Source organism: Cherax quadricarinatus, chromosome 37, assembly GCF_038502225.1.
Source record: "Cherax quadricarinatus isolate ZL_2023a chromosome 37, ASM3850222v1, whole genome shotgun sequence".
Taxonomy (NCBI): Eukaryota; Metazoa; Arthropoda; class Malacostraca; order Decapoda; family Parastacidae; genus Cherax; species Cherax quadricarinatus.
The window spans coordinates 5,524,114-5,750,281 of NC_091328.1; the positions used below are offsets into that span (position 1 = coordinate 5,524,114).

At 41.4% G+C, this 226,168-nt stretch overlaps 3 protein-coding genes across 8 annotated transcripts; 1 reads left to right on the plus strand and 2 right to left on the minus strand.

Annotated features, from left to right (window-relative positions):
- The first annotated feature begins 633 nt into the window (after positions 1-633).
- LOC128705408 (borealin-like) lies at positions 634-37,951 on the plus strand. 2 transcript variants are annotated; one of them, XM_070091813.1, is made up of 7 exons: positions 634-760; positions 6,264-6,406; positions 18,443-18,576; positions 19,568-19,727; positions 21,474-21,577; positions 36,097-36,297; positions 37,572-37,951. In XM_070091813.1, the coding sequence occupies exons 2-7, from the start codon at positions 6,268-6,270 to the stop codon at positions 37,689-37,691; spliced, it is 858 nt and encodes a 285-aa protein (XP_069947914.1). In that variant the 5' UTR covers positions 634-760; positions 6,264-6,267; the 3' UTR covers positions 37,692-37,951. The 2 variants fall into 2 exon arrangements, with proteins under 2 accessions (XP_069947914.1, XP_069947913.1); XM_070091812.1 differs by lacking the exon at positions 634-760 and adding an exon at positions 1,316-1,474.
- Positions 37,952-52,015: 14,064 nt separating this feature from the next.
- On the minus strand, positions 52,016-168,165 carry LOC128701849 (uncharacterized). Of its 2 annotated transcripts, none has more exons than XM_070091815.1 (10): positions 167,416-168,165; positions 118,342-118,693; positions 116,969-117,106; positions 97,986-99,470; positions 96,433-96,587; positions 83,185-83,382; positions 82,036-82,154; positions 80,421-80,639; positions 58,712-58,810; positions 52,016-52,634 (listed from the first exon to the last, which is right to left on the minus strand). In XM_070091815.1, exons 2-10 carry the CDS (start codon positions 118,685-118,687, stop codon positions 52,556-52,558), a joined length of 2,838 nt encoding a protein of 945 aa, XP_069947916.1. In that variant the 5' UTR covers positions 118,688-118,693; positions 167,416-168,165; the 3' UTR covers positions 52,016-52,555. The 2 variants fall into 2 exon arrangements, with proteins under 2 accessions (XP_069947916.1, XP_069947915.1); XM_070091814.1 differs by lacking the exon at positions 167,416-168,165 and adding an exon at positions 135,054-135,183.
- A 1,047-nt stretch (positions 168,166-169,212) lies between these two features.
- On the minus strand, positions 169,213-221,711 carry LOC128701842 (cysteine-rich secretory protein 2). Of its 4 annotated transcripts, none has more exons than XM_053795778.2 (6): positions 221,636-221,711; positions 209,104-209,718; positions 185,787-185,920; positions 181,966-182,114; positions 172,112-172,306; positions 169,213-171,649 (listed from the first exon to the last, which is right to left on the minus strand). In XM_053795778.2, exons 2-6 carry the CDS (start codon positions 209,600-209,602, stop codon positions 171,388-171,390), a joined length of 1,239 nt encoding a protein of 412 aa, XP_053651753.2. In that variant the 5' UTR covers positions 209,603-209,718; positions 221,636-221,711; the 3' UTR covers positions 169,213-171,387. The 4 variants fall into 4 exon arrangements, with proteins under 4 accessions (XP_053651753.2, XP_069947917.1, XP_069947918.1 ...); XM_070091816.1 differs by lacking the exon at positions 221,636-221,711 and adding an exon at positions 220,731-220,749; XM_070091817.1 differs by lacking the exons at positions 209,104-209,718; positions 221,636-221,711 and adding an exon at positions 216,065-216,211.
- Positions 221,712-226,168: the final 4,457 nt, after the last annotated feature.

Below are 226,168 nucleotides of genomic sequence, written 5' to 3' on the forward strand. Positions count from 1 at the left end.
AATTATGTATAATAACTGTATTTATGTGTACCTGTGCCTAAATACATTTACTTACTTATTAATGGTTTTACAGAGTAAATTGCGTGCACTTTCACCTAGGATAACTCAGTTAATTCGGTCAACACTGACCTCAGGTCCGGGTCTGAGGTGATCCATTAATTATTCCTTAAAATGTAAAATATTAGATGAGTTTACTTTGTGGAAATGTTGAGAAATGTAAGTTAACCTAAAGAAATCCAACATAACAGCCTAATGCAACTTTATTAACCTTCTCCGCCAGGGGTAGATGTGCGAATAGGGCATCTTTGTCTACATTATACACACCAATCTTTACATTCCATGCTTCTTTGTTTACATGTCCTTGTTTACATTAAATGCATCTTTGTTTACATTACATGGGCTTTTGTTTACATGTTCCTCTTTACATTACATACATCTTTGTTTACATTATATATATATATATATATATATATATATATATATATATATATATATATATATATATATATATATATATATATATATATATATATATATATATATATATATATATTTATATGCATGCAAACAATCGCAGAAGAGCGATCTTAACTATGCAGGACAAGCCACGGTGGGGGATGGAAATCTTTAGCTCAAGTACTTTCACACTTCTCAGTGCGTCATCAGGAGCTGTGCAACATTGCGAGGGAGCAACCAAAGCAGGGAGAGAGGTCTCAGAGTAGCGTAGGTGTCACCGTCCACAGTTAGACATAGTCTAAAGGTAACCGTGGACTATGCCTAATTCTTACTCTATATTGACACAGGTTATGGAGCAATACATTTTAACATACATTATTGCATACTGATATACAAGTTAGATAAATGAAGTGATTAATTAGACTTTTAACAGTGAGGTAGTACAAAACATATACCAATATTACAATTAGTAAATTTATTAATGGGAATGGTCTTGTCTTGGCATGATACATTGTTTATATTAAAGTTCCTATATTGGAAGAGTATCTTAAGCAAATTTAGGACTGACTTAAGATTTATTAGGCAACAGCTATATTAGGAATTTTGTTTACAGTCATTTGAGTGAGTGTAAGTGTAAATTATGGGGAATTACAGATAACGAGAGTAAGTCTATTTAGTTTTGGATGTGTTCATCATACAAAAAAGAGAATTAGGTGGTTTTCATTTGGGTAGCTGATGATGGGGTGTGTTAGAGAGATAACATGTTTTTCAACAGTAGTTTTGAAGATGGTGGTTCAGTCTGCGGTTCTAGAGTTTTCAGACAGGGAGTTTCAGATTTTAGGCCCTTTTATGTACATCGAATTTTTGTAGAGATTTAGCCGGATACGAGGAATGTCATTGGGTTTATATGTATAATTACTTTATACTCACCGACCCTGGCGAGCTTCACTTGTTTAATTCAAAAAAACCACAGCTGTGCTGAAGTAAAGTGAAAATATCTTGAAGAATTAGTAAATAAGTAAGTTTATTTAGCTTCAGTTACACATAAGTACAATCATGACACATAGTGTAAGTTACCTAAGATAACCAAAAAGTCAGACATTTACTTATTTCCACTGGGGTCATTGTAATACTTTTTTCTTTCAACAAGTTGGCCGTCTCCCACCGAGGCAGGTTGACCCAAAAAGAAAGAAAATCCCCCACAAAAAATACTTTCATCATCATTCAACACTTTCACCTCACTCATACATAATCACTGTTTTTGCAGAGGCACCTAGATACAACAGTTTAGAAGCATATACAACATATCCCTCCAAACTGCCAATATCCCAAACCCCTCCTTTAAAGTGCAGGCATTGTACTTCCCATTTCCAGGACTCAAGTCCGGCTATATGAAAATAACCGGTTTCCCTGAATCCCTTCACTAAATATTACCCTGCTCACACTCCAACAGCTCGTCGGGTCCCAAATACCATTTGTCTCCATTCACTCCTAACACGCTCACGCACGCTTGCTGGAAGTCCAAGCCCCTCGCCCACAAAACCTCCTTTACCCTCTCTCTCCAACCTTTTCGAGGACGACCCCTACCCCGCCTTCCTTCCCCTTCAGATTTATACGCTCTGTTATTCTACTTTAATCCATTCTCTAAATGACCAAACCACCTCAACAACCCCTCTTCTGCCCTCTGACTAATACTTTTATTAACTCCACACCTTCTCCTAATTTCCACAATCCGAATTTTCTGCATAATATTTACACCACACATTGCCCTTAGACAGGACATCTCCACTGCCTCCAACCGCCTCCTCGCTGCTGCATTTACAACCCAAGCTTCACACCCATATAAGAGAGTTGGTACCACTATACTTTCATACATTCCCTTCTTTGCCTCCTTAGATAACATTTTTTGTCTCCTCATACCTAAATGCACTACTCACCTTTTTTCCTTCAGCAATTCTGTGGTTAACCTCATCCTTCATAAACCCATCCGCTGACACGTCAACTCCCAAATATCTGAAAACGTTCACTTCCATACTCCCTGTCTTCAGTGTGATATCCAGTTTTTCTTTATCTCAATCATTTGATACCCCCATCACTTTACTCTTATCTATGTTCACTTTCAACTTTCTACCTTACTCACCCTCCCAAACTTGTCCACTAACCTTTGCAGCTTTTCTTTAGAATCTCCCATAACCATAACCTCTCCAGGTAACCACAGTATCATCAGCAAAAAGTAACTGTTTCAACTCCTATTTTGTATTTGATTCCCCATAATTTAATCCCACCCCTCTCCCGATCACCCTATCACTTACTTCTTTTACAACCCCATTTATAAATATATTAAACAACCATGGTGACATTACACATCCCTGTCTAAGACCTACTTTTACCATATCTTATTATTTAAACCTTAGATGTTAAAACAACTAAGTCACTCAACTGTGCAAAAATCAACTACAGTAAAAGGAGATACAATAATAAGAAAGTAAACTGAGTTATTTACATTTACATTAAAGGGAGAAACAGCTTGCAATAATAAATCTTAGCTATACAAGAAATCACTCTCCTCCCTTTCAAGTTCAAATTTTTTTCTCTTATACAGTACACAGATAATGTAGTTTACATTATAATAGAAATATTGTTAGGCAAGAAGAATACCACTAGTATGCATTGCATTTCAGGCAGACTAATCCTAATGATTAAAAACTACTTAAGAATTAGACAGATTATTAATTAGGATTACTCATGCATTTAACTATAATTAAGAGTAAGATTCTTTATTCCATCAGTGTTTGTACAAAGGTGAATGACATTTCAGTGTACATGCAGAAAGCCCCTTAATATGCCAAGCATTTCGGGCAAAATTAAGATTAATAAGGCAATGACTAATTGAATGCTTTTATATGCAGCCTCTTTAAGTGGTTGTAAAAAAATAAATTTAGGAGTTACAGTGAATACAAGACAATTGAATATCTTGTTAGTATATGCTATATGACTTTTATCAAGTTTAACTGTTTTTACAATTACATACATGTTTGATTATGATCATAGGTAATGAGGATTCTAGTAAATTAACATAATGTGAACACATTCAATGTTTTAATGGTTGTGAGGATTATAGATATTGAGAATAAGATTATATTGTTTTCCATATGTGACCATGAGAATATGGATATATGTAGTTTTCACATATTTAGCCGATGTTGGGATATATTAGGGATAGGTGTTTTTTAACAGTAGTTTTGAAAATGTTGGCTAAGACAGTGGTTCTGGAGATTTCCTGCAGAGTTTTCCAGATTTTGGGCCCTTTTATATACATCGACTTTTTACAAAGATTAAGCCGGACACTGGGTATGTCAGAGATTTTTGTGCCTAGAATTATGTCTATGGGTCCTGTTGCAGCTATCAAGAAATTGCTTCAGGTCGAGATTAACATTAGAATTTGTTCTGTAAATGTAGAATGTACAGTAGTAAGAGTGAATGTTTTGCATAGTAAGTTGATTTAGGTCTTTGAAGAGTTTGGCGGATGTTGTCTAGTAGTGGACTATATGATCATTCATACTGCGGCTTTTTGTTGAGTTATTATTGGCTTAAAGTGATTTGCTGTTGTGTATCCCAATGCACAAATAGCGTAGGTGAGGTAGGGGTAGATCAGTAAATAGTATAATGTAAGTAGTGCTGTTTGTGGTACATAACATATCTTTGAGAGGATGCCAGCTGTTTTGGATAATTTTTTTTTATTGAATGTATAAGAATGGTAACTAAATGAACAATGGTACAGCTTTAAAAATATTCCATATTATTTCAAACTAATAAGAATTATCTGTAAGTCTACACGTATACTTAAGTGTAATAAATCTCTAAGTCTACACGTATTCTGAAAGAAGGATAAACCTCTGAAGTATTCACTTAATTACTAGGCATACTGCTAGCATCATCAAGAAACTTCCTGCACATATCCCAAATGTGGGAGAAGCTATGCAATTTTCTTAATTTTAAAATTTTTTTTAGGTTATACAATATAACTGAACGATTGATATAGTCAATGAGCCATTCAAAAGTTTGGGTGAAAAGTATGGGCAAATATAACACGTGCCCCAGTTACCCAGCAGTAAATAGATACCTGGGGGTGCAGTATGACCCTAGTGGGTTTAGCACTTAGCTATGATTGTAATAATAATAATTGATACCTAGGAGTTGTGGGTTGCATTCTGGGGAAGACTCTTTAAGGACCCCGAAAGGAAAAAATTACTTTTTGTGGTTAATCTAATAAAAATTTTCTTAGTTTTGCATTGAGATTGTAAATTAATATATTTTTTAGGTAGAGTAATGCTGGATGTGACATGTCAGAGCAAAATGCAGTTAAGTGCATGTAATTAGGTATTTGTATGCATGTTATTACATATACATAATTCAAGTTAGTCTAAGCAAGCTTTAAATCTTTGGGTCCGACTTAACTTTTATCTGACAGTACGTACCTTTATAAGAGACCTCAGTGAAAATATGTAAGTCACATTGTTTGACATATTTATTATCACACTGGCTGATTCCCACCAAGGCAGGGTGGCCCGAAAAAGAAAAACTTTCACCATCATTCACTCCACCACTGTCTTGCCAGAAGGGTGCTTTACACTACAGTTTTTAAACTGCAACATTAACACCCCTCCTTCAGAGTGCAGACACTACTTCCCATCTCCAGGACTCAAGTCCGGCCTGCCGGTTTCCCTGAACCCCTTCATAAATGTTACTTTGCTCACACTCCAACAGCATGTCAAGTATTAAAAAACATTTGTCTCCATTCACTCCTATCAAACACGCTCACGCATGCCTGCTGGAAGTCCAAGCCCCTTGCACACAAAACCTCCTTTACCCCCTCCCTCCAACCTTTCCTAGGCCGACCCCTACCCCGCCTTCCTTCCACTACAGACTGATACACTCTTGAAGTTATTCTGTTTCGCTCCATTCTCTCCACATGTCCGAACCACCTCAACAACCCTTCCTCAGCCCTCTGGACAACAGTTTTGGTAATCCCGCACCTCCTCCTAACTTCCAAACTACGAATTCTCTGCATTATATTCACACCACACATTCCTCTCAGACATGACATCTCCACTGCCTCCAACCTTCTCCTCGCTGCAACATTCATCACCCATGCTTTACACCCATATAAGAGCGTTGGTAAAACTATACTCTCATACATTCCCCTCTTTGCCTCCAAGGACAAAGTTCTTTGTCTCCACAGACTCCTAAGTGCACCACTCACCCTTTTCCCCTCATCAATTCTATGATTCACCTCATCTTTCATAGATATATATATAAATATATATATTTATATATATATATTTATATTTATATATATATATATATATGTATATTTATATATGTATATATATTTATTTTTTTTTTTTTTTCAACAAGTCGGCCGTCTCCCACCGAGGCAGGGGGGGGGGGCATGAAGAGGACTATAAAAGTTCCAGTATAGTTAAGCTTTGCGCAGAGTGATGTGTGTGATTATGGGGATTTCAGACGGTATATAAACACACTGTAAGCTTATAATTACTGTAGTATCCTTAGAAAGTAAAATTGTTTATTTTATTTTTTATGTTGATCAAAATTTAGCTTAAGTATTATTTCTGGTAACATTATTGCCTGTCATGCTTACCCAAGTGTACATCAGGTGTTCACTAAATTACAGTATTTTTGTTTCTTACAAATGAAATACTGTAATGATGCTATTATTAAATAGAATTTACATCCTTTAAGAATAAAGCCATAAATTGCAGTATATAATTTCTAATGTGCCACAGAAATATGCCTCGTAAGAAGCTGTCACGTGTTCCCACTCGGGCTAGACCAACAGTTCCAGATGACTCCATAATTGAGCCAGACATGGAACTGGAACAAAAGAAAGCGAAGCTCCAACTCCTCCTAGAAGACTTTGATCATGAAGGTCAGTTTCAAAATTAATGAGTAAATAAGTTAAAATAGGATTTATTATTTCATATTTAATTTTTGCTGTGCATATGCATGTACTCGCCTGTATGTGCTCACATGTACTGAATGTGATTGCAGAGGTCGAGTTTCAGCTCCTTGCCCCGCCAGGGACATCATATATTTTTATTTTAACACAGCAGCCATCTCTCACCAAGGTAGCAACCAAGAAAAAATAAACATTTATTGTTTCACCATTCATTGAAAAGCTGTCTTATCAGAACTGCACAGTTATCAGCAATTCAAATGACCCTCCAAACTGTAACATCCCCACTTCTCCTTCAGGGTGCAGGTAATGTACTTCCTACCTCTAGGATTTAAGTCTAGCTACCTGGTTCCTCTCACTCCTTTCATAACTGTTGCCTTTCTCACAGTGCAACACCATATCAAGTCATAAGTACCACTTGTCTCCATTCAGTCTGATTTAACAGGCTCTTACAAGCCTTCTGGATGTTTAATTACTTAACACTCAAAACATTCTTTACCTTCCCTCCCTCCAACCCTTCCTAGGATGACCCTTCCCTCTTCTTCCCTCCACCCCAGCTTTATACACCCTCTTGGTCATTCTATTCTCCTCCATTCTTTCTAAATGTCCAAACCACTTCAGTAAACTCCAGGCCCTTTGAATTATATCTTTGGTAACCTCACAATACAAAAAGTGTCAGGGGCCCAAGACTGCTCAACTGCCTCCCAGCATACATAAGGGGGATTACCAATAGACCCCTGGCTGTCCTCAAGCAGGCACTGGACAAGCACCTAAAGTCGGTACCTGACCAGCCGGGCTGTGGCTTGTACATTGGATTGAGTCCAGCCAGCAGTAACAGCCTGGTTGATCAGGCTCTGATCCACCATGAGGCCTGGTCTCAGACCGGGCCGTGGGGGCGTTGATCCCCAGAAATCACTCCAGGTAAACTCCAGATAATTGCTAAGCTCTAAATTCTCGATGCTTGAGCCTTCTGCTGCCACTTTTAAAGCCCATGTCTTGCATCTATGTGAAAATGTTAGTACGTACTACTATACCCTGATGCATTTCCCTTATTGGTGTTGGTGGGGTGGCAGACCAGATCCAGAAGCATATGAATGCTGCAATCAGGGCTGAGGGCCTGAAAATTCCTGATTGCTTGATACAAGTTATAAGAGATCACCAAGAGCTATTAACCCTTTGACTGTTGCAAGCCCCTTTATGAAACTGTCATTCTATGTCGAAAAATTTTTGGAAAAAAAAAATGTTATTTTTTCTTACGAAATGATAGAGAATCTTTTCCTGATGGTAATGACACCAAAAGTATGAAATTTGGTCGAAAACTCACGGAATTATGCTCCGCGAAGTTAGCGGTCTCGGCAACATATACACATCGGTGATTTCGCAGACTTTCAGCCCAATTTTTGGCCAATTCCATTGTTCCAGTTGACCAAACTCGTAGCTATTTCTTTAGAACTCCATTTTTTCTATTAATTGAGTACAAGAAACTGCCCATTTACCGATTTGAACTACCCAATAAAGTGGTCAGAAATTGGCAATTTGGCCAATTTCATGAAAATTAAAAAAGATGCCAATTTCAAAATAAGGTCCAGAATAAACAATGTAGGCATTCTTGGCACTAAAATAACATATCCTCTGTTCATTAGTCATGTCTCTAGGCCCCTCTTATATTACTATTGCTTTCTATTTTGATTTTTTATTCATAGAAAAAATAGAAGAGTTACTGTTATGCAGACTACTGCATTATTGTAAAAATGGTATAAATAATATCAGTGCACTAGTGAAAGAATATTAGATTCCCCAGTTGATGTGTATTGGACATGTAGTGTGATTTGCTTACTCTGGAACATTGGTAAAAATCAAGCATTTCTGCTACTTTGAGCTCAATTACAAGGTCGTTTTCATTGGGAAACTAATCAAAATCATCTCTTATTTCTGTAAGATGTTTTCTATTTTATCACATGAGACCATGAAAATGAGAATACAACAGTAAATACTATACGAAAACACACCTCAAAGTCAGCGTTTTATTACAAAAAAACAGTCGTTTTTTTTTCTCATTATGCACTGCGTGCTGCAGGATTTTTTTCATATAGTACACACTGACCACACAGACCCATTCTCTCACATGTGGGCCTACCAGCTTTCTCCTGCCTGATTTGAAGCCGCTAGAATTATTGAGTACGTATATATACGTCCGAAATAGTGGCTCGTAAGACATGTACATGTATATACGACCAAAACAGTCAAAGGGTTAAGGGCTGATCAGACACAATCCATCGGTATCTAAGCTTGTATGATATTAAGGTAACTGGAGAATTAGCAAGTGCCGATCATGATGCTGCTGCAATGTATTGACATGAAGAAGGGGAGGAAGTGCATCTTAGTGTTGAGGGCCTGGTTGTGAAGAGGTTGACAGAATTGTTTACACAGGCTGAGAGATGTTTTGATTTGACCCTAGCCACATAAGAGCCTCGAAGTTCAACTGTCAGCCTGAAGGTGTGCACTCGGAAGTAATGAATGGCTCAGCAGTCCTGCATGGTGCAGTTTTTGAAGTCTTCACTCATACCCAGGTCTGCTTTAACTGGCCCATCCCCCTCTACATTTTCTCCATTGGTGCTGTAATGATAATGATAATTCTTTGCATGTGCCTTCTACAGATGTTAACCTGCTTTCTACATGTGATGAGTCTCACCTTTACAACTCTTCACCATCCTCTACTTTAAACAATACAGAGGCTCATGTTAACTGATAGGACGAAGAGAGGAAACGTAACTATACATGTTATAAGATGACATGAAAGAGTTGATAAAAGATTCCTTAGTACCTGCAGCAGGGATAACGGGAGGCTACAGTTGGAAAATGAACAGAAAGTGGAGCCAGAGGAATAATAGGGAATTTCTGGTTTCAGTGGTTGACCATTGAAGTGATTAAGAGAAGGTAGTAAGTACTTCAACCATTGTAAATTTAAAAAAAAATTGCATGATGCTCCTGTAGCTACAAATAGGTAATTACATCAGCTAGACTTTCATCACCACTCATTCGCATCCACCTGTGTTTGTGTGTCCTTTGCTCTGATGAGTACCTGTGCATATTACATATTGAAAGTGATATACTTAAATGGGCCATGCATCCCTGTTTTACATATTAAACTGGGTTTATTTTGTGTGAGTTTGCTTTATACACCATGGCCCAGGGACACATCTGTTGCATAAAGCAAGAAACACCTGTACTGTTTTTCCACTCAAACTTCATCTCATTATGTGCAAATTATTCTGTAGTTTTGTTGGACTCTCACTGATGTGCAACATTTCCATGTTATAATTATTTTTATGTTTGATTCCTTTATATTAACATTCTATAATGTTTCTTAGGATTATTTTTTTATTTCTTACCTTTAAAAATTGCTTACTCTTTACAATATATTGCATGTATATTTGGTCTTGGTTATACTTAGCAGTGGAATGCCAAGAGGTGTAGGTGAATTGATAAATACCAAAATACATTTTTACATATCAACAGTGAATACATTAAATCCTTTACAGTATAAAGGTAGTAGCCCAGAGGACTATAATGCGTATTATTAACGAGAGTCAAGCTGAAATTAAATGTGTTGCTAAAGAACTAACTTATTACTGCCTTAGCAGTCAAGTGTGAGAAAAAGTAGAGCCTATAAAGTCTTCTGGAATTGGGCCTTGCATTGAGCTGTGGGGAAAGTTATGATAGTTTTAAGCTTATAGGGAAAAAATTTCTGACCTTTGATCCTTGATGTTGGTAAAGGGTTTTTGATCCAAAAAATTACCTACTCTTCCCTTGGACCAAACCTGATTACTCTCATTCAGAGGTACTGTAAGACCTGTTCAGATTTAACACTTCTCCCATGAATATAATAGTTCTAACCCTCTGAGTAAATTTTATTTGTGAATAATAATAATAATATATAATAATATATAACCCCTTTTCCTGTAAAGATTACTAAAAAGAATAAGAAGAAAATTGTCAAAGTGGGAAGTCTGAACGTGCGTGGATGTTGTGCAAATGATAAGAAAGAGATGAATGTGGATGTTATGAATGAGAAGAAGCTGGATGTCCTGGCTTTAAATGAAACAAAGCTGAAGGGGGTGGGAGAGTTTCAATGGAGAGGAATAAATGGGATTAGGTCAGGGGTTTCAAATAGAGTTAGAGCTAAAGAAGGAGTAGAAATAATGTTGAAGGATAAGCTATGGCAGGAAAAGAGGGACTATAAATGTATTAATTCAAGGATTATGTGGAGTAAAATAAAGATTGGATGTGAAAAGTGGGTTATAATAAGCGTGTATGCACCTGGAGAAGAGAGAAGTGTAGAGGAGAGAGAGAGATTTTGGGAAATGTTGAGTGAATGCATGGGGAGTTTTGAATCAAGTGTGAGAGTAATGGTGGTTGGGGATTTCAATGCTAAAGTGGGTAAAAATGTTATAGAGGGAGTAGTAGGTAAATTTGGGGTGCCAGGGGTAAATGTAAATGGGGAGCCTTTAATTGAGCTATGTGTAGAAAGAGATTTGGTAATAAGTAATACATATTTTATGAAAAAGAGGATAAATAAATATACAAGGTATGATGTAGCATGTAATGAAAGTAGTTTATTAGATTATGTATTGGTGGATAAAAGGTTGATGGGTAGGCTCCAGGATGTACATGTTTATAGAGGGGTAACTGATATATCGGATCATTATTTAGTTGTAGCTACAGTTAGAGTAAGAAGTAGATGGGAAAAGAGGAAGGTGGCAACAACAAGTAAGAGGGAGGTGAAAGTGTATAAACTAAGGGAGGAGGAAGTTCGGGTGAGATACAAGCGACTATTGGCAGAAAGGTGGGCTAGTGCAAAGATGAGTAGTGGGGAGTTGAAGAGGGTTGGAATAGTTTTAAAAATGCAGTATTAGAATGTGGGACAGAAGTTTGTGGTTATAGGAGGGTGGGAAGATATACTAAGCAACACAGACCCAAACTTATGCCTAGAACAGATTAACTCGGTGGCACTCGATGTATGCACAAGGCTTATTCCTCTAAGAAAAAGGAGGAGTAGATGTAAAATAGAAAGAGACAGGCGCTCCCTTTACAGGCGACGGAAAAGAATAACAGAGCGGCTAAAAGAGGTCAATATATCTGAAATGCGCAGGGAGACACTGGTCAGAGAAATAGCAAGCATCGAACTTAAGCTAAAAGAATCCTTTAGGAGTCAGGAATCGCGGGAAGAACTAAAAGCTATAAATGAAATCGAAAGAAACCCAAAGTATTTCTTCTCCTATGCCAAATCAAAATCGAGAACAACGCCCAGTATTGGGCCCCTACTTAAACAAGATGGGTCCTACACAGATGACAGCAAGGAAATGAGTGAGCTACTCAAGTCCCAATATGACTCAGTTTTTAGCAAGCCGCTAACCAGACTGAGAGTCGAAGATCAAAATGAATTTTTTATGAGAGAGCCACAAAATTTGATTAACACAAGCCTATCCGATGTTATCCTGACGCCAAATGACTTCGAACAGGCGATAAATGACATGCCCATGCACTCTGCCCCAGGGCCAGACTCATGGAACTCTGTGTTCATCAAGAACTGCAAGAAGCCCCTATCACGAGCCTTTTCCATCCTATGGAGAGGGAGCATGGACACGGGGGTCGTCCCTCAGTTACTAAAAACAACAGACATAGCCCCACTCCACAAAGGGGGCAGTAAAGCAACAGCAAAGAACTACAGACCAATAGCACTAACATCCCATATCATAAAAATCTTTGAAAGGGTCCTAATAAGCAAGATCACCACCCATCTAGAAACCCATCAGTTACACAACCCAGGGCAACATGGGTTTAGAACAGGTCGCTCCTGTCTGTCTCAACTACTGGATCACTACGACAAGGTCCTAAATGCACTAGAAGACAAAAAGAATGCAGATGTAATATATACAGACTTTGCAAAAGCCTTCGACAAGTGTGACCATGGCGTAATAGCGCACAAAATGCGCGCTAAAGGAATAACAGGAAAAGTCGGTCGATGGATCTATAATTTCCTCACTAACAGAACACAGAGAGTAGTCGTCAACAGAGTAAAGTCCGAGGCAGCTACGGTGAAAAGCTCTGTTCCACAAGGCACAGTACTAGCTCCCATCTTGTTCCTCATCCTCATATCCGACATAGACAAGGATGTCAGCCACAGCACCGTGTCTTCCTTTGCAGATGACACCCGAATCTGCATGACAGTGTCTTCCATTGCAGACACTGCAAGGCTCCAGGCGGACATCAACCAAATCTTTCAGTGGGCTGCAGAAAACAATATGAAGTTCAACGATGAGAAATTTCAATTACTCAGATATGGTAAACATGAGGAAATTAAATCTTCATCAGAGTACAAAACAAATTCTGGCCACAAAATAGAGCGAAACACCAACGTCAAAGACCTGGGAGTGATTATGTCGGAGGATCTCACCTTCAAGGACCATAACATTGTATCAATCGCATCTGCTAGAAAAATGACAGGATGGATAATGAGAACCTTCAAAACTAGGGAGGCCAAGCCCATGATGACACTCTTCAGGTCACTTGTTCTATCTAGGCTGGAATATTGCTGCACTCTAACAGCACCTTTCAAGGCAGGTGAAATTGCCGACCTAGAAAATGTACAGAGAACTTTCACGGCGCGCATAACGGAGATAAAACACCTCAATTACTGGGAGCGCTTGAGGTTTCTAAACCTGTATTCCCTGGAACGCAGGAGGGAGAGATACATGATTATATACACCTGGAAAATCCTAGAGGGACTAGTACCGAACTTGCACACGAAAATCACTCACTACGAAAGCAAAAGACTTGGCAGACGATGCACCATCCCCCCAATGAAAAGCAGGGGTGTCACTAGCACGTTAAGAGACCATACAATAAGTGTCAGGGGCCCGAGACTGTTCAACTGCCTCCCAGCACACATAAGGGGGATTACCAACAGACCCCTGGCAGTCTTCAAGCTGGCACTGGACAAGCACCTAAAGTCAGTTCCTGATCAGCCGGGCTGTGGCTCGTACGTTGGTTTGCGTGCAGCCAGCAGCAACAGCCTGGTTGATCAGGCGCTGATCCACCAGGAGGCCTGGTCACAGACCGGGCCGCGGGGGCATTGACCCCCGAAACTCTCTCCAGGTAAACTCCAGGTGGGGGCAGGAGGAAAGAGGAGTGATTGGTGGAATGATGAAGTAAAGGGTGTGATAAAAGAGAAAAAGGTAGCTTATGAGAGGTTTTTACAAAGCAGAAGTGTTATAAGAAGAGCAGAGTATATGGAGAGTAAAAGAAAGGCAAAGAGAGTGGTGAGAGAGTGCAAAAGGAGAGCAGATGATAGAGTGGGAGAGGCACTGTCAAGAAATTTTAATGAAAATAAGAAAAAAATTTAGAGTGAGTTAAACAAGTTAAGAAAGCCTAGGGAAAGTATGGATTTGTCAGTTAAAAACAGAGTAGGGGAGTTAGTAGATGGGGAGATGGAGGTATTAGGTAGATGGCGAGAATATTTTGAGGAACTTTTAAATAAGAACATAAGAAAGGAGGAACACTGCAGCAGGCCTGTTGGCCCATACTAGGCAGGTCCTTTACAATTCATCCCACTAACAAAACATTTGCCCAACCCAATTTTCAGTGCTACCCAAGAAATAAGCCCTGATGTGCAAGTCCCACTCAAATCCAACCCCTCCCACTCATGTTCTTATCCAACCTAAATTTAAAACTTCCCAAAGTCCTAGCCTCAATAACCCAACTAGGTAGACTGTTCCACTCAACTACCCTATTTCCAAACCAATACTTTCCTATGTCCTTTCTAAATCTAAACTTGTCTAATTTAAATCCATTACTGCGGGTTCTCTCTTGGAGAGATATCCTCAAGACCTTATTAATATCCCCTTTATTAATGCCTATCTTCCACTTATACACTTTGATCAGGTCTCCCCTCATTCTTCGTCTAACAAGTGAATGTAACTTAAGAGTCCTCAATCTCTCTCCATAAGGAAGATTTCTAATGCTATGTATTAATTTAGTCATCCTACGCTGAATGTTTTCTAATGAATTTATGTACATTCTGTAATATGGAGACCAGAACTGAGCTGCATAATCTAGGTGAGGCCTTACTAATGATGTATAAAGCTGCAGTATGACCTCTGGACTTCTCTTGCTTACCCTTCTTGATATAAATCCCAGTAATCTATTTGCCTTATTATGTACGCTTAGGCATTGCTGTCTTGGTTTAAGGTTGCTGCTTACCATAACCCCCAAGTCCTTTTCGTAATCTGTATGGCTAAGTTCTACATTATTTAACTTATAAGTTCTATGGTTATGGACACTCCCGAGCTTCAGAACCTTGCATTTATCTACATTGAACTGCATCTGCCACTTTTCTGACCAAGAATAGAGTTTGTCTAAATCTTTCTGAAGTTCCCTAACATCTACGTTTGAATCAATTATCCTACCTATCTTTGTGTCATCGGCGAATTTGCTCATATCACTAGTAATTCCTTCATCAAGATCATTGATATATATTATAAACAACAACGGGCCCAAGACTAATCCCTGTGGAACGCCACTTGTTACTGATTCCCACTCGGATTTAACCCCATTTATGGACACACTCTGCTTCCTGTCTGTGAGCCATGATTCGATCCACGAGAGCACCCTTCCCCCAATGCCATGAGCTGCCAATTTCTTTAACAGTCTTTGGTGCAGAACTCTATCAAAAGCCTTACTAAAATCTAATTAAATAATATCAAATTCTTTATCGTGGTCAACAGCCTCAAAAGCTTTGCTGAAGAAAGTTAATAAATTAGTTAGACAAGACTGGCCTCTTGTGAATCCATGCTGAGTATCATTAATCAAGCTATGCTTATCGAGATGGCTTCTTATAATCTCAGCTATAAGTGACTCTAGTAATTTGCCTACAATTGAGGTCAGGCTTATTGGGTGGTAATTTGACGGTAACGACTTGTCCCCTGTTTTAAAAATAGGAATTATGTTAGCCATCTTCCACACTACACCTGTTTGAAGAGATAAATTAAAAATATTAGTTAATGGTTCACAGAAGGAAAAAGAGGCAGTAATTTCATGCACTGGTCAGGGAGGTATACCATCTTTTAGGAGTGAAGAAGAGCAGAATGTAAGTGTGGGGGAGGTACGTGAGGTATTACGTAGAATGAAAGGGGGTAAAGCAGCTGGAACTGATGGGATCATGACAGAAATGTTAAAAGCAGGGGGGGATATAGTGTTGGAGTGGTTGGTACTTTTGTTTAATAAATGTATGAATGAGGGGAAGGTACCTAGGGATTGGCAGAGAGTATGTATAGTCCCTTTATATAAAGGGAAAGGGGACAAAAGAGACTGTAAAAATTATAGAGGAATAAGTTTACTGAGTATACCAGGAAAAGTGTACGGTAGGGTTATAATTGAAAGACTTAGAGGTAAGACAGAATGTAGGATTGCGGATGAGCAAGGAGGTTTCAGAGTGGGTAGGGGATGTGTAGATCAAGTGTTTACATTGAAGCATATATGTGAACAGTATTTAGATAAAGGTAGGGAAGTTTTTATTGCATTTATGGATTTAGAAAAGGCATATGATAGAGTGGATAGAGGAGCAATGTGGCAGATGTTGCAAGTATATGGAATAGGTGGTAAGTTATTAAATGCTGTAAAGAGTTTTTATGAGGAGAGTGAGGCTCAGGTTAGGGTGTGTAGAAGAGAGGGAGACTACTTCCTGGTAAAAGTAGGTCTTAGACAGGGATGTGTAATGTCACCATGGTTGTTTAATATATTTATAGATGGGGTTGTAAAGGAAATGCTAGGGTGTTTGGGAGAGGGGTGGGATTAAATTTTGAGGAATCAAATTCAAAATGGGAATTGACACAGTTACTTTTTGCTGATGATACTGTGCTTATGGGAGATTCTAAAGAAAAATTGCAAAGGTTAGTGGATGAGTTTGGGAATGTGTGTAAAGGTAGAAAGTTGAAAGTGAACATAGAAAAGAGTAAGGTGATGAGGGTATCAAATGATTTAGATAAAGAAAAATTGGATATCAAATTGGGGAGGAGTATGGAAGAAGTGAATGTTTTCAGATACTTGGGAGTTGATGTGTCGGCGGATGGATTTATGAAGGATGAGGTTAATCATAGAATTGATGAGGGAAAAAAGGTGAGTGGTGTGTTGAGGTATATGTGGAGTCAAAAAACGTTATCTATGAAGGCAAAGAAGGAAATGTATGAAAGTATAGTAGTACCAACACTCTTATATGGGTGTGAAGCTTGGGTGGTAAATGCAGCAGCGAGGAGACGGTTGGAGGCAGTGGAGATGTCCTGTTTAAGGGCAATGTGTGGTGTAAATATTATGCAGAAAATTTGGAGTGTGGAAATTAGGAAAAGGTGTTGAGTTAATAAAAGTATTAGTCAGAGGGCAGAAGAGGGGTTGTTGAGGTGGTTTGGTCATTTAGAGAGAATGGATCAAAGTAGAATGACATGGAAATCATATAAATCTATAGGGGAAGGAAGGCGGGGTAGGGGTCGTCCTCGAAAGGGTTGGAGAGAGGGGGTAAAGGAGGTTTTGTGGGCAAGGGGCTTGGACTTCCAGCAAGCATGCATGAGCGTGTTAGATAGGAGTGAATGGAGATGAATGGTACTTGGGACCTGACGATCTGTTGGAGTGTGAGCAGGGTAATATTTGGTGAAGGGATTCAGGGAAACCGGTTATTTTCATATAGTCGGACTTGAGTCCTGGAAATGGGAAGTACAATGCCTGCACTTTAAAGGAGGGGTTTGGGATATTGGCAGTTTGGAGGGATATGTTGTGTATCTTTATATGTGTATGCTTCTAAACTGTTGTATTCTGAGCACCTCTGCAAAAACAGTGATAATGTGTGAGTGTGGTGAAAGTGTTGAATGATGATGAAAGTATTTTCTTTTTGGGGATTTTCTTTCTTTTTTGGGTCACCCTGCCTCGTTGGGAGACGGCCGACTTGTTGAAAAAAAAAAAAAATCTTTATTTCTACTAGGTAGTAGGTTGGTAGACAGCAACCACCCAGGGAGGTACTACTGTCCTGCCAAGTGAGTGTAAAATGAAAGCCTGTAATTGTTTTACATGATGGTAGGATTACTGGTGTCCTTTTTTCTGTCTCATAAACATGCAAGATTTCAGGTACGTCTTGCTACTTCTACTTACACTTAGGTCACACTACACATACGTGTATAAGCATATATATACATACCCCTCTGGGTTTTCTGCTATTTTCTTTCTAGTTCTTGTTCTTGTTTATTTCCTCTTATCTCCATGGGGAAGTGGAACAGAATTCTTCCTCCGTAAGCCATGCGTGTCATAAGAGGCGGCTAAAATGCCAGGAGCAAGGGGCTAGTAACCCGTTCTCCTGTATATATTACTAAATATAAAAGGAGAAACTTTCATTTTTCTTTTTGGGCCACCCTGCCTCGGTGGGATACAGCTGGTGTATTGAAAGAAAGAAAGATCTTTATTTCTACAAGTACATATACAAGGTATACAGGCCTAGCTGACATCAATGACATACTATTATACAGAAAGCCGCTTGTTATGTAGAGTGTTTCGGGCAAATTAGGTCAGTTTTGTCCCAGGATGCAACCCACACCTGTCGACTAACTCCCAGGTTCCCATTTTACTGATGGGAAACATAGACAGTCGGTGTAAAGAAACACGCCCAATATTTCTACCCTCTCCGGGAATCGAACCTGGACCCTTGCTATGTGATGCGAGAGCTTTAACCACCAGACCATGGGGCACAGTGTGTTATACACTTTAGCCTATGGTTCAAGGCTTATTGTTGCTTTTCCTGCAAATTTTAAGGTAATTTTCACAAGAGACCAGTCACTTTCTTGTGACCTTAAGTTTATCTGTGTACTGTACTGTATGGTTCATTTATGCTTGAAACACTGTAATGCTATTAATTGTAATAACTCATTAAAATGATCTCTAAATTCTGGTTGTAAAACATTTAAATTGCAGTTCAAAAACGTGTTGAACTTATGGAAATGGAGACTTCATCTGTTGTAGAATCCATTTGCCGTTTGTACAAGACTGGTCTTGTACGGTATTCAGAAAAGACGAAAAACATGTTGTGGAAAGATTACATTAAAGAGGTTAGTAAGCATTATTTGTATGTTGTATTAATGTTACGTCTTGGTATCTATCAAGCAATTGTCCTAGGGATCACTGCCCTTACATTCCAGTCTTTCTTTAGTCCTCTGGGTTGATGGCATGACCCACCTAGGTTGTGATGCTGTCTTCCAGAGGCAGTACCCTGAATAATTGGGGGAACTCTCTCTTAAGGGGTTGTCTTTCTGTAAATTTTGTGAAAACTTTAAAATTGAAAATAGACTTCATTTACATAATATACAGTATTATTATTCTCAGTTACAAGGAAGCTTATTTGACTGTCTAACCTCAGTCTTTCATGGAAGTGGTTATCTACTGCTACTGCTACTATAACCATACAACAATAAGAGGCTCTTCTATCATTCTGGCTCTTGTGTATGATGAAGCTGTCAGTGACTTATTTTATTGTTTCATGTGCTCATTCTGTTCAAGAATGAGGCGAGTTTTCATAAGCACAGTACTGTTATGAATACCTGTGATCACCTTACCACAGCTTTGACCATGGGCTGCCACACGTTTTCTAATCTACTTCTCCTTAAAGTACAGTAATAAACAGTTGGCTTGTTAACCTCAAAATACTCTGCTATTAAGGCATAAGTTTCTTTATTGTTTTATGTTAAAACCTTGTGCATTTCATTATCATACTGATTTTCTTATTATCATCTTTTTCTGTTATTAACTGCAATTGTCTTCTTGATCCCATTTTTTTTTTTGTTTTGCTGGGCCACATTCTTAGTATTTTTTTTTTCTTTCATGAATATACCTTATTATGGACTGTGGAAATTGGATATGTGTACTGTATAAATTTGTACATGGTATTTAAAAATCTTTTCCCTTACAACATCCAAATCATTCAATTTGAATGGCTTGAAATTTCATGCCTGTATTAAAAGACATGATTCTTGACCGTATAAAAACATCCTTCCTAGCTATTAAATATCTTACAAGCTCAATCTGTTAGCTTTTTTTCCGTAGAATAATGGAGAAAATAGTTCATCAGTAAGGAACAGTATTGCTGATGTGATCAGCTCTGCTGATAATGTACTTCAGTCTGCTGCTAAGAAGCGAGGCCGCAAACCGAAAGTGCTGGGTTGTACTGGGGATGCCTTTCTTACTCCTGCAGCTGGAACTAGAAGTAAGTGTTTTTGTTACTGAGAGATATTTGCAGCAAACATTAACAGTTATGTTAATTCAAGGACATACTGAAATCAAAGATTTTCTTATCTGGTTTGGCACTTGTTTTGCCACTGCATTCCTGAAACCTTATTTTTCCTAGGACCTCCCATCTGAGTAAGTATTCCTAAAAATAGTGGAAGCCGCCAGAAAGACCTGTGTAACCACACTTCTACACTGGTCTGTTACCCTTGTGCTGATATAGGTGTTACCTCTGTGTATTTCTCCACTGTCTTCTTGCATCTTACTGATTGCCTACTGAATGCTAGTCTCTTACTTTATTTATATAATGGACTAATAGAGTATAAACTTCACCTTGTACAGTTTAGATCCTATGGTAATTATCATTCTTGATCTCTATTCTAAAACTTGCACCATATCCGTTACTGTTCACACACTTATCCTCATAAATATAACCAAAATACATCTTGTGCAGTGTTCACAGAATGGTATATCCCTTGTAATACCTGTACTGTTTATTACCTTCCTAAAGTTACTATTGTTACTATTACTACATGTCCACTTTTCTGGCATCCAGGGCCTTCTTATTCTTCACAGGTGCACACAGATTTTGTATGCACTTGTAGAGAATAACCATCATTACCATCATTTAATGAAAGCTGTTCCATTCATTCATGGAAATTTCATAATTGTATTACTGTAATTATGGCAATTTGTTCCTCTTATTTTGATGTTTTCTGGAAATTCTTCTATCTCTCTTTCTTTTCTTATCTCTTTCCACTACAAGGTTTTGTGAGTTTTCATTACCATTTTTTTAATTTTCTAGCACCGTTTTTACACTTATTAAAGTATATATTATTGTTTGTAATAAACTATTCAATCATTTCACTGTCTTTACGTAGATCTGTAGTATTGATGCCAGTGCCCTCAAATATGCTTTGAACATTATATTTTGTCCTAGACATAAGAGAATGGGTCTGTGGTGAGTGTGCATGGTACAAAAAAAAAATCTTGCCCCCATTACATGATGGGAGAAAAGCAAGCCTTTGACCTTGTCTTTGGTTTAAAATAGCGACTTCGAGGTGTTTTCTAGGATGATTTTATTGGCTGTTTCTTGTGATTAACTGACAGTCAAAGAATACTACTGAAATAGAGATGATTTTGGTTGGGTTGAGGACCAGAAGCACAGTAGCTTGAAATTGGGCTGAAAGTAGTGGAAATGCTTGATTTTTGACAATTTTCCTAAGAATGGGGAAGTCCTTCCCCTTTTTGGCCAACTTGCAGGTCTTCAATTATTGGGAGCCCTACTAGGTCTGCTTCAATTATTGGGATGCCCTCAACCATGACCAATCATTCTTGGTTATATTTTATTATTGGAGAAATAGGATAAACCTTTGTTTGTGATGAATTCAAAATGGAGGGCAAATGTAATATAGGAGAAGCCTTGAGACATATATTTAGTGGCTGGAATGCCTAGAGTGTTTATTTTGGACTTTGCTTTTAAACTGGATTCTTTAAATTTGTGTAAAATTGGCCACTCTACCTAATTTTGTGCACTTTATAGGGTTCTGATAGTTGAATGGAGGGTTTCATGTGCTCACTCAGTAGAACAGAAGGCATACTGGCAAAATAGCTAAGAATTTGGTCAAATTGTGCCTTAAAATAGGACTCAAATTCAAAATAATGAACTGTTTTATTTCAAAATTAAAAATACCAGATGCTACAGTGTATATTAACCTCTTTGAAGGTGTAAGAATGAATCGACAGAAAGCTGTTCTGGGTGTAAGCCAATCTGACAACTTGCTAGTGCCACCACCCACCACTTCCAGGGTTCTTCGCACGAAGAAATTGGTGAGTTTATTTACAATAGTTGAAACATACTTGTATACATTATTCATTTGTTTTTCCAGTTAGATTTTTTGTTGTAAAACCTGTGTTCATTTCATCCTTACTCCTGAATGAAGGTCTCCTGCACAGGATAAATTATGAAAGATTTGACTGCATCATTTCTCTCAGACCATCACATTGATTTCACCCTTTCTCAGTATCTTATGAACCAGTGGGTTGGCTTCTCGTGTGCTATGGAGAAACCATTGGAACCATCTTGGGTCCATCATGGGTGGTGCCCATCCTGCAAAGTGAAACAGTGGAGAAAATGGGTTTGGATTATGATTTATATTTTGAGGATTTTTTTTTATATTACTGTTTGGTGAATGTGGGGTTTGCATTACTGTGTATTCCAAATGGTTTATCTGAAATGCTGCCTTAGATCATCTTTTCCTTTCTTATAATCTACTATATCTTTCTTGCAACACACCGGCCGTATCCCACTGAGGCGGGGTGGCCCAAAAGGAAAGACGAAAGTTTCTCCTTTTACATTTAGTAATATATACAGGAGAAGGGGTTACTAGCCCCTTGCTCCTGGCATTTTAGTCGCCTCTTACAACACTCATGCATGGCTTACGGAGGAAGAATTCTGTTCCACTTCCTCATGGAGGTAAGAGGAAATAAACAAGAACAAGAACTAGAAAGAAAATAGAAGAAAACCCAGAGGGGTGTGTCTGTATATGATTGTACACGTATGTGTAGTGTGACCTAAGTGTAAGTAGAAGTAGCAAGATGTACCTGAAATCTTGCATGTGTATGAGACAGAATAAAAAGACACCAGCAATCCTACCATCATGTAAAACAATTACAGGCTTTCATTTTACACTCACTTGGCAGGACAGTAGTACCTCCCTGAGTGGTTGCTGTCTACCAGCCTACTACCTACAATCTACTATATTCTTCTTTCAACAAACTGGCCATATCCCACCAAGGCAGGGTGACCCAAAAAGAAAAATGAAAGTTTCTTTTTTTAAATTTAGTAATTTATACAGGAGAAGGGGTTACTAGCCCCTTGCTCCTGGCATTTTAGTCGCCTCTTACAACACTCATGCATGACTTACGGAGGAAGAATTCTGTTCCACTTCCCCATCGAGATAAGAGGAAATAGACAAGAACTAGAAAGAAAATAGAAGAACACCCAGAAGGGTGTGTATATATATGCTTGTACATTTATGTGTAGTGTGACCTAAGTGTAAGTAGAAGTAGCAAGACGTACCTGAAATCTTGCATGTTTATGAGACAGACAAGAGACACCAGCAATCCTACCATCATGTAAAACAGTTACAGGCTTTCATTTTACACTCACTTGGCGGGACAGTAGTACCTCCCTGGGTGGTTGCTGTCTACCAACCTACTACCTAGAATCTACTATATATGTATAGTAATTTGGGTGTTTGTGTTCATTCACTGTGTAATACTAAGGAACATGTGTTACTTCCATTGGAACATCCTTACTCTTTCCAAGTGAGATTAGATGGTTTGTTGAATTTTTTTTTCCCTTATTTCATAGTGAATACAGTGGTAATTATGGTTAGTATTGACACTAAGTTGCCTTCTCATTCTTGTTCCTTTTAATGTGCTGATTCATAAAGAAACTAGTTATTACACTGAAAAATTTGCATGAATGTATATTTACCGTTTCAACCTCATAGGCTATCCTGCCTATTTCCTTTTTCTATACTGTAGTTTGAATCCTTTTCTCAAAGAATCCTTAGATGCTGCTGTGTGGTGAGCCATTGTTTGAGGGTGGAAAACCTACCTTCACAGCTTCTGTGATCTTCAAATTTTTACAGGGAAAGGGCTCAGTGAAATGACCAATTGCTCCACTGAGTTGGTCAAGAGAAATGCTTGTATTTCTCCTGACAAACAAAATATCAGCTACTCTTATAGTGACTTCAGTAGTTTTTACAATTGCTTTTCATTACCGTATCGTGCAGTTCTTCACTGGTCTTGTTCATTTGTTCTTTCCCGTTTTTTTTTTTTTTCAACAAGTCGGCCGTCTCTCACCGAGGCAGGGTGACCCCAAAAAAGAAAGAAAATCCCCAAAAAGAAAATACTTTCTTCATCATTCAACACTTTCACCACACTCACACATGATCATTGTTTTTGCAGAGGTTCTCAGAATACAACAGTTTAGAAGCATATACGTATAAAGATACACAACATATCCCTCCAAACTGCCAATATCCCAAACCCCTCCTTTAAAGTGCAGGCATTGTACTTCCCATTTCCAGGACTCAAGTCCAACTATGTGAAAATAACCGGTTTCTCTGAACCGCCTCACTAAATATTACCCTGCTCACACTCCAACAGATCGTCAGGTCCCATATGTTGATAAATGAAGTATTGTATGCATATACAATTCTAAATTTATCTTTTTTCCTCTCAAAAATTGAGACTAAAATTTCAATACAGTTGGACCCTCATATCTGTGGGGGATAAATTCCAAGGACATGCCATGGATAGTAGCAAACCCTATAGTATTCAAGTCCTATACATACCTTTTATGAAGTTGATAAATTATATACAATAAGTGGAGAATTATCATGCTTTCACTTATGGGAAGCCCTTCACAGCTTCTCTTTGGCTTTGAAGAACTGCCAACTTCTCTACTTCTGCACTCTGGGGCCATTATTATGCAAAATTAAGAGGTATTTTTGGGCCACAGTAAACCGTGGATAACTGAAACCGCAGATACCGAACCAGTGGACACGAGGGTTCTATTGTATTTGTGTTTTGGATTTTAATTTCTGTTGCTTGTAGTATTTTATGTACCAATTTTTGCTAAGTTTTCTGAATCCTTTCCTACTCTTATCTACAAAACTGAAGTTATCCTAAAAATCTAACTTGTGTAGAATATACACAGGTAACCCGCACTTAAGGGACTGAAACTTATGACGACGTTTCAGTCTGACTTGGACTATTACCTAGTTACACAGACTAGTTTATGGTCCAGGTCAGACCGAAACAGCATCATAAGTTTCAGTCTTCTAAATGCGCTTTATCTGTGTATTGTTCCAATCACGGTATTCTGCCTCTATTTTTTACGTAGAATATTTTTTCAGTTCCTTTATTTTTCTAATTTGTTGTGGATGGGTTTTCTGTTTATGGTCCTCTGTTTCTTTGTGTAATGTACATTTGCAAGGTTCAGTTCTTATATTATTTAGCCTTTTGGCAGTCTTCTCATTTTTATTATTACCCTTTACTTTTATAGTGGATATTTTCTAATTGATATATCACTGTAGCTTTCCAATTATCTTCGTGTCTGTAGCATTTTATCACTTATTTCTTATGCATGGTCTAAATGAAACTTAACCATAATATCTTTCTCACTTTACACATGTGGTTTCCAATTCAGTTGTATCTTGTGTTCTTTATTATGGAAATCATTTGGCTGTTTGTGATCTCATTAATTTCCCTTTCCTCTGTCTATTCTTGATGTGATTTCCTCTTCTGTAAATACAATTTTTTTCTTGTCCTTTGCATCTGTGCATTAGGTGAGAGAGTTCTTTTCTTTATATGTCTTATCTCTTTTATTCCTCAGTTGTCCATTTCGTTTAGCTGCATTTACATAGCTCTCATCTATGATAGTATGAGTGTCTTCCTTCTCTGAGTTAACATTTTCTGGTATATCTTAGTCTTTATTACTTTGCTTTGTTTCACATACTGTATTTCCCTACCTATAGCCTCTCATTTGAACTGTATGCATTTATCCATGTTTCTAATTCATTCTTCTCTATTTGTTTGTGCGTTCATTTTTAAGTATAAGGTTTGCCTACTGTACTCAATCCTTACTCATATTACTGGTTCATAAGTTTTTTTAATTGCCCTTCAACTGTTTTTCTTGCCTTATGTCTCCATTTTTCTCAAATTATCTTTCCAGATCTAGGTTATCTTCAGTACTCAGGAAGTCATTTTCAAGTTGTTTGTGTCAGTTTACTCATCATATTTGTCTACTGCAAACATGTAGAGCAACTGTCTTCAAACTTTTCATTACGGGTGCCACATCACATATTTTACACATTTTTTTGAGGGCCAGATATATTTTTTTGAGGGTGAGATATAAGCGACTATTGGCAGAAAGGTGGGCTAGTGCAAAGATGAGTAGTGGGGGGGTTGAAGAGGGTTGGAATAGTTTTAAAAATGCAGTATTAGAATGTGGAGCAGAAGTTTGTGGTTATAGGAGGGTGGGGGCAGGAGGAAAGAGGAGTGATTGGTGGAATGATGAAGTAAAGGGTGTGATAAAAGAGAAAAAGGTAGCTTATGAGAGGTTTTTACAAAGCAGAAGTGTTATAAGAAGAGCAGAGTATATGGAGAGTAAAAGAAAGGTAAAGAGAGTGGTGAGAGAGTGCAAAAGGAGAGCAGATGATAGAGTGGGAGAGGCACTGTCAAGAAATTTTAATGAAAATAAGAAAAAATTTTGGAGTGAGTTAAACAAGTTAAGAAAGCCTAGGGAAAGTATGGATTTGTCAGTTAAAAACAGAGTAGGGGAGTTAGTAGATGGGGAGATGGAGGTATTAGGTAGATGGCGAGAATATTTTGAGGAACTTTTAAATGTTAAGGAAGAAAGAGAGGCAGTAATTTCATGCACTGGTCAGGGAGGTATACCATCTTTTAGGAGTGAAGAAGAGCAGAATGTAAGTGTGGGGGAGGTACGTGAGGCATTACGTAGAATGAAAGGGGGTAAAGCAGCTGGAACTGATGGGATCATGACAGAAATGTTAAAAGCAGGGGGGATATAGTGTTGGAGTGGTTGGTACTTTTGTTTAATAAATGTATGAAAGAGGGGAAGGTACCTAGGGATTGGCGGAGAGCATGTATAGTCCCTTTATATAAAGGGAAAGGGGATAAAAGAGACTGTAAAAATTATAGAGGAATAAGTTTACTGAGTATACCAGGAAAAGTGTACGGTAGGGTTATAATTGAAAGAATTAGAGGTAAGACAGAATGTAGGATTGCGGATGACCAAGGAGGTTTCAGAGTGGGTAGGGGATGTGTAGATCAAGTGTTTACATTGAAGCATATATATGAACAGTATTTAGATAAAGGTAGGGAAGTTTTTATTTCATTTATGGATTTAGAAAAGGCATATGATAGAGTGGATAGAGGAGCAATGTCGCAGATGTTGCAAGTATATGGAATAGGTGGTAAGTTATTAAATGCTGTAAAGAATTTTTTATGAGGATAGTGAGGCTCAGGTTAGGGTGTGTAGAAGAGAGGGAGACTACTTCCCGGTAAAAGTAGGTCTTAGACAGGGATGTGTAATGTCACCATGGTTGTTTAATATATTTATAGATGGGGTTGTAAAGGAAGTAAATGCTAGGGTAGTTCGGGAGAGGGGTGGGATTAAATTTTGGGGAATCAAATTCAAAATGGGAATTGACACAGTTACTTTTTGCTGATGATACTGTGCTTATGGGAGATTCTAAAGAAAAATTGCAAAGGTTAGTGGATGAGTTTGGGAATGTGTGTAAAGGTAGAAAGTTGAAAGTGAACATAGAAAAGAGTAAGGTGATGAGGGTATCAAATGATTTAGATAAAGAAAAATTGGATATCAAATTGGGGAGGAGGAGTATGGAAGAAGTGAATGTTTTCAGATACTTGGGAGTTGACGTTTCGGCAGATGGATTTATGAAGGATGAGGTTAATCATAGAATTGATGAGGGAAAAAAGGTGAGTGGTGCGTTGAGGTATATGTGGAGTCAAAAAACGTTATCTATGGAGGCAAAGAAGGGAATGTATGAAAGTATAGTAGTACCAACACTCTTATATGTGTGTGAAGCTTGAGTGGTAAATGCAGCAGCAAGGAGACAGTTGGAGGCAGTGGAGATGTCCTGTTTAAGGGCAATGTGTGGTGTAAATATTATGCAGAAAATTCGGAGTGTGGAAATTAGGAAAAGGTGTGGAGTTAATAAAAGCATTAGTCAGAGGGCAGAAGAGGGGTTGTTGAGGTGGTTTGGTCATTTAGAGAGAATGGATCAAAGTAGAATGACATGGAAAGCATATAAATCTATAGGGGAAGGAAGGCGGGGTAGGGGTCGTCCTCGAAAGGGTTGGAGAGAGCAGGTAAAGGAGGTTTTGTGGGCAAGGGGCTTGGACTTCCAGCAAGCGTGCGTGAGCGTGTTAGATAGGAGTGAATGGAGATGAATGGTACTTGGGACCTGACGATCTGTTGGAGTGTGAGCAGGGTAATATTTAGTGAAGGGATTCAGGGAAACCGGTTACAGTATTTTCATATAGTCGGACTCGAGTCCTGGAAATGGGAAGTACAATGCCTGCACTTTAAAGGAGGGGTTTGGGATATTGGCAGTTTGGAGGGATATGTTGTGTATCTTTATATGTGTATGCTTCTAAACTGTGTATTCTGAGCACCTCTGCAAAAACAGTGATAATGTGCAAATGTGGTGAATGATGATGAAAGTATTTTTCTTTTTTGGGGATTTTCTTTCTTTTTGGGTCACCCTGCCTCGGTGGGAGACGGCCGACTTGTTGAAAAAAAAAAAGAAAAAAAAAAAGAATATAAATGAGTGAATAAAATTTAAATGAATAAGTAACTGAAAATGAGGATTTATTAGTTTTATTGTTTATAAATATTTGACATTGCTGCGAGCTGCAATTTGGAGACCCCTGATGTAGGGGATTTGCAAGCTGTTCATTTTTTTCTTTTATTTTTTTTTATTATTACCACACTGGCTGATTCCCACGAAGGCAGGGTGGCCCGAAAAAGAAAACCTTTCACCATCCTTCACTCCATCACTGTCTTGCCAGAAGGGTGCTTTACACTACAGTTTTTAAACTGCAACATTAACACCCCTCCTTCAGAGTGCAGACACTGTACTTCCCATCTCCAGGACTCAAGTCCGGCCTGCCGGTTTCCCTGAATCCCTTCATAAATGTTACTTTGCTCACACTCCAACAGCAAGTCAAGTATTGAAAACCATTTGTCTCCATTCACTCCTATCAAACACGCTCACGCATGCCCGCTGGAAGTTCAAGCCCCTCGCACACAAAACCTCCTTTACCCCCTCCCTCCAACCTCTCCTAGGCCGACCCCTACCCCGCCTTCCTTCCACTACAGACTGATACACTCTTGAAGTCACTGTTTCGCTCCATTCTCTCTACATGTCCGAAGTCATTCTGTTTCGCTCCATTCTCTCTACATGTCCGAACCACCTCAACAACCCTTCCTCAGCCCTCTGGACAACAGTTTTGGCAGTCCCGCACCTCCTCCTAACTTCCAAACTACGAATTCTCTGCATTATATTCACACCACGCATTGCCCTCAGACATGACATCTCCACTGCCTCCAGCCTTCTCCTCGCTGCAACATTCACCCATGCTTTACACCCATATAAGAGCGTTGGTAAAACTGTACTCTCATACATTCCCCTCTTTGCCTCCAAGGGCAAAGTTCTTTGTCTTCACAGACTCCTAAGTGCACCGCTCACCCTTTTTCAGAACATAAGAACATAATGTAGGAACACTGCAGAAGGCCTACTGGCCCATACGAGGCAGGTCCTTATCAAAACGACATCTACCTAAAGCTACCCAAGAAATAACTCCCGTACCCCATGACACCAATCAAACCCAGCCCCTCCCACTCATATTTTTGTCCAGTCTCTTCTTAAAGCTACCCAAGGTCCTAGCCTCTATCACCCCACTGGGAAGACTGTTCCATGCATCTACAACTCTGTTAGAAAACCAGTACTTACCTATGTCCTTTCTAAATCTAAATTTATCCAACTTAAATCCATTATTCCTGGTTCTTACCTGGTTCGACACCCTCAGTACTTTATTAATGTCTCCTTTGTTTATGCCCGTCATCCACTTATACACTTCAATGATATCTCCCCTCATTCTACGCCTCTCCAGAGAGTGGAGATTTAAGGCTTTAAGTCTATCTTCATACGGGAGGTTCCTTACACAGTAAATCATTTTAGTCATTCTTCTCTGTATGTTCTCTAATGAGTCTATGTCCATCCTGTAGTAAGGGGACCAAAACTGAGCAGCATAATCTAAATGAGGCCTCACTAGTGATGTATAGAGCTGTAAAATAACTTTTGGACTTCTGTTACTTATACTTCTTGAGATAAATCCAAGTAATCTGTTGGCCTTGTTGCGCACACTAAGGCACTGCTGTCTTGGCTTTAGATTTCTGCTTACCATGACTCCCAAGTCTTTTTCACATTCTGTATGACCAAGCTCTACTTCACCTAGATTATAGCTTCGAGGGTTATTTTCATTACCAAGGGCAAGTACCTTACACTTATCCACATTAAACTTCATCTGCCATTTTTCAGACCAAGACATTAATTTGTTCAAATCGTCCTGGAGTTCATTGATATCCTCCTCAGAGTGAATTATACAGCCTATTTTTGTATCATCAGCAAACTTACTCATGTCACTAGTAATCCCTTCATCAAGGTCATTAATGTAAATTATGAACAGGAGAGGGCCTAAAACTGATCCTTGTGGAATGCCACTAGTGACTGATCCCCATTCAGATTTCACTCCATTAATGGTAACTCTCTGTTTTCTATTGGTAAGCCATGCCTCAATCCATGCTAGAACTTTACCTCCTATACCATGAGCTGCCACTTTTCTTAAGAGTCTCTTGTGAGGTACTCTGTCGAAGGCTTTACTAAAATCCAAATAAACAATATCATATTCCTTATCACTGTCAACTGCCTCAAATGTTCTATTGAAGAACGTCAGCAAGTTTGTCAGGCAGGAACGACCTCTCGTGAATCCATGCTGAGATTCATTTATCAAGTTATGCTCTTCAAGGTGACTTCTGATATAGCTGACATTAATTGATTCTAATAACTTGCCCACTATAGATGTCAGGCTTATTGGACGGTAATTTGAAGGAGTGGACTTATCCCCTGATTTGAATGTAGGAACCACATTAGCCATCTTCCACAACTCTGGCACAACACTGGTAAGGATGGAAGCATTGAATACACACGTTAATGGCTGACTAAGCTCCATCTTTCATTCCTTAAGTACCCTTGAAAACAACTCATTGGGTCCCGGGGACTTATTTTGTTTCAGTTTGTCTATCTGTTTAATAACCATGTCCCTCGTGACAGTAATATTAGTTAACTTAAATTCATCAGGAACTAAATAATTGTTAATTACTGGAATCTCATTTACATCTTCCTGTGTAAAAACTGACAAAAAATAGTCATTAAATAAGGAACACATTTCCAGTTCATTATCCGTCAGCTGTCCATTCCCAGTTTTCAGAGGTCCTACTTTTTCCTTCACCTTCGTCCTATACACTTGATAGAACCCCTTTGGATTAGTCTTTGATTCATTAGCAACTCTAATTTCATAGTCACGTTTAGCCTTTCTAATTGCCTTTTTTACTTCTCTTTTAAGCTGAACATATTGGTCAGTAAGGTTAACCTCTTCTCTTCTGATGTGCCTATAAATTCCCCTTTTCTCCCCTAATAGATGCTTTAGCCTCCTGTTAACCCATTTGGGATCGTTATTATTAGACCTAATTTCTCTCTGGGGAATGTATATACTCTGGGCACTGTGTACATTATTAAGAAAACAATCATAAAAGCAGATCCCTTCATATTCATAAGTATGATTATCGTCAATAAAATCATTAGCTAGATAACCCCAATCAAGATTAGACAGATGTTCCCTAAGTCCATAATAATCAGCAGAACGAAAATCAGGGATTTTTACTGTATTATCATTATTCTTGCATTCCCAATTAATGCTAAAAGTGATGGATTTGTGATCACTTGCTCCAAGCTCTTCAGTGATCTCCAGATTATTCACGAGTGTTTCCTTATTTGACAAGACTAGGTCTAGCAAATTATTACCCCTGGTAGGCTCAGTTACGCTCTGTTTCAGAAAACAGTCCTGAACTGCTTCCATAAAGTCACTGGACTCTAGATTACCTGTCAAAGAATTCCAGTCAATTTGACTAAAGTTGAAGTCCCCTACTATGACTGTTACTGTGTCCAGAAGCCCTAACAATTTCGTCCCAAAGAAGTCTCCCTCTATCGTGATCCAAGCTTGGAGGTCGGTATATTACACCTAGAATTAGTTTTTCTTGACCCTCCACGAACTCTACCCAAACAGACTCTGTTACTGCTCCATCTATTTTTATACCTCTTTTTATGCAACAATTAATATTTTCTCGAACATACAATGCAACTCCTCCCCCCTTCCCATTAGATCTATCCACATTGAACAACTTAAATCCCTGAATATTACACTCAGCAGTCATATCCCGACTCTTTAAATCATACCATGTTTCAGTTAATGCAATGATATCAAAGTTCCCAGAACATGCTACCAAACGTAGTTCATTAATTTTATTTCTTGCACTTCGACTGTTAGCATAAAATACCATCATATGTTTTTTCTTCTGCACATTTTTTTTTAGTCATCTTTGTTTTAACACAATTTCTGAAATTATCATTACCCAGAGTTACTCCATGACAGTTACTATTAACCCTTTGAGGGTTTTGGTCGTACTAGTACGTTTTACGCGTAGGGGTTTTTGACGTACTAGTACTCATAAATTCTAGCGGCCTCAAATCTAGTGGGAGAAAGCTGGTAGGCCTTCATATGAAAGAATGGGTCTATGTGGTCAGTGTGCACAGTCTAAAAAAAATCCTGCAGCACACAGTGCATAATGAGAAAAAAAAAACTTTGACCATTTTTTTTTAATAAATCAGCGACTTTGCAGTGTATTTTCGTATGGTATTTATTGTTGTATTCTAGTTTTCTTGGTCTCATTTTATAGAATGGAAGACATATTACAGAAATTGAGATGATTTTGACTGGTTTTACAATGAAAGGTGCCTTGAAATTGAGCTCAAAGTAGCAGAAATGTTCGATTTTTACCAAACTTCAAAAGTAAACAAATCGTGCCGAGCGTGCAATACACGTCAACTGGTGAGTCTAATATTCTTTTACAAGTGCACCAATAATATTTATACCATTTTTTACACTAATGCAGTAGTCTGCATAACAGTAAATCTTATATTTTTTGTGAGAATAAAAATTCAAAGTGGAAAGCAAAAGAATATAAGAGGGCCCTTGAGACGTGACTAATGACTAGAGGAAATGTCATTTTAGTGCCAGGAATGTCTTTCTTGTTTATTCTGGACCCTATTCGGAAATTGGCATCTTTTGAAATTTGTGTGAAATTGGCAAAATTGCTAAATTCTGACCACTGTACTGGATAGTTGAATTTATAAATGGGTGGTTTCTTGCACCCATTCGATAGAAAAAATGGAGTTCTAGCGAAATATTCATGTTTTTTTGTCGACTAGTACAGTGAAATTGGCCGAAAATGGGGCTCTAAGTGGGCAAAATCGCCGATGCGTAAACATCGCCGAGACCGCTAACTTTGCGAGAGCATAATTCCGTAAGTTTTCTATCAAATTTCAAACTTTTGGTGTCTTTATGATCGGGAAAAGATTCTCTATCTTTTCATAAGAGAAAATAATTTTTTTTTTTTTAAATTTGGCCGACCCTGAGAACGAGTTTCGGAGAGGGCCTGTCGACCCTCAAAGGGTTAAGATTCTTAATATCAGAGCATAAGTCAATATATCCATACTCATTATTTATCATTTCTAAACCCATACCTCTAACTAATCCTAGTTTAAAGTCCTAACAACCCCCTCAACTGAGTTAGCAAGAAAACCCACACCTGCCCTGGATAAGTGAACCCCATCCCTGGCATACATGTCATTTCGGCCATAGAAGTTGTCCCAGTTGTCAATGAATGGTACTGCATTATCCTTACAGTGTTTATCCAGCCAACAATTAATACCAATTGCTCTGGACAACCATTCATTACCAACACCTCTTCTTGGCAAAATGCCAAATATAACAGGGTGCCCCCCCATCTTCCTAATTATGTCTATAGCTGTCCTGAACTTTCTAACTAAATCCTCACTTCTACGCTTGCCTACATCATTGCCTCCAGCACTGAGGCAAATAATAGGATTGATCCCATTACCGTTCATGATGTTGTCAAGCCGGCTAACAATGTCCTCCATCCCAGCCCCAGGAAAGCATACCCTTTGTCTCCTACTCCTGTCCTTCAAGCAGAATGCCCTATCCATGTATCTAACTGGCTATCCCCAACAACAACAATATTCTTACCTTCCTTGTTGTCGTTCGTCGTGACGATCCCAGTAGTCGACTCACATTCGTCGGGTAGCACCGAGAATGCGTTGGAGGTTTCCACAGGAGTTTCCACAGCAGTCTCTTTCTTCTTCATCGTTTCTGGCTTTCCATTCGTCTTCTTGATCGTCAACTTCGTCGTCCCCTGCTGTCCAGCCACTGACCACGATCCCTTCTTGACCTGAGGACTCGAAACAGGAGGACTACTACGAATCCTCTTGTTTTCCTCGGTCAATCGCCGTATCTCCATCTTCGCTGCCCTCCTCATCTTTCATAGATCCATCCGCTGACACGTCCACTCCTAAATATCTGAATACACTCACCTCCTCCATACTCTCTCCCTCCAATCTGATGTCCAATCTTTCATCACCTAATCTTTTTGTTATCCTCATAACCTTACTCTTTCTTGTATTCACTTTTAATTTTCTTCTTTTACATCCCCTACCAAATTCATCCACCAACCTCTGCAACTTCTCTTCAGAATCGTCCAAGAGCACAGTGTCATCAGCAAAGAGTAACTGTTACAACTCCCACTTTGTGTGATTCTTTATCTTTTAACTCCACGCCTCTTGCCAAGACCCTCGCATTTACTTCTCTTACAACCCCATCTTTAAATATATTAAACAACCAGTGTGACATCACACATCCTTGTCTAAGGCCTGCTTTTACTGGGAAATAATCTCCCTCTTTCCTACATTAACTTGAGCCTCACTATCCTTGTAAAAACTCTTCACTGCTTTCAGTAACCTACCTCCTATACCATACACCTGCAACATCTGCCACATTGCCCCCCTATCCACCCTGTCATACGCCTTTTCCAAATCCATAAATGCCACAAAGACCTCTTTAGCCTTATCTAATTACTGTTCACTTATATGTTTCACTGTAAACACCTGGTCCACACACCCCCTACCTTTCCTAAAGCCTCCTTGTTCATCTGCTATCCTATTCTCCGTCTTACTCGTAATTCTTTCAATAATAACTCTACCATACACTTTACCAGGTATACTCAACAGACTTATCCCCCTATAGTTTTTGCACACTCTTTTGTCCCCTTTGCCTTTATACAAAGGAACTATGCATGCTCTCTGCCAATCCCTAGGTACCTTATCCTCTTCCATACATTTATTAAATAATAGCACCAACCACTCCAAAACTATATCCCCACCTGCTTTTAACATTTCTGTCTTTATCCCATCAATCCCAGCTGCCTTACCCCCTTTCATTTTACCTACTGCCTCATGAACTTCCCCCACACTCACAACTGGCTCTTCCTCACTCCTACAAGAAGTTATTCCTCCTTGTCCTATACACGAAATCACAGCTTCCCTATCTTCATCAACATTTAACAATTCCTCAAAATATTCCCTCCATCTTCCCAATACCTCTAACTCTCCATTTAATAACTCCTTTCCTATTTTTAACTGACAAATCCATTTGTTCTCTAGGCTTCCTTAACTTGTTAATCTCACTCCAAAACTTTTTCTTATTTTCAACAAAATTTGTTGATAACATCTTGCCCACTCTCTCATTTGCTCTCTTTTTACATTGCTTCACCACTCTGTTAACCTCTCTTTTTCTCCATATACTCTTCTTTTAATCACTAGCATATACAGTGGAACCTTGGTTTTTATTTGCCCTGGTTTTCGACGAATTTTTTCGTCAAAATTTTGTCCCAGTTTTCGTTCATCACCTTGGTTTTCATAGGTCCACCATACTGAACGAGTCCTCCTTCCTGCACCCACACAAAGCATCCCACGCATTCTGAGTCAGTCTGGCGTTGTTTCTTGTCAAGTGAGCATTACCCTGGATGTTCATCCGAAACATTTCATAATACGTAATCCATTATTTTTGTACTTGTTTATTGAGTGCAACTGCTAAATAAGCCACCATGGGGCCAAAGAAACTCCCAGTGCCAGCCCTTTGATAAAGAAGGTGAGAAATGTGATAGAATATTGTGTCTTTGGGAAGTCCATGTAGCTACAGTGGAACTTCAAATATTGAACTTTCTTCATTCTAGACGGCTGTTCGAGTGCTGTTACCAAACAAATTTATTCCCATCAGGAATAATGTAAATTAGATTGGTTCATTTCAGACCCTCAAAAATACACTTATAAAAGCACTTACAAAAATACACTTACATAATTGGTTGAGTTGGGAGCAGTTCGATATTTGAGGTTCCACTGTATATTTTACTTAATTATCCAGGTACAGTATATTTTCTGCATTTTTTTTTTTTTTTTAATTCATGCTTTCAGTAAATTCTGCTTTTGTCATAGCTTTCACAATATTATTAAAGATTTGTTTACAAATTCAAGGATGTAGCAGCAACTCCAGCTAACCAGGGCCTTCCTCAAAGCTTCTCAGCGATGTTTGTAACACCAAAATTTGACATGCGTAACCCACTTGCTCCTGGGACAGTCAGGAGAAGACCCAGAGTTGGTGAAATTGCAATGTCTTTCACTGGATCACCATTACAAATATCACCTGCCATTAACCAAAAACCTGAGGATGTGAAGGTAAATTTTATTTGTAGCCCAATTTTCAACTACTTTTTAATAGTTCACCCCCTAAATTCATAAGTTTTGTTATTCATGAGAACCTATTATGCGACATTCTTGTTGAAGGCCATTTTGCATATAGCTTTAATTATCAACTAGTTTTTTTTGTGCCTATTTTCTTTTGGCACACCCTCTAAATTTAGTGTTAACCATAGGACTTTGCTTAAATCTTTCTTTGGAGTTTTCCCCTTTTTTAAAAATCAGTATTAATTGAGGCTTCATTGGAGGGAGGGTCACTTGATCCACTTTACTATGTAGTCTAGTGTTACAAACATGACATCAGAACATGGATGATGATCCCATTTCACTGTTTAGGAGTAAGATTTTCCTACTCATGTAGCCAAATAGAGATAGGTAGGGTTAGAAGTTAGTATTTACATTCTAACCAAGGAAGGGAATAATTGTGATTATTATTATATCAATCATAATAATCATTACAATAATAATCATAATCAACTAAAATGCCGGGAACAATGGGCTAGTAACCCTTTTTCCTGTAATAATTACTAAAAAGAATAAGAAGAAGAAAATTGTCAAAGTGGGAAGTCTGAATGTGTGTGGATGTTATGAATGAAAAGAAGCTGGATGTCCTGGCTTTAAGTGAAACAAAGCTGAAGGGGATGGGAGAGTTTCAGTGGAGAGGAATAAATGGGATTAGGTCAGGGGTTTCAAATAGAGTTAGAGCTAAAGAAGGAGTAGCAATAATGTTGAAGGATAAGTTATGGCAGGAAAAGAGAGACTATAAATGTATTAATTCAAGGATTATGTGGAGTAAAATAAAGGTTGGATGTGAAAAGTGGGTTATAGTAAGCGTATATGCACCTGGAGAAGAGAGAAGTGTAGAGGAGAGAGAGAGAGATTTTGGGAACTGTTGAGTGAATGCGTGGGGAGTTTTGAACTAAGTGTGAGAGTAATGGTGGTTGGGGATTTCAATGCTAAAGGGCAAAAATGTTGTGGGAGTAGTAGGTAAATTTGGGGTGCCAGGGGTAAATGAAAATGGGGAGCCTTTAATTAATGCATCACTACATTGACCAACAGTTACATTATCTTATTTTTTTTTTTTTAAATTTCAAGACCTAAGGGATGGGGGGGTCTATGGAATGTAACTATTTTGTTCTATACATTCTTCAGTTCACTTCTAGATTCATTGACACTTTCCTGAAAATGGCATGTAAACTAATGTATTAACCAACAGTTTGCTGTACCTTATTAATCTCTGCACACTTTTCCAGGAATTTATAGCAGCATTTCCAGCTGCTGATGACGAGGAATTGGATGAGGAGACTAAAAATGAGCTGAAGCAGTTCCATAAGAAGATAGGTCAACTAATTGGATTTGACATACACACTTAAGTTACATTAAACTGCTTTATCATGTGATGAAATACACTTCTGACTCACTGTATAAATTATAGTATTATCTCTTGGAGCATATGTTTAGGGAGAAGCACTAAACCTGTAGGGGTCATAGTGTCCATTGAATGAGAAGCAATCAAGTTATATCCATGGAGAGAGCATTCAGATTGTTAGATCAAGTACTCTTTACCAGCATCAAGGAGTCTTCCTTGAGGGGTTTTATTGCATATTGTTGAACATGTATTGCATATTTCTTTTTTTTTTTTAAAGTGCATTAAATAGCATTTCAACTAGCAAATAGGTCATTATGTGGGTCATAAAGTTTGATTCCAAAGGGTGTGCTAGGAAAGGATTTTAGTTTTCTACATTAGGTTTCTTGTTAATCTCTAAGACTACTTCTGCAACACATTGTATACAGAATGAAGTTTGGGAACACTTAGAGTAATAGAACTTTCAATTAAATTTTAAAATCTGCTTTAGTTATATTTTTGAACCTTATTAGATTTTGTAGACATACACAGTAGTGTAATTTATTGATTGTAATAAAACTAAGTGCTAAACCCACAGGATCATACAGCACTGCAGGGTAGCACATACTAAAGATGTAATATGCCAGATCAGAGACCAGAGAGGGTAAGAAGGAAGCTGAAGGCAAGGTAAGTTAGGGCAGTGAAGTAGTGTAATATAGTATGCTCAACTCTGAAACCAAGACAAGCTGGCATCAATGGTCCAGTAGGACTGTCAATGTAAGTATAGGGGATGTTGTGCAGCAGCAAAAGATTAGTGCCACCACAGTCAAAATCTGGGTTAGTGAATTAATAGATTCCTTGATGCATCATCTGTGAGACTGTAGATTTCTTTTGCATCACATAGGATCAAAGCCCTGTAACAAATTATGGTAACTTTCAATGGAACAGCTTATTTTTTTTTAATCCAATTTCAGTAATTTTTGGTCAGCTGTAATAAGCGTATTATTATTGAGGTAGTAGGTTGGTAGACAGCAACCACCCAGGGAAGTACTACCGTCCTGCCAGATGACTGTGAAACAAACCTGTAACTGTTTTGCATGATGGTAGGATTGCTGGTTTCTTTTTCTGTCTCATAAACACGCTAGATAACAGGGATATCTTGCTACTCCTACTTACACTTTGGTCACACTTCACAGACATGCACATGCATATATATATACATACATCTAGGTTTTTCTCCTTTTTCTAAATAGCTCTTGTTCTTCTTTATTTCTTCTATTGTCCATGGGGAAGTGGAAAAGAATCTTTCCTCCGTAAGCCATGCGTGTCGTATGAGGCGACTAAAATGCCGGGAGCAATGGGCTAGTAACCCCTTCTCCTGTAGACACTTACTAAAAAAGAGAAGAAGAAAAACTTTATAAAACTGGGATGCTTAAATGTGCGTGGATGTAGTGCGGATGACAAGAAACAGATGATTGCTGATGTTATGAATGAAAAGAAGTTGGATGTCCTGGCCCTAAGCGAAACAAAGCTGAAGGGGGTAGGAGAGTTTCAGTGGGGGGAAATAAATGGGATTAAATCTGGAGTATCTGAGAGTTAGAGCAAAGGAAGGGGTAGCAGTAATGTTAAATGATCAGTTATGGAAGGAGAAAAGAGAATATGAATGTGTAAATTCAAGAATTATGTGGATTAAAGTAAAGGTTGGATGCGAGAAGTGGGTCATAATAAGCGTGTATGCACCTGGAGAAGAGAGGAATGCAGAGGAGAGAGAGAGATTTTGGGAGATGTTAAGTGAATGTATAGGAGCCTTTGAACCAAGTGAGAGTGTAATTGTGGTAGGGGACCTGAATGCTAAAGTAGGAGAAACTTTTAGAGAGGGTGTGGTAGGTAAGTTTGGGGTGCCAGGTGTAAATGATAATGGGAGCCCTTTGATTGAACTTTGTATAGAAAGGGGTTTAGTTATAGGTAATACATATTTTAAGAAAAAGAGGATAAATAAGTATACAAGATATGACGTAGGGCGAAATGACAGTAGTTTGTTGGATTATGTATTGGTAGATAAAAGACTGTCGAGTAGGCTTCAGGATGTACATGTTTATAGAGGGGCCACAGATATATCAGATCACTTTCTAGTTGTAGCTACACTGAGAGTAAAAGGTAGATGGGATACAAGGAGAATAGAAGCATCAGGGAAGAGAGAGGCGAAGGTTTATAAACTAAAAGAGGAGGCAGTTGGGGTAAGATATAAACAGCTATTGGAGGATAGATGGGCTAATGAGAGCATAGGCAATGGGGTCAAAGATTTATGGGGTAGGTTTAAAAATGTAGTGTTAGAGTGTTCAGCAGAAGTTTGTGGTTACAGGAAAGTGGGTGCGGGAGGGAAGAGGAGCGATTGGTGGAATGATGATGTAGAGAGAGTAGTAAGGGAGAAAAAGTTAGCATATGAGAAGTTTTTACAAAGTAGAAGTGATGCAAGGAGGGAAGAGTATATGGAGAAAAAGAGAGAGGTTAAGAGAGTGGTGAAGCAATGTAAAAAGAGAGCAAATGAGAGAGTGGGTGAGATGTTATCAACAAATTTTATTGAAAATAAGAAAAAGTTTTGGAGTGAGATTAACAAGTTAAGAAAGCCTAGAGAACAAATGGATTTGTCAGTTAAAAATAGGAGAGGAGAGTTATTAAATGGAGAGTTAGAGGTATTGGGAAGATGGAGGGAATATTTTGAGGAATTGTTAAATGTTGATGAAGATAGGGAAGCTGTGATTTCGTGTATAGGGCAAGGAGGAATAACATCTTGTAGGAGTGAGGAAGAGCCAGTTGTGAGTGTGGGGGAAGTTCGTGAGGCAGTAGGTAAAATGAAAGGGGGTAAGGCAGCCGGGATTGATGGGATAAAGATAGAAATGTTAAAAGCAGGTGGGGATATAGTTTTGGAGTGGTTGGTGCAATTATTTAATAAATGTATGGAAGAGGATAAGGTACCTAGGGATTGGCAGAGAGCATGCATAGTTCCTTTGTATAAAGGCAAAGGGGATAAAAGAGAGTGCAAAAATTATAGGGGGATAAGTCTGCTGAGTGTACCTGGTAAAGTGTATGGTAGAGTTATTATTGAAAGAATTAAGAGTAAGACGGAGAATAGGATAGCAGATGATTATTATTATTATAATCAAGGGGTAAGCGCTAAACCCGGAGGATTATACAGCGCCTGGGGGGTGATGTGGAAGACATTCAGGCTTAATTCGGGGAACTGGAGCACAGATCCAAGGATAGCAGATGAACAAGGAGGCTTTAGGAAAGGTAGGGGGTGTGTAGACCAGGTGTTTACAGTGAAACATATAAGTGAACAGTATTTAGATAAGGCTAAAGAGGTCTTTGTGGCATTTATGGATTTGGAAAAGGCGTATGACAGGGTGGATAGGGGGGCAATGTGGCAGATGTTGCAAGTGTATGGTGTAGGAGGTAGGTTACTGAAAGCAGTGAAGAGTTTTTACGAGGATAGTGAGGCTCAAGTTAGAGTATGTAGGAAAGAGGGAAATTATTTCCCAGTAAAAGTAGGGCTTAGACAAGGATGTGTGATGTCACCGTGGTTGTTTAATATATTTATAGATGGGGTTGTAAGAGAAGTAAATGCGAGGGTCTTGACAAGAGGCGTGGAGTTAAAAGATAAAGAATCACACACAAAGTGGGAGTTGTCACAGCTGCTCTTTGCTGATGACACTGTGCTCTTGGGAGATTCTGAAGAGAAGTTGCAGAGATTGGTGGATGAATTTGGTAGGGTGTGCAAAAGAAGAAAATTAAAGGTGAATACAGGAAAGAGTAAGGTTATGAGGATAACAAAAAGATTAGGTGATGAAAGATTGAATATCAGATTGGAGGGAGAGAGTATGGAGGAGGTGAATGTATTCAGATATTTGGGAGTGGACGTGTCAGCGGATGGGTCTATGAAAGATGAGGCGAATCATAGAATTGATGAGGGAAAAAGAGTGAGTGGTGCACTTAGGGGTCTGTGGAGACAAAGAACTTTGTCCTTGGAGGCAAAGAAGGGAATGTATGAGAGTATAGTTTTACCAACGCTCTTATATGGGTGTGAAGCATGGGTGATGAATGTTGCAGCGAGGAGAAGGCTGGAGGCAGTGGAGATGTCATGTCTGAGGGCAATGTGTGGTGTGAATATAATGCAGAGAATTCGTAGTTTGGAAGTTAGGAGGAGGTGCGGGATTACCAAAACTGTTGTCCAGAGGGTTGAGGAAGGGTTGTTGAGGTGGTTCGGACATGTGGAGAGAATGGAGTGAAACAGAATGACTTCAAGAGTGTATCAGTCTGTAGTGGAAGGAAGGCGGGGTAGGGGTCGGCCTAGGAAAGGTTGGAGAGAGGGGGTAAAGGAGGTTTTGTGTGCGAGGGGCTTGGACTTCCAGCAGGTATGCACGAGCGTGTTTGATAGGAGTGAATGGAGACAAATGGTTTTTAATACTTGACGTGCTGTTGGAGTGTGAGCAAAGTAACATTTATGAAGGGGTTCAGGGAAACCGGCAGGCCGGACTTGAGTCCTGGAGATGGGAAGTACAGTGCCTGCACTCTGAAGGAGGGGTGTTAATGTTGCAGTTTAAAAACTGTAGTGTAAAGCACCCTTCTGGCAAGACAGTGATGGAGTGAATGATGGTGAAAGTTTTTCTTTTTCGGGCCACCCTGCCTTGGTGGGAATCGGCCAGTGTGATAATAAAAAAAAAAAAAATTATGGGGGAGCGCTAAACCCGTAGGATCATACAGCGCCTGGGGGGGGGGGGAGGTATTCAGGCTCAATTCAGAGAACTGGAGCACAGATCCAATTCCCTAGATGAAGAGCCCCTCACCAGCATCAAGGAACCTCCCTTGAGGGGTCCACTCTTCAGAATGTTAGTTTTTATTAATTTGGGCATCAGTATTATGCTTCTATGTTATTTATCTTAGGTCTAATCATTTTGGAAGATACATGATGGGTAAATAAGTAAAAATGTCAATAATAACGTAAATATACAACATTTTGTAGAGCTGTAAGCAACATTCTCTTTGCATCATGGCGACTCCATCACTACTGTTCCTTCTTCCCCTGGCCTCTTCTTTCTGCCTTAGCTCCTCCCACTTTGTAATAATGCCAAATATTGATTCTAATATACAGTAGGGCCCTGCTCTGTGGCATTCCACTAATACAGACATTTCAAATAACGACCAAAACTTGCTATACAACTCCCCCACCTGACTTTCTAATATGGTCACCGTGCGCCACCCGGTTTGTTTACATTCTCTGTGAGCACATTTCTCCATTATGTATGGAAACTTTCCAAAATTATACTTATACTTATGTGTACCTGTACCTAAATAAACTTACAAACTGTGCTGGCATGCAGGTACACACTAAAATCACTAAGTGTGTCTTCTTAGTCTTGACACCATATTAACCCCTTAACTGTCCAAACGTAAATCAATGTTTTATTTTTCCTGCCTCCAAATTTGGAACGATTGGCCTGAGATGCCTGGTCAGCATAGAATAGGTCTTAACACTCAGGGTGTGTATGTGCGCAGTATTAAAATCTAGGATCACTTAGTACCTTGTGGGAGCACCAGCTAGAGCAAACAGCATGGCAAACACCAGGGATTCACTGATGTCATGTCTCATTAACACTCCCTTTTTAAGAGGAAAGTGATGCTGACCCTGAGTTTAGTGGCACTGAAGTGGATGTAGCCACAAGTGGTCGAGGAGATTTCAAAAACCTCGATACTAACCCATGTGCAACATTTTTCAGTTTTGGTACCACTAGTAGTGTTATTCTGCCAAAATGTCTTATAACCTATGCCCTAAGTTTCGGTCCGACTCGGACCATTTACAAAGTCACACTAGCAAAAAAGAGAGGGAGTATATATAGGCCAGCAGACAGGGACAGGACAAGAGAGGTACTGTATTGGAAAGGAGGAATAGTAGCAGTGGTAGAGGTGGTACTACCACTATTACCTCTACTATTACCCTTTTTGTCCCAGCCCTGTCTGCTGGCCTATATATACTCCCTCTCCTTTTTGCTAGTGTGACTTTGTAAATAGTCCAAGTCGGACCGAAATGTCATCGTAAGCTCCTCTCTCCTATGTGCGGGTTGTGTAAGAGCCTATCTACTTTCAATTCAAACACTTCTACACCAAGCCATAAATGCAACAGTGATGAAGAAATACCGAAGTTACATTCAAGAGTAGAGGTATGATCATGTCTAGAAAAGAGATGTGTTTTTGATCAAGACTTTACAGTATGAATGGAGGCAGGCCTCACTACACAGTTTCGCTAATACAGTGGTTTAAGTAGTGTGTGTACTGTATATGCATTTTTTTAGGTCTAACTATCTTGTTCCCTTAATATATGACTGTTTAAAAATGTTATCAGGCTTTTAGTGAAAAAAGGCTATGATTCATTTTACAGCAGTAGCCCAGAGCCTAACCTGCTGTATAAGCAGGGCCCTCCTGTATATTCCCAACTCTTTGATAGAAGCTGGGAACCTGTTTTACTATCTAGGAGCTACATAAGAAAATGCACTTTCTGCAAATGATTTCTATCCAACACCCTGAGGTTGGCGATAAATGCCATACAAGGTTCCAAAGCAGATATGATAAAGAAGTCATGTCAGCTGGTTAGAAGCCGAGAGTTGAGCTCCTACTTCTCCCTTTCATCTTCCTTAGCAAACTCAAACAGGTAACTGTGTAAATCAGATAATCACCAACTATCAAACTAGTTAAGTAGATAACCATTCCAATGACCAGTTAATTTTATTATTTTCCATTCACGGACTGTTTTGCTGTAATTGCTACCCACCTTCACACCCGTTGGCAACAACGTTGGTCTGATCTGCTCCATAACAAACCCTCTTCAAGGGGGGCTCCTTGGCGTGGTGAAGAGGCTCTTGGTCTGAGGAATTAGACCTGTCGGTCTCCTTCCTCAGACCGAACCTAATTACCCCCCAATCCCCCGTTCCCTATCCCATCCTCCCCTTTTTCCTTTCCTCCTCCTCCTCCCCAGCCCTTCCTTTTTGGCCTTTGGTTTTTTTTTTTTTTTTTTTCCCCACAGGCACGCTAGTTCCTAGGTAGGGGAAAGGGTACCGGGGTCCATCCCATTCCGTTGAGGTTCTTGGCGGTGGCGTAGTTTGCCGTGGAATCTGGATTGCCTGGAGATGTCCTAATCCCTCTCCAGTATCCCGGAGGGTGGCTTTGGGTGTATCTCTGGAAGCCACCTTTCGGATTCCGGGGGTGGTGGCCGAAGGAGGTATGCTTTGTGGCGGATTTCCGGCCGCCCTCTCTTTTGTCCACCAAGGTAGCTCGGCAGATGTGAGGTTGCTATCCCGGTTTACTGGCATGATGGGTAGGGTATGGCACGGGTTCCATGCTGCATCTGCGCTACTTGCAGTGCTGAGGTCCTCTCGGGCGCGGAGGGAGATTTCTGGCCCTTTCATTCCTCCTAGGAACTATCCCTCCCCGGTCCCCCTTTTTTTTTATTCTTTTTTGTTATTTTTATTTTCTTTTCTTCTTTCTTTTTTTTCTTAAAAACAAAAAGAAAGAAGTAACCTAACCATGGCAGCCCTAGTCCATGAACCTGCTACCCCCAGGCCCCTTCTTGATACCGCACCCCGTTCAGACCCCGCCTCGTCTTTGGACACTCCTCATGCCTCTGTACCTCTTGCCGGTGCTGTTTCCTCACCCGCTTCAGATACTGAGGTCTCGACTGACTCCTTCGATTTATCTGACCTTCGCTCTCCTCTGACTATGCTTCCGGCCTCTCCCTCTACGGTGCGGCAATTTTCGAATCGCCGGCCCGTTCCACGTCGGACCAACTCTGGTCCCACGCCTAAATGCCAACGACAATTACCTGCTGATGATACTTCTCCACCTTCTCGTTCTTCTCAGAAAAGATCGACACGTCCTTCACTACCTTTCCACGCTCAGTTTCAGACTGCACAATGGACTAAATTCTTCACTTTACGACCGACTTCCTCTACTGCCTATCTTTCTGACCACAGTATTGGCAAGGCACTCCTACGCCATGTTGGTAAAGCTATTTCTTTTCATGCTCTTGAGAGCGGTACGCGCATCATCACTGTACAGAATGCTACCCAGGCTCATGAGCTTTCTCGTCTTTCCCATATCGATACTGTTCCTGTCACTATTGAAAAGCATCATTCCCCCAATTCTTGTAGTGGTACCATCATTCTGCCCCATACCATAATTCAACAAAATTTCCAGACATGTGGCACTGACATTCTTGAACAGCTGGAACTCCAAGATCTCCCAATCCTCAAGGTAGACACTTATGTTCTTCCTGCCCGTGGGCGGAGACGATACCCTAGCAATGTGGCTCGTTTAACTTTTGACAGCCGTGAACTCCCATCCTCAGTTTATGTAGCAGGACATCGGTTACAAGTTCGAAAGGTGATCCCTACACCGCAACAGTGTAGAAATTGCTGGCGATTTGGCCATCCAGCGAAATATTGCAGATCTATCGCCGAATGCCCAGTCTGTGGTGCCGATGAACATTCTAATACGCCTTGCAATCAACCTCCCTCTTGCCTTGTCATGAGGCTCACCCTTCGTACTCTCGCCATTGTCAAGTCTACTTAAACGAGCTGGAAATCCGTTACCTCAAAGAGGCAGGTCTCCCTTATGCCATGGCAGTTTCTCACCTCCGCCTCCAAGGGAGACTACCTCGTGTTTCTTATTCCCGTGTTTCAAAACGTCCCCCCACTTCTGGTATCCCATCTTCTGCACCCACCTCTGTGGTTACCTCTCCCATAGTCACTCCTGTAGCTAATTCTTTTGCTGTCCTCGGCTCAGACGTCCCTACTTCAACGTCTCAGTCTGATCTCGCTTCTTCGTGTTCTCTCTCACAAGCCTCAGTAGCGACGAGATCTCGTATGACACCTCCTCCCAATCGTCCCTCTACTTCTCAAAAGTCAAAAAAAGGTCCGTTAACACCTCCTACCCATCTTCCACCTCCTCATTTTCCCTTCCCTGTCTCTGTACCTGGTTCTCCCCCTCTCACTGGCTCTGTTACAAGTGTAGAGGTTCACCCCCCTCCTCGTACTGTACCATCCTCCCCTGTTCCCTCCCAGGTTTCTTCCTCTTCTGCCACCTCCCAGGTTTCTGCCTCTTCAGTCCCCTTCCACGCTTCTCCAGTTCCCTCCACCCTTTTGCCATCCCCTACCTTGGTACAGTCCATTACAGTTCCAATCTTTACTCATCCTCCCCCTACCATTTCCAATATTGTCTCCCATACGACGTCTCTGAATTCTGAAACACTTGAAGCAATCTCTGAATATATTGCAGAGACCAAACCATCAATGGACACTGATCTACCCTCCACTCCTTCTCTCTCCTCTACTCCATCTGTGCAACTCCTTTCTTCACAGCGCACAGTTCCTTCGCTCCTTGAACGTCTTCCACTGCCTCCGCATGTGGACTTTTCTAACCCCTCTAGTCCGTAGGAACCCTTACCTGCGGATTTCAGGTATCTTTATCATTGCCAATCATGGCCTATTTACAGTGGAATATACGTGGCCTCAGGGGTAATTGGGGTGAGCTTCAGATGTTACTCTCCCAGTTTTCCCCTGTTGGTGTTTGCTTACAGGAACCAAAATTACACTCTGCTGTTATCTCTCCCATCTCAGGCTATAATTTATTGTATTCATCAGATCCTTTTCCTGATGGGACCTTTAATGAAAGTGCCCTTCTTCTACGCACTGATATTCCGTACCATCAGCTATTTGTTCGTACTTCGCTGCATTACACAGCAGCCCGTATCCACTTGCATAGGTGGTATACGCTCTGTTCTTTATATCTCTCTCCTTCTCGGGCATTATCTATTCCGGATATTGCCTTTCTTGTTTCGTCATTACCGCCACCGATTCTGTTACTTGGTGATTTTAATGCCCACCATTTCCTCTGGGGGGGGGTCTCACTGTGATTCCCATGGCATTCAGTTAGAGGCTTTTCTTGCCACCTACCCCCTCCATGTTTTAAATACAGGTACTCACACCCATTTTGATCCTCGGACTCACACTCTCTCTTGCATCGATCTCTCACTCTGCTCTTCCTCCGCCGCATTAGACTTCACTTGGTCTGTTCTTCCGGACTTACATGATAGCGATCATTTCCCAATCATTCTTACTTCCCCTTCATATTCACCACCTCTTCGCATCCCACGCTGGCAATTTGATCAGGCAAATTGGAACCTTTACTCACACCTAACTGTTTTTAGAGAGGTTCCTTCTTCGTCCTCCATCGATGAGCTTTTACACCTCTTCTCGTCCTCCGTTTTAACCCCAACTTCTCATTCTATACCCCAGACTTCGGGCAGGCATTCTCAGAAATGCGTGCCTTGGTGGTCTCCTGCTTGTGCTCGTGCAGTACGTTTGAAACGCTCTGCATGGGGCAGGTACCAGTACAATAGAACCACAGAGAGACTTCTGGATTTTAAGCAGAAGCGTGCGATCGCTCGCCGTGTCATCCATGATGCTAAACGCACTTGCTGGCGAGATTATGTCTCCACCATTACCTCTGCTTCCTCTATGAGTGCAGTCTGGAAAAAAGTACAAAAACTGAGTGGTAAATATTCTCCTGACCCGGCTCCTGTTCTGCGGGTTGCCGGTGTTGATATAGCAAACCCACTAGATGATGTTGCCAATGAAATTGGCAATCATATGGTCCGTATTTCTCAGGGACTCCATCTATGCCCCTCGTTTCTTTCCTCAAAGTCTGCCAGAGAGTTAGCACCCTTGGACTTTTCTTCTCTCAGAGAAGAACAGTATAATGTGCCTTTTACACTTCAAGAACTGGAGGCAACACTCTCAGCTTGCCGAGCATCGGCAGCTGGGCCCGACGACATTCATATTCGTATGCTATAACATTTACTTCAGTCAGCCCTTGCAGTCCTATTACTCCTTTACAATCTTATTTGGTCACAAGGAGTTCTTCCACAGCTGTGGAAATCCGCCATTGTTCTCCCTTTCCGCAAACCAGGCACTACGGGACATGAAACCTCCCGCTATCGTCCCATTGCTCTTACCAGTGCAGTTTGCAAAGTGATGGAACGCCTAGTAAATAGACGTTTAGTGTGGTATTTAGAGACACACAACAGTCTCTCCACTCGTCAATATGGCTTTCGTAAGGGACGTTCTACCATAGACCCCTTACTACGCTTGGATACGTATGTTCGTAATGCCTTTGCGAATAACCACTCAGTTATTGCCATATTTTTTGACCTTGAGAAGGCATATGACACAACTTGGAGGTATAATATTTTAGCCCAAGCCCACTCCTTAGGCCTTCGAGGCAATCTACCATCCTTCCTTAAGAACTTTTTAACTGACAGGCATTTCCGTGTTCGGGTTAATAATGTGCTCTCCCCGGACTTTATCCAAGCTGAAGGTGTCCCCCAAGGATGTGTTCTGAGCACAATACTTTTTCTCCTTGCTATTAATGATTTGGCCTCTAGTCTTCCATCAAATATTTGGTCATCACTCTATGTTGATGACTTCGCTATTGCCTGTGCAGGCGCTGACTGTCACCTTATTACAGTTTCTCTCCAGCATGCAGTCGACCGTGTTTCCAATTGGGCCACCACACGTGGGTTTAAATTTTCCAGCACTAAAACCCACCAAATTACTTTCACTAGACGCTCTGTCATCTCCGATCATCCTTTGTACCTCTATGGCTCCCGTATCCCTGAACGTGATACAGTCAAGTTTCTGGGCCTCCTCTTTGATCGTAGGTTATCCTGGAAACCTCACATTACCTCTCTGAAGGCAACTTGTCACAGCCGGCTGAACCTTCTTAAAACCCTTGCTCATCTTTCATGGGGAGCTGATCGTCGAACCCTCCTTCGCCCACATTCCACCCTTATTTTATCGAAACTTGATTATGGTGACCAGATCTATTCAGCGGCATCTCCTGCTACTCTCTCTAGCCTTAACCCCATTCATCACCAAGGATTACATTTATGCCTTGGTGCTTTTCGCTCTTCCCCTGTCGAGAGCCTCTATGCAGAAGCGAACGTTCCATCCTTATCCGATCGCCGTGATGCCCATTGCCTTCGCTACTATGTACGCTCTCATGATCTCCGCAATCCTTCCATTTATAGAATGGTCACTGATATTAGTAGACATTCTTTATTTGTTCGCCGCCCCTGTTTACTCCGTCCCTTCTCTCTTCGCCTTCATTCGCTCTTGTCTTCTCTTCAATTACCACCTTTCTATGTACATGTAGCATCTCACTTTTCCCTACCCCCCTGGGAAGTTTCAGCTGTTCTAGTCTGTTCTTTGTCTCTCCCTTGCTCGAAAGCCCAACTGTCTACGGTCGCTTCCCGCTCTGTTTTTCTTAACCACTTTCACTCTCATTCTCATGCCATTGTTGTGTACACAGATGGCTCTAAGTCTTCTGACGGCGTAGGATTCACAGCAGTGTTTCCGGACAGCGTTGTACAAGGGCATTTACTATCTTCGGCTAGTATTTTTACTGCTGAATTGTATGCCATCCTTACAGCACTTATCCGTATTGCATCTATGCCTGTGTCATCATTTGTGGTTGTCTCAGACTCCCTTAGTGCTTTACAGGCTATACAAAAATTTGATACACCTCACCCCTTAGTCCTCCGTATCCAACTTTGGCTACGCCGCATCTTTACTAAGCATAAAGATATTGTTTTTTGTTGGGTCCCTGGTCATGTTGACGTACAGGGCAATGAACAGGCAGACACTGCTGCGCGGTCAGCAGTACATGACCTACCAGTTTCTTATAGAGGTATTCCATGTACGGACTATTTTGCTGTAATATCTTCCCACCTTCACACCCGTTGGCAACAACGTTGGTCTACTATGCTCGGCAACAAACTTCAATCTATTAAACCGAGTATAGGTTACTGGCCGTCTTCTTATCACCAGTGTCGAGGTTGGGAGACTACTCTCTCCCGTCTTCGCATTGGCCATACTCGTCTTACTCATGGATATCTCATGGAGAGGCGTCTTTCTCCTCTCTGTGAGAATTGCCAAGCTCCATTATCAGTCAGCCACATTCTGTTGGACTGCCCACTTTATCAACGAGCACGCAGAATTTACCTCTGTCGTCGTCTTCGCCCTGCTGCTCTCTCTTTACCTTCCCTTCTCGCTGATGGACCCACCTTTCATCCGGACTCTCTCATTGACTTTTTGACAACGACTGACTTACTTCACAAATTCTGATACTTTCAGCCCTTTCTACTTGTATCTCTTGCTACCCTCTACCCCCGTACTATCCCCTGCCCCGCTGTTTTCTGTAACCTGCTGATCATCCCCCCTCCCTTCTGCCATCCAATTCCCTTGCTTCCTTCCCTACCCTGCAGCGCTGTATAGCCCTTGTGGCTTAGCGCTTCTTTTCGATTATAATAATAATAATCACAAATTCTGATACCTTCAGCCCTTTCTACTTCAATCTCTTGCTACCCTCTACCCCCGTACTATCCCCTGCCCCGCTGTTTTCTGTAACCTACTGATCATCCCTCCTCCCTTCTGCCATCCAATACCCTCGCTTCCTTCCCTACCCTGCAGCACTGTATAGCCCTTGTGGCTTAGCGCTTCTTTTTGATTATAATAATAATCCATAACAAACTTCATTCTGTTAAATCAAGTATAGGTTTCTGGCCGTCTTCTTGTCATCAGTGTCGAGGTTGGGAGACTACTCTCTCTCCCATCTTCGCATCGGCCACACTCGTCTTGCAGGTATCTCATGGAGAGGCGCCCTGTTCCTCTCTGTGAGAATTGTCAAGTTCCAGTATCTGTTAGCCACATTCTGTTGAACTGCACGCAGAATTTACCTCCAACATTATCTCCGCTCTGCTGACCTTTCTTTACCTTCTCTCCTTGCTGATGGACCCTCCTTTAATCCAGACACACACTGACTTTTTGACATCTGATTTACTACACACACACTGATGATGATGTGTCTAGCACTCTCCTCAGTCCTTTCTACCTTAATCTCTAGCTACCCTCTACCACTGCACTCCATAACTTAATAATCATCCCTCTCCCTCTTGCTACCCATTACCCCTGCATCCTTTCCTGCCCTGCTGCATTGTATAACCCTTGTTGTTGAGTGCTTCTTTTTTATTATAATAATTTTATTATTTTATCTATCATAAGTCTCACCTTTATCCAGCTTAAACTTTCAACAGCCATGAAATGCAAAATAAAAGTGGGTTTTACATTTTAAACATTTTGCTTTTTCTAATTTGTTAAACCAAAGAAACTCGAGCATATAATTTTTATTGCACTTTGTCTTCCATATATGCAACAATATAATGGTGACAATTAATAAAAGCCTTCCTAATTTTAATATTACTATTTTATATTTCAAGTCACTATAACAAATTAAATATTACTGCACTATATACATAGAAAATGCTGCAAAAATATGTAATTGCACATCCTCAAAAAATGCTTAGTAAAACTTAGCTTATTAATCTGTACATTAAATTTTATATACAATATATATCTGAAAGCATAACTTGAGGCGTAATTGTGAAGCGAGTAATTTATGCAGCACTCTCACTCCCTTTACATATGGCAACTACATACAGATGCAAGTTAAATTCTTTACTTTGCAGATGGCACAAAGACCTGTACGTTAACTTGTGGAATGTAATTTGTCAAACGTTACCCAAACAAAAAAAAAAAAAAAAAAAGTACCCAATAGCCATACATCATACTCTCCAGAGAATCTTTCAGATATCCTTAACAAAAACATGATGTACTATATTGTATCAAAATTTCCCAGTAATTTCACAAATCAATGCCTGCAACTCAATATACAATAAATACTTCAAATATACAAGAGATACATGAACTTTGAGTAAAACAATATATTTCATCTCACAGTCATGGAATAGGCTCGTCTTTTGCTAAGATTGCTCTTCTTCTCTCTGATCATCATATCAAAGTCTGCCCTGAAATATAAAAATATTAACCATGTTAAGAATATAAAAATCTAAAGAATTATAAACTGAGTGAGTGACTTGTACCAAAACTCTTCAGTAACATAATGGAATCTTAGTTTTAAGTATGAACTGGGAATTAATGCTACAACACACACTTTACTTATAATATGCAAATATGGAAACTTTCAAGATACAAATTATGCATTAGTTAACTTTCTTGTGTGTTCTTAACAGTAGGTTGTATTCATTTATTACCTACAATTATGTCTGTTTTCGCAGCGCTGTATAGCCCTTGTGGCTTAGCGCTTCTTTTTGATTATAATAATGTCTGTTTTCAATTTGTACCTCAAATTTTTACAGCTTTAGATTTTAATTTCTGTAATGATGTACGTATTTCTATTATCAATATTGCCACCCCTCCTCTTTCTTACTGTCTTCTCTGCACAGTAGTTACTCTCAAATTCTACTGCCTCTAGGTCATATCCCAGTTTGGTTTCAGTCAAATACTATGTTAGGTTTCTCATGTATAATGTCCCTCAAGTATATTTGAAATACATACTACATCTCAGTTTTATGTAAAAATTTTGTAACTTTCTCTGATTTCCTGTTTGTCATCCTAGGAAAAAATGGAGAGAGGGGGTAAAAAAAAATAAGCTTTGTGTGCAAGGGTCTTGGACATCCAGCAGGCATGTATGTGAGAGAGAGAGAGAGGAGTGAATGGAGAATAATGGTTTTTGGGACATGACAAGCTGTTGAGTGTAAGCAGGGTAATATTTTGTTAAGGGATTCAGGGAACTTTGTTAGAGAGACTCGAGTCCTGGAGGTGGAAAGTACAATGACTGCACTTTAAAGGAGGGGTTTGGGATATTGGCTGTTTGGAGTGACATCTAAACTGCCATATCTGGGCACCTCTGCAAAGACAGTAATTGTGTGTGAATGATGGTGAAAGTTTCGTTTTTGGATCATCCTGCCTCGGTGGGAGACGGCTGACAGAGTACACTTTCTATCTAGTTATAGCCTGGTTGCTCTGTAGCAAGTTTCCTCCTCTCAATTTTTGCATCAATTAGCTACTCTCAGTAACTATTTTATATTTGTATTTCTTCATATCAATATTAGCAAACTACATCACTGCACCCTTCCAGTTTACATCAGACTCTCTAGTAATTCATGTTTTGCTTAAACAAGTGTTCCTCCTATTGGCTTGTTCTAATCTATAAATTTTCTGATTTCATAGGAAAGAAGGAATACTGTAGCAGGCCTACTGACCCATGCAAAGCAGGTCCATGTCACCCCCTGGCTTAGACCAATGATCCACCTAGTCAGGTCACTTCCACTTAAGGAAGGAGCATGGCATCAGACCTAGTAGCACAAACTAGTCAGGTCCAACTCGCATCCACCCACACCCACTCATCTGTTATGTGCTCTTGACTGTTGAAGTAATCTAAAGCATTTTATGATCTTTAACTTCCTTTCTCTCTTTTTGCATGAGGTATATAGTATACTTGTGTTAACATTAGCTGTGTATATTTACTTGTAGCTACAGGAGTAATCGAGTGCCTGGCTATGTATTTCCTCGTGTTCGAAGCACTAAAACACCTTGGAACACATTTAATATCATAAGAGTAGTGTACAACCTTAAAAATTTTAAATGAAAACTGAAAAATAATCATAATTTTGCATCAACATATTGTAAACTGTAAATATCGCTGGTGCATTTATGCCAGTGTTACTGAGTGGTTATTTTTCACTAACTTCAACATGCCATAAAATCTTTATCTTTAAGTTTTCATCAAAGTCCACTCATTTTAGTCTTATTCAGTTCATAAAAAAAAAGTACTTCTTCAATCTGTAAGAAAAAGATTATACAGTGGAACCTTGACTTATGAGTTTAATCTGTTCCGTGACCTAGCTCTTAACTCAAGTTACTCGTATATCAAATCAATTTTCCTCATTTAAGTTAACTGACAAGCCATTAATCTGTTCCTGCACTCTGGAGACGACAAAAATACTTGAATATGACACTAATATCAACTGTATGGCTAATTTATCTATCACAATTCATCTAACATGACTTAATAAACAATATAATTAATGCAGAAACATGACATATACTCTAGAATGAATAAAATAGGCCATAATATGGTGGCAGAGGCAGAAGTGTCTGTCATTTCCTGTCTAACTAGACTTTAATATCTTCCCATGCACTAATTGTAAGAGAAAACAGAGTATTTGTGAGGCTAATTGCAGAAATATATATAAAAACAAAAATCATAATGCACTACAGAATGTAAAGAAATGTTAAACTGTTTATATAAAGTGTATATGTATGTAGACACTTGGAGCAGAGATGGTGGGGGAGGTTGAGGCTGCATCATCATATGTCAGTGGTCCTGTAAACCAACAACAACATTGTTTTGTTTGATTGCTGAACTTAACTGATACAATTTTTGTTTTGTTTAATCACTGAACATAACTGATACAGCTTTAGTATCTACATATCGTAGATGCACTAAGCTGGCATTGCCTGGCTAAGTCCATCGAAATTATCGTCTTTTTCTTTTCAGCACTGTCCTTTGCCCTTATTTTCTTAGGACTAATGGTTAGAAAAAAGAAATTTGGCCAAACGATTGTAAAAAAAAATGCAAGCAAGCATGAGAGAACTGCTCCTACAGCGATGTAAATACGTGTACTGCTTGCCATATGTTTTGGCATCAGCTGCGCCAACTAGCGGCAGCATTCTGAATTATTATACGTACGTATTATTATTATTATTATTAATTTAGGGAACTGAAGCTCTATTGACTCACGAAATCGTAATGACACGATTGCAAACAAACCATACCACAGGCGGGATTTGAACCCGCGGTCAGAGTCTCAAAACTCCAGACCTTCGCGTTAGCCACTGGACCAGCTAGCCACAATAAGATTCATCCAACTAGGTATATTTCTACACCATAGGAAGGTTAGCATAGGCACCACGCTAGCTGGAGATTCGTCTGTAAAAACTTGCATTTGTGGTCACAGTGGTGCCTATGCTAACCTTCCTATGGTGTAGAAATATACCTAGTTGGACGAATCTTATTGTGGCTAGCTGGTCCAGTGGCTAGAGTCTGGAGTTTTGAGACTCTGACCGCTGGTTCAAATCACGCCCATGGTATGGTTTGAAGCTCTATTGTTATAATAATAATAATAATATTAATTTAGGTAACTGGACCATAGATCCAATTCCCTAGCTCAAGAGCCCCTCACCAGCGTCAAGGAACCTTGACGCTGGTGAGGGGCTCCTGATCTAGGGAATTGGATCTGTGCTCTTAGTTACCTAAATTACTAATAATAATAATTACTACTAATAATAATTAGTATTATTATAATAACGAACGCAGCCAACTCAGTACACTGTTTACCTCGCTGTGGGAGCAGTTGTCTCATGCTTTGCTTACATTTTTTACAATCATTTGGCCAAATTTCATTTTTTCTAAGCATGGGTCCTAAGAAAGTAAGTGTAAAGGACAATGCTGAGAAGAAAAAGAGATTGATTTCCATGGAATTAAAGCATGAAATTATAGATAAACAAGTGAGGTGTCCAGGTTTTGTGTCGATGGGGAAGCAGGGGGAGCTGGCTCGTAACTCAGAGCAAAAAATCGACCCAGGGATGGCTCATATCTCAAAAAACTCATACGTTGGGACACTCGTAAGTCTAGGTTCCACTGTATTTTTTAAAATCTTGCTCACAGACAGGAATTACATTTCTGGGTATGCCGCAGTTTAAAAGTTAAGAAGTACAGGCGACCCCTGAACAACATGGGTTTGAATTTAACACGTCCACTTATAGGAGGATTTTTTCAATAAATACATATACTGAAAATTTTGGGGGAAGATTTGAGACACTTGAAAAAACTCACAGACAAACTGTGTAGGCTAAATAAATAAATAAATAAATAAATAAATAAATAAATAAAAATATATATATATATATATATATATATATATATATATATATATATATATATATATATATATATATATATATATATATATATATATATATATATTTTTTTTTTTTTTTTTTTTTTCAACAAGTCGGCCATCTCCCACCGAGGCAGGGTGACCCAAAAAAAAAGAAAGAAAATCCCCAAAAAGAAAATACTTTCATCATCATTCAACACTTTCACCACACTCACACATTATCACTGCTTTTGCAGAGGTGCTCAGAATACAACAGTTTAGAAGCATATACGTATAGAGATACACAACATATCCCTCCAAACTGCCAATATCCCAAACCCCTCCTTTAAAGTGCAGGCATTGTACTTCCCATTTCCAGGACTCAAGTCCGACTATATGAAAATATATATGAATATATATATATTATATATATATATATATATATATATTATATATATATATATATATATATATATATATATATATATATCTATATATATATATATATATAAATTAAGACTGTTAGGTATATCATGAATACATAAAATATATGTAGATACTAGTCTATTTTATCAGACTCTGCTTTACAATCTAGCTATTACTCACTTGATATATGATAGTGTAAACATGTTATCAGGCTTTTATATGTATTTGAAAGTGAAAAAAGGATGTTTCACTTTACAGAGATTTTCACTGCACAGCAATAGCCTGGAACCTAACCTGCTGTATAAGCACATCCCTCCTATTCACCTCCTGTTGCTACTACAGTGAGCTCAAGTGTTGCAGATTATCTGCTTAAAACCCTGTGTGATGCTAACCATCTCCACATGAGCTTCTGCCGACCAAGACGCAGCAGACAAGTTCCCAGACGCCATTAAGAAAATCAATGAGGAGAAAGAATATCTGCCTGAACAGATATACCTGTAAATGTGAATTTCTTTTTCACATTATCTTTTCATTTTTGATGTCTAATGTTAGTAATATGTATAACATCTACTGTGTTTTGTATCACACAAGACAATATTGATGTAGGTACTGACAGACAGATGATTCATCTTGTAAACACACACACTTACAGTATTAATAAATACAGTACAGTAAACACATTTTTTTCTTCCTTGTGATTTTCTTAACATCTTTTCTCTAACTTACTTTATCGTAAGAATACAGTACATAATACACATAACATACAAAATGTGTTAATCAACTATGTTATCGGTAAGACTTTTTGTCCACAGTAGGCTATTAGTAGTCAAGTTTTTTGGGGTCAAAAGTTATACACGGATTTTTGACTGCGTGGGGAATCAGCACCCCTACCCTCGATAAATTAGACACATGTGCAACTCTTGGGTATCTTTATTGAGGAAACGTTTCGCCACACAGTGGCTTCATCAGTCCATACAAAGGAGAATCTTGAAGAACAGGAGGAGAATGAGGTAATCAGTCCCTCAACCTTGAGTCGATGTGGTCAGTCCATCAATCTTGAATAGAATACGGCATACGGTTCTCTGAACCATTCATCTACAAACCTGTCAGACACTGCAACTTCTTGGGATCTTAATACTTGGGAATTCTTCGCTTGCCTAATTCTTGGGCACGACCTACTTCAACATTGAACAAATGTTACACGACCTATGACTTCTGCACCTCTCCTGCCAACGGTTTATAAGCTCCTTCTCAGCACGTATGCCGTATTCTATTCAAGATTGATGGACTGACCACATCGACTCAAGGTTGAGGGACTGATTACCTCATTCTCCTCCTGTTCTTCAAGATTCTCCTTTGTATGGACTGATGAAGCCACTGTGTGGCAAAACGTTTCCTCAATAAAGATACCCAAGAGTTGCACATGTGTCTAATTTATCAACATGTCGGTTCTCTGAACCATTCATCTACACCCCTACCCTCAACGCTGTTCAAGGGTCAACTGTATTAATAAAAATTTAAATATAATTTACTGTAATTTATTACTGTGTTGGCATTACATAGGGATCGTGTAGCACCTGGGGGAAATGGATGACAGATTCAATCCAACGGCCCTTCAAAGAGCCCCCTCACTAGCATAAAAGAACCTTCCTTGTAGAGACTGTATTGGTTAAAGTTATGTATGTATGTATGGCAGGATTACAAAGAATACTTACTGCTTAACTGCATCTGGTATGTTTAACTGATCTAATGGAACCATTTGTGCAAGCTGTGTTAAGTTTTCAACAAAGCTTAACTTCCGGTAGAACTTGGAACTGCAAAAAGAAAAAGAAAATACATTTGTTTAGAGAATTATGGGTGAGTACATAACTGATTACTTTCAACCTAAAAGAACACTAAATCAGCATATCTCAAACAATACAGTATGACCCCACATAACACTGAGCTGCCTGCTTTCATCAAATACCAAATACTAGTCATGGATGACAGGGCAGCAATGATCAAAGTCTCAGACTGGTGGGTCATTTGGCTATTGTAATTCAGAAATACATACCCAAAGATTAGCCTATAATAAAGGTTCATGAAGGCAACTTGAGGATTTGACTAATGTATGTTCCATTCAGGATACTGATGGGAACCTTAAAGCAAGAAGGTTGACCTATGTATTACATCCAGAATATACAAACATTTCATGTATGCATGAATCCAGGCTGTGTAGGCATGGTGAAAATAAAATTTTGCAGGTCATTGTAACCAGTGACAGGATGGGGGGAAAAAATAACTGGCCCATGGCAGGCGTACGGTACTGAAGTACCGAATTCAGGGTCACAGTGTATCATATACAAGAAAAACAGGATTAGTAAACTAACATGGACTTGCAGCAAAGATGTCTGTAAAGAAGTCATAGAGTTTAGTATGGGTTAAGTCTATTGAAAATGTGCTTAAATATAACTTCAGTTATTATGCTACACATTATAATCAAATAAGACACACACATGGCTAATAAAGCAAGCAGTTAGTACAAAAGACTGGTTAAAGCTCATACCGAGCGCAACAATTTAGTGATTGTCTACATCAAAGGCTTGCCCTTTAGTGGGTTTACTATTCACAGTGCAACTTTTAGAAGTTTCCCTTCACTCAAAAGTATTTCAGCTCATTCCTCAGCAAGAAAATAAGTCTATTTAATGTTACGTAAAAAAAAAAATTATATATACATACAGTGGACTCTCATTTTTCGTAAGCATTGGAATTCGTAATTTTTGCTAATCGTAACTTTTTTTTTCATCAAAATATTGACTCACAAATCGTCGTTCGTCCCAGACGCATACGAGCGGCTCCACACACCATTCACAGTCAGTGTGCCATTGTTTATCAGCGAGTGAGCACGATCCCACTCGTTCATACAATACATTTCATAATATTCCATTCGTTTCAGTGCTTACAACTGCTAAATAAGCCACCATGGGCCCAAAGAAAGCTAGTGCCAGCCCTTTGGCAAAAAAAAGCGACCAACACGATAGAATTAAAGAAAAAGATTGTAGAAAAATACGAAAGTGGTGGTGGTAGTGGTTGTGATGGTGGCAGAGATGGCAGGAGAGGGTGGTAGTGGTTGTGATGGTGGTAGTGGTTGTGATGGTGGTAGAGGGTGGTTGTGATGGTGGTAGAGGGTGGTCGTGATGGTGGTAGAGGGTGGTTGTGATGGTGGTAGGAAAGATTTGTGAAATGTGGAGTAGGATGGAAAGATTTGTGGAGGGACATCACCCTAACAGCTGTTGCAAGCCATGTTGGCAACATGTACAATGTAATAATGTTGGTAGAATTACCGACAATATGTAAAGTAAAAGGACACAAGTGCAACTAATATTTTTATTATTTGTTATCACACTGGCCGATTCCCACCAAGGCAGGGTGGCCCGAAAAAGAAAAACTTTCACCATCATTCACTCCATCACTGTCTTGCCAGAAGGGTGCTTTACACTACAGTTTTTAAACTGCAACATTAACACCCCTCCTTCAGAGTGCAGGCACTGTACTTCCCATCTCCAGGACTCATGTCCGGCCTGCCGGTTTCCCTGAACCCCTTCATGAATGTTACTTTGCTTACACTCCAACAGCACATCAAGTATTAAAAACCATTTGTCTCCATTCACTAAATGGTTTTTAATACTTGACGTGCTGTTGGAATGTAAGCTAATGATACTAATGTGACATTTTATTGTGGCAACGTTTCGCTCTCCAGGAGCTTTATCAAGCCATTACAAACAATACATGGACACAGAGGGTATATAAAGGCTCAGAGTGAGGTGCAATACATGTGAGGTACCATTTCGATGTTCACTAGTGGTAGTAGTAGTGACAAAAGTTGTAGTAGTAATACAATATGGTAGAGTAATTAATTCGTGCATGAGTAAAAGGATATAAAAGCTATTACTTGGGTAACATAAAAATAGGTTGACAAATATAGACTGGAAAGAGGCAGCTTGTTTCAGTGTTCACTCTCTGTAATGTGCTTTGTGTAGTATAACAGGAGAGACTATGTGATGGCAGGGTTTACTGTTTTCAGGAGGATTCTTGCTAAGACTTCAGAGATGGTGAAGCTGCCGTTGTTTTGTTTAATTGTATTTGAAACAGCGATCAGTGCTGATTCGAGGCACTTGCGTCTGCAGAAATTAGTTTCTTTGATCACTAATTGGGCGTCTCTGAATTTCATGAGATGATTGATGGAATTATGGTGTTGTACACAGGCGTTGTTCAAGTTATCGTTCCTACATGCGTAAATGTGTTCATTGAGGCGGGTGTCGAGGTTTCTTGCTGTTTCACCTACGTAAATCTTGTCACAGCCTCCACAGGTTATAGTGTAAACTCCTGCATTGACTGGTTCGTGGTGCTTGGATTTTGTCCTGGTTAGATCCTTTATTGAAGTGCTAGAAGCGATGGCGACTCTGGTGTTAGCTTGTGAAAGTACTTTTGAAACGTTCAGTGCAACCTGGCTGTTGGGAAGAATTATAACTTTGTTGGGAGTGGTGTTGGTGCATGGAGAATTAATGATCTGAAGAGCTCTTTTCTTGCAGTCTTTGATGAAAAAAGAAGGAAAATGTAACTCAGTGAATGTATATACATTCTTCGTCAAGAAACTCAGGACTACAAATTCGGTATGCTCTTAGGAAAAACCCGATGATGATGCCTCTTTTGGTCTTGGTATCTTGACTGGAATAGAAGTGTGCGAGATCATTTTTATTGGTGGATTTCCGATATACTTGAAATCTTAGGCTGTTGTCTATTTTGTGAATGATGACGTCGAGGAAAGGTAGCTTGTCATTGGACTCTTCTTCTAGTGTAAACTGGATCGCCGGTTCAACTGCGTTGAGCCTTGCCTGAAGATTCTGTACATCAAAACGTTTGGGAGTTATTACGAGGACGTCGTCCACGTAACGTAACCAAGTGATGCTTGAAGGGATGATGTTGGCGAAGTGTTAGGTGTTCCATGTATAAGTTGGCTAGGACGGCACTGATGGGGGACCCCATTCCCATGCCGTAGGTTTGTTGGTAGAGCTTGTTATTGAAAGAAAAACAGTTGAAATTAACACAGAGTTCAATCAAGTCAACAAAATCTCCGGGAGGTAGAGGAAGATTAAGGTCCTGATTGACTTTACGTCGTAGAACCTCGATGGCTTTTTAGGTAGGTACTTTTGTGAAGAGGGAAGTCACATCCAAACTGCTTAGTTTCTTGTTACGGATAGAGAGGTTTCGGATGCGGTTGAGAAGGTCGCCCGAGTGTTTAAGATGAGCGGGGCTGATGGTTCCCAGAAGGCAGGAAAGATGTTTGGCAAGAACTCTGGCTAGTTTGTGTGGAGCACTGCCTATTCCTGACGTGATTGGTCTGAGAGGAATATTGTGTTTATGGGTCTTGGGTAAACTATACATGTGTGCTGGTTTAGGGTTGCTTGGTAACAAGTTCAGAAGTTTCTTCCCTTCTCTAGTGCGTTTGAGTATTTGTCTGGTTTTGTATAGAAAATCTTTGGTGAGCGTCTCCCACTGTTGATTGCTGATGGGTTCGTATGTAGATTGATCATTCAAAAGGTCCATCATTTTAGTGTTGTAGTCATTGGTGTTGAGTATGACGACTCCACCTCCTTTGTCGGCGGTGGTGACGATAATGTTGGGGTCGTTGGCGAGGTTCTTAAGGGCAGTGATGTATCGTCTAGGAAGATTAGAAGAAGGTTCACATAAAGCTGCATTGAGAAGGCCCTGTATATAACCCTTCTGGAAGTTGCTGTCACTGTGTCTATGGTTCCTGGTAACTAGATTGAGTTGATAGTTAGGTTTGCGTATGTTGGTGGTAAATTTGAGTCCCAGACTCAGTGCTTGTTTCTCGTAGTCGGTTAAGGTGCGTGACGATAAGTTGTTATCAGGGATTCGTGTCCCATTTCCTTCCATCGACTGTTAGTGCATAGGTACTGAAGTTTGCGATTGAGTTTGATCTTCTGTTGGAGGTTAGTTGTGGTGACTGTGCTGAGAATGTGCTCAGCAGTGTGTTGGTCAATCTGAAGATTGGCCCTCATATTCCTTGCAGTTTCAAAGGTTTCCTCTCCATCCGTAACAAGAAACTAAGCAGTTTGGATGTGACTTCCCTCTTCACAAAAGTGCCTATCAAAAAAGCCATCGAAGTTCTACGACGTAAGTCAATCAGGACCTTAATCTTCCTCTACCTCCCGGAGATTTTGTTGACTTGATTGAACTCTGTGTTAATTTCAACTGTTTTTCTTTCAATAACAAGCTCTACAAACAAACCTACGGCATGGGAATGGGGTCCCCCATCAGTGCCGTCCTAGCCAACTTATACATGGAACACCTAACACTTCGCCAACATCATCCCTTCAAGCGTCACTTGGTTACGTTACGTGGACGACGTCCTCGTAATAACTCCCAAACGTTTTGATGTACGGAATCTTCAGGCAAGGCTCAACGCAGTTGAACCAGCGATCCAGTTTACACTAGAAGAAGAGTCCAATGACAAGCTACCTTTCCTCGACGTCCTCATTCACAAAGTAGACAACAACCTAAGATTTCAAGTTTATCGGAAACCCACCAATAAAAATCTCGCACACTTCTATTCCAGTCAAGATACCAAGACAAAAAAAGGCATCATCATCGGGTTTTTCCTAAGAGCATACCGAATTTGTAGTCCTGAGTTTCTTGACGAAGAATGTACATACATTCACCAAACATTCACCGAGTTACATTTTCCTTCTTTTTTCATCAAAGACTCCAAGAAAAGAGCTCTTCAGATCATTAATTCTCCACGTACCAACACCACTCCCAACAAAGTTATAATTCTTCCCAACAGCCAGGTTGCACTGAACGTTTCAAAAGTACTTTCACAAGCTAACACCAGAGTCGCCATCGCTTCTAGCACTTCAATAAAGGTTCTAACCAGGACAAAATCCAAGCACCACGAACCAGTCAATGCAGGAGTTTACACTATACCCTGTGGAGGCTGTGACAAGATTTACGTAGGTGAAACAGCAAGACATCCGCCTCGATGAACACATTTACGCATGTAGGAACAGTAACTTGAACAACGCCTGTGTACAACACCGTAATTCCACCAATCATCTCATGAAATTCAGAGACGCCCAATTAGTGATCAAAGAAACTAATTTCTGCAGACGCAAGTGCCTCGAATCAGCACTGATCGCCGTTTCGAATACAATTAACCCTTTCAGGGTCCGTCCCGTAGATCTACGGCTTCACGTTGAGTGTCCAAACCGTAGATCTATGCCAAAATTCTAGCTCCATCAAATTTAGCGCGAAAACGCTCATAGGCCTACATGTGAGAGAACGGGTCTGCGTGGTGGGTGTGCGCCATAAACAAAAAATCTAGGCGGCCGCATAGCATTGTGGGAACGCCGGCTCAGTTACCCTTGTTCACCATGCCTCGTTGTAAGTCAGCTCTCACTCCCCGGAAAACTGGGACTCTCCTCTTCCTATCTGATAGTTCTGACAGTGATGGAAGTGGAAATGAAGACGAATTCTACGGCTTTGATCAGTTAGTGACCGAAAAGAATGACCAGGATATCGATAATAGTGCAGAAAACCCTGACGATCCTCAACCTTCTACCTCTGGTGTGGACACTCGTGACTCACGGTCGGTTGTTCCTCAATGCAAGAGAAAACTAATATTTTTGCATGGCCAGGCCTCTGACTTCAGTAATGATGATGATAGTGACGTGGATTGTGATTTTATTGCGCTCGACGATCATTCGAGTAGTGATAGTGAGGAATCATATTCACCAGTGAAGCGTCGGTATGTTCGCCACCGCATGTGCTCGGGTAGTGTACCCTATGCTGTGCCCAGGGGGCGGAGTACATCCCGGAGTACATCCCGGAGCACATCCCGTGGCCCTACACCAGTTTTAGGTAGTGATAGTGAGGATGATGTGGCTACACTTGGCATGGATAGACCACAGGCATCAGTGGATGGTGTTAGTGGTGGCACCGCCATGCGTGACTCACCAGCCCACGCTGGGACCCACGCTGCTGACTCGTCAGTTCAAGGACAAAGCGGAGCGTCAGCCACCAGCCCACCACAACCACAACCAGCCTATGATGTCCAGTATCCACCAGCAAACCGTATGTGGGATTGGCAGCAAAATCCCAATTTTGTTCCCAAGCCTCACCACTTTGATGACTCTCAAAGTGAAATTCTACCTACTTGTCCCCTTGGAACCACGGCCAATGAACTGGAATTCTTTGAATTATTCTTTGACCAGCCATTGATGGAAACTATTGTCAGGGAAAGTAATAAGTATTTTGAGTACACCATGGCAAATACGATCTTATCACCACAGTCAAGACTACACAGGTGGAAAGAGACGACTGTTGCAGAAATGTATTTGCTTTTTGCAACAATAATGCTTATGCCTCATGTGTATAAGCATAATATAAAAGCATACTGGTCCACAGATCGGCTAATTTCTACCCCGGTCTTCAGTGAAATCATACCAGTGAACAGGCATACATTATATACCGATAACTGGTACACAAGCCCATTACTCATTGATTTCATGCGAGTGAACAAGACAGATGTGTGTGGCACAGTGCGTTCTAATCGTAAACATATGCCCAGGCTCAATGCAGGTGCTCGTGGTGATGACGTGCAGGTGTTTACTGCCAATGACATCATGGCATTACGGTGGCATGACAAACGAGATGTCACATTGTTGACAACCATTCACCGTCATGAAATGCAAGACAGTGGCAAAGTTGATCGAGTGACTAATGAACGTATTCGAAAACCAGTGACAGTGATTGATTATACACAAAACATGCGCTTGGTTGACAAATGTGACATGCAGATTGGTTTTGTTGACTGTGTTCGTAAGAGTTACAAGTGGTACATGAAACTTTTCTTCCATCTCATGGACATTTCAATGCTCAATGCATATAATATGTACCAAATAAAGACTGGCAACAGACCACCGTATGGTGAATTTTGTTTGTCTGTTGTCAGACAACTCATAATGAAGTACCAGGTAACAACACCTGCTATACAACACGGTCCTCGAATTCCTCAGGATATACCCAAGCGTTTGAGGAGGGAAGGTGATCATTTCATAATACAACTTCCTTCAACTCAGAAGAAATTTGCTCAGAAGAGATGCATCGTCTGTGCACAAACAAAAAGATGGCAACAAAGACGCAAAGACACTCGGTTTATGTGTGAGGAATGTAAGGTGCCTCTGTGCATGGTGCCTTGTTTCAAGGAGTTCCACAAGCTCCAGCAGTTCTAAAACCATGTCCAGTGATTGTAAATATGTAAATATATGATAGAACATTAGTATTATACAAGATTTGTGCATGTTTATTGTAATAAACAACAGTGGTAAACAATAATATGATAACTTTAGTGCGGTTATTGTGTTCAATACAGTGAGTTTATATATATACATTATATACAGTATTGGTCTCTCAGGCCCCAAATGTTAGTAGGAATAGGAAAAAATTGGTAAAGAAAAGAAAAAAATGTAAAAACCGCAAAATAATGTAATGCTTGTACAGTGGACCCCCGCATACCGATGGCATCACATAACGATTAATCCGCATACCTCTTGCTTTAATCGCAAAAATTTTGCCTCGCATACCGCTTAAAAACCCGCTCACCGATTTTCGTCCGAGACGCGTCCAATGTGAGGCCTGAGCCACGCTCACATGTTCCGCCGGTGGCATTGTTTACCAGCCAGCCTCCGCGGTAACATCCAAGCATACAATCGGAATATTTCGTATTATTACAGTGTTTTCGGTGCTTTTTCTGGAAAATAAGTGACCATGGGCCCCAAGAAAACTTCTAGTGCCAACCCTACAGCAATAAGGGTGAGAATTACAATAGAGATGAAGAAAAAGATCATTGATAAGTATGAAAGTGGAGTGCGTGTCTCCGAGCTGGCCAGGTTGTATAATAAACCCCAATCAACCATCGCTACTATTGGTGGTACAGCTGCTGCTGCTGCACTGTCAGCTGCTGCTGCTGCTGTAGCATCGTCTGCTGCTGCTGTAACATCGTCTGTTGCTGCTGTAGCATCGTCTGTTGCTGCTGTACCACCGTCAGCTGCTGCTGCTGCTGTAGCATCGTCTGCTGCTGCTGTAACATCGTCTGTTGCTGCTGTAGCATCGTCTGTTGCTGCTGTACCACCGTCAGCTGCTGCTGCTGCTGTAGCATCGTCTGCTGCTGCTGTAACATCGTCTGTTGCTGCTGTAGCATCGTCTGTTGCTGCTGTACCACCGTCAGCTGCTGCTGCTGCTGTAGCATCGTCTGCTGCTGCTGTAACATCGTCTGTTGGTGCTGTAGCATCGTCTGTTGCTGCTGTACCACCGTCAGCTGCTGCTGCTGCTGTAGCATCGTCTGCTGCTGCTGTAACATCGTCTGTTGCTGCTGTACCACCGTCAGCTGCTGCTGCTGCTGTAGCATCGTCTGCTGCTGCTGTAACATCGTCTGTTGCTGCTGTAGCATCGTCTGCTGCTGCTGTAGCATCGTCTGTTGCTGCTGTACCACCGTCAGCTGCTGCTGCTGCTGTAGCATCGTCTGCTGCTGCTGTAACATCGTCTGTTGCTGCTGTAGCATCGTCTGTTGCTGCTGTACCACCGTCAGCTGCTGCTGCTGCTGTAGCATCGTCTGCTGCTGCTGTAACATCGTCTGTTGCTGCTGTAGCATCGTCTGTTGCTGCTGTACCACCGTCAGCTGCTGCTGCTGCTGTAGCATCGTCTGCTGCTGCTGTAACATCGTCTGTTGCTGCTGTAGCATCGTCTGCTGCTGCTGTAGCATCGTCTGTTGCTGCTGTACCACCGTCAGCTGCTGCTGCTGCTGTAGCATCGTCTGCTGCTGCTGTAGCATCGTCTGCTGCTGCTGTAGCATCGTCTGTTGCTGCTGTACCACCGTCAGCTGCTGCTGCTGCTGTAGCATCGTCTGCTGCTGCTGTAGCATCGTCTGCTGCTGCTGTAGCATCGTCTGTTGCTGCTGTACCACCGTCAGCTGCTGCTGCTGCTGTAGCATCGTCTGCTGCTGCTGTAGCATCGTCTGCTGCTGCTGTAGCATCGTCTGTTGCTGCTGTACCACCGTCAGCTGCTGCTGCTGCTGTAGCACCGTTGTTGGTGTGGCTTATTGAGAATACCAAGAAACAATTAACCCCAGAGGATTTGCCACCCAGGATAACCCAAAAAAGTTAGTGTCATCGAAGACTGTCTAACTTATTTCCACTGGGGTCCTTAATCTTGTCTCCCAGGATGCAACCCACACAAGTCGACTAACACCCAGGTGAACAGGCAAAAATGCCTGGAACTAGTGCTCATATTGGTGAATTTAAAGCCAGCAAAGGTTGGTTTGAGAGATTTAAGAATAGTAGTGGCATACACAGTGTGATAAGGCCTGTTCTGGAAGAAAATGCCAAACAGGACCTACAGTACTCAGGAGGAAAAGGCACTCCCAGGACACAGTGTCTCATCAGTCATTGCTGCATCTTCAATAAAGGTAAGTGTCATTTATTCTTCATTTAGTAGAGTAGTACATGCACAATATATATTGTGCATGTACTACTCTACTATTGTGCATGTATCCTTCTCTTTGTGTGTAGGAAAATGTATATTTCATGTGGTAAAAAATTTTTTTTCATACTTTTGGGTGTCTTGCACGGATTAATTTGATTTCCATTATTTCTTATGGGGAAAATTCATTCGCATACCGATTATTTCGCATAACAATGACCCCTCTTGCACGGATTAAAATCGGTATGCGGGGGTCCACTGAATGTGGAATTCGTCGATGTTGCCGCCACCACATCATTTTTGACAAACTTCTTTGCACTGTATCTTGGTAAGTACTGATCAGAATTTTCTTTTTTGTCTTATTACCTTCACAAAAATATGCTCTTTAATTCTGTAAGAAAAAATAATTTTTTTTTTTTTTCAAAATTTCTTGGAAAACAATAAATGAGCGGCTAAAAGAGGTCAATATATCTGAAATGCGTAGGGAGACACTGGTTAGAGAAATAGCAAGCATCGAACTTAAGCTAAAAGAATCTTATAGGAGTCAGGAATCGCGGGAAGAACTAAAAGCCATAAATGAAATCGAAAGAAACCCAAAGTATTTCTTCTCCTATGCCAAATCAAAGTCGAGAACAACGTCCAGTATTGGGCCCCTACTTAAACAAGATGGGTCCTACACAGATGACAGCAAGGAAATGAGTGAGCTACTCAAGTCCCAATATGACTCAGTTTTTAGCAAGCCACTAACCAGACTGAGAGTCGAAGATCAAAATTAATTTTTTATGAGAGAGCCACAAAATTTGGTTAACACAAGCCTATCCGATGTTATCCTGACGCCAAATGACTTGCCCATGCACTCTGCCCCAGGGCCAGACTCATAGAACTCAGTGTTCATCAAGAACTGCAAGAAGCCCCTATCACGAGCCTTTTCCATCCTATGGAGAGGGAGCATGGACACAGGGGTCGTCCCACAGTTACTAAAAACAACAGACATAGCCCTACTCCACAAAGGGGGCAGTAAAGCAACAGCAAAGAACTACAGACCAATAGCACTAACATCCCATAACATAAAAATCTTTGAAAGGGTCCTAAGAAGCAAGATAACCACCCATCTAGAAACCCATCAGTTACACAACCCAGGGCAACATGGGTTTAGAACAGGTCGCTCCTGTCTGTCTCAACTATTGGATCACTACGACAAGGTCCTAAATGCACTAGAAGACAAAAAGAATGCAGATGTAATATATACAGACTTTGCAAAAGCCTTCGACAAGTGTGACCATGGCGTATAGCGCACAAAATGAGTGCTAAAGGAATAACAGGAAAAGTCGGTCGATGGATCTATAATTTCCTCACTAACAGAACACAGAGAGTAGTCGTCAACAGAGTAAAGTCCGAGGCAGCTACGGTGAAAAGCTCTGTTCCACAAGGCACAGTACTCGCTCCCATCTTGTTCCTCATCCTCATATCCGACATAGACAAGGATGTCAGCCACAGCACCGTGTCTTCCTATGCAGATGACACCTGAATCTGCATGACAGTGTCTTCCATTGCAGACACTGCAAGGCTCCAGGCGGACATCAACCAAATCTTTCAGTGGGCTGCAGAAAACAATATGAAGTTCAACGATGAGAAATTTCAATTACTCAGATATGGTAAACACGAGGAAATTAAATCTTCATCAGAGTACAAAACAAATTCTGGCCACAAAATAGAGCGAAACACCAACGTCAAAGACCTGGGAGTGATCATGTCGGAGGATCTCACCTTCAAGGACCATAACATTGTATCAATCGCATCTGCTAGAAAAATGACAGGATGGATAATGAGAACCTTCAAAACTAGGGAGGCCAAGCCCATGATGACACTCTTCAGGTCGCTTGTTCTATCTAGGCTGGAATATTGCTGCACACTAACAGCACCTTTCAAGGCAGGTGAAATTGCTGATCTAGAAAATGCACAGAGAACCTTCACAGTGCGCATAACGGAGATAAAACACCTCAATTACTGGGAACGCTTGAAGTTCCTGAACCTGTATTCCTTGGAACGCAGGCGAGAGAGATACATGATTATATACACCTGGAAAATCCTAGAGGGACTAGTACCGAACTTGCACACGAAAATCACTCACTACGAAAGCAAAAGACTTGGCAGACGATGCAACATCCCCCCAATGAAAAGCAGGGGTGTCACTAGCACGTTAAGAGACCATACAATAAGTGTCAGGGGCCTGAGAATGTTCAACTGCCTCCCAGCATACATAAGGGGGATTACCAACAGACCCCTGGCAGTCTTCAAGCTGGCACTGGACAAGCACCTAAAGTCGGTTCCTGACCAGCCGGGCTGTGGCTCGTACGTTGGTTTGCGTGCAGCCAGCAGCAACAGCCTGGTTGATCAGGCTCTGATCCACCAGGAGGCCTGGTCACAGACCGGGCCGCGGGGGCGTTGACCCCCGGAACACTCTCCAGGTAAACACTGGAGCACCACTTCAGATTTTGGCCTTGGACCCTAAAGGGGTTAAACAAAACAACGGCAGCTTCACCATCTCTGAAGTCTTAGCAAGAATCCTCCTGAAAACAGTAAACCCTGCCAGCACATAGTCTCTCCTGTTATACTACACAAAGCACATTACAGAGAGTGAACATTGAAACAAGCTGCCTCTTTCCAGTCTATATTTGTCCAACCTATTTTTATGTTACCCAAGTAATAGCTTTTATATCCTTTTACTCATGTACGAATTAATTACTCTACCATATTGTATTACTACTACAACTTTTGTCACTACTTGTTGCAACCCCTGAATGGGTTGCAATATATATAATGTATATTATGATTATGAATATAATGTATATTATGATTATGAATATAATGTATATTATGATTATGAATATAATGTATATATATAATTATCACCTTTTCATATAATTTTATATTGCTTATATTTGCGATAATAGCTAAATCGTAAATATATTGCTTTATATTATTATTATTTGACTTAGCTAAATTTTGTGAGGTAGGATGTAACATATGTGCTCAGTTCAAGTCTTGATTGTCTAACTACTGTAATTATCGCTCTTTGCTCGTTACTCTGCCGGCTTCTTGCTGGGCAGCGACTCACGGAGCTATCACGTGATCGAGGGGCATGTCCTCTCCTCGCCTGAAGTATTCAGTCTGGTCTAGACTCTCTTGGTGGTTGGACAGATTATCTGTCTCATTATTCTTGTTAGTTCTGTAGAACTCTGTTCACAGAACATTGTATAGACTCAGTAATTTTCGACGTTGTACTGAGGTTGTGTGTCACATAGACACTCTAAACAACTCAGGTCCTGAGCTGTAGCTTCTGACCTAACTTGTACTGGTATCTGTGTATTATCACAGTCGAGGATTTTCTTATGCTGAACTTAGATTCAGTAGTATGGGAGTTTTGTGACTTGTGGAGGATCTGCTGATGGTCCCTACTTAATGTCGTTATATTATCTTTGTTCCTGATTCTGTGTCGCAGTTGCTTGTTATACTGCTATTGGGCTTAGCATTCTTTTTATTGTTCAAGCAGACTGTTCTGATTGCCAGTCGGTCAAGAAGTTAGTTTATTTGAGGACTTTGTCAGTCACTTGTTTAAGTCTAATCAAGTCGTGAGACATAGCGAACTACTTAAAGCACTTATACACATACATACTTGTACATATTTGCAATATCTTATTAAGTGTTAATGTACCAGACGGTATTTAAGAATTATAAATGTGATATGTGCTTTCAGCACAATAATATTGTACTTGAGAGAAGTGATATTATTTTGATTACTGTGATTAATTTAATTTAATTTGATAATATACCTCTAGACTTAATAAATTTATTAAATTTTAATTTCTCTAGTTAGTAGCCTACCAGTTGTAATCCTGGAGCACTATCGAATTATTCTGAATTCTAATGGATAACTGGACAAGGATACTGACTACTTGTTACGAAAACCCAGTAACAGGCTGGATGCTAGAAGGGCAGTCCTTTCTAGTATTCACTGGAGATCTCTAAGCTTTTAGAATCGCGTTTTTTGTAACAAATGGGGGCCTGTCTGGGAGGCTCTTGATCCAAGGTGTTGGAGAAATTGTCCATTTTGAAATACTAGTAGCTGATGGTCAAACACTTTGAGTACTTTCCTAATCTGAAGACTTTGAGTTTAGTCTTGTACAACATACCAGGTGGATGTATGTACCTGACTGAGTCTCTTGATCCAAGGAGATGGAAATACTGTTTATGAGTTCTAGCTTTAAGACAACCAACACTAAAATTCCTATCAGGATTATAGTTTCCCATAATCACTCTCTCATAGTACACTTATTTTCGTGATGTATGCTAAAGTGAAACAGTAATTGATACTCTGACTTTGTCTGAGTTAAGTACATTAAAACTTCAGACGTGTTGGCGAGTAGCCAAATATCTCGGTGTGACGTATAACAGGAATTACACCGCAGAAACTGTCAGAGCATTAATTAAAGATATATTGTTTCCTGCTCATACAGAAATGTCTGATTATGATTCAGATTCAGAAAGTCTAGTGTCACAATTAGGAGGTATGACTCTATTTGATGTAGATGAAAGAGCAACTAAGGCAGAAGTGTCTGAGCCTAGTGAACCGCTGCTCACACCTTCCCGCCTCACTGACACAATAGTACAGAGTATAGCTGGTTGGATGACTCAGCGTAATACTAGTACAGTGTATGCTACACCTGTATATACTTATCCTAGACCAGATCTAGACTCTCTAGAGACGGCTGGACGAAGTGTCCGACCTAAGAACCGTCCAGACCATGTTAATTTCCTTACTCCTCCATTACTCACTGGTCCTATCTCTCAGGAACAGTTTGAGAGGTATGAACGCCTCATTATGTTGCAGACTGCACAAATAGAGGCACAGAGGAAATTAAACGAAGAAGATTTCCAAAGAGAAAATGTTCGTCTGGGAAGACAACAGACTGATATATCACAGGACCCATTTAATGTGCAGAAAGCTGCATCAATGGTTCCTAAGTTTTTTGAGAGTGACTTAGACACCTATTTTGATGTGTTTGAGAACCAGGCTCGTGCTATGAACTGGCCACGTAAGCACTGGGCTACAGTGTTGCATACAGCTTTGACAGGAAGAGCTCAAACTTGTACTGCTGCTTTACCATTTGCCAAGTACATTAGTTATGACACTGTCAAACAAACTATTCTAGAGACATATAACTTGTTACCTGTAAGTTATCAAAGCGCATTTCGTACATCACAACGACGACAAGATCAAACTTGTGTAGAGTTTGCTCGTGAGAAAAAAGTTGCATTTGAGAGATGGTGTAGGTCTGCCAGGTGTAACAACTACGACAGCCTTGTTCAGTTGTTACTACATGAAGAGTTTAACAACTGTATGTCTCCTGACATACAAGAATATCTGATCGATCATACTACCTCGGATATTCTGGAAACTGCAGCATTAGCAGACAATTACGAGATTTCTCACAAACTTGTACGTACTAAAACACGGAGAAACAAGGTACCTAAAAATTGTCCCAGAAGCTGGCAACCTAAATCAGCTGCTCATTGCCGGCCTGATGTACCTGCTACTGTAACTTCTCGTACCTTTACCAGGAAAACTCACAATCCTGAATCTGTCTCTGTGGCTAGACAGAAATCTGATATCGAGAAGAAGAAAGTTAAATGTACCTATTGTAACAGAAAAGGACATGCTAGAGAGTATTGCTATAAGTTAGAAAGAGATACCAGAAACAGTCGTGCGGCTGGCGCCCCCACACAAGTCGTATCCTCTTCCGAGCAACAAAGGCACCAAAATCCTAGTAATACCTCTGATCCTACTGTTTTAGATAATGTTACTCAGAACAGATGACTAGCGTCAGAAAGTGTATCTGACGAAAAGATTCGTTCAGCCATGAGTCCTTACTTTTCGAGCGGTAAAGTAGGATTTGACGAATCACATCTAACTGAGATAGTTACTTTCAGAGACACTGGCAGTTATCTCACGTTATTGAGAGAAGATGTACTGCCCATAACTGATGATACCTATTGCAAGATAGATGTATTGTTAGAAGCCTATGGTGGGGCTGTTATAAAAGTACCTCTTCACAAAAGTTTACATTGAAACAAGCTATTATACTGGTTATATTTCAGTGGGTATATCCAGTGGTGTATTTCCCATCAGGTCAGTGGACTTGTTGATAGGGAACGATATCCTTCATGCTGGTATATGTAAAGAACCACTTGTGATTGATAACAACACTGATGATAATTATGCCATTGAAGCTTGTAGAGAGAAACCTATTTTATTTCCTCTCAGCGCAATTACTAGAGCTATGTCAAAGATACAACAACCATCCTTGTCTCCTGTTGAGTTAGTGGATGACAATGATTTGGGGTTGAATATGTTGTTTAGTGACGCTCTGCGCCCAGGATCATTAACACCAACTCCCCCCGGTCATCAACCTAGTCAAGACACAACTGACGTTAAATTTCTTACTCATGATGATTTAATCAAGGATCAGTTTGTTGATCAGTCACTGGAAAGACTGAGAGATATAGCAGTTACTGAGAGTGAAGCAAAGGATCTCGATAATTGTTACTATTATAGTAACGGTGTACTGGTGGAGAAAAATACATGTAAGTTGTCAGCTGATAGTGTTTCCACCACAGTCAAGCATCTCGTAGTGTTACCAGTTACATTTCGTGAACAAGCCATTGATTTTGCTCACAATAATCCCATAGGAGGACATTTGGGTGTCAAGAAGACACTCGGTAAACTAGCAAAACATTTTACTTGGACTAAAATGAAGGAAACAGTAGCTGATCATGTGCGACGTTGCCACGTGTGTCAAGTGACAGGAAAGCCAGCACACACACCTCCACCTCTCACTGAGTTCATTAGTAGCAAAGTTCAGTTCATCTGGACTAGTGATTGTTCAGATTTGTTCAAAAGGTTGAAGCATCTGCTTTCCTCTGTTCTTGTGAAGAGTCCTAATTTCAATCTTCCCTTTTTACATACAGATGCGAGTTGTTATGCAGTGGGTGTTGTGCTGCTCCAACAGTCAACATCCACTGATATTCTCCATCCTATATGTTACTATTCATCTAAGCTTAAACGACACCAGAAAAATTATGCCACTACTGAGAAAGAGGCTCTAGCTCTTGTGGTGTCCTTGGAACATTTTGACGTGTATTTGGGCACTTCCCCATTTAAAATTAACGTTTTTTCAGACCACAATCCACTCACTTATATTAACACTATGAAAAGTAAAAATGCTAGGATCATGAGGTGGGCCCTCAGAATCCAACCTTATTCTATTAGTATAAAACACATAAGTGGTCATTGTAATGTAATTGCCGACGCTCTGTCACGTCCTTAATAATTATCAGTTACATTAAATTAACGTAATTTTAATGCCCAAATACCTTTTGTTACTTGCTATGTCAAATTCAGTAAAGTAACTTAATCCCTCCAGCCCATATTAACTATGTATACTCATGTCATGTCTAATTATTATATTTATATATTCACAGTAGTGTTGTGTATGAGAAGACATAAGCTGAGTGATGAGTGGGTAGTGTCGTGTGGGAGATGTACTGCGTGACGCAACACTGTCCTGCCGCAGACCCCCCCCCCCTTCACTACACACCTTAAGCTGTTTCATACTCAGATGTCCATACTACATACCATTCCACAACCACTACTTAAGAGTGGAATGCATTCTCCTCTATTATGATCGAGCCTCATCGTGCCCTACTTGTATACGCTATCCTGTCTCTACACTGATGTACATAACCACGAGTATGCCGAGATACGATACTGTGTACTGCCCTAGTACTAGGGGCATATCTTAGTGTACAGACGCTGTGAAATTGTAGAGGTGCTTGGCGCAAGAGAGACTCTGATTAATGTTTATATTAAATTGTATTGATACGAGTAATCAGTAATAATGTGAAAGACATTAATGCAACTCCTAGTGCGACCGCTTGTCGTGTTGGGGGGGGGGGGGGGTGTTGCAACCCCTGAATGGGTTGCAATATATATAATGTATATTATGATTATGAATATAATGTATATATATAATTATCACCTTTTCATATAATTTTATATTGCTTATATTTGCGATAATAGCTAAATCGTAAATATATTGCTTTATATTATTATTATTTGACTTAGCTAAATTTTGTGAGGTAGGATGTAACATATGTGCTCAGTTCAAGTCTTGATTGTCTAACTACTGTAATTATCGCTCCTTGCTCGTTAGACTGCCGGCTTCTTGCTGGGCAGCGACCCATGGAGCTATCACGTGATCGAGGGGGGGGGGGGTGTCCTCACCTCGCCTGAAGTATTCAGTCTGGTCTAGACTCTCTTGGTGGTTGGACAGATTGTCTGTCTCATTATTCTTGTTAGTTCTGTAGAACTCTGTTCACAGAACATTGTATAGACTTAGTAATTTTCGACGTTGTACTGAGGTTGTGTGTCACATAGACACTCTAAACAACTCAGGTCCTGAGCTGTAGCTTCTGACCTAACTTGTACTGGTATCTGTGTATTATCACAGTCGAGGATTTTCTTATGCTGAACTTAGATTCAGTAGTATGGGAGTTTTGTGACTTGTGGAGGATCTGCTGATGGTCCCTACTTAATGTCGTTATATTATCTCTTTGTTCCTGATTCTGTGTCGCAGTTGCTGTTATACTGCTATTGGGCTTAGCATTCTTTTTATTGTTCAAGCAGACTGTTCTGATTGCCAGTCGGTCAAGTAGTTAGTTTATTTGAGGACTTTGTCTGTCACTTGTTTAAGTCTAATCGAGTCATGAGACATAGCGAACTACTTAAAGCACTTACACACATACATACTTACTTGTACATATTTGTAATATCTTATTAAATGTTAATGTACCAGACGGTACTTAAGAATTATAAATGTGATATGTGCTTTCAGCACAATAATATTGTACTTGAGAGAAGTGATATTATTTTGATTACTGTGATTAATTTAATTTAATTTAATTTGATAATATACCTCTAGACTTAATAAATTTATTAAATTTTAATTTCTCTAGTTAGTAGCCTACCAGTTGTAATCCTGAAGCACTATCGAATTATTCAGAATTCTAATGGATAATTGGACAAGGATACTGACTACTTGTTATGAAAACCCAGTAACAGGCTGGATGCTAGAAGGGCAGTCCTTTCTAGTATTCACTGGAGATCTCTAAGCTTTTAGAATCGCGTTTTTTGTAACACTACTACTACTAGTGAATATCGAAATGGTACCTCACTAGTACTGCACCTCACTCTGAGCCTTTATATACCCTCTGTGTCCATGTATTGTTTGTAATGGCTTGATAAAGCTCCTGGAGAGCGAAACGTTGCCACAATAAAATGTCACACTAGTTGCACTTGTGTCCTTTTACTTAACATGTACAATGACAATGTCTTGTTCCGTTTTAGAGAAATTTTAAAGTTGCCAGAAACAGAGCTCTGTTTACCTGGAGTTTACCTGGAGAGAGTTTCGGGGGTCAACGCCCCCGCGGCCCGGTCTGTGACCAGGCCTCCTGGTGGATCAGCGCCTGATCAACCAGGCTGTTGCTGCTGGCTGCACGCAAACCAAGATATTTAGTGCCACAGGTGTGCAGTGACTCTCAAGCTGGTCCTAGTGGCATTAAAAAACAAAGGAAAGTAACCCCAGAAAAGGACTTGGTACCTGAAGTCTTTATGGAATGGGATTCCCCTTCGAAACAGTAATTTTTCCATCCTCTCCCCTCCTCCCATCTTCCGAACACTAAGAAGAATCTTTAATAAAAGTAAGTGTCATGTTATTATTGTTTTATTCTTCATGTCTCATTGTTTTCTGTGTATGTACATCTATATTTCATGTAAAAATTCTTTATTATTTTTATACCTTTGGGTGTCTGGAATAGGTTAGTTGGATTTACATTATTTCTTATGGGGAAAAATGGTTTCACAAATCATCAATTTTGCCATTAGTCACACTCTCTGGAATGGATTAATTACGAAAAACGAGAGTCCACTGTACATATATATTTTTAACACGTTGGCCATTTTCCACCAAGGCAGGGTGACCCAAAAAGAAAGAAAAAACTTTCACCATCATTCTCAGTCACTGTCTTTGCAGAGGCACTCAGACATGACAGCTTAGACATCCCTCCAAATTGCCAATATTCCAAACCCCTCCTTTAAAGTGCAGGCATTGTACTTCCCATTTCCAGGACTCAAGTCTGGCTAACCAGTTTCCCTGAAACCCTTCACAAAATATTACCCTGCTCACAACAACAGCTTGTCAGGTCCCAAATACCATTCGTCTCCATTCACTCCTATCTAACATGCTCACGCATGCTTGATGGAAGTCCTCGCCCACAAAACCTCCTTTACCCCCTCCTTCCAACCTTTTCGGGGCTGACCCCTACCCTGCCTTCCTTGTCCTACAGATTTATACACTCTCCAAGTCATTCTACTTTGTTCCATTCTCTCTAAGTGACCAAACCACCTCAGCAGCCCCTCTTCAGCCCTCTGACTAATACTTTTAGTAACTCCACACCTCCTCCTAATTTCCACACTATGAATTCTCTGCATAATATTTACACCACACTTTGGCCTTAGACACATCACTGCCTCCAGCCACCGCCTCGATGCAGCATTTACAACTCATGAGTGAGGGGGTAGTAACCCCTTCTCCTGTATACATTACTAAATGTAAAAAGAGAAACTTCAATTTTTCCTTTTGGGCCACCCCACCTCCATGGAATATGGCTGATGCATTGAAGGAAAGATAGATATAGGTATATGTAGGTTAGCCAGACTGAAGTCCTGGAAATGGAAAGTACAATGCCTGCACTTTAAAGGAGGGGTTTGGAATATTGGCAGTTTGGAGGGACTTCTAAACTGGCATATCTGAGCGCCTCTGCAGAGACAGTGATGGTGAAAGTGTTGAATGACGATGAAAGTTTCTTCTTTCTTTTTGGGTCACCCTGCCTTGGTGAGTGTAAAATGGAAGCGTGTAATTGCTTTACATGATGGTAGGATTGGTGGTGTCTTTTTTGTCTCAAACGTGCAAGATTTCAGGTACATCTTGCTACTTCTACTTACACTTAGGTCACACTACACATACATGTACAAACATATACACACCCCTCTGGGTTTTCTTCTATTTTCTGTCTAGTTCTTATTCTTGCTTATTTCCTCTTATCTCCATGGGGAAGTGGAACAGAATTCTTCCTCTGTAAGCCATGCGTGTTGTAAGAGGTGACTAAAATACCGGGAGCAAGGGGCTAGTAACCTCTTCTCCTGTATATATTACTAAATGTAAAAGGAGAAACTTTCATTTTTCCTTTTGGGCCACCCCGCCTCGGTGGGATACGGCCGGTGTGTTAAAAGAAGAAAGTGCAAGATTTCAGGTACGTCTTGCTATTTCTACTTACACTTAGGTCACACTACACATGCATGTACAAGCATATATATACACCCCATCTGGGTTTTCTTCTTACTAGTTCATGTTCATTTCCTATCTCCATGGGAAAGTGGAACAGAAGTCTTCCTCCATAAGCCATGTGTGTCATAGAGGTGACCAAAATGCTGGGAGCAAGAGGCTAGTAACCCCTTTTCCTGTATAAATTACTAAATTTAAAAAGAGAAACTTTTTTCTTTTTGGGCCACCCTGCCTCGGTGGGACACGAATGGTTTGTTAAAAGTAGATATTTAAATTTTGGTACATTAAATGATCAGGTCATTTAAGTAAATCACCCTTTAGTCTAAGCAGGTATAAATAATTGAAGAAAGTTTTACATTTTACCCTTTCATAAAAACTGCAACAATGATAAATGTGTAAAAGAAGAATACAATAATCAACTAACCTAATGAAAGGTCTTGAGAATGTCACCATAGCTCGGACCCAAAAGGTTGGATGCACCACATGCAGGGCCTTCAAGTTTTTACGAAGCTTCCTATCAATCATCTGGTATGCTCGTTTTAGCCAGTGAAAACTGGGCATAGTAGAACTTGGGGTGCCTCCAGCAAGGTAAACTAAAATATAATCATCAGCTATCAGCTGCTCCAGAGTGGATAGAACATATCTGTAATGAGAAGTAAACTACAGTATACATTATAAAATAATTAGTACACTAGAAATTTTTATCTACTATACATGTATATGAATCATAGATAAAACAAAAAAGGAGAAAAAGACAAAGGGGAAGAAGAAGGAAAAGCAGACAGTGAGAGAGTAACTTATTGAGGCAAGGATAGTAACAGTATTACAAAATGCTCTCCCCTGCCCTTCACGTCCTTTGACCCTAAAATTAAAAAAGCAAGTGAAAATTAACCAAACCTTGTTGAAAAGCATTCAGAAAAGATAAATACATAAACACGCTAAGATAACAGGGATATCTTGCTACTCCTACTTACACTTTGGTCACACTTCACAGACACGCACATGCATATATATATATACATACATCTAGGTTTTTCTCCTTTTTCTAAATAGCTCTTGTTCTTTTTTATTTCTTCTATTGTCCATGGGGAAGTGGAAAAGAATCTTTCCTCCGTAAGCCATGCGTGTCGTATGAGGCGACTAAAATGCCGGGAGCAATGGGCTAGTAACCCCTTCTCCTGTATACAATTACTAAAAAAGAGAAGAAGAAAAACTTTATAAAACTGGGTTGCTTAAATGTGCGTGGATGTAGTGCGGATGACAAGAAACAGATGATTGCTGATGTTATGAATGAAAAGAAGTTGGATGTCCTGGCCCTAAGCGAAACAAAGCTGAAGGGGGTAGGAGAGTTTCAGTGGGGGGAAATAAATGATTAAATCCTCCAGCAAGGTAAACTAAAATATAATCATCAGCTATCAGCTGCTCCAGAGTGGATAGAACATATCTGTAATGAGAAGTAAACTACATGTACATGTTTATAGACACAGATATATATACTGAGAGTAAAAGGTAGATGGGAAAATTGAGATACCAAATAATTCAGCAGAAGTACACTAGATAAAGCTGTGATTTCTGGGAATAACAAGTTTGGGTGTTAGGGTCTAGGGATTAAAATATACTATACATGTAGTGGATGATATCTGATAATAGACTACAATACATAGTGAGGCTCAAAAAAAAGTACTTAGACTCAGAAGATGGGGTTTTAAATGCGAGGGTCTTCGTGGAGTTAAAAGATAAAGAATCACACACAAAGTGGGAGTTGTCACATGATTCTGAAGAGAAAAGACAAAAATGAGGATAACAAAAAGATTAGAAAAAGAATATCAATTGGAGGGGGAAGAAGAAGGAAAAGCAGACAGTGAGAGAGTAACTTATTGAGGCAAGGATAGTAACAGTATTACAAAATGCTCTCCCCTGCCCTTCACGTCCTTTGACCCTAAAATTAAAAAAGCAAGTGAAAATTAACCAACCCTTGTTGAAAAGCATTCAGAAAAGATAAATACAAATAGGAAGAAGTCAAATTTCATCATACTAACAAGAAGAGGTTGTCCATAACATAGTTGTAGTCGCGTCTTGAACGATCAGGCAGCTGGCAAGCACAGATGACTATCACAGCATTCTGGTTTTCTCCCAAGTAGCCTCCATGGCTTATACACTGCAATAAAAATAATTTAACAACTTTAACTTAATATTGTCAAAATAGCCATTACAAAAGTTATAGAAAATAAAAAATAGGAACTTAATTTAAGTTGACACTTACCTGATGACAGAGATGGGGACTACACAAAAGGACCATTGAGCAAAAAAAAAAAAATTTTTTTTTTTTTTTTTTTTTTTTTTTGGGGGGGGGGGGAAGGGGGGGCAGATGGGTCTATGAAAGACAGGTGAACCATAAAATAGAGGAGGGGGGTGTGTAGAGGAACCTGTGGAGACGAAGATATTTCTATGGTGGCAAAATGGGGAAGGTACCAGAATATAATGGTACCAACGCTTATATATAGGTGTGAAGCATGGGTTTTAAACTTGGCAGCTAGGAGGCTGAAGGCAGTGGTGATGTCATGTCTGAGGGCAATGTGGCGTGAACAATATGCAGAAAATTCAGAGCTCGGAGATTAGATGTAGGAATACCAAGAGCATTATTTAAGAGGGCTGAGAGGTTTGGGCATATAGAGATGGATAGGATGACAAAAGTGTGTTTATAAATCTGGGATGGAAGGAGGGATAGCAGTCATCCCAGGAAGGGTTGAAGTGAGAGGCTAAAGGTTTTGAGAGCTAGGGGGCAAGTAGAGGCAATTGGCTTTTATGACTTGATATGCAGGAGTGTGAAGAAGGCAACATTTATGAAGAGATTTAGGGAAATCAGTTAGTCAGACGAATCCTGTAGGTGGGAAGTAAAGTGAACACATTCTGGAGGAGGGGGTGGGGACTGTTGCAGTTTTGAGTGCCATATGAAGTGTGATGTCAGCATGCTTATGGCAAAACAGTGACTGAATGAATGACAGTAAAATCATCATTTTTTTTTGGGGTGGGGGGAGGGGGGCCCTGACTCAGGAGGAAACAGCCAGTGCTAAAAATAAAATATAATACAAGCTGTGTTACTCTCTCACTGCATATACTAACCTTCCATGAATGCAGTACAGAGCTAAAAGCTTTATCACTCCCTCATGGCATGTACTAACACTAACCTTGCGGTATGGAGCTATGACTTTCATATCAATCTTCCTCCACACACCACCAATTACCACACTCCGCCAGTGTCTTTCCTCAGCAGTTTCTTCGGCAGCAGAAAACTCTGGTATAAGCTGTGGTGGCGGTGGTGGTAGAGGTTCATGGTCCATATTATACTTCATCTCTGCAGGTTCTGAGCCCTCCAAGTCTTCTTCCTACAGTAGATAAAATTCAATTTTATTCCCCAATACAACACTACAAAAATACAACAGAATTCTTCCTCCATAAGCCATGCGTGTTGTAAGGGGCGACTGAAATGCCGGGAGCAAGGGGCTAGTAACCTCTTCTCCTGTATATATTACTAAATGTAAAAGGAGAAACTTTCGTTTTTCCTTTTGGGCCACCCCGACTCGGTGGGATACGGCTGGTGTGTTGAAAGAAAGAACTACAAAAGAAAATTATAAAATATGGATAAATAAAGTCCTAGCAAGATATTTCAGAATAAGAATACCGAGATTGTACAATATTAAAGTACAGTGGACCCCCGCATAACGATCACCTCCGAATGCGACCAATTATGTAAGTGTATTTATGTAAGTTTTTGTACATATCTACTTCATTCCGGAGTACTGGCTGAACATACTTCTTGAAAAAATAGTGTCCACTGTATAGTGGTTCTCCGTACATAAACAAAGGCTGTTTTGTTACCGAACAAATTTGTTCCCATAAGGAATAATATGAATTAGATTAGTCCATTTCAGACCCCAAAAATACACTTACAAAAGCACTTACAATAATACACTTACATAATTGTTGGAGTTGGGAGCAGTACAAAACTCGGGGTACCACTGTATTCAGTAATTCAAAATAAAAATTCTAATAAAAATTATGATAGGAATGAAGCAAGTTACACAAGATAATAGTCATCAAGCCCACATTAAGGCAAGGAGGTGCTTTTTACAGTAACTTTACAAGTGGTTGGCTTATAAATCTCCTTCATATTTGTCAGCGTGCCTCGTTGTGCTCCGGGTTTTCTCGTGTTTTCACGGTCGCTCTTACGTGCTAGAACTTTAATTTGTGTCATCAATCCTATACGATACATCCCTCTAGCGCCTGGAACCAATCTTGGGCGGAAAACATTATATACCGAGTCAAAAAAGGAGAATTAGTGTGCACTACCTAGCAGAGTTTACTGCCAGAGGGGAATCAGGCCTGTGTCCCGTGTGGAAAAAATAATAATAATTGAACTTTTCGTGTCAGAGGAAAGAAAGTCTCCCTGATAACATTGAGTATACATAGTGTATAGTGTATACTACAGTGGCTCCCTAGTATATTGATGATAAAGGCTAAAGTGTCATTTGAAAACAGGTGAATTTGTAAATGAAGTGATAAGCCTATAGAGGCAGGTGCCAGAAGTCCCCAGAAACTTACCACAGGTCAGCTGTTTTTAATAATCTTACTGGCCTGCTAGTGTACTCGCATATAATCTAGTGATACCAGTGAATAGCAGAATACAGTGTTGTAGTAGCAACTAACCAGTATTATAATGGTACTTAGTGGAGTGGAGTGACTTTCATTAGTTTCATTTTTCTTGAAATACCAGACGTATACCGTGAATTTCATATAACCTGTAGTTACCAGCGGTCGCAATATACACAACGAGAAGCAATTATTACTACAGAAAAAGCGTTCTTCCTCCAAAATTTCCACCAGTCAACTATAGTGATAATACAGCATTTATTGTGGTGGAGATGGAAAAAAAAAAAAATAGAAAAAGCTAGATACAGGATTGATAAACAAGGGTTGAGGTCGACCGTTCGTCATTGTAGGAGTTGCCAGCAGTCACCGGTTTCTTCAACACGCAAGTTATGCTTTTGTATCAATCAAATCACATATTACTCGGGTAGATAATTTCCAGTAGATCCTTCATGTGTTAGCTCAAATCACCGACCAGTATGTTTTAAATAAGTGACCCACTGATCAGATCAGATCGACTGGTCCGAACCCTTGACTGGTTTTAAACGGTTTCGTTGGACAATAAAGCAGACTGTAAACGGATGGGGTTGTAGGCGCCCTTATAAACACAAACATTAAATATAAATCAGGAATGTGCACGGTAAGCTGTCCAATATACAAAAACAGTTAGAAACAGAAATACAAATAGCTAGAGCTTCATTTAAGGAGGTTATTAATAGAATATTCAAGAGGTTGCTAGTAGAATTGCAGTAAATCAACCATTCAAATCATTATGAAGCTGTGTGTAGTCTGTGGTCAGTCAAACAAATGGGCTTCCACATGGGTAAATTGTCATTTTTGTGGAAATTGGTGTCACGCCCCTTGTGCAGATATCCAAGAACTAGCTACAAGCAGTGTTAAAACAGGGAAGTGTTTTTGGGTATGCCCAAATGAGATAAATCTGTGGACTAAAATCACAAGGGTATTAAAAGAGGACAACATCAAAGCTGCTTTCATAGAAAACCTGGAAGCTTTCTACAACAGATGGGAACATAAAAAGTCTGGGCTGAATGGTACTGCCCTTGATACTGGCCATGTAGTCAGAAACTGTAAGGCTGGAGATGAAGTCCTGGTAGTCAGTAAATGTGGGGCTGATAGTGCTGTCCTGGGAGACAGTAATGGTGAAGTGGGAGGTGCTGTCCTGGGAGACAGTAATGGTGAAGCTGGAGGTGCTGTCCTGGGAGACAGTAATGGTGAAGCTGGAGATGCTGTCCTGGGAGACAGTAATGGTGAAGCTGGAGATTTTGTCCAGGTAGTCGGGAATTATACGCAGGAAGGAATACATATAAATGACCTCATAGGGGACAGGAGCCATAGTAGGGAAACAAGTGTAGTCAAAGATAAGATAAAACCAATATTGCAAACTAGAAATACCACAGGAAATAGCAAACAAGAGGACTCCACTAGCAATAGTGAGGATATATTACCTAAAACAACTGGTGGGGGCTCCATTGTTGGTGCTAGGGAGGATAGAAGTAAGACAGGGAAACATGCACCAACAGGGAATACAGTCACAGAAACCCAAGGCAAACGGAAACCAAGCCTGTGCACGTACTATGCACTTGGTATCTGCTGGCATGGGAAATCTGGAAAAACAGATGGGACGTGCAACTATGACCACCCTAGAAAATGCCATGCCCATATGACAACAGGAAAATGCAAACTCCCTTCCTGTAAGCTTTTTCACCCTGAACTGTGTACCTCTTCAGTACAGGAAAGACTGTGCTATAACTTAAATTGCCAGGCATACCATCTAAAGGGGACAAAAAGATACAAAACATCCAGGCCATGGGAAAACCTGGGTAGCCACAGCCACTCAAGAGGGAGAGGTTTTTTAGTGCCAGGAAGGAAAAAAAACTGGCAGGAAATGGCAGAAATCGTACACCAAATCCAGTCATTCCTGGAGTGGAACCACAGTTGATGGCCTCCACTCCAAACCAACAGATACAGATACTAATGCCAGAAAAAAAATCCCCCCCCAGTACCAACAATACCACCAGTCCGATAACATTCTTCTTTGCAAATATACAGGGTCTAAAGCCAGCAACAAACAACAAAATACCTTTCATCCGTGGACTGCTTGCAGAGGCAAAGGCAATGTTCGCGGCTTTCACTGAGACCCACATAAAGGATCACTTGGACAACGAAATATGGATCCCAGGTTACAACCTATACAGATGTGACAGAGTGAACAGGCAATAGGGGGGGGGGGGGGTTGGCTTGTACATTGCAGAGTCACTTGTTTGCACAGAACTGCTTAATGCCTCAAATGATGTAGTGGAAGTTTTAGCAGTAAAGGTCGAGAACCAAAACCTAGTCATTGTGGTAGTCTACAAGCCTCCGGATGCAACATCCCAGCAATTCCAGGAACAGCTGTTAAAAATTGACCACTGTCTGGAAAATCTTCCAGCTCCTGCACCCAACATCTTGCTCCTGGGGGATTTCAACTTAAGGCACCTAAAATGGAGGAATTATTTTTTTTATTATCACACCGGCCGATTCCCACCAAGGCAGGGTGGCCCGAAAAAGAAAAACTTTCACCATCATTCACTCCATCACTGTCTTACCAGAAGGGTGCTTTACACTACAGTTTTTAAACTGCAACATTAACACCCCTCCTTCAGAGTGCAGGCACTGTACTTCCCATCTCCAGGACTCAAGTCCGGCCTGCCGGTTTCCCTGAATCCCTTCATAAATGTTACTTTGCTCACACTCCAACAGCACGTCAAGTATTAAAAACCATTTGTCTCCATTCACTCCTATCAAACACGCTCACGCATGCCTGCTGGAAGTCCAAGCCCCTCGCACACAAAACCTCCTTTACCCCCTCCCTCCAACCCTTCCTAGGCCGACCCCTACCCCGCCTTCCTTCCACTACAGACTGATACACTCTTGAAGTCATTCTGTTTCGCTCCATTCTCTCTACATGTCCGAACCACCTCAACAACCCTTCCTCAGCCCTCTGGACAACAGTTTTGGTAATCCCGCACCTCCTCCTAACTTCCAAACTACGAATTCTCTGCATTATATTCACACCACACATTGCCCTCAGACATGACATCTCCACTGCCTCCAGCCTTCTCCTCGCTGCAACATTCATCACCCACGCTTCACACCCATATAAGAGCGTTGGTAAAACTATACTCTCATACATTCCCCTCTTTGCCTCCAAGGACAAAGTTCTTTGTCTCCACAGACTCCTAAGTGCACCACTCACTCTTTTTCCCTCATCAATTCTATGATTCACCTCATCTTTCATAGACCCATCCGCTGACACGTCCAATGGAGGAATATAGCAAATAATATTGTTGCAGTAATAACACCAGGAGGCAGCTCTGATGAAAACTCACACTCACACGAGCTTTTAAATCTCTGCACAAAATTCAATTTAAACCAGCAAATAATAGAGCCTACTAGACTGGAGAATACACTAGACCTCATCTTCACTAACAATGATGATCTGATAAGAAATGTCACCATATCAAAAACAATATACTCAGATCACAACATAATTGAGGTTCAGACATGTATGCGTGGAGCCCCAGACCGACATAATGAGACTAGTCACGAGGGAGCATTCACCAAATTCAACTTCAATAACAAAAACATAAAGTGGGACCAAGTAAACCAAGTCCTAACTGATATAAGCTGGGAAGATATACTAAGCAACACAGACCCCAACTTATGCCTAGAACAGATTAACTCGGTGGCACTCGATGTATGCACAAGGCTTATTCCTCTAAGAAAAAGGAGGAGTAGATGTAAAATAGAAAGAGACAGGCGCTCCCTTTACAGGCGACGGAAAAGAATAACAGCGGCTAAAAGAGGTCAATATATCTGAAATGCGTAGGGAGACACTGGTCAGAGAAATAGCAAGCATCGAACTTAAGCTAAAAGAATCCTTTAGGAGTCAGGAATCGCGGGAAGAACTAAAAGCCATAAATGAAATCGAAAGAAACCCAAAGTATTTCTTCTCCTATGCCAAATCAAAATCGAGAACAATGTCCAGTATTGGGCCCCTACTTAAACAAGATGGGTCCTACACAGATGACAGCAAGGAAATGAGTGAGCTACTCAAGTCCCAATATGACTCAGTTTTTAGCAAGCCGCTAACCAGACTGAGAGTCGAAGATCAAAATGAATTTTTTATGAGAGAGCCACAAAATTTGATTAACACAAGCCTATCCGATGTTATCCTGACGCCAAATGACTTTGAACAGGCGATAAATGACATGCCCATGCACTCTGCCCCAGGGCCAGACTCATGGAACTCTGTGTTCATCAAGAACTGCAAGAAGCCCCTATCACAAGCCTTTTCCATCCTATGGAGAGGAAGCATGGACATGGGGGTCATCCCACAGTTACTAAAAACAACAGACATAGCCCCACTCCACAAAGGGGGCAGTAAAGCAACAGCAAAGAACTACAGACCAATAGCACTAACATCCCATATCATAAAAATCTTTGAAAGGGTCCTAAGAAGCAAGATAACCACCCATCTAGAAACCCATCAGTTACACAACCCAGGGCAACATGGGTTTAGAACAGGTCGCTCCTGTCTGTCTCAACTATTGGATCACTACGACAAGGTCCTAAATGCACTAGAAGACAAAAAGAATGCAGATGTAATATATACAGACTTTGCAAAAGCCTTCGACAAGTGTGACCATGGCGTAATAGCGCACAAAATGCGTGCTAAAGGAATAACAGGAAAAGTCGGTCGATGGATCTATAATTTCCTCACTAACAGAACACAGAGAGTAGTCGTCAACAGAGTAAAGTCCGAGGCAGCTACGGTGAAAAGCTCTGTTCCACAAGGCACAGTACTCGCTCCCATCTTGTTCCTCATCCTCATATCCGACATAGACAAGGATGTCAGCCACAGCACCGTGTCTTCCTTTGCAGATGACACCCGAATCTGCATGACAGTGTCTTCCATTGCAGACACTGCAAGGCTCCAGGCAGACATCAACCAAATCTTTCAGTGGGCTGCAGAAAACAATATGAAGTTCAACGATGAGAAATTTCAATTACTCAGATATGGTAAACATGAGGAAATTAAATCTTCATCAGAGTACAAAACAAATTCTGGCCACAAAATAGAGCGAAACACCAACGTCAAAGACCTGGGAGTGATCATGTCGGAGGATCTCACCTTCAAGGACCACAACATTGTATCAATCGCATCTGCTAGAAAAATGACAGGATGGATAATGAGAACCTTCAAAACTAGGGAGGCCAAGCCCATGATGACACTCTTCAGGTCACTTGTTCTATCTAGGCTGGAATATTGCTGCACACTAACAGCACCTTTCAAGGCAGGTGAAATTGCCGACCTAGAAAATGTACAGAGAACTTTCACAGCGCGCATAACAGAGATAAAACACCTCAATTACTGGGAGCGCTTGAGGTTCCTAAACCTGTATTCCCTGGAACGCAGGAGGGAGAGATACATGATTATATACACCTGGAAAATCCTAGAGGGACTAGTACCGAACTTGCACACGAAAATCACTCACTACGAAAGCAAAAGACTTAGCAGACGATGCACCATCCCCCCAATGAAAAGCAGGGGTGTCACTAGCACGTTAAGAGACCATACAATAAGTGTCAGGGGCCCGAGACTGTTCAACTGCCTCCCAGCACACATAAGGGGGATTACCAACAGACCCCTGGCAGTCTTCAAGCTGGCACTGGACAAGCACCTGAAGTCAGTTCCTGATCAGCCGGGCTGTGGCTCGTACGTTGGTTTGCGTGCAGCCAGCAGCAACAGCCTGGTTGATCAGGCTCTGATCCACCAGGAGGCCTGGTCACAGACCGGGCCGCGGGGGCGTTGAACCCCGGAACTCTCTCCAGGTAAACTCCAGGTAATAGGGAACATCTGGAATCTTTAGGTCCTTTTATGTGCTTCTGTAATATGAACCTAATTGAGAGTAATATCATGCTCCCTAACCCAACATTAATTCTATTATTTAACCCCTTGACTGTCTCAACCCCAAATCCTGAGGTGTCTCCTGGTGTTGCCAAAAAAAATTTTTTTTCTTTTGAAATAACAGAGAATCTTTTCCCGATTGTAATGACACCAATAGAATGAAATTTGATGGAAAACTGACAGAATTACGCTCTCGCAAAGTTAGCGACCTTGGCGATATTTACGAATCGACGATTTCGCCCACTTTTAGCCCTATTTTCGGCTAATTCCATTGTTCCAGTCGACCAAACTCATAGCTATTTCTTTAGAACTCCATTTTTTCTATCGATTGAGTACAAGAAACTGCCCATTTACCAATTTCAACTACCCAATAACGTGGTCAGAAATTTGCAATTTGGCCAATTTCACTAAAATTAAAAAATATGACAATTTCAAAATGGGGTCCAGAATGAACAATGAAGACATTCCTGGCTCTAAAATAACATTTTCTTTGTTCATCAGTCATGTTTCCAGGCCCCTCTGATATTACTCTTGCTTTCTATTTTGAATTTTTATTCAAACAAAAAATAGAAGATTTACTGTTATGCATACTGCAATATTGTAAAAATAATATAAATAATGTCAACCCATTCATGACTGCATATTAGAATGGCTACTTGGACATTTATTGGAAAATGACATAATTTGTTTACTTTTGAACATTGGCAAAAATCAAACATTTCTCCTACTCTGAGCTCTATTTCAAGGTTCTCAATTGAAATCACCTCTATTTCTATAATATGTTTCTCATTCTATCAAATGAGACCAAGAAAACGAAAATACAACCATAAATACTATACGAAAATAGACCACAAAGTCAGCATTTTAATTAAAAAAAAAAGGTAGGAGTTTTTTTTTTCATTATGCACTGCGTACTGCAGGATTTTTTTTATATGGTGCACACTCACATGTTGGCCTACCAGCTTTCTCCTGCTTGATTTGAAGCCGCTAGAATTTGAGTATATATACGTCAAAAACGATGGCTTGTAAGATGTATATATACGACCAAAACAGTCAAAGGGTTAAGTCTGTAAATTGCCAAGACTCTTGCTTAAATGTTTAAGTTGAAAAGAACTGCTCTCAAATACTATAAGAGCTAGACATTTCTGTTCCAATATGTATGAAAATTCTAATTTTATGTAAGGGTTTGAAATACTGTCTAGTAACTTACCCCATCATGACTCACGAAATTGTAATGACACAACTGCAAACAAACCATGGTATGGGTGGGGACTGAACTCACAGCAAGTGTCTTAAACTCCAGGCCAGCATGTAAGCCATTGGGCCAGCTGGCTATAATAAGATTCATCCAATTAGGTATACAGTAGAAGCCCCCATATCTGCCAATTCAGTATCTGCGGTTTCAGTTATCCATGGTTTACTGCGGCTCAAAAATACCTCTTAATTTTGCATAATAATGACCCCGAAGCACAAAAGTAAAAAATCTAGCAGTTCTTCAAAGTCTAAGAGAACCTGTGAAGTGCTTCCTATCAGTGAAAAAGTGATTATTCTCCACTTATTGTACATAATTTATCAATTAAACTTTGTAATAAGTATGTATAGGATGTGTATATATAGAGTTTGCTACTCTCCGCGTTTTCAGGATCTACGGCACGTCCTTGGAACGTATCCCCCGTGGATACGGGGGTCCTACTGTATTTATACACCATAGGTTGTGTAAATATACCTAATTTATACACCACAGGGTGTATATTATATACCATATGTTGTGTAAATATACCTAGTTTATACACCACAGGGTGTATATTATACACCCTATGGTGTACAAATATACCTAGCCTGCTGGCCCAGTGGCTTATGCGCTGTCCTGGAGTTTTATGACTTTCTTCCCATGAGTTCAATCCCCACCCATACCTTGGTTTGTTTAATTTACCCCCAACCCATGAGAGTCACTTTTATACACTCAATGTGTGATGTAGTTCAGCTGGGCTTGTGAGGTCTCTGGGGAGACCTAATTTAACCAATTATATGGTCACACCTTGCCTTGGCAAACGTCTGTCAGCCATGCCCATGTCTGAGGTCTTTTGTTCTTGACGGCGTCAGACCTAGGCGTCAGGTTGTACACGTGGTTGTGGGGGGTGCTCTCAGGACAATATAAGCCCAAGGAACAGCTGAGCAAAGGAGATTCGAGCAGAGCTCTGGCCTGGGAGCAGAGCTGAGCTGGAGAGTCTCGGGAGGAGAGACTGTTGGAGACATTGGGCAGAGTACTGGCTTGGAGCAGTACTCGTGCTGTGTAGGTCTTGGGACCTGTGGCTTAGTTCCTGTAGTGAACTGTCCTCTGTACTATATTGTAAGTTATATTCATTTTCGTTAAGTTGATTGTGTTCCCTGTCTTACTGCTTATATGTATCACCCCATTTGTCTAAACCACAATAATGTTCTCCTGTTCCCAAATATATTATTGTACAAAGACTTAATAATAAACTGTGTTTGAGTAGAATAGTAATATTCACTATCCCCGTTATTTTCTGCATTTATTATGCTTAGTTAAAGTAGTGAGAGGGTGAGTAGTGTGGAGTGTAGAGTAATGAGAGGTGAAGATGTAGTCACCAGTGACCTCACATTACCTACCAACCTCTGCTAATCATCTCTCCTACCACTTCGCCTGCCTATCCCCTGCCTATACATACCCTCTTACTCCCATATCTCCCTAATCATTACCCCCCTACATGACATGGTGTCTAAGCGGTGGTGGTTCTTATTATTTTTATAGTAGGAACCAGTCCCTTGTGCCTTATTTTTGACTGCTCGGTAATACTTGTTATGCTACCATTTGCTACCACTTTTTTTTTCTTGTGTGTGTAAAGTTAAAGTAAATATCAGTGTGATATTATAATCCTAGTGACCTTAACTGACCTTGTTTTTTTTGAATGTAGGTCTGAGTAATTGTTTGGGTGTAATATTATATTTGGTAGAGTTGGTTGTTGGTTTGAGATAAATGGTGGAGAATATCAGTATTTGGGTGAGACTTTTGGGGGAAGCAATTACTGGCCAAAATTGAATATTTACAGAGGAATGAGAAGTCACCCAGCCCGCCTTGGAAGACTCGCCCACAACTGTCACCCATTGAAGAGTTGCCTATGATTGCTATCCACCTGATGTGCCCAGTCACCCAGCTGATGTGCCCCAGTAGATGTATTGCTGGCCTGGTCTGTCATCCATTGTAGTGGGTGTCTGTCTGCGTCACCCGGCCTCTGTGACCATCATCCGCGGACCGCCAGTTACCCGCAGTTGCCAGGGATGGGTGACCGCACCTCTGTTAATCACCTGAAGTGACCTCACCACCTCATCTCACCTCGAGCATCTGACCATAGCCTGCTTATGATGCTGCGGTTTACTGAGATGCTGGGGCCGTGCTGCAATGCTGTAGCCATGCTGTGGCCGTGCCGTGTGCTGCTGTGATACGGCTGTGCTATGATGTTGAGATGCTGCGGCCGTGCTGTGATGTTGAGATGCTGCGGCCGTGCTGTGATGCTGAGATGCTGTAGCCGTGCTGCGATGCTGTGGCCGGGTTGTATGCTGCTGTGATACGGCCGTGCTGTGATGATGGATATGCTGTGGCCGTGCTGTGATGCTGCGATGCTGCCTAGCTCAAGAAGAGGAGATGGAGGTGATGCTGCAGTGGTGTATGAGGGATTCTGGCTGGTGTACCAGGATAAGAGAGTCTACTATGATGGAGCTGCCATCCTCGGAGATGTGGAAGGACGTGAGCCACGGAGATGGACTCCAGCTGCTGGGACCAGCCTGCTATCAAGGGTGGTATGGAGGTGTATCTTGCCTTGCTGGTCGACCTGTACGACCGGTATGCGGGGATGTCCTGCCAGCCATGAGACAATTGAGAGTGTGAGCTGTCCCCAGCCTACTTTGATTTGCCAGAAGTGTTAGTGTTACCTGTGTGAAATAAGGTGACCTTGAATACGGTCCGGTGATTATGGCCGCCTTGTTTTATGAGGCCAGTGAATCCTAGTAGTGGCATAGGATAATGGAGGGTCTTAGCTGCAATGCCTGCCCTGTCTCGATTTTCAGATGTTGTAGTGTGCATGTGAAGTGTGCCGAAATGCGACCTTGGTGGTCGTGAAGTGGTCCAGTTGCAGTTACTTGAAAGAATGCAACCCGTTGGAGCAGTTTTCCACGCCATAGAAGCCTAGAGAGGTTTGGCCCAATGGTTAACGTGCGAGGGTGACTAGCATTTGCTAGTGCATTTCTAGTAAAAGTAGGGAAGGCACTGGAGCCTGATATTTAGTTTTAAGGAGAAATGACGGGTAAGGAGGCTTTGCACCAGAGAGCAACTGTTATGCTGGTCAACTGTGAGGTGTACTGATTATACTGCCTTGTGGTAGATGAGAAGGCTGAGGGAAATATATGTAGTGGAATAATTTAGTATTATGTATAATGTCTTTGTATTGTAATAGATTTAAGGGGTTAGGATTAAAATAGTCTGATAACTTAGGACAAATTGTCCTAGTTCTCAGATATTTTAAATTGGGGGAGAAAGGGGTATGTGATGTAGTTCAGCTGGGCTTGTGAGGTCTCTGGGGAGACCTAATTTAACCAATTATATGGTCACACCTTGCCTTGGCAAAAGTCTGTCAGCCATGCCCACGTCTAAGGTCTTTTGTTCTTGACGGCGTCAGACCTAGGTGTCAGTTCGTACACGTGGTTGTGGGGGGTGCTCTCAGGACAATATAAGCCCAAGGAACAGCTGAGCAAAGGAGATTCGAGCAGAGCTCTGGCCTGGGAGCAGAGCTGAGCTGGAGAGTCTCGGGAGGAGAGACTGTTGGAGACATTGGGCAGAGTACTGGCTTGGAGCAGTACTCGTGCTGTGTAGGTCTTGGGACCTGTGGCTTAGTTCCTGTAGTGAACTGTCCTCTGTACTATATTGTAAGTTATATTCATTTTCGTCAAGCTGATTGTGTTCCCTGTCTTACTGCTTGTATGTACCACCCCATTTGTCTAAACCACAATAATGTTCTCCTGTTCCCAAATATATTATTGTACAAAGACTTAATAATAAACTGTGTTTGAGTAGAATAGTAATATTCACTATCCCCGTTATTTTCTCCATTTATTATGTTTAGTTAAAGTAGTGAGAGGGTGAGTAGTGTGGAGTGTAGAGTAATGAGAGGTGAAGATGTAGTCACCAGTGACCTCACATTACCTACCAACCTCTGCTAATCATCTCTCCTACCACTTCGCCTGCCTATACATACCCTCTTACTCCCATATCCCCCTAATCATTACCCCCCTACATGACAAATGGCTGTTATTAGGTACACCACCTCCTCATGATTTTTTTTTGCAACATGTCAGCCATTTCCCACCAAGGCAGAGTGACCCAAAAAGAAAGAAAAAACCCAAAACGAAAAAAATACTTTCATCATCATTCAACACTTTCACCATCATTCATGCATAATCACTGTCTTTGCAGAGGCACTTAGACGTGACAGTTTAGATGTCACTCCAAACAGCCAATATCCCAAACCCCTCCTTTAAAGTGCAAGCATTGTACTACTTCCCACCTCCAGAACTCAAGTCTGACTAATGCAAATATCTAATCAGCCAATCATATGCATTATTTCAATGCTTAAAAGCATGCAGACATAGTCAAGAGGTTCAGTTGTTGTTCAGACCAAACACAAAACATCCAGTGAGCAGAAGTTCTGTGAGCAAAAATGCCTTGCTACATACAGTACAATATTTCACAAACTAATAAATTATCTTTTCAAGGTTTTTACATAAAAAGAAAATACCAACATACCTCAATATCATCCTCTTGTTCTCCATTACTCCTCTGGCTAAATGATGATGCAACAGAAATGGTGTCATCTTCAACAGGGGAACATAAGATGTCATCAGCTACCGAGATTCGTTTTCGATGGTTTGGAGTACCAAACTCCAAATTCACTGGTCTTTCTAAAGATTACAAAATATATAAATGAAAAAAATATAGCTAATTCAGAGCCATTGTACATTCAACTCTTTCAATTTTATGAGTAGTTTTAGTGCCCTGGAGGATCTACAGGCACAGATATGTTTTCTATATTTTTGTATAGTGTACTTGTAAGTTAAGATTTATGCAAAGCAGAAACGCTGAAAGGTGTAAAGGGTTACCAATACTAGCAATGAAAAACAGGAGCCAGATAATGCCTATGGTGCGAGTGTGTTAGATAGGAGTGAATGGGGACTAATGGTCTGTGGGACCTTACAAGCTGTTGGAGTGTGAGCAGGGTAATATTTTGTGAAGGGATTCAGGGAAACCAGTTAGCCGGACTTGAGTCCTAGAGGTGTGAAGTACAAGTACCACCTGACTTACGAGCTGCTAAACATATGACCATTCGTACTTACGACTGTACCGTTTACAGCTTAGTTTAAGTTTTCTGTTCATGCATACGAATGTTTTCGTATGTTTTCATACATACTAATGTTTTGTATGCAAATAAACAACTGCTTGTGTTGTACACACTGTTTCTCCCAAACCTTACAGTATAAAATACAGTACTAAAAGCATAAGGTTTGACTTGCGTCCATTTTGCCTTACAACCAGTTGGTCGGAACCAAGCTCAGGGTTAAGTCGGATGGTAATTGTACAATGCCTGTACTTTAAAGGAGGGGTTTGGGATATTCGTTATCTGGAGTGACATCTAAACTGTCATACTAGGGCACATCTGCAAACAGTGATATTGTGTGAATAATGGTAAAAGTGTTTCTTCTTTTTTTGGGTTGCCCTGCTTCAGTGGGAGACAGCCAACATGTTTAAAAAATATGTACATAAATTTTACTTGCTACTGCTTTCCCTTAATTATGCCGTCTCCTATTTGTACTTTTTCCAAAGTGTCAGACTAAGCAGCGCCTTTTTTTCTAACATTTTTTTGTAAGCAGTGGTGAATTTCTAATATAATTTGCATGTGGGGTGATTTCTTCTAACATTTTGTGAAAGCGGTGGTTACTATTCTATGTAGTAAATGTAAAACTCAAAAATAAGCACTTTTAAATTGGAATATTGTAACTCGTAAAATACTGGGATTAAAGGATATGATATATTTATTACTTATCATACAGCACTGCCAAAAAAAAAAAAAAAGCATTGGAATGATTAGGAGATAGCACAAATGAGTCAAATTTTGAATGTATTCCATTTACAGAAACAGTCATGAACACTGCAATACAAACTAACGAATGGAGCTGGATTTAACTGAAGTGTGCAAAGTAAGGAAATTTGACTTTGCATATAACATAATGCAAAATCTGATGCACATATTTTGAATGAATACACTATGCACAAATAATAATGAAAAATATAACAAAACATACCTTCTGTAAAATTAGTCTTATTACTATTAGAAGTTCCAAAAGTAACAGGTGTGGAGGTCTTGTCAGAAATATCACTGTTTTCAATCAGCAAAATGGATGCACTAGATTCATCTTTACTATTGTCTTCATAAGTGTTTGTAATTACAATATCTGGCACAAGAACACATGGAGATGGCACTACTTTGTTATTAATATTACTGCTTCCAAAACCTGTTAAACAATCTTGTTCTTTAGCAACTGATGCATCAGTAATGTCAGGATTTGATAAATCTGGTACTTCAGCACACTCTTCACTAGTGCTACCACTTAGGTCAAGAGTAGGAGCTCTTATCTTTTTAAGGCCAATGTCCTGAGATTTGCTTTCAATGAAAACACCCTCAACTTCCAGTTCTTTGTGCCCTGTTTTACCAAGCCGTAGTGATCTACGTCTCTCAAACCTGAAGCCCATGTCCTCAAATTCGTCATCAATAAATGCATTAGAAGACTTTGAAATATTAGCTTCAGAATCAACTATTTTGGGGTTACTGTCATCAAATACAGCCCGGATATCCATCTTTACAAAGTTATCCAAATCCAACCCTTCTGCAGAGATCATTTTTTTGGGAGAGGAAATTCCACTATCAGTATTGCTAGTACTGTTATTATTATTATTATTATGCTGCTCCTGTAAAGAGTTGTGAAGGGCCTCTATTACATCCTTATTAACATATTTGCTGTAACGCTCAGAATTATTCAAAACTTCCTCTATTTCCTTAGGTGTAAGGATGTCTTGTAGTCTCCCACTAAGGTTGTATATATCTTTATATTTTGTGAAGTCCAGACATTCTCTAACCTTCATAAGTGTGCTTTGTTCAATGCTCAGGCTTTCATCACCTGGAGTTTCTTCATTCATGTTCAAACTGATGTCTATTGAAGCACAATCAGAGCTCTTCTTGGTACTGTTGGATTTTGGTGTGGATGTATTAGCATGCTGAATCCCTTGATGTGACTCTGGAAGTACTGCATCATTAGTCAACTTTTCATTTATAAGATTATCACCAGCCACAATGTCAGAAATATTTTCTCCCACTTCTTCACTGTCGTTTAACATATTCTCTATTTCCCTGAGGTCTCTTGCAAAGGTTCCATTAATATCTGATGACAAAGAACTACTTGTATCAATTTCTTCCAAGTTATGATGATTAACTAACTTTGATCTGCCTCTGATATTAGATTCCTTTAGAACAGAAGTTTCTTCAGGAACAATTTTCCTTCGCATACTTCCATGCCTTTGAAACTCGCCAGTTCGTACTAACCCTTCAATCTTCTCAGCATCAGGAGCATGGATGGGTGTCAGATTTACCTTTCGTCGAAAACTTTTGTGCCTCACAAAGGCATTTTCATGAGAGTTGGGAAGATGAAATTCTTCAAAATACTCTTCCTCCAGATCACTACCAACTTCAAAGGCATCTTGCTTGGGTGAATCGTCAGAGGATTCTAACTCATCTGCAAGCAAAAGCTACTACTTATTACTATGTACAAAACTAGTCATCTACTGCCTACATATTTCTTGTAAATACTATACTTAACAAGGAATTTCATTGAAGTATAAACCAAAGGAGTAAATTTTATACATTCTTATCAAGCCAAGGAGGAAATCTTGGATCAAACTGGCTAAATATATGTTACTCTTAAAAACTAGGTTAGCAAATGGCATGGTAAACAAACTAAAGTAACACCAAAATAGTCAGATAAACATGCAGAATTAAACCTACACAACTACTTGCTGCAACTTATGTTAATTGAAAGGCATCAGATACATGTACTACATTTTCAAGTAATTAATGCTAGCACTGTAGCATGTACCATAAGTACTCAAAATGCTTTACCAACCAAACTTACTTTAAACTTACTCTGTATATCTACATATTTTACAAATGTCTCCTAATGTAACCAACTCAATTTCTCCCAGTACCAGCCTGGTTGATCAGGCCCTGATCCACCATGAGGCCTGGTCACAGACCAAGAGTGGGGGCATTGACCCCCCAGAACCCTCTCCAGGTAAACTCTAGATATGAGCCCTCCCTATATACAAAAACTTAACCCTATTCCTTCATGCCCAATTTGTTAATAGGTACTGTACTATCTGCTTCACTCAAGCAGTGAGCCTGCCATTTGTAAAGCACATAATCAACTAACATTTTCGTTTTTCCTTTTGGGCCACCCTGCCTTGATAGGATACAGCCAGTGCATTGAAAGGAAGAATAATCACCTAATTTCAGCCATACACTAAAGCTGCTAAGTAATGGCTTTTGCCCTTTAGTTCACTGACTTGAGTACTACTTGCAGCTAAACAAGTAATATACATATATACATACTATCTTCACAGCTTCAGATTATTATATTCACAAAGTACTGAACCCATTCATATTTCAGATTCAAAATTCATTTCCACATGATACACCATTTGTGCAAAATTGGATGATGTTACATAAACCACAGAGAAAGCCCCTAAGTTATGCTGAGCATTTATGGGCCATTCAGTGTTGTGCAGCTCCAGAAATTTGTTCTCTAAACTTAAGCTGTGACATATACATATACTGACGAGAGACAGTAAAAAATATATTTTGTCTATATTCTCAGTGCTAAAGAGGTGTACTGTATAAGAACTATTGTCATAGGACGAGTGGAGGAATAGTAGCACAGACATCAACTAATGAAAGAAGCTACAGAAAATGATTATTTGAATAGTAAACAGGGTTCCAGGGGTCAATGCCCCTGCAGCCCAGTCTGTGACCAGGCTATTCAACTAATTTTTTTGTTTTACTATTCATTTTCATATATTTGCCTTACTCAGTTTATTTTATTCCAATTGTATTTAATTTTATTGTTAATTCATTTAAATGAATTTCATCTATTCAGTATACTGGACATGTATTGCGTTTTTATTGCTGATAATCATTATTGATTTGTACTGTAACAGGTAGGCTGGTAATAGCTATTACAAGGACCCCAATAGAAACAAGTTATTTTTGACTTATTTATTGGTTACCCTAGGTAGTTAACTCTTATGTTACTATGCAAGACAATTGTAAGCAGCCAAAAACTGTAACAGTGCCTAAATAATTAATAGTAGTTGTGGTGTTATACTACATGTACAGCAGGGTGTCCATGTAACTAACATTTAATTATTAAAGTACACAAATAACCTACACACAGGAGAGAGAAGCTTAAAGTATTTACGTATATGGGAAAGAGTTAAAACTTTGGAGTCTTACACTGACAGGGAAATGAAAGGTAATCAGATTTGAGCTGAGAAAGGAGAATGCACCTTTAATTTCTTGAAATGAGTCTTTCATCGGCATGAAGATATGCCTTATATTTCAGTATAAAATTTTTAACACATTTAATTGTGATACAATGGAGATGCATTCACCATCCATGATTCTCTAGCTGTTTTTCAGAAAGCGTGATTTTCTAGCTGTTTTTTAGAAAGCATGCAGAAATTGCATAACTGAAACATCACACAGACTTCCAACATCCCTAAACATCATTTGAAGAAATTGAATACAATTACCTAGAAAACTCAGTCTGGCACAGAGGTCAAGAGAGAATGAAAATGAGAGAACTAGCTAACTAGCTACATTTCTCATGGGAAAGAGTTACATATGACACTAGATACATCTAATTCTGTATCAGAGTCAAAATTAGAATAGTACAGCAAAAAGGCTCTCTCCCTTCCCTCCTTTCTGGCAACCTGCCTAGCTGAAACAGCAGGTGAAATGATTACACGATACAGAAAAATGTGCCAAGATATTGAATACGAGACTGAACTAGCATTTGATATCTACTACTAGGATTACTACTGTCACCACTACCACTACTTCTGCATCTACCATGATGCCCTGGGCAGGGGCAACACTAAAGGGAAGCTTCAGAGCCCCCAATAACAGTAGTAATAATAATGCTGCTTCAAAATGTCAACCATTTTTCCTGACATGGTTTTTGAAATTATTACGACTGTGTGCCAGTCAGCCCATTCACAATATTTAGTTTAATCCTATTTACAACATGTTAATTCAACTGGTTACTAAACAACTTATTTTTGCAATGTGAACTGCAGTGGGCAGTGTATTTATTTTAGCTATCTATGAGTGTTTGACCAAAATTCTTCGTCCACATTAAAGATGCATCTTTTGCCACACGTGTCATTCCAATGTTTCAGGTTTTTACTTGCTCTGTAATTCAAACAGTTCTTTATATTTGAGCATCAAATCTCCTCATTATCTTAACCTTAAAGGTTTGAATATTTTCCCATCTTATTTCTAAAGGGAAACTGGTAAAGTGCTTAAAGTTTTTTCTTAAGGTTTACTGAATAGATAGTATGGACTTAACTGCCCTTCTCTGCACCCATCCACTTGTTATGGGCTTAATTACCCTTCTCTGCACCTCTCCACTTGATATGAGCTTAATTACCCTTCTCTGCATCCTCTCCACTTGGTATGGGCTAAATTGCCCTTCTCTGCATCCTTTCCACTATCTTCTTCATTTATGGAATTTGAGGACTAAGACAACAACATATTCAATGCGCAATTTAATAAGTGAATTAGTCGATACTGTTTCTGGTATTTTATACTCTATTTCTAGCTAGGGAACCTATATAAAAATGCATTTGGTCAGCAAGCAACAGATAAACTACAATACAATATTTAAACAAACTTCCCCTATAATGACTGCCCATTAGCCCTTTGTAATGTTTGGGTACAGGTGTTTTCTGAAGTTTTACCTATATTCTTAACTTATTACCATGCTCCCCTCCCCTCCCCGCTCTCCTTCGTTCTGTCCTTCCACCACCCACCAGTTTTTGTTTGGGTCAAAGCACAGAAATCTGTGCCTTGACCCAAGGCACTGATGTATGTACTTACCTAATTGTGGTTGCAGGGGTTGAGACTCAGCTCCTGGCCCCATCTCTTCACTGATTGCTACTTGGTCCTCTCTTTCTCTCTGCTTCCTGAGCTTTGTCATACCTTGTCTTAAAGCTTTGTATGGTTCCTGCCTCCACTACATCACTTCCTAGGCTATTCCACTTCCTGACGACTCTATGACTGAAGAAATACTTCCTAACATCCCTCTGACTCATCTGAGTCTTCAGCTTCCAATTGTGACCCCTTGTTTCTGTATCCCCTCTCTGAAACTTTCTGTTTCTGTCCACCTTGTCTATTCCATGCGTTATTTTGTACGTTATCATGTCTCCCCTGACCCTCCTGTCCTCCAGTGTCGTCAGTCTGATTTCCCTTAACCTTTCTTCGTAGGACATTCCCCCCCGAGCTCCAGAACTAGCCTTGTTGCAAACCTTTGTACTTTCTCTAATTTTTTGACGTGCTTGACCAGGTGTGGGTCTCAAACTGGTGCTGCATACTGCAGTATGGGCCTGGCATACACAGTGTACAGTGTATGTGTGTATATGCAATAAGATTACAGTAAACAGGTGATTTCACAATATGCAGAACAACCACTGTAAGAAAATAGCGAAATTCCAAGCACTTTTGTGATAATGTGAGAAATCATGAAAGCACTTGGAATTTTACTATTTTTTCAGTGGTTGTTCTGCATATATATATGTATATGTATGTATGTATGTATGTATATTTATACGTATGTATGTATATGCATATTTATACGTATGTATGTATATGCATATTTATACGTATGTATGTATATGCATATTTATACGTATGTATGTATATGCATATTTATACGTATGTATGTATATGCATATTTATACGTATGTATGTATATGTAAGTATATGTATGTATGTATGTACAGTGGTACCCTGAGTTTCGTACAGCTCCCAACTCAAACAATTATGTAAGTGTATTATCGTAAGTGCTTTTCTAAGTGCATTTTTGGGGGTCTGAAATGGACTAATCTAATTTACATTATTCCTTATAGGAACAAGTTCGTTCGGTAATGGCACTTGATCAGCCTTCTGGAATGAATTACAGGAAACTCAGGGTATCACTGTATGTATTATGTGTTGGTGGGAAACAGTCGATGTGTTAAAAAAAAAAATGTATGTACTTATACCTGGAAAGGGTTTTGGGGGTCAATGCCTCCCCGCCTCGGTCTGTGACCAGCTCTCATGGTGGATTAGGGCCTGATCAACCAGGATGTAACTGTTGGCTGCACATAAACTGATGTACAAACCACAGCCCAGCTGGTCAAATACTAACTTTAGGTGCTTTTATGTGTATGTACATGTGTATAGTAATACATATATATATATATATATATATATATATATATATATATATATATATATATATATATATATATATATATATATATACACACACACATGTATATATATATATTTTTTTTTTTTTAACAAGTCGGCCGTCTCCCACCGAGGCAGGGTGACCCAAAAAGAAAGAAAATCCCCAAAAAGAAAATACTTTCATCATCATTCAACACTTTCACCACACTCACACATTATCACTGTTTTTGCAGAGGTGCTCAGAATACAACAGTTTAGAAGCATATACGTATAAAGATACACAACATATCCCTCCAAACTGCCAATATCCCAAACCCCTCCTTTAAAGTGCAGGCATTGTACTTCCCATTTCCAGGACTCAAGTCCGACTATATGAAAATAACCGGTTTCCCTGAATCCCTTCACTAAATATTACCCTGCTCACACTCCAACAGATCGTCAGGTCCCAAGTATCATTCGTCTCCATTCACTCCTATCTAACACGCTCATCCAAGCTTGCTGGAAGTCCAAGCCCCTCGCCCACAAAACCTCCTTTACCCCCTCTTTCCAACCCTTTCGAGGACGACCCCTACCCCTCCTTCCTTCCCCTATAGATTTATATGCTTTCCATGTCATTCTACTTTGATCCATTCTCTCTAAATGACCAAACCACCTCAACAACCCCTCTTCTGCCCTCTGACTAATGCTTTTATTAACTCCACACCGTCTCCTAATTTCCACACTCCGAATTTTCTGCATAATATTTACACCACACATTGCCCTGAGACAGGACATCTCCACTGCCTCCAACCGTCTCCTCGCTGCTGCATTTACCACCCAAGCTTCACATCCATATAAAGAGTGTTGGTACTACTATACTTTCATACATTCCCTTCTTTGCCTCCATAGATAACGTTTTTTGACTCCACATATACCTCAACGCACCACTCACCTTTTTTCCCTCATCAATTCTATGATTAACCTCATCCTTCATAAATCCATCCGCCGACACGTCAACTCCCAAGTATCTGAAAACATTCACTTCTTCCATACTACTCCTCCCCAATTTGATATCCAATTTTTCTTTATCTAAATCATTTGATACCCTCATCACCTTACTCTTTTCTATGTTCACTTTCAACTTTCTACCTTTACACACACTCCCAAACTCATCCACTAACCTTTGCAATTTTTCTTTAGAATCTCCCATAAGCACAGTATCATCAGCAAAAAGTAACTGTGTCAATTCCCATTTTGAATTTGATTCCCCATAATTTAATCCCACCCCTCTCCCGAACACCCTAGCATTTAATTCTTTTACAACCCCATCTATAAATATATTAAACAACCATGGTGACATTACACATCCCTGTCTAAGACCTACTTTTACCTGGAAGTAGTCTCCCTCTCTTCTACACACCCTAACCTGAGCCTCACTATCCTTATAAAAACTCTTAACAGCATTTAGTAACTTACCACCTATTCCATATACTTGCAACATCTGCCACATTGCTTCTCTATCCACTCTATCATATGCCTTTTCTAAATCCATAAATGCAATAAAAACTTCCCTACCTTTATCTAAATACTGTTCACATATATGCTTCAATGTAAACACTTGATCTACACATCCCCTACGCACTCTGAAACCTCCTTGCTCATCCGCAATCCTACATTCTGTCTTACCTCTAATTCTTTCAATTATAACCGTACCGTATACTTTTCCTGGTATACTCAGTAAACTTATTCCTCTATAATTTTTACAATCTCTTTTGTCCCCTTTCCCTTTATATAAAGGGACTATACATGCTCTCTGCCAATCCCTAGGTACCTTCCCCTCTTTCATACATTTATTAAACAAAAGTACCAACCACTCCAACACTATATCCCCCCCTGCTTTTAACATTTCTGTCATGATCCCATCAGTTCCAGCTGCTTTACCCCCTTTCATTCTACGTAATGCCTCACGTACCTCCACCACACTTACATTCTGCTCTTCTTCACTCCTAAAAGATGGTATACCTCCCTGACCAGTGCATAAAATTACCGCCTCCCTTTCTTCATCAACATTTAAAAGTTCCTCAAAATATTCTCGCCATCTACCTAATACCTCCATCTCCCCATCTACTAACTCCCCTACTCTGTTTTTAACTGACAAATCCATACTTTCCCTAGGCTTTCTTAACTTGTTTAACTCACTCCAAAATTTTTTCTTATTTTCATTAAAATTTCTTGACAATGCCTCTCCCACTCTATCATCTGCTCTCCTTTTGCACTCTCTCACCACTCTCTTCACCTTTCTTTTACTCTCCATATACTCTGCTCTTCTTATAACACTTCTGCTTTGTAAAAACCTCTCATAAGCTACCTTTCTCTCTTTTACCACACCCTTTACTTCATCATTCCACCAGTCACTCCTCTTTCCTCCTGCCCCGACCCTCCTATATACATTATTATTTTTTATTATCACACTGGCCGATTCCCACCAAGGCAGGGTGGCCCGAAAAAGAAAAACTTTCACCATCATTCACTCCATCACTGTCTTGCCAGAAGGGTGCTTTACACTACAGTTTTTAAACTGCAACATTAACACCCCTCCTTCAGAGTGCAGGCACTGTACTTCCCATCTCCAGGACTCAAGTCCAGCCTGCCGGTTTCCCTGAACCCCTTCATAAATGTTACTTTGCTCACACTCCAACAGCACGTCAAGTATTAAAAACCATTTGTCTCCATTCACTCCTATCTAACACGCTCACGCATGCCTGCTGGAAGTCCAAGCCCCTCGCACACAAAACCTCCTTTACCCCCTCCCTCCAACCTTTCCTAGGCCGACCCCTACCCCGCCTTCCTTCCACTACAGACTGATACACTCTTGAAGTCATTCTGTTTCGCTCCATTCTCTCCACATGTCCGAACCACCTCAAAAACCCTTCCTCAGCCCTCTGGACAACAGTTTTGGTAATCCCGCACCTCTTCCTAACTTCCAAACTACGAATTCTCTGCATTATATTCACACCACACATTGCTCTCAGACATGACATCTCCACTGCCTCCAGCCTTCTCCTCACTGCAACATTCATCACCCATGCTTCACACCCATATAAGAGCGTTGGTAAAACTATACTCTCATACATTCCCCTCTTTGCCTCCAAGGACAAAGTTCTTTGCCTCCACAGACTCCTAAGTGCACCACTCACCCTTTTCCCCTCATCAATTCTATGATTCACCTCATCTTTCATAGACCCATCCACTGACATGTCCACTCCCAAATATCTGAATACATTCACCTCCTCCATACTCTCTTCCTCCAATCTGATATCCAATCTTTCATCACCTAATCTTTTTGTTATCCTCATAACCTTACTCTTTCCTGTATTAACTTTCAATTTTCTTCTTTTGCACACCCTACCAAATTCATCCACCAACCTCTGCAACTTCTCTTCAGAATCTCCCAAGAGCACAGCGTCATCAGCAAAGAGCAACTGTGACAACTCCCACTTTATGTGTGATTCCTTATCTTTTAACTCCACGCCTCTTGCCAAGACCCTCGCATTTACTTCTCTTACAACCCCATCTATAAATATATTAAACAACCACGGTGACATCACACATCCTTGTCTAAGGCCTACTTTTACTGGGAAATAATTTCCCTCTTTCCTACATACTCTAACTTGAGCCTCACTATCCTCGTAAAAACTCTTCACTGCTTTCAGTAACCTACCTCCTACACCATACACCTGCAACATCTGCCACATTGCCCCCCTATCCACCCTGTCATACGCCTTTTCCAAATCCATAAATGCCACAAAGACCTCTTTAGCCTTATCTAAATACTGTTCACTTATATGTTTCACTGTAAACACCTGGTCCACACACCCCCTACCTTTCCTAAAGCCTCCTTGTTCATCTGCTATCCTATTCTCCGTCTTACTCTTAATTCTTTCAATAACAACTCTACCATACACTTTGCCAGGTATACTCAACAGACTTATCCCCCTATAATTTTTGCACTCTCTTTTATCCCCTTTGCCTTTATACAAAGGAACTATGCATGCTCTCTGCCAATCCCTAGGTACCTTACCCTCTTCCATACATTTATTAAATAATTGCACCAACCACTCCAAAACTATATCCCCACCTGCTTTTAACATTTCTATCTTTATCCCATCAATCCTGGCTCCCTTACCCCCTTCCATTTTACCTACTGCCTCACGAACTTCCCCCACACTCACAACTGGCTCTTCCTCACTCCTACAAGATGTTATTTCTCCTTGCCCTATACACGAAATCACAGCTTCCCTATCTTCATTAACATTTAACAATTCCTCAAAATATTCCCTCCATCTTCCCAATATATATATATATATTTTTTTTTTTTTTTTTTTTTTAAACAAGTCGGTCGTCTCCCACCGAGGCAGGGTGACCCAAAAAAAGAAAGAAAATCCCCAAAAAGAAAATACTCTCATCATCATTCAACACTTAACACCCAGCATTCTCAAATCCATAAATACAAAACACCAATATGAAAAACAGTACAGAATGGGTCACATAACCAGAGACCAAACAAAACGTTACTCGTCAATCCTAACCAGCCTGATAAGAAGGGCAAAAAAATTGTATTATGAGAACAGATTATCCAACTTACGAGGTGATATAAAAAAGACCTGGAAAACACTATCTGAAATTCTGGGAACAAAAAAGATATCACGACATAGCGAAATAAAATTAGCAAAATCAGATGAACCCCAACTCCCACCAACAGAAACAGCAAACAGACTCAATGATTTCTTCTCCACTATAGGACAAAACCTTGCCCATAAAATCCCAAGCTCAGATACCCCACCAAATAACTACCTCACCGGCAACTACCCGAACACACTGTTCCTAGCTCCGACTAACCCATACGAAGTCTCCCTTATTATCAATGCACTAAAAAACAAGGCAGGAGATTTAAGTACATTACCACCCTTTATATATAAAAAAGTGTCACAAGTGCTATCTCCAATCATTGCAACACTCTTTAACAAATCCATTGAATCCTCCACCTTCCCTACAGTACTCAAAATAGCAAGGGTCACCCCGATCCACAAAGGAGGAGACCAAACAGAGTTGAATAACTATAGGCCAATATCCAACTTACACCCTCTCTCAAAAATCTTTGAAAAACTAATTCATAAACGAATCTACTCCTACCTTATCTCCCAAAACATACTCAACCCCTGCCAATTTGGATTCAGGCCTAATAAAAATACTAATGATGCTATTATACACATGCTAGAACATATATACACTGCAATAGAGAAAAAAGAAGTCCCACTGGGGATCTTCATTGACTTACGTAAAGCTTTTGATACAGTTGACCATGACTTGCTCCACGTAAAATTGTCACACTATGGTATAAGAGGGCACTCCCTCAATTACCTCAAGTCATACCTCAGCAACAGAAGCCAATATGTGTACGCAAATGGGGCAAACTCTTCTGCGCAACCAATTACAGTTGGTGTCCCACAGGGAAGTGTCCTTGGCCCTCTTCTCTTTCTCCTATACATAAATGACCTTCCAAATGCTTCGCAATTACTCAAACCCACACTATTTGCAGATGACACTACATACGTCTTCTCTCACCCGAGCCCAGTCACACTAGCCAATACTGTAAATACCGAATTACAGAAAATATCTACCTGGATGAGGACTAACAAACTTACACTAAACATTGACAAAACCTACTTCATTCAGTTTGGTAACAGAGCTACAGATGTCCCTCTTAACATAATGATAAACGGATCACCTATCACAAAGCTAACAGAGGGAAAATTCTTAGGAATCCACCTTGATAATAGACTCAAATTTCATACACATATACAACAAATTTCTAAGAAAATTTCCAAGACTGTAGGCATACTATCGAAGATACGGTACTATGTTCCACAGTCAGCCCTCCTGGCCCTATATCACTCTCTTATTTACCCCTATCTCACCTATGGAATTTGTGCATGGGGCTCAACAACAGTTAACCATCTCAGACCACTAATTACCCAACAAAAGGCTGCAGTTAGAATGATAACAAATTCTCACTACAGGCAGCACACTCCACCAATATTCAATACACTAAACCTACTCACCATACAAAACATCCATACTTATTACTGCACCTATTACATACATAGAACACTTAACTCTGATATTAACCCTCCCCTCAAACATCTCCTTGCCAACCTCAACAGAACACATGACCATAACACAAGGCACAGATCACTCTTTGATGTTCCTCGTGTTCATCTCACACTATGCAAAAACTCAATGCACATAAAAGGCCCTAAAATCTGGAATTCATTACCTGTAAATATAAAAGAAACACTACCTGTTTATAAATTCAAGTCTCTACTCAAAGATCACTTACTCACCCAAAACCAAATAAATACTGAATAACTGAACCTTATAAATTGTATATCTTAAATGTTTCTCACAATTATATCACATAAATGTTAAACCTAAAACCCAATCTAACTTTATTATTTTTTAAATACACTACCTAACAGAATCCTTCATATGACCTGTCTTTGTAATACTCACTTGTGCTTTATAGTAATCTGTTTACATTAATGTTTTATCACTGACTTCATCATTGCTTAGTTAATCTTAAGTTAATTTTAAGCCAGCCCGTAATGCTATGCATAGTATAAGTGGCTTTGGCATACTGCTCTTATCTGTATTTTTTTGTACCTCTGTATGTGTGCACAAATTTATAATAAATAAATAAATAAATAAATAAATAAATAAATAACTGCTTTTGCAGAGGTGCTCAGAATACAACAGTTTAGAAGCATATATGTATAAAGATACACAACATATCCCTCCAAACTGCCAATATCCCAAACCCCTCCTTTAAAGTGCAGGCATTGTACTTCCCATTTCCAGGACTCAAGTCCGACTATATGAAAATAACCGGTTTCCCTGAATCCCTTCACTAAATATTACTCTGCTCACACTCCAACAGATCGTCAGGTCCCAAGTATCATTCGTCTCCATTCACTCCTATCTAACACGCTCATGCACGCTTGCTGGAAGTCCAAGCCCCTCGCCCACAAAACCTCCTTTACCCCCTCTTTCCAACCCTTTCGAGGACGACCCCTACCCCTCTTTCCTTCCCCTATAGATTTATATGCTTTCCATGTCATTCTACTTTGATCCATTCTCTCTAAATGACCAAACCACCTCAACAACCCCTCTTCTGCCCTCTGACTAATGCTTTTATTAACTCCACACCTTCTCCTAATTTCCAAACTCCGAATTTTCTGCATAATATTCACACCACACATTGCCCTTAAACAGGACATCTCCACTGCCTCCAACCGTCTCCTCGCTGCTGCATTTACCAACCAGCTTCACATCCATATAAGAGTGTTGGTACTACTATACTTTCATACATTCCCTTCTTTGCCTCCATAGATAACGTTTTTTGACTCCACATATACCTCAACGCACCACTCACCTTTTTTCCCTCATCAATTCTATGATTAACCTCATCCTTCATAAATCCATCTGCCGACACGTTAACTCCCAAGTATCTGAAAACATTCACTTCTTCCATACTCCTCCTCCCCAATTTGATATCCAATTTTTCTTTATCTAAATCATTTGATACCCTCATCACCTTACTCTTTTCTATGTTCACTTTCAACTTTCTACCTTTACACACATTCTCAAACTCATCCACTAACCTTTGCAATTTTTCTTTAGAATCTCCCATAAGCACAGTATCATCTGCAAAAAGTAACTGTGTCAATTCCCATTTTGAATTTGATTCCCCATAATTTAATCCCACCCCTCTCCCGAACACCCTAGCATTTACTTCTTTTACAACACCATCTATAAATATATTAAACAACAATGGTGACATTACACATCCCTGTCTAAGACCTACTTTTACCGGGAAGTATTCTCCCTCTCTTCTACACACCCTAACCTGAGCCTCACTATCCTCATAAAAGCTCTTTACAGCATTTAGTAACTTACCACCTATTCAATAAACTTGCAACATCTGCCACATTGCTCCTCTATCCACTCTATCATATGCCTTTTCTAAATCCATAAATGAAATAAAAACTTCCCTACCTTTATCTAAATACTGTTCACATATATGCTTCAATGTAAACACTTGATCTACACATCCCCTACCCACTCTGAAGCCTCCTTGCTCATCCGCAATTCTACATTCTGTCTTACCTCTAATTCTTTCAATTATAATTTTTTTTTTTTTTTTTTTTATTATCACACCGGCCGATTCCCACCAAGGCAGGGTGGCCCGAAAAAGAAAAACTTTCACCATCATTCACTCCATCACTGTCTTGCCAGAAGGGTGCTTTACACTACAGTTTTTAAACTGCAACATTAACACCCCTCCTTCAGAGTGCAGGCACTGTACTTCCCATCTCCAGGACTCAAGTCCGGCCTGCCGGTTTCCCTGAATCCCTTCATAAATGTTACTTTGCTCACACTCCAACAGCACGTCAAGTATTAAAAACCATTTGTCTCCATTCACTCCTATCAAACACGCTCACGCATGCCTGCTGGAAGTCCAAGCCCCTCGCACACAAAACCTCCTTTACCCCCTCCCTCCAACCCTTCCTAGGCCGACCCCTACCCGGCCTTCCTTCCACTACAGACTGATACACTCTTGAAGTCATTCTGTTTCGCTCCATTCTCTCTACATGTCCGAACCACCTCAACAACCCTTCCTCAGCCCTCTGGACAACAGTTTTGGTAATCCCGCACCTCCTCCTAACTTCCAAACTACGAATTCTCTGCATTATATTCACACCACACATTGCCCTCAGACATGACATCTCCACTGCCTCCAGCCTTCTCCTCGCTGCAACATTCATCACCCACGCTTCACACCCATATAAGAGCGTTGGTAAAACTATACTCTCATACATTCCCCTCTTTGCCTCCAAGGACAAAGTTCTTTGTCTCCACAGACTCCTAAGTGCACCACTCACTCTTTTTCCCTCATCAATTCTATGATTCACCTCATCTTTCATAGACCCATCCGCTGACACGTCCACTCCCAAATATCTGAATACGTTCACCTCCTCCATACTCTCTCCCTCCAATCTGATATTCAATCTTTCATCACCTAATCTTTTTGTTATCCTCATAACCTTACTCTTTCCTGTATTCACCTTTAATTTTCTTCTTTTGCACACCCTACCAAATTCATCCACCAATCTCTGCAACTTCTCTTCAGAATCTCCCAAGAGCACAGTGTCATCGGCAAAGAGCAGCTGTGACAACTCCCACTTTGTGTGTGATTCTTTATCTTTTAACTCCACGCCTCTTGCCAAGACCCTCGCATTTACTTCTCTTACAACCCCATCTATAAATATATTAAACAACCACGGTGACATCACACATCCTTGTCTAAGGCCTACTTTTACTGGGAAAAAATTTCCCTCTTTCCTACATACTCTAACTTGAGCCTCACTATCCTCGTAAAAACTCTTCACTGCTTTCAGTAACCTACCTCCTACACCATACACTTGCAACATCTGCCACATTGCCCCCCTATCCACCCTGTCATACGCCTTTTCCAAATCCATAAATGCCACAAAGACCTCTTTAGCCTTATCTAAATACTGTTCACTTATATGTTTCACTGTAAACACCTGGTCCACACACCCCCTACCTTTCCTAAAGCCTCCTTGTTCATCTGCTATCCTATTCTCCGTCTTACTCTTAATTCTTTCAATTATAACTCTACCATACACTTTACCAGGTACACTCAACAGACTTATCCCCCTATAATTTTTGCACTCTCTTTTATCCCCTTTGCCTTTATACAAAGGAACTATGCATGCTCTCTGCCAATCCCTAGGTACCTTACCCTCTTCCATACATTTATTAAATAATTGCACCAAACACTCCAAAACTATATCCCCACATGCTTTTAACATTTCTATCTTTATCACATCAATCCCGGCTGCCTTACCCACTTTCATTTTACCTCCTGCCTCACGAACTTCCCCCACACTCACAACTGGCTCTTCCTCACTCCTACAAGATGTTATTCCTCCTTGCCCTATACACGAAATCACAGCTTCCCTATCTTCATCAACATTTAACAATTCCTCAAAATATTCCTTCCATCTTCCCAATACCTCTACCTCTCCATTTAATAACTCTCCTCTCCTATTTTTAACTGACAAATCCATTTGTTCTCTAGGCTTTCTTAACTTGTTAATCTCACTCCAAAACTTTTTCTTATTTTCAACAAAATTTGTTGATAACATCTCACCCACTCTCTCATTTGCTCTCTTTTTACATTGCTTCACCACTCTCTTAACTTCTCTCTTTTTCTCCATATACTCTTCCCTCCTTGCATCACTTCTACTTTGTAAAAACTTCTCATATGCTAACTTTTTCTCCCTTACTACTCTCTTTACATCATCATTCCACCAATCGCTCCTCTTCCCTCCTGCACCCACTTTCCTGTAACCACAAACTTCTGCTGAACACTCTAACACTACATTTTTAAACCTACCCCATACCTCTTCGACCCCATTGCCTATGCTCTCATTAGCCCATCTATCCTCCAATAGCTGTTTATATCTTACCCTAAGTGCCTCCTCTTTTAGTTTATAAACCTTCACCTCTCTCTTCCCTGATGCTTCTATTCTCCTTGTATCCCATCTACCTTTTACTCTCAGTGTAGCTACAACTAGAAAGTGATCTGATATATCTGTGGCCCCTCTATAAACATGTACATCCTGAAGTCTACTCAACAGTCTTTTATCTACCAATACATAATCCAACAAACTACTGTCATTTCGCCCTACATCATATCGTGTATACTTATTTATCCTCTTTTTCTTAAAATATGTATTACCTATAACTAAACCCCTTTCTATACAAAGTTCAATCAAAGGGCTCCCATTATCATTTACACCTGGCACCCCAAACTTACCTACCACACCCTCTCTAAAAGTTTCTCCTACTTTAGCATTCAAGTCCCCTACCACAATTACTCTCTCACTTGGTTCAAAGGCTCCTATACATTCACTTAACATCTCCCAAAATCTCTCTCTCTCCTCTGCATTCCTCTCTTCTCCAGGTGCATACACGCTTATTATGACCCACTTCTCGCATCCAACCTTTACTTTAATCCACATAATTCTTGAATTTACACATTCATATTCTCTTTTCTCCTTCCATAACTGATCATTTAACATTACTGCTACCCCTTCCTTTGCTCTAACTCTCTCAGATACTCCAGATTTAATCCCATTTATTTCCCCCCACTGAAACTCTCCTACCCCCTTCAGCTTTGTTTCGCTTAGGGCCAGGACATCCAACTTCTTTTCATTCATAACATCAGCAATCATCTGTTTCTTGTCATCCGCACTACATCCACGCACATTTAAGCAACCCAGTTTTATAAAGTTTTTCTTCTTCTCTTTTTTAGTAATTGTATACAGGAGAAGGGGTTACTAGCCCATTGCTCCCGGCATTTTAGTCGCCTCATACGACACGCATGGCTTACGGAGGAAAGATTCTTTTCCACTTCCCCATGGACAATAGAAGAAATAAAAAAGAACAAGAGCTATTTAGAAAAAGGAGAAAAACCTAGATGTATGTATATATATATATGCATGTGCGTGTCTGTGAAGTGTGACCAAAGTGTAAGTAGGAGTAGCAAGATATCCCTGTTATCTTAGCGTGTTTATGAGACAGAAAAAGAAACCAGCAATCCTACCATCATGCAAAACAGTTACAGGTTTTTGTTTCACAGTCATCTGGCAGGACGGTAGTACTTCCCTGGGTGGTTGCTGTCTACCAACCTACAACCTTTCCTGGTATACTCAGTAAACTTATTCCTCTATAATTTTTACAATCTCTTTTGTCCCCTTTCCCTTTATATAAAGGGACTATACATGCTCTCTGCCAATCCCTAGGTACCTTCCCCTCTTTCATACATTTATTAAACAAAGTACCAACCACTCCAACACTATATCCCCCCCTGCTTTTAACATTTCTGTCATGATCCCATCAGTTCCAGCTGCTTTACCCCCTTTCATTCTACGTAATGCCTCACGTACCTCCACCACACTTACATTTCGCTCTTCTTCACTCCTAAAAGATGGTATACCTCCCTGGCCAGTGCATGAAATTACCGCCTCCCTTTCTTCCTCAACATTTAAAAGTTCCTCAAAATATTCTCGCCATCTACCTAATACCTCCCTCTCCCCATCTACTAACTCCCCTACTCTGTTTTTAATGGACAAATCCATACTTTCCCTAGGCTTTCTTAACTTGTTTAACTCACTCCAAATTTTTTTCTTGTTTTCATTAAAATTTCTTGACAGTGCCTCTCCCACTCTTTCATCTGCTCTCCTTTTGCACTCTCTCACCACTCTCTTCACCTTTCTTTTACTCTCCATATACTCTGCTCTTCTTATAACACTTCTGCTTTGTAAAAACCTCTCGTAAGCTACCTTTTTCTCTTTTATCACACCCTTTACTTCATCATTCCACCAATCACTCCTCTTTCCTCCTGCCCCCACCCTCCTATAACCACAAACTTCTGCCCCACATTCTAATACTGAATTTTTAAACTATTCCAACCAATACCAATACCACCTGAAAAGAACGATTTTATAATTTATATTTAAAAAATCTATGCACTAGAAAGGTATTACAAGTACAAGTAGAGTATGTAAGTGAAGACTAAGGAATGCTGCTACATACCTGATACATAACTGGGAGTGAGGAAGTTTTGCCTGCCAGGATGAACGTCTCCAATTACTTCATCTGACTCCACAAAACAAACACCATTACACCTCTCTCTACCAGTCTTCAAGGCAAGAGGACTTGTTGGAAATTCCACTAAAAAATAAATATAATAGTTTTACTAAGTTTTGAGGATACAGAGCATGTCTACATATTAAAGACAGACGAAAAAAAAAATAGACTGAGGAACAGAGTAGCACATTTATGGGGAAGTGTTAAACATATAGGAATCATGTAGTGCCTAGGGAAAGGGAGGTAATCAGGTTTGATCCAAAGGGAGGGACACTCCAATTCCTTGAATCAAGTCCTTCACTAGCATCATGGCACCTTCTTGACAGGTAGGGTTCATAGAGCTCTAGACTGTCGTTACCCTTCAGCCCAACTTTAAAAACGTTTGAATATTGGTTATGCAGTGGAACCTCAGTATGCTACCTTAATTCATTCCAGATGGGTGTTCGAGTGTCGAACAAGTTCTTCCCAACTAATTTTCTGTTTGGATGGCTGTTATCACTAATCTTCATAGGCCCCATGGTGACTATTTACACAATAATAATAATAAAAAAAAAAAAAAGCAAAGAAACACGAAATAGTTTACAGCAAAGTTCTGGCAGGTCATATTTCTTTGGTCGAGTGCTGAGCTTTGTTCAAGTAGGGAGCTAGTTGTATACCAAGGTTCCACTGTATATCTGCACCACTTTAGTCTTTTGGTTACATATCTGTACTACTTCAGGCTTAACTCCCACATTAATAAATATTCAGAATTATACCTATACTGTCATTACATCATGTCCAAAATACTGTGCATATTGATGTATGTATGTACTTCATCTAAGATACTGTACCTTCATTAAACTTTATTTTGCTTAGAATCATAGTGTTGTACCGAGCAGGTTATGAATTCTTCAATGAACACATTTATTGATATTACGGCTATTTCTGTTAAGACCAAGATACTGACAGGAGAAAAGTCAAGAAATATAAGTAGATTCGAAAATTTTCATTAATAAGGCATGCTCAGAATGTTCCTTCTTCAATGGCATAAAATGTCTGAAATAATCCTGGAAATAACAATGCATAGCCTAAACATTTAGCTGTACTGAGTAACTACTATACATGTTAGAAAAAAAGATGAATCAAATGATCAACATTAACTGATATTGAAGAATCCAAATCTAACCATTTGACAGGATTAAATATGTAAACCTAAGTTCCACTTTCTTCATATTATAAATGTTTTTCAAGATTCGCTGAATACAAGGGGTACTAGATTAGTAATACATGTTATTAGATCTGCTTCAATTTAAAGACGGTGGAAGAACTGGCATGTTCACCTGTTTCAGTGGTGTAGTCCTCAGGAGCTGGCAATGCAAGGTCAGGCGTGTCTATACCAGATGAAGGAGGCCTGGAACATACATCTGCTATCAGATCTAGGTCAGTGGCAGCCAGAGACAACTGTGACGAGGGCGGTCTAGAGGAACCCGAGGAGTAGGCCGAGGAGGCAGCCAGATCAGGATCACTGGTGGTCAGGTCACTGGGGGCCAGGGAGACCTGAGAGACAGCAGCACTCAGTGGTGGGCTGGGGGAACCCTTCATCTCTCTGCTTGTTGATATCATCAGCTCATCATTTACCAACTCTCTGCCTCCACCCACAATAGCCTCACCATTCTCCCCACGCATCACAACCTGAAGAGCAACAATTTAGATGAAAAGTACCTTTAAAACTGCAAAGCCTGAAAGCAGATGTCAGCAAAATGAATTCAGTCAGTTCCTCACTTTCGTGGGATACAGACACAATTGTCCAGTAAATATAAAAGAGCTGGATATAATGAAGTTAAAGATTTAAAAAAATATTGAAACTAACCTATTGTTTCACACTACTTTCCACACAGGCTAATTGGAGAAAGCTCTCATTCAATCATCCTAGACTTCTCCAGGTAGCCTTTTGGACTATACATAATGTACTGTACTCACCCTTTCCTGCTCTTGCCCTCTCAAATGTAGATATAAAAATTCTATGCAAAATAAGTAATCAAGATGACTAGGCCCCTACAAGAAATATCTAAAATGACCAACTGGACTGAAAAATGGATGGCAATTTAATGTCTTCATGTCTTGTGATAATGTAATAGATAGTAAAATCTTACAGACTATGAGATTTGATAAAAATTACTACATAAACAAGAATGTGACTAGATCAAATAAAAGTATTTCTAAGAAACCTGGTAAATTTCAAAAGTTTTCAAATACGTACACTTTGGTATATCATGGAAAATCTTAATAATTGTACACAATTTACGACAAAATCTTGTCTAAGAGGATCTTGATTCAACAAATTGGCATAACCTCCCCTTCCTTGGCTCAAACCTGATTAACTCCCATTTTTCATGAACTGTAACCCTGAGGTTCAGCACTTCCCCATGAATATAATAATTTTCTTTGAGGGATAAGTTAGTTGTCCTCAAGTCCAATCAGATTCTCTCTCGAGCAGAGTAAACGTTGAATCCTACATTATACACATTTTTTTTATTTTTTTTTTATTATCACACTGGCCGATTCCCACCAAGGCAGGGTGGCCCGAAAAAGAAAAACTTTCACCATCATTCACTCCATCACTGTCTTGCCAGAAGGGTGCTTTACACTACAGTTTTTAAACTGCAACATTAACACCCCTCCTTCAGAGTGCAGGCACTGTACTTCCCATCTCCAGGACTCAAGTCCGGCCTGCCGGTTTCCCTGAATCCCTTCATAAATGTTACTTTGCTCACACTCCAACAGCACGTCAAGTATTAAAAACCATTTGTCTCCATTCACTCCTATCAAACACGCTCACGCATGCCTGCTGGAAGTCCAAGCCCCTCGCACACAAAACCTCCTTTACCCCCTCCCTCCAACCCTTCCTAGGCCGACCCCTACCCCGCCTTCCTTCCACTACAGACTGATACACTCTTGAAGTCATTCTGTTTCGCTCCATTCTCTCTACATGTCCGAACCACCTCAACAACCCTTCCTCAGCCCTCTGGACAACAGTTTTGGTAATCCCGCACCTCCTCCTAACTTCCAAACTACGAATTCTCTGCATTATATTCACACCACACATTGCCCTCAGGCATGACATCTCCACTGCCTCCAGCCTTCTCCTCGCTGCAACATTCATCACCCACGCTTCACACCCATATAAGAGCGTTGGTAAAACTATACTCTCATACATTCCCCTCTTTGCCTCCAAGGACAAAGTTCTTTGTCTCCACAGACTCCTAAGTGCACCACTCACTCTTTTTCCCTCATCAATTCTATGATTCACCTCATCTTTCATAGACCCATCCGCTGACACGTCCACTCCCAAATATCTGAATACGTTCACCTCCTCCATACTCTCTCCCTCCAATCTGATATTCAATCTTTCATCACCTAATCTTTTTGTTATCCTCATAACCTTACTCTTTCCTGTATTCACCTTTAATTTTCTTCTTTTGCACACCCTACCAAATTCATCCACCAATCTCTGCAACTTCTCTTCAGAATCTCCCAAGAGCACAGTGTCATCAGCAAAGAGCAGCTGTGACAACTCCCACTTTGTGTGTGATTCTTTATCTTTTAACTCCACGCCTCTTGCCAAGACCCTCGCATTTACTTCTCTTACAACCCCATCTATAAATATATTAAACAACCACGGTGACATCACACATCCTTGTCTAAGGCCTACTTTTACTGGGAAAAAATTTCCCTCTTTCCTACATACTCTAACTTGAGCCTCACTATCCTCGTAAAAACTCTTCACTGCTTTCAGTAACCTACCTCCTACACCATACACTTGCAACATCTGCCACATTGCCCCCCTATCCACCCTGTCATACGCCTTTTCCAAATCCATAAATGCCACAAAGACCTCTTTAGCCTTATCTAAATACTGTTCACTTATATGTTTCACTGTAAACACCTGGTCCACACACCCCCTACCTTTCCGAAAGCCTCCTTGTTCATCTGCTATCCTATTCTCCGTCTTACTCTTAATTCTTTCAATTATAACTCTACCATACACTTTACCAGGTACACTCAACAGACTTATCCCCCTATAATTTTTGCACTCTCTTTTATCCCCTTTGCCTTTATACAAAGGAACTATGCATGCTCTCTGCCAATCCCTAGGTACCTTACCCTCTTCCATACATTTATTAAATAATTGCACCAACCACTCCAAAACTATATCCCCACCTGCTTTTAACATTTCTATCTTTATCCCATCAATCCCGGCTGCCTTACCCCCTTTCATTTTACCTACTGCCTCACGAACTTCCCCCACACTCACAACTGGCTCTTCCTCACTCCTACAAGATGTTATTCCTCCTTGCCCTATACACGAAATCACAGCTTCCCTATCTTCATCAACATTTAACAATTCCTCAAAATATTCCCTCCATCTTCCCAATACCTCTAACTCTCCATTTAATAACTCTCCTCTCCTATTTTTAACTGACAAATCCATTTGTTCTCTAGGCTTTCTTAACTTGTTAATCTCACTCCAAAACTTTTTCTTATTTTCAACAAAATTTGTTGATAACATCTCACCCACTCTCTCATTTGCTCTCTTTTTACATTGCTTCACCACTCTCTTAACTTCTCTCTTTTTCTCCATATACTCTTCCCTCCTTGCATCACGTCTACTTTGTAAAAACTTCTCATATGCTAACTTTTTCTCCCTTACTACTCTCTTTACATCATCATTCCACCAATCGCTCCTCTTCCCTCCTGCACCCACTTTCCTGTAACCACAAACTTCAAATTTTTTATGTTAAGTTTATTTCTGCATATCTGCTTTTGTGAAAATAAATAGTATGGTGATACCACCATGTGGAAAAAGACGTATGAGTACAGTTCAGGAAATTTATTAAAGGAAACGTTTTGTTTAATAAATGTCCTGAACTATACACAAGTCTTTTTCCCACATCTGCTTTAGTTTTATCAAAATTACCTCCACTTCCAGTCCCCAGTACAGTGGACCCCCGGTTAACGATATTTTTTCACTCCAGAAGTATGTTCAGGTGCCAGTACTGACCGAATTTGTTCCCATAAGAAATATTGTGAAGTAGATTAGTCCATTTCAGACCCCCAAACATACACGTACAAACGCACTTACATAAATACACTTACATAATTGGTCGCATTCGGAGGTAATCGTTATGCGGGGGTCCACTGTATATAATCTCTATAGAACTATATATAAAAAAAAAAAAGTTCACGAAACTTCCTGCAAAAAAAAAAAAAAAAAAAAAAAATATTCAGGTGTTACACACGTCTTATTCATGCGTAACATGAAGGATGATAATTAAGACATGTGCAACAGTTAGGCATCTTTATTCCAAAACGGTAAGCCTACACAGTAGGCTTCTTCAGTCGCACATATAGGAGACAGCAAAACCAGTAGATGTACAGACGTAATCAGTCCATTACCCTCGAAGATGTAGTTTTGAGGTGGTCAGTCAGGAAGTTTCCCTGACGAATAAAGAGAAGCAAGGCATATGATGAAGGCCAACCCGACCAGGAAGGGCTTACCTAAAGAACAAAAAAATGATCCTTTGGGGAAAGTGAGTCTATCAAGATTGGCGAGCCACCAACCTCAATGGGCAGCCGATCCTCTTAATAGGCAGTATTTCGCTGTTGCTAAGAAAGTTAAATGGGTGAATTTAAACTGACTTCTGACATCCTTCTACAGAGTTTGGTGGGTCCCCGTTTTCGGTTTTCTGTTCGGGCGTCATTTTTTTTTTTTTATCGCCTTTATCTTGTATTTCATGTTGCCGTGGTATATATAATTGGTGAAAGTTAATGGATAAGAGGACAATCTAACTTAAGATGTAATAAACCAGCCTATACTATATAGGTACATATTAGGTTTGTCAGGAAACAACAGGACAAGTGTTTCCTGACATGGGTCTTAATTCGCAGCTGGAGCTTTTGGTCATCTGACAGAGGCCTTACGCTAGCTTACCGGTCCACCCCTTTAAAAATTATGGTTATGATTATAACCAATTTTCAGTAATACTTGATGGGAGGAGAATGAGGCTTGGAACTGTACCGCCACTTCGGGAAAGGATGGCACAGGCTGAAGAGCCAGCTGGGGCGAGAGACAGGCAAAGGATAAGGGGACAGCCTGAGATCGCGTCCTTATCACTTTTAGCACTCTGGTGTGACTAGTTAATGATCAAAGTCGGACCGAAACATCGTCATAATTTTCAGTGTGGGTTATTTGTACACTTGTAGTACTAGTTAATCTTCACGTATTTCTATTATATTTACGGGGAAGCTTTAAATAAGTAGGGGTTATACTGCATCATGGAAATGAGAGGCAATCGTACTTTGATCCGTGGAAAGGGAGAGCCCACCTGAGCCCCGACTCCCCCTCCCCGCCATCGTCCAGGAAAGGTGATTACATGTAGAGGTAGGGCTCAAGCACAGCTTTGAATGTTGACAGAGACCCCGATGTTAACCGCCCGTTTGTTAGGTAGGTATTATCGATTAATTATTGACATGTTACTGTTGACGGCTTGCAACTCAGATCCAAGGAAAACTACCCCACCCCCCTCCTGGACCCAGCAAGACTTGCCCTACTAGTCTTTCAGATCAGGTGGCTATTATATACCTTTCATTCAAAATTCACGAAATCATAACATGATTGCAAACAAATCTAATTATAAGGCCCTCAACTAGGCCAGTAGACTTATTTTAGTGCTCTACTCCCATGTTTCCATGATCCTGAGCAGGGATAAGTCTATTGTGAAGTCTCGCGTCTTTTTCCAGGTGTTTTTCCTAGTAGGTGTGCCAACGATTTTGTCATTTGGAAACTACTGTTTTTTTTTTTTAGTAATTGTGCTAATGTCCCGATTACAGCAGATTCTATTTTTTTATGTATGTCTCTCTCCTCTATGATTAGTTTCACTATCCACTTAAGATGGTTGTGGTCATTATGTATGACAGTTGTGTCATGTAAGTGGCAAGCTTACATTCGTTGATGACTGTCTAAGTTCCCTGAGATTTCTCCCATTTATATCTTGTCAAGCACTGCATGGAAACTATTGACAAATTTTGCCTGCACAACACCCTTTTTCAGATCTTAGGAAAAAAAAATTACAAAGTCTACTGTGAAGGTGAAGCACTGTCTGAATAGTTTTCGATTACTGCTTTTGTCCCTGGAGTTTACCTGGAGAGAGTTTCGGGGGTCAACGCCCCCGCGGCCCGGTCTGTGACCAGGCCTCCTGGTGGATCAGCGCCTGATCAACCAGGCTGTTGCTGCTGGCTGCACGCAAACCAACGTACGAGCCACAGCCCGGCTGATCAGGAACTGCCTTTAGGTGCTTGTCCAGTGCCAGCTTGAAGACTGCCAGGGGTCTGTTGGTAATCCCCCTTATGTGCGCTGGGAGGCAGTTGAACAGTCTCGGTCCCCTGACACTTATTGTATGGTCTCTTAACGTGCTAGTGACACCCCTGCTTTTCATTGGGGGGATGGTGCATCGTCTGCCAAGTCTTTTGCTTTCGTAGTGAGTGATTTTCGTGTGCAAGTTCGGTACTAGTCCCTCTAGGATTTTCCAGGTGTATATAATCATGTATCTCTCCCTCCTGCGTTCCAGGGAATACAGGTTTAGAAACCTCAAGCGCTCCCAGTAATTGAGGTGTTTTATCTCCGTTATGCGCGCCGTGAAAGTTCTCTGTACATTTTCTAGGTCGGCAATTTCACCTGCCTTGAAAGGTGCTGTTAGAGTGCAGCAATATTCCAGCCTAGATAGAACAAGTGACCTGAAGAGTGTCATCATGGGCTTGGCCTCCCTAGTTTTGAAGGTTCTCATTATCCATCCTGTCATTTTTCTAGCAGATGCGATTGATACAATGTTATGGTCCTTGAAGGTGAGATCCTCCGACATAATCACTCCCAGGTCTTTGACGTTGGTGTTTCGCTCTATTTTGTGGCCAGAATTTGTTTTGTACTCTGATGAAGATTTAATTTCCTCATGTTTACCATATCTGAGTAATTGAAATTTCTCATCGTTGAACTTCATATTGTTTTCTGCAGCCCACTGAAAGATTTGGTTGATGTCCGCCTGGAGCCTTGCAGTGTCTGCAATGGAAGACACTGTCATGCAGATTCGGGTGTCATCTGCAAAGGAAGACACGGTGCTGTGGCTGACATCCTTGTCTATGTCGGATATGAGGATGAGGAACAAGATGGGAGCTAGTACTGTGCCTTGTGGAACAGAGCTTTTCACCGTAGCTGCCTCGGACTTTACTCTGTTGACGACTACTCTCTGTGTTCTGTTAGTGAGGAAATTATAGATCCATCGACCAACTTTTCCTGTTATTCCTTTAGTGCGCATTTTGTGCGCTATTACGCCATGGTCACACTTGTCGAAGGCTTTTGCAAAGTCTGTATATATTACATCTGCATTCTTTTTGTCTTCTAGTGCATTTAGGACCTTGTCGTAGTGATCCAGTAGTTGAGACAGACAGGAGCGACCTGTTCTAAACCCATGTTGCCCTGGGTTGTGTAACTGATGGGTTTCTAGATGGGTGGTGATCTTGCTTCTTAGGACCCTTTCAAAGATTTTTATGATATGGGATGTTAGTGCTATTGGTCTGTAGTTCTTTGCTGTTGCTTTACTGCCCCCTTTGTGGAGTGGGGCTATGTCTGTTGTTTTTAGTAACTGAGGGACGACCCCCGTGTCCATGCTCCCTCTCCATAGGATGGAAAAGGCTCGTGATAGGGGCTTCTTGCAGTTCTTGATGAACACAGAGTTCCATGAGTCTGGCCCTGGGGCAGAGTGCATGGGCATGTCATTTATCGCCTGTTCGAAGTCATTTGGCGTCAGGATAACATCGGATAGGCTTGTGTTAATCAAATTTTGTGGCTCTCTCATAAAAAATTCATTTTGATCTTCGACTCTCAGTCTGGTTAGCGGCTTGCTAAAAACTGAGTCATATTGGGACTTGAGTAGCTCACTCATTTCCTTGCTGTCATCTGTGTAGGACCCATCTTGTTTAAGTAGGGGCCCAATACTGGACGTTGTTCTCGATTTTGATTTGGCATAGGAGAAGAAATACTTTGGGTTTCTTTCGATTTCATTTATGGCTTTTAGTTCTTCCCGCGATTCCTGACTCCTAAAGGATTCTTTTAGCTTAAGTTCGATGCTTGCTATTTCTCTGACCAGTGTCTCCCTGCGCATTTCTGATATATTGACCTCTTTTAGCCGCTCTGTTATTCTTTTCCGTCGCCTGTAAAGGGAGCGCCTGTCTCTTTCTATTTTACATCTACTCCTCCTTTTTCTTAGAGGAATAAGCCTTGTGCATACATCGAGTGCCACCGAGTTAATCTGTTCTAGGCATAAGTTTGGGTCTGTGTTGCTTAGTATATCTTCCCAGCTTATATCGGTTAGGACTTGGTTTACTTGGTCCCACTTTATGTTTTTGTTATTGAAGTTGAATTTGGTGAATGCTCCCTCGTGACTAGTCTCATTTTGTCGGTCTGAGGCTCCACGCATACATGTCTGAACCTCAATTATGTTGTGATCTGAGTATATTGTTTTTGATATGGTGACATTTCTTATCAGATCATCATTGTTAGTGAAGATGAGGTCTAGTGTATTCTCCAGTCTAGTAGGCTCTATTATTTGCTGGTTTAAATTGAATTTTGTGCAGAGATTTAAAAGCTCGTGTGAGTGTGAGTTTTCATCAGAGCTGCCTCCTGGTGTTATTACTGCAACAATATTATTTGCTATATTCCTCCATTTTAGGTGCCTTAAGTTGAAATCCCCCAGGAGCAAGATGTTGGGTGCAGGAGCTGGAAGATTTTCCAGACAGTGGTCAATTTTTAACAGCTGTTCCTGGAATTGCTGGGATGTTGCATCCGGAGGCATCTGTGTACGAATGGTATATAATACCGACAAGATGAGAGTAAGACACATGTGCAACATCTGGGTATCTTTATTGTAGACGTTTCGCCATCCAGTGGCTTTATCAGTACAAATTCTAGGACATAACTTGAAGACAGTAGAACTATGTACAGAAGATGAGGTAATCAGTCCCTCAACCTAGGAGTAGGTGCGAACAGCACCATAGTCGTGGAGATTCTGAAGCAGAAGAAAGAATCCTGGCGCTTATATAGTAACGTCAGGTGTAGCAGACGAGGGCATATTCACTGGTAGGCGGGATTCCCCAGTGGAAGTAGGTCATTCCCAAAGAGAAGGGTTAGTTGTAGTAGTAGTTATCGAAGTCGTGAAGGTTATGTACATGTCCTCAGAATTAAGATTCCATGATGTTGCAGTGTCTGACAAGTTGTGTACGAATGGTATATAATACCGACAAGATGAGAGTAAGACACATCTTGTCGGGATTCCCATACCATCTATTGACACTATGTTGTATACACCCGCTTCCATTTCTGGATGGCTGTTTTTGGATCTGGTCAGTTTTTTTTTTATGGCGGTATAGAGTGAAAGAGTACTCTATACCGCTATAGTTGTATTTAGAATTTTGGGAAGATAAATGGGCTCATTACAGGTAGGAAAAACAATATAAATGTCATTATTACTTTCAGTTCTAGATTTATTTAGGATCTTGAATGTTCTCTTTCAATATTCACGAACAAAGTGTGCTGGAAAACGAAGCTACGAGAAAATACTTTAAATGATTTGGCATTACTCTTCAAGGAATTCTGAGTAACATATTCTGCAAGCCCTGAAGAAGAACCCTATAAAAACACCACAATGACACCATAGTTTTAACATCTTGGTCCGACCAGAAGTGAATTATAGTTTTGAGTAGATTTCCAGTAAACTTTAAATTTCAATATGGTATCCTGGTAATTAACATGCCCAGAAATGTGAGGGTTGTGATTACTCGATTCTAGGGTAAACTGTAGAGGTGTGATGAATGGTTTGAAAAACCGACAAGTTGAAGATTGAGACACTTATGCAGCATATGGGAATCTTTATTCAGGAAACGTTTCGCCACACAGTGGCTTCATCAGTCCAATACAAAGAGGAAGGCGTAAGGAGAGGAGTATGAGGTAATCAGTCCCTCAGCCTGGAGTCGATGTGTTCAGTCCATCAATCTTGTAGAATGTACAGCATAGGGCCGTAGACGTGGCTTATATACTGTAGTGAGGTGAGGTGAAGCAGGCGGAGGCGGGGTCATAGTGGTACCATCCACTAGTCGAAGTAGGTCTTCGTCCAAAGGTTGAACAAGTGTTGAAGAATTCTTTGTAACAAGATCCCATGCTGCTGCAGTGTCTGACAGTTGTGATGAATGGTTTTAAAAACCGACAAGTTGAAGATTGAGACACTTATGCAGCATATGGGAATCTTTATTCAGGAAACGTTTCGCCACACAGTGGCTTCATCTCACTACAGTATATAAGCCACGTCTACGGCCCTATGCTGTACATTCTACAAGATTGATGGACTGAACACATCGACTCCAGGCTGAGGGACTGATTACCTCATACTCCTCTCCTTACGCCTTCCTCTTTGTATTGGACTGATGAAGCCACTGTGTGGCGAAACGTTTCCTGAATAAAGATTCCCATATGCTGCATAAGTGTCTCAATCTTCAACTTGTCGGTTTTTCAAACCATTCATCACAACTGTCAGACACTGCAGCAGCATGGGATCTTGTTACAACGAATTCTTCAACACTTGCTCAACCTTTGGACGAAGACCTACTTCGACTAGTGGATGGTACCACTATGACCCCGCCTCCGCCTGCTTCACCTCACTACAGTATATAAGCCACGTCTACGGCCCTATGCTGTACATTCTACAAGATTGATGGACTGAACACATCGACTCCAGGCTGAGGGACTGATTACCTCATACTCCTCTCCTTACGCCTTCCTCTTTGTATTGGACTGATGAAGCCACTGTGTGGCGAAACGTTTCCTGAATAAAGATTCCCATATGCTGCATAAGTGTCTCAATCTTCAAACTGTAGAGGTGTCTTTGTTCTGCTTTCGGTCACTGTCTTGAATACTATGTCCACTCAATAAGGAATATAGAGATTCTGTAATAACCTATGTAAAATGCAAGATATCTTATTAATGAAAATAAGATACCAGATATATTAAGCAAATTTCCTCAATTTGTTACAAGATAGGTGAACTGTAGATATAAATCCAGATGTACACCTGTAACCCTTTTGGGGCCTAGTTCCTAGGCTCTTTGTGTGTCCATATGCTGTTGCGCTACCGTCCACAGGATGGATATGGGGTTCACAAACCAGCCACTTCGGTGGCAAAATCTAAAAAATCTCCTTCGCTTTCTCCGGAAATCTTAGGGTTAATGATAAGGACGCCGTTCACTGATCTCGTCCATTTTACGTTGCCTGGAATGATGTTCACAAGTCGTTCAGCTTCTGTGGATTCCATATATTGTCCAAGACAGCAATGGTGGGCGAGCCCAAGGCCATTCCATATTTTTGCCAAGTACTGTTAATTAATGGAAGACGAACTGTTAAAGATCAAGTAAATCTTGGCAAGGCAATAGTAAATCAATACTGCTAGTTTTATCTAAATCCTTTATCCTGCTAGGTCCTTTGGTGATAAGACATGTGAAACACTTAAATACCTTTATCTACATGTTTTGCCTGCGCAGCAGGCTTCTTCAGTTGAATACAGGCGATTATAACATTGTAGACAGTATTAGAAGTGGGGAGGTGTCTCTGAGGTGATAAGCCTCTTAGCCTAAAACAAAGGCACGACCCGGAGATAATATATGCTGGAGCTATAAGTGAGGTGTAGCAGTTGAAAACATCAGAGGTGAGCGGGTCCACCACTGGAAGTAGGCCATGCTAAACAGTAATTGAACTGAGAAGACATCATCTGTACCAAGATACCGTAGTGTTGCTTCGTCAGACAAGTACCAAATAGTAAATGGTATACTATACCAGCAAGTGGTTAAGCAAGACCTTGTATAACATTCAGGTATCTTCATTATCAAACTTTTTCACATTCTTCAGCCGTATACAGGCAGTTATAACACTGGAGACAGTAAACGTGGAGGTAAACATGAGGTGGGCCGGGCCACCACTTGGAAAAGGCCCGGGCCGGGAGAATACCGGCGAATCTTTAAGAACATGAGGTGATCAGTCCCTTAGCCTTCGTGTAAAGGAGGCTAGACAGAGGAATATACAGCAAAATTAGTCTTTTGTATCAGGAATCTTCCTAGGAAAACAGTGAGCCCCTTGAACCTACATATTATATAACACATTGAATACCAGAGGTATTAATCGTCAGTATCGCTACTTGGCATCCTCCGCTAATTTAGATTACGTCATGAATACTTATTCTTTATCAAAGTGTGTTGCATCAGTATATACGCGCCATGGTTGACTTGGGGAGCTTCACCCCCTCCCCCCAAGTCTCAACCACTGATCAAGAATCTGAACTTGTTTAGTATATCACGTAAGGTTTTTATGAAATGTTGTGATCAATATTTTGGCTATTTAAGGCTGAGGAACCAAATATGTTACCTAATAATCATAGGTATTATAGTATTCATGGATATTAAGTGTGGTGCATGCAATGACAAAAATTAATCTTTAAACATAAATTCAACTTATACACGCAAAACAAAAACAATGACTTTCCATTCAGTCATACAAACATTTATATCATAGTTTTCAGGCGTTTACGTTTGTGAAAGTTAAGACACATGTGCAACATCTGGATATCTTTATTGTAGTAGACGTTTCGCCATCCAGTGGCTTTATCAATACAGATTCTAGGACATAATAGGAAGACAGTAGAACTATATACAAAAGATGAGGTAATCAGTCCCTCGGCCTTGGAGTTAGTGTTCACAGCATCGTGGTGGAGGAGAGTCTGGAGCAAAGGCAAGAAGACTGGCGCTTTTTATAGGCGTCAGTGAATGGGACGGGCAGCAGACGAGGGCAGTCACTGGTAGGCGGGATTCCCCAGTGGAAGTAGGTCCTTCCCAAAGAGATGGGTTAGTTGCAGCAGCCGTGAAGAAGGTCTTGTAGATGTCCTCTGAACCAAGATTCCATGATGTTGCAGTGTCTGACAAGTTGTGCAAGAAAGGTATAAAATACCTAGCAGTAGAAGGACATCAATCTCATAATCAGGTTTCCCTGATACCACCTCTCCACGATGGCTGTCTTAGTGAATTCGTTCACCACGGGATTCTGTTTTCACAGAAACTACGTGTTGGAGCAAAACAAAGTTCAGATTTGAAATCAGTTTCAAAATTAGTTAGAAACACACTTTAAACGTATTTGCCAGTGTAATTTGATGTTTGTGAGCATGAATATACGATGGTTTGTGGAGCGCTATTTTGTAATTACTAAAGCTGTTTTTTTTTATAGTTTAAATAAAAGTTTGTTATAAAAAGCTTTTTTCTCTCTCAAGGCCATATTCGTCACAAAAGGCCAATATTATGTTGGGCATACGCATTCTTCTTCAGATCCAACTTCACGCGTAATACACTTCTGTATCGCAAAAGGTTAATTAAGCATCTTACATTTAACAAGCACCACTACACGCAAACTTTTACTTACGTCAACTTAATAATTAAAATTCCCACCTAGAAGCAGGGCCGGCTGGGCATCACACCACCAACTTAGCTGCCCACATCAGTGATTTTTTTATTTTTCACAGATTTAACTGAAGCATCTAACACTCATTAGACGCGTTTGGTTATTCATTCGGCACTTTGAACTTGCTAAAATTATCAAATATCTGTTATCTTAATTTGCTATTATTACTAACCTGCTACTGCGACTTTAGTTACTACGCAGCGAAATCGAACGAGGTCTTACCAACTAGTCAATTGCAGTACGACCTTGGGTTTTGTTACTTAGAATTCTAGATAATACAAGCAATCTGTTAGTTTTACTGTCAACAGATACTACTGCCTTTCTTTCTACATCCCGTGTATGAGTTGTAAATTATTTTGTTTATAAACGGTTATTGCACGTTAACTACTGCTGCTTGAGAGTGCGATCAGAAGTGGGAGCAGTGTAAACTGGGTCAGGTGTAGCTAGATCCAGCGTGCGCGCACGTGCTGTACTACTTGCACATGTGATGAACCCCTGTCCTTCACCTCTCGAACGGGTGTCCCCGTTTCACCCTGTACATCCCTGACGAGATTTGTTAAGAATGAGTAGTACGTTATAAAGCTCATGATGCGTTTGCAATTTGAGCATGAGATGCTTCTCAGCAGAATGTAATGTTTACACAGATGAACTTTACGATATATGCAGTGTGCTCTATTTGCAAATAAACTTTTATCTTGTAATGCATTGCTTGCAACTTGCATCTAAGTATCTCAAAATTAAAAATAAACAGGCACAATACAGTGACTGGAACAATACACAAATAACCCGCACGCAGGAGACAAACTTACGACATTTCGGTTCGAATTAGACTATTAACTACTAATTAATCCCTAGTTAATGGTCCAAATCGGACCGAAACGTCGTCATAAGTTTGTCTCTTATATGTGGGCTGTGTCAAAACGTGTAGCCTACATCTAACTATAGTTAATTATTCACTTGAAATATTAGTATTAATGTTGTTGCTAAATTATTTCAATTTTGAAATATTACTTTACGAACTGCACTGCTTGCATTGCGTTTCAACCCATATCTTGCTACTCTGCCTTGTATCTTGTTAACTGATTCAGACTAAACATGTAATATATACTAATTGAATACAAACTTCTGGAGAGAGAAAAGATACTTCAGTAAATTATCTTTAATGTATATGTCCTTTTACCTAATACATTATCAATCATTCTGCCTATATATAGTACGTAGGATATATGTACATGCGTTTACATGTATAGCTGCACACGTGTCTAATATTTTTTTTCATAATAATGTCCTCAATCTCATTTAACGTTTGATATTCCATCTCAAAGAGTAGCCCTCTAAAATTTGTAGCTCAATCTCTGCTGAAGTATATAGTGAACCCAGTGTGCAATGCTTGACAATGTACTTACCGCCCTATTGAAGTCTCAACTCTTGTCAACTTAATTTTTTTTTTTAAGTTTATTACATACGTACAATTATCATACATATTGTAAATTAACTAGGATAACCCCAAAAAAGTTAAAAGTGATGACGAACTGTAAACCATCGTTCGTAATGGGTGGGTGAGGTAAAAATTTAGTTTTTGCTCTTGACTGTGAGAATGTCACAAATCAGGGTAGCCGGGCAATGCTGTGTAACAAATTTTGATAAAAAAAAAAATAAAATCTGCATCTGCCGCTTTTCTTACCAAATTATATTTCCTAAATCATCCTGAAGTTCAGCTGTGCCCTCTCAGATTTCATCTAGTGCCACTATTTTCATATCAACAAAGCTGTGTCGCTATTCACTTCATCTATGTTGTTCACGTGATTGTGAACATTGCTGAACACCCAACCAACCAAAATCTAAGAATAATCAAACGTTAAACAGATTTCTCTATATAAAGATTAACTAAGAAAAATGACCAGAGCAAATATCAAATTAACAGATTAAATATTAAGATACACAGTAAAAAGAAAGGATTAGATGCAAAGATATACAGCCAGAGTTTAACAAAATATACATTTGATTGTTTTGAAAATCGTATCTTGTGAACGTCGTTCTGTCAAGACAAACTGGTTTGGGTCTCGACATGAACGGGATGGGCAAGTACTAGTTGCAGCCTCCACCTTGACTAGGGTAACATGATTTAGTTAGGCTTATGGCCTATCGACTGCTGCACGAGGGTCATTAATGCAGTAATTAACCTATACATTACCATCAACAATATTTTAATCCTTACGAAAGTGATTATGATAAACCCAACGCGCACACACACGCATTTGTAGAGGTTATGGAGTATATACACCGTTACCTAAAGTATATACAGATATCCTACGAATATACACAGATTATCCCACCCATTCGTATGCTCGCTACAGGCTATATGTATATACTCAGTTTTGTATATACAGCATACACAATATAAACAATTATATGCAACTTAAGTATACCGTACCCTGTGTATATATGACCTATATACAGTACAAATACCCTGTGATCCACTTTGATAAGTCACTTATCCCCATTCAATCTATACAAACAGAAACAGTGTCCAGTGTCACTATTGCTCTGGCTCAACGGTTGTTGAGGTAGCCCAGACAAGAATCTCATTTAGGCTTCTCTAACAGGCTAACGTCATTGTTGTGGCACTCAACCAAGGGTTATTTCCAGCCCTCGCAAACTAGTGTAGATGCACATTTATTATATTCACAGGAAGCACTAAACCTTTAAGGATCACAGCGCCTAAGTAGGGGAACCAATCAGGCTTGATCCATAATGGTTTTTAGCCATTATATTGAAAAAAATGGTTTTCGATGTGGGCGTATGCATGAATGTATAGATATATAAATAAAATTACACACACACACATACATAGCTTTAAGGAGAGGTATGATAAAGCTCATGGAGCGGGAAGTGTGACCGAGTGGCGGCCAGTGAAGAGGCAGGGCCAGGAGCTGTGACTCGACCCCTGCAACCACAATTGAATACACACATACATACATCGTGCATGTAATTCCACAATGCAATATTTCCATTGGGGAGAGGATTAGTGCCTGCATAAATAACTCATTACGATTGTAACCAGATATAAGCATGTGAATAGTTTGTTGTTGCCACCATAACAATAGCTATCAAAACTTTGCGGTCCAGTCCCTATACTCATTATGTGCCTCTTTTGACCACCGCCTACTGGATGGGTAGGGGTACATAATAAAGATAAAGTGAATTTGACAGTTGCCAAATTTCCTTGGATCAGGGGCCCTTCGCCAGCATCAACACCTCCCGTTGAAGGGTAGAGGCAGTCTCTCTCCACCTCACCATTTACTGCATGTGTGGGGGAAACTTACAAAACACGCACCAGAATTAACATCCGCCGCCTACCCACATCCGCTAGTTCAACTCACCAACAATTTTTATCCGCGTGACAATACCAGACAACTGAATAGAAATACAATCAAAGTATCGTAGTCTTTACCTTCGTGTCATTTAGCAGCATGTAGATGCACAGATAAAAAAAGAAAGTAATGGTTTACACTGCCTGCACACTGCCCGCCTGATGCCCACTAGTACCTCCACCGACCACACCTGCTGCCGGCGTCCACTAGGATACTCTCGTACTGCACCGTTGCAATCACCCAGAAAAATAGCACATAAGCTTCTACCTGATTTTATAGTCAGACCTAAATATGAAAGATTTCTCATTGTGATATCGCAGTAACAACTCTGGGAAATAAGTCACTCTGTCTGACTTTTTTGGGTTATCCTAGGTTCTCTACACATATGCTGCTATGTATGATAATTCTATGTAACTGTATTTGTGTATACCTGAATAAACTTACTTACTTACTTACTTACTATACCCTCAAATGGCTCAACTGATCTCACTCGTCCAGGGACGGAACCCCGGACGAGTGGAAACTTTGGGCATGTTTCCTTACATTTGTTAGTCCTGTTCACCTAGCAGTAAGCAGGTACCTGAATGTTAGCTGATTGGAATGGGTTGCGCCCCAAGATTAAAAAGATCCCAATGGAAAAAACAGTCCGTTGACAGTGGCTTGATTGGGTTTTCTGGGTTACTAACACTCAGGGTTAACCCAAACAAAATCTTCTAAATATTTATTAATTATACAAAATTAATTATATGATTATTTTATTATTTCTTAATACAAAAGTTGATCACCGAATAAAAACAAACTATGTTTAATTCTACAACTTTCCGCTCTTAATAAATACTGTATAATGAAAACTCAACAAACTCAGAAACTTTCTGCATAATAATATAATCTACTAAATCTTCTGTACCATATTATATAATAAAATATACCTATTGGTAAAAAAGAACGAAAAGATGGGGTTTACCTGGAGTTTACCTGGAGAGAGTTCCGGGGGTCAACGCCCCCGCGGCCCGGTCTGTGACCAGGCCTCCTGGTGGATCAGAGCCTGATCAACCAGGCTGTTGCTGCTGGCTGCACGCAAACCAACGTACGAGCCACAGCCCGGCTGATCAGGAACTGACTTTAGGTGCTTGTCCAGTGCCAGCTTGAAGACTGCCAGGGGTCTGTTGGTAATCCCCCTTATGTGTGCTGGGAGGCAGTTGAACAGTCTCGGGCCCCTGACACTTATTGTATGGTGTCTTAACGTGCTAGTGACACCCCTGCTTTTCATTGGGGGGATGGTGCATCGTCTGCCAAGTCTTTTGCTTTCGTAGTGAGTGATTTTCGTGTGCAAGTTCAGTACTAGTCCCTCTAGGATTTTCCAGGTGTATATAATCATGTATCTCTCCCTCCTGCGTTCCAGGGAATACAGGTTTAGGAACCTCAAGCGCTCCCAATAATTGAGGTGTTTTATCTCCGTTATGCGCGCCGTGAAAGTTCTCTGTACATTTTCTAGGTCGGCAATTTCACCTGCCTTGAAAGGTGCTGTTAGTGTGCAGCAATATTCCAGCCTAGATAGAACAAGTGACCTGAAGAGTGTCATCATGGGCTTGGCCTCCCTAGTTTTGAAGGTTCTCATTATCTATCCTGTCATTTTTCTAGCAGATGCGATTGATACAATGTTATGGTCCTTGAAGGTGAGATCCTCCGACATGATCACTCCCAGGTCTTTGACGTTGGTGTTTCGCTCTATTTTGTGGCCAGAATTTGTTTTGTACTCTGATGAAGATTTAATTTCCTCATGTTTACCATATCTGAGTAATTGAAATTTCTCATCGTTGAACTTCATATTGTTTTCTGCAGCCCACTGAAAGATTTGGTTGATGTCCGCCTGGAGCTTTGCAGTGTCTGCAATGGAAGACACTGTCATGCAGATTCGGGTGTCATCTGCAAAGGAAGACACGGTGCTGTGGCTGACATCCTTGTCTATGTCGGATATGAGGATGAGGAACAAGATGGGAGCGAGTACTGTGCCTTGTGGAACAGAGCTTTTCACCGTAGCTGCCTCGGACTTTACTCTGTTGACGACTACTCTCTGTGTTCTGTTAGTGAGGAAATTATAGATCCATCGACCGACTTTTCCTGTTATTCCTTTAGCACACATTTTGTGCGCTATTACGCTATTACGCCGTGGTAGGGGAAGTGGAATATTCAAACGGCTTCAGGAAGAAATCCAAATATTCTTCCTTGAAGCCTTTTTATCCACTTCTCCGAGGCTGTGGGTCCCACAATTTACACCAGAGGTGGACCCCATCTACTAAGTATGTATGTAAATGTGGTATGTAATTAATGAGGCTAGAACGGGCAAGTAAATTTTTCCAAAGTCGGTGAATATAAATAAGTATATATCTACACCATCTGTGTTAATACACAGATGATTTGATTTTTTCAGCCTATGACCACAATTCATTAAGTTAATAAAGAAAAAATGCATTGGAGAGTGGAAATTCATTACTCATCCCAATCTAGGCAGAGGCGCGGCAGATAACTATTTACAGCTGGATAACTTCTCATTAAACTGTTAAGGAATGCTGTTGTTAATATACGAGTACAACCTCACTATGAAATCCCAACATATATTTAGGGTAAACAATGTAAAGTTTATTGAAATGTCTAGTCCGAGGTTTTCCAATTACCAGTTGTACACAAAGTTCTTAAGGAAGTACACACGTGTCATAAAAATTGCCTATTTTTTAATAAAGTGCCACAAAAATTCCTGTATTTTAATCCCAATGCGTCACAGACCCTTGACTTGAGGAAGTAGGAAATGAGGAGGACACGCTCTGGCAAGATTTATCCGGATCATCATATTGTTCTCCGATTAATGTCATGAGAACAGCACTGCCACGTGCATTCTCTGCCTGAGCTAGTAAATTCGCATCCCGTGTTTGACGTACTGTCACCTTCTGATATTCACCCTCATATAGGTGATAACCATCCATAATGAAGCAACCAGTTTCATGCACTCTCTATACATTTCAAGGCAAAGGTCAGAAACTCGCAGTCGTGGATTATCGTGCCATGAAGTACTTTCTTCTTTGATTCCACTCTGTAATTGCATTACCTTGCTTCCCCACTGTGCAATAACATACAAAGCCTCTACTCTGGGTCAGCAGCAGGAAAGGGAGCAAGCTGTGAGATTTGAAGAACGCTTTGACCTGAGGTTACTCAGCGATTTTGACAATAAAATAAATATAAAAGAGAGAGATCACCAGCTAGAACATCCATATCCACACTTACAGATCCACCGATGATATCGCATTAGAGGGAGTTATCTCCAGCATACAATTTGGGGAAAAGAAAAAGATGGGAATGCATGGTAGAATAAAAAAAAATCCCCCATTCGTTACGAATATTACCAGCAGTGCCGACTTCCCAGGAATCAACCCATGCCCTACCCGGTGTACATATGGTGGTTCCCAGAATTAACAGAGCAAGGCTTTGCAAACTTCGGAATAAACGTTGGTAATTGTGCACCTTTAATCACCCTTCCTGAATATTCTGGCAACCTCGATTAGAACAATTGTCCAATCACTTTCTTGGGGGAGAGGTAGATATTTAATTTACAAAGAACACTTTGGGTATTAAGCACTTCAAACATTTCATTTCTAACATGTCCAAGTTTATATTATCATCTGTTGTGACCCACTCACACTCATATTGCAAACTAGTAATCACACAGCAAGCAAAACTATTTCAAACTATTTCACATTTCGCAATCTATATCCATAAATCATTTAGTGTCATCCGCAGTGTCAACAGATTTGGACAAAGGGGGGAATTATACTCACCATTTATAAAACGTGATGCTTGGTTCTTATCGAAATACCCTATATGGAATGGAAGAACTCTCCGGGCAACGACGCCCTTGTTCCTGAGCTCAAACTACTCATACACTCTCAATGCGTTAATGTGATCCAGCGTCGGGTGGTGCAACACCCACTACTGCAGTTTGCAAGAAAGGAGTGATCCAATCCTTTTTTAATTACTTTGAAACAAGTTTGGCTGAACAGAGAGATGCTGGGTTTTTAAACACCTGAAGAAAGAGTTACTCCACCACTGAGGAGGGTGCCCTAACAGAACCTTCACGATGACCCCAGCGTCAGGGAAAAACCAGACAGGTTTGCCCTCATGAGATCACCTACGACTGGATGAAATGACGTATGTATTGTCGACGAGTATGAAGACAAAGACACGCAGGAAAGCAAGCTTTTTTTGTGCGTGTAAAGCTTTTATCAAGTCACGATTTGATTGTTTTATACAGCACAACGTTATCTTAATAAAAGCTTGTTCGGCAACTTGTGTCTTTGTCTTCGGCTTATTCAGCTTCGGAAATTCCAGGTTGGGAATGTAGCCCATCCTCCATGTGTCCACTTGATAACTGGCTTTTATGACATACTCAATGTAGGTTCCTCTTAGTGGCATCTTTGAAAAGTTACTTTTATCTGCTTTAATAGTAAGTATATCAAGATCATATCGCCTTTTTTTTGTAAGAAAATTACTTTAAAGAATGCTTTTTCACATTTCGGGTTGAAGTACAAAACACACACGAATTTCTGAGGCACAAAATAACAAACTAGTTTGTATTCCACTTCTCAATGATTCCTTACCTCAACATTGGTGATTTAAATATCAGTGGCTCCTGTTTACTATTTCCTTTAAATTCACTAGCATAATCGCAGTCCATGTCAGCCAACACTACAGGTACCCAAGTATCTGCTACCACAGTGAGTACTCTACCGTGACCACATTAGTATTCCAAGTCTGCTACCATCACAGGTCACCATGCTTCATTTGCCACCGTTAGTTTTCTTACTACTACTACTAATAATAATAATAATAATCTTCATTTTCTACAAGTACATGTACAAGGTATATAGGCCTAGCTGACATCAACGACATACTACTATATAGAAAACCGACTGTTATGCTGAGCATTTCGGGCAAATTAGGTCTGTTTTGTACCAGGATGCGACCCACACCAGTCGACTAACACCCAGGTACCCATTTTACTGATGGGTGAACAGTAACAGCAGGTGTCTAATGGAAATATGTCCCTAATGTTCACCAGCCGTACCGTAGGAGATTCGAACTCCGGACCTCAGTATGTGGGGTTGAGTGCGCTAACGATCGAGTACGCATTTCATTTTTAAACGTTTCCCGTTGATTTTTCTTTTTATTCTGGGTTAGTTTACACGATCAAAATATAAATAAATTGGAAAATTAAAAAAATATAACACTTCTGGCAGCACGGTCTTTAGATGAAATGGGCAACTTTAAAATCTGAGGACGGGTTACTGACATACTATCTGCTAAGCTGTTTTTTTTTTATTAAACCACAAAAGGGGTGTCAAAAATGAGGTAGGAGAGAGAAGTAAATAAGGTTGAGAGTAAAAAGGAAGAGATGGATCTGAAAGGTTAATTATTAAGTAACCTGACTACTTTGTGTGTGTTTTGCAGTTATTGTTCTCAAGTGACGAGTGTATCCGGTCGAAACGAACAGTAAAGATACCAGACCCGTCCTCATCAAAATTGCACGTTTTAAGAGCTGTCATCCTGTTAATTTAATTATAGGTTTGGTTACGTTAAACACAACGAAACCATACAAAAACGTCAAGGTAAAAACACTTCCCTTGACATGCTTTGGACGATTCGAGCAAATTAAATGTGAAAACACTGGTGGGCTTCATATACATTTGAAAATCTGATATTTTATACGAGTATAGGTATTCAAAAAGCAGGATGGATTATTTCCCCTCATTTTCAGCAGCAATTTGAAAGGAACTTTATTTAGTCGAAGAAGAATCTAGATTCATTTCACGCCCAAAAATAGATCATATATATCCTTTACATATTTAATTCATTTAGTCTGAGCTTGCAAAATTTCTTCCAAAGAGGTTTAAAACATCCATATAAGATAAGATAAGATTTCGTTCGGATTTTTAACCCCGGAGGGTTAGCTACCCAGGATAACCCAAGAAAGTCAGTGCGTCATCGAGGACTGTCTAACTTATTTCCATTGGGGTCCTCAATCTTGTCCCCCAGGATGCGACCCACACCAGTCGACTAACACCCAGGTACCTATTTGCTGCTAGGTGAACAGGACAACAGGTGTAAGGAAACGTGTCGAAATGTTTCCACCCGCCGGGAATCGAACCCGGGCCCTCCGTGTGTGAAGCGGGAGCTTTAGCCACCAGGCCACCGGGCCAACAAGTTATTCAATGCGAGTGGGGAAGGGTTCCTCATAACCATACCAAATGTCTGCTTCTAAAAAAAACTATAATAATAAATATATAGGCGGGGAATGGTCTGAAAACGGAAATGCTTTATAAAATTTAAAAAACACCACACTCTTCACACCGTGTGAGAAGAGACGAAGGGACGTTGCGGTACACATTATTTTAATACAGATGCGGCCTAAGAGAAAGTGTTGCCTTCAGTGTGGCCAACCTGCTAACCAATTCGAGGCTAACTAGATGTTCTAATGTCACACTGAACACCCAGTTTCTGCTGCTTATTCACTCAGCACTTCAAACTCTGGCCGTTACCTGTGGGAGACGCGTGTGGGCGTGGGTGTGGCTAACCTAGACACGGGCGTCAACACCAGATCTGGGTACCTGCACAATGCCCTTGGACTTAATTGTGCCACGAAAAACTCAGTAGTGAACCTTAACCATGCACTCCCATCAGTGCCCACCTACACAAGTCACTCCCAGACTTAAGAATAAGAGTGATCACCTTTTGTACGGCCAGGTCTCCTCTACATTCATGACGACCACACCACCCACTCCATCACCACCACATCACAACAACACTAGCTGCTCCACCACCACTACATGGGCTTTTTGTAAATAGTCATCACATAGGAGCTTCAGGAAAGGTCTTATGAACACAAATCTCACACATACCACAACTAAGCTAATGTCCTAATAACCTAAGAACACAGGAACACTGCTATAGGAAAACGGCTCGTGCTACACTGGATCTATTCACTCATCCATTCCATACATCCATCCAGTATATTTCTTTATCCTATTTAATGGTGGCCAAATTTTTGTAATTTACTTCAGTAAAGCTAGTTGAAAGTTAATTGATTCTAAATGTCTCCGAAGATTTTAATTTTATTAGTGTACAAAAAAAAATAATTTCTACACGAGAAAGGACGTACAAGATACTCCAGAAAGATTCAACACAGCAAACACGGACACACTGATATATGCTAGGCACTCGGGCGAGAGGGCTTAGGTAGAATGCACAAATAACCCACACTTAGGAGGCAAACTTATGACAACGTTTCGGTCCGACTTGGATCATTATCAAGCCACACAGACTTGTTAATGGTCTAGGTCAGACCGAAACGTCGTCTTAAGTTTCAGTCTCCTAAGTGCGGTATTGTTCCAGCCATGGTATTGTAACTTTATATTCTTTACAGACCCAGCTTAGGTAGAAGCTAAATACGTAGATCTCAAGAGTTGTTAGGAAATACTATACTTCATTCATAAGGCAATAAGAGCAAGGCGAGTTGAATGACGGGAGGGCGCGGGGTAGTTTAGACAATCTGCTAGGAAATGCTGTACTGCATTCTTAGGGTGGTAAATAAGTAGGGCGAGCTGAATGCGCAGAGGGTGGCGGGGGTAGTGAGACACTCTCCATGCAGTTTCTTTTAAGAGTAAGGAGGATGGGGCATGAGGCCAGAAACCAGTAAACACCAGCCAATTCTGAATAAGAGGTGGGGTCAGTAGTAGTCTCTATACCCCGTAAATACAACTGTGTGAATATAAGAGTTTGACATCAAGATAATTCATTACCTACCAAACATAGGGTCATGCCACTACCTTACAGAGGGAGGCGGAAGCCTCGCCTTGCGAGGTTTCCGGAAGCCCCGCAGATAACCATAACCTGCACATGTGAGCTCACTCTCATTCGAATTTAACCTTCGTCTGTCTGTGTTAAGCATTATAAATAACACTAAGAGAGCATTAAATAATGTATTTAAATGTCACGAATGAAGCTAGAAGCCTGAGCAGATCTATAACCTATTATAAAGAATGTGGATCAGCATATTTACGGAACAACTTACCATATAAAGACTAACGGATGTTGTAGCGTTGCCAGACTTAGGCTTAGATAAAAGTATTTCTGGTAGTTTGCCATATACACAGACTTTGATCAAGCTTATAAATGTACAAGTTTACTATGTAGTCAGCTTCACTGTCGCTTCCTTTAACAAACTTTGCTCGATGGTCCATTTATGAACAATACACACAATAATAATATATATATATATATATATATATATATATATATATATATATATATATATATATATATAAATATATATATATATATATATATATATATATATATATATATATATACATATATATACATACACAACTTTGATATACCTTTGAAGAGTTTCGAGAGTTCATCTACTCCCTGAGCCCGGCCATGGGCCAGGCTCGTCTGCTGCTTGCCTGGTCAACCAGGCTGTTGCTGCTGGAGGCCCGCTGACCCACATATCCATCACAGCCTGGTTAATCTGGCACCTGGTGAAGATACTTGCCTAGTTTCCTCTTGAAGACTTCTACACTTGTTCCAGCAGTGTTTCTGATATCTTCTGGTAAGATGTTGAAAAGTCTGGGACCCCGGATGTACATCCGCTCAAGGCTTTGATACCATAAATTCCGAGCAAATATCCTAAGTTTGCTTGCAACACACTATAAATTCTGAAAACATATATACCCAAATGTGCTCGCGTTAAGCCCATTTTAGGGTAGTTCTTGGGTCTTTTGTGTATCCATGTTTTTGCCCTACCATCTACAACCTGGATATGAGGAGGGAGGAAAGCAGCATAAACTAGTTGATTCAGCAACAAAATCTAATCTCAAATTTAGTGTTTTCTTTCTGCCTACCAGCATCTAACGTTCTCCAGCCTAAACTACCCTATCCTAGTATAATGGCTATGCACGATAGTTTTTTTCATTAAGCCCTTATTACTTATGTTCCTGTGGCTATGTTTAGTTTTTTATACCCATTTACAAAGATAGATAGATCCTTAGCTTCAAATTATCGACCAATTACCCTAATCTCAGTTGTGGGAAAGTTGATGGAAGCAATCATTACTGATGCAGTTCGAAGACACCTTTAAATTTGATCAACTAATCTCAGCAAGGTTTTACAAAGAGGCGTTCTTGCCTTACGAATTTACTTTTTCACCAAGACATTCGATGCAGAAATTAAGAGACACGTAGAGTAGGAGAAATTATCTCGTGGAACAAAGCATGGCTGACCAATATGCACCAGGGTTTGTATTAATGGGGAGAGATCGGAATGGATACCTGTTGCAAGTGGTGTGTCACAGGGGTCAGTGTTGGGACCCTTGTTCACAGCCTACATGAACGATATTGATAAGGGAATAAATAACGACACAAGTTTGTCGATAATACTACAACATGCCGTCAAATTCTGATGTGAATACCAGAAGGCTACAAGATGACCTAGATATTGTGGCTGGACAAGTGACAGATGAGGTTCAATGCAGATAAGTGTAAGGTTCTAATGCTAAGAGAAGGATATAGCTACGGCACTTGTAAGCTAAACAATGTAGATCTTAATTAAAGTGAACGTGAAAAAGATCTACGAGTTCTGGCTAACAGAAATTTAGAGCCAGGATAACAGTGCTTATATAAATGCTCACGATAAACCAAATAGAATTCTTGTCTTCATATTAAGAACTATAAATAATAGAAGTCCTAACGTTACATATCTTTGGTTAGGCCTCGTGTAGATAATGCGGCTCAGATATGACTGAAGTGTACAAATGGGGAAACTAGAATATATAAAGGGGATATAAACAGCGTGTTGAAAATATCTTCCCAAGACACGACTCACAGCAGTGGATTTAATTTGGAGAAATTTAGATTTAGAAAGGATATTCAGAAGTACTGGTTTGGCAATAGAGTTGTGAAAGAGTGGAACAAACTTCTGGGTAGTATCACTTGAGACAGGAACGCTGGTTACTTTTAAATATAAATTAGACGGGTACATGAGTAAGTGTGGGTGGGTGAGAGCTGAATACATGGAGAAGGCTAAGGGCCAGGACCCATCCTAGCGAACATTATACATACATACATACATAGAGTTGAACTTGCCTAGCATGGGCCAGTAGGCCTGTTGCCGTTTTCCTTCGTACTTGTGTTATGTTCATTTAATAGTAGAAACTATTTAGAATCTTCCCTCATCGCTATTACCAAACACCATCACTCAAAACACAGGAAGTTGCATGATCCCGGAAATACTTGCCAAACACATCCTACCTAATGTCAGCAGAACACGGTTATCACCTAGCTTTACCCCTCTAGCCTGTGCAGCTCCTGACATGACCTACCATTTATATTTTGTGTTCGATTTTCTAAATTGGATTGATGAAACCCCTGGTGGACGAAACTGCTTCTTAATAAATGTCCTTGATACAACATGGGGCTTTCATGTTAATCATGTGTAGTGTTAATCATCGTGTTAATCATATGTAGTGTCAGTTGTACATAATACATGCAAAAATACCACGAGAAACAGGTATTATTTTAATATGCAATACAACCAGTGAAAATTAGCTAAATTCCAAGTGTCTTCGTAATCTCTCACGTTATCAAGGAATATTCCTTGGCAATTATATTATGAAAGACTTAATATCTTGCTCCGAGGGTTATGAACCGACTTCATCGATTACCTCTCTACTTAGTCTTCCACCAGTCCTGATGTCTGATTACCTGAGGGACTGATTATTTCAAACTACTACTGCTCTTTCACCGTTCTTCTCTATTGGACTGAAGAAGCCATTGACTGGAGAAACGTTTCCACAATAAAGATTCCCAAATGTTGCACAAGTGTCTCATTCTTCACTCGACTAATGAAGCCTGCAGCGCAGGCGAAAAGTTTCAGCAATAAAGATTTTTAGTGTTGCCCATGTGTCTTACTCTTCGTGCTTGGAAGAAGTTATCAAAGATCATTACTTCTGTATCATTCGGAATTGCTATCCACTGCCAACAAAGAATTACGTACTGTAATGACAGGGAAAAAATCTGACCTCCTTGATCTCTCTCATCCAATCTGAAGTCTACTTGGAGGTTGTTCCGGGGGTCAACGCCCCAGCGGCCCGATCCAAATTCACCCTAGGCAAGGTAACCAGAAAAAATGAAAAGTCAAAAGAAGTCACCAGGCATGGTAAAAAAAAAAAAATAAAAAAAAAAACAAAGACGCTTATAGAAGAGTAAGCCTTTATTTGGACAAGGTTTCACTTATAGGCTTTTTTTTTTTCTCTCCAGACAACTTGGGAAAAAAAATCGCATATAAGCTTGCTCTGTGATGTCTTTCATCTATTACGGTTACTAGCCATCTAAGCATGGGAGAACACGGGAAGCATCTGCTGACCAGCGAAGGTACCCTTGGCTCCTTGGCAGAAAAGACTATAGCATCAGCCAGCTTGCCAGGAGTGCACCTTGCCTCCTGATTTGTGAATAGAGAATCTAGCCTCCACTCCTTGCTCTGAGTGACACAGGGGTTTCCAGCTTCAATCTTTTTTTTGGGGGGAAGGGGGGAAACTTGGATGAGAAAGTATTATTCGGATTAACTCCAGCAAGTTAATAATCCAAGATATGCAAGCAAAAAAAAAAAAAACAAAACAAAACAAAAAAAAAAACAAAGTTAGCAATATGGCTTATTTCCGTTTAAGGTCGTTAGATTCTCTCTCTCTGAAGACGACACTACAGCAGCGAGTATAACGCTCTAACTGAAGACTAGACATGTGCAACATCTGGGTATCTTCATTTGTAGACGTTTCGCCATCACAGTCTTTATCAATACAAGGACAATGTGAAGATTGTAGAGCTGTATACAAAAGATGAGGTAATCAGTCCCTCAGCCTTAGAGTTGGTGAAGAGCACCGTTGATGCTGTATTGATATTGTATTGATAAAAGATACTGGATGGCAAAACGTCTACAAATAAAGATACCCAGATGTTGCACATGTTTCTAGGCCATCTTGTCGGTATTATATACCGTTCATGTACAACGCTCTAGCACTGAATGGCGCACCCTATTACTAGCTACGGGAGTTCAGGGACTGGGGTCTAGGGCGGGGGTTCAGGGACTGGGGTTCAGGGGTCATGCACCACAGGAGCGGCAGGTGTGGCGGCAAAACCACTTCCGGAGTTGACTGACTGCATTAACTGCTGCTCGTTTACACACTGTTCACCTTACTCCCCCTTACCTCTCCCAAAATGTTTAAGAATTCTTCCAAGATTTGTAGATCTCGGCCACTCAGCCAGGGTTGTTCGTGCCAGTTGTCATCTCTTATATACCCAACGTCTGCTGCTTTTACATATATTGTTTTTTTTTTTTTTCCAAAAAAATTTTCTTCATACATTTTTCGTGCACTTAATTCACTAACAAGTTTTGAGACCTTTCACTTGTACTATATTTAGTACACATTCAGGTTTATTGCTTAGATTTTTAATCAAATTTGCATTCCAGTAAGAAATTAGTTATATGTTTATCAATGTGTACCAATATAAATTCAACATTTTTACTAAAATGCGAAAAATCTTCAAATGTCACATATGGTTTCAGGGATCATCGCCCTAATCTAGATACAGGTCCCATAAAACCTAAGCATAAGACAGGAGGAGAACTGTAGCAGGCCTACTGGCCCAGTCATAAGAACTAATATGGACCACAGGTAAGTGTATATTATAATCATAACTAGGTGCTAAACCCACAAGGGTCATACAGCGCTGCAGGAAAAGTGTAGAGTGAATGAATGTAGAAGTTTAAAAAGCTTTCCCCGCCATCTTAGGTGTTCACGAAGCAGTAAGTCAGCAGCCCTACCAACGCAAAACGTCACGCGTCACCTCGCCTCAATTTCATAAATTCTTCACAGTGTACTGACGTTTTTTTTGTACACAGGTTTGCACTGAGAAGGATCACGTAGTAGTGAGAGAAATATTATTTTTAATTTCTTACCTAATTTCTAGTAAGCTCTGATGCAATCTAGTTTCCTTTGTACCACACAGTGCTGGAACACCCAGCTTCCTTTGTTCCACCCAGTGCTGGAACACCCAGCTTCCTTTGTCCCACCCAGTGCTGAAGCACCCACCTTCCTTTGTTTCACCCAGTGCTGGAGCACCCAACTTCCTTTGTTCCACCCAGGGCTGGAGCATCCAGCTTCCTTTGTTCCACCCAGGGCTGGAGCATCCAGCTTCCTTTGTTCCACCCAGCGCTGGAACACCCAGCTTCCTTTGTTCCACCCAGCGCTGGAACACCCAGCTTCCTTTGTTCCACCCAGCGCTGGAACACCCAGCTTCCTTTGTTCCATCCAGATTCCTTTGTTCCACTCAGCGATGGAACACCCAGCTTCCTTTGTTCCATCCAGCTTCCTTTGTTCCACCCAGCGTTGGAACACCCAGCTTCCTTTGTTCCATCCAGCTTCCTTTGTTCCTCTCAGCGCTGGAACAGCCAGCTTCTTTCGTTCCACCCAGCGCTGGAACACCCAGCTTCCTTTGTTCCACCCAGCGCTGAAACACCCAGCTTCCTTTGTTCCACCCAGCGCTGGAACACCCAGCTTCCTTTGTTCCCCTCAGTGCTGGAACACCCAGCTTCCTTTGTTCCATCCAGCTTCCTTTGTTCCACTCAGCGCTGGAACACCCAGCTTCCTTTGTTCCACCCAGCGCTGGAACCCCCAGCTTCCTTTGTTCCACCCACCGCTGGAACCCCCAGCTTCCTTTGTTCCACTCAGCGCTGGAACACCCAGCTTCCTTTGTTCCATCCAGCGCTGGAACAGCCAGCTTCCTTTGTTCCACCCAGCTCTGGAACCCTCAGCTTCCTTTGTTCCACCCAGCGCTGGAACACCCAGCTTCCTTTGTTCCACCCAGCGCTGGAACACCCAGCTTCCTTTGTTCCACCCAGCGCTGGAACACCCAGCTTCCTTTGTTCCACTCAGCGCTGGAACCCCCAGCTTCCTTTGTTCCACCCAGCGCTGGAACCCCCAGCTTCCTTTGTTCCACCCAGCGCTGGAACCCCCAGCTTCCTTTGTTCCACCCAGCGCTGGAACCCCCAGCTTCCTTTGTTCCACTCAGCGCTGGAACACCCAGCTTCCTTTGTTCCATCCAGCGCTGGAACACCCAGCTTCCTTTGTTCCATCCAGCTCTGGAACCCTCAGCTTCCTTTGTTCCACCCAGCGCTGGAACACCCAGCTTCCTTTGTTCCACCCAGCGCTGGAACACCCAGCTTCCTTTGTTCCACCCAGCGCTGGAACACCCAGCTTCCTTTGTTCCACCCAGCGCTGGAATACCCAGCTTCCTTTGTTCCACCCAGCGCTGGAACCCCCAGCTTCCTTTGTTCCACCCAGCGCTGGAACCCCCAGCTTCCTTTGTTCCACTCAGCGCTGGAACCCCCAGCTTCCTTTGTTCCACTCAGCGCTGGAACCCCCAGCTTCCTTTGTTCCACTCAGCGCTGGAACACCCAACTTACTTTGTTCCCCTCAGCGCTGGAACACCCAGCTTCCTTTGTTGCACTCAGCGCTGGAACCCCCAGCTTCCTTTGTTCCACTCAGCGCTGGAACCCCCAGCTTCCTTTGTTCCACTCAACGTTGGAACACCCAGCTTCCTTTGTTCCACTCAACGCTGGAACCCCCAGCTTCCTTTGTTCCATTCAACGCTGGAACACTCAGCTTCCTTTGTTCCACTCAACGCTGGAACCCCCATCTTCCTTTGTTCCACTCAACGCTGGAATCCCCAGCTTCCTTTGTTCCACTCAACGCTAGAACACCCAGCTTTCTTTGTTCCACTCAGCGCTGGAACCTCCCAGCTTCCTTTCCACTCAACGCTGGAACACCCAGGTTGTTGGTGTTAGCGGCCCGCTGGCCTACTAACCATCATAGACTGGTTGATCCGGCCCATAGAGAAGGAAATGGTCCAGTTTTTTCTTAAAATATACCTACAGTTCTTGCCTTACCGCTTAGGAGAGAACTCTAGAGGTTCTCTATAACATGTGGGTTTCAAGAATGATCGCTCAGGCGACCCGGTCTGAGACCATGCTTCCTGGAGGGAAGCAAATATTGCAGGAATAAAAAACAAGTGGAAAAGAATTCTCCCTCCGTAAGCCATGAGTGTCGTAAGAAACAACTGAAATGCCGGGGAGCAAGGGGCTAGTAACCCCTTCTGTATAAATTACGGTCGCTTCGAGGGATACGGTCGTTGAAAAAGAACTATTGAAAACAAAAAAAAATATATTCACGGGAAAGCTCTCAACTCTTATGGGTAATCAGGTTATCAAGTTTACTTCAAGGGAAAAAGGAGCCCCATTTTCGTAAGTCCTTCAGCAGGTTTCACGAAATCGTAATAATACGATTGCAAATAAACCACGGCACGGGTGGGGATTGAACTTGCGGCAAGCGGTAAGCCACTGTAGCCAGCTGGCCTGGAGTTTTACAACTCACTTGCCGCGAGTTCAGTCCCCACACGTACCGTAATTTATTACTTTAGCAGCATCGAGGCACCTCCCTTGAAGGACATGCGAGACAAAGATAAGTGCAAGAAGACTGTAAGCAGGGCCCGGGAGGTAAAGCTCAACTGCCTCCAGCATAGTTACAACCCGTGTTCCCACCATGCGTCAAGAACGTGAGATTTTTAACAGTAAATTTTTTAAAATACCGCCCCACTGCCAGACGTTTCAGTAAAGTAATTTGCTCAACGACGGTTAATATACAAAGAAAAAATGCACAATACTATGACTGGAACAATACACAAATAACCCACACATAGAAAGAACCTTGCGACGACGTTTCGGTTCAACTTGAACCATTAATTAGTCACTCGTTAATGATCGAGGTCAGACCGAAACGTCGTCATAAGTTTCCCCTATGTGTAGGTTATCTGTGTAATATACAAATACATTAGTGTTAGCAAGGATAAAAAGAATACTTCTACAAGATAATTTTATACAATATTACTGGGGAAACGCTAAACCCGTAAGTCATACGACGCTGGAGAATGGAGGTGGCGAGAGATAATGAAGAGGACTGATTTCATGTAAGGGAAGGTAGAACAAATTCCTTGGATTAAGAGCCCTTCCAGACAGGAAGTCACTAAAGAATGAAGTATCAGGATTTGGGGTTATTGGGTTTAAAGCTTGTTAAGGTTGCATGTAACTAGTCAAGGTTACTTTAATCCCGTAGTTCCCAACTTTTTCACCACCAAGGACCCCTTTAATTTAAATTAATTTTCCCAGGGACCCCAGGTTTTTGAAAGGTCTGTCTACTCAACAAGCCGATTTCATTATCTAACAAACTAGTTTTCTAGTATCATCTCTCAACTGAAAGACATAACTGAGTATGCAATTAAATAAATGGCAGTATTTAAAAAAACTTGTTTAATGAGATGGTTGATGCTGCTTTGCTGACACGAAGATAATTTTAAGCGTAGATCAGGTTATACAATCATTGTTTCTGTATTTTGATTTTATATAAAACAGCTGGGAGAAAGCCTGCTTACATAACTATGTAGTGGGGAATGGCATTAAATATCTCGGTGTTTTGCATGCCAGTTCTAGCTACTCATTTCCCATATGAAACAAACTAATAAGTTGTACTGAATGAAATTTGACCATTGTTCGATGGAGAATTTGGCATGTTCGATTCGGCAGCCCATAAAATAAGATGGTTTAATAAAAGCGTCTAAAGAAAATAGACTATTCCTGCCGATTTGGCAACGGCTTTGAAATTTGGAAAGTATCTTTATCAGCCTTATCGTGAGTAATTATACACGTTATACTACAGCCTACGGAAATTTTGAACTTGGCTCATAGCTGGGAACCGATGCTTTAATCATATAATAGGGATTAAAGTATATCCAAAAAGAAGGGTTTAAAGTATACTCCCAACGTAGACACACAGACATAAACCTATTGGTGTACGTGACGTATAACAAAGATCAGTGTCGAGACCCATATTGTCCTTGGTGTACAGCAATGACCTGACTGCAGGAAGTACTTTTATATATTCTTGTTTGTGGATGACTAAATACTAAGAATACTTAACTGAAGATGAAAGCTGCAGGAATAATCAGACATCTAGAATTATTTATATTATTTAAAAATAAACGTAAACCTGAATGTTTAACACATTTCATGAATAATTCACTAAATGGTTATGGGAGTTCAACCTGAGTGAAATGAGAGTTATGAAGAGAGGAGGTAAATCATACTGAAGGCTGGGTTACAAGACTTAGAAACAGAAGATTCTGAAACAACCATCACCCAGAGCCAGTCCCTTCAACAACCATCACCCAGAGCCAGTCCCTTCAACAACCATCACCCAGAGCCAGTCCCTTCAACAACCATCACCCAGAGCCAGTCCCTTCAACAACCATCACCCAGAGCCAGTTCCCTCAACAACCATTCCCTTCAACAACCATCACCCAGAGCCAGTCCCTTCAACAACCATCACCCAGAGCCAGTCCCTTCAACAACCATCACCCAGAGCCAGTTCCCTCAACAACCATCCCCCAGAGCCAGTACCTTCAACAACCATCACCCAGAGCCAGTCCCTTCAACAACCATCACCCAGAGCCAGTTCCCTCAACAACCATCCCCCAGAGCCAGTACCTTCAACAACCATCACCCAGAGCCAGTACCTTCAACAACCATCCCCCAGAGCCAGTACCTTCAACAACCATCACCCAGAGCCAGTCCCTTCAACAACCATCACCCAGAGCCAGTTCCCTCAACAACCATCACCCAGAGCCAGTCCCTTCAACAACCATCACCCAGAGCCAGTCCCTTCAACAACCATCACCCAGAGCCAGTTCCCTCAACAACCATCACCCAGAGCCAGTCCCTTCAACAACCATCACCCAGAGCCAGTCCCTTCAACAACCATCACCCAGAGCCAGTTCCCTCAACAACCATCACCCAGAGCCAGTCCTTTCAACAACCATCACCCAGAGCCAGTCCCTTCAACAACCATCACCCAGAGCCAGTCCTTTCAACAACCATCACCCAGAGCCAGTTCCTTCAACAACCATCACCCAGAGCCAGTTCCCTCAACAACCATCACCCAGAGCCAGTCCCTTCAACAACCATCACCCAGAGCCAGTCCCTTCAACAACCATCACCCAGAGCCAGTTCCCTCAACAACCATCACCCAGAGCCAGTCCCTTCAACAACCATCACCCAGAGCCAGTTCCCTCAACAACCATCACCCAGAGCCAGTACCTTCAACAACCATCACCCAGAGCCAGTTCCCTCAACAACCATCACCCAGAGCCAGTACCTTCAACAACCATCACCCAGAGCCAGTTCCCTCAACAACCATCACCCAGAGCCAGTCCCTTCAACAACCATCACCCAGAGCCAGTTCCCTCAACAACCATCCCCCAACCAGTATCAACAACCATCCCCAGAGCCAGTCCCTTCAACAACCATACCTTCAACAACCATCACCCAGAGCCAGTCCCTTCAACAACCATCACCCAGAGCCAGTTCCCTCAACAACCATCACCCAGAGCCAGTCCCTTCAACAACCATCACCCAGAGCCAGCTCCCTCAACAACCATCCCCCAGAGCCAGTACCTTCAACAACCATCACCCAGAGCCAGTTCCCTCAACAACCATCACCCAGAGCCAGTCCCTTCAACAACCATCACCCAGAGCCAGTCCCTTCAACAACCATCACCCAGAGCCAGTCCTTTCAACAACCATCACCCAGAGCCAGTTCCATCAACAACCATCACCCAGAGCCAGTCCCCTCAACAACCATCACCCAGAGCCAGTCCCCTCAACAACCATCACCCAGAGCCAGTCCCTTCAACAACCATCACCCAGAGCCAGTCCCTTCAACAACCATCACCCAGAGCCAGTCCCTTCAACAACCATCACCCAGAGCCAGTCCCTTCAACAACCATCACCCAGAGCCAGTTCCCTCAACAACCATCACCCAGAGCCAGTCCCCTCAACAACCATCACCCAGAGCCAGCCCCTCAACAACCATCACCCAGAGCCAGTCCTTTCAACAACCATCACCCAGAGCCAGTTCCTTCAACAACCATCGCCCAGAGCCAGTCCCCTCAACAACCATTACCCACAGTCAGTCCCCTCAACAACCATCACCCAGAGCCAGTCCCCTCAACAACCATTACCCACAGTCAGTCCCCTCAACAACCATCACCCAGACCCAGCCCCCTGAAGCGTATGCAAGCAGGATAACAGCAGCATACCCTAAATTAGCAAACCTACAACTGGCGTCCAGAAACCCAAAGACTAAGATCACACTTTAGCTCGTATACAGTTCATTAAGTATACAGCACCGGCGAGAAACTCTCATCCAGAGAATAAGTGAGAGAGAGCCAGCCTAGAAGAGTTGGAGAGCGAGTAACAGCAAGCGAGAAAGTGTAGGAGTGAACGAGTGAAAACAAGAACACGAGAGCTAAGAAGGATAGCAACAGTGCGATGTTAAACACAGTAACCAAAAATAAAGAAAATAAAAGGAAAGTATTAGTATCTGGAGGAAGGCAGACAGCACCAGGCGGGTTGAACACCCCGAGTGAGAGGAAGCTGGTGTGGATGACGACCCATCACGTAGCAGGTAGCTTCCGCAGAGAAAGTAGAAGGTGGCCGCGGGGTAAGCAATGTGCAACTTTGTTAGTGTCTCCAACACGCTTCTCACTTCATCACTTTCCTTCCTAAACAAACAAACCTACACACACACAACCCCCACAATCCTATATACAAGAAACTAGTTCCAGAACCAAGGGAAATGAGCTACGAAGAGAAACTAACGGAACTGAATCTAACGACCCTGAAGGACAGGAGGACCAGGGAAGACAATCACAAACAAAACACTCAAGAGGAACTGGTAGGGCAGACAGAGGAGAGAAATAGGTACTAGGGAGCACAACAAGAAGTTAAAGACAGATGAACCACAGGGATGTCAGGAAGTATTTCTTCAGTCTCAGAATGGTCTGGAAAGTGGAAATACCTCGACGAAGTGGTGAAAGGGGGGGGGGACACAATACATAGTTTTAAGAGCAGATACAATAGGGCCTACGAGGCTAGGAGGAAATGAATCTGGCAAACGGCAAGCTAAAAGGCGGGGCAAAAGGCAAGCTAAGAGGCTGGGCAAAAGGCAAGCTAAGAGGCGGGGCAAAAGGCAAGCTAAGAGGCGGGGCAAAAGGCAAGCTAAGAGGCGGGACAAAAGGCAAGCTAAGAGGCGGGGCAAAAGGCAAGCTAAGAGGCGGGGCAAAAGGCAAGCTAAGAGGCGGGGCAAAAGGCAAGCTAAAAGGCGGGGCAAAAGGCAAGCTAAAAGGCGGGGCAAAAGGCAAGCTAAGAGGCGGGGCAAAAGGCAAGCTAAGAGGCGGGGCAAAAGGCAAGCTAAGAGGCGGGGCAAAAGGCAAGCTAAGAGGCGGGGCAAAAGGCAAGCTAAGAGGCGGGGCAAAAGGCAAGCTAAGAGGCGGGGCAAAAGGCAAGCTAAGAGGCGGGGCAAAAGGCAAGCTAAGAGGCGGGGCAAAAGGCAAGCTAAGAGGCGGGGCAAAAGGCAAGCTAAGAGGCGGGGCCAGGAGCTAAGACTGGACCACTGTTAATATATGCAAGAGCGTACATATAGACGAGTAACGGAAAGACATAATTAATACGTACCAAGATACCTAGGAAAAAGCATACCTTTTGGGTTTAGCCCATGTAAATGAAAACTGACAATTTACTAAGAGGTAATTAACATGAAAATGTTGACTTCTGATATAAGTGGAGAATACCTTTTTATCGTTGACCTCAAAATTTCAGCTGTTTGTCTCAAACGAAGCTTTGCGCTGATTCTGAGTTATGAAAGTTTAATTTGCCAATTTTATTAGAAAAATTCTCTTTAGAAATTTATGCCACAATGTACTATTAGTTTTTGCGAGAGTTGAGTCAGACGGTTTATAAGAAGTTTGAGTGAATATGGTAGGAACAAAGCGGCTAGAATCCATACTGGTAGACAGTGAAGGCTGGGTAAGATGAACCCACTCCTCACCTCTGTCCCTCCGTGCACAACTCGATGATGAGTACAGTACAGAGTGCACTAGCTGTGTATGCACTGTCCTTATTTGCTCTTATACACCCGCCCCCTCCACCATCCTGGCCTCTTCCTCCCCTCCACCATCCTGGCCTCTTCCTCCCCTCCACCATCCTGACCTCTTCCTCCCCTCCACCATCCTGGCCTCTTCCTCCCCTCCACCATCCTGGCCTCTTCCTCCCCTCCACCATCCTGACCTCTTCCTCCCCTCCACCATCCTGGCCTCTTCCTCCCCTCCACCATCCTGACCTCTTCCTCCCCTCCACCATCCTGACCTCTTCCTCCCCTCCACCATCCTGGCCTCTTCCTCCCCTCCACCATCCTGGCCTCTTCCTCCCCTCCACCATCCTGACCTCTTCCTCCCCTCCACCATCCTGGCCTCTTCCTCCCCTCCACCATCCTGGCCTCTTCCTCCCCTCCACCATCCTGGCCTCTTCCTCCCCTCCACCATCCTGGCCTCTTCCTCCCCTCCACCATCCTGGCCTCTTCCTCCCCTCCACCATCCTGGCCTCTTCCTCCCCTCCACCATCCTGGCCTCTTCCTCCCCTCCACCATCCTGGCCTCTTCCTCCCCTCCACCATCCTGGCCTCTTCCTCCCCTCCACCATCCTGGCCTCTTCCTCCCCTCCACCATCCTGGCCTCTTCCTCCCCTCCACCATCCTGGCCTCTTCCTCCCCTCCACCATCCTGGCCTCTTCCTCCCCTCCACCATCCTGGCCTCTTCCTCCCCTCCACCATCCTGGCCTCTTCCACCCCTCCACCATACTGGCCTCTTCCTCCACTCCGCCTTCCAGGCCTCTTCCTCCCCTCCACCATCCTGGCCTCTTCCTCCCCTCCACCATCCTGGCCTCTTCCTCCCCTCCACCATCCTGGCCTCTTCCTCCCCTCCACCATCCTGGCCTCTTCCTCCCCTCCACCATCCTGACATCTTCCCCCCTCCACCATCCTGGCATCTTCCTCCCTCCACCATCCTGGCATCTTACCCCCTCCACCATCCTGCCATCTTCCCCCTTCCACCATCCTGGCATCTTCCTCCCTCCACCATCCTGGCATCTTCCCCCCTCCACCATCCTGGCATCTTCCCCCCTCGACCATCCTGGCATCTTCCTCCACCATCCTGGCATCTTTCTCCCTCCACCAACCTGGCATCTTTCCCCCTCCACCATCCTGGCATCTTCCTTCCTCCACCATCCTGGCATCTTCCTTCCTCCACCATCCTGGCATCTTCCTCCCTCCACCATCCTGGCATCTTCCTCCCTCCACCATCCTGGCATCTTCCCCAATCCACCATCCTGGCATCTTCCTCCCTCCACCATCTTGGCATCTTCCTCCCTCCACCATCCTGGCATCTTCCTCCACCATCCTGGCATCTTCCCCCTCCACCATCCTGGCATCTTCCCCGCTCCACCATCCTGGCATCTTCCCCGCTCCACCATCCTGACATCTTCCTCCCTCCACCATCCTGGCATCTTCCTCCCTCCACCATCCTGGCATCTTCCTCCCTCCACCATCCTGGCATCTTCCTCCCTCCACATTCCTGGCATCTCCCCCCCCTCCACCATCCTGGCATCTTCCTCCCTCCACCATCCTGGCATCTCCCCCCCCTCCACCATCCTGGCATCTTCCCCCCTCCACCATCCTGACATCTTCCTCTACCATCCTGGCATCTTCCCCCCTCCACCATCCTCGCACCTTCCTCCCTCCACCATCCTGGCATCTCCCCCCTCCACCATCCTGGCATCTTCCTCCCTCCACCATCCTATCATCTTCCTCCCTCCACCATCCTGGCATCTTCCTCCCTCCACCATCCTGGCATCTCCCCCCACCACACTCCTGGCATCTCCCCCCCTCCACCATCCTGGCATCTTCCTCCCTCCACCATCCTGGCATCTTCCTCCCTCCACAATCCTGGCATCTTCCTCCCTCCACCATCCTGGCATCTTCCTCCCTCCACCATCCTGGCATCTTCCTCCCTCCACCATCCTGGCATCTTCCTCCCCTCCACCATCCTGGCATCTTCCTCCCTCCACCATCCTGGCATCTTCCTCCCTCCACATTCCTGGCATCTCCCCCCCCTCCACCATCCTGGCATCTTCCTCCCTCCACCATCCTGGCATCTCCCCCCCCCCTCCACCCTCCTGGCAACTTCCACCCTCCACCCTCCTGCCATCTTCCTCTACCATCCTGGCATCTTCCCCCCTCCACCATCCTCGCACCTTCCTCCCTCCACCATCCTGGCATCTCCCCCCTCCACCATCCTGGCATCTTCCTCCCTCCACCATCCTATCATCTTCCTCCCTCCACCATCCTGGCATCTTCCTCCCTCCACCATCCTGGCATCTCCCCCCACCACAATCCTGGCATCTCCCCCCCTCCACCATCCTGGCATCTTCCTCCCTCCACCATCCTGGCATCTTCCTCCCTCCACAATCCTGGCATCTTCCTCCCTCCACCATCCTGGCATCTTCCTCCCTCCACCATCCTGGCATCTTCCTCCCTCCACCATCCTGGCATCTTCCTCCCCTCCACCATCCTGGCATCTTCCTTCCATCCACCATCCTGGCATCTTCCTCCCTCCACCATCCTGGCATCTTTCTCCCCTCCACCATCCTGGCATCCTCCTCCCTCCACCATCCTGGCATCTTCCTCCCTCCACCATCCTGGCATCTTCCTCCCCGCCACCATCCTGGAGTCTTCCTCCCCTCCACCATCCTGGCATCTTCCTCCCCTCCACCATCCTGGCATCTTCCTCCCCTCCACCATCCTGGCATCTTCCTCCCCTCCACCATCCTGGCATCTTCCTCCCCTCCACAATCCTGGCATTTTCCTCCCCTCCACAATCCTGGCATCTTCGTCCCCTCCACCATCCTGGCCTCTTCCTCCCCTCCACCATCCTGGCATCTTCCTCATCTCCACCATCCTGGCCTCTTCCTCCCCTCCACCATCCTAGCATCTTCCTCCCTCCACCATCCTGGCATCTTCCTCCCTCCACCATCCTGGCATCTTCCTCCCCTTCACCATCCTGGCATCTTCCTCCCCTCCACCATCCTGGCATCTTCCTCCCTCCACCATCCTGGCATCTTCCTCCCTCCACTATCCTGGCATCTTCCCCCCTCCACCATCCTGGAATCTTCCTCCCTCCACCATCTTGGCATCTTCCTCCCTCCACCATCCTGGCATCTTCCTCCCTCCACCATCCTGGCATCTTCCGCCCTCCACCATCCTGGCATCTTCCCCCTCCCCCATCCTGGCATCTTCCCCCCTCCACCATCCCGACATCTTCCTCCCTCCACCATCCTGGCATCTTCCCCCCTCCACCATCCTGGCATCTTCCTCCACCTCCTGGCATCTTCCTCCCTCCACCATCCTGGCATCTCCCCCCCCTCCACCATCCTGGCCTCTTCCTCCCCTCCACCATCCTGGCATCTTCCTCCCCTTCACCATCCTGGCATCTTCCTCCCCTCCACCATCCTGGCATCTTCCTCCCTCCACCATCCTGGCATCTTCCTCCCTCCACTATCCTGGCATCTTCCCCCCTCCACCATCCTGGCATCTTCCTCCCTCCACCATCTTGGCATCTTCCTCCCTCCACCATCCTGGCATCTTCCTCCCTCCACCATCCTGGCATCTTCCCCCTCCACCATCCTCGCATCTTCCTCCCTCCACCATCCTGGCATCTTCCCCCCTCCACCATCCTGGCATCTTCCTCCCTCCACCATCCTGGCATCTTCCTCCCTCCACCATCCTGGCATCTTCCCCCCTCCACCATCCTGGCATCTTCCTCCCTCCACCATCCTGGCATCTTCCGCCCTCCACCATCCTGGCATCTTCCTCCCTCCACCATCCTGGCATCTTCCCCCCTCCACCATCCTGGCCTCTTCATCTTCCTCCCTCCACCTCCTGGCATCTTCCTCCACCATCCTGACATCTTCCCCCCTCCACCATCCTGGCATCTTCCCCCTCCACCATCCTGGCATCTTCCTCCCTCCACCATCCTGGCATCTTCCTCCCTCCACTATCCTGGCATCTTCCCCCCTCCACCATCCTGGCATCCCTCCCTCCACCATCTTGGCATCTTCCTCCCTCCACCATCCTGGCATCTTCCCCCTCCACCATCCTGGCATCTTCCCCGCTCCACCATCCTGGCATCTTCCCCCCTCCACCATCCTGGCATCTTCCTCCCTCCACCATCCTGGCATCTTCCCCCCTCCACCATCCTCGCATCTTCCTCCCTCCACCATCCTGGCATCTTCCCCCCTCCACCATCCTAGCATCTCCCCCCTCCACCATCCTGGCATCTTCCTCCCTCCACCATCCTGGCATCTTCCTCCCTCCACCATCCTGGCATCTTCCTCCCTCCACCATCCTGGCATCTTCCTCCCTCCACCATCCTGGCATCTCCCCCCCTCCACCATCCTGGCATCTTCCTCCCTCCACCATCCTGGCATCTTCCCCCCTCCACCATCCTGGCATCTTCCCCCCTCCACCATCCTGTCATCTTCCTCCCTCCACCATCCTGGCATCTTCCTCCCTCCACCATCCTGGCATCTTCCCCCCTCCACCATCCTGGCATCTTCCTCCCTCCACCATCGTGTCATCTTCCTCCCTCCACCATCCTGGCATCTCCCCCCCTCCACCATCCTGGCATCTTCCCCCCTCCACCATCCTGGCATCTTCCCCCCTCCACCATCCTGACATCTTCCTCCCTCCATCATCCTGGCATCTTCCCCCCTCCACCATCCTCGCATCTTCCTCCCTCCACCATTCTGGCATCTCCCCCCCTCCACCATCCTAGCATCTCCCCCCTCCACCATCCTGGCATCTTCCTCCCTCCACCATCCTGGCATCTTCCTCCCTCCACCATCCTGGCATCTTCCTCCCTCCACCATCCTGGCATCTTCCTCCCTCCACCATCCTGGCATCTCCCCCCCTCCACCATCCTGGCATCTTCCCCCTCCACCATCCTCCTCCCTCCACTATCCTGGCATCTCCCCCCTCCACCATCCTGGCATCTCCCCCCTCCACCATCCTGGCATCTTCCTCCCTCCACCATCCTGGTATCTTCCTCCCTCCACCATCCTGGCATCTTCCTCCCTCCACCATCCTGGCATCTTCCTCCCTCCACCATCCTGGCATCTTTCTCCCCTCCACCATCCTCCTCCCTCCATCCTGGCATCTTCCTCCCTCCGCCATCCTGGCATCTTCCTCCCCTCCACCATCCTGGCATCTTCCTCCCCTCCACCATCCTGGCATCTTCCTCCCCTCCACCATCCTGGCATCTTCCTCCCCTCCACCATCCTGGCATCTTCCTCCCCTCCACCATCCTGGCATCTTCCTCCACCATCCTGGCATCTTTCTCCCCTCCACCATCCTGGCATCCTCCTCCCTCCACCATCCTGGCATCTTCCTCCCTCCACCATCCTGGCATCTTTCTCCCTCGAAGTACAGGAGGCGGAAACTAAAGGGTAGTTGCAGCCACAACAAAGAGCAAATATTTACAACAACATTTGCAAGGATTCTGCCAGCCGAAGTCCATAACTACCCCTACCCCCCTTCCGTTTTATACACAACCACAATAACAGTAAATAAATAGTGCTGCCAGTGGGGTTTTTTTAATGTCCACACACTGAAAACTCACTCACTATTTTTTTTAGTATTTTTTATAAAAATTGCTAGTACTTTATTTGCGAATTTTATTAATGGAGATGAAAATCGTATTTATTTCGTGTTTTTCCATTTGAAAATGGCTGTGAAATCACACCACCTCATTTCTGAACATTTAGAACATAATATTCAAGGGGTAATTGCCTCGGCGGCGTAAAGCCTCTTTGTAGATAATTTATCAGTCAGGGAGGCTGCTGTTGGTACTCGCTTCATGCAGTCCTATGTAAGTACTACAGTCTGGGCGACCAGTAACTTGTCAGGTTCCCTCCTGAGGACAGATAGCTTAATAATTCCTCTTCTACTTGCATGATGTACACATTACTTTCGCCTTCTGAATCCCGCACTTTTTCCTTTCCAATTTAGGATGTCTAGTCTGAGAGTGGGCGACTGGGCGATGATCCCCGGAAACTGAACCAGCAATGTAAGCAAGTTTATTTAGGTACAAGTGCATATTAGTAGTTATACAAATTTAGATGATTACAATTTTCCTACGTAATAACACGTGTAAATTACCTATGATAACCCGAAAAAGTCCAAGTGATTTGTTTCCAGTGAGATTTCAGCAGATAAATGAGGAAACCTCTTCCAGCAGCTATACAAGCTCTAGGTTGTTACTCTTCCCACTTATTTCCGCTGTCAAGACATCAACTGCATCTTAAACACGTGGCTTCCACTTCCGCTAAAACACCTGCCAAGTCACGCGAGCCTGACTGCTGCTTAAACAATTACCAAGCCTGTGTTACACCTCTGCCACGCCTGTACTCACCAGGACACTAATGTTAAACCTGTACTCAGTCTGTGCTATACTTCAGGTACATATGTACTCATCCCGAGGGCACCTCCACTTAGCACTTTATGCAAAACAACCACTATGAAATAGTGAAATTCCAAGCGCTTTCGTGACTACTCACATTGTGAGTAGTCACGGGAATTTCACTACTCTTTCATAGTGGTTGTTTTGCATATTTTAAAATCACCTGTTTACTGTGATCTTATTGCATTAACACTTTATATCCACTGAAGGAAAACACACTATCATGTGTTCACAACACTACATGTTGACAAATACCTAATAGTGTGGGATTCCTTTTAGGTTTGTGGTCACTGGGAGATTTCCGCTAAAATTTCACATGACGGTGGTATTTCGTTTTCCAGGAAAAATAATCATATTTCTCCCGACACGGGTGTCAGTAGTATGATGACCAGAACAGACAGTATTTCACTGTTAAAACCGATGGGGATTAGGACAGATGAAGAGCCCCCTCCCCCCATCAGCGGAGCTTTCTGGGTATTTGACCGAGATATTCCTCTGATTTATCAGACCATTCCGTAAAAACTTGATAACATCATAGATCTGACTAAGTTTTCCACGAATATAAAAACCCAGGTATACCATTGTTATAAAAGGCTGTTAAAATGTTTATTAATATCCAATGCATGGGGTAAAATGGGAGGAAATATCAGACAGTAATTACCCCAAACAGGAACGATCAGTTATGCCACGGAAAGCAATATAATTGCCAACTTGAAACTATATGACTCCTATGGGTTTAGCGCTCCCCATGAATATTATAATCCAACGTGAAAACATCAGCTTAAGCACCATTTACTCACAAATTTACAAGAACGAGCGAAATTTATTTATAATGAGGAGAGTAGAGAAGTTGTCTAAACATGATTGCTTGTGGTAAAGTGTATTATGATTAATAATTCAAGTTATGGGGAAGCACTAAACCCATAGGGGTCATACAGCACCATGTATTAGTCATATGCAAATGATCGAGACACTGGTCAATGTTTACACCCAGATGTTTTTATTATGTAAATTCTTCAGTATTAGGTGGGTTGCGTAATGGAAACATTTGTCAAAAATTTTCGCTCACAAAGGGATGTGCCAAGCCATTACATACATCATATGGGCACAATGAGTATATATTATACATATATTGCGGAATAAGACACTTGTGTACAGTTGAGGACTGAAGTAGCCACTCGTTGAGAAAAGTTTCCTTTAATAAATATCCTGAGCTATACACAAGTGTACTTCTCCAGTTTGGAGGTATCATCATACCATTTACAACCACTGTAAATATTGGCTTGACAAGCCCCTGGTGGACAAAAAGTTGTCTTAAAAAAATGTCTAAGCTGCATGTGCGTCCATTTACATACTTAACTACTATCAGTACTACTACAAATAATTATACTATTATAGTAGGGGAATTAATATTTCTGAAATGTTTGTATAGCTGAGCACAAATTTTTCAGAAGTATACGCATAATGAATGGGTTCAACCTCCACAAAATGTGTGAACAATCTTCACAGATCAAGTTAAAAGTTGAGATTCAATTTGTGTGAAAATTTCACAAAGTATCGAGGTTATACATGTAAGAAAATTATAGGGAAGTCAAAGACACGAGTCGCCAGTGGCAGTCAAACTGTTCGCATCTTGAAACCTCATTACGATTTCTTAAGTCATTTGTATATAGATTTTACATACATAGTATGTATAAATGTGTAGTGGTCTAGAGCCCCCCACCCACCCACCTTCACCCCCCATACACAGTATATTATGGGGAGAAATCACAATGAAATACTCGAATGCAAATATGAAAAAAAGCCATTTTTTAAATGTACATTATGTAGACTTAATCTAGGATAAACCAAGAAAACCAAAGGATGCAACTTATTCATTTAGGATCTGCATCGTATTTCCACTGGGGTGTAAGGAACACCTGACCTGGTGGCAGATTAATATGTCAAACTCTATTTCCCTTGCTATTTGATACTTTTAAGGGACTCGAGTGCTGTAACATTTATGGAAAACAGCTGAGGCCATATCATCGACATCAGCTTATCTTCAGCATTTTAGGAAACTGCTTACTCAAGTATGGGATCATAATCTGATTGGTTATTTTTAACTGGGGACTGGGTAACCTGTCTAAATTACACTAGTGGGTTAGAAGAGAAACTACTGACCTACGCTTGGAAAATCTTGGAAGGAATGGTCCCAAATCTGCACACAGAAATCACTCCCTACGAAAGTAAAAGACTGGGCAGGCGATGCAAAATGCCGCCAATAAAAAGTAGGGGCGCCATTGGTACACTAAGAGAAAACACCATAAGTGTCCGGGGCCCAAAACTGTTCAACAGCCTCCCATCAAGCATTAGGGGAATTGCCAATAAACCCCTGGCTGCCTTCAAGAGAGAGCTGGACAGATACCTAAAGTCAGTGCCGGATCAGCCGGGCTGTGGCTCGTACGTCGGACTGCGTGCGGCCAGCAGTAACAGCCTAGTTGATCAGGCCCTGATCCATCGGGAGGCCTGGTCATGGACCGGGCCGCGGGGGCGTTGATCCCCGGAATAACCTCCAGGTAACCTAAGATAGAGCTCGTCTGGAGATTAGAGCGGCCAAGCTTTGGGTGTGGAGGCTAGAAGCGAAGGTTACCGAGGTGGTCTACCTAGAGACTCAGAGTACCAATCCAGACTACTTACATCTTGGAAATACCCGTTTCCCTCGGGAATATACCACGGTCGTCTTTGTACGACATTATGAATTACCAAAGTATAGAACTTAAATCGTCTACAAGAAATGTAAAGGTAAACTAGTGTACTTGATATAAATAATACCAGTAAATGTTAAGTAAGTTTATTCAGGTATACACAAATACAGTTACATAGAATATCATACATAGCAGCATATGTGTAGAGAATCTGGGATAACCCAAAAAAAGTCAGAGTGACTTATTTCCATTGGGGTCCTTTTACCTTATTATTATAATATAAAGGTTATAATATTTTCTTATTATTCTATAATGAAGATAACAGCTTATTATCATACTAAAAAGACTATCTACTACACGAAGGTCATTAAGACTATCTACAATACGAGGGTCATTACTAGGAATAAGGTAAAATTACACGTGTGTTAGCTAAATAAAAAATCATTCCCCTCCCTTTGTGTAGCCATATTCATCAGACACCTTTTAGTACTCTTCTTGAACTGGTTCATGCTATGACTGGCTTTGACATGTGCGGGCAGTCTGTTCTATTCCTTTATTGCTGTACAATAAAAGGTGTTTGAAGCCTGGCCACTGACTGTGGCCTAGTCTTTTTCTAAACCTCCTCAAACTTGATCCCCAATATTCCCCACTTAGTACCGCATAGACGAATAATTGTTAAAGGTTACTGTGTTTGAGTAATGAATTGGAGAGGTGAACCAATGCAGGTGATTAAAGCCGGTAATTTTGGGGACAACTCGAGTATCAGTATGACTGGCGTCCCCTGACTGGCTCCCACTGAGGGGTCCCCTGACTGGCTCCCACTGAGGGGTCCCCTGACTGGCTCCCACCGAGGGGTCCCCTGACTGGCTCCCACCGAGGGGTCCCCTGACTGGCTCCCACCGAGGGGTCCCCTGACTGGCTCCCACCGAGGGGTCCCCTGACTGGCTCCCACTGAGGGGTCCCCTGACTGGCTCCCACTGAGGGGTCCCCTGACTGGCTCCCACCGAGGGGTCCCCTGACTGGCTCCCACCGAGGGGTCCCCTGACTGGCTCCCACCGAGGGGTCCCCTGACTGGCTCCCACCGAGGGGTCCCCTGACTGGCTCCCACAGAGGGGTCCCCTGACTGGCTCCCACAGAGGGGTCCCCTGACTGGCTCCCACCGAGGGGTCCCCTGACTGGCTCCCACCGAGGGGTCCCCTGACTGGCTCCCATTGAGGGGTCCCCTGACTGGCTCCCATTGAGGGGTCCCCTGACTGGCTCCCATTGAGGGCTCCCCTGACTGGCTCCCACCGAGGGGTCCCCTGACTGGCTCCCACCGAGGGGTCCCCTGACTGGCTCCCACCGAGGGGTCCCCTGACTGGCTCCCACCGAGGGGTCCCCTGACTGGCTCCCACCGAGGGGTCCCCTGACTGGCTCCCACCGAGGGGTCCCCTGACTGGCTCCCACCGAGGGGTCCCCTGACTGGCTCCCACCGAGGGGTCCCCTGACTGGCTCCCACTGAGGGGTCCCCTGACTGGCTCCCACCGAGGGGTCCCCTGACTGGCTCCCACCGAGGGGTCCCCTGACTGGCTCCCACCGAGGGGTCCCCTGACTGGCTCCCACCGAGGGGTCCCCTGAATGGCTCCCACCGAGGGGTCCCCTGACTGGCTCCCACCGAGGGGTCCCCTGACTGGCTCCCACCGAGGGGTCCCCTGACTGGCTCCCACCGAGGGGACCCCTGACTGGCTCCCACCGAGGGGTCCCCTGACTGGCTCCCACCGAGGGGTCCCCTGACTGGCTCCCACCGAGGGGTCCCCTGACTGGCTCCCACCGAGGGGTCCCCTGACTGGCTCCCACCGAGGGGTCCCCTGACTGGCTCCCACCGAGGGGTCCCCTGAATGGCTCCCACCGAGGGGTCCCCTGACTGGCTCCCACTGAGGGGTCCCTTGGACAAATGTCTCAAATGTTAAGTTAACATGTACCCAAGCTCAACAAAGCCTCAAAAGTACCACACATGGCCGTCACAATTACATGGTATCTCACCCGGAAATACAAATAACTATATAAAAAAGAATCTAGATAATGAGGACGGGAGAAAGAAAAACCTTTCGAACCTAAGTTTGAGAGGTCAAGCCCCAAACACCCGTTAAAACTTACCTTCACAACTGTCGAACAGCAGAACTGCTACTGATCTTTCCTTGCGTTCCGTGCATATAACTCCTTAATAAATTACAAGGTAAACACTCAGTTAAAAACTCAATAAAGAGGTACAATTAAAGTGGACGAGAGTTCCATACACATACGTCCTCACTTCCTTCAGTCTGGATACACACTGAAGAGCTGCACCCACTTTTCATGGCATTTAATATAATTTTCGCGGAGCTTTATGTTAACGATACATCTATATATATCTCAATAGTCTCAGACCTTTTAGCATGTTATATGTACTCATTATTCTTAAAAACAACTTGTTCGTACAGTAAATACTACCAACATCCCATAGGATCAAGTATTATAAATGAAATAGTGTATGCAAAATGGCAACAGACCTTCAAGGTGAGGGGGTTAACTATCTTCAAATGTAACTGAAAATAATGTGTACACACCGGGAGGAGCATAAACACTGAGGGTTTAACTTTAGTCCGTATTTTAGGGATTAAAGTATTCTTGGTGTTGGAATACAGGTGAAATTCAGTCTTAATGACCCTCGCGTAGTCCATAAGCATCACACCTAACAAACTGAAAATATATATGACGTTACGATATTTAGCATAAACGTTGTGTTTGTTGAACAAACACGACGAAAACTGTTATAAGCAACAATTGTGTGTAATGTAAATGAATGTACTGTTTTATCACCACAATGGTTTACACTACATTGTCAGTGAACGAAACTTGATGCAATGTTAAAGAAAATAGACAGTACAGTGCCCAAGGGTCAATAAACGATGAAAGCCAAAAGTGAAGCAAGAGAGCATGGGTCATAAATAATATATATATATATATATATATATATATATATATATATATATATATATATATATATATATATATACATATATATATATATATATATATATATATATATATATATATATATATATATATATATATATATATATATACATATATATATATATATATATATATATATATATATATATATATATATACATATATATATATATATATATATATATATATATATATATATATATCAACAATGTATCTCTTAAATCTTCTGTGCCATATTATGTAATAAAATATTCCTATTGGTAAAAAAAAATAGTTTAAAAGATGGGGTGGTAGGGGAAGTGGAATATTCAAATGGCTTCAGGAAGAAATCCAAATATTCTTCCTTGAAGCCTTTTTATCCACTTCTCCGAGGCTATGGGTCCCACAATTTACACCAGAGGTGGACCCCACCCTTATATATATATATATATATATATGTGTGTCGTGCCGAATAGGCAGAATTTGCGATCTTGGCTTAAATAGCAACGTTCCTCTTGCCATATAGGACAAGCGAAAATTTGTGTATGCAATAATTTCGCAAAAATCATTCTAAACCTAACGAAAAAAATATATTTCACTGTGTTTGTTTAGTATTAAATTACTGTAAAAGTATTTAAAATATATTTAGTAGGATTAGGCTAAAATAAATTGCGCTTGTTATAATAAGGTTAGGTAAGTTTTCTAAGATTCTTTTGGTGCAAAATTAAAAATTTTTACATGAACATTAATGAAAAAATATATCTTTAAACGGATAAGAGAAATTTTTAGAAAGGACTTAATTTTAAATGAGTTCTTGCTAATTGACCAGTTTTACTTATTAGGCACGATATATATATATATATATATATATATATATATATATATATATATATATATATATATATATATATATATATATATATATATATATATATATATATATATATATATATGGTCCAAATGACAGACAATAGAGTTAAACAGAATAGCCAGACATGAGTGTTAGCGTAGAAAGGGCTTGAATAATGCAGAATGAAGTCAAGAGGATCATCCTCGGAAGGAGAGTCATGTACAAATTTAAGTTCAAGGATAAGTGTTAAGTTACGAGTAACCTGGAATGAACATTTCAATGGCAGTAAAGAAGAAAATGTTGGAAATAATTCTGTTTCTAAAAATCTGACCAATCAATGCTCGTTTCCCTCTAGGAAGTAAAACAAAGTTAAAACACTACACAGACTACGGCAACACTCACAGATGGACATCTTCAAGGTAGCTGTGTATTACCTCATCGTTTTCCTCTTCCCTCCCTCCCACACGATCCACAATAGACTTCCCCACAAGTTGGAAGAGCACCCAGGGATAACTGGATTTTGCTGGATTCGAGGAACACCTACGAGAAGGGAGACAAAGAGCGATGGTCTGGTAAAAGATGTCCAGATGAACGACTGGCGAATGGTGTCCCACAAGGTTCTCCACTGGGACCCATGTTATTTTTTAAATACATAAATGACATTTATAACGGATAACGTAAAATGATTGAGAAAATAAATAGCGGAAAATACAGGGTAAGGCTACCAAGAGGACATGGACGAATAATGCATTCTCAAGATATAAAGGATAACCGTGGAGGGTCAAAAGGGATTTAAACTTCACGGGGAACGTTAAACCTGTAGGAATGTAAAGTGATGGTGTGACCAGAGTAAGGAGAGGATAGATGCCCTTCTTCGGAGCAAGAGCACTTCACCAGCAACGAGGTACTTTCCGTGAAAGGTAAGTCAGCTTGCGTGCAGTCTGCAGTAATAGCCTGGTTGATCAGACCCTGATCCACCATGAGGCCTGGTCTCAGACCGGGCCGCGGGGGGCGTTGACCCCCGAAACCCTCTCCAGGTAAACTCCAGGTACATTTTAAAGAAAGCTAGTGCACTAAATCAGCAATCACTATCAGTCTATTGAATTGGTGAACAGAAACAAAATAAACCTACCTGAAGTAATTAAGTAACCTAATATTACTGATTACAAAATTATTTTGCTTATTTTCTACATAAATGTTTTTAATACATATGTAGACATTGATATATGTAGTATGCACCACTATCAATTGTTTTCCCTAAATCGTTTCTTCAAGCAAGCACAACCGTTATTTGTTTTAAATTTTTTTTTGTCTCTGCAACCTCCTATTTAAAGGTGAAATATAAGGATAATAAAGAACATTGATAAAAATATATTGATATATTTTCTTGAAAAAACTGACTGGATAAAGCTCTACAGAGCGAAAAGTTGTCTCAATTAAAGCTTGTTCTGCAACCTTAGACACTGCCTTCATGTTTTCTTAACATAAATGGGACTATCATATACTCAGCGAGTACTCGCAGTTGTCCTGACTGGACACACACTGACACCAGCATCGCTTTAACACTTTGTAATTTACAAATACTGTATTTGTAGAAATTGTAGTCACGAGCAGTCTCACCACATACACTTGATATCTTATATGCTCAATAATTTGGCTAATGTGACTTAAGTAAATACTTTTAATTTGTTTACTAAACAAAGTCGTTCACTGCCTGGTATATATAGGTTTATATATGGCGGGGCTGTTGGGGTTTATTACTGGCTTGTATCCTAGGATATCCAACATTTGCTTCCCTCACTTCTAGTTTCTCAAACTAACAAGTGATTTATAAATGTATTATGCAGCCTGATGAACGAGATATACTTTCCCGTCTCACCTGATTTATAGTAATGAATTAAAACTGTAAATTGTCGTCTACAGTCGCTACCTGGTCGCTGCAAAAAGACTATAACCCACACTCATGGTCATAGCATTTGCAGGTGTATTAAATTAACCAGGTTGCAGCTCATTAAGGGAATACAATGTGGCGTGAAAGGTTTCAGGGAAAGACGAATATTTTGTGTCAGGAGACATGGGCAAGTTTCTCCTGACGCGGGTCTTACTCATATGACTCTCTCAGTGGAACATTTGACCGAGGCCTTCCGCTGGCTTACCAGTCCACTAAATAAAAAATTTAAATATTACATCATGAGATGTGTATATTTGAGAACCTTGACTGCTTCCACAATATTACATTTCTTAATATCTTTCACGTCCACTGACGACTGTGATGAGGTCCTGGTTCACGTTATCTCTTTGACACACTGACAAGTGGCGCGACAGTTCTTAAAGCGTTCTACTCCCTGTTTGGTCTTAGTGTTGCACAGCCACTCATGCCACTCCTGATTCAGCGTTGGACAGTTGTTCCACAAGTCAGAGTAGGCGCAAGAGTTGGTGCAGAGGCCACAGCGGCGACCGTTACAAAGCGACCTGCAGGAACCAGGACACATGCTGCACTTCTTACCCTTACTATATGGTCGACTCAGCCGCCTTGGATCATTCCCCCTGTATAACATCACAAAGTTAATAATACAAATAATGACGCAACACATTTTTAAAGGAACAAAAAATGCCATTCTATGGAGAATTAAGTATTACGAGAAATTTAAATTTCACTAAAACAATAAAAACAAAATTGTTTTAGACGAACAGTATTTAGTCACGTGTAATATTATATTTATGGGGAAGCGTTAAGCCAGTAGGGGTTATACAAGAACTTAGGAATATAAAAGCGATGAAGTTTGATCCAGTGAAAGGGAGGGTAGTTCATAATCCACGGATCACGAGTCATTCATCAGTACCAAGGCAACCCTGAAGGGTTAGTCATGTATAAATATATGTGATGCAAAAATAACATTTAGAATGTACATTTATTACGTTATATAGATACTATTTCAAGAATGACACTACAACTACAAAATAAATTATTTAGAAGAATGTACAACAAAACTGCACAATGTGACTCACGTAGGGCAGTAGTTGCAGACATATCTATAGAATGTTTGTGTGCCAGTGGTTGAGCACTGTGCGAAGCCACAGCCCAGCTGGTGAGAATTGTACCAAGCCATCTGTGTATATGAGGATACCAAGCTCAAATTGTTGTACCCATCACCGTAACTGAAGTGTCGACGTTCACTCCACCACTTTGCCAATACCTGACTCCTGTACACACAAATAAGCAAAATGTTTTCAGTCCAGCAGCTCTCCTTTTTTAAATCTCATCATTTATTCGTTATTAGTTGTGGACCATCGCAAACTCCTACACATACACAACTACATCTCAGTAAGATCCTTTCACACACACAAAAAAATTGACAATAATATCTAACTACATCCTTCATGTGTTCTGCAATAGTTACCGTCCATTTAGAGAAGTGTTCATCTTTTCTGAAGAAAGTCTGAAGGGCTCCTGCGCAAGCATAATAATAATGCTGATGTGGGTATTTCTTCCAATGGCACGGTCTCTGATGCTAGGAATGTGAAGATCTTTCCACACAATCAATACTACTTTAGTAATGTGTGTACTTACAAGGATGATCCTCATTGTTTCGTTCTGCATTTTTTTTAAAACTCTTCGATCACTGTGTCAGATAACAAAACACGTTCAGCTCACAAACGAGAGAACCCAGGTTCGAGTCTTCAGTAAAGTGAGACAAATGGACGTCTCCTAACACCTGCTACCTCTCTTCACACACACACACACACACACACATGATGGAAGGGATGGACTCTGAAGTGTCCCTGTTCGCAGATGAAATGAAGTTAATGAGAAGGATTATATCGGATGAGGATCAGGCAGGACTACAAAGAGACCTGGACAGGCTGAACAAGTGGTCCAGCAACTGGCTTCTCGAATTCAACCCTGTCAAATGCAAAGTTAGGAAATTGGGGAAGGGCAAAGAAGACCGCAGACAGAGTATAGGCTAGGTGGACAAAGGCTGCAAACTTTACTCAAGGAGAAAAATCTTGGGGTGACCTTAACACCGAGCACGTCTCCGGAGGCATGCATCAACCAGATAACTGCTGCAGCATATGGGCGCCTGGCAAACCTGAGAATAGCGTTCCGATACCTTAGTAAGGAATCGTTCAAGACACTGTACACTGTGTACGTCAGGCTCATACTGAAGTATGCAGCACCAGTTTGGAACCCGCACCTGGTCAAGCACGTCAAGAAATTAGAGAAAGTACAAAGGTTGCAACAAGGCTAGTTCCGGAGCTCAGGGGAATACCCTACGAAAAAAGGTTGAGGGAAATCGGACTGACGATACTGGAGGACAGGAGGGTCAGGGAAGACATGATAACAACATACAAAATACTGCGTGGAATAGACAAGGTGGACAGAGAGAGGATGTTTCAGAGAGGGGACACAGAAACAAGGGGTCATAATTGGAAGCTGAAGACTCAGACGAGTCAGAGGGATGTTAGGAAGTATTTCTTCAGTCATAGAGTAGTCAGGAAGTGGAATAGCCTAACAAGTGATGTAGTGGAGGCAAGAACCATACACAGCTTTAAGACAAGGTATGACAAAGCTCAGGAAGCAGAGAGAGGACCTAGTAGCGATCAGTGAAGAGGCGGGGCCAGGAGCTGAGTCTCGATCCCTGCAACCACAATTAGGTGAGTACACACACACACACACACACGACACGAAGAAAGGTTGAGGGAAATCGGATTGACGACATTGAAGGACAGGCGGGTCAGGGGGAGACATGATAACGACATACAAAATACTGCGTGGAATAGATAAGGTAGACAGAGACTGGTTGTTCCAGAGAGGGGACACAGAAACAAGGGGTCATAATTGGAAGCTGAAGACTCAGACGAGTCAGAGGGTTGTTAGGAAGTATTTCTTCAGTCATAGAGTCGTCAGAAAGTGGAATAGCCTAACAAGTGATGTAGTGGAGGCAGGAACCATACATAGCTTTAAGACGAGGTATGACAAAGCTCTGGAAGCAGAGAGAGGACCTAGTAGCGATCAGTGAAGAGGCGGGGCCAGGAGGTGAGTCTCGACCCCTGCAACCACAATTAGGTGAGTATAATTAGGCGAGTACACACACACACACACACACACACACACACACACACACACACAAATGACATAGCAGCGAAAGCCAAATCTGACCCGAAACTGTTGTACAGCCACATCAGGAGGAAAACAACAGTCAAGGACCAGGTAATCAGGCTAAGGAAGGAAGGAGGAGAGACAACAAGAAATGACCGTGAAGTATGTGAAGAACTCAACAAGAGATTCAAAGAAGTGTTCACAGAGGAGACAGAAGGGACTCCAGAAAGACGGAGAGGTGGGGCACACCACCAAGTGCTGGACACAGTGCACACAACAGAGGAAGAAGTGAAGAGGCTTCTGAGTGAGCTAGATACCTCAAAGGCAATGGGGCCAGATAACATCTCCCCATGGGTATTGAGAGAGGGAGCAGAGGCGCTATGTGTACCCCTAACAACAATATTCAATACATCTATCGAAACAGGGAGATTGCCTGAGGCATGGAAGACAGCAAATGTAGTCCCAATCTTTAAAAAAGGAGACAGACATGAAGCATTAAACTACAGACCAGTGTCACTGACATGTATAGTATGCAAAATCATGGAGAAGATTATCAGGAGAAGAGTGGTGGAACACCTAGAAAGGAACGATCTCATCAACAGCAGCCAACATGGCTTCAGGGACGGGAAATCCTGTGTCACAAACCTACTGGAGTTCTATGACATGGTGACAGCAGTAAGACAAGAGAGAGAGGGGTGGGTGGATTGCATTTTCTTGGACTGCAAGAAGGCGTTTGACACAGTTCCACACAAGAGATTGGTGCAAAAACTGGAGGACCAAGCAGGGATAACAGGGAAGGCACTACAATGGATCAGGGAATACTTGTCAGGAAGACAGCAGCGAGTCATGGTACGTGGCGAGGTGTCAGAGTGGGCACCTGTGACCAGCGGGGTCCCGCAGGGGTCAGTCCTAGGACCAGTGCTGTTTCTGGTATTTGTGAACGACATGACGGAAGGAATAGACTCTGAGGTGTCCCTGTTTGCAGATGACGTGAAGTTGATGAGAAGAATTCACTCGATCGAAGACCAGGCAGAACTACAAAGGGATCTGGACAGGCTGCAGACCTGGTCCAGCAATTGGCTCCTGGAGTTCAATCCCACCAAGTGCAAAGTCATGAAGATTGGGGAAGGGCAAAGAAGGCCGCAGACGGAGTACAGTCTAGGGGGTCAGAGACTACAAACCTCACTCAAGGAAAAAGATCTTGGGGTGAGTATAACACCAGGCACATCTCCTGAAGCGCACATCAACCAAATAACAGCTGCAGCATATGGGCGCCTAGCAAACCTCAGAACAGCATTCCGACATCTTAATAAGGAATCATTCAGGACCCTGTACACCGTGTACGTTAGGCCCATATTGGAGTATGCGGCACCAGTTTGGAACCCACACCTAGCCAAGCACGTGAAGAAACTAGAGAAAGTGCAAAGGTTTGCAACAAGACTAGTCCCAGAGCTAAGAGGTATGTCCTACGAGGAGAGGTTAAGGGAAATCAACCTGACGACACTGGAGGACAGGAGAGATAGGGGGGACATGATAACGACATACAAAATACTGAGAGGAATTGACAAGGTGGACAAAGACAGGATGTTCCAGAGATTGGACACAGTAACAAGGGGACACAGTTGGAAGCTGAAGACACAGATGAATCACAGGGATGTTAGGAAGTATTTCTTCAGCCACAGAGTAGTCAGTAAGTGGAATAGTTTGGGAAGCGATGTAGTGGAGGCAGGATCCATACATAGTTTTAAGCAGAGGTATGATAAATCTCACGGCTCAGGGAGAGTGACCTAGTAGCGATCAGTGAAGAGGCGGGGCCAGGAGCTCGGACTCGACCCCCGCAACCTCAACTAGGTGAGTACAACTAGGTGAGAGTACACAACACATCAACAAGGGGTCACAACTGGAAGTTGAAAACTCAAACGAGTCACAGGGATGTTAGGAAGTATTTCTTAAGTAATAAGTTGTCAGAAAGTGGAACAATCTGGAAAGTGATGTAGTGGAGGCAGGATCCATACATAGCTTTAAGGTACGATAAAGCTCTTGGAGCAGGGAGAGAGTGGACCAAGTAGCGATCAGCGAAGAGGCGAGGCCAGGAGCTGTGAATCGACCCCCTCCAACCACAAATAGGTGAGTACACACAGAGGAGCTGTGACTCGACCCCTACAACTACATATAGAAGAGTACACAGGTAGATTCCATACATAGTTTCAAGAGTAGGTACAATAAGTTCTACGAGGCTTGTTTGGACTTGAGAGAAGTACTTAAGGAGTACTACTACTACTACTACTACTACTACTACTACTAATAATAATAATAATAATAATAATAATAATAATAATAATAATAATTAATAGTATTAAATTAACTATTTCTAAAAAAAATATACAAATGTTAGTAAATTTTTACTTTAGCCTTATACTTAATTTAAAACTTTTACAATGGTCTAATTCCGTAAATAACATGCAATTTAACCCAAAATAACCTAATAAAGTTAAACAGCGTTACAGTACTTGCTAACTGAGATCTTGACTTAATTCTACTGAGATTCTTGTTAAAACTAAGAGAAATAATGTTTATTTTGTCATTATTAACATAAAGTGACAGGGAACCACATATACCCCGGTCTGATCCACCCATGATGTCCCTATAAATTTATCGTATTTTTGTCTGAGGAAGATGGAAGATGGCAAAAATTTATTTTTAGTTAAATGGTTGAGTCACCCTGAGTATTATTCACGTGCTTCAGAATGTTATGAAAGAAAATGGTCCCGACCAGAAAAGTTTTTGAGAATCACCATACAAATTTTAAGCATACAAACAGAGGTACAAAAAATACAGGTAAGAGCAGCATGCCAAAGCCACTTATATGCATAGCATTACGGGCTGGCTTAAAATTAACTTAAGATTAACTAAGCAATGATGAAATCAGTGATAAAACATTATTGTAAACAGATAACTATAAAGCACAAATGAGTACAATTACAAAGACAGGTCATATGGTTGCTTGCATTGCTGTACATTCAGTCGAATGGAGTATTCTGTTAGGTAGTGTATTTAAAAAAATAATAAAGTTAGATTGGGTCCTAGGTTTAACATTTGTGTGATATAATTGTGAGTAACATATAGGATATACAATTTATAAGGTTCAGTTATTCAGTATTTATTTGGTTTTGAGTGAGTAAGTGATCTTTGAGAAGAGACTTTAATTTATAAACAGGTAGTGTTTCTTTTATATTTACAGGTAATGAATTCCAGATTTTAGGGCCTTTTATGTGCATTGAGTTTTTGCATAGCGTGAGATGGACACGAGGAACATCAAAGAGTGATCTGTGCCTTGTGTTATGGTCATGTGTTCTGTTGAGGTTGGCAAGGAGATGTTTGAGGGAAGGGTTAATATCAGAGGTAAGTGTTCTATGTTTGTAATAGGTGCAATAATAAGTATGGATGTTTTGTATGGTGAGTAGGTTGAGTGTTTTGAATATTGGTGGAGTGTGTTGCCTGTAGTGAGAATTTGTTATCATTCTAACTGCAGCCTTTTGTTGGGTAATTAGTGGTCTGAGATGGTTAATTGTTGTTGAGCCCCATGCACAAATTCCATAGGTGAGATAGGGGTAAATAAGAGAGTGATAAAGGGCCAGGAGGGCTGACTGTGGAACATAGTACCGTATCTTCGATAGAATGCCTACAGTCTTGGAGATTTTCTTAGAAATTTGTTGTATATGTGTATGAAATTTGAGTCTATTATCGAGGTGGATTCCTAGGAATTTTCCCTCTGTTAGCTTTGTGATAGGTGATCCGTTTATTGTTATGTTAAGAGGTACATCTGTAGCTCTGTTACCAAACTGAATGAAGTAGGTTTTGTCAATGTTTAGTGTAAGTTTGTTAGTTGAACATTAAAATGGTATAAAATACCGACAGGTTGTTTGGTAAGACACATATGCAACAGTTAGGTATCTTTATTATGAAACGTTTCGCCTACACAGTAGGCTTCTTCAGTCAAGTACAGAAAAGTTGATAGAAGCAGAAGATACTTGAAGACGATGTAATCAGTCCATCACCCTTAAAGTTTTGAGGTGGTCAGTCCCTCAGTCTGGAGAAGAGCATTGTTCCATAGTATGAAACATACTATGGAACAATGCTCTTCTCCAGACTGAGGGACTAACCACCTCAAAACTTTAAGGGTGATGGACTGATTACATATGTGTCTTACCAAACAACAAGTTTGTTAGTCCTCATCCAGGTAGATATTTTCTGTAATTCGGTGTTTACAGTATTGGCTAGCGTGACTGGGCTCGGGTGAGAGAAGACGTATGTAGTGTCATCTGCAAAAAGTGTGGGTTTGAGTAATTGCGAAGCATTTGGTAGGTCATTTATGTATAGGAGAAAGAGAAGAGGGCCAAGGACACTTCCCTGTGGGACACCAACTGTAATTGGTTGTGCGGAAGAGCTTGCCCCATTTGCGTACACATATTGGCTTCTGTTGCTGAGGTAAGACTTGAGGTAGTTGAGGGAGTGCCCTCTAATACCATAGTGTGACAATTTTACGTGGAGCAAGTCATGGTCAACTGTATCAAAAGCTTTACGTAAGTCAATGAAGATCCCCAGTGGGACTTCTTTTTTCTCTATTGCAGTGTATATATGTTCTAGCATGTGTATAATAGCATCATTAGTATTTTTATTAGGCCTGAATCCAAATTGGCAGGGGTTGAGAATGTTTTGGGAGATGAGGTAGGAGTAGATTCGTTTATGAATTAATTTTTCGAAGATTTTTGAGAGAGGGTGTAAATTGGATATTGGCCTATAGTTATTCAACTCTGTTTGGTCTCCTCCTTTATGGATCGGGGTGACCCTTGCTATTTTGAGAACTGTAGGGAAGGTGGAGGATTCAATGGATTTGTTAAAGAGTGTTGCAATGATTGGTGATAGTACTTGTGACGCTTTTTTGTATATAAAGGGTGGTAAGGTATTTAAATCTCCTGCCTTGTTTTTCAGTGCGTTGATAATAAGGGAGACTTCGTATGGGTTAGTCGGAGCTAGGAACAGTGTGTTCGGGTAGTTGCCAGTGAGGTAGTCATTTGGTGGGGTATCTGAGCTTGGGATTTTATTGGCAAGGTTTTGACCTATAGTGGAGAAGAAATCGTTGAGTCTGTTTGCTGTTTCTGTTGGTGGGAGTTGGGGTTCATCTGATTTTGCTAATTTTATTTCGCTATGTCGTGATATCTTTTTTGTTCCCAGAATTTCTGATAGGGTCTTCCAGGTCTATTTTATTTCACCTCGTAAGTTGGATAATCTGTTCTCATAATACAAAATTTTTTTGCCCTTCTTATCAGGCTGGTTAGGATTGACGAGTAACGTTTTGTTTGGTCTCTGGTTATGTGACCCATTCTGTACTGTTTTTCATATCGGTGTTTTGTATTTTTGGATTTGAGAATGCTGGGTGTTAGCCAGGGACTGTTCAGTCTCTTAGCTGTCATCTGTTTAGTTTTTTTAGGGCAGTGCTTGTTATAAAGGTATTGGGTCTTTTTTAGAAAATTATTAAAACATTCGTCAATATCTGTATAGATTTCTAGCTCAGTGTGCCAATCAATGTTTGCTACTGCTGTTGTGAAGTTATTAATGGCTGCCTCATTGTGAAGTCTGAAGGTGACTTTAGTAGTGTCTTGGGGTAGTTTACCAAGAGTTGTTATGAGGAAAGTAGGGTAGTGGTCTGTGGTATTATCTGTAATTATGCCTGATTTTAAAGGGGATATGGTGTTGGTCCAGATGTGGTCAAGTAGGGAAACACTAGTCTCTGTAACTCTTGTAGGTCCTGGGTCACTGGACCCATTAAGTACTTCCATAGTCTCATTTATCTGACTTGTAATTCAATTTCTTTTGACCTTTTTCCAAAATTTTCTTTATATTTTTTATTTCCTGGTTCATAACAATCAGCTTTATAATAATAATAATATTTTTATTTACTACAAGTACATGTACATTATATACAGGCCATAGCTGACATCATTGACATACTACTATATAGAAAGCCTCTTGATATGCTGAGCATTTCGGGTAAATTAAGTTAGTTTTGTCCCAGTCGACTAACACCCAGGTACCCTTTTTAAACTGATAGGTGAACAGGGACAGCAGGTATCTTATGGAAACACGTCCCTAATGTTTGCCAGCCGTACCGGAGGAATTCGAACCCCAGTGTGAGCCGAATGCGCTAGCGATCGAGCTACGGGACACCATCCCGTCTTAAAAAACTTTTGATTTACCTAGCTAATTTGATTACAATTTTAATTATATTTATAGGTTCTAGTTGCACCAATTTAGCTCTTGCTTTGCCTCTTCCGTCCTTATGTCTTCCAACTGCAGAATTATTATATTTGCTAAAATCTGGAAAATGTGTCTGCCTATTGCCCCTTCGGCACCCAGGAGTACATAGCCATTTGGGTGCTACCTGGAGTTTACCTGGAGAGAGTTCCGGGGGTAAACGCCCCCGCGGCCCGGTCTGTGACCAGGCCTCCTGGTGGATCAGAGCCTGATCAACCAGGCTGTTGCTGCTGGCTGCACGCAAACCAACGTACGAGCCACAGCCCGGCTGGTCAGGAACCGACTTTAGGTGCTTGTCCAGTGCCAGCTTGAAGACTGCCAGGGGTCTGTTGGTAATCCCCCTTATGTATGCTGGGAGGCAGTTGAACAGTCTCGGGCCCCTGACACTTATTGTATGGTCTCTTAACGTGCTAGTGACACCCCTGCTTTTCATTGGGGGGATGTTGCATCGTCTGCCAAGTCTTTTGCTTTCGTAGTGAGTGATTTTCGTGTGCAAGTTCGGTACTAGTCCCTCTAGGATTTTCCAGGTGTATATAATCATGTATCTCTCCCGCCTGCGTTCCAGGGAATACAGTTTTAGGAACCTCAAGCGCTCCCAGTAACTGAGGTGTTTTATCTCCGTTATGCGCGCCGTGAAGGTTCTCTGTACATTTACTAGGTCAGCAATTTCACCTGCCTTGAAAGGTGCTGTTAGTGTGCAGCAATATTCCAGCCAAGATAGAACAAGTGACCTGAAGAGTGTCATCATGGTCATCAGACTGTTGCGGGCTGCATCCCGAGGAAAGGGAGGCGGGTTAGTATATCTTAGACAGAACTTATAAGGGGACAAGACAGGATTCAGATTAATAATCTTAAGAGGGTTATTAAACCATGAAATAAGCAATGTGGATTATTTCCGGTGATATCCTTTCACATCTTAAAATAATGAATCCTATGATACTCCAATACTGAAACTATGTACTGTGCCAAAACAAAAGCATTCACATTGCTAAACTCACAAACTAGTATTTAGTCACTTAGCCATAATACCAACTTACCTCATAATTTGTAATATTTTAAAATAAAGAATTAAACTAAGTCTGCCCGAAATGCCTAGCCATGCTAGGCGTTCTAGTGGTACACTCTGTAATTATTATTTAACTACATGTAAACCACACAACAACCAAATTCTGTAAATTCAACATTGTAATCTTTATAGAGAATAAACTTTGAATTGTATCCCAGGATACGGCCCCACAACATTCGCCTAACACCCTGGCCCCTACTGACTGCTTGGTTAACAGGATCAAGATCAACAGATGTATGGCGACTTACCCAAAACGTCTCGACTCTCTGAGACCAAACTCGGGTCCAATCGGTTGAGAGGATAACGGTCTACTACCGAGCTATGCTACTGTAAATGGAACATTTGAAAATATGAAACATATATACTGAAGCATGAACATACCATCGCTTTTTGGTGGTGGAGACGAGAAGGTTCTGACCGCAAGCACCGTATCGAGATGTCCACCTGACGCTGGGGTGGTCCAAGTTTGTGTTACGTTCACACTGTTCTGCCCACGCCTGTGCCTGCTCAGCAGCACGCTCATACCATCTCTAGGGAAATGTTTTCATTCACGTATTAGATACACAACAAAAAATTATACAGTGATCTTGAAGTCACACAGTTATTACTGGCACACACATAGAGTACATTTTTATGAAGAGTTAACCTAGGATAACCCAACAGTTACATAATGACGTATTTCCACTAGGGAAAATCACATACAATGCTTTACTTTACATACAAGAGAATATAAGGCTAACCGCAAAATGAGGTTATGCTTAAATTTGCTATCTGGAGTTTACCTGAAGAGAGTTTCGGGGGTCAACGCCCCCGCGGCCCGGTCTGTGACCAGGCCTCCTGGTGGATCAGCGCCTGATCAACCAGGCTGTTGCTGCTGGCTGCACGCAAACCAACGTACGAGCCACAGCCCGGCTGATCAGGAACTGACTTTAGGTGCTTGTCCAGTGCCAGCTTGAAGACTGCCAGGGGTCTGTTGGTAATCCCCCTTATGTGTGCTGGGAGGCAGTTGAACAGTCTCGGGCCCCTGACACTTATTGTATGGTCTCTTAACGTGCTAGTGACACCCCTGCTTTTCATTGGGGGGATGGTGCATCGTCTGCCAAGTCTTTTGCTTTCGTAGTGAGTGATTTTCGTGTGCAAGTTCGGTACTAGTCCCTCTAGGATTTTCCAGGTGTATATAATCATGTATCTCTCCCTCCTGCGTTCCAGGGAATACAGGTTTAGAAACCTCAAGCGCTCCCAGTAATTGAGGTGTTTTATCTCCGTTATGCGCGCCGTGAAAGTTCTCTGTACATTTTCTAGGTCGGCAATTTCACCTGCCTTGAAAGGTGCTGTTAGAGTGCAGCAATATTCCAGCCTAGATAGAACAAGTGACCTGAAGAGTGTCATCATGGGCTTGGCCTCCCTAGTTTTGAAGGTTCTCATTATCCATCCTGTCATTTTTCTAGCAGATGCGATTGATACAATGTTATGGTCCTTGAAGGTGAGATCCTCCGACATAATCACTCCCAGGTCTTTGACGTTGGTGTTTCGCTCTATTTTGTGGCCAGAATTTGTTTTGTACTCTGATGAAGATTTAATTTCCTCATGTTTACCATATCTGAGTAATTGAAATTTCTCATCGTTGAACTTCATATTGTTTTCTGCAGCCCACTGAAATATTTGGTTGATGTCCGCCTGGAGCCTTGCAGTGTCTGCAATGGAAGACACTGTCATGCAGATTCGGGTGTCATCTGCAAAGGAAGACACGGTGCTGTGGCTGACATCCTTGTCTATGTCGGATATGAGGATGAGGAACAAGATGGGAGCTAGTACTGTGCCTTGTGGAACAGAGCTTTTCACCGTAGCTGCCTCGGACTTTACTCTGTTGACGACTACTCTCTGTGTTCTGTTAGTGAGGAAATTATAGATCCATCGACCGACTTTTCCTGTTATTCCTTTAGCGCGCATTTTGTGCGCTATTACGCCATGGTCACACTTGTCGAAGGCTTTTACAAAGTCTGTATATATTACATCTGCATTCTTTTTGTCTTCTAGTGCATTTAGGACCTTGTCGTAGTGATCCAGTAGTTGAGACAGACAGGAGCGACCTGTTCTAAACCCATGTTGCCCTGGGTTGTGTAACTGATGGGTTTCTAGATGGGTGGTGATCTTGCTTCTTAGGACCCTTTCAAAGATTTTTATGATATGGGATGTTAGTGCTATTGGTCTGTAGTTCTTTGCTGTTGCTTTACTGCCCCCTTTGTGGAGTGGGGCTATGTCTGTTGTTTTTAGTAACTGAGGGACGACCCCCGTGTCCATGCTCCCTCTCCATAGGATGGAAAAGGCTCGTGATAGGGGCTTCTTGCAGTTCTTGATGAACACAGAGTTCCATGAGTCTGGCCCTGGGGCAGAGTGCATGGGCATGTCATTTATCGCCTGTTCGAAGTCATTTGGCGTCAGGATAACATCGGATAGGCTTGTGTTAATCAAATTTTGTGGCTCTCTCATAAAAAATTCATTTTGATCTTCGACTCTCAGTCTGGTTAGCGGCTTGCTAAAAACTGAGTCATATTGGGACTTGAGTAGCTCACTCATTTCCTTGCTGTCATCTGTGTAGGACCCATCTTGTTTAAGTAGGGGCCCAATACTGGACGTTGTTCTCGATTTTGATTTGGCATAGGAGAAGAAATACTTTGGGTTTCTTTCGATTTCATTTATGGCTTTTAGTTCTTCCCGCGATTCCTGACTCCTAAAGGATTCTTTTAGCTTAAGTTCGATGCTTGCTATTTCTCTGACCAGTGTCTCCCTGCGCATTTCAGATATATTGACCTCTTTTATCAAAATGATCGCCTGATTATTGATGTGAGATTATTGGTGTGTTCGTTAGAGGAAATCACTTACCTACCTGGAGGGTGTTCCGGGAGTCAACGCACCCGAGGCCCAGTCCTTGACCAGGTCTCCGGGTAGATCAGGGCCTGATCAACTAAGCGGTTGCTGCTGACCGCACGTAGTCCAACTTACGAACCACAACCCGGCTAATCGGGTACTGACTTTAGGTATCTGTCCAGCTCTCTCTTGAAGGCAGCCAGGGGTTTATTGGTAATTCCCCTCATGCCTGGCGGGAGGCTCCTGAACAGTCTTGGGCCCCGGACACTTATTGTGTTTTCTTTTAGTGTACTCATGGCGCCCTTACTTTTCCGTCTGCTCAGTAATTTCTGTGTGCAGATATGGGACCAGATTTTCCAGGTGTAGATTATGATATATATTTCTCCCCTGCACTTCAGTGAGTACAGGTCAGGTGACTCCAAGCGTTCCCGGTAATTAAAGCAGTATTTGACAAAACTTAAATGTGCAGTTAAGGTTCTCTGTACATTATCAAGATCTGTAATTTCACCTATCTTGAATGGAGCTACTAGTGTACAGCAGCATTCCAGCCTAGAGAGAACAAGTAATTTAAAAATAATCATTAATGGCATGGCATCTCTTGTTTTGAAGGTTCTCATTATCCATCCTATCATTTTCCACGCAGTTGTGATAGTGAGACTGTTGTGATCCTTGAGGGTGAGATCTGACATTAACACTCCCAAGTTCTTCACACTACTTTTTCGGTCTATTGTGTGGTTAGAGTTTGTAGTAAAATTCGTTCTAGCTATTATTTCCTGCAATTTCCTTGACAATATCCTCATTGCCCTACTGAAGTCTCTAAGCTCAGGCTGACAGATTTCAATCCTTTTTATGAACCCCATCCAAAGTGATACAATATAAGGAAACATAGCTGTTGTTCCCACTGTGTAACTATTATACAGAATAGGCCAGCAGTACATTGCTGATATATCTAATTTTACTAAAAAAAAATATCCGTCCAACATCACTCGACATCGCCCACATATCAACTCATTTCAATTCCTAGAAATTCCTCCTCAGGTATTTTCGTCGTACATATGGTGTCATCATGACATTTTCAGTTCTACGACGTCTCACAGCGTACAGCATATACATTACATTCATACCTTTACAGTACATTGATGCAGTAGAGATTAAAAAAAAAAAAAAAAAAAAAAACTTTTTTGTAAGAAATACTATTTTAAAAAAAGAACTGGTTTTAAATAAGATCTTTTGCAAATTGGTGACATCGATAAGTCATGAATTTATAACTGCAAGGATGGCAATTCAGTCCCAGTACTCACCGACTACCAGTACTCGCAGCTATCAGTACTCACCAGAGCCAGCATGTTAGCAGCTGGAGGGTTGACCTTGGAGCGCAGAAAGTTGTGCATATGGATAAGATAACGGCTGACCTTGTCACGTTTTGGGTCTATAGACCTGTATCGGTGCCCTCCAGACCATCCACCACCTGTGTACATACAAGGTGTTTTACTCTCTTGTTGCTACCCACAACCTCTCTTGTATTGACTACTACCTACAGTATACTGTACTGCCTACCACCTGCACTATTGCCCACTACTGTACTGCCTACCACCTGCACTGTATTGCCCACTACTGTACTGCCTACCACCTGCACTCTATTGCCCACTACTGTACTGCCTACCACCTGCACTGTATTGCCCACTACTGTACTGCCTACCACCTGCACTGCATTGCCCACTACTGTACCGACTACCACCTCTATGTTACTGCACACAGCCTAGCCTAGTTAAAAAAAACTATCAAGCAAGAGGTACAACAAATTTTAGGTAAGGTTTGTTTTGCAAAGTTAGAGAGCAAAAACAATTTCGTTAAGAATCAGTATGGGTTTCAACTAGATACAACGTTGTAGCTATCTGGATACAATGTTGTAGCTGGTTCGATACAGTGTTGTAGCTGGCTCGATACAATGCTGTACCTGGCTAGACACAATGTTGAAGCTAGCTGCAGCCAGTGGAACTCTGATGTTAGTTCAGAAACAACTTCATTTGCGGGATCGATATGCCGTACTGTCGACAACAGTAAAGAACAGAAATGTTTGCAGAACAAGATTTTATTTGGACAACGTTTCGCTCTATGTAGGGGCCAGGCAAGGCGTATAGGCAAGTCTCTCTACATCTGATCATTCTGTTTGCCTAGCAGTAAACAGGCATTCAAGTCATTCTACTGTTGTGGATCGCTTCTAGAGTTGGTTCCATTGTAAATTTCTCAGAAATAACGTCTTGACACGAGTCTTTTTCATGTAATGACCAGCCGATCTCTACCACCCAGAGAAGAATGGCCGATGTAAAACCGGTAGCACTGATCATGGTCCTATGGTTAATTTCAGTGGTTCCGTCTCTGTGGTTGGGGAAGGATGATTGTCATCATGAGCCGTTGGCCCTGTGACAGGGGCGCGGCAAATCTTGTACAAATGTAGTGTAGCAGTAGCTACCGTCAGTGATGAGTAGATTGTGTCTTCAGTCCGGTGTTAACGACTCGGCAGTTCTCAACACCCAACAAACTCTGCTCAACTCAGGGCCAACCCCGACTTAGGGCCCTCAGTCTGAGCAACGGGACGGTTCTAGGTCTGGCTATCACTTGTGGCCTGCATACAGCAATCAAAGGATAAGTGTTTGGGAGGGACCGAAGTACCCTAACAGAGAAGCCATACACACACTGCTTGACTTTCTTGCTTTGTCCAGAATTATTAACTCTCCAGGGTTACTAACTTCCAGGGTTCTTAACCCACCCAGAGTTGTCAATCATCCAGGATTAGTAACGAAAAAAATTTCTTCTTTGTTGTTAAATGGCTGCAAGACATGGGTAGGTGTGGGCCAGGGCTGGTGCTCTCATCACACTCTTCACTGATACCAACACCATTGATCTCTCACTATAACTCTTGCTTTAGTAGCCTATGAGAGGTTTGCAAATCTTAGGGATTTCAATAAAGGACTTTTTATGACTATAGCAACGCATATCAAGCCCAGCTTAGAATATGTTGTACCAGTGTAGTGCCCCCACCTGATCAAACATATTCAGAATCTTGAACAGGTGCAAAGGACTACACGGAGACTAGCCTTACCATCCCTGCAACACCTCTGCAAATATGAACACCACCATCACCACAACCCTCCACTCCCCAATTCACAACACCAACACACCCCTTGCCTCCCATACCCACTCCAACATTCGCACAACACCCACAATCCCCTCACAATACCACTCCCCAGAACAGCACCAGACACCCACCACTCCAACACCTCGCTCACCACACCAGTGCCACCCCCCCCCCACACACACAACACAGCATCCACATACACACTTCTGTCTCTCTCTCAGCATCCGACATCCTACCCTCCTACATACATCCCCTCCCACCACCACTACTTCTCCCATCCCCCATAGTCAATGCTCAAGAAAAAGGAGGAATCAAAACAGACAAGAAATAGAAAGGTCTAAGCAATAAACAAATTATTTCATAAGAAATACAGTCGTGTTTACGGACACAAATGGTGTGTCAACTGAAAACAAATTACAAAGAATAAATTAAATGAAACAGCCAGACTTGATAATAATTACAGAAATTAGACTTTCATAACCAATAATTTATGCAGTATTTCCAAGAGGATGTACAACGGCAAAAATAAATAACAAAAATGGATGGATGAAAGGGAAGCGTGAATAGCCATTTTAAAGGGGAAACAATGATACTATGAACAGATGAAAATCGTAAATGATAAGAAATACTCAAACTATGAGGTAACTAAAATAACCTAAGGCCTCAAGTTAGTAGACGACGCAGACAAACGATACCAATAATTCCCCAAAAAGAACACAGTAGCCAACACAACTGAAGCTAAACTATATATTATTGTCAATTTAAACCACGGTGAAATAGACCGGGGAAAGGGTAGCTCACGCAGTTGTCCACAAACATGAAGAGCCACATTCAGGGAATCCAGCTTCCAAGAAATTAGGCTATGATTGATCACGGCAGAGAGAATTGATGTTTGAAGGACCATAATGGAAATAAAGTCATTTTGTCTGAGATTTTTTGGGGGTTATCCTAGGTAATTTACATATATGTTATTAGGTAGGATAATTGAACTTATGTGTACCTGTACCTAAATAAACTTATTTAAACCAAAAACTCCAGACCGACGCAATAGCTTACTTTCCCCGAAGATGCCGGGAAGCAGAATGTAGGGTCATTCTCAACTAAAGAAAAACAAACAAGAAATACAAGAAAATCTGTGGTTCAATCCACAATATAAAGATGCAAAAAAAAAAAAAAAAAAAAAAAAGAGAAAATGGAAACGTTGAGAAAATCTATTTAACAAAAAGAATCTAGTAGGAAGGAATACAATTCAAGGTAACTGAGACACAATTAAAAAGAAAAAGCGAAAACCGAGCCAGTGTTCTACAGCCACATTCAAGAAACAAAACATCAAGAAAGGATAAAGTAATGAACCGCAGAAAGAAGGGAGGGGGAGAGTGACAATGACAAGAAGCTCTACAAGGAATCCATAAAAAAATTACAGTGGAATAAAACAAAGACACTCCACTAGAACAGGAATGAGGGAGAGAAAGCAAAACAGAACTAGAAAATGACAAAAATAACAATCGAAGACGTAAAGAAAATGTTGATGGAAGCAATAAGACAAGATAACATATTGGCATGGATTCTGAAGGAAGGGGCGACAGTACTGAGCAAACCCCTTGTCAAAATCTTTAGCAAATTGAGGGAAACGGGTAAGCGCCCTAATATTGGAAAAAAAATACTGCTCAGTCCAGTCCCTGGACCAATTATGTACCTCTGTAATCTTTTGACTACCGCCCACAGGATGGGTATGGGGTGCATAATAAACATATTAAACTCAGTAAATTCCAGTTAATTCCAGCAATTTCAAACCGATATTCCTGATCAATATCCTTGCAAAGTGATGTATGGTCGTAAGAGAATAGTAGATGACCTAGAAGAACACAGATGTCTGAGCAACAACAAGGTTTTAGGGACTGGAAGTCATGTCTTACGAACTTATTAGAAACCAATGACACTCCTACTGATATCACACACAAGAATAATGAATAAAAAAAAAGCAGACAACGGTTAGATGAAAAGTAATAGAAGAATATACTACAAGATGAAGAATGGCATTTGAGAGCCGTAAATTATTCTTATATAAAGCCTATATGAAAAAATTAATGTATAGTGTTAATTATTGTTTTGCAAATGGCGTGAGTGCTTGCACCTCTTGGGCACACGACTGACCCAACACCCCAGACCATATCTGTATTGATCAGGTGGTGTGAGGCAGTCTGTCATAGTCATCAACCCGCCCACACCCACCCACAAGCACACCCAAACCCACCCACAAGCACACCCAAACCCACCCATATGCGCACCAATACCTACCCACAAGCACACCCATACCCACACGCACACAAACATACCCGCACCCACAAGCACACCTAAACCCACTACCACTCAAACATACCCACACCCACAAGCACACCCAAATCCACACCCACATCCACTCACCTACAAGCACATCCAAACCCACACAAACATACCCACACCCATTCACCTACAAGAACACCCACACCATTTTCCTCTTGTACCATTTTGACCCACGAGAGGATATGAGACATTGAGAGTACATTGTAACTTGTTATAAACAGCACTGTAACAGTACAGTACGTGGAAGTTACACTTGCATAAACAGGTAATAAGCACTCGTCAGTACAAAAGCAATAAATCTCACATGTAGGCAGAAACAAAGATGAAAGAAGACCTCTACATTTACACCTCCAAATAACATCATCAACATATAGCATGATCAGTACTATGATACAACATGCAGCGTAATCAGTACTATGATGCAACATGCAGCATAATCAGTACTAAGATGTAGCATGAGCAGTACTAGCAAGCCACAAGTCACTCCAGAACCTGCACCTGGTTGCAACGTTGAGGTTGGGTAATACAGACTTCAATTAACATTTTGCTCAGTTGTGAGCAATTTTTAAGTTATGGCTTGAAAAAAAAAATCTTGTTATGGCTTCCTCTTACATTTTATTTTTTTGCTTCCAATTTGCCTTATAATTAAAATATTTTGGTTGAAAAGAAGTACCCAAGCAGCATAAGGTAATTTGACATCAAATTTCAAGATATAGTTCTAAAAATAATACTATGTAAATTAATATTGAAATTGCCACGTGACTGTGACTGAGGATACTCAACAGACAGGAAACATAAGACATATAGATCCTAATGGTATACTCCGGACAAGAGTGAATGAAGCCACGTACCACAATAAGCCGTCACTGGCATAGTGTTTCGCTATGTGTAGAGCTTTATAAGTCATATAATAAAATTCTACACATAGCGAAAGGTTATCAATAAAATCTTGCTCTACAACCTGTCTTCAACACATACCCATGTTGGCAGAATAGAAAGAAAATCGTTATAGAAATGTAGGACCTGATTGATGTCACCATTGTGCACCATAATATAAAATAAATGTTTTATCCAATTTTCACATAATTTTAATAAATATTTACTTGAAGTGTTTAACGACCTGCGAAAAACATCTTATATTTATTACAATCTTTCTTTGAACTGCAAAAATGCATGTGGTTGTGATGACAAGGCAGAGGTTATACATTACTTTCCTTCAAATCTTAGTTAGGTTAGGTTAGGTAAGGTTCGTCAGGAAACAGGACAAATGTTTCCTGACGCGGGTCTTAGTCAGATGATGACCCGCCTTTGGAGCTTTTGGTCATCTGACCGAGGCCTTCCGCTGGCTTACCGGTCCACCCCTTTAAAAATTATGGTCATTTATAACCTTTCAAATCTTAGTGATACATACCAACAAGGGATCGTCAATGCTAAAATATAAGGTAATTTAAATCATTCAAAACCACATATAATCTATATTGCAATATTTTTATGACTGAATTCATATCTGCATAAATAGCTTGTTATTGTAACCAAATATAAGCATGTAAATAGTTCACTACCACTGCAACTTGTTTAGTTATCAAAACTTTGGAGCCTAGTCCCTGGACCCATTATGTGCCTCTAATTTTTTGACTACCGCCCACAGGATGGGTATGGGAGTGCATGATACAGTAAACTAACCAACACATGACCTTACATGAGCCCTTTACTAGAATCAAGGGTGCCTTGATTCTAGTAAGGGCTCGTGGTTCAAGGAGTTGGAGTTGTTCTCTCCTTCCTTGGATCGAAACCGATTACCTCGCAATATCTGACAATTAATACTGGTTGGATCCAAATGGCGTACTGCTAACGATAGTGAAGAAAAGGCGCACTGTAGAGCAAGCATTCATTGTGACAGTGTTTAGCTCCGTGTAGAGCTTCATGAGGCTCTATATACGGACCGAAACATTGTCTTTACTGAAGCTTGTTCTGCAGCGTAGTTTTTCTTTATAAGCACGGGTGTACCACAAGGCAGCCCCCTGGCACCTCTTTTAGTCTTCCTTTATAAGAACATAAGAACATAAGAACGAAGGAACACTGCAGAAGGCCTACTGGCCCATGCAAGGCAGGTCCACGTCTCCTACCGGCTTAAGCCAATGCACCCAACCTAGTCAGGTCAGGTCACATTGACTTAAGGGAGGAACACGGCAACCGACCTGGTAGCACAAGCTATCAGGTCTAACTCACACCCACCCACATCTACTCATGTATTTATCCAACCTATTTTTAAAGCTACACAACGTTCTGGCCTCTATAACGGTATTTGGGAGTTTGTTCCACTCATCCACAACTCTATTACCAAACCAGTACTTTCCTATATCCTTCCTGAATCTGAATTTTTCCAACTTAAAACCATTGCTGCGAGTCCTGTCTAGGCTAGATATTTTCAGCACACTATTTACATCCCCTTTATTTATTCCTGTCTTCCATTTATACACCTCAATCATATCCCCCCTAATTCTACGTCTTTCTAGAGAGTGCAGTTTCAGGGCCCTTAGTCTATCCTCATAGGGAAGGTTTCTGATACATGGGATCAACTTTGTCATCCTCCTTTGTACATTTTCCAGAGAATTTATATCCATTCTGTAATACGGTGACCAAAACTGTGCAGCATAATCTAAATGAGGCCTAACCAAGGATGTATAGAGTTGAAGAACAACCTGAGGACTCCTATTATTTATGCTTCTTGATATGAAGCCAAGGATTCTATTAGCTTTATTGCGAACACTTATGCACTGTTGTCTTGGTTTCAGATTACTGCTAACCAGAACTCCTAAATCTTTTTCGCAATCCGTAATATTAAGATCTACATTATTTAGTTTATATGTGGCATGGTTATTGTCCTGTCCAACATTTAGAACTTTGCATTTGTCTATATTAAACTGCATCTGCCACTTCTCCGACCACTGCATCAGTCTATTCAAATCTTCCTGGAGTGCTCGAATGTCCTCGTCAGAATGAATTCGACGGCCTATTTTGGTGTCATCGGCAAACTTGCCGATGTCGCTCTTTATGCCCTCATCTATGTCGTTTATGTAGATTGTGAACAGCAGGGGGCCCAACACTGACCCCTGTGGAACACCGCTCGTGACGCTTCCCCACTCTGATTTCTCCCCATTTATGCAAACTCTCTGCTGCCTATTTGTCAACCATGCCTCTATCCAGGAAAAAATTTCTCCTCCTATTCCATGTGCTTTAATTTTCCTCAATAGTCTCTGATGTGGGACCCTGTCAAAAGCCTTACTGAAGTCCATATACACAATATCATATTCATTACCATGATCTACCTCCTCAAATACCTTAGTGAAAAAAGTTAATAAATTCGTAAGGCAGGAACGCCCCTTTGTAAAACCATGCTGAGATTCGTTGATTAATTTATGCTTTTCAAGGTGGCTACGAACTGCCTCGGCAATTATTGATTCCATAAATTTTCCCACTATGGAGGTTAGGCTTATTGGTCTATAGTTCGAAGCTAAGGACCTGTCACCTGTTTTGAAAATAGGTATCACATTTGCCATTTTCCACTTATCTGGCACCATGCCAGTTTGTAGTGATATGTTGAAAAGATTAGCCAAAGGTGTGCTAAGCTCCTCTTTACATTCCTTTAGAACCCTTGCATACAGTTCATCAGGGCCTGGGGATTTGTTAGGTTTTAATTTATCTATTTGCCTAAGGACCATGTCACTTGTGACCCTAATAGTGCACAGTTTATTATCGTCCTGTTCTACATAATTTATCATTACTGGAATATCGCTGGTATCCTCCTGTGTAAAAACTGAGAGGAAGTATGTGTTAAAAATTCTACACATTTCCTTATCACTGTCAGTGAGCTGACCCGAGGAACTTTTGAGTGGGCCTATCTTGTCCCTGATCTTACTTCTGTATACCTGAAAGAATCCTTTTGGGTTAGTCTTCGATTCTCTTGCAACTTTAACCTCATAATCTCTTTTTGCTTTTCTAATTCCCTTTTTTATTTCTCTCTTTAACTGAATATATCGATTTCTCAATTGCCCCTCTCCTCTTTTGATTTGCCTATATATGCCTCTCTTTTGACCAATCAGATATTTTAATCTATTGTTCATCCATTTAGGATCATTTTTGTTTGATCTGATTTCCCTATTTGGAACATAATTTGACTGAGCAGCTAGAACTATGCCCTGGAAAGCATCATATCGGCAACCATCACCACCTACCTGACCCTTAGTCAGGTCATTCCAGTTCAGCCCACCTAAGTAATTTTTCAGTCCTATGAAATCAGCCAAGCGAAAGTCAGGGACGGAGACTTGATTGCCATTATTAGGGGAATTCCATGATATATTAAAACTGAGTGATTTGTGATCACTTTCCCCAAGCTCATCATTAACCTCAAGATTATTAATTAGTGTTTCCCTACTGGCAAGAACCAAGTCAAGGAGGTTATTTCCCTTAGTTGGCTCTGTCACAAACTGTTTTAAAAAACAATCCTGGATCGTATCAAGAAAGTCACCTGACTCTAAATTTCCTGTCAAATTGCTCCAGTCAATCTGTCTATAGTTGAAATCTCCCATTAGCACAACATTTTCGTATGTAGATGCCTTACGAATTTCGTCCCATAGAAGTTTACTGCACTCCCTATCAAGATTTGGGGCCCTGTAAATCACACCCAAAATTAGTTTTTCTCGGCCCTCGAGAAGCTGTAACCAAACAGATTCAGTGGCTGACGCTTCTAATTTAATATCTTGTCTAACACAACAATTTAAATTGTCTCTGACATACATCGCTACTCCACCACCTTTCCTGTTGACCCTGTCAGTGTGGAATAATTTATAGCCTTGTATGTGACATTCAGAGGGCATCTCTCTATCTTTCAGATTAAGCCAGGTCTCTGTTATAGCAATAATATCTATGTTTCCTGCACTTGGAATTAATCTTAGCTCATCTATCTTATTTCTTACACTCCTGCTATTAGTATAGTAAACCTTAAGGGAGCTAGTCCCTTGCTGCCCTCTGCTGTCCCCCTTTGTTTGCTGACCTGATCTATTGTCTTTATTTATAACTTCATGCTGAATGCCTTTTATACATTTACTGTTTCCAACCCAAGTGTTGCAACCTGCTTGTTTCCCACACACACCCATACCTCTATCTTCCATCAGTTTAAAATCATAGGCATTTCACCAATGGCCTTCTCAATCGAGTCTGCAAGTGCTACCACCCCAGCCCCAGAGAGATGTACCCCATCCCTTGCATACATATCATGTTTGCCATAAAAGTTGTTCCAGTTGTCAATGAATGGGATTGCAAGTTCCTTGCAGTATCTGTCTAGCCAGCAATTTACACCAATTGCCCTAGACAACCATTCATTTCCTACTCCCCTTCTAGGCAAGATGCTACATATGATTGGGATCCCTCCCTTAGACTTAATGAAATCTATAGCTGACCTGTACTTATCTAGCAGCTCTTCTCTCCTACCCTTCCCAATATCATTTCCACCAGCACTGAGACAGATAATGGGCTTGTTCCCATTACCTGACGTGATATTATCCAGCCTGTTGACAATGTCCCCAACACCAGCTCCAGGGAAGCACACTCTGTCTCTCATCTTCTTATTCCTATTACAAAAAGCACGGTCAATATATCTTACCTGAGAGTCACCAACCACAAGAATGCGCTTACCTCCATTAGCAGGGGCAGTAGTACCCTTACCTTCACTGGCCACTGAAGTACATTCATCCTGAAGAACAGAGAAGCGATTTCCTACCTTCAGATCTTATCAATGACTCGCTAAACGCCGCCAAACAACTTACATCACTGCTGTAAAATTGATAACACTTCCTCTTTCACCTCACAATTAAACACTTCAACCCCTTAATAATGTAGTAAACAATGAACTGGAAAAATCTTACGTAGGATGACTATCAAATTCTCACTCGACAAACAACACACCTCCAGCATAATGTTTAGATTGAAAGCATCCAGTAACATATATATCTCAGGATAAAGAACAACCACTTTGTGAGAGAGAATAAAGATAAATATCAAAGTTTATCTACAAACAGATAACAAATATTACACCAAGAAAAAAAAAACTATATTCAACACATCCAAAAGCGTAAGAAACTTTTCTTTCAAAATTTGCTTACGACGTAGTCTAGTATACATGGACACCAACAACAATAAGCTATGTACTTAACTACTTAAACAATAATATATATAATAACCTATTCATGTTTTATAAGTGTATGATGGCCAACAACAACAATGTACCCTAATCTTTGCTACTTAGACCAATAATACAGAATAATCTATCTGCGTTTTGTGTATGATATAGGTGCACGGCGACCAACAACAACAACAAACTACACACAATGAATCATCATAAAACAAAAGTTTGTCGTAAGTACCACATCACACTAGACTTTTAAGACACTCCTTCCCCTACCTCTATAAACTACTAAACCTACATACACAGATCATACATGCCTCTGTTCATTCCACAAACAATCATACATACCAGTGTAGACTACGTATAGAGACCATACACAAACATTACTGTACACACATACACCATGCATATATATATACTTCAAAAACAGACTATGCGTACATATACTACATAAATAGACCATTTATACATACTACTGTACACTACATACACAAGACAGTGAATACTAATACATACTCCAATTTCAAAGCCTTCTTGGAAAACTGTAAGAGAACACGCAGTCACAACACATAAAACAAATACCGTATTTCTCTGATATCACATAAAGAAAGAAGAAACTCTGTAAAAATATATAAAAACTAAAAAAAAAAAAAAAAAAAGAAGCACGTCAACAGGCCTACTGGTCCATGTCAGGCAGGTACAGAAAGCAGCTACGCGTAGAAATTGTAGTAATATAATCAATTGCTGTCCAGTCTCTGATCAACCAGGCTGTTCGTGATTCTCCACAAGAAAGAACTACACCGTTTTACAACACTAACAGGATCAGGTCTATCAACAACAGTTGTTGCCAATTCTGAAACATTAACATTCTACTACGATACATTCAAAATATTCTTATCTTCATTTTTCTAAATAAAGCGTGGGAGTGTAACTGGTGGGCGTGTGAATGTAGGTGGATGGGCATAGGAATGTGTGAGGTGCGGTGAAGTGTGGGTGGGTGGGCGTGGGTGTGGGTGGGCTGTAGGTGTGGGGTTGGGGGAGTGGATTTAGTGATGGGTTAAGTTGCGTCGCCTCGCAACGTGAGACAATCAAAAGAAACATGTCAAAGGTCACTGACTCCAGTTTATCCTCTCCAAAAGATTCATTCATTTGCATGTACACACATTCCACAGACCATAAAGCAGACATGACACTAGAACTGACAGGTGAGGAAATGATAAAGAAAAGACACACATTACAGAACAATCTTTTACAGGGACGATACGCTCTATACTGAGCTTCATCAAGCCTTAACTGATACAACCCTAGAAAGAGAAAAACGTTATCCCATTAAAAACGTGGGTTAATAATGAATGTAACTTCTTGTGTTTTTAATATGAATTCTCCAACTGTATTATGTAGCTAGTTACATTTTGCGCAGATGGTAAGAAAGTTGTTTTCGTAACCTAGCCTAATACAGCCCATCCAACCTAACCTAGAATTATTCCTAATTTACCATACCACGGGCGGGAATAGAACCCGCGATCAGAGAGTCTCAAAACTCTAGACCGTTACATTAGGCCTGGTCAGGTAGGGTTAGGTTCGATTACGTTGCGTTATGTTTATGAAAAAAAAACAGTTTTTTACCATAACACTAAATGTAATCTCCACTGCATATAGCATGCTTAATATTGAAGAATTTGCATACTAAACTATCGATAAGCTCAAAGCCAAAGAGCTACATTCAATATTAGTCAAAGAAACTTATTTTTCTTGTCTATTGTTGGCAACAATAGACATGACAATAGTCAAAATGGGGGAACAAACTGGGTAAACATAGCAAAAGAGTTGGCTTTGGAAAGAAATTGGGTAGATATGAGAATAGAGTTGACATGGAGAGAAACATATGTAAATAGTATGCTAAAAAAAAAACAGATTAGACAGAAAAACTATGATTAAAAATGTAATGTTAACTGTAAATAAAGACAACTTCATACAGGTTTATCAGTGTTTATATTGTCTGTATGTTCTTCCTAAGTCTACATAAACACTATTAGAAATCAAGACAAGAGGAACACTGCAGGTCTACCGGGCCACATTAGCCAGGTCTTTCCCATACCCAACCCTTCAAACTGATATATTTATCTTACTTACTTTTAAATCTTACATGAACATAGAATGTAGACATTCTCTAAAGGGGGGCAAAGAAGGGAAATGACTGACGATAACTTAAGGGAAATGAACACGAATGCATTCACTTAGGATATCTTCATTAACATTTCGGTCCTTGGGACTTGATTTCTTTAGACCCAAGGACCGAAATGTTTTCAATGAATGTCCAAAGTGAATCCATTCGTGTTCATTTCCCCATGTCTAAGGGCACTGCAATCGAACGTGGCCAAGCTCATGCCACGTTGGCTGATTTCACCGTTTCCACTTTAATATTTCCTGGACTAGCTTGAGATACTCTTTTCATGTATGATGTCCGAAATGTATTTGCATACTAACGGCTCTCTTTTGTGCCTAACAATGTTTTATTACATATAAACTATATTATCTTTGTACACTATAAGAGAAATAAAAATTTGTATTAATGTGTCGTGCCAAGACAAAAGGAGAGAACAATCGTCTGCACCAAATTTATGTGACGGAATTAATTGTGTAGCCAAGTCATTAGTATTGTTTTTAATAAAAAAATTTTTGTAAATAGCTCAGTGCTATTTTAACTTGCTTGCAGTTGATAAAAACACACAAGCAGCAATTGGAATTTTCATTTAGACGACGTTTTGCCTACGCGGCAGGCGTTGTGGCCGCCCTTGAACCTATTATGACTAAAATCTTTTGACTACTGCCCACTGTATGGCTATTGGTTAACTTCCGCCCACAGGATGGGTAAGCGGTGCACAATAAACTTGTTAAGCTTTGTTGTTAGGTAATTGGTCAAGAAAATCCTTGCCACAGGTGTTTGTTATGAGTCGTCCAATAGTGGTGTTACCATGCAGCAAGGGCGCGGCATGACAATGAGTTTAAGAAAACATGTGAAGGGGGGGGGGGAGCCATTAGAACTTGTGAGGCCACAACAACAACGACCAGCGACTTACCGGCCGGACAAGTGGGTGCAGCCTGGGGGTGGCGGGTTAGAGCTCGGTAATTGCCAGGTGCCACACCTTGAAGAGGATGTGGAGGAGTCCCCCATGAACCACCTCTCGCTACTCAGAGAATAGCTAGAGCTTCATCTTGCACACGTAAGACACCTAACCTGGTCATGACTATGGATACAGTCTAGGCTTCTGGCTCCGCCTCGCAATTATATATATATATATATATATATATATATATATATATATATATATATATATATATATATATATATATATATATAGTTGGGTTAGGCTAAAATAAATTGTTCTTGTTATAATAAGGTTAGGTAAGTTTTCTAAGATTCTTTTGGAGCAAAATTAAAAATTTTTACATTAACATTAATGAAAAAATATATCTTTAAACGTATAAGATAAAATTTTAGAAAGGTCTTAATTTTAAATGACTTCTTGCTAATTGACCTGCTGTATAGTCCTTGTGGCTTAGCGCTTCTTTTTGATTATAATAATAATAAAATTGCTAATTGACCAGTTTTACATATTAGGCACGACATATATATATATATATATACATATATATATATATATATATATATATATATATATATATATATATATATATATATATAATGTCATACCGAATAGGTAAAATTGGTCAATTAGCAAGAGCTCATTTAAAATTAAGTCCTTTCTAAAATTTTCTGTTATACGTTTAAAGATACATTTTTTCATTTATGTTAATGTAAAAATTAATAATTTTGTACCAAAAGAACCTTAAAAAACTTACCTAACCTTATTATAACAAGCGCAATTTAATTTAGCCTACTCCAACCAAATATATTTTAGATAAGTTTACAATAATTTAATAATAAATAAACACAATGAAATATATTTTTTTCATTATGTTCAGAAAGATTTTTGGGAAATTATTGCATACACAAATTTTCGCTTGCCTTATTCGGCAAGAGCGTTGCTATATACGCTAAAATCGCAAGTTTTACCTATTCGGCATGACATATATAAACCGTGTTAAATCCAACTCTAAGTTTCTACTTTGCTGTACTTTTGGATTATCTTGACAACGGAAAAAGTACTTCCAAATGTCTCTGTGGCACGCGTTTTTTAGCTTCCATTTATATCTCATTATTACTTACTTTTGCATATCAAACAGTTTGCCCCTTTCAGTCCCAACATTTCATTAATATTATGTATCTCGTAATCGTGTTTTCCCTAGAACGATTCTCTTCCATCATCATTTCTAGTGTGTATGCTCACCAAGTTGTTCTCAGTTGTGCTTGCAGTGGTAAAGTCACAGTTCCCTGGCAGACTTCGTAACTACTATCGACCGGCTTTATCGGGTCCTGTCCTCAAGGCCCCGATCATTCCTAATCTTAAAAATATGTATGAGACTTGCCTCTACTACCTCTTTGCTTTGCTCCACTTACCTCTAAACTGAGGAAAAAAAATACTTTTTCACGTATCTGTGCCTTCCTGGTATCTGGTATTACATTTCTTCAGTCACTATTTAATCTCCTGAATATATCGCATCTCAAGATTATGCTCTTCTGGTTTTTCTCTCATAGTTTTCTAAGGTTAGAGTGCCTTAAGTCTTCTCGTACTCCATCCACCTCATGCAGTCTCGTTACTAAACAGTGAATCTTTCTGGCTCCACATAACTCAAGATGGGCCTAATGCAAGCTCTGTATAATATCCTACAGGAATCTCTATTAAAGTTCCTGAGAGCTGTTTTTAGATTAGCTGGGCTTGCATATGCCGATGAAGTTACATTGTTCATAAGTGGTTGTGCTGATATGCTTGATTCAATATTACTCTCAAACCTTTCTCCTTTTACGCTGTCTGTATCGTCTCTCATTCCAGGTTGTATTTCGTTTCCTGCCCTTTAAAGATGCACCTTTAATGATGTCCTCTTTTCTTTGCCAACACCACCTGGGTATAATAATACCACTATCCATCCTTGCCATGCCATCACCACACCCACGGACGCGTGTCTCTCTGTAACGTGACAAACAGTCTTACCTACTGTCGTTCTGGCGGCCGCTACGTCATCTGACCCTGTCCTCCCAAGCCTGACCTGTCATGAACTGTAGATATGGACATAACTGATGCCCCCCTCCTACTATTCTATTCTCACTTCCTTTTCACCCCTCGTGGGTCCTTTCCTATGAGTCAGTCGAGTCGGGTCGAGTTGTGTTGTATTTCCTAAGAACATAAGAAAGGAACACTACAGAAGGCCTGTTGGCCCATACTAGGCATGTCCCTCACAATCCATCCCACTAAAAAAATATTTGAGGAAAAGGTATGGTGATACACTTATGTACAGTTCAGGACGGAGAAAATGCATAGAAGCTGCCCTAATTGCTGTCAGTAACACTATAAAGCAAAACTAATCAGCAAAACTAATCAGTAGGATAGTGGTGCTTCTTCTATTTGCTCAATTTAGTAGAATCATGTTAGCTGTTTTCTAGATGTTTGACGGTTACCTTATTTTCATTAACATGTTGTAGATCCTTGCTATGTGGTTGCACAGTTATTTTGCGCTTTATGGCATTATCCTATTATTGTTGCATCTAATTTCCTCTCGTGGTCTCTCACTTCCTCCTTTGTTGTTATAACTTCCTCTAGTCTGTTTTTTTTTTTTTAAATTTTCCTTGATATCTCGGTAAAAACATCTTTGAACCTTTGAACGTTATGTATGTGTGTTGAGGTTCCTCTGCTGTTACTGTGCTCACCTTTAGGCTTATTTGTATTTGCAGATATCGAGTTGTAAACAGTTTTGTGGCGAGTTAATGTTGTTTTATTAAGGTAAAGCTAATGTTTGTTTATGAGATGGTTGAATGTTTGTGTTGTAAGGCGATGATATTCTGTTGTAGTGGCGTAGAATAGACCCGCAAGAAAACGTAGTTGGGTGGTGGGTAACGAGGTAGTTGAGCCAAGATAAGGAGTGAGGAATGTGGGACAAACTTGTGGTGATGACGCCACTCAAGCTTAGCTTAGTCTCCCAGGTCAGCTTGGAGACCCGCCATGCCACAACTTTGTGATGCCCAGCACACTGACACCTCAGTAAAGAAATCTCCTCTCCTATGTTATGCACTGCGCTCATTTATTCTGGTAAACTGCATTATGCACCAGCTTGCCTGGTCGGCGTTATAGTTAGGCTAGGAATGTTGTGATGCTTGCTAGGACAACACTACACAACGGAGAACTGCGTCATCCCCTCTTGCGTTATCCGTTAGACAGCAGCCGCCTGGGTCGACTTGATCAAGGTGAGCAACACCTCCCTCACCACATGGCCTCCTAGAACCCTCCGGCCACAAGCACTGCAACCCTTCAAAACTTAACTGATAAACAAGTTTTAAAACACACACACACACACACACACACACACACACACACACACACACACACACACACACACACACACACACACACACACACACACACACACACACACACACACACACACGAGCTGTGAATCAACCCCTGCAACCGCATATAGGTAAATACATATGTGAGTGCACACATACAAAGCTTTAAGAAGAGGTGCGATAAGGCTCTTGTAGCAGCGGAAGAGTGGCCCTGATAGCGACCACTGAAGAGGCAGGGTCAAGTGCTGTGAATCGATTCCTGCAACCACACACGCGTGCTCGCACGCGAATTGGCGGAAATAGATTCCAACGCACAGTTTTATGAGAAGTTAAAGGATATGAGCTATGAAGTGACATTCAGCCACCGCAGTCCTAAGCTTTGCCTACCTGGTAGAAATGAACTCCGAAAGGAGCTTTGAAAGATATACAAACAAAACAGTATGCATAATAGTGGCCCAGAAATTCCGGAATGAGATCCATTGGGAAGAGGAACTGGAACAAAAAACAACGGATACTTGAATGGACTGAGCGCCGAGCAGAAAAGTGCCTGAAAAAAAGAACATTTTGCCACTTCAGGAGAGGCGAAGACAAAAAGTACCAGAGTGTGGAAGGGACAGAAACCAAAGAACAAAAGTCATACGTGAAATGAACAGAAGAACCAGAAACAAATAAGAGAACATAACACTTGGAGAGGTATGAAAGTCGTCAATGATAGCCAGAACAGGTAATTCCTCTTACAAACCTAGTAATAATAGTAAAAACAATATCTTTATTTCTACAAGTGTATGTACAAGGTATACAGGCCAAGCTGACATCAATGACATACTACCATATAGAAAGTCGCTTGTTATGCAGAGGATTTCGGGCAAATTAGGTCTTTTTTCCGGGATGCGACCCACACCAGTCGACTAACACCCAGATACTCATTTTATATTGATGGGTGAACAGAGACAACCGGTGTAAGGAAACACGCCGGGAATCGAACCCGGACCCTCACCGTCTGCTTTTGCCACCAGGCCACGGTGGATTTCTATGACATGGTAACAGATTAAGGGAAGAGAGGGACTGCGTATTTCTGGGGTGCATATTTCCGGACTGTAGGAATGCTTTTGACGAAGTACTTCCTTACAAGGCTACCTAAAAGCTGGAACAGCGGTAATCGAGGAATATCTAAGCGGAAGGAGATAGAGTGACAGTCCGGAAAGTGCTTCGACAGACGAATGTTACTAGCGATGTCTCACAAGGTTCGTTACTAAAGCCGTTACTGGTCCTGATATATGTAAACGACACTCCTGAAGAGAAAAATACTACCACTACTACTACTAGTAATAATAATAATAATAATAATAATAATAATAATAATAATAATAATAATAATAATAATAATAATCGCTAAGCTCGAAGGATCATGCGTGAAGAGATACAGCCGTGTGTGTTTGTTTGCAGGGGAAGTAACTTATGACGTACTGCAAATCTACCAGAGAGTACACAGCACCAGCAGTGAGCCCTCACCTGAGAAGTGCTCAGATTTGATTATGCCGCCGAAGCGGGTAGTTTACTATACACTCCATATCCAACCTGTGAACGGTAGCGCAACAGCATATGGAAACACACAAAGCCTATGAACTAGGCCCTAAAAGGGTTTACAGGAGTATCTTTGGTTGTATATTTACAAAGTGATATTTTGTTTAGAACAAACTGAGGACACTTGCTCAATTTTTTCGAAATTTTAATTCACTAATGAGATACCTTGACATATATAAGTTAGTGTACGGACTACCGCTATATCCATTAAAAAAGTGGAATTACGCACACAGTTTTCAAGAAATTCACCATAAGGCTGGTTACATAAGGCTTGTAACCAATCTTAAGCTTGGCTACTACAATTATTATTATTATAGTCATGGAAGAGCGCTAAACCCGTAGGATTATACAGCGGCTGGAGGGGATGGAAGATATTCAGACTCAATTCAGGGAACCGGAGCACAGATCCAATTCCCTAGATCAAGAGCCCCTCACCAGCGTTGGCTACTACAATATCCGCCAGTGTGTTCACACTGCAAGTTACTTTTTAAATGCGTTTATCTACGTTCATGTAATAAGAGTGAGTTACAGATCTGTTCATACTTCTAAAAACATTCCCATGACAGTCCAGAAAAGAGAGAAAGTTCAAATAATCCTTACGAGATTAGTTCCGGAGCATCGGGACTACGGTTGGTGAGTGAACAGTTTTATATTGGTGAGCGGACATTCCTGTGTTAGCGAGTGAATGGACTTGTGCTAGCGAGTGAGTGAGCTAAAGGACTTGTGTTGGTGAGTGAGTGTTGTCTCTAGGATTACAGTTACGGTATTTAAAAGAAGGAATGTGGGCGTGTTAATATGTGTGGGCGGGGATTGCAAGACACACTCATGGGTGGGTGGCAGGGGCACAGTGTGGTGGCAAGGGCACGGTGTGGTGGCAGGGGCGCCACGTGAGAGAAAAGGGTGTCATGGTATAGGAAAGCGTTAAATTCGCATGGGTCATGCATCACCAAGGGAACAGGAGATAATCAGGCTTGATCAGAAGAAACAGTGGTAGCTCAAATGCCTTGGATAAAGAGCATTTCATCGGCACCAAGATACCCTCCTGTTGAATAACAGGCAGAAAGCAACGAATTTGGTTTAGTTAAGTAGGTTCGTCAGGAAATAGGACAAGTGCTTCCTGACGCGGGTTATAGTCATATGATTACCCCCCAACTGGAGCTTTTGGTCATCTGACCGAAGCCTTCCGCTGGCATACCGGTCCACCCCTTTAAAAAATTATAATCATAATTATAGCTGTTAGATACTACTGTGTACCGCTAATGATATTAGGCAATGAATTCCTAAGTAAACTTTTTTTATTATTTTGGCTTACATAATCTTAAATAATGATAAGTTATGTATAATTTACTCTAGTATATCCTTCCAAAATTCGAGCAACGTGATTTATTTCTAAGTGAGTTTTGACATTTAAAATAAAAAACCGAAGCTACCTCATCCAAGCCACCAAATTTTTTCAGTTTGTCTGAAATTAATGTTAAATATTAAATACGATATTAAAAGTTAAAAAGATACTAAAGAAACTGTTAGAAAATGTTAAATAAGATGCTAAATATTAAATAAGATATCTAATATTTAATAAGGTGTTATTATTAAATGTTTAATATTTAAAAAGATAAATATTAAATAAGATGTTAAATATCAATATATTAATTAATAAGACGATAAATTATAAAGAATATTAACAACCTCTGATATGATGAAGTACCTAGAGAAGGCTGTTCGTGGCAAAAGTAGTAGCACCTTCGGCTCGCTGCTGAAGGACTTGGGTTAGAACACAGGACGAAAAGCACTGGGCATGTTTCCTTACACATGTTACCCCTGTCGGACTAGCAACTTGTGTGGGTCGCATCCTGGGAAAGAGGACCAAAGGACTGCAGTGGAAATAAGCCAGTGGTTATCCCGGATTACTAATCTTAATATTTAATAATCTTGGGTTATCTCAGCTATGTGTGCCAGAGCTCGCTTAGTTTTGAATGTAAAAATAATGACTGTACCAAAGCTGTATGTCCTCAATCAACCTGCTTTCCTGGAGGTCTGTTTTTAAAATTTGAGCCAATCCAGGAATTAATTATCCTTGGTGAGATGATGCCCATAATAAATGTACAGAGTGAAAATGCTGATGATTGCCCTTAGCGTGGCACAATGGCTGCCTTCTGACTGTCGACCACTCTGGGCCAAGTAGGGCAGGAAGATTAAGAACACTGGTATTATTATAATATATATTATATTATTAAGCGCTAAACCCATAAGGATCACAGCGCTGCGGGGAGGGATGTGCGAAGGCTAAGAATGAAGGAGAGGTAGGAGGTTTGTAAAGTTAGAGGTTAGTGGGGACTAGGGCAAATAAAATTAAAATCAGAGTTGGTGCTGCAGGTTAGTATCAATTAAAAGGTCAAAGAGAAAGTCTGCATCAAAGGTGGGACTTTCAGCAAGGTCAGAGTGAGAGTTAGGGCGGTACAGACGTCGGAAGTGAATCCTACGTGCACTCTGATAAGCAGGACACTATTAAGAAATGCTTGATGTGCAGTGCGACCTGACAGTATTCACACAGTGATGCCAGTTGTCGTTATGTAATATCCATGAGTGAGACGCATGCGTCCAATATATCAACGCGACAGTGTGTTCTCCCAAACCTGACAACGATGGGAAGATGGCCAGAATCTTAAACGTGGTTTGATAGGAAACAATTTGTTGTTGTTCAGTGTGGACCAGGGTTGATACCAGGTGGTTAGAGAGAATTGCAAAAAAGTCTGAGTAAGACCGGGCCGCGGGGGCGTTGACCCCCGGAACTCTCTCCAGGTAAACTCCTGGTAAGGAATACCCCTATGGGAAATCTGAAGGTCTTGAACAGCTAACCAAACGGCTGAGTCTGCATGCTCAGTGCCCTGAACATCGACATGTCCAGGGACCAAGCAAAATAAAATTTCTTTGTGCTTAATACAAATCGACATAGCCAAAGCTGTATACGAAGGATGATGGGAGTCGAATATCTGGATAGCATGCAATGCACTTTAGAAGTAACTGTGATCTTATACATAAAAGTAAAGCCAGTGATATCTCCTCGCCATTGAAGGCTCTGCTGGCTGATATTACATCCTCAAGTTGGCAAGTGGTGTCTCTGAGGACAGTGGGCATCTTCTTTCTCTCTTGTAGAAGTGAATGAAGTCATTGCGTAGGCATGGGAGTTTGGATGTGGGATGAGTACACGCTCCTCTCTCTCTCTCTCTCTCTACCAGTTGACACGTATCTTTTATCCACTTCCATCTCTTTCAAGAAGGGCATCACATTTTTTCCAATATGGTATATACCTCTCCCTGTGATCATGCCGGCAGTGGCAGGAGTGGAAAGTGGGGAAAGAGCCTCCTGCTTTACTATCCTTGCCTCAAATTTGTAAATACCAAACAGAAGTTGATAGTTCGGAGCAGACAACCTCGGTGTGAATTTGAAAATCCTCTGTTATCTGTCTCTCCTATGTACTAAAATCTATAGTACACGGGCATGCAACTGTCTATTAAGTGACAAGTAACTGTCTACCAGCTGACACATGTAGTTGCCTACCATCTAACACATGTTACTATCAATCAGCGGACGTATGTATATCATCTAACACCTGTAACTGCCTACCAGCCAAGACATATTACCGTCACACATACTAGATTACAACATTGTTAAAATATCAATTCTTAAATTAGGTTTAACATTTAAATTTTGATGTAGGTTTTAAATAAAAAAAATGTATAATAAATTACACAGTGCAGATTTAAAACATTATAGAGATCTCTTAAAATTTTCAGCTTAGTAGTCAAATTTCTTAGTACTCCAAGTCATTATACTCCAGAAATTTTACAAATACATTTTGCAAATTGGAGCCTACAAAGTCCACTTAAAATCTGAACCTTCGTTTAAGTACGACACACCAGTGTGAAAAGTATGAAGCCAACCAGGAGAGGTATTTTCCAGTTACTGTATGGATTCCAACAATTCCAAGTTCTTTAACTACACAAGTTCTTTAACCTACACTGCCTAAGCTTATGGGTTATTATCTTTCTCATAAAATTCTTCAGCGTTAAAAGTTGAAGGCTGTTCAGATGAGGCAGTCAAAATGCTTTACGGAAAATAACACCATACCATTTTAAAAATGAAAGTGCCAAAATGGTACCAACACACTCCAGTAACCTTCCTGACCTTTCAAGTAGCATACACCAGTGATGAACGTTTGAACACGATCAGAAGAGGCTTTCTCAAGCCATCGCATAGAAACCAAAACCAGGGATGATCTACTTAACATTAACCAGAGGCCACAGGCCACCTGTACATGCCAGTAACTGCATGTTTTCAATGGGTTACAGTACACGAGCGTTGAAAATTGGAAGCCGATCAGATGATATGTACTCAAATTATAAACGAAAACTTTGGAAAAATAAATGGGAATCAGGCAACTACTTAAAGGTACCCCTTAGGGGATTCTCAATTAACATATATTAGCACAGCATATGTCAATACTTATGACCATCAAAAGTTATTGTAACATGAAAATAGTATCGTTCGCATAACCAAATGAAATGATCCTCAAGACAGGCTTTAGATATAGGATAACATTAAACTTTCATATAGTCCATATCCTATTCCTATTGGATAGCAAGGAACCACTCACTTTCTGGGATTTGCTCTCTGACCTCAAGCAGAGTGGCTAAACTAAGCCATAACCAGGGTAAAGCTTTCTATTAGCAAGAATGAAGGCCACAGAGACGACAAACATCAGTCAAAACTTAAATGTTTGTTTATGATCATAGCTAATTAACTAGGTTAGCTCGAAATGGCTTACCCAGGCAATTACTTGCCTTCGTGCTGACGATGTATTTTAAACCTAATAATAATAATAATAATAATAATAATAATAATAATAATAATAATAATAATAATAATAATAATACTCACCTGTGTTTGGGTAGTTTGATTTTCTTCCTGTGTTGTTTTTACCGCCAGTTCTTAAGGTCCTCTTATACGGTCTCTCGTACGTCTTATTTCCAATATTGTACCCTTTTTTTAATTTTTTTCTCCGTCTTCTTTTCCTTCTAGAGGTCGGGACGTTCTTCCGTGTCTGGCTGCTACGGTGGTGGCGCTGAACCACCAGTGTGTTGTATATATAAGCTGTGTTGAAGTGGTAAGGAAACCGGCTCCCTCCATTCTGAATTCCTACAATTGGCTCGTTCCAGAAATTAATTGAATTGTAATGCTTTTCCGGAACATTTTGCGCACTTATATCAGCAATACTTTTATTTGATTTGTATATGTCATTATAATCACTGTCAATCCTTTTGGTGATTGCATTATTTGACGAAGTTCTTTGTGGGAGAATGTGTTTATTATGCTGAGAGGGCCAGGTCAAGCACCAACAGCAACACACAGTCGCCAACACCACCAATGGTACCAACATTTTCACTAATACTTTTCCCCCTCACATATTTCTTAGCAACTCACACAAATTAAACACTCCTTAAAAATGTTCGACTCCATCTTATAGTTATAATATCAGTAATATCTTTATATTGCCTGCAACAAACATAATACGTCATAAGAGCTTGCAAAATAATGCCGAGGTATTAATGACGATGATTCTATGGTGGAAGTGCGTGGACGGCTGTACTCGCCTATTAATGTTTCCAGAATCGAAATCAGCTCTTGGCCACCGTTAACTGCATACGATAAGTTTTACTAATTCCCTGACTCTTGAGCCCTGTTGTACCCATTCTCAACAGTGTGTTTGCGTTTCCTTCCGCTAGTTCATCATCTAGACTAACCCATTCTCAACAGTGTGTTTGCGTTTCCTTCCGCTAGTTCATCATCTAGACTAAGTCATTTAACTTAATGGCTGTGCCTCCTCCTTTTAAAATGCTTGTCACAACTTGCCCTCTCAAGTTCGAGTAACTTGAACGTTGCTATCATGTCTTCCCAGGTCCTTCTGTCCTTGAAGACCACCAAGTGAATTTTTTAGCCTTTAGGCTAACCCTCTCAGTTCCAGGACAGTCTCGTTACCAATTTGGACTTCCTCTAGTTTCCTTAAATGCCTGATCATGTCTCTGTTGTAGGCTGGTGCTGCATATGTCTTACATAGAATCATGAATTATTTTTTAAACTTTCCTGAATGCCGTACTTACTCTGCTAACGCTGTTCAATTAATGTGCGAAGAACCTACAACAGAAAGAAAACACATAGAACTTTATCTCTTCTGGCAAACAATTTTCATATATGATGATGAAAACTGGTACAAATTAGTTACCAGTTGTGATACTGATCCTTGTAGGCTTCACTCGCTAATCCTGAATTTTCCTCCCCGATTATTACTCCGTTTCTGCCCCTTTAAGTATTGTGATACTTCTAGTAGTAACAGTATGACCCGCGTGGGTCATTTGCGCAATGAGTGGTGGAGATTTGATACTCAGTCTGCTAATCGCAAGACAGACGCGTTCCCTACCCTAAGAGATAAACCAAATAACATTAGCGGTGTATGCAAGGTTGACAAGCGTCAGGTCAGCCTTAAAGAAGCAAAGCAATGAGCTATGCAGGATGCTGAACACAACGTCAGTCAGACCAGTCCTGGAGCACAGCATCGGCGAGGCCCCTATACATGATGTTGCACACTGCGTGCATCAGGTCAGCCCCGAAACACCACGCTGGTGAGACATCATACTTGATGCTGCACAATGCGAAACGTTGGGTTGGCCTTCAGGAAACTGAGCAATGCTCATGCAAGATGCTCTACACTACGTCAGACTGTCAAGTCAGCCCTCGAGCACAACGCTGATGAGGCCGCTACGCTGTATGCTGCACACTTCGTCAGTCAGATCAGACCTTCAGCACAGCACTGGCGAGGTGGTCATGCAGGATAATGCACTACGTCAGCCAGCCAGGTCAGCCCTCGAGCACAGCACTGATAAGGCCATCCTACCTTGACAAACGCAAAACAATCTAGAAAAAGTTTTAAGCTTTGCTAAATACCTAGTCTCAGAGCCGAGAGGCAGGAACAACGCGAAAGCACTAATTTAGCTACATCTCACGAAATTGAAGGAAAGAAGATCCAAAGGAGACATGTTCACGAGTCACGACGTACATAGTACTGAGGAATCGACAGAGACAAGAATGACATCGCAGGTACAGAAGCACATAAATGTTGTATGCCCATATATACTACATAGCATCAGAAATACCTTCAGTGGAGAGGTGGTGGAGGTTCCTCTATACTAGGCTACACATGAGGTGGTGGAGGTACCTCTATACTAGGCTACACATGAGGTGGTAGAAGCTGCCTCTATACTAGGCTACACATGAGGTGGTAGAAGCTGCCTCTATACTAGGCTACACATGAGGTGGTGGAGGTGCCTCTATACTAGGCTACACATGAGGCGGTGGAGGCTGCCTCTATACTAGGCCACACATGAGGCGGTGGTGCCTCTATACTAGGCTACACATGAGGTGGTAGAAGCTGCCTCTATACTAGGCTACACATGTGGTGGAGGCTGCCTCTATACTAGGCTACACATGAGGCGGTGGAGGCTGCCTCTATACTAGGCTACACATGAGGCGGTGGTGCCCCTATACTAGGTTACACATGAGGTGGTAGAAGCTGCCTCTATACTAGGCTACACATGAGGTGGTGGAGGTGCCTCTATACTAGGCTACACATGAGGCAGTGGAGGCTGCCTCTATACTAGGCTACACATGTGGTGGAGGTGCCTCTATACTAGGCTACACATGAGGCGGTGGAGGCTGCCTCTATACTAGGCTACACATGAGGCGGTGGTGCCCCTATACTAGGCTACACACGAGGTGGTAGAAGCTGCCTCTATACTAGGCTACACATGAGGCGGTGGTGCCCCTATACTAGGCTACACACGAGGTGGTAGAAGCTGCCTCTATACTAGGCTACACATGAGGTGGTAGAAGCTGCCTCTATACTAGGCTACACATGAGGTGGTGGAGGTGCCTCTATACTAGGCTACACATGAGGCGGTGGAGGTTCCTCTATACTAGGCTACACATGAGGTGGTGGAGGTGCCTCTATACTAGGCTACACATGAGGTGGTGGAGGCTGCCTCTATACTAGGCTACACATGAGGCGGTGGAGGCTGCCTCTATACTAGGCTACACATGAGGCGGTGGTGCCCCTATACTACGTTACACATGAGGTGGTAGAAGCTGCCTCTATACTAGGCTACACATGAGGTGGTGGAGGTGCCTCTATACTAGGCTGCACATGAGGCGGTGGAGGCTGCCTCTATACTAGGCTACACATGAGGCGGTGGTGCCTCTATACTAGGTTACACATGAGGTGGTAGAAGCTGCCTCTATACTAGGCTACACATGAGGTGGTGGAGGTGCCTCTATACTAGGCTACACATGAGGTGGTGGAGGTGCCTCTATACTAGGCTACACATGAGGTGGTGGAAGTGCCTCTATACTAGGCTACACATGAGGTGGTGGAGGTCCCTCCATACTAGGCTACACATGAGGTGGAGGTTCCTCTATACTAGGCTACACATGAGGTGGTGGAGGTTCCTCTATACTAGGCTACACATGAGGTGGTGGAGGTTCCTCTATACTAGGCTACACATGAGGTGGTGGAGGTGCCTCTATACTAGGCTACACATGAGGTGGTAGAAGCTGCCTCTACTAGGCTACACATGAGGTGGTGGAGGCTGCCTCTATACTAGGCTACACATGAGGCGGTGGAGGCTGCCTCTATACTAGGCTACACATGAGGTGGTGGTGCCCCTATACTAGGTTACACATGAGGTGGTAGAAGCTGCCTCTATACTAGGCTACACATGAGGTGATGGAGGTGCCTCTATACTAGGCTACACATGAGGCGGTGGTGCCTCTATATTAGGCTACACATGAGGTGGTAGAAGCTGCCTCTATACTAGGCTACACATGAGGTGGTAGAGGTGCCTCTATACTAGGCTACCCATGAGGTGGTGGAGGTGCCTCTATACTAGGCTACACATGAGGTGGTGGAGGTGCCTCTATACTAGGCTACACATGAGGTGGTGGAGGTTCCTCTATACTAGGCTACACATGAGGTGGTGGAGGTTCCTCTATACTAGGCTACACATGAGGTGGTGGAGGTTCCTCTATACTATGCTACACATGAGGTGGTGGAGGTTCCTCTATACTAGGCTACACATGAGGTGGTGGAGGTGCCTCTATATTAGGCTACACATGAGGCGGTGGAAGTGCCTCTATACTAGGCTACACATGAGGCGATGGAGGTTCCTCTATACTAGGCTACACATGAGGTGGTGGAGGTGCCTCTATACTAGGCTACACATGAGGCGGTGGAGGTGCCTCTATACTAGGCTACACATGAGGCGGTGGAGGTTCCTCTATACTAGGCTACACATGAGGTGGTGGAGGTGCCTCTATACTAGGCTACACATGAGGCGGTGGAGGTGCCTCTATACTAGGCTACACATGAGGTGGTGGAGGTGCCTCTATACTAGGCTACACATGAGGTGGTGGAGGTGCCTCTATACTAGGCTACATATGAGGTGGTGGAGGTTCCTCTATACTAGGCTACACATGAGGTGGAGGTTCCTCTATACTAGGCTACACATGAGGTGGTAGAAGCTGCCTCTATACTAGGCTACACATGAGGTGGTGGTTCCCCTATACTAGGTTACACATGAGGTGGTAGAAGCTGCCTCTATACTAGGCTACACATGAGGTGATGGAGGTGCCTCTATACTAGGCTACACATGAGGCGGTGGTGCTTCTATATTAGGCTACACATGAGGGTGGTAGAAGCTGCCTCTATACTAGGCTACACATGAGGTGGTGGAGGTGCCTCTATACTAGGCTACCCATGAGGTGGTGGAGGTGCCTCTATACTAGGCTACACATGAGGTGGTGGAGGTGCCTCTATACTAGGCTACACATGAGGTGGTGGAGGTTCCTCTATACTAGGCTACACATGAGGTGGTGGAGGTTCCTCTATACTAGGCTACACATGAGGTGGTGGAGGTTCCTCTATACTATGCTACACATGAGGTGGTGGAGGTTCCTCTATACTAGGCTACACATGAGGTGGTGGAGGTGCCTCTATATTAGGCTACACATGAGGCGGTGGAAGTGCCTCTATACTAGGCTACACATGAGGCGATGGAGGTTCCTCTATACTAGGCTACACATGAGGTGGTGGAGGTGCCTCTATACTAGGCTACACATGAGGCGGTGGAGGTGCCTCTATACTAGGCTACACATGAGGCGGTGGAGGTTCCTCTATACTAGGCTACACATGAGGTGGTGGAGGTGCCTCTATACTAGGCTACACATGAGGCGGTGGAGGTGCCTCTATACTAGGCTACACATGAGGTGGTGGAGGTGCCTCTATACTAGGCTACACATGAGGTGGTGGAGGTGCCTCTATACTAGGCTACATATGAGGTGGTGGAGGTTCCTCTATACTAGGCTACACATGAGGTGGAGGTTCCTCTATACTAGGCTACACATGAGGTGGTAGAAGCTGCCTCTATACTAGGCTACACATGAGGTGGTGGTGCCCCTATACTAGGTTACACATGAGGTGGTAGAAGCTGCCTCTATACTAGGCTACACATGAGGTGATGGAGGTGCCTCTATACTAGGCTACACATGAGGCGGTGGTGCTTCTATATTAGGCTACACATGAGGTGGTAGAAGCTGCCTCTATACTAGGCTACACATGAGGTGGTGGAGGTGCCTCTATACTAGGCTACCCATGAGGTGGTGGAGGTGCCTCTATACTAGGCTACACATGAGGTGGTGGAGGTGCCTCTATACTAGGCTACACATGAGGTGGTGGAGGTTCCTCTATACTAGGCTACACATGAGGTGGTGGAGGTTCCTCTATACTAGGCTACACATGAGGTGGTGGAGGTTCCTCTATACTATGCTACACATGAGGTGGTGGAGGTTCCTCTATACTAGGCTACACATGAGGTGGTGGAGGTGCCTCTATATTAGGCTACACATGAGGCGGTGGAAGTGCCTCTATACTAGGCTACACATGAGGCGATGGAGGTTCCTCTATACTAGGCTACACATGAGGTGGTGGAGGTGCCTCTATACTAGGCTACACATGAGGCGGTGGAGGTGCCTCTATACTAGGCTACACATGAGGCGGTGGAGGTTCCTCTATACTAGGCTACACATGAGGTGGTGGAGGTGCCTCTATACTAGGCTACACATGAGGCGGTGGAGGTGCCTCTATACTAGGCTACACATGAGGCGGTGGAGGTGCCTCTATACTAGGCTACACATGAGGCGGTGGAGGTGCCTCTATACTAGGCTACACATGAGGTGGTGGAGGTGCCTCTATACTAGGCTACATATGAGGTGGTGGAGGTTCCTCTATACTAGGCTACACATGAGGTGGAGGTTCCTCTATACTAGGCTACACATGAGGTGGTAGAAGCTGCCTCTATACTAGGCTACACATGAGGTGGTGGAGGTGCCTCTATATTAGGCTACACATGAGGCGGTGGAGGTGCCTCTATACTAGGCTACACATGAGGTGGTGGAGGTGCCTCTATACTAGGCTACACATGAGGCGGTGGAGGTGCCTCTATACTAAGCTACACATGAGGCGGTGGAGGTGCCTCTAAGCTACAGTATATGGAAGAAGAGATGGAGGTTGCCTTCATGAGCTCCAAGGGAGATTTGGTGGAAGCTCATTAAAGGCTAGCAACCCACTGCAAGACCAGGAGCTAGATACGAACCTCTGTAAAAACATATACTGTAGGTGAGTAAATACGTGATGCAACAGCAGCTGCCACAGGTGAAACAAGTTGTATTTGTCCATAACCCGTAAAACAGCTGCCACTTATCTCTGGTTATTACACCTGAAACAACTGCCACTTACAATATTTGGTTGTCACAAGTGGAACAGTAGCCACTTAAAATGTTTGGAAGGTAGGGAGGCAGTGAGAAGCAGCAACAACTATCGCCCACGTCCTATTATCAAAGGAAACATTATCCCGGGGTTTGTGTTCCACATTACAGCCGCCATGTTTATGTTAACTGCTGGTGTAGCTTCACAATAAATATCCCCGAGTAAACATGAAAGCAGAAAGCAAAAGTCGGCTCCTTGTGTCGAATATCTCTCCTCGCAACCCAACCGCCTAAGAATTTAACAAAACGCGTGTTTAAAACAGTTTAGTAAATACACGAAAAACCACGCTCAAAAATTAGAGACCGTCGGTTTTCTGAGGTTCACTGCCATGAAGGTTTTTTCTCTGTGTTTGCCCAGACGCTTATTACAAGTAAACATTACAGTCGTTTTTTTTTTTAGTTTTCTTCGGTTAACTGATTAATTTACACCAACCTTATGTAATTAGGCCTAACTAAACTTAACCTAACCAAAACTAAATTCAACCAAGCCTCATCTAGCCAAACTTAAATTAACCTAACTTAATCAAACCTATAGTTTAGGTAGTATGAGAGTGAGGGATGTGCTGGTAGAAAGGAGAATAGGGGCAATATTTGTAAATATTTTATTAATAAATATTTATCAATTAAATTCTACTTTAAAATTCTTAAAAAAAATTGTTTTGGAATGGCCTAGTCAAATCTTGAACTACTTCCCTTTATAAAAAAGTATAATAATGAACTAGAAAAAAGCTTATTTAAATATTTTCAAATTATTATTATTATTATAATCAAGGGGGAAGCGCTAAACCCGGAGGATTATACAGCGCCTGGGGGGGATGTGGAAGGCATTCAGGCTTAATTCGGGGAACTGGAGCACAGATCCAATTCCCTAAATCAAGAGCCCCTCACCAACATCAAGGAACCTTCCTTGAGGGGAAATATTTTCAAAACTGCTGAAAATATACCAAAAATAATCTGTGACAAATATCCTAATAATTTAAGTGGTCAAATATTTTAAAATGTGCTTAATAGCTATTGACATCATTTTCCTTGTTACCCATATAAGCGACTCTTGCAGGGGGATACCCTGACGCTACTGAAGGGCTCTTGATCCAAAGAACTGAAACTACTCCCATTCCTAAGATCAAACATAACGGTTTCCCATTCTCCTGCCGCTGCATAATAGCTACGGATTTAGTGTTTCCCCATTAATATAAAAAATAATGACATGATCGCGAGGGGTCCATGGATCCTGGCCAGGAGGCGGAGATGTCATCGCCTGCTGCAGTCTTGACCTGAATGAGACACCAGTGTGTGACGCACTACACGGCATGAGGGATGGCGATCGTGAAGAGTCCTCAGAACATCCTTCAGGAGATGATGTCATCCCCTTTTGTGCTACGTACTAACCTGATCCAGCCAGTAGAAATAGATGCAATGGCAGCCCAGATGGAGGAACTTCAATCGAGACCAGGAAGTCAGAAATTGCTCTTTTTTAGTTTAATTTACAGACTAAGAGCTGTTATCCTACCTCTGTTCATTTAAAAGCCCACCCCCAGGATGCCACACACAACTGTCGACTAACAGCCAGGTACTTAATTACTGCTAGGTCAACAGGGGCTTTTAGATAGGTTCGCTGCTGTTGTATGAAAAAAACAAGCACTTGTAATATATTTATAAGCAGTTTGAACTATTCATGTAATTTTAGTTATTAACTGATCACGGCAACAGCTTACGTGTGCATGGAGCCCGAGTAGCTGTATTGCGAGTCTTCTGGCATATACTCCATTGCCCAGGATGGGTCCAAGGTCAGGGTGCATTCATCATCCACGTCGCCCAGAACCTCAACCCTGTCTCCTGCTGTACCACCGTGTCTGCTACGCTCAACGAGCCCCGTGTGGATGGGGTAGGTAGCAGACAAGCTTGAGAATGCTCACACCTAGGAAAATCACCGAACTGAGACGCCACTTACGCCATAGCAGACGACTGTTGCAGTGCTACACCCATGAAGACCTGTTTAGCTTCTCCCTACGAGCCCTGTGTGGGCGTAGATGGGGCTGAACCTACCTTGAAGACGACTGTCAGTTTGGAATGATCACCATGACCACGAGCGTTGTTACGGCCGACAACTACCAAGAACACTCAGGTTGTGCACCTGGCAAGTGAAATGGCCACGTCAGAGCAGTCGTGATCACGGACAAGCTTCAGTGGCGGGACTGAAATTCCCTACTCTCAACCTACCGTTTTTCCAGGCTATCGGCGCTGAATGCAGTCATGTGCTGCATCAACGACACTCCCTCGGGAGCCAGTGACGGGTCGTCATACGATTAAGACCCGTGTCAGGACGTATTCTGGCGAATGTTTACAAGACCAGACCTATTCCATTCACTGTCTGCTCACCTGATTCACAGTACCCACCAGGCCTTACCCAAGCTCTACCGTAGGTCACTCAGAAATGTACATAAACTTAACAACAGCCTGTAATCAGTCAATAATCAGGCCGTGACTAACAAACCGAGGAACAAGATTAGCAATAACAGGAACGGGCCTCCAATATCTTTCAAGCGTTTCCCCATGCATATACGGTAATTATAAAAAAAAATCCACCACTCTTCGCGCTGAAAGACCCACAAGAGTTTACGCTTTTAAGTAAATATTAATAATCGAGTATCGCCGAAGAGGTACCTTTATGAGGTTGCTTGATTTTTTCCCTTCCTACAACTTTTCGATTTCATGTCGCCAACTCGAAAACGCCTCAACCAAATGCCTTAAAAATTTCAACACTGAACAATAATTGGGGCCAAATTCTTGGAACAAAATTGGCATGTTCATGTGACCACGCCTCGCGATGGATCAGGGCCTGATCAACCAGACTAACTGCCGGCCGCAAGCAATCCAATGTACGAACCACAGCCCGGCTGGTCAAGTATAAACTTTAGGCATCTGTCCAGCTCCCTTTTGAAGACAGGTAGGAGTCTAATGGTAAGCCTCCCTGACACTTGTTATCTTTTAGCGTACTCATGGCGCTCCTGCTTTTCCTTGGGAGGATGTTGCACCGCCTACCGACTCTTGCTTTCGTAGGGAATTATTTCCGTGTGCAGATTTGGGACTAGTCCCTCTAGGATTTTCCAAGTGCAAATTATGATGTATCTTTATCGCCTGCGTTCCAAGGTGTACAGATCAAAGATTTCAACCATGCCCAGTAACTGAGGTGCTTTATGGTACTTATACGTGCAGTGAGATTTTTCTGTATTCTCCAAGTCTACAATTTCGCCTGCCTTGAAAGGGGTCGTTAGTGTACAACAGTACTCCATCCTAGATAGAAAAAATGATTTGAAGAGAATCATCATTCGCTTTGCATCCCTAGTTTTAAAGGTTCTCATTACCCTTCCTATCATTTTCTTAGCAGACATTGCTGTGATCTTTGAAAGTGAGATTCTCTGGCATTATCACTCACAAATCCTTCACATTAGTTTTTCGCTCTATTGTTTAGTTAGAATTTGTTTTACCTCCGATTCACTTGTCATTTCACCGAGTAATTGAAATTTGTCCTCATTGAACTTCATATAGTTTTACACAAATAACCCGCACATAGAAGAGAGGAGCTTACGACGACGTTTCGGTCCGACTTGGACCATTTACAAAGTATCGTTCCAGTCACGGTATTGTGCCTTTTTTTTGTTATTCATATAGTTTTTTTTTTTTTGGTTAATGTCCGCTTAGAGATTTGCAGTGTCCTCAGTGGATGACACTGTCATGCAAATTCTGGTATCGTCAGCAATGGAAGACACTGCTGTGGCTTACATCTCACATAATATTCGGAGGAACCTGTCATCCTCATGCATTGCTAACAGGAACAGTGCATCGAATTTATATATATATATATATATATATATATATATATATATATATATATATATATATATATATATCTTTCTTCTTTCAACACACCGGCCGTATCCGACCGAGGCGGGGTGGCCCAAAAGGAAAAACGAAAGTTTCTCCTTTTACATTTAGTAATATATACAGGAGAAGAGGTTACTAGCCCCTTGCTCCCGGCATTTTAGTTGCCTCCTACAACACGCATGGCTTACGGAGGAAGAATTCTGTTCCACTTCCCCATGGAGGTAAGAGAAAATAAACAACAAGAACAAGAACTAGTAAGAAAATATTAGAAAACCCAGAGGGGTGTGTATATATATGCTTGTACATGTATGTGTAGTGTGGCCTAAGTGTAAGTAGAAGTAGCAAGACATACCTGAAATCTTGCATGTTTATGAGACAGAAAAATGGACACCAGCAATCCCACCATCAAGTAAAACAATTACAGGCTTTCGTTTTACACTCACTTGGCAGGACGGTAGTACCTCCCTGGGCGGTTGCTGTCTACCAACCTACTACCTATATATATATATATATATATATATATATATATATATATATATATATATATATATATATATATATATATATATATATATATATATATATATATTATAAATTGTGCCGAATAGGCAAAAACTGGTCAATTAGCAAGAACTCATTTAAAATTAAGTCCTTTCTAAAATTTTCTTTTATACGTTTAAAGATATATATTTTTCATTTATGTTAATGCAAAAATTAATAATTTTGTACCAAAAGAACCTTAGGAAACTTACCTAATCTTTAACCATTGTGTTTGTTTATTATTAAATTATTGTAAATTTATCTAAAATATATTTAGTTGGATTATATATATATATATATATATATATATATATATATATATATATATATATATATATATATATATATATATATATATATATATATATATATATATATATATATATATATATATATATATATATATATATATATATATATATATATATATATATATATATATATATATATATATATATATATATATATATATATATATATATATATATATATATATATATATATATATATATATATATATATATATATATATATATATATATATATATATATATATATATATATATATATATATATATATATATATATATATATATATATATATATATATATATATATATATATATATATATATATATATATATATATATATATATATATATATATATATATATATATATATATATATATATATATATATATATATATATATATATATATATATATATATATATATATATATATATATATATATATATATATATATATATATATATATATATATATATATATATATATATATATATATATTAATACGTCGGCGTCTCCCACAGAGGCAGGGTATATATAACGAAAATTTTAAGATAATCTCTTGAAGATGCCATTGCGATGTTCAGTATTTTATGTACTGATCTTTCAGCTTATATCATCGACAACCAACACAGGTTGAATATTTTTCAGTCTTTACGAACACACTTGTGTGGTATATTAAGTTGGGTTGTCAATGAATATGCTTAACTAGGCTGGAACTATACCACTGGTTGATAAAGCGTTAAGCGACAGGGCAACGAGCGGTGAATTAATCCCTGCAAACAAACGAGTAAAAGTAACTCCAAACAATTGGTCATTGAAGAGGCGCAGAGATGAGCAAAGCAACACAACCACTCCTTACTATGGCCACAGCCACACTGACATTTCCATGGTCCACTCAGGCAGTGGCACCCAACTCTTTCTCATGTCCTTACACTGTTTCCACGTTCCTACCGCATTAATCCATTTTGTGTTTCCTGTGTATATAAATTCATATAGTATAATATATCTTATTATCAAGAAACCTAAATTTTAGCATTTAGATATAAGATGTTTAATGCAGATGCTCAGTATAAGGAAGTGAGCGGGTAGAAACAAGTACACATGTGGGAGGGCAAAGTGCCAGTGAATCACTGTGGACAGCAAAAACAGTTGGTCTTGTGTTGTCGGCGCAAACACTTAACTTGTTCCTGTGCTTTAAAACTTCTAACACTTTAAGTGGGCGCATCTTGATGCTCTACCTCATTTGCTTATCTTTTTTTTTTTTCTAGAGTATGAGCATTCGTCAATTTTATATCAAAATCATAAAAACAAATTTTATTAACGTAGAATGTAGTAAACTGAACATTGACATTTCATACTAGGCTTCATAAAAGATTATAATCTAATCAGAATATATTTTATTACATTAAAATAATCGAAGATATTGTTAATATTAGCCTATCAGCAGCAAATTTACAAAGGCTTGTAATATGCGATTCGTTTCACAAATATAACAAACGAAGCCAGATATTGCCAAATCATTTGAACTTATAGTAATTTGACACAATGCAAAACGCAAAATAGGACTGCAGTAGCTTATCCTATACTAGGCAGGTAGGTCTTACTCCCACCCATTCCTGGAGTTTACCTGGAGAGAGTTCCGGGGGTCAACGCCCCCGCGGCCCGGTCTGTGACCAGGCCTCCTGGTGGATCAGAGCCTGATCAATCAGGCTGTTACTGCTGGCTGCACGCAAACCAACGTACGAGCCACAGCCCGGCTGGTCAGGAACCGACCTTAGGTGCTTGTCCAGTGCCAGCTTGAAGACTGCCAGGGGTCTGTTGGTAATCCCCCTTATGTATGCTGGGAGGCAGTTGAACAGTCTCTGGCCCCTGACACTTATTGTATGGTCTCTTAACGTGCTAGTGACACCCCTGCTTTTCATTGGGGGGATGTTGCATCGTCTGCCAAGTCTTTTGCTTTCGTAGTGAGTGATTTTCGTGTGCAAGTTCGGTACTAGTCCCTCTAGGATTTTCCAGGTGTATATAATCATGTATCTCTCATTCACCTATCTTTTAAAAGTCCCCATAATGTTTCTACAATTTTTTACTTCTAAGTAATAAATGGTTAAAAATATAACCTTCATTTTTTTAAAGCCGTAGACCGGTAAGCCAGCGGTAGTCCTCAGTCATGTGACTAAATGCTCCAATAGGACCCCAATAAAAATAAGTTACTCTGACTTTTTTGGGTTATCCTAGGTTCTCTACACATATGCTGCTATGTATGATAATCTGTGTAACTGCATGTGTATGCCTGAATAAACTTACTATTTCTAGCTGTGGGTCATTACATGACTAAGACCCGCGTCAGAAAACATGTCCTGTTTCCTGACAAACCTACCTATCCTAATCTACGAATTTACTTCACTTTTTCTTCTTTTAATTTTCTACTTTTTGAGTGAACTTGACAGATGGTTCTATGCCGTTGATTTCTGTGATCAGCGTCTGAATGACTAATATTGTGGAAAATACTGTATATTTTCCGGAAATACGGTAATTTATATGTAAATAGATGCCCTATATTGTATTTTTAAAAGAAGTATGTTATCGAAAATGGGAAACTGGAAGCTGCGCCTGCGCAGAAAGAGACACTCGCCAACTTGGTTTTGAATTTTGTACAAACGTTGGTGTACTGGGAAGAATTTTTCGTGCTCTAGAGGTTAAAATTGTGTTGACACCTCTCAAATAGGAGGCGAAATTGGTGGATGTGCATTCCTGCATAACTTGAGATATCAGACGACTGGACAAGACAGCTCCAGGAACCTCAGATAAGCTCTCTAGATTTGTGTGTAATTCTGGCCAGCATTATTTTCATAGATTTAATTAGAGTGAGGTTTTCTAGTATGATACACATTAATCTCCAGTCAAATTGGTGAGTGACATTAAGATATATTTTCCTTCTGTTATGTAATTGTGTATATATATATAACCATTTATTATTTTTAATATAGTCCACAAATTTATATATTTACCAGTATTCCTGGTGTATGTATATTTCATTTAATTAATAGGTCCAGAGCAACTTGTGGTTATGACAGTGGTAGGTATCGAAGGGGGACATTTTTGCGACCTAGGTGTCCCAAATTCCTACTTGTCTATGTAACATTGATAAATAATAATTATCTTTGTTATCATTTACTGTTATGTACATAATTAGTTACATTCAGATAAATGCAATTTTCCACAAATATATCACTAAGTACTGCAACCTTGTCACAGGCTCAACCTTTAAGTGTCCCATACGTAACTTTGCTTAATATAATACTTATGGTTGAGTCCATGGCTATCCCAAAACAGTCTATCGCCATTGAACTTAAAATAGTTAGAATTAACTCAACTCTACGAGGGCCACGAAATCCTCACAAGGAATAGGGAGATGCATGCTGTCTCAGCACAGTGATGGCTGGTGCTGTGGGTACATTGGTAAACAACGAGGTAACGGCAAAACTAGTTTGGTTTTTATTTTTTAAGTTTGATGTTGCTTTTATGTTAGATGAGGTCCTCAAACTATTTAAAGATTGCTTGACTGATAGTATCTAGTAATTCAGACAGGTACTTGTGAGTAAGTCTGCGATCCTGTGCCCCGTGGCCTGGTGGCTAAAGCTCTCGCTTTACACTGCGAAGTCTGGGTTCGATTCCCAGCGTGGGTAGAAGCATTGGGTCTGCTTCTTTACACCGGTTGTCTATGTTCTCTATCAGTAAAATGGGAACCCGGGAGTTAGTCAACTGGTGTGTGTCGCATCCTGGAGTTTACCTTGAGTTTACCTGGAGAGAGTTCCGGGGGTCAACGCCCCCGCGGCCCGGTCTGTGACCAGGCCTCCTGGTGGATCAGAGCCTGATCAACCAGGCTGTTACTGCTGGCTGCACGCAAACCAACGTACGAGCCACAGCCCGGCTGGTCAGGAACCGACTTTAGGTGCTTGTCCAGTGCCAGCTTGAAGATTGCCAGGGGTCTGTTGGTAATCTCCCTTATGTATGCTGGGAGGCAGTTGAACAGTCTCGGGCCCCTGACACTTATTGTATGGTCTCTTAACGTGCTAGTGACACCCCTGCTTTTCATTGGGGGGATGTTGCATCGTCTGCCAAGTCTTTTGCTTTCGTAGTGAGTGATTTTCGTGTGCAAGTTCGGTACTAGCCCCTCTAGGATTTTCCAGGTGTATATAATCATGTATCTCTCCTGCCTGCATTCCAGGGAATACAGGTTCAGGAACCTCAGGCGCTCCCAGTAATTGAGGTGTTTTATCTCCGTTATGCGCGCCGTGAAGGTTCTCTGTACATTTTCTAGGTCAGCAATTTCACCTGCCTTGAAAGGTGCTGTTAGTGTGCAGCAATATTCCAGCCTAGATAGAACAAGTGACCTGAAGAGTGTCATCATGGGCTTGGCATCCCTAGTTTTGAAGGTTCTCATTATCCATCCTGTCATTTTTCTAGCAGATGCGATTGATACAATGTTATGGTCCTTAAAGGTGAGATCCTCCGACATGATCACCCCAGGTCTTTGACGTTGGTGTTTCGCTCTATTTTGTGGCCAGAATTTGTTTTGTACTCTGATGAAGATTTAATTTCCTCGTGTTTGCCATATCTGAGTAATTGAAATTTCTCATCCTGGGACAAAACGGACCTAATTTGCCCGAAATGCTCTGCATAACAAGCGGCTTTCTATATAGTAGTATGTCATTGATATCAGCTAGGCTTGTATTGTAATGTGGGTTCGTAGATGTGATGGAGTTAAACACACTTGTTGGATGGTAACACATATATTGGCAGAGTGTGAAGATGGAGGCCCAGACTGCCTATAGCTGCTTGGTAGGTCTAAATGGAACTGAGGATCCCAGGCGCGAAGGGCTCACAACAGCGTCACGTGACGTCACACATGCTACCTGGAGGGCATTCCGGGGATCAACATCCCCGCAGCCCGGTCCACGACCAGGCCTCCCGGTGGATCAGGGCCTGATCAACGAGGCTGTTACTGCTGGCCGCACATAATCCAACGTACGAACCACAGCCCGGCTGATCCGGCACCGTCTTTAGGTATCTGTCCAGCTCCCTCTTGAAGACAACCAGGGGTCTTCCCGTAATGCCCCTTATTGCTGGTGGGAGGCTGTTGAACAGTCTTGGGCCCCGGACACTTATTGTGTTTTCTCTTAGTGTACCAGTGACGCCCCTACTTTTCACTGGGGGTATGTTGCATCGCCTGCCAAGCCTTTTGCTTTCGTATGGAGTGATTGCTGTATGCATAATAGGGACCAGTCCCTCCAGAATCTTCCAGGTGTAGATTATGATATATCTCTCTCGCCTGCGC

Coding starts and splice junctions, on each gene's coding strand:
- LOC128705408 (XM_070091813.1), top strand. CDS start 6,268: ATGCCTCGTAAGAAGCTGTCACGTGTTCCCACTCGGGCTAGACCAACA. Junction 18,577..19,567: donor GGAAAGATTACATTAAAGAG/GTTAGTAAGCAT, acceptor TTTTTTCCGTAG/AATAATGGAGAAAATAGTTC. Junction 19,728..21,473: donor TCCTGCAGCTGGAACTAGAA/GTAAGTGTTTTT, acceptor ACCTCTTTGAAG/GTGTAAGAATGAATCGACAG.
- LOC128701849 (XM_070091814.1), bottom strand. CDS start 135,074: ATGCTGCTAAATGACACGAAG. Junction 117,107..118,341: donor GGACTACACCACTGAAACAG/GTGAACATGCCA, acceptor TTTATTTTTTAG/TGGAATTTCCAACAAGTCCT. Junction 96,588..97,985: donor TAAGACTAATTTTACAGAAG/GTATGTTTTGTT, acceptor TGTAATCTTTAG/AAAGACCAGTGAATTTGGAG.
- LOC128701842 (XM_053795778.2), bottom strand. CDS start 209,602: ATGTTGGTACCATTGGTGGTGTTGGCGACTGTGTGTTGCTGTTGGTGC. Junction 185,921..209,103: donor ATCAAACTACCCAAACACAG/GTGAGTATTATT, acceptor GTATGTACACAG/GTGGTGGATGGTCTGGAGGG. Junction 171,650..172,111: donor GTCTGCAACTACTGCCCTAC/GTGAGTCACATT, acceptor GATGTTATACAG/GGGGAATGATCCAAGGCGGC.